The 288,358-nt window shown below is 37.1% G+C and overlaps 4 protein-coding genes across 5 annotated transcripts; 2 read left to right on the forward strand and 2 right to left on the reverse strand.

The window, feature by feature from the left end:
- Window positions 1-16,350: 16,350 nt before the first annotated feature.
- LOC131437046 (peritrophin-48-like) lies at window positions 16,351-17,211 on the reverse strand. The gene is made up of 2 exons (XM_058606092.1): window positions 17,134-17,211; window positions 16,351-17,071 (listed from the first exon to the last, which is right to left on the reverse strand). Exons 1-2 carry the CDS (start codon window positions 17,188-17,190, stop codon window positions 16,409-16,411), a joined length of 720 nt encoding a protein of 239 aa, XP_058462075.1. The 5' UTR covers window positions 17,191-17,211; the 3' UTR covers window positions 16,351-16,408.
- Window positions 17,212-53,066: 35,855 nt separating this feature from the next.
- Window positions 53,067-201,088, reverse strand: LOC131439156 (serine/threonine-protein phosphatase rdgC). Of its 2 annotated transcripts, XM_058609851.1 has the most exons (12): window positions 200,823-201,088; window positions 200,425-200,718; window positions 136,525-137,330; window positions 108,890-109,017; window positions 98,604-98,697; window positions 98,226-98,542; window positions 97,802-98,155; window positions 97,650-97,730; window positions 88,114-88,299; window positions 87,700-87,952; window positions 64,644-64,822; window positions 53,067-64,362 (listed from the first exon to the last, which is right to left on the reverse strand). In XM_058609851.1, the coding sequence occupies exons 3-12, from the start codon at window positions 136,736-136,738 to the stop codon at window positions 63,754-63,756; spliced, it is 2,415 nt and encodes an 804-aa protein (XP_058465834.1). In that variant the 5' UTR covers window positions 136,739-137,330; window positions 200,425-200,718; window positions 200,823-201,088; the 3' UTR covers window positions 53,067-63,753. The 2 variants fall into 2 exon arrangements, with proteins under 2 accessions (XP_058465834.1, XP_058465833.1); XM_058609850.1 differs by having other exon boundaries at window positions 200,425-201,088.
- On the forward strand, window positions 107,960-108,365 carry LOC131439157 (histone H2A.V-like). Its single transcript, XM_058609852.1, has one exon. The coding sequence runs from the start codon at window positions 107,985-107,987 to the stop codon at window positions 108,363-108,365; it is 381 nt and encodes a 126-aa protein (XP_058465835.1). The 5' UTR covers window positions 107,960-107,984.
- Window positions 201,089-248,837: 47,749 nt separating the features above from the next.
- Window positions 248,838-251,621, forward strand: LOC131437567 (uncharacterized). The gene is made up of 2 exons (XM_058607014.1): window positions 248,838-250,005; window positions 250,060-251,621. Exons 1-2 carry the CDS (start codon window positions 249,894-249,896, stop codon window positions 251,619-251,621), a joined length of 1,674 nt encoding a protein of 557 aa, XP_058462997.1. The 5' UTR covers window positions 248,838-249,893.
- Window positions 251,622-288,358: the final 36,737 nt, after the last annotated feature.

Genomic DNA, 288,358 nt, shown 5'->3' on the forward strand with positions numbered 1-288,358 from the left:
ACAGTTGTCTTCGTCTCGAAAAACAACCTCTTCGTTTGAATGCTTTTTACTGAATGAAACTCTGCACCTATGTTATCAGAACTAATTGGCTCAAGTGACATGTTCCCCTAGTTATTTGGAGATTCGTGCTTTGCCGTAGCTTCTCATCAACTTCCTGATGGGAAGGGAAGGATAAAAGGAACATGAAAGGGAAATGGGAATTGGGTGTGGTGGGATAACAGCACAAAACTTAAAGAAATAAATCGTCCTGCATCCCCGAAAGGATGCTGAACGATCTGCAGGCGATACAGCGATTATAGCGATTTTCCAACTTTTCGATACCATTTTTGTAGTACGATTTGTCCTTTTCCTCAAAATAGGCCTCAGTCCAGCGAGCATTCTCTTGAGGTCTGAGAACAGGAAAAAGTCACTGGGGGCCAAATCTGGAGAATACGGTGGATGAGGGAGCAATTCGAAGCCCAATTCATTCAATTTCAGCTTGGTTTTCATCGACTTGTGACACGGTGCATTGTCTTGATGAAACAAAACTTTTTTCTTCTTCAAATAGGGCCGTTTTTTTTTAATTTCGTCCTTCAAACGCTCTAATAACGCTATATAATAGTCACTGTTGATGGTTTTGCACTTTTCAAGGTAGGCGATGAAAATTATACCATGCGAATCCCAAAATACAGACGCCATAACCTTACCGGCCGATTGTTGAGTCTTTCCACGCTTTGGGTTCGGTTCATCGCGTGCAGTCCACTCAGCTGATTGTCGATTGGACTCCGGAGTGAAGTGATGGAGCCATGTTTCGTCCATTGTTATATTTCGACGAAAAAAATCGGTTTTATTTCGATATAACAGCTCCAAACACTGCTCAGAATCATCAATTCGTTGTTGTTTTTGATCGATTGTGAGCTCACGCGGCACCCATTTTGCACAAAGCTTTCTCATATCCAAATATTCGTGAATAATATGTCCAACACGTTCCTTCGATATCTTTAGGGTGTCAGCTATCTCGATCAACTTCACTTTACGGTCATTCAAAATCATTTTGTGGATTTTTTTCACGTTTTCATCGGTAACAGCCTCTTTTGGACGTCTACTGCAAAATTCATGTCCGGTTTTGGCTCTCAATGTTTTTATTTGATTTTTGCATTCAAAAATACTTAAACGGGTTTTCCAAACTAAGTTGCACTTATCCGATTTTTGCTTTCAGCCGTTCAAATGTCCTTAATAAATAAATCTATGTGTTTGGTCATCAACTAATCAAGCCTGCACAGTTCGAAACAAATCTTGTAATGTTACATCGTATAAGATGCACATAAATAGAGCGTCGTATTTCACACAACTTCATATTCAAGAACATGTAAAATTGTATAATTTGAAAATTATATGGCGTGAATTCGAATAAAATAAAAAACAAAAGATCAATAGCAACAGTGCGACTTGAATCGAGAAACATTCGGTCACAAATCACATCGGTTAATCGACTGTACCATAGAAGCACATATCTGCTTGTTTAATAATTGATACGTATAAATCCATACAGCGGCAGTTGGGAGCTGAGTGCCAGTAACACTCGGAGCCTGTAAAATTCTGTGCAAGTGGAATATTACGTTATTTGAAAAATGAAGTAGTTGTGAATTGTATCGTTTGTAGAATTATATCACCTGTAAAATTATTAATTTTTTTCTGTGTGAGCAACTGAAGAATTACACGGCTAGATGAAGGAATTGCACACGATTTTGCAGTGTCATGTATAGAAACACGATATCTTGCAATTGAAATTTGTATACTTATCGCCCAGTGCCGGGATTCCAGATAAAATTCGATAGGGTACGATGGGATTATGAGGCCTTTCAATTCAACCTAAGCTTGTGGAAAAAGAGTCCAGACTCTGAGAAAATCGAGTCAGTTTTTAATTTTTTCACATTTTACCCCGTTAATTGCCATAACATATTCATTCTTCTCTTGTAATCTAAAATTAGTTCGATATGGTAAAAAAAGTTATCTCTACTAAATACACTTATGTTGAACCGAAGTACAGTATCTTTGCTGGTGAAGTTCCGAACGTAAACAAGTTTACGACAAACTGGTCGTTTTCAGCTAGTAGTCATCTAGGGGTTTGATTCCTCAATTTTCCTTCAAAGGCCATTTTATGTCCAATATGTTTTTTTAAGTCGACATCCCCAAATTGAAAAATATCAAAGTATTTACAAGAAATCACATTTTATTAGTGTTTCTAAATCGAATTGCCCCTTTGAATAGAAAACATCAATAATCACCGCAGTGCCCTGGGCTACCACGACAGTTACTGATCCTTATGCGTGTGTGTGTGTGTATGTGTGGAACCACAATCCGTCACCATCCGACTCGAGCTGCACTCGACGCGGGAAGTGGTAAAAACGGTAGCGAATTGCAATTATCTGCATGTGGCTCAACCGACAGCGCCCGGATTTTGACGTGCTACTCATTGCTAAATAGGTTTCACTGATCGGTGCGACGAGGTACCGCACAGTGCAAATCGTGTTCGGCTTTCCGACCGTGAGTGGCGGGTAGGACTGCGGAATGATCAAAATTATACGCTTGATCCCGCAATAGAACCGAAGGCGGCAGCAGATCACGGAACTGGTTCCTGTGTCTGACTTTTGCATGAGACTTTCGACCTCGGTTATAATTGGCCTCGCATCAATCGATGACGATGGCGCCTGGCAGTGGCGGAAATTGAGCCCAAATTGAGATTCTTGATTGACGAGATCGGTTTGGATGAGTGTTTGTGTGTGTGTGTGTGTATATGCACAGATAATGGAGGCTAAAATGGTCGACTAATGAGTAGCTATGAAGCAGCAGTAGAAACCAGGTCGTTTGATTCCCAAGAAAATGGCCGAACCCAAATGTAATCATTGATTTTGACAGATTAGCAGATTTCCGAACGAAATGGAATGCTTCTTGGAAGTGGTTTAATATTCTCTGAAAAATGAAGTAATTCAAACCCGTGAGAAAGTGCTAACATCCTGTTTGGTCATTATCACACGCAACATTTTAATGCTCGTTGATTAGACTAGAACCTTACAGATTTGAGGTCAATCAAATTGAAATTCCCATCAAAGTAGCAACCTGACAAGAAAAAAGAAAACAATTGATCTACTGCTCGGTTGGCACTCCTTGACTGCTTCTGAAGGGGCAAGCTTCAAATAACCATCAGGATAAATCCATGTGAGAGCTCGAATCCATGAATCATTGAAAACCACCTTTTGTGCCTCGTTATTGGATCGTGATCTCTTCCAAGGTAGAAACCAACTCGAAATAACGCATTCGATTACGAATACACACCCCAGCGGGAAGTCCTTTGCGTCGTGGAAGCCAAAATTGTAATTAAAATTTTTCTATACTTGACTGCTTCCCTAAACGGGTTTGAGCATTTCCTTAAACCGTGAGATGCTGACTGACTTCTGCGCCCGGCACGGAAGCTTAACAAATTAACATATTTGGCCGCTAGTTACAGTTACGGGCAGATCATGGATAGCTGGAACTGGTCGATGATGGTGATGATGATGCGAAATAAATTTCACAGCGGGAGAAGTGGTTTCGATCAATCCCATTCGCAGGACGGTAGCATTCCACTGATGGAACGCGAACGGCCGAGGCATCCTGGAGGCAAGTCTAAAGCTCATGTTTCGGTTGCAACGTTGCACTTTATCTTAAATAACTTCAGAACTTTGTTTTGTTCATTGTTTGGACAAGACTGTCTCCGGTGCATCAACCGATTATTTTAAAACTGCTTGTCACGAAATGCTTCTGGAAAGACGTACCTGTCATAATGAAGAAGTTACTGTGGAAAACAAACAATAATTGGGCAATTAGCAAATTGTGTGAAATTGTGCATGACGAAAGGCTAGGTTTTCGTATGCTTCAACCGACCACTAAGTGGATGCAAATTGATGGGCACATTAAATGAACTTCACTCTCCGGTTACTTCAAATGAGATTAGAAGTTTGCCACCTATATATTAGAAGGATAACGATGATAATGATTATAAATAATAATTTTGAATGCCTCTTCAATATGTTAGATGTTTCGTCAGAAATTTGAAATTTTCATACCAAATTACACAGGTTTAATACTTGATGAATACTCGAGGTGAAGATTAAAAAAAAACATAAGTTAGCTAAGATATTGTACCTGTCATTGACAATTTGCGAAGACTGCGATGCGACAGATTTGTCACAAAGATAGTAAACCCTTCGAATCCATAAACTAGATATTTTTTTTCGAATTTACCGTTTTGAAGAAAAAAATCAATCATTCCGAATTTATTGCAGGTTTCTCATAAAAAACTAATTGGAACCGTGTGTGTGCGTGTGTATTTGTGTTCTCAACAAAGAGGTCGAGATCTCAGAGTTGACTAGACCGGAAATGAAAGGTCTGCCCGTCGCCCTGAGCGCAATTGAATGTTTTTGAGATCGAATGAGTTATACGAAGTTTTATGTCAAAATATCTGTCACAATTGCCCTAGCAAACAAAATATGCTCAGAGATTCAGATTTCACACAGTGATAGCTTTCAAACAAGCCATAGATTGTTAAATTCCGTTCATTTTTAACGGAGATATCGATATTTTTGTGTAACTGGCTTTTCGCCATATTCCAGTAGGAGGAATACAACAATACCATCGATGCGGCAATGGATGACGAGACGAACCACGAGCGAAGTGCCCCTCAATCCTCGCAGGAGGGAAATGGAAGCTCCCCTTCCCCTAGAAAAAGTGACAACGAGATCCAGCTAAAAAAATTATTTAAAAAATCGGCTCAATTGGCCTCGTGAAGCTTGTACTCAAATAGGCCTGAATAAAAATATCTTTTAAATAAAATAAATGGAAGGTCTCACGGTCCCATACATAGTTGCTGCATTTCATTTGGATCTGACTTCCGGTTCCGGAATCACCCTGTAATTCACCCTGTAATATGCTTAAAAAATATGAAAATAATGTCACTGACATTTCTCAGAGATGGCTAAATCGATTTTCACAAACTTAAATCGAAATGAAAGGTCTCACGGTTCTATATAAAGTTCCTGAATTTCATTTGGATCCAACTTCCGGTTCCGGAATTACAGGGTAATGCACCGAAAAAGTGAAAATTATGCATTAAAATGTGAAAATAATGTCACTCACTTTTCTCGGAGATGCTAAACCGATTTTCACAAACTTAGATTCAAATGAAAGGTCTCACGGTCCCATACAAAGTTCCTGAATTTCATTTGGATCTGACTTCCGGCTTTGGAATTACAGGGTGATATTCATAAAAAATGTGAAAATAATGTGACTCTCATTTCTCAGAGATGGCTAAATCGATTTTCACAATCTTAGATTCAAATGAAAGGTCTCACGGTCCCATACAAAGTTCCTGAATTTCATTTAGATCTGACTTCCGGTTCCGGAATTACAGGGTGATATGCATAAAAAATATGAAAATAATGTCACTGACATTTCTCAGAGATGGCTAAATCGATTTTCACAAACTTAAATCGAAATGAAAGGTCTCACGGTTCTATATAAAGTTCCTGAATTTCATTTGGATCCAACTTCCGGTTCCGGAATTACAGGGTAATGCACCAAAAAAGTGAAAATTATGCATTAAAATGTGAAAATAATGTCACTCACTTTTCTCGGAGATGCTAAACCGATTTTCACAAACTTAGATTCAAATGAAAGGTCTCACGGTCCCATACAAAGTTCCTGAATTTCATTTGGATCTGACTTCCGGTTTTGGAATTACAGGGTGATATTCATAAAAAATGTGAAAATAATGTGACTCACATTTCTCAGAGATGGCTAAATCGATTTTCACAATCTTAGATTCAAATGAAAGGTCTCACGGTCCCATACAAAGTTCCTGAATTTCATTTAGATCTGACTTCCGGTTCCGGAATTACAGGGTGATATGCATAAAAAATATGAAAATAATGTCACTGACATTTCTCAGAGATGGCTAAATCGATTTCCACAAACTTAAATCGAAATGAAAGGTCTCACGGTTCTATATAAAGTTCCTGAATTTCATTTGGATCCAACTTCCGGTTCCGGAATTACAGGGTAATGCACCAAATAAGTGAAAATAATGCATTAAAATGTGAAAATAATGTGACTCACATTTCTCAGAGATGGCTAAATCGATTTTCACAAACTTAAGTTGAAATGAAAGGTCTCTTGGTCCTATATAAAGTTCCTGAATTTCATTTGGATCCAACTTCCGGTTCCGGAATCATAAGGTAATATGCACCAAAAAAATGAAAATAATGTAACTCACTTTTCTCGAAGATGTTAAACCGATTTTCACAAACTTAGATTCTTCTGAAAGGTCTTATGATCCCATATAAAATTCCTGATTTTTTTTGGATACGACTTTCGGTTCCAGTTTTACAGGTTGATATGCACCAAAAATGTGAAAATAATGTCACTCACTTTTTTCGGATATGAAAGTTGTTAAGATGCCATAGGAATATCCCAATTTTTATTCGGATCAAACCCCTGGTTCCGGAAATAGGGTGCTCAGTATGAAAACGTCGATTTCAGGATTACTTTGTTCATAAACTACCTCTTTATATTGGCTAGTGATTATCTCTAGTTTGCAGACCATGAAACTCTGTAACCAAATAAACCATTGATAATCCCATAAATGATATGCTGCATTTTATCCAAATTCGACTACCGGTAATTTTTTTTCCAAAATTCAAATCGTCATAGAGGACCTTGAAAAAATTTGTAGTTCATGTTAGTGTATGGTTGAATGAACCGAGTGTCACTATGGCGGCATCCAGCTTTCGGTTCCGGAAGTACTGGTATTTATAATCGAATATGATAAAATGAAGCTCACTTCACTTTCTCACATATGATTGAATAGATTTTCACTAACCTAAAATCAAATGTAGTGTTTTAGTGTAGTAATTATTATGCTACAGAAATCTTCAAAACTATTTTTTTTTGTCGGTTGGTCCTGTCCGGGACCCCCTAAGACCGTTCGCCCGGGGCACTTGCCGGTAGAAGAAACAGGGTGATTAGTATAAAAATGTCTATTTCACATAAATTAATCAAGTTTATCGGGTTTGCAGATTTGGATAGTCGATAACTAAATAAACTTAATAATTATTATTAATTATTATTAATAAAATCGATTTGAAACATACCCACAAAATTAATTCGCACTGCGATTTCCCAAAGATGTCTACACTGATTTTCAAACATTTTGAATCGAATGTGAACTATACAGCTTCTCAGGTGAATTTAACTTATTTCAGCTACACCGATTTTCGAATTATGATTCCGGTATCGAATTGTTTCTCAAAGCTCAGTCGTTTTCTAAAAAAAGGCAAATCAAATTTCAAAAAAATTCAAATTAATGAACTTATGGTGGTTGGTGAATTTTATCCGATTCCGACTTCTGATCCTGCAATTACAGTGTGATACGTTTTTAAAATTCATACCAATATAGAAGATATTAATCCTAAAAATTTTCCAAGTAGGACTCCAAAACTATTGCAATTTATTATATTAATTTATGGCGATACGTCTTGGGTTATGCTGCTTCCTGAATACCGGCTTTGGAAGTACCGTAAATAATGACGAAAAACTCTACAGTGAACTTTACTTTAACATCTCTTGTAATGTTCAATTGATTCTCACACGAGGGGCTGGGGTCCACTAGGAGATTGATAGTACCTATTAGCTCTCTCCGGACAGTACCAGCCTAGATGCCGTGTGGAATCCGGCGGAAAAAAATGAACCAAGAATAGATCCACCGGGCTCCTGCTTCCATGTCGTAAAAGGCGACAATTGCAGGAGTTTCTTTTTCCTTTCAGTTATCAGATATTTTCAATCTTTCACTTCTAATTACTATATTTTACTAAATTATCTCTTCATTCAACCTATCAATTTCCGTAGGGCTTCGGAGAAATGTTATGTTAGGAATGTTTTCTTCTTCCATGTTATTGATTGTCTTTCAGGATTATAAATTGAATGATAAAAATCAACTAATGCGCAAATCCGTTGATATTACAAAGTTAATAACAGAGATAACATATATCGGTGTATTGAATACATAGTAAAAATATACTTGATATTAATATTTCAAACAATAAATTAATATTTTTCTCGGTAGCCGGCTGCCCAGATCAACCAATATAACTTATTATTAATTTTAATAAACAATTAGAATAATAAAGCAAAAATAATACAGAATCGAGACGCGCGTGAAATCTGTTGACCTGTGTTTGGTGATTTAAAATGATTTAATAACAACTGCTTTGTCTAAATCCAATTCACTCGTTTATTTTGTATCACGTAATTTCATTTATAAAAAATAGGTAAGTTTTTATTCGTTACGTGATTTTTCTTCAGTTTCCTCGAATAAGAGTTGTGAATCAAGACTTCCCGGGACTTCAATACAGGATATTGTTGAAACGTTCACTCGGGAAGTTAGTGAGTTTAGTGGTGCATACGAGCATCTTGAAACCGGAACATACTGAGTCGCGCGCGAATAATACCAATACTGAAATTTTTACTAACAAATATCCTTCTCATGTGACACTTGTGGAGTGCGCAGTAGTATATACGGCCTCTAGTAACAACAAGTGTTGGACTAACATCTCTTCCCATTCCTTAGACGATCTACGTTCGGGCCTGGCCGGCGCCGGTGCTGATCAATGAATTCTGGGATTACCAGAAGATGTACATTGAAGGATGATTTACCAGTCCCAGGTCGGATCAATTCAACCCTGTACAATTTTAGCTAATCCCGATCAGTAACGGAGTAGCAACCAGGGGTGGTCGCTCAAGCTCAAGCTCAAGCTCTTGTAATGTTCAATTGATTCTCACACGTATAGATTCAAAGTCGATACGACATTTCCGAAGTTTCGACATTACAGGGTAATGACTGATTAAAATCTCAAACTTTCGCTTTAAACTATGGTTATTAAAATACTGTCATAAGAACTAAAACACCGAAAAATATTCATGCAAAAAAGCACAAGCGGATTGATAAAAAAGGTATCACTCCCTGCTAGGTGTATTAGGCACGTTTTATACTTATCAGCCTGTAACTCAGGAACCGGAAGGCGCGTTCGGATAAAATTCGATAGAATACTCTGGGATCGGAGGACCTTTCATTTGAACATAAGCTTGTGAAGATTGAACCAAAGAGCGGTAAGTGGACAATTTTCAATTTCATCAGAATTTTTTGGTTCAAAACAGGTACAAATCGCCTAAAACTGACTGATAAATTCTTCTAATTTGCAGAACATGTTATGTTGTAGGTATATAAACTAAATTCGGTACTACTGGTCTCCCATTTCCTATTCCGAGAGCACCGAAAGTAGTAAAGAAAAACTCCAAAAATAGCACTCATTTCGATTTATCAACGATACTTGAATCGATTTTCACAATTCGTGAATTAAATTAAAGGCCACATTGTCTCAAAAGCTACTGAGAAGTTTCATCCAGTTCCGCAATTACGGTGCGATGTGTGACAAAACTTTCAAACCGTCATATAAAATGACGATACAGCACCGGTACGTGCCGGTACGAAAGAAGAAAACACAACACGTCAAACTTGGTCCCATTATGAATCCCATTACAATTTTATCGAGTTACGACTTTCGGTACCGGAATTACAGGATGAAGAGCGTATGAAGAATTTTATATCGTCACTTGAAGCGGTGAAGAATAAAACGTAAAAAAATTACTTAACTGAGATCGAAACTGTTCCAATCATTAGTCATAGTTAGTAGACGGCCTATGAAATTGACTCGGGTTATTCTGGTTCACGATTTCCGATTCCGGAAGTACCGAAAATAGTGGTCAAATTTGCCAAAATGAAACTCATTCTATTTTCACAGAGATGGTTTAACCGATTTTCACGAATTTAGGTTCAAGTAGAAGATCTTACTGTCCCATATAACATTCCTGAATTCTATTTTCATCCTACTTCCGGTTCCTGATGCGGTGAAGCAAAGGAGCGAAAATCTGTTCCAATGTGTAGGTTATATTGGAAATAGTGGTCATAAACTGTGAAACGGATCTCTCTCACTCTTCTTCAAGATGATCAAACCTAATTTCACAAACTTACAGATTCAAAGGATAAGCTTTACTGTTTCAGACGGAACTCCGGAATTCCTACTTCCTAGATTTTCTAGATATGGCTAGATTAAGTTCGAGCAAACTTTTTTTGAATTCTACAGTAATATTTATGATGGTATGAGTAATATGAAAAAGTCATCATTAGACCACTAGACTTGAAACTTCCAAATTTGTATTTTCATTAGATTAAGATATACTGACCTCGTCTTGTTGACACTAAAAATACGTTCGAACCTACGGCCGTCAACTCGAAATAAATCATGAATTCAAAATATTATAAAATATGTAAAAATTAGGTTATCTTAAAATTCGTAATTTCAGGTTACCTTACAGTTCCGATAAAAACTCTCATCTCCTCATTCTACGACACGAAAAAACAGGCATCAAAAATTCAATCCAAAATGTGTCCTCGAGTGCAAGCATATTGACACATTCCATCGTTTCACTGTCAAACCATAAACAGCTTGATGCATTATAAATCGCAACCAATTAATAATATGCTTTAGCCTCAATTCAATCACCCTAGCGGCTTTCTTGCAGCGTGAATATACGGCCGACCTAGCACTGCCATTCATGACCGGTCAGCATCCTTTCAAAGGAGACGACCGGCCGACAATTAAAGTGTTCGGATTTTCTTCGCCTACCTGTGCTGCGCTACGACGACGTCTTCATCGCACAATGAAGAGATAGATCTAAAATCCGTGAAAACTACCCATTTGGTGATTCGTTTCCTACTCGGGTCGGGTCGGGCTGTAGACGGTAAATAAACGGCAGTACAAATGATGAGCCGGTCGGAAAATTAATTGCAGCCAATAAGTCACCTCCCACGTCAATGACGACGATTCATCCATTCACCGGCAGTCCGCATAGATTGAGCTGCTTATTAGGAAGCTTATCGCGTTCACGTATTCGACATTTGTTCAGCCGTTTTTTTTCGCCCTGGAGCTGGAGTAATCCATTTTTCATGATGATGCTGTCACATCGATTGTTGGCTTCTTCTGAAAAACGGTTGATAGCAAAACTGGAATGCGCTTGCAGTTCAACTACATTGAAATGGTGCTTGATTATTTCCCCCGTTTAGGTGGCATACATTCGACTCAATTCAGCAGAATCAATGTGCCCATAATGTATTACTTAGTACCGTGAAGTTGCACCAGCAGAATTCTCCGGAGCCAATCCGTGTCGATCTCGTTTTACCACCCATCGCCTGGGTAAAACTCCGCTCTGTGTGATGCTTTTGATGCTCACCATTTATGGTCGATTTTTATGATTGAATGCAAGCTCTGAACATCCCTCATAATCATAAACCTGTTGATGATCCGACGCTTACACCAAGTTCAAGTTTAAGCATGTTATTAAAATTGGATTGTTTGTTTTGCCCGAGCATTTTATTTTCCACCACATCCGAACCGGGCGGAGAACTTTATTAGCTGTAATTCATTTTTTCTTACTTTGATTTGGCAGGCAGTTTCATCCAACGGAACGAAGGGTGATAAAAGTTTTGCAATGTTTGACTGCAGTCAGGATTATTTCCGTGGGGTTTATTCAAATCTGCTGGAAGCTCGTGTCAAACTTGATTTTGAAGTGCCCGAGCAATCCGCGACCGATCGTTTTAAACGGAATCCAATCATGTTCAGGTGCGACCCGTAAAAGGAGGGCTTTTACCTGTGCATTTTATTGACAGCTCATGTATAAAAAGGTGTACTTTATTGTTCACTCGTCGCAATCTCATCGCCGTCGTCTCGTGCGGGGTTGGCTGAAACATTGTCGCTCGGATGAGTGTTTGCAGTAATGACCGGATGGAATGTGCTCTCTTCGGTCTTCCAGCTCCAGTTGACAATTGCACGAAATGCGTTGCTCGCAACGTCTTATTAGCATAATTATTTGCTTCCAATTGCGCAGTCGGTAATTGCGCTGTTAATTACATTCAACCGTTGCGACTGCGGTGTTGCAGTCGTCAACAGGACGCATTGGAGTGCACACTTTGCCGGCTCCACAAAGAGACAACCGCTTTGAAACCGTTCATCGGTAGCTATTACAATTTTCTTTGAATAGCAATTACAGATTTTTTAAATAATCTGACCTTTCTCATGTACAAAGATTATGCATTCACCACGAATTCTCAACCAAGCCACCGAGCAACGGAAATTTTATCAGATTTTTTTTAAATTTTCAATGATTTTCGAAGTATTGTGCTCTCTCCGACAAATATTCTGGAATGACGTAGTTCGTAAAAAAGCCATTCTAATCTGAAACATAGTGTCGGATCTACAAAAATTCTACTAAATATTTCACCATTACAAGAAAAAAATCATATCTGGATAAGTTGTACTACACTGGTCTTAAGAGACTGATAAAAGTTAAATTTGCATATTATTCACTATACATATTATTCAGAGTAATATGCACAGTTATAAATAGACATATTTTTTATATTCAATAATATAATATAATTTAAGGCAACTGCTTAAGCTCTAAGATGCCAAGGGTATTTTCTAATCTCAATTAACTACCAACTTAAAACTAGAATAGTATCATTAGACTATGCCATCTCGAGTTCACGAAAATACAGCTTTCAGCTGGCGATCGGCAGTGGTCGATGAATTGAATATTGCATGAGTTTTCCAGATGGCGTTGGTAAGTATCTATGCTGGCCGTGTGGGTCCGCGGGAAATACCCCCAGGCTACGAAGGCCCGGCGGGTGGCCCGCATGGTGGTCATCGACTGGAGCGGTCTTCCGTGGGCGATGATGGTGATATTGGAAGAGAATGAAAAAAAGTAAATATTGTGGAAAGCGAGGTAAAAAGGGGGTATGGGAACAAAATGTCTGAAAACTTCAGAGATCTAATTAGTTGCCATCGAGATGGTGAGAAGGCGGAGAAAGGGGGAACGAAAAAGTTAGTGACAAAAAACGATCTTGTTAGTTCCAATGAAGATGGTGGACAGGGACGGGGATCGTACCTCAAACATCATTTTCCGACATCTACTCATCAAACCCGTTCCGAAAATACCCATATTGTAATGGTTTTAAAGGAATATCAATAAACCGGAAGTCGCCATCTTGGAAATTTATACAGCTTAGAACATCCTTTTCCTGTAAAATACTCATAACTTCCGTTCCATAACTATTCAATATATTATACATATCTAATAATACATATACAAAAGGAAACTTTTTTTACGTTGAAAATTCCAAATAATGTAAACATTTTTTACGTCATAATTCGATTTACGTAGTCCCGATTATTACGTAAATGGAGGTTTGGGTGCATAGCGGTACCGGAAGGAAGTTTCAAAATATAATTCAAATTGATTTATCAAAGATGACTAACCCGATATTATTTATCGAATTTTTTTTCCCACTAGCATGGGTTAATCGATGTTACTAGTCAGTGAATCGAAAACCAAGAACAACTGAAGAAATAATCATCTATTTTGCGAAACGTGTTGGTTCATGAGAGCAATTGTAACTCCCTATTCAAGAATACCAGAATACTGCGTACAAGCGCGATGTACAGAAAAAGTCTATTTAACGCGCATCGCAACTACTCCGCTTTGAAGGTCATATTAGTTGATGGCATATATACTAACCTATGCAGTTCCTGGTTTCCGGTTCCAGAGCACTCGTGCTCAAGTCAGTCCATTATCGGGTAATCTTTATATTCGCTGGTGTATAATAATGGACCCTGGTTTCGTTAACAGTTTCCAACTGAAACCAGTAATAACGTTCAAGACCTAATTATAACTATCAGGTGTACAACTTTGCTTCCGCCGTTTTCCGATAGCTGCCTGTATTCACGCTCGAAAATGTCTGTTTATGTGCCCAATTCTCGCCATTTGCGGGAAGTTTTACTTTTCTGTTACAATTCGAAAAAAAATGCAACTGAAGCGCATCGAATGCTTTCAGAAACTTACGGTGATGCTGCTCTGAGTAAAAGAACGTGTCGGGAGTGGTTTCAACGTTTTCAAAATGGTGATTTCGATGTCGAAGACAAACATGATGGTGCAAGAGAAAAAACCTTCAAAGATGAATAACAATTTACTACGAGCTCTTAAAACCGGGTGAAACCATCACAGGAGATCGCAACCGAACGCAACTGATGCGCCTTAGTCGCGCGCTAAAAGAAAAGCGGCCACAGTATCAAGAGCGACATGGCAAAGTCATCCTCCAACACGACAATGCTCGGCCTCACGTCGCAAAAGTGGTCGAAAAGTACCTGGAAACGTTGAAATGGGAAGTCTTGCCTCACCCGCCGTATTCCCCAGATGTCGCCCCTTCTGACTTCCACCTATTCCGTTCGACGGCACACGGCCTGGCAGATCAACATTTTCAATCCTTCGAAGAGTTGGAAAAATGGATTGCTTCATGGATAGTGTCAAAAAAAGACTCCTTTTTCGAGCCGGGATCCGAAAATTTCCGGAAAGATGGGAGAAAAATGTCGCTAGCGACGGACACTTTTTCGCAATAAAGCTTTAAATTTTGGAAAAAAAAACGGCGGAAGCAAAGTTGTACACCTAATAATTATGCGAAAATTAGTCCGATCAACCGAATAATGCGCCATTTTAATCAACTTGATCTCACTATGTACAAAAATCAAATTCAATGGCAGCTTTGTCAAAGAAATAATGCTTAGTATAAAAGAAAAATCTTGTAAATTATGTATATGTGGTGTACATTTGCTTGACGAGTTAAATAAATAAATATAATCAATTATCCCCATTAACGTACAGCAGCTATGCATCTATATCTGTTCCTGTGGGAAGATAAAGGTATTGCAGCGTTGGTGAACCTTCGAAAATGTAACTTCTGCATCGGAAAACCTGAACACGGTATTTGTTACTTTCAAAACAACTGACATGACTGATCCTCGTGGAATATCTCGTGCGTGCACGCTTGCAAGTGTTGTTATCTACGCAACTGTTATATTTAAGCTCAACACTCACCATATTGGTGTTGCCATTGTTGGAAACATGTATATTGGTAGGTGAAAAGTAAATTCAAAACACACATTCGGTTGCGCTTTGGAATAGGTAAACCTGTAGGTACAAAATAAAGCCGGATTGTCCTCAACCGTAAAGCAAGTATCTTAAACAATCAAATTCTCCTTGTATTTTCCCAGCATAAGATAATCGAAAAAATAAAGCCCGTACCGTAGGAAGCAGCATTGAAGTGCCGTAATATTTCATCGTTCAAGCTTGATAATTCACAGTTTCTCAGCAGCTGATTAAGATGTCTGGTTCGAAACTCAATGAATCAAACTTTCCTAAAACAGTATAATTGACTGAAGTGCAACGACGTGAGTTATGAGTTTGTTTACAATGTTTTCCACCCATCTTTCTGCTGCTCTCGAACCGCACTGAGCCTGACAATGCTGGCAAGTACAGCCTGTACGTCTGTGAACAGGTAGTGATTTGTTCCTAGGAATTTGTTTTTACAGGCGCCTTGCAACGATTACGGCCGCACTCAACACTCAAACAGTGAAACGCGCAGATGCCAAGTAACCGTGGCCTTTGCCAGGGGAGGATGTGGTAAAACGTATCATGGTCATCCCGAGACCAGTAGTTAACGAGCACCCACTGAGTTCTTGTACTTCTTGAATGTTTATCTCAACCAAACGAACCGAAGGAAATTCGAAAAGTGCATCTCAAACTCGTATTTCACTTCAACCGAACGAACAGTGATTATAAGAATTAGCAGCGATCTCTTATCTTACTCAGGAGAACTGTAACTGCAGCGAGGCGAGATAAAGCTAAGAATATCAGTCAGGTGCTCATATTGTTTCTGCTTCCTCGGATCCTGTCTCGGATTAAAGTCTGCTGCAACCGAAGTCGATTGCATGATTAATGCAATTTCGAATATCGCACTCCATGGCCATCGTCAGTGGCACGTTGGCCACGATGCCGATGCCAGGTAGCAGTTGTTTGAACGTTGCTTGCGGAAAAGTGTACTCCTTCTGAGCACACCAGCGGTGTGGTGGTGGTTGCGGCACTACTGGGCGAATTAAGCGAAATGAGATTTATTGCTTCCTTCTTAAATTATTGAAACACACCGGTCAATCTGATAAAAGCGATGATTGAGGGGCTGGTGTACTTCGGCAGTTGAACGTCTGCGAGAGGTGAATCGAACGCTTGTAAAACCATGCAATCTCGGTCTGCAGAAAGGATTGTTGGTTGAATTGACTAGGTAATTGGAGCACTTTCACACTTCGGGCAGCCAAAAAAAAATGTACGCACATCTTCCCTTAACCCATCACCATCGTCCAAAAAGGCTTTTTATTCTATTTCGTTACAAAGATCACTCGTTTCTGACGCACTTCACATTTCGCTCCCAGTCGCACGTCGTCATCTGCTCGTCGAAAGCCGTTCCCTGTGGGCAACTGATGACCTGGGACCGATTCAAGGAACTACACTGGATGTACTGGTTGCAATTCACTGGATGCCGGATCTTGGCCCCGTCTCTGTGACCGCGACAACGTTTCTGTATGTAGTCCTCGTAATCGGGAATCACAACGCTCGGAACCTCCGGTATCATAGGTGGTAACTGTGGTAAGAATTGACACGAAGCTATATCACTGCGTTCACAGTAGCGACGGTTTGTGTCGAAGAGTGTTCCGGCTGGGCACTCAAATGCGATCACTCCCGTAGGTGAGCATTGATAGAATCTGCTGCACTCGTTTGGATTCGGTAGCAAGGTAGCTATCGGATGGTTGATACAAGCCGTGTTGGTGTGCTCAATGACCGATGGCAGAGCAGTGATTGGAGTAAATTCCGTATCAAGTGGCAACTTGCCAAGCTTACAGCGCACTGTAAACGTTGGATCGCAGGCCTGGATTACTGTGTTAAACAGGGTGTTTTCCGGACAGGTGAATCGTACGGCTCGTCCTGGGCGACACATGAAAAATTCGGCGCAACTCTCTGGATTGGGAAGTAGTGCTCCGGGTTGGTAGTTGCGGCATATCTTTAGAAGAATAAAAACGTTAACTAATTAAAACCCTGCTGTTACCGTGCAGTTTCATTTACCAATGAGTTACCGTGGGCTACGGCAATAGCAGCCACTAGTACAATAAACGATTTCATTATGAGACGAATGCTCTTGGATGTCACTACCGTATAGGGAACTCTTCGATGCGGCAATATTTATATATGTTATCCTTATCAGTACACCAGTGAGATTCGGTGAAAATCACCGATTCGTAACATTGCTCGATAAAAATCAAATTAACACAGATTGTTCGGCACAAATCACTAGAGTTGACAGAAACCGGTTGTAAAAATCAACTTCTATGTCAATAAGTCAGTTGGCACAATGCAATTGCAGGGCTAGAAAATTATCAGTTACCCTTCAATATTTTCGTAACTTTGATAGAGATATAGAGTCCGGACAGTCTGAAATTAAACCTTGCGACTGCGAATAAACATATTTGGGAAAAGATGTTATCAAGATAGTCCCGGGTTGACGGTTAAATGCTTAGGGCGCTGGTCTTACAAACCAGTTGTCGTATGTACGAGTCCCGATCTGGAAGGATTTTTTTGTTTCAATTATAGTGGTTTGAACCTTAAGGTCTTTCGTCACTTCGGGCCAGAAAAACTTTCTGACCCTGTGGGCGGCGGGGGTTGGGAATCGAACCCAGGTGGGCTGCGTGAAAGGCATCGACTTACCCAACACGCTATACCCGTCCCCGACCAGGAAGGATTTTTAGTGCCTCTCGGTTTACTTTAAACGAGATTCTAGTACTCTATTGAATCTGAATCCGAATAAACCGCATCCTTAACGTAATGGCAGCTAGTTAACTCTAATCATTAAAATGCATGGTAATGATTCAAAAGTAAGACAGTTGGGTGGCTTATAAACTGAAACCGAGAAACATTAAAACGCGATTTTTCACTTGCGAGCAGCTGACTCAAAGGTAACAAAGAAAGAGATTTTTACATCGAATTGATACTGGGGATAAAAAATGGATATTCTATGATAACACCAAGAAAAAAAATACTACGCCCGGTCAATTGTTGTCATCGACCTCAACATCAACACCAAAGCCGAATATTTATAGTTCGAAGGTCATGTTGTGCATCTGGTGGAACCAAGAAGGTGTACACCCTTGCGGTACTATAACGGGTGATCGGTATAGGGTGCAATTGAATACAACAAAGACTTGATAAAACTATTATCCTGCAAGGCAACGGTCGGTCTCATTTCGCAGAAGTCGTGAAAAAATATTTGGAAACGCTCTTCTGATTACTGGTTGTTTCAGCGGGTGAAGTACAATCTGGCATGTCATCGGTTTACTTCTTTCGCCGAAATCGAAAATTGGTTTCAAACTTGGATCGCCTCAAAAACGAGATTTTTTTCGAGATGAAATTCGAAAATTACCTGAGATGTGAGAAAAGTATTAATTTTTACTACCGATACTATGCCCCTATCGTTTCAGTTTAATGAAAAAGAGTTATTTTTCATATTTTTTTGCACATAATTCTAACTTGTTTATCACCAAAAGGCGCAGAAAGTTGCAGATGAGACCACTTGCATATAAAACTACTTAAAAAGAGTTTTCATATCATGGTTGAATTACTCGTTTGCAGAATAAATATGTTCTTTTCAAGTATCTTTGTCCATGACATTAGCAATGATAAGGTTCGGACGATGCTAAAATTCTTTTAGTTGGTGAAGACCATCGTTAGCTAGCATAAAATAAGACAAAGTAACTAAAATGTATTTCTAGACTTCGATGCGCAAGAAATTCATTGTGACAGTTACTACGGTAACAAATCTCAACATCAGCTCACGTTGCTAAACTTACGGCCACGTTGCTAAACTTACGGCCACCACTCTTCCGTGGTGCATGTGCTACTGTTCCGATGCATCAATTGGCACGAAGTACAAAAGATGGCGGGTTCAAACTACATCTACCGGCATTGAAATGCAAGGCGTTGTTGATCAACCATCATCCACAAGAGATTAATATCCCTCCATATTATTCTTCCATTCTTCACCAAGCAACTTCCTCCCGCGCATTTTCCGTCGCTGACCTTCCCTGCCTTAAACCAAAACTACAAAGTTACCCCCACCTCCCTTTCCAAATCCGTCAATACCCATCCACCAATCCAATTCACAGTTTTTACGTTATGCGTACAGACAGACCAAGGGTCGAAACAATATTTCCTGGATACAACTGGCCTCGGATATGGAAAAACCTTAATGCCCGAGAGCTTCTATCAACTCAGCGTAGTGCACTGTACATGTGGGTCAACCAAAAAATTCCACACAGACGACTAATGAACGTCATGCGACGAACCGACGGTGAGCAAAAACGTATTAAAAAATATTGAATAAATAAGAAACTTTCTTTGGGTATGAGCTAACACAACCTTTGTAAACAGTTATGTCAAGATAATAGGAATTTTTCGTTGATTTTACATCGTCGCACTAAATGATTAAACACACATTATCCTAGAGATCAGGAACCGGAAGTTGGATCCGGATGAAATTAAACAGCAACCTATGATACTATAGGAACTTTTATTTGAGCCTAAGTTTGTGGAAATCGATCAAATCATCTCTGAGAAAATTGAGTAAGTCTCGTGAGTTTTTGACCACTATTTCCGGTACTTCTGGAACCGGGAACTTGGAACCGGTATAGCCGAAGTCGGTTCGTTCAATAAGTTACTAATATAGCCTACAAATTGAATCAGTTTTGAGCCAAATTTAGAACAATTTTACCCTCTTTTGCATCGTCGCTCTAAATGACGGTCTCCAATTCTAAACCCCCTGTTACCCTATGAAAGTATGATGAAATTCAATAGCAACCTATGGGACTATGAGATTTTTTATTTTATGAGTGACATTATTTGACACATACTCACATACATACATACATACACACAGGCATCCCAAGTAGCAAATGTAACTTATTGAACTTTCAAGATGCTTTACAATTGATTTAGAAATGTTATTTATGTTAAATGTGTTTGGAAATATATACTAAAATTGGTTGTGCAACTTATCAATGTTAAGTTTCACAATACTACCTAAAAAATCACTGTAGAACAACTTCAAGTGCATCTAAAACAATTGTGCAGTAAATCACCAACTTTGTTAATGTTTCACTAGAAGCTCTACAAAAAATTTCACATTGTCATGTAAAACGGAAGTAACTATAACAATTGTGCAACTTATCAAAAACTTTCCAAACGGCTGTCATAATTGTATCGACACAATATACGTTGAAATTGCTATAAATCTCTTTTGGCAAAACTTGCAGACATGAGATTATTATCATAAAAGTTGCAGGAATACAGCGTTATATAGGCAATAAAAACAAAAATCAATCAGATAATTTGTATTCGGTTTTCATTTCGCGAAAAAAAGCAAACCTGACATCACTTTTTAAAGATATTGAACGAAAGGTTAATTTCATCATAGTTACACCCATAGTTATATATTACCGCTTGTGCAATTTGTTTTTGCCACTCCAGCACACGGACTTGCCAAAATAATACCTACAGTGCGTATCACAAAAGTCGGGCCCTCTAAGATAAACGACTACACCGTATTTTTGTTTAACTCAACTAGAAGATTTAAACTGATAAAAAATTAAAACGTAGAGATTTTCTTTCCGAAATATTAACATGTTCATGTTTCCTGTTATTTAGATAATATATGTCATTACGTTGGGTCAACCATTTTCTATTCAACTCACTGTTACCATCGATGCCTTATTGGAAAACATTCAAGAAAAATTAATTTCGAGATTTTTCAGGTATAATTACACATTAGAAGCAAATTCTGTACCCCTAAGGGATGCTGAAAAATCTGCTGAGCATCACATTTAGTGGAAGCAGAAGTAAATTCTGAACCTCTACGAGGTCCCGAACAGTCTGCTGTTAATAAAACCTCCAACCCCCGAGAGGATTTAGAGATCTTACAAAAGCGACACCATTCTGCACTCCCGGAAGAATGCAGAACGATTCGCAGTATGTACGAGCAGCAGTAAATTCGGTACCCTCTAAAGGATGCCAAACAATCTGCTAAACCCTATTTAAGGTGAATACAGAAGGGATTCATTCACTCCAGGAAGAACGATGAACCCTTCTGACTATAGCTCCTTACCACATTGGGTGAGAAACGAGAGAATATCCTTCAATTTTAGCTCCGCATACACAGACTCAACCATGTATGGAGAACGAAAAACCCGGATATGTAGCTGCGTCAATGCGGGACAGTTACATATCAGATGATATGAAGTACCATAATCGCATTCACACAAATCAAACGAATAATACTCAGCACGTTGAATAGTAGCCATGTGATAATTGAGTTTGCAATATCCAGTCAGAGCTCTGACCAGAATACTGCAATGATGCTTGGAGAAATGCAGTAGACACTTTGACATTTTCAGATTTAAATCTGGTAGAAATGCTTTTGTCTGAGCGCAAGTTTGCAAGCTACGCCAGTAGCTGGCATGTTTGGTTGCAGCCCAACAACGAATCTTGTGCTTTATCCAACTAGTTGAAAGTGGTAAAGCTGGTTCAGGACCAACGAAATCATTCGTTGCACCAGCTCTAGCCAACTCATCAGCTCATTCATTTCCAGTAATACCAGAATGGCCGGGTACCCATAAGAAGTAAACAGCATTTGAAATGCTAAGGTCTTCAATTTGAGTTCGACATGCGATCACTAGATTCGACCGTCATTAGAACTGCTTTGTGCTTTTAAGGCTGCCTGACTGTCGGAACAAAAATAAATTCGTTTACCACAGATCCTCTGCTGAAGTGCCGATTGTACTCCACACAGAATTGCATAGGTTTCTGCTTCGAACACAGTACAGTATTTACCAAGTTAGTGAGACTGCTCTAGCCTAATTTCACGACAGTAGACACCAGTACCAGCACGACCATTCAACAGAGAACCGTCCGTATAACAAACTATGTGTTCATCAAATTGTCGTTCCAGACAACCAGACAACCATTCCTCACGAAGAGGATAGCTCACATTGAATGTTTTGAAAGGAAAACTGCACGTGAGAGTTAGGTCACTAGGAGCGAGTAAATACTCATCCCACGTAACCATTTGAGACCACAAGCGAGTGTGGCTGGTAGCATAATCTAATGGGTTACTGTTTCAAAGCCCTGTAACCTTAAGACGGTATGCACAAGATAATGCTTCTTGTTTTAGGAACACATGTAGTGGTTTAATGCACAGTAGCGCCTCTAGAGCAGCAGTAGGAGTTGTCGTGAATGCTCCTGTCATCGCCATTAGGACCATCCTTTGGAGATGATTTAGCTTTGACTGAACTGTCGCGACTTCTCCTTTCTGCCACCATACAAGACATCCATATGCTAAAATTGGTCTAACAATAGTTGTGTAGATCCAATGAATATATCTGGGTTTGAGTCCCCATGATTTTCCAAAAGCTCGTCTGCATTGGCCGAAAGCCATGCAAGCTCTTTTAATTCTGAAGTCAATGTGAGCAGACCAATTCAGTTTTGAATCAAGGTTAACCCCGGCGTATTTAACTTGATCAACCACAGTGACCTCTGAACCGAAGAACTGTAACGGACGAGCTCCTGTGATTATCCTACGATGAGTGAGAGCACCATTGATGTTTTGCCCGGATTTACAGATAATCAAACCTGACAACACCATTGTTCAACAGATCGCAGGGCTTGCTGCATTAAATCAAAGAGAGTGTTAATGCTTATACCGGTCATCAATATATGATAATCGTCGGCAAAACCATAAGTCGGAAATCCAAGGTTATTTAGTTTCCTTAACAAACCATCAGCGACTAGGTTCCATAAAAGTGGGGATAGTACACCACCTTGAGGACACCCACAGACACTCAGCTTTCTAATCTCTGCTTGCCGAAGCGATGAACAAAGAAGTCGATTGCTAAGCATTGCGTGTATCCAATTTGTGATACTTGAAGGTATGCCATGACCACGGGCTGCTTCCAGAATTGAATTGAAAAACACGTTATCAAAGGCACCTTCAATATCTAGGAAAACTCCCAAGCAAGATTGCTTTTGTAAGAAAGCTTTTTCAATGTTGTACACAACATCATGTAACAAGGTTGTAGTGGACTTTCCACGCTGGTAAGCATGTTGCATTCCATGTAGCGGATGCACGCCTAGACTAACATTCCTGATATAGTGATCGACTATGCGTTCCACTGTTTTAAGAAGAAATGAGCTAAGACTGATAGGCCTGAAACTCTTCGCTTCCTCATAAGTGTCGCGACCGCCTTTGGGAATAAATTTGACAATTATTTCCTGCCAGGCTCTTGGAATATATCCAGTCGCAAGACTAAAAGTAAGTATTTTCTTCAAAACATGTTTGAAATGTTCATACCCTTTCTGCAGTAACACTGGGAAAACTCCATCCTTTCCAGGAGACTTGTACGGAGCAAAACTCTCAACTGCCCATTTGACAGATTCAATTGTCACAACGCTTCGAGCTAGGGCCCAAGAATCGTAACTACCTGAAAAAGTCCATCTTCCCGAGTCCATCTTCTCATTAAAAATGATAGACTGTTATTTTCACATAAATTTGTGTACAATCATCAAAACACGTTTCAAAGGCGCTTGAAAACTTCGGGCGTACGAAAACATGTTTCACCATAAAAATGCAGTTCGTTGTCGATTTTTCATTTACAAAAACACAAAAGATTAATTCTACAATATGTAGCATTATCATTTTTCATGTGCAGATTATTTCACAAGATTTTATTACAGCCTTTTTGATGGGATCGCATGAGTTTTTGTATCAGTTTCACAATCGTTGTGAATAAATATTCGTAATAACGGATGAACTTGAAAGTATGTTGCACAACACAGATAAATTGCGCTTTTTCCATAACACAACAGTTACTAGAATAGTGATATAAACTAACTTGATAAATTGCACAATCAGTAGAAATATATAGGACAGCAACTTAACATGCTACTTGGGATTGCTCATGAACTGTGTCGAATGATATAGACTAGTCAATTTTTCAAGTGATTGCATAAACTTTCTATATGACATATTTTTCACCTGAAAAATATAGATTCAAATGTGGCTACCCTACACGCTATACGAAATTGTACAAAGCAGGCTGCGAACGTGCCATCGCCGTTTCGCCATCGCTTGTGAAAAAATACTCATTAAATTGAAAATTTTCACTAACCGCACTGTAATACCAGAACCGGAAGTCGGATCTGGATGAACTTTTCGATGACTTTTTAAAGAATTTTAAAATCTTTTATTTGCCTCTTAATTTTTTGAAAATCGGTTGAGAAATTTTGCGCATTTTTCGATAATTTGCACATATTTCCTTGTAATTCCTGAACCGGAAGTCGGATAAAAATTAAATTCAGGAAGATTGTATGAGGCTATAAGACCTTTCATTTGAATCTACGTTTGTGAAAACTGGTTCAGCCATCTCTGAGAAAACTAAGTGATTTTATTTATCACATACACGCATTCATACAGAGACATTTTGTAATCTCAACGAACTGATTCGAAAGGTACATGACACTGCGCTCCGGACCTCGGTTGCAAAGTCGGTTTTCACAGCGATTGCATAACCTTTCTATATGAAGGTGAAAAGCATAAGTGAATATATTGTCTATACTCTGTATGAATTGAACATTTAATATTGCAAAATTCGAATTATTGATAGCTAAGTTTTGACCTATTCATGCTCATTCTTGTTGAATCAATTTTTTAACGTAGCAACGTAACAACGTTTTCAAATTCTAGTTTTAGTAGTCTATCTTATAAATTTCATAAGAATTTAATGATTAATTATTCATATCATATTTACAATCTACGTTGGCTTGGCCCTGGTAGGATTTATCAATTTCTTGGTAAATAGTCTACATGTTTATAAACATGACCCTTTTTCAGATTTTTTGCCTTTCTAATATAGAAAGGTTATGAAATCTTAGATTCAAATGACAGGTCTTATGGTCCCATACAAAATTCCTGAATATTATTTTGATCAGACTTCCGGTTCCGGAATTATGGGATAAAATGTGCAAAAAATTGTGAAATAAGTGCCCGAACTTTTTTCGGAGATGGCTGAGCCAATTTTTACAAATTTAAATTAAAATGAAAGGTCTTGTGGTCCCATACACAATTCCTGAATACTATTTGGATCCGACTTCCGGTTCCGGAGTTATGGGGTAAAGTGTGTTAAAAATTTTATACCATCACTGCAAAGGGGGTAAAAATCGTAAAAAGTTTTCTAAATCGACCTTAAAATCTTCTCCAATTGATGCTTTTATCAGTAGACGGTCAAACAAACCGATGTCGGTTATTCTTTTAAGAATCGAAGAAAATTATTTTGAAGAATACCACAGTATTATATAGGTATGATACTATGATTGATATGAGAAAAGCATCATTACACCACTAAGTGGATTAGAACAGTTTTTTTTATTGAAGCAACCCACTATTTGTGACTTACTGCCCACCTGTTGGCCATTTTAAGTTTACTGCCCTCTAAAATAGATTAGCGCCCACTGGTGGACTGTAGAGATTCACAGTTTAGGATGCAATGCTGTAAACGGTGGTTATCAATTAGTTATTCAGTAAACTATTCTATTCAGAATTCCTAAATACAGGAAAGATTCATTTTTCAAAACATACTGAAAAGTAGATCGTATGGCTGACATTTTATTTCATTTTGATGATTAAGTTGGTTGTTACACTGCCACAATGCTGTTAAATTTTCAGCGCAATATATATGAAGAACTTTCACAATAAAACTATGATTAATTAATTCCATTTCATATTGTTTTATACTCCACACAACTCGTAATATTATTACTGAGTCAAACTTCGACTCCCTGCATCCCCCCTGAAAAAAAAACTCCTCCGTTGCTTGTCTGCAATGGAGCACCTCGTTGCGCTACTACATGTTACAACATTCACTCCTCCCTCGCACCTTAAAATCGAAAATTCCGTATTCATAATGGGGTAGCATTATTTAAATGGATAAATAATCATGTATTTATCGCGCAAGTAGTAAACTTCCTTTCACAAGCGTTCCGGGCGGAATATTGCTTCATCTGCGATAAGAACCATCACAGTGGGAAGCGACCGTCGTCGTCGTCATCATCATCATCGTCGTCGTCGTCGTCGCCGTCGTCTATTTAGCCTTCACTTCGCGGTACTCCTTTCACCTGGGAGGGTCACCGGACCGATTCCGGCCATCACCGAACAAACCGTGGAAGAATGCGGGTCGATGTGTTGTATGGCTGGCTGCTGCCTTACGTGGAAACCCCTTGCCACTTTCCAGAGGGCGAAACGTGATTTATGCTGAAATTACATCTAAATTTTTTACTGTTCGTGGCAATCATTCATAAATTATTAATGCTATGCGATCCACTTTCTTGCTTCTGCTTGCCGACGACGATGAAGATGAAATCTTCCACCAAAAAATATGAGTAGCAGATTAAAATGTTCAGCTCATCACTCAGCCGTGGGACATGCTTTCCATTCACGGTTCAAATCTATCGGAAAAGAAGCAAACGGGAGAAAAATACATGACTAAAATTTCACGGTTGACCTTTTCGGGTTCCATTGAAACGGTTTTCGTCGCTTTGTTGTTTGCCACTTGGACAACATAAACTACTCGAATGTGACAAAGTGTTTTGTTGACAGTTATAAATATGTTTTTAAACACTCGCTAATATCCTTCACCGTCCGACGGCCAGAGTGACAACTTTTACCTGTTGATAGATAGCGTTTCGGGATGAATCATGTCCAAGGCAGCACCTGAGCAATTATTTTCTACAAACTACTGCTGCCGCCGGACTGTGATCCCAAACGCACCTAAGGGTGTTTTCAGGTAGAAAAAAGGAATACCCTCTTTTCAATTCAAGACGTGTCAGATACCACCACCACCACCAACAGGTAGTCAAAAGATCAAAAGTTCTCTCGTCCCAAGATTAACTGGGATCATCATCAGCGCAGTGTTTCTTGATCGAACTCCGGACAGCGATAAGAACTGCCAGCTAAGTCAATTATGTCTTTGTTGAATCCTTTTTGTTTCATTTTTGTTGTTGTTGTTGTTTTCAAGCATCGACAGGAAACAAAAAACTATCAAATTAGATAAACTGATAGTTTCGGAAATAGGATGATTGGTTGGTTGGTTGGTTGATCTAGTTGGAATGAGCTACGGGCGCTGGGTTCAGTTTTCACCTGTTCTAGTGATTTTAATCGATTCGATTACAACGTAATCGTGCAGCTGGCTGTCAATCATAGCAAGTTGTCGTGACAAAAAAAAGCAATTCCACAGCAAAATGCAGTCGAAGTTTACTTCAAACAGTTGAAATGACCGACATGTTCCATTGACCAAACTCATTCGCCGCGGGTTGATCTTGCCAATTCACGCTTATCATGCTACTGATCGAGAATTCCGAGCACACAGGAGTTAATCCCATTTCACACGAAACATAGATTAGATAGTGCTCCCGTTTTTTTTTCGATCGGTCCTGTCTGACCGGCAACGACAAGACCGTGGAATGACGAAGCAATAGAAAATCAGATCACAGCATGATCTTGAATCGAGAAGCTCAAACGGCGCATCGACAATATCTGGCTGGTAGAGGGGCGATAGGCCGAGCCAAAAAATCCTAACCTTCGAAAACATTTCTTCGAATTCACCCGAGAAAACGTTTGCTGTTTGACACATTTCTGATGGAAGAGGACTGCGGGCCACACTCGCTACGGCATCCCGGCGGAATACCCTTTTCACAGGGAATTTGTAACTCGACACCGAACTGCTGTCCGTTCAGGTATGTACAGTCGGCCTTGCGGGATGATCTGTTTTCGGCTCGAGATGGGGATTAGCACCGCTGGAGCATTGAGACGTCGCGGTGTAAACGAGATTTTAATTAGGAATAGTTAGAGGCGAGCCCGAGGTACCAACTACCAACCATTGAGCGATTTTCAGACACAAGCTTGTCACCTCTGATTAGCTGGGCCAGTTCGCGGCCGTTCGGGTGGGATTATTTGGAGACATGTGGTGCTTCCAATCGCGGAGTCATCGCTTCTGGGAGCCGCACCAGTGGAGGCCCTGACCGACGGACGATTGGGATTAGATGGGCAAATACCGTTTAGTGAGAGCATCCAGTCGAGAACTTGAAAATATTAAGTAGATTCATTGGAAATTTCAGCAGGGGGCGATGGTAAATTTTGGGATGGTGTTTCCGAGAAATTCTAAGCCAATGTTGGCCACATTCATGCTGCAGGCCGTACAAAACGAGGTCAAGCATGGTAATGATGATTGCAGGTTTTTTTTTGTTTCGTGAGAATATAAGCTTCTACCAATCGAAATTGTGTCATTAATCTATTTTAAATATTTTTGAATCCTGTTTTTAATAGAATCGTACAAGTTTCACAGGGTAAGGAAAAATTTCATCGTTTTTATACAATATATTTATAAAAAACCTTTTTTAATCCACCTAGTGGTGTGATGATGCCTTTCTCATATATAATACTGTGGTATTCTATTCAAAATGTTTCTCTTCGATTTTTGAAAGATTGTTTGTGCATTAACTAGTATAACATGAAGAATGAAACTGTTCTCTGATCGGTTAGGCCATCCATTAGAAAACGAAGTGGGTTCACTATTATATGTACTTTCAGCACCGGAACCTGAAAACCGGTATAATCGAAGTCGGTTCGTACGGCCACCAACTAACATGACGTATAAACTCTACTAGTTTTTATTCCAATTTTGAAGATTTTATACCATTTTGCCATCGTACTTTAAACGACGATTGAAATTTTCGTTGTATCCAAAACTATGCAGTAAGATCTTTCATTTGACCCTAAGATTGAGAATAAAGTGTTTAAGTGATGGTGCACAATACTGAACACACCTTACCCTATAACTCCGGAACCGGAAGTCGGATCCGGATGAAATTCAGGAATTCCGTATGGGACCGTTAGACCTTTCATTTGAATCTAAGTATGTCAAAATCGGCTCAGCCATCTCCGAGAAAACTTAGTGAGATTATTTGACACACACACACACACAAACACACAAACACACAAACAAACACACACACACACACACACACACACACACACACACACACACACACACACACACACACACACACACACACACACACACACACACACACACACACACACACACACACACACACACACACACACACACACACACACACACACACACACACACACACACACACACACACACACACACACACACACACACACACACACACACACACACACACACACACACACACACACACACACACACACACACACACACACACACACACACACACGAAGACACGCACAATCGCATATACTCAGTATAACGTAACTTTTACGAATGTCCAGGTAGGGATGGTACTCGGAAGGCAAAGTATCGATACCTAGGGTATCGGGATAACGAAATTTTGGGAATCGATACAAGGTATCAAAAGGCAATAAAGTATCGATAACTCCGTGCGACAGAAATCAGCATTTTCGCGAAAAATTTAGTTGATTTGCTGATTTTAGTTAGTTATTTTTTGAGACAACTAAAAAAATCTTACTTTTGCTAATTTAGATTTTTTATTCTCATTCCCTTAATAATAATAAAATATTTGTTGAAATGGCTATTTTTTTTAGTTGAATTCACAAATTAAACGTGCTGTCATTTCTTAGCTAAGGCACATTTCATTTCCATTCAACTAATTTTTTAGTTGAATTGAAGAAATTAAATGTTGTTTTCAACCAATATGAATGGTTGAATTGGCTTCTGCAATCTGCAGCTATATGGCGCCCTGTCACCGAAACGGTAACACCGTAATGACTACTAGCCACTAGATGGCACACTACTGCCGAAAAAATTTCAGACACGGTTGTCTTTTCTATATTGGCAGGTATAAATACGATGTTGTATTGGAGAAAATGACATAAACGAAACATAAACATCTTTTTGAATTTTTTTTCTTCTAAATCACTGTTTTCTCCATTCTCACTGAAAACTTTTAGCACTCGGAAAACAAAAACCGAATACAAGTAGTACACCGGACGGCGCAGCTCGGAAGGTTTGAAGATACAAAAAAAACTTCATCACAATTAGAGTGAAACATTCGAAATTCACTTCACGCGTTCGCGTAAAAACATTATTACGCACAATCGCTTCAAGTGCGCACAAATTCTGAATAAATACGATTTCCTCTAACAGTTTACGACATTTTTACATATCGGTTTAGAAATTTAAATAAAGATATATCGAACACATGCGAAAAACATCAAAACAATGTTCAAGCAGTTTCAATAAGACTGTCCTTCTTAGCTTTTTAATGGATTGTTTTGCTTTGACACTTCTCATGAGTTTTTGGCTAATAAACTTGTTAATAATACCCATTTCAGTTTTGGTTTCTTTATGCTGTCCTTCAGTAATGATGGTGATAGATAAATAGAAACAAATTTTCTGATTTTAATAACAAAATTAGTTGTCAATGAGAATTTCGTGTTGGATTGAAATATTGCTGGTTTGTTTCCAGGATCTTCACCAACTAAACACATTCTCTAAAAATAAGAGTTTTTTTAGCAAAGTAAATTCTCAATTTTAACTAATTTTATAGTTATTTTGGAAATTTTGTTGTTAAAATCAACTAATTCAAAAACAGTAATACGAATTAGGCGAAGAGCTAATTTCGGTCGTTCCGTGAGTAAGTATCAATTGATACTTGCACAGCAATCATTTCAAAATAAAATAAATGAATGAATTCGCGACTTTTGGTCCATGTCAAAGATTATCCGCACGCCACTTTGTGTTGGAGCCATGATGATTTCACATTTCACATATTTTCTCAAAAATGTTCATGCCATAACCTTTATGTCGATACATGAATACTACACTAAAAGCCAATTCCTATTGCTATTACGACGGTGCCGAGGACGGATTGAACGGAAGCACCAGGCTCGCACATGTATTGGTATGACGTGGACTAGCCGTCGTTGAAATTCGTTCTCGACAATTTCGCGTCTTCCCACAGGCGCACTGAAAGAGAGTACAACGAGTGTGATAAATTGAAATGATTGAATCCTCAGTGAGTATGGCCTTTATGTGCGTGTTTTCCCTCAATACACTCTCTTTCAGTGCACCTGTGGGACGAAGCGAGATTGTCTAGAACGAATTTCAACGATGGCTAGTCCACGTCATACCAATACATGCGGGAGCCAGGCGCTTCATCGAAGTCGAAAAAAAAGAAAAGAGGTGGGTTATGTCAGGAACTTAACCGGATGGCATGCATACGAATAAAATGAATTCTGGACCTAAATTCTGAAACTCAATTTTCATGCTAGACTCTGGGACTGAATTCTGAAACTAATTTCAAGAATTGAATTCTGAATCTAGATTGTTGAACTGATCACTGAAGCTGAGATCTGTAACTGAATTCGAGACCAGGATTCATCAATAGTCCGATCCAGGATTCAATTTTCAAAATCGGATCCAGAGTCTAGCTTCGAAACTGAGTTGTATAATCCAGATCCGGAATACAGTTCAGAAATCTTCAGAATCTATTCTCTGAATTCAGTTACACTTCTAGAATTATAAAAGTGAGTGTTGGATCCTAATTCTAGACCAGCATTCTCTAACTGAAACCTGATTCTGGAAAGCATTTTAGAAAACAATTTTGGAAATAAAGCTGAATTTTAGATCCAGATTTTCGGGCTGCAGTTCCAGAACTTAAGGTTCAGAACTCAATTTCCGAATTCTGAACGTGAATTATAAGTCTGGATTCTGGACAAGGATGGCTTTTATCGGATCAAAGAACGCTCACCAGCAACTCTTCATACGATTGAATCAGTGCCATCAAAGAGAAACGGATCTTATCGCAACAACAAAAACCCGGCATGGCTAATTTAACATAGAATCGACACCAGTACGAGAACGAATTTCTCTCGATGACATTTCTGAGAATCAAAGGTTAGCACGCTGCTGTGGGGATCCTTTCTGAAGCAACAAACTTTCGCTTATTCTCGTTTCGCGATTCGATTCTATACAGGCAGTTGATAATTGCGATAAAATCATTTTACTATTTCCGCTTATTCTAACTATGTGCTTATAACCTTTGTATAAGTTGTGTCTATGAAAATGTCTGTGAATGCTCCACACAAGGGTTTTGAAATATTACAACCTAGTATGAGAATCATCAAGTCGAATCATCGATTCGATTTTCTGCGATAATCGTCAACTTGCGATTCTCTCTTGGGAAATTCCACACAGCAACGATTATTATCAGACTGTAAATTTTTTTAAGGGCCGTGAAATACTCAGAGTATGAAGTGGAGCGACGAAATGTAGAAAAATTCTCTCGCGGTTCATGCATTGAGTGACTCGAGTTCTTGTAGCATCTTCTACCGGATTGAAAATGTTGTATACAATATAGATAGCAATATAGCAGCTTCTGTCAAATTTTCGGCAATCACCAACACTGATTCTGGATAGGAGTTTTGCAATTGTGTTCTGGTCTGAACCTCAATTTCAAATCCAGAATTCTATTTCAAAATTCAAAGTCCAAAAATTTCTTTTCCAAACTTTATTATTAACAGATATTTTCATTAGCTCATTCAATCATTCAAACAACCAGATGCAAACTTGTAAAACAGGAATATTTTTTCCGAGTCGTACCGAAACGCCTCTGACATTGTGCTTTTTTCTCTCAGCATTTTTTGTTAAAACATTTTTTGTTAAAAATTTTTTGTAGTAATATGAGTTAAAACTAACTTATTAGGATTTAGATTGAGTGTTCAGCCACAAGTGGTGACTTTGCAGCCCTATTATATACATGATTTGGTTATTACCATTAAGACATCATTTGCTCCCGCAATTCTGTAATTTTTGTGTAGGGAAAATTGTAGACCTACTTGTATTGTGTAATGGGGAAAAGTATATAAATTCCTTTACTACTTACTAATGTCGTTTTTGCTTGAAAAAACTGAAACTGACCCAGGGTAGTTTCACCAAACAAACACTTTTAACGAAACTATGTTGGTTTCGCACTTAGCAACGGGGCTTGAACAAACCTGATATAAAAACCAGGGTCGAAACTGACTCGATTTTCAGTTCAACAACGTCAAAACTAGGTTCTGAGCTTGAAACTGACTTCAAGCGAACGGTTTGACAGCAGTTAGAGTGGAAACTGGGTTAGGTTTAGCATCAAGCGAAAACGACATAACTAAAACAGAGAGCGAATCGATTCAATTGAAGATTGCATCGATTTTTGTCGGAATTTGCTTATAATATTATGTGACATTACATCTAATGGTTTTATATTTGTGAGTCCGTGTAACTCATTTGTACTAAACCAGCGAGGACGCTTCAAAATCATTTTCAGCATTTTATTCTGAATCCTTTGAGGCGTTTTCTTTCTGGTGGAACAACAACTTGACCAAATTGGTACTGCATAAAGCATGGCTGGTCTGAAAATTTGTTTATAAATTAACAATTTGTTTTTTAAACAGAGCTTAGAATTTCTGTTTATAAGAGGATATAAACATTTAATATATTTATTACACTTTACCTGGATTCCTTCAATATGATCCATGAAAGTGAGTTTTTAGCCATACGTTAAACCTAAGTATTCTGCTTGATCAGACCATGTCAATTCCAAACCATTCAATTTGAGAATGTGATTATTGTTTGGTTTAAGAAAAGAAGCTCTTGGCTTATGAGGAAAGATAATTAATTGCGTTATTGCTGCATTTGGTTTAATTTTCCATTTTGACAGATAATCACTGAAAATATTTAAACTTCTTTGTAGGCGACTGCAGATCACTCTTAGATTTCTACCTGTGGCTAACAGACTTGTGCCGCCACAGAATAGCTTTTGGAAGATCAGAAGTGAAAATATTATATATTTGGAAGATCAGAAGTGAAAATATTATATAAGATTGGAGCTACGCTCGAACCCTGCGAAACACCTGCTCGTACGGGTAGCAATTCTGATTTACAATTCTGATAGCTAACCTGAAGAGTACGATCAGCTAAATAATTTTGAATCATTTTGATCAAATAAATAAGAAACTGGAAATCAGACATATTTGCTATTAACCCTTTGTGCCAAACACTGTCGAATGCTTTTTCTATGTCTAGAAGAGCAACTCCAGTGGATAACCCAGAAGATTTATTTGCTTTTATCATGTTCGTTACTCTTACAAGTTGATGAGTAGTTGAATGTTCATGACGAAATCCCAACTGATCTGGTAAAAAAATTGAATTCTCATTTATATGAGACATCATTCTCAACAAGATAATTTTCTCAAAAAGTTTACTGGTAGAAAAAATGGGATAAAGAACTGTAACTAATTGGTCGATAATTTTATGATTCTATTGGGTTTTTATCAGGTTTGGGAATTACTTTAGCGTTTTTCCATCTCTTAGAGAAGTAAGATAATGAAAAACACTTGTTGCAAATTTTAACCATGAGTCTCAAGGCAACACCGGGAAGATTTTTAATAAGAATATTAAAAATTTCATCATTACCAGGTACCTTCATGTTTTTAAGTTTCCAAATAATTTATTGAATTTCATCAAAATTCGTCTCAGTAATGTCATCTTGTAACAACACTGATCATATTTCAGTGAGACTTCATTTTCAATACACTCTCGAACTGCTGAGCAAGTTTTTGAGCTTTTTCGCCATTTGTAAGAAGTATTTGATTTCCTTCCTTGAGGGTGAATTTCTCTAGTTTGCAGATCATGACAACCAAATAAACCATTGATAATAGAAGATTTACTGAATTTTATCCTAATCCGACTACCGGTACATTTTTCCCAAAAATTGAAAATTTTAAAAAATACTAGGTCTTATTAGTGTATAGTTGAATGAACCGAATGTCACTATGCGGATATCTAGCTTTCGATTCCCTAAGTACCGACAATAGTCATAAAATGTAATAAAATGGAAAATTTAAATTGAAACGTAGTATACCAATATAGTAGTATTATGCAAAAGAAATTTTCAAAACTCTTATCTAAACTTTTTGAAATTGTAGTATTTCGGTTAATTTCTGTTGTAATATATGGGGGAAAATTAATAATATGAGAAAGGCAACATTTCCCTACTGGGTGAATCAAAACAGTTTTTTATTGACCGTCTAGAATTGGTTCTTTGGTTCATTGGTTCTTTGGTTCTTTGGTTCTTTGGTTCTTTGGTTCTTTGGTTCTTTGATTCTTTGGTTCTTTGGTTCTTTGGTTCTTTGGTTCTTTGGTTCTTTGGTTCTTGGTTCTTTGATTCTTTGGTTCTTTGGTTCTTTGGTTCTTTGGTTCTTTGGTTCTTTGGTTCTTTGGTTCTTTGGTTCTTTGGTTCTTTGGTTCTTTGGTTCTTTGGTTCTTTGGTTCTTTGGTTCTTTGGTTCTTTGGTTCTTTGGTTCTTTGGTTCTTTGGTTCTTTGGTTCTTTGGTTCTTTGGTTCTTTGGTTCTTTGGTTCTTTGGTTCTTTGGTTCTTTGGTTCTTTGGTTCTTTGGTTCTTTGGTTCTTTGGTTCTTTGGTTCTTTGGTTCTTTGGTTCTTTGGTTCTTTGGTTCTTTGGTTCTTTGGTTCTTTGGTTCTTTGGTTCTTTGGTTCTTTGGTTCTTTGGTTCTTTGGTTCTTTGGTTCTTTGGTTCTTTGGTTCTTTGGTTCTTTGGTTCTTTGGTTCTTTGGTTCTTTGGTTCTTTGGTTCTTTGGTTCTTTGGTTCTTTGGTTCTTTGGTTCTTTGGTTCTTTGGTTCTTTGGTTCTTTGGTTCTTTGGTTCTTTGGTTCTTTGGTTCTTTGGTTCTTTGGTTCTTTGGTTCTTTGGTTCTTTGGTTCTTTGGTTCTTTGTTTCTTTGGTTCTTTGGTTCTTCGGTTCTTTTATTCTTTGGTTGTTTCAATGTTTTTTTTGAATTTTAGTTCTTTGGTTCTTTGGTTGTTTGAATTTTTGGTTCTTTAGATTTTAGTTCTTTGATTCCTTGGTTCATTGTTGGTTGTATTTTGTTAATAGTTCCCTTTTTCGTCGGAAACGAAAGATTATTTATTGAAATTCAACCTACACTGGGAATGATATAATTCACTTTGAAGCCCTTAGCATGTAACACATTAAATATTTGCTTGCTAAAGAAGTGATAAAACATGTTTAACGGTAGATTTTTACATGAAAGAATTTGAATAATTAGATGACGCGGTCGTTCAGTCATTCCCGATAACGACCTTCTGGGTAAACTTAAGGCCAGATTTCTTTTTTGCATTTTTTGTCGATGGACAGACACCGTCAAACTTCTTAAACTTGAAGCGAAACAACAGCTTAAATTTGTGCACTAGTTTTGCCGTTAGTTGCGACCTCACAGACACAGGTGTTCAAAAGCATTATCTTCTTGAAGAACCTCTAGTCTTGTTTTCGTTTGGCTACTAAGCTAACCCAAAGCTTTGATGTTCTCGAAGAAATTTTCTTCGCACTGATTGAAAGCGATGCCGCCAGATTGATAACCTTAATTAAGGCTAAATCACCGAAATTAAACTGCTGTTGAACAATTCAGGACTCTCTGAATTGTATTTTCATGCCCAAAAGTTGTCTGTCGCATATTTCGATAATTGCTACCGCTTGGATGTATTCAACTAAACAATCTCGCCTAACATCTTGAGCATGTGCCCTTTTCACGTTGAATTATCTCCATCTCGAAAGAAAGTCAAAATCTGACAAAGAAGCAGTTTTCAACCCGGATAATTGTTTCCCTTTCATAATTGCTTATGTGTTTATAAAATGTTTTAAGCCAAATTGTAGAGAAAAAGAATAAACCAAAGAACTTTAAGGAGAAAACAATGAACTCTCATCTTTGCGGTAGCAATGGGCTGTTATTATCAGCACCAGAAGTGTTATGCAATGATGTTGGAATCACGAATGTCGGGAAACAATTTGAACCCTGGAAGGATCCGTTAGACGATATCAGAAAGGCAGGAAGAGCGATGGCTCCTCACTGAACATCTGTTGTTTCGACCAGAAAGTCTTAACTCTCAAATAAAAAAAAAATCTCAGGCATAATTAGACCCGAAATGGTCAGGACATGCCGGGCACGCATTCTCCATTGCAACAACCACCGCACGATGATTCGTGAAATAGCATGCAGTCGGATTTAGGGATCTTTTGAAACACCGATTTGTGGTTGCAGTGCTATTTTTCGAAGGGAAATATTTTGTTTTCTTTTCATGATCCACAGGTCCTTTGAGGACGAACCCCGCTCTTATATTTTTCAATAAAAATTATTATCTAAATTAGCAGAAATTTTTCACCAGCAAACAGTGTTCAACTACTTGTTTGTGAAAGAGAGAATAAATTGCAAATTTTACCATGATACTTGCTTACTGTCAAAAAAAAGCATCCCAACTGTTTCCGATACTTTCCATGCTGTGACCGTAAAAGTTCCGGATGAATCCGCTGAAAACACATTTAATTTTTTCAATTACTAGAGCAAACAGCAGGAGTTTTCCGACCAGATGCCGATCATACAACCGGTATGGACATTTATTTTGGTTCCCATTGATTGGAACATGCCTAATACAAAACGGTAGCCGGAACCGTTCTTAGCACACACTCACATACAGCATCGAAGCGCGGTTAGCATAGTTCACCTGCGTGCACCGGGCATTTCTGTAGCATTTCGTCTTCTCGATTCGGCCCGAGCAAAGTCAATTATCCGCACGCTATCAGTCATCATCGGTTTGCTCCGAATTCCAGTGCGGTAGCAACCGTTCCGAAAAGAAACCTAACTGCTCATTTTCCACCCCAGCGTGAGCTTCCTGGAGCGGAATCGAACGATAAGAAAAAAATATATATAAGCCAACCGTTTGTCGATCCATCAGCTCAGGCAAGTTTCGGTGGGTCGAAAATGAATTTAATAAAATAGAACTCAATCAGCGGTTGTCCCTGAGGCAACACCGTTTACGTAGAAGAAGGTAGCGGTTTTCAGGCGGAAAGACAAAAACTATTTGATTATAGGGGAACTGAATGCACCCGGGCGGAAAATATGTTTCGAGGACAACAAAATTTAGAGCCGGGTTGGAATTAGGACAAATCATCGCGACGACGATCGAATAGGCCCAAAGAAAAAGTTTGTTGGTTGCATGATGACCACAGAAGAGTGTACATCAGGCAGAGGAGTTGGAATTTGCTTTATTCGGAACCACTGACCTAGCATTAGTGCGTAGCAGGTTCGATAGAACCAGTTGCGTTTCAGCCGGCACCGTTATAAAATCGAAACTTACTTAGTAATTGGATCAAATGAGGTTTCTTTCCATCATTCATAGTTTAATTGGATTGCTAGGTTCTTTAAGGAGGCTGTTCGATAACAAAGAGTGCTGGTCTCACGAACCAGTTATCGTATGTTCGAGCCCTGTCCTGACCTGGAAGGATTCTTGGTGTCAGTAGGATCGCAGTACTAACCATGCAACGATTCTGTACACTATGAATCGACTGTGAAGTCTGTTAAAACAGAATTCCACAAAAGCTATGTAAACGCAGTTCGTGCTGGCATCTCATCAGACACAGTCGACAGATGCTTACGGTCGAGACGATAGAAACAAAGACAATACAGTGTAGTGAACAAAAGAGTGTACGAAATGGGCAAATACGATTTAACAAAGCCTGAAACTTGGCCTACAAGACCAAATTCAATTTGTATTGATTTCAAGCGCTGCAAAGTTAGGCCAGCAGCAACCGAAATTGAAATCTTGCTTAAGGAACGAATGCATCTAAACGTTACTGATGTAAGTGAGATTCAATTCAACAAGGCGTCCAACTGTGTGTACATTATATTCAAACGTGAAAAAGATGCAATTGCATTTGCTTCGGTTAATAATGGGGTGCACAATGTTGATCATGACAATGTTAAATATACAATCCCTGTGTACATGGTGGACAATGCCATAGAAGTACGCGTGCATGACCTTCCCCCGCAGACCAGCGAGGGGTATGTTCGGGAATGTATGTCGCAGTACGGTGAAGTTCTTTCCATCGAAAGGGAAGTATGGCGGAATTTTTTTCCGGGTATCCGGAATGGCGTGCGAGTAGTACGTATGCAACTACGTAAAGCAATTCCATCTTACATCATTTGTGATCAAGACGGGATACATCCGTGTAAAACGTTGATTACGTATGAAAATCAACTGGTTACATGTCAGTTTTGTGAACAACCTGCACACTACGGCAAACCTTGCACTGAAACTGCAAAAAGGACATCTTTAAACAAAAATAAGGACAACCGCCCAACAACGGAAACTAGTGAGCGCAGTACTTCTGTTGTACCATCAAACCCACCAACAACTGCAAATAATGCACAACAAGGCGCGTCTACAGCAACTAACAACCAACCCAAGAATGCGAATTACAAGGAAAACAAAGAAAAAACGGAAACCAACAACGATACCACCGATGCGGCAATGGAGGACGAGACGAGCCACGAACAAAGTGCCCCTCACTCATCGCAAGATAAAAATGGAAGCTCCTCTCCCCCTAGAAAAAGGGTGACAACGAGATCCAACGGTAAAAAAATTATTTTATCTAATAAAAACATGGCTCATTCGGCCATGTAAAGCTTGTACGCAAATTGGCGTGAATAAAAAAATTTTATAAAAAAAAAAAAGCTATGTAATGCCAAAACTTGGTTTAGATTTTTTAAGGGTGATTGTGCTACTTATTCTTCTTCATGAAGTGCGGTTTTGATCAAGTCCTTTTTTCCTATCCAAGGTAGAATTTTCTATTTACTATATACTGGAGCCCCAATATGTGGCCGAGCTTTGTACACGGAACCACCCGCGATCCCATTTCAACCAGAATATTAGTTGATTTTCTGAATTCGATTGGTTAAAATTTGGTAAAACTAATCGATTGTTGTTTTAACTAAACTGTCATTTTTGTTTTTCGATTAGCAGAAACGATGGTTGAAACAACTAATTTAACTGTTTGAAAAAAAAATGCTGTCAATTAGTGAGGACACATACCTTTCAATTTCAACAAATATTTTAGTTGAAATAACTGGTGTTGTTATTGAAACAAAATTCTGTTAGTCGAAAAATAAATCGGTTTTATTTGTTTTAGACATTGCAAATAGTTGAATAAATTCGAACAATGTTATTGATTCCCGAAAATTTTAGTCAATTTATATGAGCTTGGGTGCATCAACCGCTGAGACTTGGAATTTTGCGACGGCAATTCAAACGCGCCTTTCAATCGCAGCGCGTTCTGTGTGTTTGAAACCCTTCGCTCCTGTTACTTTCATAAATTAAATTCATGTCGAAAAGCGTTTTATTGCTAATGCATGAACATCATCATCGGTATCAAACAGCTGGAAGTAAAACAGTCTGCTGGAAGTAAATCAATGATCGAATTTGAAGCATAAAATTTTTGCGCATACCTGAAAGATTACGAGATGATCATTCATTAACATTTTCTAATTTGTCACCAAATCTTTTTCATCTTAAACAAGGTTAACTTCATCACAACACCGCTGTTAGATAAACACTTGTTATCATGAATTTCTCAAATCGAATGAACACAATTTCACCAAACGCTTTAACTATCGATGTTGTTTTCATTGACATTTTGAAGCGACGCGAACAGATTTCAACTAAAAAAAGTTGTTGATTTTGCATTGCAATTTTTGTTTTGCTTTCAACTGTCTCCGGCATTTGACAGCATTCAAAACAACATATTTTTCAACTACTTGAATATATGCAAATCAAAAACCATATTGGTTGAATCAAAAATAAATTAGCTAAATCAACTATCGCAAAAATCAAAAACTGCGATATCGCAATTTTATGATCGAAGGGTTCTCCGTGTAGTGAAGGAAAAATACGTACTCATACCTGGACTTGTGCAAGCCAATTTTTCAATCAATGCGCACTACAAACGATTTAGTTGGGATCAATATAACGATCATTTGAAGTTTCGATTTGTTGGAAACAGTGCGTAAAAATACAATTCCGCACTTCTCTTCATATTAAACATTATTTGGCACAAAACGTACCATGATTGCTGTCGTGAAAGCTTTCAATGTATCATTCAATTGCACTGCTTGTTTGTTTACTGTTGTACTCGTAGTTGTTGTTTCTGACGAAATAACATGATGTTTTTGTTATGATGCATTGGGATCTGCAAAAGTTGTTTCAGATGGAAGCTGAACATTTCGTCCGAGATGTCAGTTTAGACATTTCACATCTGAACGGCTGAAAGCAAAAATCGGATAAGTGCAACTTAGTTTGGAAAACCCGTTTAAGTATTTTTGAATGGAAAAATTGATAAAAACATTGAGAGCAAAAACCGGACATGGATTTTGCAATGCAAGAATCGTTTAAAAACATCTTCTCTGCAAGAACCGGAAAATATAAATTTGAATGCAAAATCCGAACAAAAACTTAACCGGTTCTTCCAAAACAAATGTATTATCCGGTTTTTGCATTCAAAGTTTTTACAAACTGCCGCTGTGGGAAAGCAGCATAGATCAAGTTGCCCTTAACAAACAAGCAAACCATGCTTCGTCCACAGCGACAGTCGGTAAAAATTTTGAATGCAAAATCCGGATAACGGCATTTGTTTTGGAAGAACCGGTTAAGTTTTTGTCCGTTTTTTGCATTCAAAGTCATTTTGTCCGGTTCTTGCAGAAAAGATGTTTTTAAACGATTCTTGCATTGCAAAATCCATGTCCGGTTTTTGCTCTCAATGTTTTTATCCGATTTTTCCATTCAAAAATACTTAAACGGGTTTTCCAAACTAAGTTGCACTTATCCGATTTTTGCTTTCAACCGTTCATCTGTGTAACAGCAAAAAGTGTTTTGCAAATAGCATTAACTTTACGTCTGCCTAGCGGCTTATGTTGAACCGCCCGGTTGCGATAGCAGTTCAAAATAAACTGCTACGCACTGATGAGTCAAAGACGCTTTTCATGAGATAAGCATTTTGATGAACGGAGAATTCAGGCATGTCCAAACACTGTACTGCACCACGTGCTTCATATAATATAGAGAAACACGAAACGCAATATCCGAAGCGACGGAGCTCGTGGCGTTGTGTTATTTTTGGCACTGGTGTTTTAAGCTTCGGCATACACCGAAACCGCGTGTTTCGTTAAACACCGGAGCAGAGTGTTTTGAATTTCGCGAAGGCACCAAAGAGCACCCATACGTTGGTTATATTGTCAATCAATTGAATTCAATCAAACGCGTATTGATTAAACAAGAATAAATCATTCAAACGCATTTTCCGTCATATCGTGGTGGTATAGGCGATTATAGTACAAGCAACGTATAAGGCAAAATCGGAAACACTCGGCTTCGGTGTTTGCCGAAGTCAGGTGCACTCGACATCAGTGCTGCCCGAAAATCTAAACACCGTTGCTTGGCAATTATACGACCACCGCTACGGGTGCTTTTTCTGCTGCGTTCGGTGTTTGTTTTTCAACACGAGCACGAAGCGTAGCATACAAAAAAGACCAGTGTCCCAGAAAGTATGGTTCAGAATCTGTCAATTTTTATGGCTGCGTCCTGTTGTTTACACTCTTCTCTAACCACTTGTGCAGTTGTTTATTCGTTTTCATTAGTTTGTTTCGAAATGCGTGGACTTTCAGCAGAACAACGTCGATAAATTGTGTACAAATGGTGCACAGAACGCGGAATGTTACTGAGAAAGACAGCAAAAATGGAAGGAGTGAGTGAAAAAGCCGTGCGAAATGCAATCAGGAAGTTCGGTGAAGATAACACCTTTGAGGATAAACCCAAAACGGGTCAAAAAAAAAGTCCTGCTAACCCTCAGTTGGATAAACGTATACTGAAGGCGTTCGAACAAAAGAAGGAGGTTACAGTTCGGGATGTGGCCAAAAAAGTGGACACGTCGAAGTCAAATGTTCTTCGTGCTAAAGAACGTTTGAATCTTCGAACCTATAAGAAGCAGAAACAGCCTAAACGTAGTCCGAAATATGAAGCATCGATCAGGCCGAGGGTTCGAAAGCTGTACAATACGATTCTTGCTGGAAATTTGAACTGCATAATCATGGACGACGAAACCTACGTGAAACTCGATTACAAATCTTTGCCGGGACCACAATATTATACGGTGCGAGAAGGGCAAGTGAAGTCGAAAAATTTGGTAAGAAAGCTATGGTCTGGCAAGCAATTTGTAGCTGCAGTAAGATTTTGAAACCCTTCATCACCACTCCTTCAATGAACAGCGAAATATACACAAGGAATGTTTACAAATCGACTTCTACCCATGATTCGAAGCCACAAGGATCCTGTTGTCTTCTGGCCAGATCTTGCTTCTTGCCACTACTCGAAATCAACGGTAGAATGGTATACTACCAAAAATGTCACTTTCGTCCCAAAAGACATGAATCCACCAAATTGCCCACAACTTCGACCAACTTAGGAATTTCGGGCATTAACGAAGGCACATCTTAGGAAACATGTCTCGGTAGCCGAAACCATTCAACAGTTCGAAAAAGATTGGAAAAAAGTGTCAAAACTTGTCGCCAAGAAGTCTGTACGGAATTTAATGAGAAACGTTCGCAAGAAGGTGCGCCAGCAAGTCTACAATGGCTAAGTAGCAAATTGAGAATAATATTCTGTTGTTGTAGTCTAATATTATCAGTATATCGAATAAAATTTGAATATCTAACACTTGTGAATTATTTACAGCGAAATCTAAGTGCGCCCATACTTTCTGGGACAGTCTTTATTCTTGGTGGTGTGCTCATGAGTCAATGTGAGTACAGTGCAGAACGGATCCGTGTTTTTGCCATGCCTGCGTAGAATCGTATATAAAGATGGACTCTAAGCAAAACCATGGGAAAACGATTTATGACTCCTAGGTTCATGGAAATGTTCATGAGCATGAGCAAATACTGAATGTAATGGAAATCTTAATACTTTATTAATATCTTACAACTGTTTCGTACATAAAAAATCTCATTTCATCTTAAAATTACTGATTTTGTTAGAGAAACATGAACAATGATGAGAAAAAAAAATATTTGCAAATGGTAAAACTTTACCAAAATTGGTTGAAAAAATGATTAAATGATCATTTAGGGGTTTTTTGTTTTGTGCAAAAAAGCACATATTTTGTTTCAACTTTCTTTGCGTTGCGCCTTCGGCTCGTCAGTGCTCAAAGCAGTTCAAGTAGAACTGCCATCTCCGCCTAGCAGTCCAACTTAAACCGCTAAGCAGACGCAAAGCTTACACAACTTATGTAACACTTATTGTATATTACACAGAGTGCAATATCCTTTCTGACGTCTCGGGCGTAAACGAATGACGACTGGCTACTGGTCGCTGCAGAGTTTGAACATTTAGGGGTTTTTTGTTTCTCTTGTCACTCGGAATAATAAAATCATGCTGAAACGCTTACATCTTATTAAAATAACATTTTCAACTTACAAATGAGGTTTGAGCATGAAATGAAGCTTTTACCAGGAACGATTTTTCACTGCGAACAATTCAAACACTCTTTTATAAAGCGGTTTGTTGCTTTTCGTTTGAAGACAGGAGAGGATAAAAGACAACGCAAAAAAAATTCAACAGCAGAAGTATGCTGAATTAACTGTTTTTATGCTTTAATAATTAATAAACAAAAATTCATTCAACACAACATTTTCCACGTTTATTCAAATCAAAGACCGAGCCCTAAAATTTCAATTGAATTAATATTTTTTTCTCCGCATAATTTTTTTTTTTTAATCTGTGCATATGGCAACACTGTAGCCGATACGTAAACAGGCAGTTGATATTTATTCAACAGGACGAAGATGACGAGAAGAATGACTCGGAAGGAAGAATAAGAAGCCAGTTGTCAGGTATTGTCTTAGGTTTTATCCAAATCGATCCTGTCATCTTTGAGATCTCATCCTCTTTGTTTCACATACAGGCAAACACACTTATACACAAAACAAAAGAGACATTTTGTCAATTCGTAGAGCTGAATCGATTGGTAAATGTAATTTGTTCTTTAAGACCTTAGAATTTTTTACAAAGTTAGATTGAATTCTATAGCTCTTGTATTCTTAATAAAAGATAACATTCATCGACTTAGTCATATTTTAAACCTAATAAAAAAATAAGTAATCCAAAATAAATACACACAACGCATTCGTTTGGCAAGACCTGCTCAATTTTATAATTCTATTTACCGGTTTCATTCAAGCGTAGCGAGTCTACGACAGGACCAGCCTGCATAGTACACAGGGTGGCGTGCAGTAGCGTTAGTCGAAAAACAAAAAAAAATGGAATACCCGCGAATAACAACCAGATAGGGAACTGCTGGCCCTGCATACCTCTCCGTCCAGCCGATTCGAACCCGAACATGGCTAAGTCGAACCTGAGCAGAGGCAGGCTGAAATTTTAACAACCTCAACAAATTACGGGGACTTACAATGGGTGTCGTATCCGGTGTGGATTGTTTGCAGAGACAGAATATAATTGGTGCTCTAATTAGTAGGTTGTTGTTTCATTTAAGTTGATCAATGCTACTTTGGGGAATGGAATGTGACATTGGGAGTAACATTATTTCAATCGGTTAAATTTTGAAGATTCACCGTTCCAATAACTGTAAACTCTTTCGTTTTGTCTTCAAAAATTATTTTTTCTCAGAAAACTTCCAACCGACACAAAAACTTAATACAACTCAATGATTGCTCATTTCCTTCGATCTCACATGAACACACGCTTCACGTCCCCACCACTGATAGTTTTGTTCCAATCCAGGGCCCAAAAATATTCGGTCATAATTACCACTTATAGAGCAAATAAAATCAAATTACCCAAAAACTACCGTTTTCGATCATTTCCTGCATGCAATCCCCTGACAATAGCGAATGGCAAACGAACGAAAATAGATGGGTTGCTTCCACTATTTCATTTTTTTTATGGTGTTGGAAAACCCACACTTCGAATCAGCTACTGGAGGGGTTGAGTCAGTTAAAATAAAAGGCTGCCGCGCCCTGAATGTTGAATAATTTTCATTTTATTTTTTCATACACGCAACTCAACTATCAGTTAGCTTTTGCGGGACTCGTCAGATGTGTGACCACCCAAATTTACCAAATGACCTCAAAATGACCAGAAAAAAGTGCGTTCGTTCGTTACGTATCGGCAGCAAATATGGCTGACCTCCCCTGATGGTGTCACTTCTACAAAAACAGATTATTTTCACACCTCACCATCTCCGAGGTCGTTGATTTACCACATGTGGGAAAAAAACAGAGTGCTGTCAATTTCAGTCAAAATTACTCGTAAGAAAGTATAATATTTTCGCGGGCACACGTATGGCACCGGTTCGTTGACTTCTAGGAATCCTGGTTCGAGTTCGCTGACTTCCCAGCGAGGTGACTGGAGAACCCTTTCATCAGTTTGTAAACAACATCATTCCAGAAAACTGCCAAACTCAATTACGCTCATTGTTCAGGCTAATTGACAGGACAACACCTTCCGAGAGCGATGAACTTGGATCGAGGCTTAAATTTGCTGCTTAAGTTCAATAGAACACTCCAACTGAATCACCATCACATCGAGCCTACCCAGCATTCGCTACCAAGCTCAACGTTTTCGCTGGAGTTACCTGAACCGAACCGACTCAGGTGTTACAGTTGATGACATCGATTACTTCCAGATAACTCACCAAGAATAATTTTTCAACTGCAGCATCTGCCTCAGCAAACCAGGCACAACGTGCAATTCAGTGTGGTTTCACGCATCAATGCAAATCTTCGCTCGTGAAACTTGATAGTTCCCCTCCCGATTGCCCTTCCGCAGTTGCAAAAAATACCGCTCTTCGGTGTTGATCCGATCCAGAAGACTAGTTCGTTCAGTGGCTCACATACTTATTACTGTCAGTACTTTTCATATCAAAAATTATTTTTGTTGTGTAATATAATTTTAGTTCTAATTGAAAACACCGATAGTACTTGTACATCAAAAATGATGTGAGTTCTTACATCTGTTTCGGACAAAACTCAAAATACATCTCAATTATTTATTCACCTGAAACACTGGCCAACTCGAATATATGTGCCTATACCTTCCAAGTGGAAAACCCACCACAAGTGGTTTGTTTCTTCACTATCATTGCAGGCAACGAAACATTTCACGGTCAGATAATAGCAGTGTGCCCAGCAGGAATGCCAGATATTTTCGTAGAAAATTTGTGTTACCCTAAATTAGATATCTGTATGCATTAATATATCAAAACTTTTTCAATAAAATGGTCACTTTTGAAAAAAAAATAAATTCCATTTAATTCCTGTATATTGAAATTTCTTTACTATTTGGTTACTAATGTCAGGAAACAGTAATAGATAGTAGTAGATACACAAAACTGATACACTGATGAAGGCTGTGTCTGTAACTATTTGGCGGGAATTTATTGTCTTTAGAAGCGATCTAGTTTCAATCCAGTAATCTCTCGTGAAAAGTAACTTTGAATGAAGTTATGTTGAGAGAATGTTGTTCCAATATACTATCGTTATTTAATGCATATCATCATATTTTGCTTTACAACTAGGGTAACAGAGGTATTTTGGCCACTTCATATATTTTGGCCCATTTAACAAACTTCATGGATTTAATCGAAATTAAGTACCCCATGGTGCATCAATTTGAAGCTAATCACATTAAATTACCTATTGCGGAAGGGGTTTTCAAAGACACATCAATCATGAAGTGAGCCAAAATACCTCTGTTACCCTAATTTGAATATTTGTACTTTTGTCATCAACACCTAGTTTCAAAATGTTGACTTCGTAGGGTAACGGCGGTATTTTGGTCATTCTATATATTTTGGCCCGGTTAACAAACGAAATGGAATCAAAATAAAGTAGGATCACAAAGGTATTTTAGCTACACAAATACAGTACAGCACACCCCCAAGTAACAATTTTTGTTACGCTAGCTTGTTTGTGACTAGTTTGCAACCAGATATTTGAGTGATTGTGCCTAACATCTAACCACTTGCATGACTCAAAAAGCGCAGTTTCTCCTAGTTGTAAAGTTGGCTAAAAATAAGTTGTCGTTACGTTGTAATGCCATACTGAAATAACTTATCTTTTCATAACTTGAAAATAACTTGTTTTCAAGTAAACTAGTTGAAACTTAGTCACCATCGACAAAATAAACATTGAATGAATCCAGAATAGTTTTCTATCATCAATAAAATAGCAGAAGAGTACTTTAAATCACAAACTTGATACAAGGTACAAATTTCACAACGATCCAAAAACTGTCGAGCGAAATTCAATTTTACTTAACTGTTTTTTATGCGCCTTCAATCAAAATCTGTTTATGAAGATTTAAAAAATGAACAGCAAAATAACCCTATGGTCAGAATGCTCAAAATTATTCCAAGTAGAGTGATTTCTCATCATTTTAAATTCATATATCATGCGAATTATAATATTATCACAATCGATGTTCAATCCCTATATTATTTTCTTCGTGTTTATGACAGTGCATAGAAAAAAATTGACTATTCTGCCTTTCACTGTTTTCGACAAAAAGTAGTTTAGAAAAAAGTAATATCCTGGTTTTATTTACGTTTCATACACTTCTTGAGACTCCATATTGTGTTCGCCATGTTCAAGCCAAGAAAGGTTGTTTTGTTTACATTTTCGTTATCATAACATTGGGAAAACCTACCGATAACTATCTGAATCAGTGAAGAAATTATGTTGTAATCTTATAATATCTAAGTTGTTGCTATATCAATTCACAGTAATGATTCATATATACGTTAACGTATTTATAATGGTTTCACAACAGAAAATAAACCTTTTTTCAACTAGTAGCTAAAAACATAGCTGTGATTAAAGATATGTTAGAATCAAGTAACGATAACTTACAAATGATAGTTAGTTCAATGTTTACGTTATAAAGAAACGCTGCTGTCACCTTGTTTTAACCAGTATAACATAAAAAACATGTTCGTGCTCTTGTTGCAACACAGTTGGGTTAAGTGGTATCAAAACTAGTTACGGGTTGCTACTATTGAAGTCAAATAAACTTATTTTCAACTAGTAGCTAGAAGCATAGTTGTGATTAAAGATATGTTTGGATTAAGTAACGATAGCTTATAAATTATGTTTAATTCAATATGACACAATGATATTATGATTGGAAACCTAAATAACTATTTCGTAACTAGTTATGTTATGATGAAAAATTGCTGTCACCATGTTTTAACCAGTATAACATAAAAAACATATTCGTGCTCTTGTTTCAACATAGTTTGGACTTTGTCGTATCAGAACTAGTTGCGAATTGCTACTTGGGCCGTGTCTCAGAATTTTAAAGACTGTTCCATTCTTTATCATATTACTTTATTTACTCCATAACAACCAAAAATATAAGCGCCTGGCTAAAATATATCAGAGTGACCAAATGCCTCCGTTACCCTACATCATGTGTCTGAATCTTGAAGATTATTCCAACTGAAACATTTTAAAAGTTCATTGAGTTTACGCTTGATTTGTATTTATTCTCGGACTCAGAACTGCTGAAAACGCAACGCTTTTAAAGCTTGTATCATAAATCTACCACGACGAAGTCTAGATAATTTAGATTAAAATCAATTAGTGTATAAAACATACATTTTTTTAATAAAAAATTTTATTCAGGTCGTTTTGTGTACAAGCTTTACGTAGACGATTGGCTTACATTTTTTTTGCTATTGGATCTCGTTTTTTATTCAATAATATAATACATTTTTAGGCACATTGATTAAGCTCTAAGATGCAGGGTTTGGAATATTCATTCACCGGTGAATTAATATATAGTTTCAATTGCATTGTGAACGAACAATTCCACCGCTCACAAAGAGGACGCCTTTCCAACCAAAAAGAACCACACAAACAAAACGCTACTGGAAGCAAATATATTCCATATATGCACTGATGGTACAGTGTGCTGGTGTTACTGCAGGCATGGCAAAAACACGGATCCGTTTTGCACGGTACTCACCTTCACTCGTGAGCACACCACCAGGAGTGTTGAAAAACACACACCGAAAGCAGTAGAAAAAGCACCCGTAGCGGTGGTCGTGTAATTGCCAAACACCGGTGCTTGGATTTTCGAGCAGCACTGAAGTCGAGTATTCCTGACTTCGGCAAACACTGAAATCGATTGTTTCCGATTTTGCCTTATACGTTGCTTGTACTATAAGCGCCTATAGCGCCACGGTATGACGAAAAATGCGTTTGAATGATTAATTCTTTTTTCATCAATACGCGTCAGATTGAATTCAATTGATTGACAATATAACCAACGCATGGGTGCTCTTTGGTGCCTTGGCGAAATTGAAAACACTCGGCTCCGGTGTTTAACGAAACTGAAAACACGCGGTTTCGGTGTATGCCGAAGCTTTAAACACCAGTGCCGAAAATAAAACAGCGCCACGAGCACCGTGGCTTCGGATATTGCGTTTCCTGTTTCTCTTTGTGCACTGACACGCAATGGCATTCTCAATACACGCGGTGGCGGTGGTTATATGAGTGCAGTGCAAAGTTTGGACAATTTATGATGAAAATGAATTTGAAAACAAAGACCGCGAAAAAAAAATAGCAGGAAAATTTAGAGAAGATAAGAGACGCGGCGCACGAAAATGTCAAATTTTACCAGGGGATGAAGTAGTGATTGAACGGGTGACACGCGTTTCTCACCAACAAGATACACCGTCATCCAGCAACGGAATGGGAATCTCGTCCCTTATGACAGTCATGGTAAAACAACAAAACGTCATGTGTCACAGACTAAACGGATTGGACAGTGGCGTGACTCACAAAAGCACAAGGAAACTGTAAACACGGAAGACTGTGAAAGTACCTTGCAATCAACCAGCATAACACAACGTCCGATTTGGAATAAAAAGGCTATGACTATATGACTATATTCGCTTTGTAAAACATACCTAAAATAAACAGCTGATTCAGCTAAACTATAAATTTTCTGACACTGAATATCATAATTATGAGACACTGAATATCATAATTATGAGATAATACCTTCTACAAAAACAGTAGTTACCTGCCAATATCCAGTTTCCCTTTACAAGCATTGAAATTTTGTTAAACTGAGCACCGTTGTATTTGAGTGAGAAACACACACTTACTAGCCGCTACTTAATTTTGGGTAGAAACCTACCCAAAATCAATCTGCATTTTTAGACAATTAGCGTATTTCATAAGCCAGACTAACGAGTGATGACTTCAATATTTCGGTGAATTATTCGAAAGAGTACCCAAAGTGTTGTCATGGCAACTTTGGCAATGCTCGCGACCTTTCGGTTAAGAAATACACGATCATTTGAATTTAAGAACATTATTATCTATATGAATACCTACTACATCGCTTTCATATTTTTTTTGTAGAAGGATAATGTGTGGGTATAAACGATTTCATAATAATCGGTGCATAGCAAGCCATGACTACTACGGTGGGTACAGCTGCGCTTGATTATTCCAAGCGCTCAACTGCTACCACCATTTCGATACGGGCGTTAACACAGGTAAGAAGTGTTTCGGCATATCTCTTGGGGATTCCTTTTCGGTGGATATTAAGATATTCACAGCGGCCATTGTAAAAACCTGTAAATTTTACCGAAAACATTCGAGAATCATTATTTTGAAATGACTGCAAAAAGTCTGCAGCTTATTTTAGAAACCTGCAGATATGTAGACAAATTTGCAGACCTGGCATCCCTGTTGCCGAACACGAGTTCGCTTCTAAACTAAAATGATGAAATATTTCAGCGAAGCAAAAATCTGTTGAATGCAACATTTATTGGTTACAAGCTTGAAACCGTTTCCTAGCATGCAATAAATATGACAGGCGAAATTTTTGAAACAAATATTTTAAGCAATCTTGCTCTCGAAATTTTTCAAATGAGAAAATAGCTTTGAGATTTCTTTTCGATATTTTGTCAACAAACATTTAACATAACAATACAGTCGAACATGTTTTTATCGAACCAAATCGGAACCAAATTCTACTATAGGTATATCACGTCACTATACACATTCAGTATGTATCTCACAACACTTTTAAAACATGTATAATAGATGTCACATCACAGATACGTATTTCGAATACTACTTGTATTCATCATCAGTGTATCAGGTTTCTAAGTAAATTCTCTCATTTTATTCTATCATAAATATTCTACTTAACACTCAAACCCTGTTAATTAGTATTCATACATCGGAATGAATTTAAAGAGTAGATGTCAGGTATGCCAATGTTCTTTTCAAAACTTCGGTTATTGTTAGAACGAATCTACAAATACCCATATTGTAAGGGTTACCAAAGAAAACCTAGTTAATATCATAATCTGGAAACTACTCTTCAAATCTTCAAAGCAGACTAGTTCAAGCAGAAGTAGTGGAAATCTTTATTATGGCCCTTATTACCGCTGTCACTACACGGTGAAAACCAAGTGAAGTGAATGTAGGTCCTTATTATGGAAGTCGCTTCAGAGACAAAAGTAATTACTTGGATGAACTTGATGTCATTAGAAACATCACGCCACCAACATTTTATTGAAAAAATGAGTTTTATTCACTACTGTGATTACGTGGTAATAGGTAATAGGTAAAATCAAGTGAAGTGACATGTAAGTGAAGTGAATGTGAAAGTGGAAGTGAGAACGGTAATAAGGGCCTTTATAGCCGGTTGTTACTGTTTGAAGAAGATGCTTGACTCCCGTGGAATACGCGAAAGTGGCTCTGCTTACGGGTCCGTTCAACTCATTAAGCCTTTCTATAACAGCAATTATATGGAAGTTATACAATAAACAAATGCGGATCTACTGTAAGTCAAACCATATCCACTGGTAATGCCTTCAACAGATTCACACATACACACATGTATAAATTCAATACGTGAGTACTTGCTGTGATTTCACAATACTACATACCATCAAGCAACTAACAGAATCATATCTTTATCGGTTTTATTTGCTGATTCGATTTTATCTTTTTGTTAGGATAACGTCGTCACAAAAAACAGCGATTTGTTTGCTTGTCATTTTATCAATAATTATAATACCATTCGTTTAGTCGAAACACGAGATAGGAAAATGTTTTTTTTTTCTCTTTCTTTCATTAACGTTGCATAGAAAACTGTACCGCTCCGTATCATATCTCTTGTTTTGTTTTTGGTTATCTCCATCCTAAAAAGTTTATTGGTTCTTGTATTTGTAAAAGCGCTTCGCCAGAAAAAAAAAGCAGCTTTGCTAATAATGTCATTGTAGGCAAAATACATCCAAGGTTAGGCATGTTGTGGGTTGTTGTAAAATGTTACTAATACCGTTTTCGTTTATTGATCAGAGCAGCCCGAGAGCTGACCCAGAGCATAAATAAAATAAACCTAGACTCCCCAGTGTAATAGTACTGTAGTTGAGCAACCCGTGACATCAAAAGCGCCGTCTGGTGTAGAATGGGTGCGTAAATGATCTTAAAATGCATGTACAAAATTGCCTGCGCATTTAACACAACCACAGGTGCTAATGGAAAAAAGTGCACCCGTTTCTCACTAGAAGCGCTGTTAGTGTCTCCGTACAATGGGAAATCTATGTTTATTTGATTTATGTCACCCAAACAACTTTTGATATGTTGGTTTTAGCAACCTGGGGTCGCTCTAGATCGGACTCTAATCGCGTAGTTTCGCTCTGAAATTTTTTTCAGGTCGCACCACGCATTCATGCGAGTTTATTCATTTTTTATTTTTATATGAGTTGTTTAGGGCGCGTACCACGTGTTCGTTTTACTCGGAGTTAGAGTCGCTCGCGTGTAGGTTCAAAAATGAAAACGGTATAAATCTACTGCCATGCTCGGGCTATGTTCGGGCAAAACTGTTCTGGAAACGCAATCAAAAGCAGCCGTAGGCGTAGGGATAGTCTTTTCAACAATGAACTGGGTAACAAAGGACCTAGTTTGGAACTGATCAAACTAAGGTTGGGTGGGCTCAAATCCAGCAAATGCATTTTCAGGTTTGATTCTGCTTCTTTTGTTCCTTCGATCGGTTACATTTAGCTTAGACGAAGTTTGGCCATGCATTGTTAGTAGAATATCAAATATTGTTATAAAACAGTTACCATTTATCAATACGCAGTGTTTCATTTATTCATGTATGTTGCTATGCTATTGAATTTCGCTTAAATATTTTAGCTTTATCAAACAACGAGATCAAAAAAGTGGTGCATGTTGATTTGTTTTTGTTTTGTTTTGAGTATGTATGGGTATTTAGTTCTGTACTAGAATTGATTTTAATAGCGTAAAATTTCGAAGGACGACGTTAAAGATTTCTAAAACTTCCAATGGTACAAGTAGTTAGTTGGCCATGTGTTGCTTAAACTGTTGTTCTAAATGTATGTTAGTAGTTAGTTGCCCGGTAAAGTGAAAAAATGGAGAAAAAAACATTGAGGAGTTTGTTGGTTTTGAAACCATCGGTTCACTGTTCCATTTATAGGGTTCATCTTGGTTTAGTATATTTATATTTTTATCTTTTGTTCGATTGATTATAACAACTTTTCAGAAATTGATATAATTGTATATATTTAGTTTATCTAAGGAATTAGTGAAAATCATACTAATTAAAGCTTTTTTGTCAGTTTAGGACGAATTAGTCTTACACTAATTATTTCTAGGAGAAAAAGATGTAAACAATTATTCGAGAGAAAAGTTTCTTGCAATTTGTACGATTCACAATTTCAGAATTTTTTATAATAAATCAATGATTGATATTGTTCAGGGTACGTTCTAGCGATACTTGCGGGATAGTGTTTCAAATACTTGACTCTCAATTCTCAAGTATCCATCTGTTCCGGTTAGAAACTGAACCTATAACTTCGACCTGTGTTACAAGAAATAAAAAAAAAACCCTGTATAATACGGAATGAATAATACTTGCTTAGAAGCATACGATGCCAAACAAAACGAGAAACTAGGCGGTAACTTTCACTGGTCGCGGAAAAAAGGACGACGGTAAAACAGGCGAAAGACGACATCTCATTTTGAAGTAGAACGAATAATTTGAAAATTTTCAATCCGTCCCCAGCTGCTAGAAACGCTCCATTCGACAATGTAATCAATTCACGGGAGGTTCCATTACTTGAAAAAGCAATAACGTTGTTACGTTGACAAGCGAGCTCTTGAGTGAGGACCAAAGAAAATCTCAAGCACTAGGAACATTTTCGCCTCGTTGCGTCGCACGGCGGTCGTGAGCTGGACTCGAGTCGGTCAAATGTGGTCACTGGTTTTTTTGGGATAGTGTTTTTTTTTTGGGCTCCTTTTATTTAATTTCCATGCATCTCATTTGTTTGAACGTAAATGCCGATGAATGCTGAAATCCCATGGAAAAATTGATGTACCGAAATGTTTGAGGAAAGTAATCAAAAGACAAAAATATATGATCACCTTTTCTTGTACCAAAACCAAAGCAAACAAAAAAGTTTTTAATTCACCTAGCGGTGTAATGATGCTTATCTCATAAATGCAAGTTCATTTCACAGGTTTCTTAGGTTTTTTGCATCGTCATTTTTAATTAGGACTTTTTATCACTCTTTACCCTATAGTTCTGGAATCGGAATTCAGATCTGGATTAAATTTAGTAACAACTTATGACGGTATAAGACCTTCCGATTGAGCTCCAGTTTGCGAAAATCTGTTTAACTATCTCGGAGAAATCGAAGTGAGTACCGTTTTTCAGAGTTTTCTGCTATATGTTTGGCCATCAATTGACAAGAAGCAAAGTCTTGGCATTACATCCATTTTGTGAAATTTGGCCTTTCTGTTTCAACAGACTTCGCAGCCGATGATAGTAATTGTTTTGTATTTGTATCAAATTTCTTGAGATTATTTGAACGGATGTATAAGTTTGCTCATCAATATATTGGTTCTGGTAATAATTCCAATAATTTGTAGCAAAAAAATGTATGTCATCGCTATAATACATTTTTTTGTTTTGATTTATACACAAACAGGTGGAAAAATTGTAATATTTATATACACACTTAAAACCGATTCTCGAGCTCGGCATAATGAAATGCCGAATTATATCGGCAACACTTAATTTTACTGACTATTCAGTAATTAACATGCTCTTTTCCGAAAATCGTTAAAGTTCTATGCTGATATCTCGGTAAAACGAGCTCTTTTGCTGAAGTTTGGCAAAATATTATACTGAACGTGTCAGTAAACAACAAATATACCGAGATCAGCAAAACCGTTTGCCGAGATTTTGAACAGCGACTTAGCTTTTACTGAAACTCGGTGAGACACTTGTCATCTAATGTTTCCTTTCGATTTTCCAAGCATCACGTCGCCATTGCTCGTGGAACTGGAAAACATCTAAATTGGATGAAGGAAAAAGATTTGTATATTTTGTTAAAAGATAAGTAAAATCGAAAACTATCTAATTTGCATATATATTTATATCCGCTTATTTACATGTAAAGGCGTGAGGAGCACTAGAAACAATTGTCTTTAGCCGTGATGTTTTCGTTTGATGTTTGCGCTTTTTTGGTTTGCTGAATTGAAATGAACATCAATAAAATATTCCTTTCACCAACATTAGCTTTTGTGATAGTAATTTCATACAAAAATAAAAATATCTTTCCTTTTTTCGATTACTGATGACTCGGCATTTCATGATTCCTTCCTGATAACTTTTGCCGAGCTGACAGCAAAATTTCTGCTGACAAGTTCGGCAATAATTGACAGTTGACAAATTTTGGATTGCCGAGATTCTCAGTAATTATACTTTTTGCCGAGACGATAACCGAGCACTCGGCTGTGCAAATCTCGGCATTTTTTTGCCGAGATTCAGCAAGAAATTTTAAGGGTGTACATTTTTAAGTTCACCGATTTATAAGGTTTATGTTAGTTAAACACAAATTGTAGCTGGTATCACTAAAAATATCATTGTAAAAAGTCACATGTTTCCTGAGGTCATCTATCTACATCTTTTCACTATATCTCTGGGTATACAACTCTATTTTCCGCTTGTTTTAGTGCGTTTTAATTTGGGACCTTTCCAATGGTGAACAAATGTCGAAAATCGGTTGACTGACAGCAAAGTTATGACTCGGTAAAATTGAAGTTCGCGATATTCTATTCGCGACGCTGGTGTCATATGAATGCAGACAGGGCATATTTTGAGCTTGGAAAAAAAACTTGGAATGGAAAAATCACATTTTCATTGGTTTTTCTTAACCGATCGTCAATACTAATATACTTAAATCAAACTACAAACTTCACGAAACTCGAAATTTTTCGAAATTGGTAAAGTCTCAATGAACATTAGAAAAGGTCCCAAGTGCAAATGACAGTTTTTCTTTGTTTACTTTCTCGGACCGTAATAACCGAAAGAAAAAGAAAACAGAGAGAAACTATCATTTGCACTTGGGACCTTTTCTAATGTTTGTCTTCAAGTAACAACTGAACAAATGGTAGCTCGAAGTTACCGTTCCATTTTTTTAGGTAATGCTCCGCGTAACTTTTTTAGGCTTGATATTTGGCTTACGCCGAAGCAGATGCAAAACCGAGACATTCAGAAACATCAACATGGGGTTATCTCGACTCAAATTTGCTGGAAAAATTTCCATGAAACGAACCACAGATGTGATGTAATCTCGAAAAAAATTCCTTTGAAAAAAATCGAAAACTTTCTAAGTGTCAAAGAGATGAAACTTCGGATAACACAAGATCTCGACGCTTCGTGCATTGCCATGTCAAAACAAGAAAACCGCACAACTTTGAAAACTTTCTGTAATCTGCATAAAAAACAGCGTAATTTCGGAAACTCGCGTAAAAAACACAAATGTGTATTCAGAATTTTGAATACTGATAAATTCACAGCTGATTAGCTTTCGGGCGTCTTTGCGTGAGACGAGAGCATCGCAACTATGACTAAAATCAACGATTTATAGTTTCAATTAATTCCCCATACACCTTATTTGCTCAATTTGGCTCTCTAGGATAATTATCTGTCCTCAGTAGAACCGCAAAAGATAGAAAAGATAGAAAACTCGGCTCAGGCGAAGAAATCATCTACGTTGCGGAAGAGTATTTCAGAAGAAATTACTTTTTCAACGGGATCAAGCCGTTGAAAAATCTCTTGAATAAGTGTCTTCATAAAAGGGGACCACATCAGTCGGTGTTGAACAGTCGTTCGCACCGCTCGCGTATAGCTCTTGGCTCCTGGAAATTTTTTCTGGCTACCTAGAGTTTCATTGATTCAAGGCTTCAGTCTTTTTCAAGGCTACCTGAATCACTAACAGTCTTTTTAAAGACTAACAATTAGTCAGCCTTTCTCAAGGTTATACAATGAGTGATATTCTAATATAATCAGTCTTTTTCAAGACTTAGAAATTAATCAGCCTTTCCATCCAAAGAAATATTCTTCGAACTAGTCAGTCTTTATAAAGACTACCACAAAATCAGTCTTTATCAAGACTTAACCAAACTAGGAAGCGTCCAACCGGAAAGGCAACAAGTCTAAAGCTAAAAATAATTCAATACGGAATAAATCACAATCCGTTATTCAACATTTTTCTAATAACATTCACGATCTTATAGAATCTGAATGTAAAAATAAAAGACAACGGACGGATTTCCCTTCCGTTGATTCTATGCCGTCTAACAATATTTACGAGATTCTTCATGAATCCGATTGTAGCGACATAGAAGAAAATTCTTCAAAAATTCCCAAAATGGACGCTTGTCGTTCTGGGAAGAAACAACAATCTATGCCACCAGTGACGGTGATGATTTCCGACTTCAAAGCATTCCGTACTGAGCTTTCTACTTTTCTCCCGGAAGTAAAAGTCTCATTTTAAATCGGACGAAGAGGAGAATGTCGAGTCTTGGTTGATGGATTGGAAGATTACGAACGTCTTATTCGATATTTGTCCGAGAAACTTCAAAAATTTTATTCATATGATATAAAATCAGACAGACCCTCCAAGGCTATCTTGAAAGGCTTATCGAATGATCAAAGTACCGTTGAAATTAAAAATGAACTAAAAGAATTGCTTGGTTTTGCCCCTTCGCAAGTAATGCTTATGAAAAAAAGAGCGAATGGTACTTCTAAACCACGCTCTGGAATTTCCCATGAACTTTACCTAATACACTACAATCGAAGTGACGTAAACAATTTGAAAACTTTAGAAAAAGTACATTTCATTTCCCACATTAAAATTCATTGGGAACATTATAAACGGCATAATCGTATTGCAAACTTAACGCAATGTCGTCGTTGCCAAGGCTTCGGCCATGGAACCAAAAATTGTCATATGGATATACGGTGTTTGAATTGTGGTAAATCGCATTCGAAAGACGTTTGTCCAATGAATGAAACCACTGATAAATTTTCATGTTCAAATTGCGATGGAAATCATAAATCCAATTATTTGAAATGTTCTGTCAGGGAAAAAATTATAAACGCTCGCTCGCTTAGACAACAAGTCAAATCAACGACCTTAAATTAACAGAACATAACTGAAAATCAAAAAACCGTTACAAATGCCACGTCTTTCTCTTCTAATACACTTATTTTCTTCAAATTTAAAACAAAAGCAGGTACACCTTCCAATTCGTCTTCTAACGAAAACAGTTTATTGACATGTAGATCGACCTCGTCATCATCTTCTTCTAATGACAGTTACGCTTTGGTAACACTTAATTCTTCTAATGTAAACAATCAAATTACAGGAACGCCTTCCAGTTCACCTTCTAACGAAAACAATTTATTAATAGGTAGATCGGCCAAGTAATCTTCTTCTAATGGCAGTTACACTGGTGTAACAAGTAGACATCTACCTACCAATATTCCTTCAATGCCATTCGCTTCTTTAAACGAAGTCGATTTAGGCGATATAACGAAAAATAAAATGATCTATCTACAAGATCAACTTTTTCAAATGATCATCCGAATGAATTCAACTTCATCACTTTTTTAAATTTCAAATCGGATGGCAATTTGCAAATAATATTATAATGAATTTACAATTTAACAGTGATGTTAAATAATTATTTGAATATTTTAAATTAAAATTCTCGATCTTTGAAATCGAGTGAAGATGAATTTTATAATTTTCTCAAAGTTCACAAAATTCATATTGCCATTGTGACAGAAACTTTTCTTAAACCTAATGTCAAATTGAAAAGTAATCCACATTATGTGGTTCATCGATTTGACAGGTTTACTGGAATGGGTGGTGGGGTTTCCAATTTTGTCCAACGCAAATTAAACATAGAATTTTACCTTCTTTCAACACTAAAGTTATTGGAAGCTTGGGAATCGAAGTTGAAACCATTCATGGAATTTATTTCATTGTCGGAGCATATTTGCCATTCCAATGCACCGGTGAACAATTAAATTTCTTTAAAGGCGATTTGCAAAAACTCACAAGATATCGATCGACATTTTTCTTAATAGGGGACTTAAATGCTAAGCATGCCCAGTGGAATTGTAGACAGAATAGCAGTAATGGTAAAATACTTCATAATCAACTCTCAGCTGGTTACTTCACAGTTCTTCATCCCAGTAATCCGATTTGCTTCTCTTCCGTGAAAAACCCGTCTATAATGGATCTGGTTCTAACAGATCAAAGCAACATTTGTAGCAAACCGATTACACATGCTGGCTTTGACTCAGATCATTTTCCTGTAACATTCAGAGTTTCCAACGAAGCTATAATTAATCCAATTAGTTCTATAATCAACTATCATAGAGGCAATTGGTTTAAATATAGATATCACATTGAAAATCATGTGGATCATGAAACTATTTTAGAAAATTCTGCGGACATCGACACAGCAATAGATAATTTGAATCGTTACATTATCGAAGCTAGAAATCTCTCAGTTCCCAAAACTCAAACTAAATTCTATTCTCCTATCATCGATGACAATCTTCAACTGCTCATTCGGTTGAAGAATGTTCGTCGCCGACAATATCAACGTTCTCGTGATCCTGCTATGAAAAACATAGTTAAGGATTTACAAAAAGAAATTAAACATAGATTTACTCTTTTGCGAAATGAAAATTTCGCTAAAGAAGTTGAACAAATTAAACCATATTCTAAACCTTTCTGGAAACTTTCTAAGGTTCTTAAGAAACCTCAGAAACCAATTCCTGCTCTCAAGGAAGGAAATCAAATACTTCTTACGAATGGTGAAAAAGCTCAAAAACTTGCTCAGCAGTTCGAGAGTGTCCACAATTTTAATTTAAACGTTATGAGTCCTATTGAAAATGAAGTCTCACTGAAATATGATCATATTTCAACTCAAGTGTTATTACCAAATGACATTATTGAGACGAATTTTGATAAACTGAAGTCAATCATTGGGAAACTTAAAAATACAAATTCTTATTGAAAAACCTTCCCGATGTTGCCTTTAGACTTTTGGTTAAAATGTGCAACAAGTGTTTTTCTTTAGCTTACTTCTCAAAAATATGGAAAAACGCTAAAGTAATTCCTATCCTCAAACCTGATAAAAACCCAGCAGAAACATCAAGTTATCGACCAATTAGCTTACTTTCTTCTATCAGTAAACTTTTCGAAAAAAATTTCTTGTTGAGAATGATGTCTCATATAAATTAGAATTCAATCTTTTTACCAGAGCAGTTTGGATTTCGTTATGAACTACCCATCAACTTATCAGAGTAACGAACATGATAAAATCAAATAAATCTTCTGGGTTATCCATTGGAGTTGCTCTTCTAGACATAGAAAAAGCATTCGACGGTGTTTGGCACAAAGGTTTAATAGCAAAAAGTCTGATTTCCAGTATCCTATTTATTTGATCAAAATGATTCAAAATTATTTAATGGATCGTACTCTTCAGGTTAGCTATTAGAATTGTAAATCAGAATTGCTACCCGTACGAGGTGTTCCGCAGGATTCGAGCGTAGCTCTAATCTTGTATAATATTTTCACTTCTGATCTTCCAAATCTACCCGTTGGTTGTCAGAAATCGCTATTCTGTGACGACACAAGTCTGTTAGCCACAGGTAGAAATCTAAGAGTGATCTGCAGTCGCCTACAAAGAAGTTTAAATATTTTCAGTGATTATCTGTCAAAATGGAAAATTAAACCAAATGCAGCAAAAACGCAATTAATTATCTTTCCTCATAAGCCAAGAGCTTCTTTTCTTAAACCAAACAATAATCACATTCTAAAATTGAATGGCTTGGAATTGACATGGTCTGATCAAGCTAAATACTTAGGTTTAACGTATGACAAAAAACTCACTTTCAAGGATCACATTGAAAGAATCCAGGCAAAGTGAAATAAATATATTATATCTCTATATCCTCTTATAAACAGAAATTCTAAGCTCTGTCTAAAAAACAAATTGTTAATTTATGAACAAATTTTCAGACCAGTCATGCTTTATGTAGTACCAATTTGGTCAAGTTGTTGTTCCACCAGGAAGAAAACGCTTCAATTTCGAAGCGTCCTTCCTGGTTCAGTACAAATGAGTTACACAGACTCACAAATATAGAACCATTAGATGTAATGTCACATAATATTTTAAGCAAATTCCGACAAAAATTGAGACAATCTTCAATTGAATCGATTCGCTCTCTGTATTAGTTAGTAAGTTAGTATATAAGTTCCTTTTCCCCATTGCACAATACAAGTAGGTTTAGAATTTTCCCTACACAAAAATCACAGAATTGCGGAAGCAAATGATGTCTTCTTGGTAATAACCAAATCATGTATTTAATAGGGCTGAAAAGTCATCACTTGTGGCTGAACACCCAATTTAAATCTATATAATTTAATTTTAACTCATATTCCAAGGTTACTTTTCACCACACCTAGTGTTGTCCAGCTGCTCGCGGCTATTCCAGTTGTGCGCTTCGTCGCACAATATTTCCAAACCGTCGCCATTCTCTCGTCCTGTAAGCAAAAACTGGACCGGCAAAGAAAAACAAATTCATAGTCAATTGAATTTACAATGGAGGGACAATCAAGTGCAGGTTAGAAAGTAAAGTGCTGTTTTTTGCGAGATATAACAAGCTATCACATTCAATCCTTGATTCTTTGTGAAAAATTGAACATTGGTATTCACATTACCCAACAAATATAAACTTGTTCAAATACAAGAGTAGCTGATTTTTTTCACAATTCCCTGAAACAACCATGTACCATTTGGGATTCACACGTTTTCAACAATCGCACTGGCGAACAACTCCAAAAATGAAACAATGCAATTTACTCTGTTCACATTTGAGGTAAACTTTTTAAAAAGAAATTTTGTTCATCAATAACTTGGTGGGTTTGATCAACGGTTATCTATGGTATCAAACCCCGAATATAGAATAAAACATTTTTTCCGGTCCAAGAAGAATTTTTTTTGAATCCGGTAAAAGAAACTCATCAACAGAGAGTTTTTTTTTTGGTAGACTGCAAACAAGCTAATAAAGAAACACCTAAATCCGTGTCTCACGAGTCACGAGGATCAGCCAAAAAATTATGCATTGCAGAAAACGTGCTAGCAGCAAAATTCATTCCGCTCATTTTTACCACAATCAAAAGTCGAGATGCCGTCTTTCGTGATCATACGGGAAAAGAAAAAAAAAACAACTACCATATTAACCATGTTAACTCGCTTAAGTCTTATCGCCCAACTCCTGATTCCCCCCCGAAGCTACCAAACTCGTCACCGTACCGTTTGCACTGGTTGCCGATACCACCGTTCGCTTCTTTTGATCCTTTGGATCCGGATTTCCCTCGTTCGCTTCATAAACCTCATAATCTTCCGAATCTTCCACTGTTTTAGAGGAGTCAATCTTTTTACCACTCTCTCGTTTGCGACTACTACTACGTTTGGCATCACCATTCCGTCGTGTGCTTCCCGATCCGGAGCCTCCTTCCTTACCCTTAATATCGTTCTCCTCCGCCGCAGCCACCGTTGCCGATTCCTGAAAGCTGCTGAGCAGCTGGTCTTTGGCACTTTCACACAACCGGAACGTCTCCAGGAACTCGTTCAGGTCGACCAGGCCATCCTTGTTGATGTCCATCATTTTGCACATGTCCAACAGCTGCTCGTGGGTGTTGTGCGGAAAATGCTTCTTCAACAGCTCGCAAGCTTCACCGAATTCCTCCAGGGAAATCTGTCCGGAATTGTCCTTGTCCAGTATTCGGAAGATGGCCTCCAAGCTGCTTTTGTTCTTGTAGAGTGACTCTGCCACCGAAGCGGTGCCATTTTGGGCGGATTTCTGTCATAATCGAGAACATAGAAAATGATTTAGAAAGCTACCAAACGTAAATTTAATTAATTATCCTGGCACAAGAATTGGTTTTTACAGAATGGAGGGTCAGATTAAAGGAAATAATCACTGCTGCCATTGGACGGGTGACCCGTGTCCGAGGGATGATGATGGTATTTATTCAATTTTCAGAACAATGCATTTGGTGAGTTAAATAAATTTGCTACTAAATACTGAACCGCTTATTCAGTACCGATCAATTTTGTTTCTAGATTATAACAAATGCTTACAAACGAGTCCGTATCCAGCAGATGAAGAGTTTTGCGGTAGCAAACTTCGGTGACAGTTGTGGTTGTTGCGGTTTGCGAAATATCAACCGGTGCCAATTTATCCTTGAGCATCCGCCACGGCAAACCCAGATTAGTGGCCATTTCCATCGCTTCGCACCACTTGGTAATGGTTAGTGTACCTGTCGCCGGATGAAAAAAACGGAAAATTAATTTTCTTGAAGATAGATTACTATTTGTGAAATTTCATTTAATTCTTCGAATCGTCACTGAATACGTGCTTTGGTTAACAGCGACCCACTTTCACCTACCATTTACCGATGAACATGGCAGCGATAGAAGGCAACCAGAAACGAAAAAAAGTCACCCGCAATACGGTTCTCAATTATCTAACCGTACTGCTGGCAAGCCTACAGGACATTAGAGGACATTTTTTCGCACTCACGTTTCGATGTTTTCAACTCATCCTGCCACTAGGTCCTACTAGCAGGAATGTTGTCTCCCAGAATCGGAATAGTTCAGATGACGATTTCGTGAGGTAGAAAATCGTATTAGAGCTGCCTAACGCATGTCTCGCCCGGCGGAAATTTACGGAAAAAACTGGTGGAGATTTGTTTAGAGCAATTTCAGAAATTAACAGCAGAAAAAGTGGTAAAACCAGGATCGACTTTCTCCAATTTAGATGAAACTTTGCATACATTTTCAATATGCAAAATCATTTGTTTCGCCGGGACGAAGACACTAAAGGCGGATTAATTAAAATGCGAATTCAACTTTGCACGCTTTTTCTTCAAATCGTTGTAACTTGGAATTGTTAGATTCTCTCATTGTACACCTCTAGTTTCGGGAATCGAAACTCGTCGACATAAACTCCCGAAGTTCTTCCTGATCGATCCATTTAACGTTATTTTTGAACGCAATAACGTCAAATGGAACTCCAAAAAGCCTTCTTAATCCACCTAACGGTGTGATAATGCCTTTCTCTTCTTTCATAACAGTCTCATGAAAATATGTTTCATACTTTTATTAAATAATTTTGGAAACTAATTTTGACACCAATTGATTCAGATTGATTCGAGTAGTTCACAAAAGCATGCTTCAGTTTTTATGTCACACAGTCAGCATCACTTTTTCAAACTAGTGCTTGACATTTGCGTTGCCTATTTGTATGAGAACAGTGATGCTAATCTAAAAAAAGCCTTCTTAGTCCACTTAGTGAAATTTTCATATATCTTGAAAAATCACCATAGGGGGGAGTACATGAAATTTTCGAAATCGAAAAAAATTTTTGATGCCAACTTGATCAATGGCCCGACAGTAGCTTTTAAACGAGCTCAATTTTGTTAAAATCGGTTCAGCCATCTATGAGAAAATTTAGCGCGTTCAAATATCTTCGAAAAGTACACACACACACACACACACACACACACACACACACACACACACACACACACACACACACACACACACACACACACACACACACACACACACACACACACACACACACACACACACACACACACACACAGACAGACATTTTCCGATTTCGTCGAACTGAGTCGAATGGTATATAACACTATGGGTCTCCGAGGCTCCGTTCGAAAGTCGATTTTTCCTGCAATTCTAATACCTTTCTAACAGTTCGGCTGAAAAGTTCGTATTTTAATAGAAACACACATTTTTTGCCAAAATTCGTTTTTATTATTCAACATAATTTCCATCAGAGGCGATACAGCGATTATAGCGATCTTCCAACTTTTCGATACCATTTTTGTAGTACGATTTGTCCTTTGCCTCAAAATAGGCCTCAGTTTCAGCGATTACCTCTACATTGCTTCTAAACTTTTTACCAGCGAGCATTCTCTTGAGGTCTGAGAACAAAAAAAATCTGGGGGCCAAATCTGGAGAATACGGTGGATGAGAGAGCAATTCGAAGCCCAATTCGTTCAATTTCAGCATGGTTTTCATCGACTTGTGACACGGTGCATTGTCTTGATGAAATAAAACTTTTTTCTTCTTCAAATGAGGCCGTTTTTTTTAAATTTCGTCCTTCAAACGCTCTAATAACGCTATATAATAGTTACTGTTGATGGTTTTTCTCTTTTCAAGGTAGTCGATGAAAATTATACCATGCGTATCCCAAAATACAGACGCCATAACCTTACCGGCCGATTGTTGAGTCTTTCCACGCTTTAGGTTCGGTTCATCGCGTGCAGTCCACTCAGCTGACTGTCGATTGGACTCCGGAGTGAAGTGATGGAGCCATGTTCCGTCCATTGTTATATATCGACGAAAAAAATCGGTTTTATTTCGATATAACAGCTCCAAACACTGCTCAGAATCATCAATTCGTTGTTGTTTTTGATCGATTGTGAGCTCACGCGGCACCCATTTTGCACAAAGCTTTCTCATATCCAAATATTCGTGAATAATATGTCCAACACGTTCCTTTGATATCTTTAGGGTGTCAGCTATCTCGATCAACTTCACTTTACGGTCATTGAAAACCATTTTGTGGATTTTTTTCACGTTTTCATCGGTAACAGCCTCTTTTGGACGTCCACTGCGTTCGTCGTCTTCGGTGCTCATATGACCAGTACGAAATTTTGCAAACCACTTACGAATTGTTGCTTCGCCCGGTGCAGAGTCTGGATAACACTCATCAAGCCATTTTTTGGTATCGGCGGTACTTTTTTTCATCAAAAAGTAGTGTTTCATCAACACACGAAATTCCTTTTTATCCATTTTTTTTTACAAAAGTAGCTTCACTCAAAATGCACTATCTCACAAACTAATAATCAGACAGCTGTCAAATTTATACACGTATCTTTTGAAGGTTGGTACTAACTGAAAATGGTATGGATTTAATTCTAGTGGCGCCCTCTCATAGAAACGATACGAACTTTTCAGCCGATCTGTTATAGAGAAAGGCAAAAAGAAAACTACAAGGATCAGCCTCATAGGGTTGTTCAAGCCATTGATGTGAAACTAGGCAGCCAAAATTTCTAACGATCGACATTGTCAATCAAACAGCTCGATCAATCGTCACATTTTTTAATCCGTATTTGCACGAGAGTCTGCCTAGATTGATTTTTATTAGGAGCTTGTGTTCAAGTTTGGTATGCATGCAGTTATTTTTACAGCGTTAAGTATCTCTACCATTCTGCGATTTCGATTAAAACGATCAACTTTTTCTCATTATTAATCGAGTTCATCTTATTTAAATTAGAAATTAATCTTAAGCACTCAAATTTACCCTGAGGTAGTTGCAAATTTCTCAGGCGAAAACGACATAACATGGAATTTCACCCAAACTCGCATAACACAAGATCAGATCATACCAATTAAAGCTTCAAATCGTTTTATTAAAAGAGCTTTATGAGGTTTACTCTTAGACGACTTCTTTGGCGTAATCGTTTCCCACTACCTTCTTATGAACATCGCTGTGTTTATCTCATCAGTTTACCTACTTTACGAGATAGGCGAATCTTCCTACAGTAACAGTAACTAAGTTTTCGACTTGTTCTCAAACAACATTGACTGTGATGTTCTGTTAGCTAAATTGGATATCAACGTTCCAAGCAGATTGCTACGACGAATGGATTTCTTCCGATTATCAGTGTACGTTTGCTGTTAGCAATTCAATAGCGTTTATAACTTATTTGATTTTAATATTAGCAAAGAGATTTTCAAACAAAAATAAAATTAGGATTAAATTAGTATACGTAAAAGTCTGCGCGAAATTATTTTTACTCGAAGATAAATAAATAAATAAAATATAGTGCTTTGTGTCTTGCTCAGAGCTAATAAAAGTCATTTCTCGGATCATCATCCATAGACTAAAATGACAAGAAATTACCATCACTCTCAGCTTCGCTTGCAAACTATGAGAACGAAATCCATGGTCAGTCAATGACATAAGCGGGACAGTGAGTTCAAAATTGTGTTTTTTCTTTCATTTGTAAGTAAAAATTCCATAGTATGCAGTGTCAATATTCAACCGAAGCTGTGAGAATCGAAAATAACAGAAAAAGGTTTCACAATACCTTTTACCTGTTGGTGCTTGAATTTGTAGTAGTTTTGATTTAGAAGTTCTGGGAAGTAAGTTCTTCGATTTGTCATATTTAGTCACTTTTTATAGCCAAGCGTCGCAGACTTTCAATACATCGATGATGAGAATTGAAATTCTGCTGATGCTCCCTGAAGGCGTTAGTTTGGTTTCGTCTTGTCATAGAGGAAAGAGTGACGTTGTTTTTTTTTACATTAAATGTTTAATTTATTATCCATTTTTTGTCAACTTTTATATACAGAGGCTACAATATTTTAGTGATACAGTTCATAACTTTACATCTATGGTATTATCTGTTTAGTCTACGTTTTAATTTTTTATTTCTTATTGTTTCAGTTCTAAATTGTTAATGACTTTTATTTCATGTTTGAATTTATATCCTTGAAATTGTATATTTTTATCTACTTAACCTGAACTAACCTAATCTAACTCTAGCTGTAAAGCGCTCTAATAATGGCATGTTCAGAAATTGAACATTTAGTTTTGAATTTATTGTGTGTGTTTTCAAATTTCTGCCCGATTGTTTCTTGTTCAGCAATTGTATGTACATAAGAAGTTCTAGTCCATGGAGGTAGATTCAGAATCATTTTTAAAAAATTGTTTTGAACGACTTGGAGCTTATTTTTATGGAGTGACGTTGGCAATTATACTTTCTCTTTTCAATGAGAAACGAGAATGCTTCGTCTCTCTTCGTTTGTTCTGGTGTCGGTCATTTACGAATGAGACACACGAGCAAAATTCCGATTCTAGAAATGAGCAAAACGAGTCATGATTTGGGGAAAATAATATATTTTCATGTTATGATAATACACCATGATTAAAATTTCTCGGATCATGATCCATTCGGACTGATTTCGATTAAATTTGAACGTAACGCACTTGAAGTTGTTGGGTATAACATCAGGCTTGTTTCTGCTACGATGGTTATTTTTGCAACATAAATTCAGGCGTTATGTGTGATTTTCGCAACGATGATCATTTTTGCAATATAAATTCTGTGAAAAGCACGACGAACTTAGTTTAAAATGAAATTATTCTGTTTTTGAAAAACGACGACGCAAGAGATAACGTGTTTACTTGCGTTCATTACTTCAATTTTGATTTTGTGTTTCAGTATTTAAACACTTAAACGAATTGCATGAAAAAACACGAGTGAATCAAACCTCTTAAAAAGAAACTCTATGTCGAATTCTTGCAAAAAAAATCGTCTTATTCATAATATTGAGGTCCATCAATACAGCTTATGTTATTATATCTATGAAACAAATTAATCAAAGTGCTTGAACAAAATATTTTTCTAATTTTCGTTAGATGGTGTTCCAAATTCACTATCGAATTAAACGCTAGCTCTCGGAATATTATTCTAGCAACAACGATCACATCAAATATGTAAGAATACATTCGAACAAAATGTAACATTGATGTTTGTCAAATGAAAAGCGGTGCCGTGCTTAGTCTCTTATGATGTCAATTTTCGGTTGATTATCTTTATTTTTATGTTATGTTTAATTCTCTATCAGCCGGTGGGTAAAACAACATGATTATTAAATGAATATGCTTCAGGATCAAGTAAGCATTTTCAGTAGGTCTTGCTTTTCAATGTCTGCTTTTTGCTCTACCATTAATCTATTAAGCAATCTATCACATCACTTGAGGCAGAGGGTTCAAAGTGATAGCCGGGTAGAAAACTGGAGTTACGAGCTTTGAAAGAAATGCATTGTTCAAGTAACGCATTTTCGAACCATGATTAATTTTCATGGGAGAAGTGTTATTGCTCATGGTTTCATGAGAAGTTAAATTGATTGGTTTCATGATTTTCTAATCAAAACAGCAGCAACGGATTTCTTTCCGTGCAGTAAAATAATGAAAATGAGGCTTTTGGATTGGAGTCTTTCATTAAGAATGCGTGACCTACCTCTGGCATGCTACAAATAGGACTGAAACTAGAGATGGGCAATTCGCTCCTGAGCTATTCCAGTGAATCGAATCATTAAAGTGAGCTGACAGTTCACAGCTCTTTTTAAAAGAAGCGCAGCTCACCAGTTCACCGCACTGGTAAGGTGGAAAAAAGCTACGAGCTGAACGAATCTTCAGCTCTTGGAGAGCGAGATCCAAATGAGTACATGAACTTTCGTTCGTTCTCCCAAATGTGCATCTATCTTCCTTTAACAGATTGAATGAGCCATTGTCAATAAGAAATCTTACCTTTTCACTCAGTAAGCTAAGGTACATTCAAGGATGCCACTTTTGCAGATATTCTACAAATGTGACATAATAATGATTCGCAGACAAGTTAGTTCGCTTAGCATTTTTTTTTTTTTTTCCATAAATACGTTTATTTCTTAAGGCAGTTTACATAAGTTTTTCTTCGCCGTAGCATCACTTTTACATAATATTCTTATCCTAATTTAATTCTAACATAGTCACAACGTTTAGAATTTATTAAAACATATTCTCTTATAGCTTAAATATCAGCTTAGGTAACTCGTCATTAATTATGAAATCTACTCGGAAATATTATTTGAACCAAACGATTAACTTCTATAAATTATAAAATAAGCTGTTATTTTCAGACATTTTGTTGATAAGTTCGCTTAGCATTGTTCTTTGTGCTTAAAAGATTTCGATCATGCATATGAAAGAAAAATGGAGTAAGAAAAACGGGCGCACGAAAAACGGTGCTCAAAACTAACCTTCAGTTCAATAAATGAGCTAATGTGCTGATACATTGAATTGATTCACTTTAGTGAGCTGATCAGTTCGGAGCTGCTCACCGGTATGAGCTGTTTCGCACATTCAGTCTGAAACTTTAGCTATAATTTCACTAATATTTATAGATTCGCATGCTTCCAACAGCTTCGCTTTTGCATCCATTGACCAATCAGAGCGATGCTTGCCCATTGATATATCGCTTACTCCTTCAAACCGTGTTCCAGGTTAGGGAAATCCGATAAGCCGAAGATTTTTAGGAGGCAAATAGGACCCTGCATACTATTAATCAACATTCTAATGATAAAGGTATAATTGAAAATACAAGGCTGCGAGCATTCAAATTAATACGTAGAAATATTTTCAATAAATTGGAGAAATAATATTACTGTTTGGAACTAAACTGACTGAGCTGTAGGTGTTCAAAAGATGACCACATTTCTACTTTTATTTAACCTTAAATAACTAATTTGCACCTCTATATAGAAAACAAAGATGTGTTCCAAACCAAAATTTGTGAAAATCGCAGTGCAAGATATTACTTGTCACATTTCTCAACTCAACAAACTGAGTCGAATGATGCATGAAACTCGACTCAAAGAACCGATATTCACTTATCGAATTTCCAAGCGATTGTAAATATGCAATTTATGCGATTCTTTCTTGATTCTCTGTAACTCCGGAACAAGAAATCGGAAAATTTATAGGAATTTCTATGGAACCCTCTTTTGTTCGAATATAACTTTATAAACATCTGCTTCGCGCACAGGCGCATCTCGTTGAACTAAATCGAGTAGTATATGATGTAGATGGTCGGGTCTCGAATATTTACACCCAAAAGCCGACCCAACCCGGGCTCAGATAAAAATTATTTGTCGGGGTTGGGTACGGAAGACGATTTTATGTAAACGAGTATTGGTTGAAACTTTTCATGTACAGACGGTCGGTTTTCGGAAATTCGAGCTCGTAAGCCGACTTGAAAATGCTCGGCTCGGATCAGGTTTGGAAAAAAAATTCGAGTTCGGGTTGAGTACTGGTGAATTTTTACCTATATTGTATAGAAAGGATATGCATACACTATGAAAACCGAGGTTCGGAGGGCCAAGAGTCATATACCATTCGAATCAGTTCGCCGAGTTCACAAAATGTGTATGTGGCAAAAATATGTACTTGATTTTCTCAAAGATGGCTGAACCGATTTCAACAAACTTATGTTCATATAATTCCATAGAACGTTATTGAATTTTATCCGGACCCAACGTGATCCTCCTGCATAATCGTAATGAGAAAATAAAAAACTTCTAATGAATATCAAACAATATGATTTGATTTTAATTAATATATTATGAATTGAAATGGAATTAAAATTTCAATCTGAAAAAAAAATAACGTAATCTAAATTCGATTTATTCCTGCGTCTTATTGCAGGTACCAACACTGACAGAATGACGGCGGTCTGTACCTGCGACGAAACGTGCCATTTGTTTACGATGCAGCACCAAATGTTGTAACAAAGTTAGACGAACATAAAAGCGAATGGTACGAACAATATTTCAATTTGGCCCTATCGTATCCACAGCGGATTCGGGTAGCTTCCCGTTTGGTTTACGAGCACTTATGTGTTAAGGAAATGTGTCTTTTTATCCAAGCCCGACATAGAATAAAATCTTTCATTCTCGGTCCCTGAAGCACTAGATGGAGGCCAACCGTCGACGGTACTGCATCCGTTGCAGGAACTAAAGAAACAGCGGTTGAATGTAGAACACCAAGGACCACCATTCCTGACTTCGGTTAAGTACTTAAATAGCACGAAACGTGGCAGTGGGAAAATGCTCAACCAAGCGTTGGAGCCGTCGTTGACATTGTATGCATTATGTTTGAAATACACTACATATTACATCTTCAACAGATGGGTTAGAGGAGTACGGGTTCGAAAGTAACGTGAGCATCATTGTGATTTTGAAATGAATTCATTCACGAACTGTTTACCCCACATCTGTGGCTTAGAAAATCCTTTAAAAGAGAGATTTCCTGTGGTGTGGATTAAGAGCATGAAACTATTTTCTTCCTGTTTGAGCGAAGTAATCATACCTCGGTATGCAGTTGCTTCAGTTTAAGTTTTACAAAGTAATCTGATTTCATCGGAATGTTTTACCGTTTCTGCTTCAAATTTGATTTGAGTTGATATGCTGATTCGATTGAATATGCACTGCTTTACTGTGTGCTCAGTATGTCAGCTCAAACTTAAAACGAAAGCAGAACACCGCACTAATCATACAAAAAAAAAACAGAGTTCCAAAAGTACACCATTATTACGCAGTGAGTTTATGTTGTTATAGGGTAACGGTACCATTAATCATCTCAACTTCATCTGTCATATAATTGACAACGAAGAAAATGTACAAGATTTGCAAAACTCAAATTTATTTATTGTCTTCTATTTATTGGTTTTGTTAGTTGACCATACAAATTTACTAGTTTTAATTGCAGAGTCAAAATAGAATGTTTTGAAGAAGTATCTACCAGTAATATGTACGCTTATGAGAAAGGCATCATTACACCACTAGATAGATTGAACATGGTTTTTGCCGTTCTCTATAGAAAAGTAATAGAATTTCTGGAAAACCCGACTTTTGATCGGAACACCAGCGACCTCAAGTGTTATATACAACTCGACTCAACTCGACGAGATCGGGAGATGTCTATATGGCTATGTGTTTGTATGTGTGTGTGCACCTTTTCAAAAAAATTTCTCTCCACTCAATTTTCTCGGAGATGACTGAATCGACTTTGACAAGCTTAGGCTCGTCTGAAAGCTACTCTTACGTTGTAAAACTCGAAGACCAAACGGCTGTCACTTTCTGTTCCGGACGGTATAAGTGACGTAACCAACAACAAGAACATATTTACTCTTCGCTCAATTTTCTCGGTGACGGCTGAACCGATTTCAACAAGCTTAGGATCGGCTCGAAAACTACTACTGAGTCGTTGACCAAGTTTGAAAATGAATTTGCTGTCGCTTCTGGTGGCATAATCATATAAGAGACGTAATCGACCAATCGCGAGTTATTTCTATTCCCACATTTATTTTTCAGAAATAACCAATCATCAAGTTCAAATGCATTATTACTGATAGTTTTGGTTTCGAGTATGTTGTCGAATATGCGACGTAAGCGCTGAGTCACGTTTTTCTGAACTAACCGAAAAATCTTAATAAATCTGTGATAAAAATCAGTCTGAAACTTGTTTTTATCATGTTAGCAAGCAGCCAAACCGGTCAATGAAAAAAAATCAAACAAGAGGTTGGAAGTCATATAGAAAGGTTCTTACAAAGTACTCTGGACAAATACCGTTGGGCGACGAAACGTATTAAAATATTCGCTTTGGCCAGCTTTTCAGGCATTTTACGGAGCCACAGCTCGAGAATCTCTAATAGTTTGCAAATAAGTTCGCTAAAAAATTCTGATTTACCAAGCGATTTGAAGTTGTGGCCAAAACATAGAAATTTTCTTGATAACTGTGTTTATGAACATATTTTTACAAAGAAGAGTACACTAAGGCTTCCTTTTTTACAGTGATTTTGGAATTTTGCAAATTTGTAGTCTTTTTCAAAAAAACGTTCTTAATCCACCTTGCAGCGAGATAATTTGAATATTCTTACATCAGTATTTAATTCTGTCGATCCTTTTCAATTGAACTTCAAAGATTTCCATAATAAATAATTAAATAAATATATATGGGGTATTTCACGCAAAATTAGCCAGCCATTTTTTGCATCTAACTATTTTTTTTTCGGTGAAGAACTCGAAAATATTCGACACGTATTTTTTTATTTCAATATGATTTCGAGATATGATTTTTTGAAATTTCGCGTTTTCGAAAAAAACCTTTTCTCAACATTCTATACTGTAAAATCTAATAGAGATACAAAAATTCGTCCAAGACATGAAATGTGCGTCTTTCCCTTAGCTTTCAAATAAGCGATTTCATAGAACAACCTTTAAAGTTAATATTATGAAGAACATTAAAAATTAGTAAACAAATAAAAATATTTCAAACTTGGGCCTAATTTTTTTCTTTTTTTTTTGAAAAAAAAACCTTAGGGATTTAACTCAATCTTGGCAAAGTTTCAGAGTGGAAAGTTCAATACTTTCGGAGCAGTGAATTTTTCAATTACGACCCGCACGCGCGGAGCGTACCGCAGCGCAATTCCCTCGGATACGGGCTTTACTTGTCGACAAATGTCGCGCCACAGATCGATTCCTAACTTTGTCTGTTTATTGTTAGCAACATTTCAGGCAGAAAACGAGTAAAATTGGGACAAAGGATTTACGTGAGTAATAAAATAATGGTGACATAAAGTGTTTGCACAGTTGCAATTTTTCTATGATTTGGTTTTTCTGGTTTACAAAAACTCAATACTTCAAACGTGTCCTGGGAAGAGAAAACTTTCATTTTTAATTGCTTATCTCCGTGCGGCTCAACATAGTGAAACGATTGTGTTCCAGAAATTATTTTACATTTTTCGAAACGATTTTTAAAAAATTTCTCTGCTTTTACATAATCTTCCGATTATGTAATTTGTACACACTTAAACCGATTCTCGAGCTCGGCATATTAAAAGCTGAATTAGATTGGCATTACGACATTTTACTGATTGTTCAGTGATCCACATGCTCTTTTCCGAAATTCGTTAGAGTGATATTCTGATATCTCAGTAAAGCGCGTACTTTTGCCGAAGTTTGGCATAATATTATGCTGAACTTGCCATTAAACAACACATATACCGAAATCAGCAAATCCGTTTGCCGGGATTTCGAACAGTGAGATAGTTTTTACTGAAACTCGGTGAGACACTTGTCATCTAATGCATCTTTTCGATTTTGCAAAACACCACGTCGCCATTGTTCGTGGAGCTGGAAAACATTGGAAGAAGGAAAACAGATTTTATTTTTATTTCGTGACAAGATAAGTGAAATAAGAAAACTATCGGCTTCGCAATTATAATAATTAATATCTACTTATTTACAGGTAGGTGCATTGAGGAGCACTTGAAAAAATTGCCTTGAGGGGTGATGGTTTTTTTGTATGTTAGATTCGATATATTTTTACCGAGATGACTGAAATATTGGATAAAGAAGATGCTCGTGATGAAAAATATTCGCAAAGTGTTTTACATTTTTGAATTGCTGAGGAGCGCCGTCAGAAAAATGGATGCACTTGCGTATATGTGGATAGTATTGTGAAAAATATTGATTAAGAGCTTCGAGAAAAATATACACAGCTATTGCGTCATGTTTCTTGCAATCAGAAATAATTACTAATGTTTTGTGATCGATTTTGCTGTTCATTTTAAAATACAAAACAATGGGGAATATAGTCGCTTGGTTGTTGTTCCAATGAAAGCAATGAATCAAAAGTTATGACGTTTTGAATAACGAAGGCGTAATTTTTCGCAAAATCGCAAATTATTAAGCTTTCGTCACTCTTCAAAAACTTTTTTCACATTTTGAAAATATGAAGTTTATTTTCGACCAATAAAAAATGCATGTGCAGTTCAGCCATCGCCGAAGCAGAAAAAAAGTCAACGCCAGAGAGATCGGATCGGTCGGATTGGCATAATGCGGATAGCCTTTAAAGCTCGTATCCGAGCGCATTGCGCTGCGGTACGCTACGCGCGTGCGAGTCGTAACTGAAAAATTTACTGCTTCGAAAGTGTTGATATTTCCACTCTGAAACTTTGCCAAGATTGAGTTGAACCCCTAAGGCTTCTTTTTCAACAAAATAACAACCGATTTCTAATCCTAATCGATTGTTGTTCTTGAATCAGGATTCAGTTAGAAATCGTAACGAAATACGTAAACGAAATTCGGACAGTTTGAACGAGATCAATTTTGTTTCGACTCAGATTGACGGAAAACTGTCCGTAAAACAGAACGTGAATGGAGGCCTGAAGAAATCAATGTAAGTTCTATATCGAAGTCCTTTGATCCGCTACTTCCGAAGCTTCCAGGGTCGGAAATCGTACACTGGCATAGCAAAAGTGAGTATATTTGGCAAGTTAAACTGGAAAATTTTACTTACTAATTCTAAGAAACTCGCTCGTATTTACAACGTCACTTATAAAAATTAAACTTTTTCTAAAAATTGAAATTTTGATCACATATAACCCTGTAATTCTGGAACCGGAAATCGGATTCGGATGAAATTCAGCAGGGGAAAACCGGGGCAGGTTGGCCGAGTGCCCTTTAAGAATAGGCTATTATGCGCATTGGCAAAATCTATAGTGATGTCGTACAAGTACCGACGTAATTGAAGGTGTTTTATGCTGTAGTTGGGACAGAACCACGTTTTTTGAATACGACTTTTTTTTGAATACGACTTACTTTACTATGGGTCGCCTTTTCAAAATTCACCCTCTAAGAGAGTGATAAGTTTTTGATCGTGAATATCTCCTGTTGTATCTAATGAATCAACATAATTCTTGCTACATGCCATCGAAAATATGATCACAATTTTATGAAAAAATTTTCAGTTGTGTGACATAATCTCAAATAGTTCAAAATTAAACTTTTCTGAAATGTTTGGTATAAACGAGTATCAAAGAGGATAATTCATAAGGCGCGTTTGCCTTTCTCGTATTTTGAAAGCTCATAGCTCAGTTATATGTAGAAGGATTTATATAATCTAACTACCAACAGAATCGAACATTTTCAACTTGAACGTGTGTTGCAACAACATTGAAGTTTTTCAATAGTACACTATTGAAAAACCTGTTTGATTCAACCCATGACAGCACCAGCCAATCAGAACGCGAGATGTCTGCATCGATACAAGAACATCCATATAAAGGTTCAGTGGTTAATTTTTCCTACCATTTGCTGAGCAACTGTTCCCGAAACAAGACACACACGAGTGCAACATCGACGACCTGTCGTCTCACTGTTTCCCGTTCTGCGAACAGGAAAAGAAATTTTGGCAAAGGGGCTGTCCGTACACCGCTGCCAGTAGCAGGTATAAAATTAAATGTGATGTGATAAATAGCCTCATTTAAGTTAAAGCAGCTACTCTGAACGTACGAGACACCGTCAGCACGATGGCACCGAAAACCGGTAGAAAGGCAGTCAAAAAGTCCAGCAAGGCCCATTCAAATCACTTTTCAGTGCTAAAGATAATCATAAAGAACTAGTTGATTTTGTCGTTTTCCTACCATTTTCTGAGCAACTGTTGCCGAAACAAGACACACGCGAGAACCATCTCAGATCTTGTTGTTTGTGACAATTCAAGGCACTTCTTAGTGCCACAGATAATCATTAAAAGTTAATTAAACTTTCAATATTTCCTACCAAAAGATTCATCAAGATGGAAGTTGAAATAATTTGCGCCGTCACTAACAGATTCAATTACGAACGGCAATGCGAAAGTGGAAGTAATGATGTTGAACACATCTTTATACTAGTATGGGGTCGTGTGAAAATATGCCATGCGAAACAGGGTTGCCATTATCATTATTATTATTGAAATTACTCTTGCATACCGAAGATCGTCGATACATTTCAGACAAGGCCATTGCAATTGTCTCGTACTGAAATTTCGAGAAGAATCAGATATCTTCGAACTTCATAGCTTCAATAAAAATAAACTACAAATTTGTCGTTCCTAGCTCATATTAGCAAATTAAAAAGAAATTGTTTCAAGTTTGGAATATGTTGTTGTAGAATAGTAGCTGTTTAATGGAACTAATCTGTACTTCAATGTAGGTGCATTGCTTCAAACTCTAGTAGTGGAAAAGGGGAAAGCTTGCACAATTCACACAATCAATCAACTAACTGATATTCGAAAAAGTGATGGGAGCGTGCCAGTTTTTTCGTATTCACGACATCCAGTTATGTCTCTGACATTACCCACCCGTTTTTTTAACGAAATTGGATATTATGCTAATATGGATCATTATAAGGAAAAATATACACGACACATATTGGTAATGAAATAAATTAAAATGATTAACAAAAAGCAGTAAGAGATTAGAGTTAGTTAAAAGTTGGAAATTAGAATTAGTTAAAAGTTGGAAATTTTTGATTTAAAAAATTATTTCAATCAAGGATGGCTTTTATCGTATCAAAGAACGCTCGCCAGCAACTCTTCACACGATTGAATCAGTGCCATCAAAGAGAGACGGATATCATCGCAACAACAAAAACCCGGCATGGCTCATTTAACATAGAATAGACACCAGTGCGAGAGCGAATTTCTCTCGATCACATTTCTGAGCATCAAAGGTTCGCACGCTGCTGTGGGGATCCTCTCTGCAGTAACAAACGTTCGCTTATTCTCGTTTCGCGATTCGATTCTATACAGGCAGTTGATAATTGCGATAAAATCATTTTACTATTTCCGCTTATTCTAACTATGTGCATATAACCTTTGTATAAGTTTTGTCTATAAAAATATCTGTGAATGCTCCACACAAGGGTTTTGAAATATTGCAACCTAGTACGAGAATCATCAGGTTGAATAATCGATTCGATTTTCTGCGACGATTGTAAACCTACGATTCTGTCTTGAGAAATTCCACACAGCAACGATTATCAGACTGTATTTTTTTAGGGCCGTGAAATACTCAGAGTATGAAGTGGAACGAAGAAATGTAGCAAAATTCTCTCACGGTTCATGCATTAAGAGACTCGAGTTCTTGTAGCATCTTCTACCGGATTGAAAAAGTTGTATACAATATAGATAGCAATATAGCAGCTTCTGTCAAATTTTCGGCAATCACCAACAGTAATTTCAATATTATATGTATTAAATTCTATCAGCACTCTTAGCATTTAAACTTCCTGATAGGATTGGTCACGGATTGATCCTGAGCTTGAAGTTTGTGCATCCACATAGAATCTTCTGCAGATGTTGGCATCTTTGAAGATGTCATACTTCTCTCGAGGCGAGTGCACGAACTGATACTAGGGAGCGTCAACGTAGTAAACGCCGATTGATTTTGATCAATTTCCCAGTAAAAGCAGAATTGGAGGAGGAAATATAAATCAAATGTGAGATAGCAGCAAGAACTGAAAAATGTTCGCTAATGCTGCCGAAACTAAGTCTAAAATAGATTTAAAAAAATAAAAAATGAGGATCGGAGTTTTTTTACGTTCCTCCATAATACTGAATAGTGTACGCTGACTTTTTTTCACTAATAAACGTTTTCAATTGATGTATTTGATGTGTTTAACATATTTTATCAAACTCGCCCAACCCACCCCTGAAATTAGTTGTCCAATTGTTTTTCTCCTTATTTAGCCGCAACTTTTTCCCTGATTTTTTTCAGTAATGAAAAATTTCGCATATACGCTCAAAAGTTGAGAGAAAAGCAAGTGATATTCTTTAAGGATCACGTATCCCCTTGTAACTCCGGAACCAAAAGTCGAATCTAGATTAAATTAAAACGATTTTTGAATCTAATCTAGCCTTTATTTGAATCTAAATTTTGAATATCGATTCAGCCATCTTTGGTAAAATCGAGTAACATTATTTGATACATACATTCACACAGACATTAAACGAACTGAATCGAATGATGCAGTCATACATAAATACATCTTGTTAAGTGAGGAAAGTCAAAAAACTATCTTGAGTAAATCGATTTAAAAAAGAAAAATTATCTCCGCTTGATTTTACTATACTTAAAAGTCTTTACTATTTCGTCACTAATGACGGGAAAAAGTAACCGACACAGATAGGAGTTAAATACAAAATATGCATAAATTGATCCAATATGAAAAGAAGTGGAATATGCTTGTTGCTAGTTGTTAGAAAATCGATTAAATTAAACCCGGATTTCCGATTCTCGTAAAGAAGGCTTCGCAGGCGGAATACAACAGCGAGTCATTTCGTCATGATTCAAAAGGAATAAAACTATCGATAATTTTTCAAGCAACAAAACTCCAATAGTTCGAATGCAATAATAATTTTTCAAAATTACCTGATGAAGTTTTTGTATAAACTGTTGAACATGAAGTAAGAATTTCATCCTATTCATCACTCAAGCTTTCCCTCCATTTCTGAGAGATTGAAACTACAAAATAGTTGCCTTGCAACCCACACATGATGTTGTAACTTTCACATTGCAGTCACTGTCTTACGCAAAATTAGTATCCACGCATAATAAAATTCACATTTATTGCAATGCAAACATGACCTTGTTCTGACGCAAGACTTTGCTTAATGACTTCCGCTGCATCCGCTCCATGAGCAAACCCCCATTAAAAGCCAGTTTAATTACTTCACTGTCTGTTTGGGTTTAATGAGTTTATTCTTTATGGGTTTCGTTCATCCCGGAGAAGTTTCATAGTCCTTTATCCTTCAGTATTTATATTCGGGTGCACCACATTTGATCCCTTTTTTCTTGATTTGCTTTTTAATGTTCGCAAGATTTATCATTCTGGCATCGTTCACCGTTTGCTGGTAATTACATGTTATTTTGATGGCAGATTGACAAATTATAACGTTCAAAAAGGGAGAGGGAAAAAATCTTTAAGTGAATTAAAAAAATAAAAAGTTAAATCGATTTGGAAGTGACGAATACACGGTTGATAAAGAGTTGAAAAAATTGATCTGTACAATAAACCCTTCTTAATCTACCTAGTGGTGTGATAATGCCTTTCTCTTTCTTCAAAACAGTCACATGAAATCTTTTTTATCTTTTTATTGAATAGTTTCTAACACTAATTTAAGCTCATTATTGACATCAACTAATTCAGATTGATTCGAGTAGTGCACAAAAGCATACTTCAGTGTTTATGTCACATATTCGCACGGAAAGAAATCCATTACTGCTGTCATGATTATAAAATTTAATTTCTTGAGAGACCATGAGCAAAAAGTCTTCTCCCTCGAAAATTAATCATGGTCCGAAAATGCGTTACTTGAAGAATGTATTTCTTTTAAAGCTCATAACACCAATTTTCTATCCGGATATCACTTTGAATCCTCTGCCTCAAGTGATGTAATGGACTGTGAATTTCACAATGACTGTTTCATGGAAATAAGAACTCAAGCTGTACTGATTTACCAAAATATTTTTAAAAAGACGATTTTGTCAATGATTTTTCGAAAAAAAATTTCGAAAAAATCCTCGAAAAGTGCACACACACAGACATTTTCCACTCTAGTCGAACTGAGTCGAATGGTATATAACACTATGGGACTCCTGGGCTCTGTTCGATAGTCGGTTTTTCCTGCAATTCCAATACTACTTTCTATTCTATTTCACATTACTCATGCTCTCATACATATTACAGTAAGTTCCGTTAAAATGCTGTATTTATTATTACTATTCCTTAATAAAAAAAATTCTTTGAACATAAATGGGATTAGTATGAGCGCCAGTTGTAAAGATTTCGTACGTATTTTCACATGTTAATAGATGTATTATTGTGCCATCACCGAAGAAATTACGGCATCCTTGAATTTACGTCATGCATGAGCTTTATTTTTTCTAAGAGTGCAAGCTTATGAAAATCGGTTTAGATATCTATGAAAAAACGACGTGAGTTCCATTTATGAAAATCGGATCAGGCATCTCGGAGAAAAGTGAGTGCATGTTTTTGCTAAAACTGATGGATGCACGGAACCGGGAAACTATATAATTTTCTGTTCATTTCATCTACTATTGGAACTCCGTTCTAAACCCGTAGGTAAAATGAGAGTTATAACTACCCAATAGTAAGTTATATTAACTCAGCTGTTGAGTTGAAATGACTCAATTTCAAATGGAATGCGGTTTACTTAATTTTAGTATTTTGAACGGTTAGGTGATTTTGTACTTTTTTTTTGTTTTGACAGCAGAGCCATTCCAGAAATTAACAGCAGAAAAAGTGGTAAAATCAGAATCGACCTTTTTCAATTTGAAAGTTCAACTTAAGACTGATTTTTAAAAAGGGCATATGAACTTTTATATGCACTCTCTTCAAATCGTTGTTACTCGGAAACTGTCAAGCGTACAAAAAGAAGTTGTCCAAGAAGAAGTTGTAGGAAATCGATTGGGCACTCTATGTAAAAAAACGTCTCTAACATTTTTTAAAATATTTTAAAGCCCACATTTTGGTGCAAATTTGATTAGCATGATTTAATTAATCACGAAGTAACAGCTAAAACAATCTACTAATATTCTCAAAACTTCGGGTTTTTTGTTTATTTGAGCCGTTCAAAAATCAGTCTTGAGTCGAATTAGTCTCTGAAAATTCGCACAACAAATGTTTTTACCTTTTTTTATATATATAAAAAATAGGTATAGAATTCGCTCAAACTTTCGAAAAATTTTCCGAGGCCCGGAGGGCCGAATGTCATATACCAATCGATTCAACTCGACGAACTGAGCAAATGTCTGTGTGTGTGTATGTGTGTGTGTGTGTGTCTGTATGTGTGTTGTCAACTAAGAGGTCGAGATCTCAGAGATGGCTGGACCGATTTTGATCAAACTAGTCGCAAATGAAAGGTCTCCCCATCACCCAGAACGCTATTGAATGGTTTTGAGATCGGATGTTTACTTTTTGAGTTATACGAAGTTTTATGTCAAAATTTTCAGTTTTTTTACAGTATCTGTCACATTTGACCTTGAAAACAGAATATGTTTCCAGACTTAGATTTCGCTCGGTAATACCTATCCAACAAGCCATAGATTGTTAAAATCCGTCCATTTTTAACGGAGATATCGATATTTTTGTGTAAGTCTTATTCCAGTAGAAGGAATTTTGAGCGCTGTATGAAAAAGCAATGCTTGGGAGCAACATGAAACACGATTTTTTATACTGTTACATATAATTGTTTCTAAGTACCAAAAAGACTGTGTACAGCATCCTTTTTATGACAATTTGCCTCGGACCAATTTTAGCACGGCTCATTTTTGGCAACATAATCTTTCGAATATGGCATATGTAAACCAGATGATACCAGCATTATCGAGTTGGAAGTAATTCCATAATTATATTGATTTAAACTATTTACAGCAATAAATGCTGGAAGAACATGACTTCCATATACCATACGACTCAGTTCGTCGAGATCAGCAAATGCGTGTGTGACAAATAATTTCACTCAATTTTCTCGGAAATGGTTAAACCGTTTTCTACAAACTCAGATTCATATGAAAAGTCGTATACTCCCAAACAAGGTTCCTGAATTACGTTTGGATCCGACTTCTGATTGCGGAACCACAGGATGATATGTGAAACGAAATTAAAATAATGCAATTAATTTTTCTCGGAGATGGCTGAACCGATCTAAGATCCAAATGCAATCTAAGAATCATCTATGATTCAAATGAGAGGTCTTAAAATCCTATAAAACCTCTTACTTTTTAGTCAGATCCGACTTCTGGTTTAGAAAATGCAGGGTGATTAGTATAAAAATGTTCATTTCACATAAATTGATCAGGTTTATCGGGTTTGCAGATTTGGATAGTCGATTACCGAATAAATGTATTTCAGTTTGAGCGGTATTCGTTTTTGGATTCGGAATGTACCCCCAAATTTTAATTCGCACTACAATTTCTCAAAGATGTCTACACACTCCTCAGGTGAATTTAACTGATTTCGGCTACACCGATTTTAGAATTCCGATTCCAGTATCGAATCGATTCTCAAAGCTCAATCATTTTCTCAAAAAAGACCAAATCGAACTTCAAAAACAAATATTACAGGACTTAAGGTCCCATACAAAATTTTTGAATTTTATCCGATTCTGGAATTACAGACTCATCATAAATTTCATGTAAATTGTTTGGCGTAACAATTTATGGCCATTCGAATCATTTTGGGCTATTCTAATTCCTGAATACCGGCTCTGGAAGTACCATAAATAATGACGAAAAACTCTAAAGAGGAACTTACTTCGACATCTCATGGAATGTTCAATCGAATGTCACACGTTAAGATTGAAATTCGATATGTTTTGCAGTTTCGGCATGACAGGGTAATGAGTGATTAAAATCTCAATTTGCCGTTTGAAACGACGATAATTAAAATAATGTCATGAGAACTAAAACACCTAAGAATATCCATGCAAAAAAAAACACATGCGGATTGATAAAAAAAGGTATCATCTCACTGCTAGGTGGATTAATCACGTTTTTCATACTGGAAACGTGTGCAAAATTTCATCTGTGTATGTGAAGTCTGATGTCTTGCTAATCATTTCTGGAATTCCTCAGTCGGGAAAAAGAGAATGAATGAAAAGATTAGGAAAAACTCAAAAGTATAACGGCAAGGTGAAGGGTGACGATTCGTATCCTTCCTCTGTGATTCAACTGTGGGACCGTCCTGTATTTTCTACGATCACTGTCATATTTTTTTGGTCGTATAACTTCATGCTTGGAAGCCATTGCGATAACTACTCGACAGGTTGTGATGAAATTTTGTTCAAGCAATCATAATACTCTAAACTAAATGTGAAACCCACGCAATAAAAAGTTATACACCAAAGAAAGAGCTGCATTTCTGTCGAGTGCAGTCCCTCATTCAACTAAGATCATTTCAAAACTTCTTCTTTAGACTATTTTAGACGATTTATGTCACACTAATAGTACTGTTGTTGTACGGTTTAATTCTACTATGTCACGTCACACTCTCACAAAGTCACTATTTTTACAGTCGCTATTTTCACAAAATTGTATCAAACGTTATAATACAGATACGCATTTCGGAATGTTATTCACATCCTTCTTCAGTGTACCGGTTTTATAAGTTTATTGAAAGTATGCTGCAGTGAAGTTCTTTTTATACAAACGTAAGTAGGTAGAAACGTAAGTAGGTAAACCACAAAAGGAACAAAAACAAATTGAAAAGGAAAACACAGGTAACAGAAACTGGAAGAGTTAAGTGTTTTCTATGTTTGTTTTTATCTTGGATATGGGCAGTAACTGGAAAAGCCAAAAAGATCTAATCCCTTGGTCTCGGTTTAATAAAGAGATGGAGTTATTTTTGAATATTACTAAACTTTCTGCTGAATCTAATTTCCATGGATTGGAAATTTGTCTCAAGATTTTTATGTCACTAGTAGCGAGTTCATGATCTTCAAAAAAGGCATGTTCTGCTACTTTTGACTTGAAGTGATGTGGTAGTCCCTTTTCCAATTCTTTGGATGCTTTCGCTATTTCTGAGATATGTTCCTTGAAACGAATGTCAAGTGGTCTCTTTGTTTGTCCGATGTATATTTTATCGCAATGAGGATACGAGATTTTGTATACCCCAGACTTTTTCAAATTCTCTGAAGGATCTTTTGTAGAACCTAGTAAAGTTTTCAATTGGTAGTTCATACTGCTGAACACAAAATCTAAACCAAATTTTTGCCTTTCTCTATAGAAAGGTATTAGAATTGCTGGAAAAACCGTCTTCTGAACGAAGCCTCGGAGACCCATAGTGTTAAATACCATTCGACTCCATTCGACGAGATCGGAAAATGTCTGTGTGTGCACTTTTCGAAGATATTTATACGCGCTCAATTTTCACAGAGATGGCTGAATCGATTTAAACAAACTTATGCTCGTTTGAAAGCTACTGTAACAAACTTGTGCTCGTTTGAAAGCTAGTTCAGAGATCAAATGGCTGTGACTTTTGGTTTTGGAGATAAGATGGTATAAGTGGCGTAACAGACGCGTTGTTTTTTATCGCTCTAATGTATATAAAAGTGCCCGGAACAGACAGTCGAATCCAAATAAAATTCATTAGCAAACTATGGGACTATAAGACAATTCATTTAAGTTCAAGTTTGTAGATATCCGTTAAGTGCTGTCCCAAAAAATCGAAACAAACATTTTTCATTTTTCGGCACATTTTACCCCGTTACTTCGGAACCAGAGCGCAGCGGCAGGTTGGGTCATTTTGGGACCTTTCAGGTGCGAACACAAAATATACTGCTTCGTAGCGCGAAGCGTACGCGGTACTCATTTTGGAAAAATGCTGAGATCGAATTGTAAATAGTCAGCTGATTTATTCTCGCATTGCATTAAGGACACTACTGCCCTCTGTGTTAAAAAAAACACACACACCATTCCACTTTACCGATCGCGAGTAATCGTGACCACGTTCTTATGTAACAGACTGTATATGCCAGTCGATTTTCACAGTGATTGCATAGCCTTTCTCTATAAGAATGACAAAAACACAAACTCGACCAATTTTGGCAGCACACAACACGGCTTCTCTGTGTGCTGTTATCGGTAAATGGAAATCATGCATTCATATACATATGGGCCGAACTGTGATGTTGAACATGTCTACTCACCAGACTTCTCCACATCCCGGGATACAAACTCGCGTTCCAGCTCGACGCGACGTTCCCGCAGTCGTGCCGCCAGTTCCCTCAGTGCCGAGCTCTCCACCAGTCCAACCCGCTGCCGGAAGGTCAGTTTACGCGTCTTCGATGCGGCCGCCGTATACATCACGAAATGTGTGTCCAGCTGGGGATCCAGCTTGAGGTAGGCGCCTTTGTTGGAGCCAATTTCGTAATAGTTGGAAGCGGAAAATATGGTGATAACCTGCATACCGGCCGGCGCAATGCCCCGTACGCAAAAAAATGCAAACGAATGGAAATGTTTATTAGCACTGCAGCACGGGGTACCGTCTGATGGTACCCACCCACCGAAGGACGCCAGGTGGAGGGCGGAGAGATGATAACTTCATGTGAAAGTGCACTTACCTTTCCACCGTGCATGATTTCGTGCCCATCGGGTTTGCATTCGTGCGATCGTACCAGATACTGCAGCTTGTAGCGTTGTAGGAACTTGTTGGTCACATCCGGACCGAAGTAGGTACCGGCGCCTCGAAGCGTGTTTGGTCGGCAGCCTTCGTTGTGTTGCGGGTCGCTCCATAGGATGTCGAAAACCTGTACGGAAAAGGATAACGATACATTACCAGGGTGGCCAAATCGTGGAGTAATACGATTTTCTATTAAGTGGTTCACGACGAAACTGATAACATGGCACCAGACGACCGATGACAAAAACATCGTCGCATCGCCAAGGCTGGCCTGACGACACGTAAGGGACAACAATTTTCGTATTTATATTTTACAAGATTGCCTGTCGTGTGGTGGTAACACTACACGAGTACAGAACGTACGCTCTACCATTCGCTAACACTGATACGATGTGTAAATAGACGAGCAAAATTAGATGCATGTGCATTTATTCACAGTCGCAGACACACCGGAAAGTCCTATGAAGCACTTGTGTATGGTTGCAGTCTGAGGCCGGACAGGTTTCTAGTGGAAAGCGAGCTTCCAGTTTGATGACCCGGAAGCAATAATAACCAACGACCAAATGGTAGAGAGGCTGCTCATTGTTCATCGACACGAAACGTCTCGGTTTTGGTTCGATCTAATAATCGAATAGCATAACCGTAATATGTTTAGTTAGTGGAATGTAACGAGTGCATGTGAATCAACACAACTGACAGGCCGGTTATACATTGGTCAGCCGATATTTGTTGTGGCGAGTTTCCTTGCGGCGTTGTAGCGATGTTTGCATCGTTGCTAGAATTCTGTTGGCAGTTAGATAAAGTTTTAGAATAATGTTATCGTTGCTTATTGGAACAACAGATATGATAATGTGTGCCGCAAAGAATTTGTTCTTCTTCCAAGTGGAGAAAATTGAGGAAAGGAAACGGAAAATTTAAGATTGTGTATTTAACAGGTTGTCTGTCACACAAAAATATACCATTTGCCGAATAACTATTTTTACAAAAACTACTCGAAAACTACAATGATCAGTTCCATGGAGTTGTTCGAGTTATTGCTGTGGAATAAGGTAACAAAAGTTTCTGAAAATAGATCATTTTACGCAATCAATCGGCATACTTTTGAATGCGCAAGTGGAACGAGGGTCTCCTTCGATTGATTTATATTAGAAACCAACATCGAACACGCGAACCCAGAACATAGACTCTGTTTGCCTTTTTGTCGTGAATGCGACTTACTTTACTATGGGGTGCCTTTTAAAAATTTACCCTCAAAGGGAGTGATAAGTTTTTGATCGTGAGGATCTCTTGTTGTATCTAACGAATCAACATAATTTTTGCTACATGCCATCGGAAATGTGATCACAATTTTATGATAAAATATTTAGTTGTGTGACATAATCTCAAATAATTCAAAGTTAAACTTTTCTGAAATGTTTGGTATAAACGATTATAATTCATAAGGCGCGTTTGCCTTTCTCGTATTTTCAAAGCTTATAGCTCAGTGATCTGTGAAAGGATTTATATAATCTAACTACCAACAGAATCGAAATTTTTCTCATTTGACCCATGTCAACACCAGCCAATCAGAACGCGTTCTGAGGAAGAGAACAAAATATCTGCCTCTGTACAACAAATCGTTCGAGAAAATGTTCCGAACAGTGTTTAATATCGTAGTGAGTTCCAGAATTTGGTTATTCTGAAAGGCAGGAATGAATCACGTACAGCATCCGGATAGCTTCTTTCAATGAAATGCAAATCCGAAATGAAATATCGAAATTAAAATTCTATATGCTGCTATTTTTTAGCCGTTAGTGAAAAAGCTACAAACGAAATCAGGTAAAAACAAGCCTCTCAACAAAAATTGGACCAGTTTGGATTCTAACGCCACTGCGAGCAGATGTATTTTGTGTCGTTTGCAAAGCTAGTTTCGCTTCCGACAAGAGCGATTACGTCACAGCTGCCAGTCACTTGCATTGGTGAAAAATCAACGGTGGAGAGCATTACACAAAATCAGCCGTTCTAATGGCTCTAAAAGTTTTCTAAAGAACTATCACGATTTCTTGCTCGCAAATCGAAGGGAAATATCCTCAGTTTAGTGCAAATCTAGAACTGTTTGATTTGATTTTTGCACTTTTCGCTGTGTGAAATTCACAGTAATCTAGGTCAAGTTAAGCCTTCTTTGTTTTTGCGGAAAATGTGGAAAAGGGGAATGCTTACATAATACAATTGATCAACTATTTGATATTCGGAAGTGTTAAGGAACATGTCAGTTGTTTTCGTATTCACGACATCAAGTTAAGTCTCTGACATTACCCACCCGCCTTTTTTTATTCAATAGTATAATATATTTTTAGGCACACTGCTTCTCTGTTTGCCTTGATTTGTATTCGTTTTATATCCAACGAAATTCATCAATAGCCCAAATATATGCAATTATATCTATGTGTTTACTAGTGTAACGAATTCTGTTATTTCACCACCAAGTGCCATCACCACCCTCTTAGAAAAAAACGTTCAACGGTGGTCCTTCGTTGGTCCAATACGTTGAATCATTGGTTCAATGAACGTCCAATCAATCGTTCAACGGGAGGCCAACGCGGGACCTTCGTTTGCCGATTTTGAAACAGACCGTTGAACCGTCATTTTTTTTCTTCAACGCACCCGGCAGACAGAGGTCCATTGGTGAGCCATTTTCAATATGAGGAGTTGGAGCCCCGTGGGACTAGTTTTACTGGACAATTCCAGAAGTTTTTTCCACTTATTTTTTTAAACTAACACTACTTACCTATACAATACTTCTACTTCACGTAGAATAACAACAAATCTTCTTTCTACATTATGATCAAAAAAGAACCTTTTCTTTTTACAATTCCCGCGCTTGTCCAATCGGTAAACTTTTATTCTCTCAACGTTGGCAACACTTTTATACATATTCTGTCAAATTTTGACGCATATCGTACGATTAGTTTTGGTTTGGCGTCTATACAAAGAAGTTGAAAAATTTTCGTGTGGCGATTTTTATAATGGATGAAAATTTAGAACAACGTGCGTGCATCAAATTTTGTGTTGCAAATGGATTTAAGTGTTCCGAAACGTTGAAAATGTTAGAAAAGGCCTTTGGTGAATCGTGTCTAGGAAAAACACAGGCATACGAGTGGTATAAACGCTTCAAAGGTGGTCGTACAGGCTTGGATCATGACTGCCCAACAACATCTGTTACTGACGAAAACATTGAATCAAAAATACTATAACTCCGGAACTGGATGTCGGATCCAGATGAAATTCAGAAATTCCGTATGGAACTGTGAGACCTTTCATTCGAATCCAAGTTGGCCAAAATCGGTTCAACCATCTCCGAGAAAACCTAGTGAAATTATTTGTCTCATACACACACATACACACACAGATATTTTGTGAACTCGCCGAACTGAGTCGAATGGTATATGTCTCTCGGTTGTGTAGTCGGTTTTCACAGTGATTACATACCCTTTATATAAGAGAAAGGCAAAAAATAAACTTATCACTTATCACAACGGATTGTTTTATTGGAACAGAAATTCGATCGATGTTTCGATACTGTAATATTGTTTCTTGAAACAACAAAACATGATATTAGTTTGTTTCCATAAATTTTCCATTTCAACTGTTCCACTAACTGTTTAAATAGGGGAATAGGGTCTAACGGATGAAAAAAAACATCATTTTTGCGAATTATTTAGAACTATTGTTCAACAAAACAGATTTAAATGTTTTGCATAAACGAAAAAGGAATCGTTGGGGTTAGGTATTTTATATGGAGAAAGTGTGTGCAAAATTTGAAACTAACTTCTTTTCGAATGACGATGGACACGGACTTTTAAAACGTGCTTTCGAGAAAAACGCGTTTGAAGTTTATTGTCTATAAAATCGCACGAAACGCAGATTTATTTTTCTAGGGGGCGGGTAGGGTATAACGCTTTCGAAAAATCAAATTATTGTTTGTAAAACAATTCAAGAATGTTATGCCAAACTTTCAAGTCAATCGAAACAGAATTAGGGTGACCAAATCAAAAAATCGATTTGGTGGATCGGGTGGATCAAAAAATCGATTTTTTAGCCTTTCTCATATAGAAAGGTTATGCAATCACTGTGAAAACTGACTTTTGGAGGGCCGAGTGTCATATACCGTTCGACTCAGTTCGTCGAGTTCGCAAAATGTCTGTGTGTGTATGTGTGTATGTAACGTTTTTTTGCACTAACTTTTCTCGGAGATGGCTGAACCGATTTTCACAAACTTTGATTCAAATGAAAGGTCTTGTGGTCCCATACAAAATTCCTGAATATTATTTGGATCCGACTTTCGGTTCGGGAGTTATGGGCAAAACAAAAAAAAATATGTGTTCTAACTTTTCTCATAGATGGCGCGACCGATTTTCACAAACTTAGATTCAAATGAAAGGTCTTGTGGTCCCATACGTAATTCCTGAATTTCATGCCGATCCGACTTCCGGATCCGGAAATATGGGGTAAAGTGGGTTAAAAATTGTATACCATCACTGAAAATGGGGAAAAACCTTAAAAAATTTAGAGATTAATCGACCTCAAATCTTTTCCAATTGATAGTTTTTATCAGTGGACGGTCAAACAAACCGATTTCGGTTATTCTTTCAAGAATCGCAGAGAATTATTTTGAAGAATACCACAGTGTTATATGTGATAGTATGATTGATATGAGAAAGGCATCATTACACCACTAGGTGGATTAAAACAGGTTTTTATTATTCGGAAAACTGATATTTTTTAAAACTCAAAAGTTGATAACCACTGAATCGATTTTTTTTAAGTTTTTGGATATGTTTTCTAGAAATGTAAAAAGTTTCTAGGAAAAATGCGATAAAGTTGGAGTTTTGTGGCTGATAACATCAATTACACGTTTTAAGCAGTTTTCATGGTTTGTAGACAGGCACTATATTTTTGGATTATTTTTCTTAAGTTCTGTCTTTTCTACATAATATATCAACAAAATTATGAGTTTTTGAGAATTAATATTTTGAAATATAAGGACGAAAAAATTTTGTAACTCAAAAACGAAAATTTTCAATTGAATTTTTGATCCACCCTAATGGCAGAACTTAAAAATACAGGTCTAATACTTGTCGATGGAGATTATACCAAATATTACGATAATCTAAGAGGTCGTATATCTTTTTCTCCTGGAACATGCTGTCCCAAGTAACACATGTAACTTGTTCATAAAAAATAAAAACAAAACAGATGCTGCATAATGGTCGCATGACAAACACGACGAAACAAGTCGTATTATGATGGTGACAATGGGGTCAAAATAATGTCACGAATTGACATCTCATCATACTAAGTTACAATAAGTTCCTAAGTAACTTTTCGGTAATCTAACTCTTACGACATGCTCGCATTTACTGTTTTTAGTCTCCAATTGGTCACCGTAACAAAATGCGACAATGACAAAGTGACACACTATAAGACAAAGTAAAGTATTGATTTTATATCGGTTACCGTATTCGTTGTGATGCAACAAAGAAATACATATACAGTGTCGGTTGAAAGCTTCCGTACATTGTCCCGGACAATAATATTAAATCAATAAGAAGAAAATTCTTTCAATTAAAAAAAAAATTGGCTAAAATTAAATCTGCGCTTATTCTTAATTTTTTTTGTTGGTATGCGAAGGAAACTTGTTTCGTTCTGGGAAGTACATTCGCACTAACAGATAGAATATTGCTACACATTGTCACGGCAGTGTATGCATAGAAAAACATTATGAACGGGGAATGAAATATTCATTAAATTTGAAAAAAAATGCAATTTTTATTTATTACGATTGGTCAACTGTCTTAACTTTGGTATAAGAAAAACTAATATTAATCATAAAACACTCTAATATCTGAACGCATTTCGACTTCTTAGCTGTAAATTTCATATGACGGGAATAAAAATATGAATATTATTTTGTATGCGATGTTCTGAAACCCAAAATATCGAAAGCGCGCACGTTTTCAATAAGTACAATGATCAACTTCACCATAAATATCGAATAGCACTTAAATTTTGAGTAGATATAGTGAGTTTAAAAAATATTGATTTCTATATTTCACGTCTCATTATCGGATGCCAATTTTTGGCCGTAAATGTTGAATGGGAAAAACATCAACAAATTGTAATTTGGCACAAACTTATATTTTCTGTTTCATTGTGACTGATGTGCGCGCTGAATCAAATCAAATATTCTTTATTGAGAAGTTGTTTGGCAACCCTTTGTAAGTCGCACAAGCTCCGCCTCTTACGCTTTTCAGGTTACATAGCAGTTATAATGCACGTTGCAAAGTCTCCAACTTGTTCCATGAATTTGTGTCATATAAGTTACTGTCATTGAAGTGTAATAACGTGTGCTACTTGGGGTATTTATTATTTTTTGTAAGATTCAAGAAAAGCGATTGGTTTGTTTTACCAAGAAAGCATTTTACCATATCTTTACTTATTAGACGTCAAAACTCTAAACAGTACTAAACGTCTAACTTCTACTTTTAATAGTATACATTGAAAATTGTTACAGACTATGTTATAATTTTGATACTATGCATCATTATAAACCGACAACATAACTGTATAGGTAACTAAACATATCATATTTTGATTTGAATTACAACTGTTGAAATAGTTATGTTACAATTTTGTTTTGCGCATTTGACCGGGTAGTCACTCTAAGTAAAGACTGTCCCAGAAAGTATGGACGCACTTTGCACTAAGATATGCCTTCGTTAATGCCCAAAATACCTCAGTTAGTCGAAGTTGTGGGCAATTTGGTGGATTCGTGTCTTTTGGGACGGAAGTGACATTTTTGGTAGTATACCATTCTACCGTTGATTTCGAGTAGTGGTAAGAAGCAAGATCTGACCAGAAGACAACAGAATCCTTGTGGCTTCGAATCATGGGTAGAAGTCGTTTTTGTAAACATTCCTTGATGTATATTTCGCTGTTCATTGAAGCAGTGGTGATGAAAGGTTTCGAAATCTTACCGCAGCTACAAATTGCTTGCCAGACCATAGCTTTTTTACCAAATTTTTCGACTTCAATCGATGTCTCGGACTGGTTTAACACTTGCCCTTCTCGCATCGTATAATATTGTGGTCTCGGCAAGGATTTGTAATCGAGTTTCATGTAGGTTTCGTCGTCCATGATTATGCAGTTCAAATTTCCAGCAAGAATCGTATTGTACAGCTTTCGAACCCTCGGCCTGATCGATGCTTCTTGTTTCGGACTACGTTTTGGTTGTTTCTGCTTCTTATGGGTTCGAAGATTCAAACGCTTAGCACGAAGAACATTTGACTTCGAAGTGCCAATTTTTTTGGCCACATCCCGAACTGAAACCTCCATCTTTTGATCGAACGCCTTCAGTATATGTTTATCCAACTGAGGGTTAGCAGGACCTTTTTTTCGACTCCTTTTACGGTTTATCCTCAAAGGTGTTATCCTTACCGAACTTCCTGATTGCATTGCTTTTTCACTTACTCCTTTCATTTTCGCTATCTGTCCATTTGTACACAATTTTTCGACGTTGTTCTGCAGAAAGTCCACGCATTTCGAAACAAACTAATGAAAACGAATAAACAACTGCACAAGTGGTTAGAGAAGAGTGTAAACAACAGGACGCAGCCATAAAAATTGACAGATTCTGAACTATTGCGAAATGGCAGCGGTTTTTGGTTGCGTCCATACTTTTTTGGGACAGTCTTTACCATAACTAACACACTAATGAACATTATGTCATGAGTTTTGACTGATGACATCTGAAAGATGTCTTTATGGATCGCTAGAGGAAATTATTGGCTGATGAGTGACGTCATCTATCAATTAGACCCGGGGACTTATTGACCGGCCGACCCATCGTAGAAGCACAATTTTGTCGGTTACTTTGCAAAAAAAACTATTTTGACTAATGCTGTTTCACCGACCGTAAGACACTAACCCCTAAAAGTATTTTAATCAAACAGCTGCGTATCGCTATTCCATTCAATTCATTTTGATCTCATTCCCGATGGAGAATGATAAAAAAAACAAAATCAACTGAGGACGGCATTACGTCATAACGAACGAGACAAAATCGATCACGGTTTGAAGTTTATTCTACCGGTGCCAATTTCAATTTACAGTACCAAGCCATCTTTCTGTTTCGTTTCACTTGCCGAGAAAACCAACGAATCGATACAGTAAAGTACTGTTCGGTGATGATACAAACCATGGTGTTCGTGACACATCATGATTACTATCGTTATTGTTAATTATACTTTGTAGTTATCGGAACTGAGCAAAGGACAGTTCGGGTTCAACTAACCGGTATTCCGGTTGTTCAAGCACATCCGAATTGGAAGGAATCTCCATCAATCTCCAATACTAAATTACTATACAGGCTATAGTTCGATTTCATGTTGTTCAAATTACCACTTCTAGATGCTACAACTTTGCAATTATAATTGCTTTCGATTGAACAACATTCCGTTAGCCAGGAAAACCGAGTTTTCCACATCCATCTCTCAGTGTGCTACCTTGCAAAGCAATTTGCATTCAAATGTGAACAGGACGCATCTCATTGTGATCAAGAGGATAATTTGTTCAACGACTAGTGAGAGTTAATCACTTCTAACCAATCCTTACTGAAACTACCCAGTAATAGCCAAGCTTAGAGAGAATCAGAGTCCATAGAAAAAAAAACAATAACGGACTCCATTCAATTTTGGAGAAAACAAAATAACTGAAGTCTGCTGACGTCGACCGGAAGAACAAAGTTTGATACTAATCAGCTGTCTGTATGAACTTTACTAATTATAACACGTTCCTGGATCGATATTTTCTCCTCGATTTTCTTTTTGTATTCCCTCTTTGGTGAAACTAAACATAGCTCACCAGCTGGGGTCATATCACACTGTAGAGGGTGACAGCAGAATCGTCACCAAATTGTTGTCACTGCGAGAAGCGTTCCTGTTCCTTCTTCCGTCGGCTCGTGGAGGTGAACGGACCGGAGTGGATTGTGTGGGACTAAAGCGAAAAGCCTAGCACGTCCTGCGGTTCAGGAAATCGCTTCATTCTGTGTCATGTTTCAGTCATTGGCGTTGAGAATGACGACACAGACCGTACCGCCAGCACCGGAAAAGTTTTTGTGTGACGTCGACGGAGCGGGTCGGGGGATGATTCCCAGCTGCGCCTTCGTTGAATGTTGTGGATATAAGTATGAGGATACAGATAAATTTAGGCTGATATCACATTCTGCCGTCGGTGCGGGCTGGTAAATTTCTGATGAAAACAGCTTATTTTGGCAAATGGATCAAAAGATACCGTGAACTTTGCACGAAGATTTAAAAGTTTTGCTTCGTTGATATTTTAAGGCAAGACTTGTGAAACAGACATGAACACTGCAATGGCGTTGAGATCATCATTTGAGCATTTCAGTATGCGTGAACACGTAGTTCGACTCGAGCTCACCTGTTTCCATTCCACTTTGTCGATGATTTCCGCTCCCGGAGCAGAACTTTCCGTGATTGGTGGTCGTAAAAGTGAGATGTACTGGTTCGAAAAACAAAACCGATTAGTCGAAGTTTAATCGTTTTCTAAACAATAGCAACGATACAACTTACCTTCCCACGGTCTAAGCTACGGATGAGATCCAGATCGGTGGAATCAGAGATACCGCCGTGCACCACCAGCACACGGTTGTTAACTATGGTACCCAAGGGAAGCCATCGGTAAACTTCGTCGATTAGCTTTAGCAGTCTTTCCGCGTTGTGTTTATACTTTTGGTGAACTTCCCGGACGAAACCGTACCGCACATTCATGACAGTATCTTCATGATTACCTCGGTTTAGGAACACTCCACCCGGGAACGCCAGGAATGTAGCTAGTAGCAGCAGAAATACTTCCAATCCTTTTTTACCTCGATCCACGAAGTCACCGTTGAACACATACGGGTTCTCCGGGGATGGTAGACCGTTCTGAAAGGCGTAATAAAATGAAAAGTTTCTCGTCTACCCAATACAATAGAATTCACACGAATCGCGTTACCTTATGAAAAACCACCAGCAAGTCATCCAGCTTTCCATGCAGATCTCCGCAGATGGTGACCTGCTTGGAGATTGCCGTCGATGCCTGATTCAAGTTCGATAACCGTTTCAGTTTGGAGGTCGCTTCCCGCAAAATACCGGCCACGTACTTCGCGTGCAATCGATTTTTCTTCTTTCGGAACAGATCGATTATCACCTCCAGTTCCTTCTTGTCCAGAGGAAACTTGATGTGTGGTCCCTGGTAGCCTCGTTCCGGGCCGGTGATGCCTTCGTCGGCGAGGTCGTCCGATTCGTCCGAAAATTTAAAATCGAGTGCTTCTACAAGATAAAGACAAAAACGATTCCAAACTGCACAAAATTTTGCTTGCCAAGTAAATACCGGTGGATGACGCTTGGGAAGTTTCCCGTGAATCGATCGGTCTTCCAGCAGTTTCGGGAATGTGCGTTAGTAGTGCGTTGAAAAAGTTATATAGCTAGAAAATAAAAATAAAAAAAAGGTTTAGTTTTTAAACTACTACGTCCGCTAATTGAATCACAATTCTTAATTTCCAAAGTGTTTACATCCAACTGCAATAGTAATTAGTTTCTCTCAATCAATACTTCAGTGTTTAACTGAGCAAGCAAAATATCAATTCGAATCGAATTGGCCAGCAAAGCCAATGGAATTAGCTTCGATTACGACAGTAACAGCGTTCCAGAGCTGGATGTGCTATTGCCTACCGCGAACGGGAAATTCGATAAGCAAGCGAGTGTGAAGCGGATTCCATAGGAAATCTAATTACGTCAATCATGCCGACTCCGAGTATCCGCCAGTGTGTAACGTGAGGTAAGCCAATATTCCGGTAAAAGTGGTTCAACCTTCACTTCCAGATCGAACGCAAACATAAACAAGGCTACAAGTCAGCGGAGAACAAAAAAGCAATTCAACTGAGCACTCGACCAGGGGCGTAAAGTTCATCAAACATATCAGAGTGCAAAATTGTGGAAAACAGATTTACGGGTTACGGGTTTGGTTAATGATTTACGGGTTGTCCGATGCACCAGCAGAACGTGGGAAACAAGACCACCGGATGGATTGTACACTAAGGTCTCTTTTTACACGGTATTTTTTCGCACGGTTTTTTTATACACGGCTTTTTTTGCACGGTTTCCGCAATTAACACGGTTTTTATTTACACGGTTTTCGCAATTAACACGGTTTCTGATGAGCATTTGAAAAGCACTGTAATTTGTTTTTTGAGAAAAATTTAAAAAAGGAACCAGGTTGTCTGTAAGAAAACGATTATGAGAGTTAATTTAATGTTTGAAAGTGAACTAAAATCATTCATTCAACAATTCACGGGAGTTGACTGTCGTTCCATAAAATGATTAATTAGTCTTCAGATCTTGAATCCCTGTCGAAAATTACACGACAGCGTCTCTTCCGCTCAGTTGGGGTGTATGATGTCAGCATCGTCATTGATATCATCGAGAATTTCGTAGCGTTGAAGAACTAGTTAAATTTACTAATCTCTTCAACTCTTCATCATATCGAGCAGTACAGTATTTTATACTCATTTGAATGATATAGCTCTAATAGTATTATGATTTTAACACATAGTAATACCTTTTCTAATTTGATCCATATTCATCTCTATGAATGCTTCCCCTTTGATTCTGTCGCTGCGTGCATAGATCTTCATCCAATACCCATGTCTTCCCACTCAGTTTAGTTGAGAATGACTGTTAAGATCGTTAGTGTTTACTACGCATCGCACCTTCGGAATTGAAAGGAACTTATTCTCAAGCTTTTTTTAGTAGTGAAAGTGTTTATGGGTTCTAATTGTACGTATTATCGTTCTTTTGAAAACTGAATGCATTATACAGAAGGCATGAGCCATATAGAATAATTTGTTATCGTACAACGCGTGTTTTAATTCTAAGTGTTTTAATTTGTCATCCAATGCTTTTAATTAAGTATTACTGGACCCTTCTCGTAACCTCAGGCTGTGTTCTAGATTTCCGTTTTTATTGTGAAATAACAGTTACGTTCACCTTGCGTATATTTGGGGGTTAAAAATAATCTTTTTTCCCCTTCAAATTATCAAAAGTTACATTTTATCCAAAACAAAACAAACAAATAATCAAATCTACGGATTTTGGAATTATTACGGAAAATTTTCCACGCGGTTTTATTTTGCACGATTTCCGCAATTAACACGGTTTTCTTTTACACGGATTTTTTTAACACGGTACGTAACCCCCGTGTAAAAAGAGACCTTAGTGTATATGGACCGATGGATTTGATTTGAAAACTATTCAGTTTGGAATGCAGTAGAATGGGACGCTTCTATCATTCAGTCAATGTCTTCTTTTGATTCCACGCTTAAACTTATTTTCAAAGTGAGGATAACTCGGAACAAATCCCCTAACAAAAATTACAATTCAAATAGAGTTTGAGCTTTACGTTTGCTAAGCGGCTTTCAATAAAATTGTTATAAACTGATGAGTCGAAGACGAAGCATATAGAAAACAAAATTTGAAACCAAACTACAATTCTTGACAATTACAAATTCGAATATTTTTTTTTTGTTTCAATTATTTAGGTTTTAACTTTAAGGTTATTCACCTTTTCGAGTCGGAAAAATTTTCTCACCCCATGTGGGAGGTTGAAAATGGAACCCATGGCTTCGACTGGCCCATCATGCTATACTCGTCCCCAATTTTGAGAATTTCTTGAAGTGGATCTTGCAATCTTCGAGTCGTACTTAAACTGAAAGGACGGTTGGGTAATGTCAGAGACATAACCGGATTGTCGTGAATACGAACATTAGCTTATAGATGGTGTAATTTGTAGTAAATTAAATTAGCCCTCACCTCTTCACTTGCCAAAATTCAGAGCGGTTACCCTATAAAACACGGCATGAGGTATCACACTAAGCTAGGCAGCAATAATGCAAATCTGTTCAATGCTAATCAGTATGGTTTGCCTTTCTCTATAGAAAGGTATTAGAATTGCTGGAAAAACCGACTTTCGAACGGAGCCTCAGAGACCCATAATGTTATATACCATTCGAATCAGTTCGACGAGATCGGAAAATGTCTGTGTGTGTGTATGTGTGTGTATGTGTGTGTATGTGTGAGGATATGTGTGTGCACTTTTCGAAGATTTTAACAAACTTAGGCTCGTTTGAAAGCTACTGTCGGGCCATTGATCAAGTTCGAAGATCAAATGGCTGTGGCTTTTGGTTCCGGAGATATGATGGTATAAATGACGTAACCGACAAAACGTGTTGTTTTTTTACCGCGCAAGTTTCTCAGAGATGGCTGAACCGATTTTAACAAGTCTAGGCCCGTTTGAAAGCTATTGTTAGGTCATTGATCACGTTCGAAGATCAACTGGCGTTGTGTTTTTTCCGCGTAAGATTCTCGGAGATGACTCAACCGATTTTAACAAACTTAGGCTCGTTTGAAAACTACTATCGGACCATTGATCAAGTTCGAAGACAAAATGGCTGTGATTTTTGGATCCGGAGATATAATGGTATAAGTGCCGTAACCGACATAACACGTTGATTTTTACCGATTTTATATTTATAAGGGTGCCAAAATTTTGGGATCACCTCTATTTTCGTAAAGCTCTAGTGCTCAAAAGTCTAAGCACCTCGAAAAAAGCCTTCATGCAAAATTTGAGCTAAATCGGACATGCGTAAGGGGTGCTGCCCGGTGGTAAAGGTTTGACAATTTTCGATCTTGAAAAAGCACCAAAAGTCTCAAAACTGCATAAAGCGTCGAGATTTAGTATCATCTCAAAAAAAAATTTGTTGAAAAAATCAACTTTCTGGGACTTTGAATTTTGATTTTTTTTCTAAGTCCCAAAACGTCGATTTAAAAAAAATTTTTTCGAGATGACACTAAATCTCGACGTTTCATGCAATTCTAAGCCTTTTGACATCGAAATTCTAAGCCTTTTGACATCAAAGTCGACAGAGTATAACGCGGTTTGGTATGAATAAAAAACAAGTTCGAACATGTCGTCAGCGCTACTTCCGAATTTAAGCATTTACTGCATACCGTATCGACAAAGAGCCGGAAAAGCTGGCATAAGCATGCACAAAGCAAGAAACGTACTTACATCTGTAAAAATGCCACTTTTTTTAATTTCTGTACTTCACTTTATCATAAAACACACGAGTAGCAACATCTAGAGCTACCTACCGAAAACTTGTAGTAAATACTACAGTTTGTAGCATGACAGGAACGTGATCCGCACGTAGCATTTACTACCGAAATTCAAGCATTGCAACGTTTTATTCATACGGCCTATTAACTCCATGACGATTGGAATAATAGAAGAAAATGTTGTGGTTTTCATTTCCGTGTTTGTGAATATCACCAGCACGGGAAAAACAATTATTTTCGTAATTTGAAGGGGAAAAAGCTTGCTTTTACCCCCAAATTTATGCTAGGTGCACATAACTATTTTAACTTAAGTTTACGTTTCGTCTTCGATTCATCAGTGCGTCAGCAGATTATGTTGAACTGCTGACGCAAACCCCCGGATCAACATAATCCGCTGAGCAGACGTAAAGTTAATGCTATTTACAAGACACTTTTTTATTACACAAGAAGTGTAACGTCTAAACTGACGTCTCGAACGAAACAAGTTTCGGCTTACTGGCCGTACAGATTGTGGTAATTTGAAGGGGAAAAAGCTTGCAATGTTTGAACACAATTAAAAAATTTTTTAAAAAAATCTTCTCCGCTTTTTTTTTATAAACAAAGTATTTTCTATCAAATGAAAGTAACAGATTTTTTTTTCATTTGCTACAGTGTTAGATATAGCAGTTTTAGAATTATTTGTTTTTGAACTAGTTTTGCTCATAACTTCGGTTCAGAAAACGCTACCTGAATACGCTAGTCATCATGAAATTGGTTTCAACAAACTCTAAAAGACATTCGAAGACACTAAAAACGAGAAGTGAGAAATAAGAAAGCTAGAGCAAAAAATCTGATTTTTTTAGGAACACCTTAAGTTGTTCTATTAAAATAGCTGTAACACTAAAACCGTTAGAGATACTACAATATTGTTTTCGGCAAAGTTGCTTGATAAATGTTTTTCTACAATTTTGCCAAAGGGTGCAGTCCTCTATCTCAACACATACGGAGAATAATTTTTGGATCACCCTAATAATGCTTCAAAATATGGCTTATCTTTCACCGATCATTTATTCTGAAGACATCATAGCTCTAAAGTATAAGGCTAAGTCACAAATGTTTTTGGCCCCCTAAATTGTGGATCCGGACCACTGTGGAATGATACACGCAGAAAAATAGAACACATTAGGTTCAAATATATTGAGGCTTTAAGTCAACTTCAAACAATTGTTTGAATCAAATAAAACTATTTTTGAACAAAAATTTGTATCAAATAAAACTCTTTTTGAATCAAATTTGGTGTGGCAAATTTCAAAATTTTATTGAAACAAATCAGAAGTTTATTTGATTCTAATGTTTGTTAGAGTACATTAAATGTATTTGAATCAAATATGGTGTTGGATAGATTCAAATAAAAAATATTTGAATTAAACTGAATCAGCTATACTGAGCTTGAATCAAATGCCAAAGATTATTGATTCTAAAACATTTTCATTTAGTCGAACATTGGTACCAGTTGATTTTTTTATATTTAACACAAATTTTGCTAAGATTTCATTTTGTTACATCATTCAAACGGAAAATGTCATTCGAATAAGTAATAATTTTCGAAGCACTTTGAACTATCTGCACGAGTTTAAACTATCTGCACTATTGAAATCGTTCGATTTGTGCGATACTATAGTGAGTGGTAGGTAAAGAATGTTCCAGAAAGTGTGGACGCAACCAAAAACCGCTGACATTTCGCAATGGTGCAGAATCTATCAATTTTTATGGGTGCATCCTGTTGTTTACACTCTTCTTTAACCACTTGTGCAGTTGTTTATTCGTTTTCATTAGTTTGTTTCGAAATGCGTGGACTTTCAGCAAAACAACGTCGAAAAATTGTGTACAAATGGTGCACAGAACGCAGACTCTCACTGAGAAAGATAGCAAAAATGGTAAGAGTAAGTGAAAAAGCCGTGTGAAATGCAATCAGGAAGTTCGGTGAGGTTAACTCCTTTGAGGATAAACCGAAAAGGGGTCGAAAAAAGGTCCTGCTAACCCTCAGTTGGAAAAACGTATACTGAAGGCGTTCGAGCAAAAGAAGGAGGTTTTAGTTCGGGATGTGGCCAAAAAAGTGGGCACTTCAAAGCCAAATGTTCTTCGTGCTAAAGAACGTTTGAATCTTCGAACCTATAAGAAGCAGAAACAACCAAACCGTAGTCCGAAACAAGAAGCATCGATCAGACCGAAGGTTCGAAAGCTGTACAATACGATTCTTACTGGAAATTTGAACTGCATAATCATGAACGACGAAACCTACGTGAAACTCGATTACAAATCCTTGCCGGGACCACAATATTATACGGTGCAAGAAGGGCAAGTGTTAAACCAGTCCGAGACATCGATTAAAGTCGAAAAATTTGGTAAGAAAGCTATGAAAAAGTCTGGCAAGCAATTTGTTGTTGCGGTAAGATTTCGAAACCTTTCATAACCACTGCTTCAATGAACAGCGAAATATACATCAAGGAATGTTTACAAAAACGACTTTAACCCATGATTCGAAGCCACAAGGATTCTGTTGTCTTCTGGTCAGATCTTGCTTCTTACCACTACTCGAAATCAACGGTAGAATGGTAAACTACCAAAAATGTCACTTTCGTCCCAAAAGACAGACAGCACATCTGTACGGAATTTAATGAGGAACGTTCGCAAGAAGGTGCGCCAGCTAGTCTACAATGGCTAAGTAGCAAATGTTGAGAATAATATTCTGTTGTTGTAGTCTAATATTATCAGTATATCGAATAAAATTTGAATATCTAACACTTGTGAATTATTTACAGCGAAATCAAAGTGCGTCCATACTTTCTGGGACAGTCTTTAAGGTGAAATGTAGCGTCATAAAATACGCTCAAAATTTATTCCGCTTCAGTTGAACGAACCGTCGCACAAAGCATAACAAGAAAAACTGACACATAGAAACCATAACTTTTTTCAGTGATTGAGCGCAGTGGGCTTATCTTTCGTTATGTTGGCTTGTAAAAAAGACTGAACGTAATGGATTTTTGAATCCTTCACACTTGAAGGGTTATATGTATATGTATTGACTAACTTGCTAACCATATATATGCCTGAGTTTAGTAGCAAGCATGGATTCTTCTTCAAAAGAACGATTGAAGACAAGAGATCATTCAAGTATATTAATAATTTTAATACTTGGCTTGTATTCATTTCATTCAGTAGCCTATCAAGGTTGAAGTTTTAGTTTTGCTATAAAAATTGTTACAGTTTAAAATTATACCTATTATATGATATTACACAAACAAGCATTATTACTTCAGAAACATAAATGCTTTGAGCTTAACAGAGTTGGACATTTTTAGCATTATAAATGACAGTTACTTAGAAAATAAACGATTTCTTACTATACCCATTTTATTGTATTCAACTCTTTTTCATTCCAACACCAAACCCAATGATGCATAAATTCACGTCATTATTTGATATGTAATTTTTGCTCACGATATAATGCCACCGAGTCCACCGTGCATTTCCCACACCACCTCAATACGAATCAGCAGCGCGCAAGCTATAAAAAATGCGGAAAAGTTTATGTAAACTGTTTCAAATTTCGGTTGTTTTGGCTAAAATTTTATAATTTTGAGTTGCATTTTCAGATTCTTTGTGAAATTCTGCTACAAATACTACTTTTCAGTTCTAAAATCATCCCCGTGGGACGGAACAGTGACCGTTTATACATTTCAAAAACCAATTACGGCTCGGCAAAGCAAAATTTCAAAATTCTAAGAATACTTAGTTATGATAAATTTGATTTCGAAAACTTAAGTGTTTTTGGTTTTTCGAAAATCGGTCTAGTTTTTGAATAATTGATCAAAAACGCGATTTTCGCATTCCGCTACATTTCACCTTAAGTAATGGTTTTCGTATGTGAGATGAATGAAGGTACCGCTACCCTATTTGTTTTTTCAACCGACAACGGGTAAACTAAAAAACTGATATTTCCAGCACCCCAAGAAAATTTTAGTAAAATCAGCCATGATTGAAATAAAAAAAGGAAATCGGGAACCAGGGCTGACATTATGCATCTCGAACCGAGTTTCTCGAAACGATTATTTTTGAAGTCGATTCGACTGAATTGTGGCATTACGTATCGCGTTCGACTTCTTGATCGAGATCTTGACAATGTGGTACTAGATTTCGACTGGAACGGATTGGAGTAGTTTTGAGGCCAGTTTAGAATTCTTTTTACGTTTTTTATGTTGCCGTTTTAAGGAGAGTGTAGGGTCTAAATGATGAAAAAAATCATCATTTTTGTGATTTTTTTTCAGAATTATCGTGCAACAAAATAAACTCAAATGTTTTGCATGATAAAAAGCATCATTCGAACAACATTTTGTAATTTTTTCGTGAAAAAATATTGAGAAATAAATCGGTGAAGAGGTATTTTTGAGAACGCGTCTTAAAAATCATGAATAGAGGTGTCCACTGTATCTCAGCGCAGACTAATCAGAAGTCAACAAATCAAAGCAGTAAATATTGTTCACAATTCATTCAACAGCTTACAACAATATACTAAAACATAATCCTATGATCACTGCAAAGTCTTGTATGATTTTGTAACAATATATCGTATTGTTTTTCCACGATTTTTTTCATCAAAGTTAAGACCAATTCATTGGAAAGTTTATAACAACTCGTATATTAAAACACATTTGAATGTTTTGGAAGGTGTATTGTATCGGTTATCTAGGTTTTAGTCGGGCATTCTATTATAGTTTTTAGTCGGGCATTCTATTCACAGTCGTATTAACATTAATAATAACGTCAGGTCAGCATTCAAACTGGCTTGTAAAACCATTTCGAAGCTATTTTTTCCACATGTGTTATATCACCCTGTTTGTTGACATGGAGCACGGAGGGCATAATTTTCGAAAAGATAGAGTAACAGTTTCACCCTTCATAGATAGATTAGTTACTAAGATTGAGATTATGTAGAATCGAAATTTCTAAGCAAAACTGTAGGATTTTGAAGCAATTAGTCATAGGAAAGAGAAACTCGATTTATTTACTTTTGTAAGATTCATCCTTCTTTTAAAAAAGCAGCTGTAGCAACCTCCCCTTCTGATCGGCTGGGACACGGTTTGCCTCAACTGACGCTTCCAATCTCCATTTTGTTTACGTACTTCTTCAACGTTTGCTCTTAGCTGATTTGCTGACTGACAATGGCAGTTAAATTTGCATAGCTGAAGCACTATCATTATATTATCATTATTAATACACACATACACACATGAGAATCACTGAAAACAGAGATAATTTTAAAAACACGATTCATACTTAACCTCTTTTCACAGTGGTCAGATTCGAATATACTGTGGTAAAATTACAGGTAAACCTACTTCGTAGATTGAAGGTATACAAATATCCTCCATGTTTAATTGGTTACCTGTTAACAACGATCGATGGGTAGTAAAAAAACAAGAATACAAAACATTGGCTTCGGTATTTAAACGCCGCACTGAGTTCCGATCAGCAGTATTCTTTCGATCAACAACTCAACCAACTACTTGAAGCTTAGATACTACAATTCCCAAATTACATTAAACGCCCGGATAACAAAATGGTCGCCGGAAAAGCTGGTAAGGACACCGGAAAGATAAAAGCGAAAGCCATCTCCCGATCGGCCCGCTCCGGACTGCAGTTCCCGGTTGGACGAATTCATCGTCACCTGAAGCACAACAGCACTAGTCACGGTAGGATCGGAGCCACTTCCGCAGTTTATGCCGCCGCAATCCTGGAATACCTGACCGCCGAGGTTCTCGAACTGGCAGGTAATGCTTCCAAAGATCTACGGGTAAAACGAATTACCCCGCGGCATTTGCAGCTGGCCATTCGAGGCGACGAGGAGCTTGATAGTCTGATCAAGGCAACAATTGCCGGCGGGGGTGTCATACCGCATATCAATAAGGCTCTGCTAGCGAAGAAGGATGGATTGGAGTAAGCCATTCGGGTGGGTTTCCGGAGACGGGACACTGTGTGTTTAGTCATATGTATTTTTATATAAAATTAAATTATCAGCTAATTAGTGTAATATTTCGAATAGAGAGAATAAAAACAAAACAAGTTAAAAAGGATTCCTCAGTTAATTCATTCGTGTTGTGGTTCCCGGAAGATAGAACATAGCTACAAATTTCAACGACCAACTAGATTGGTGTTATCTGCGAATGAATTATCCACACTGAAATACCGTTTACATCACTGTCTACTACTCATAGTCATCCAGTTGAAAGCACAGCACATTTTCCTTTGTTCCTTTACGTGTGCATTATTTGGAAAGTGGTCGTACTGACTGAAAATTTTCATGAAGCAAGCCAAACTACTCCACACAACTCTCACAGTTTCAGTAAATTCCACTGAAAGCCAGCGATGATGTGTTCTGGAATGGTTTCCCCTAAAATTTCCGGTGCACTCAACTCAGCATCGAGTAGCTGTGAAATATCAAAATAATGTAAATTTCAAACTCACCCGAACTTGATCCTGCTCTCCGGCATATTCGATGCTCTGGAAGATGGTCCACGTATAGCGGCGGCGAATTTCGATCCGTGCCAGAAACCTCCGATACCAGCGCTGGATGAGGATGGCCGCTTTCATGGCTGTCCGGAGAGAGAGAAAGAAAAAAAAACGATAAAAGCGAATTAAGTTGGGGAAGTTTTTTAAGCGTTCCCCCTCAACTGACTGTTGGGACGAATTTTATGGCACTGGATGGTTGGTTTCGAAAATTAAGATTGTTTCAAAACTCTGCCGATAGTGGCTATCAGTACACGGAATACATTCCAGTATGGAGTTATCATCGCGAGCTTCTCACATCAATTATTTATTCAGGCGGATTTTGATAGATATGGGGAAGCATGAAAATGCTCCGTTGAAGTTTGGCATCATGAGGAAAAATTAAGTTTGAACCTGGCTGCATGAAATTTACTCTATCTTGGAAGAATAAAAATGTTTTACCATGGATTTCATGAACAATAGCTTGCGGAAGTGACAGCTTGCGAAAGCCTACGAAGCTATTATACCAGGTGTGCCAGTTAATAATGCGGCATTTTTTTCAAGTGATGTCTGTGCAAAATGAAATTAGTCCACCGTCGAAAATATTGCGTCATTGTTTTGCTGTAATGTCACGTTCCAAAACATTGGTTTTGTTAATTGCAAGTGAAAGTTATATGCTCTATCGGTCACCAGAGATGTCTATCTCCTCTGTGTGACGAAGAGCAACCAAAATTTCTCCCCTCGCACTGACAACTTCAACGAGAGCTCTTCTCTTTCACATTTGTACACCACTGTTGTATAAAGTGTGCACGCATCATGAGTGAGTTTGTCGACAGACATCTGATATTCAGGTCACATGTTGACAAAATCGTTCAAAAATGCAGCATACTCATCAGGTCTCTGTATCCGCTGATTTGTAGAACATCTAAACTGTGCCTGAAGAATCAGATGGCTGTCTATAAACAAATCATCTACCCCGCAATTGAATACGCAGTCCCTGTTTGGCGGGGCTGTGCACGAACACACAAACTTAGGCTTCAGCGCATTCAAAGTAAGATCTTAAAGATGATTCTAAATCTACTCCCTTGGACAAGGACTAGTGAAGTACATGAGATGGCTTCCCTGGATATACTAGAACTAAAATTCGAACAATACTGCACTAAATTTGAAGAGAGGTGAAATACAAATAATTCAAAATTTGTACGTATTAGGTTAGGGATAGTTATAAGTAGGTAGATATTTTATTAATAATTAAAATAAATATTATGATTAAACATTAGTATGTAAAACAAGAGTAACTAAAACACCTATTATTAATAACGAATCGTATGAACAACAAAGATGAAAGGCCAAAGGGTCAAAACACTTGTACTGTAAAATGTTGATGTAATACACAAAAATAAGATTAATAAACAGATATTTATGCAAAAAAAATGAGTGCGTTTGTTTATTTCCTTCTACCTCTTCCACTGAATCGCACCAAAGTGCTAGAGCATTAGCGAATAAATTCTCTGAGATACTTTCACAGAGGTGTACACGCCGGTGAGCACTCTGCTGTATGGTTTGCGTAGAAGAAGCGTGGACACGCAAAATCAGCAAAATAAAACAATTTATCGTAAAATTTTCGGTTCTCCTTGCAAATTTTTCATAGCAAGGCCAGATCTACTCTCTATTAATTGAAGTTCACAGAAGTGTTCGCTCACCATCACGCGCCAGTGGTCACTTGGGTGTATTTAGACGAGAGCGCGTGAGAGCGATTCATGCGAAGAGAATGTGTTTCACTCCCGACAGCTGCTTTAACCACAAGCACACACTCAAATGCCGTCTATTCGACACTGAGAAGAAGTGCGCTTTCCTCTTTGTGCGGTGCTTCGTTTTTTCACCCTCGGTGTGGACAAGAATCTGACTCCAGCGTGTATCACTCTGGTGAAATGCCATCTCTGTCGGTCACAACTTGTGACCAACCACAGACCAACCCAAAAAAAATGAAGATGCCAAATTGCATGGACTGCTGAAAGAAGACAATAGCCAAACTCAAGAATAAATGGCAGAGAGGTTAAACTTCGGTCATGGGAAAGATTCAGATGGTGAGACAATGGGTTTCTCATGAACTGAATGATAGACAGCAGGAAAACCGAGAAAAGATGAGCCCAAATTTGGTTGTCTCGACATGAAACAAAGAGGTTTCTGCGCCGAAACATAACGGGATATGAGAAATGGCTTTATTTTGAGAATCCCATGCCCAGCTCTATCCTGATCAACTATCGACATCATCTGCAAAGCCTAATCGATTCGGAAAATACAATGCTGAGCATTTGATGGGATCTAAAAGTTGTCTCGTACTACGAATTTCTCAAACCAGAGGAAACTATATATATATATATATATATATATATATATATATATATATATATATATATATATATATATATATATATATATATATATATATATATATATATATATATATATATATATATATATATATATTATATATATATATATACTCATCGCTACCGGAAGCAAATGATGGATTCGTATCAAGCGTTGTTCGGGAAACTGCGGTTCGGATTGAGGGTTCAATGCATAGGGCACTGGTCTTACATGTCTGTTGTCGTATGTTCGAGTCCCGATCTGGAAGGATTCTTAGTTTTAATAGAATAGCACCAACCATGCGATAGTTCTGTGCACTATGCGTCGGCTACCAAGTCTGTTGAAATAGAAGCTCAAATTCCACAAAAGGAACGTAATACCTAGGCTTTGTGCCCCCGCACATACAGTGAAAGCGATCTAAAACATCATCTCTCAGCTCGTACTTTTGTCCCACTCGCCATACTCCCTTAACTTAGCCCCTTTCGACTATCAATTGTTTTGCATAGATGTCTCACGCTTTTGCTGAGCAGCACTTCATTCTTTATGAAAATATAGAATATGGTTTTAGGATTATATCGCTTCAAACGATGAACAGTTTTTTCGGTGTGATGTTCGTGAATTGATGGAGAGATGGAAATAATGCATGGCTTTTGAAGGTAACTTCTTTGGCAAAAGTATCTTAAACCAGTTGTTCACAATCAAGGATTATTTTCATTCAAAAAATCCCGAATTATTACCTGGTACATCTGATACATAAGTGATTATTTCCTATGAAATTGCATTAATTTTAATAGGCAATATTTTTTTGTGGTATTGCGAAAAAAACATGTCACGTTTAACCGAATATTCACATGAGTAAGGCCATGTCCGAATCACGGAGAAAACGAAAAAAAAGAGATCATATACCACGAACTACTTCCAAATAGATCAGGAAATATCAACTAATATGTTTGAAGCGAGCATGGAAAAAACGCGCTGATTTTGTGACAGTTTGAACAAGCGATTGGATAATGTCAGAGACATGATTGAATAACGTGATTGTGAATAAAAATGACAGCCAAAACTCGACAAAAAAAAGGCGTGTGGGTAATGTCAGAGACATAACTGGATGACGTGAATACGAAGTCAGTTTCTCTGACGTTAACGATTCTGAATTTTTTAACTGAAATTGATTCGAATGCTAGAATTGATATCTGAAACTCAATTTCGATGCTAGGGTCAGGTATTGAATTCCTAACCTGAGCACAGTAACTGAGTTCTGAATAGTTAAACTCATCATTCGAGACCAGGATTCTTTCTCGGTTTTGAACTCTGAACCAAGCGCTGAACTCTGGACCAGGATTCTGATCCGCAGCTGAATTTTAGTTACAGCATTTCGGTCCAGGATTTCGTTTTCAAATTCGGATCGACAATTCAGCTCAGAAGATCCAGAATGTAGTTCAAAGATCTTCCGAATCTAGTTCCTAAATTCAGTTACACTTCTAGAATTGTACAACTGAACTTTGGAACCAAATTCGAGTAGAATAATATTTTACCACCATGTAATTTCACTATATATAGTAGAATTGAATGGTGTTAAAATATTAGTCGAGTGAAATTATTCTACTAAACGCTCAAGTGACAAATTAGTGGCCAAACTCTAGACTTGTATTCTGGTTCAGAGCTCCGAACCTGGACTCTGGAATACAATTTAGAACTCAATTAATGAAATACAATTTAATCTGATATCTGTTCCTGGATTTCGGATTTTGGATTTTGGATCTGGAGTTCCAGAATTCCGTTTAAAAATTCTACGTTCAGATCTCGAATCAATCCTGATCTCAGATTCAGAAGTCGGTTTAAAACCCCCGAGTTTATCGGTTTCAGATCCAGAATTATGGTACTTGATTCTGACCTTGGATTCTAGGCGAGGAACCACATTTTAAATCTGGCTTCTGAAATTGAAAACAATATCAGGTATTAGATTTTGAAACTGAATTTCAGAACTAAACCCTAGAATTGGATTCTGATTTTTACTGAACGAGTCAACTGTGTAGGCTGGAATAAATGTAGCATCAATTAGAAAAGCTGATTTTGTACAATGTTCCCCATCGTTTTTCAATTTTCGTTGTATTTTGCCACAATGCAAACGACCAGCACCAGGATGACGCAATCGCTCTTATTTGAAGTGAAAGTTTCACTGGCTCGGCGAATGTCCCATAATTGATTCAATATTGAACTGAATTCTTGATATGCCGGAGATTTTTAGCAGACAAAATAGGACACTGTTCACTACTAATCAAAATTTCATTCATTTATAATTGAAAGTACGTGGCTTGATACATTCAATCAAAGTAAACATGTTGAAGTGAATTTGCCATGCGCTCTGGTTATGAAACTTTGCGGTTTTGCACTTCTACGATTCATGGTAACCAAATTTTCAACTTGGAATAAAGCTAGTTGGATTCAAAAGAACGCAACCAAAATGTTAGGATTTCGCACGCAATTTAAAGTTGCAGTTAACACTAGGTGTAATGAAATGATGAAACTATTTATTACTCGTGAAATTCAAAGACTCTCGACTTGTTGTTGAAGTTCCTACGCAATTTCACTTTCTCTAATCAGATCTTCAGACGAAATTTTATTTTAGACTGCCCTTTTCTTCTTGTGAATGTTCTAAGCCACAAAAAAAATTAGGCAATAGTATCGTTTCAGTGAAATCTTTTGTACCAGATAACAGAAAAAGAAACGTTCACAGAGAAAAAAAACATAAAGAACAATGAAAACAAATTGAATTATGACGCATTCGCTACCGCAACAGCAGGCCCAGCAAAGCAGTTTCTTGTCGCACTTTGCACAAATCACCAACGGACCAAACCAACCGGAAAGCATACCCTTACCGATTAGGACGGGGTCGGTTCTCTGGCGCTTATCTTAGTTCCACCCACTGGCTGGGGTTGCTCCTGTTTACAACACGACCATTGCAGACCGAAATACATCGAAATCATAGATCCCACGTGAAAGGTGCGAAATGATTCTCTCGCCGTCCACCTCATATCCCTGGAGAAGCCACATAAATACTGACGAAATGGAAAATGGGTCGAGGGTTTACTTTTCACAGCAAACAGATCCCCGCAGTTTGGGTCGTTAGACTTCGATTTGCTTTTATTTGGCAAACAGAAAAGTTCGTACCACAGCAGGAAATTTAATCTTAAGCAGTTTTTTTTCTCAACCGGTGGGATACGATTGAACTCGCGAGCAAATATGTGATGAGGTACAATGGTTAAATATGATGAAATAACAGAGCAAACATTTGCTTAACGAAAATGCTTTCCTGTCAAAAAGTACGCTTAGTACGCTCAGGTGTGCTTAAGATTATTACGATGAAACCCTAATTTCATTAAAGTTATTCATTCAATTTCATAGTATTTTCAAAGAGCATAAAAAATCTCCAAATTAACAACAAAAATAATGAAAATGCCTCTCTGTGCTGATTTAGAGATTTTCATTAAAATTGAACGAAATTACAACAAAAAAATGGAATGTTATTTTAACCATCCTCCAACCCCGGGGATTTCCACTAGGATGCTTCTAAAATTTGCATAATTCAATCTCGACGAAACATCAAAAAGCGACATTGCTGTGATGTTCGCAGTTGTATATCGCCAATTATTCTTCCTGTAGCAACGGAGCGAAACAAAATGGTTCACGCCAGGATAAATTTAAGAACAGCATAAGAATTTTATGTGTTTCATTTTATCTACGTTCTCGAGATCAAACTGTTTCACCAACATAAGCAGCCTATCAAAGATCTGGGTTGGTATTATCTGATGTTCAGTAGCGTGGCGCAGCATCCGAACCGCTTAATTGGCGACAGCTGCTATTGACGGGGGACTACTCCACATTGCGTCCTCGCTGCGATCACTTTGATGAATGTAAGAACCGTCGTACAGGAGGAGAAAACAACAACACCAGTAGCTTCTTATTGGCGACATATGGGAATAATGTACATCAAACCACAGTCCTTTTTTGGTGTCACACAAGTTTGAGAAAACGACAATATGATTATTATGTTGACTTGAAACTATCATTATATTGCTAGCAGGGTGATGTAGGAAAGAATGGGGCAAGGAGGTAAATTTTCAGCATTTTTTTGGGTGTTCAATAGTTATTGTTCAGGATTTTCATAAACTTAGATCCAAATGAAAGATATAATACACCGGACCCTCAATTTAGGCGCAAAGTCGGGGGTGCATAAATTAAGTAAAACATCGTGTTGTTTCAAATTTTTCGGTATTGCAATTCCATTCGATTTTAGTGTAAATAACACAAAAAATCTAACTACGTTCATACGCAAAAGCATATAGGACCTTCTGAGTATATTCTGTGACTATGGAAATCCGTAACAGATATTCCAAAATCCAAGAATTACTTGAAATATTGTCCTCAGAGACTACTCTGTGCCACAGCACGAATTACAACGGTAGTATCTATTTTTTTATTTGCTGTTCATATTTTTAGATCCACACATTGTTTACTTGTTTATTTATAGCTGTTCCAGGTATGTTATCAGTAATTCATGAACTTCAGTTAAAACAGATCTCAAGATCTACACAAACAATCCGCAGCTTTTGTATAGTTTTTCAATGCTGCTCATGGAGCTATCAGATGGAAATAACAGAATTATAACAACTGGAGTAATTTATTTCAGGAATATTTTGTAACAAAATTTGAAATATTTTTGGTTGGTAACCTGTTAAAATAACAAAAATCATAACAAAAAAGCGGGAACAAAATCGTAACAGATTTTGAAACATTTGTATCACAATTATTATTGAATTTTATATAACTACAGAAGTCCGAAGGCAGAAATTAACCAAATTAATAAATTGGTAATAATTGGTTTGATATAACGAGCATATTAGAAACCTAAGAAATCGAAAACAAAAAGCTCATAAAAAGTACAAAAGAGAAAATAATAGTGACAATTAATCGAATTACATACACATCTGTGACCAACTAAGTTTAGCAATTGATACTGCATTCAAAGAGTATAACTCTAGAACTGAACAGGAAATAAAGTCTTGCCCAAAAAAACTAAAGAATAGTTATGTTAGAAACAAATTAGAATCAGAAAACTTTCCGTCAAGAATGTATCTACAGGAAAACATTGGTAATAACTCACAAGAAATTTGTAATCTTTTCGCTAAATTTTTTCAACAAATCTACACGAAGTTTTCTGAAGATGACCGCGATCGTGAATATTTTAATTTCTTTCCAGAGTTTACTGAAGATATTAATGTAAATCAAATCGAAGTGCTAGACATAATAGATGTCCTAAACATATTGGATGTCTCTAAAAGTGCCGGACCTGATGGGATTCCACCCATATTTATGAAAAAAAAAAGCATTAGATCTTGCAACCCCTTTGTGTTGGCTTTTCTAGTAATTCGCATCAGTCTTGAGTTTTTCCAGTTCCGTGGAAAAACTCTTTCCTTATACCAATTTTCAAAAATGGGAAAAAATCAGACATATGCAACTATCGCGGGATTGCTATTCTTCCTTGCATTCCGAAGCTCTTTGAAGCGATCGTTAATGACAAACTGTTTAGTCAAATAAAAAATAGAATTATTCACATGCAACATGGATTTTTCAAAAGACGTTCCACTACTACTAATTTGCTTGAATTCGTCCACTATACCCTGACCGCCATGAACAAGGGAAATTACATTGAAGCTCTTTATACAGATTTCAGCAAAGCATTCGATCGTGTTGACATACCCATGCTTATGTTCAAATTACAGAAATTGGGAATCTTACCAGGTCTTCTTAAATGGTTGGAATCTTATCTAACAAATCGTCAACAAATTGTAAAATTTAAGGGTAAAAAGTCGAGCCCCATTCACGTCAGTTCCGGGGTCCCCAGGGATCTCATTTAGGTCCTCTTTTATTTTTTTCTTGTTTGTTAACGACATTTCCTTTATTTAAAAAATATAAAAATTCTAATATACGCAGACGATATAAAACTATTTTTAGAAATAGAGAAAAGTCAGGATTCCAATTCTTTCTTCTTATACATGGTGTAACAAAAGTCTTCTTCAACTAAATGTGAAAAAATGCAGTAGAATAACATTCAGTAAAAAACAAAATACACCTGACTTGATACTTACTCTTGGAAGTCAAACAGTTAAAAAATGCGAAAGAATTAGGAACTTAGGAATAATACTAGATTCTAAAATGACTTTTGTTGACCATTACAATACAATCATAAACAGAGCCAATAACATGCTAGGATTCATAAAACGATTTTGTTACTGTTTTCACGATCCGTATACAATTAAAACATTATACATTGCCTATGTTCGGTCAGTACTAGAATACTGTAGCTTAGTTTGGTCACCTTACCTAATCACATGGGAAGATCGAATGGAATCAGCTCAAAAACAATTTTTGTTATTTTCACTTCGTAAATTAGGTTGGGTAAGACTTCCTCTTCCGTCATATAAAGCCCGCTGTATGCTGATAAGCATTCAAACATTAAAAGAACGCAGAGAATTTTCAATGGTCTCATTTGTGAATGACATTGTCTCGAATCGCATAGATTCCAGTCAACTCCTGTCCAAACTAATTTTTTACATACCATCTCGGCGTTTAAGAAATCGAAATATTTTAATTACAAACCACCAGCGAACAAACTATGCAAAAAGTGGGCCAATAAATCAATTGATGGCTGTATACAATAAGCATTCAGAAGCTGTCGATTTCACTATGTCAAAAAACAGTTCTATTCGGTAAGCTAATTATTATTATTTAATTCATAATAAATTATACATAAATATACATTATTCAGTGATCTATTTAGAATAGTTTACTAATTTAATACGATTATTATTATGGTCTACTTTTGATTGACGACAAATAAATAATAAAATAAATAATAAAAAATTATAAATTAGATAGCAAATTTAACACAGAAAAACTATATTTCAGTCAGTTTTAGCATCGCGTCAATTCAAAATTGTTGAATGATTTTTTTTATTCAATGAATAATTTATTTAGTAATCTGGTTTCTTGTTTTAGTTTTTTGATATTTTGATCATTATATTTCGATATAAAGCAACAGAAGAACTCATTTTCCAATTTATGAACGTTGTCATAAGTCTTGCAAACGGAAATAAAACATCATAACAGATTTTGTTATTATATTGTTATTATAATTTCTAACTTTCAACAGTTTTCATTCGTTAAATATCTCAAAATAACACAGATTGTTATACACATCAACTGTTGATATATTTGTGCTATGATTTTGTTATGTGCATTTGATCGGGCATATTGCTTACTTGTCTATTCTGATCTGTTTCAGGAACATTTTCAGTCATCCAGGGACTTTAGCGAATCGCGAGTATGGAGTAGTTTTTGGGTGACCCAGAGCATCTACAACAAACATCTCAATTGTATGTGGAATCACGTATATAGACCGTGATCAATAAGTTCGTTTTTGCGGTTTGTTATGCTGGTAGATGTGAGGAACTCCAGATAGATTTTGGATGATCTAGAATATTCACAATAAGCAAATGATGTGTATGTAATATCACGAACATGAACCGTGTATAAGGATCGTGATAGTTTTCTTGGTTACGCTGGTAGATCTTAATGCCTACACTCCAAGTAGTTTGGATGAACAAGCACTACCTCATAACTCATCGCAATGATCCAACTAATTTAATGTGATACCACGAGTGTGGACCACAAAAAAGAAACCCACTAGTGTCATCGGTTTAGTTAATAGACCTCAAGGCCTATATTCTAAGGAATTTTTGGATGGACAAGAACTTTCACAGATATTACCACAGTATGCCAATTTGCTGAACATAGTATTCAGAGAACATACCGTACTCAAAAGTTATGCAAAAGTCACCAGTCACGCGTTCATATACTGGTTTCTTTTTTCCAGAGAATTCTCGGATGCCCACGATTTTCCAAAAAAAATATTTCCTTTATCATGCAAAAACTTTTTTACGCCGTCATCGCGTAAATGAAATAAAAAATCGCGTTATTTCGAATAAAACACGTAAATAAAATTAAGTAAATTAAGTTCGCATAAATTGAGGTCTTAGTGTAGTCCCATACAAAACTTCCGCATTTTGTCTGCATACAATTGCCAGTGCCGGAATTATAAAGTGATGATGGTGATAAGTGCTTCAGCTTTCAATCCTTCTAATGATATGTTTACGTTTCGTCTTTGACTTCTCAGTGCATAGCGACATTCATAGCGTTCAAATTGAACTGCTTAATGCAAAACTCGGCAATTTCAATTTGAACCGCTAAGCAGACGTAAAGTTTTTGCTATTTGCGCACACTTATTCGTTTTGCATCGAAGTGCAATGTCTATACTGACGTGCTGAACGGGTTTCAATTCTTTATTTAGAGTGACTATGTAAAAATATGAAAAATCTTCTTCGACATTTATGCTCTGTTAGTTGTTTTCAGTTGACTTTTCGGCGAAATGAAATTGTTTTTTTCTGGAACAAATGGTTTTATCCGGTTTTTGCATTCCAAGTTTTAGGGCTGACTGGCGCTGTCAAGCGCAGTTAGAATCAGGATATCCATAACAAACAGGCAAACCATGCTTCATCCGACAGTGACAGTTTGTCAAAATATTTTTAATGGCAGTTTGCCAAAACGTTCATTCGGTTTTTTGCATTAAAAACACTTAGCCGGGTTTTCTATACTTTGTTACACTTAGCTTACATTTTGTTGGTTTTTGTTTTTGCCATAAATAACCCCTTTTCCCACCTTTCGAATCTTTCTCATGGGTCTAAACGTTCAGGAATTGCTTCGCTAGTAACTTTTAACCTCTTCACCATTTGCTCTTGAGTTTGTGTGTTGTTTTCGTTCAACAATCCTTGTAATTCAGCATCATCAAATCTTAGGGTTGACCTGAGCCTCCTTTGTCATTCACACTTAAGGAGTGTATCGAAAAGTAGTTAGCAACATTGATTATTGAATAAAAAAGCAAAAAAAACATATTTTGACATCAGTTTTCAATATATTGCAGAAAAATTACATTTTAATGCATTTCACTGATTGTATTGCAGAAAATACTAGTTTCTGTGAAACGCTTGCACTTTGGACTTGACATTCTTCATTAAATTCTGTGCCGCTTGACAATTGCCCAATACCTTTCAATTAGCCGAAGATCCGAGCAGTTCGGTGGGTTGATGACCTTTTCCACGAATTGTACATTATTTTTTGACAACCACTGTAGAACGGAGTTGGCGTAGTGGGATGAAGCCAAAACCGGCCAGAAGAGAGGAGGAGCCTTATGCTTTCTGTACAGTGGCAGCATTCTCTTCTTCAAACATTCTTCCTCGTACACCGTTAATTGTGCCCTTCGTGAAGAAAATCGACGACCGCAAACCACAGGTACAAATTGCTTGCCAAACCAACACCTTCTGCCGAAACTTTTCCATCGCCAACGTGGTGTCAGCGTCCAGGTCCTGGTACACCGATTTCGTATAATATTGCGGTCCGGGCAGCGCTCGAGAGTCTTCCTTGGCGTAGGTTTCGTCGTCGATCAGGATGCATCCGTCTTTATTCTGTAGAATCCGGTTATACAGTTTTTGCGCTCTTGTTTCGGCCTGAACTTGATGTACCAGGGACTTTTTCGGCACCTTCTGTTTCTTGTACGTTTTCAGGGAGTTCCGAACTTTGATCCGTTGAATCATCCCGATGCTGGTGTTGAACTGCTTGACCAAATCCCGCGTCGACGCCGATGGTTTTTTTCTGATGTACTCAACCACATTTAAGTCCCGGCCGGGCTGGCTGGGACCCGTTTTCCTACCGGATCGGGACAAATCCTTCATGGAAAGTGTCTTACCGAACTTCTCGATAATATTTTTGACACTGGTGTGGTGCACTTTCACCCGTTTTGCAGTTTCGTAGTACGTGACACCACTTTCTGAGCACCAAGTGTGCAGAATTTTCTTTCGTGTTTCCAGATCAATTCGACTCATCATGAAACGATAAACCGTACCGAAACCAATCGATTGCGCAGCTGTTATTGACATGTAAACAAACAAAGCACGCTGCAAAAAAAAAAGGCATTTCAGAGTAATAACTGTTTGAATGTTGCTAACTACTTATCGATACACCCTTAACTATCTTTACATTTCGCCTTAGACTCGTCAGTGCAGAGCAGTTCAAATTGAACAGTAAGCAGCAAACTTAAACAGTTCAATTTGAACCGCTAAGCAGACGTAAAGTTATCGCTATTTGAAACACACTTGTAATAAGCACAGAAAAGTCTTTCCTGACGTGCCGAACGAAAACAAAGTTTCGACTAATACTGGCCGATTCAGATGGTCATTTAGGAATATAGAGCGTATATCGTTCGCAAGTCGTGCATGTTCTTCGTAAGCATCAACAAGAATTGGATGGGACTCAGAAGAACTCTTTTTTTTTTTCAAAACAAAATTATGAATAAGCACTTCCCGCAAATATGCTCTATTTGGCAAGTATTTCGACATAGTCATTTCACTAAATGTATATGACGCTAACATGAAATTGACACAACAGCAATGGTTTTTTGGAATGTGATGTTACATCCAAAACCTGTTTTAGGCCACCTAGTGGTGTAATGACGCCTTTCTCATATCACTCCTATTCTCATATATAATATTGTGGTATTCTTCGAAATAATTTTCTTTGATTCTTGAAAGAAAACCAAAAAGTTTGTGTCCAGTATAAACTACAAAATGAACAATTCTCAAATCGATTAGGTCATCTCTAAGAAAAACGAAGTGAGTTCGACTATTGCAGGTAATTCCGAAACCGCACGGAAAACCCTCGAGTCAAAAAATTACGATCTCGCAATTTTTGATTTTTGCAGTTGTTGTTTTAACTAATCATTAGTGGATTCAACCAATTTCCTATTTGATTTGCACATATTGAAGTAGTTGAAAAATATGTTGTTTTTAATGCTGTCTGAAATTGCTGTTGAAATTCAAACGCGTTTCTTAAACATTTTCATGCAAACGAAATTCGCTTATTATACGTTTGTAAAACTCGTGAAGAGTAACTTTTGAATGATAGTAAATTAATGTATATCATAACACTAGTTGTCAGAATATTAATGTGATGATAAATTATCTACATCTTTACTGCTCTGGTGTTACAAGAAGAAACGATTGATATAAAGTAGTGCTTTGCACAGAATTGATAGCCGTTAGAGATATTGCAATTAACAAAACGTGTTTAAGCAAAACTAGAACCCAGTGATTTGTATACGTTTGAATTTTGGTCTTAAAATCAACTTGATTCTCCATCGTGAAATGCATGTTAATGAATGAGCATGATGTTATCTTCAAGTCATGTACAAAAATTGTATGAACAAAGTGTTGCAATGGCTCAAAAAATAAAAATCAGTGCATTCGGTTCGAGTTTTTGTTCGTAAGTAATATAGTGGTCACAATTAGAAAGTTTCGTTGACACCAGCGCTACTAAAAGACAGTATATTATTAATATAAAATATTACATATTTTTTATATATCTTAACATACCGAATTTTCATTTAAAAATCAGAACGTATATCAATAAGGAATATTTTATTGTCATTCAAAATCAAAAATTTTGCTTAAGTTGAAATAACTAATAGCAATATCTAAAACAACTAAAACCGATTTGTTTTTCAGCTCACATAACTGTTAAATCAGAAACAAGGTCGGTTGTTGTAACTAAAATCTTTATTAAAATTGAAAGGTGTGTGTGTGTGTCTTTTTTCAACCAAAAATTTTGTTATTTCAACCATCGTTTCTGTTGATCGAAAAACAAAAATGACAGTTTAGAAAAAACAACAATCGATTAGTTGTACCAAATTTTAACCAATAAATTTCAGGAAAAAAACTAATATTTTGTTTGTTGCACGATCGCGAGGGGTTCCGTGCGGCATCCGGGAACCGGTATGAACGAAGTAGGTTTGTACGGCCATCAACTATCAGGAATCAGACCTAATTGGCTAAAGTGGCACGTTTCCCTAGTTACTTGGAGATTTGTGCCATGCCGTGGCTTCTCATCATTTTCCTGACCTCCAACCCCCGAGAGAATTTAAAGATTTTACAAAAGTAACACCATTCTGCTTTCCTGGAAGAATGCAGAACAATTCGCAGTATGTACGAGCAGAAGTAAATTCGGTACCCCCTAAAGAATGCCAAACAATCTGCTAGAACTATTTAAGGTAGAAACAGAAGAGATTCATTCACTTCAGGAAAAATAATGAACTCCTCTGACTATTGCTCCAAACCATATTGGGTGAGAAATATCCTTCAGTTTTAGCTCACCATACACAGATTCAACCATGTATGGAGAACCAAAAGCTCGGATACTTAGTTGCGTTAACGCGGGACAGTTACATAGCAAGTGCTATAAAGTACACAATCACACTTACACAAATCACAAAAATAATACTCAGGACGCTAAATAGTAGTCATGTGACGGTTGAGTTTGCAATGTCCAGTTAGAGCTCTGACCAGAATCCTGCAATGATGCTTGGAAAAATGCAATAGACATTTTAACATTTTCGGATTTAAATCTGGTAAAAATGTTGTTGTCTGAGTACAAGTTTGCAAGCTGTGCCAGTAGCTGGCATGTTTGGATGCAGCCTTGGAACGAATCCTGTGTCTTATCCAACAAGTTGACAGTTATAAAGCTGGATCTTCTATTCGTGGTACCAACTCTAGCCAACTCACCCGAGATAGTTGATGGGTGACAATTCTCAGCGGGTGAAATCCCAACTGTATCATCCATATTATGAGGTCCTGTCTCGTAAGATGAAGATGCAATAGTTGCATCATCCCGCATTTGGAACTCTTGCGAGCTCACGTTTAGTGGTCGTTTACGACATGGAACAGGAAACCAGTAGATCAATTCTTGGTTAAAATAATACCGCCGGATGCCACACGACTTAACTGTTTGGTGGACTTATACCATCGGGGCAGGTGGGCCTTCGTGTTATTCTTAGCCAATTGAAAACCGCTACCCACATTACACGGCTATCTAGGCAGCTCAAAACGAGAAGTTGACATTGAAGATCAATTTCCATTGGTGGCCGAACATTTGGAAAAGGCACGCCTCTACTGACTCACAAACGCTACTAGGTTCAAGTCAAATTTAGAAGATTTTATATGATATTTTTTAGCCATCGTACTTTAAGGTTCGAAATTTTATCCACTTATCATCGTGTAGTTCTGGAGACTAAAGGCGACTCCATACAAAATTCAGGAATTTTGTGTGGAATCATAAGACCTTTCATTTGAACTCAAGTTTGTGAAAATCGATCGAGCCATCTCTGAGAAAAGTGAGTAAGTTCAATTTTGGAGTATATGACTACTGTATTCGGTGCTTCCGGATTCTTGTTTGTTCGTCTACTGACAATAACTACCGATTGAAATAGTGTTGAACCCAGTTTAGAAAATGTTTTACGTGTTTTGCATCGCCGCCTTAAGTTACTCCGCAGCCTTTTAACACTCGATCGGATCCGGATGAAATTCTGGAAATCCGTTTGCGATTATCGGTTCTGCCATCTCTGAGAAAACCTAGTAAGGCATTGCCGAGAAAACATTGCTCAATTCGACGAACTGAGTCGAATGTTTTACGACACTCCGCCCACCGGGCAAAAGTAATAGTGATTACACAACCGGTGAACTAATCCTTGTTTGCCGAGACTTCTCTTGAAAAAAAAACCTTTCTTGTCAATCTATGAAGTTCAATCGAGGGAGTACTCTTTCTGAATTAATCACGAAGAAAAGATTTTATCTGTTTTTTAAATCATTTGGCATTCGGCGAAATGACCCTTACCCCACCCGTTCGTATATAAAGCAACTATCATTTCTAAGCTGAGCTCTCTTATTCTTGGTCAGAAATAGCAAATCCGACTGTAGGTAAATACTACTAGGTTCAAAGTTTCGACTCCAGAGTTACGGGTTGTTCAGTGTGAACAATTTCCAACAGCAATACAGACTAATTAAGTACCACATTGCGAAATTCATTCCCTCTCTAATGAGTTTACTGCATGACCCATCACTGTTGCTGACATTTAATTAAAAGCTAAACCTATGCAAGATAGCTTTTGCTATAAACCTTTGAATAATATGTGAGGTTTAGTTTTAGCTCATGGAATTCCGGTCTCAGTAGATCTGTTCAGCTTGTTTCCCGATTTCAACCCTATTATCATTTTCCGGATGGTAGTGTTCCATAACCCACCGCAAGCATCTTTTATTCAACATGCCAATATCATCGAACTAATTCAAATGCAGCATATTTTACAATCGGATTCTACGGCCACTCTGTTTTATTCAATTAACTTAAGAGATCAACAGCGAACTTCTGGTTACAGCAGTAACTGAACTGCCTCCTCACCTCACACCTAAAAACATGTCCAATCGGGTTAGTGTGTGTCGATTGGAAGGCCACTTCCTAACAATGGTACGTATCGAAAGGCAATGGTACACAATTTTAATTAAATTTCCCCGGTTCGAATTCATTGCAGGAAATTAACAATGAAAATCAATTAATTTCCCCTCCATGTGGATCAGAATGGCATCCGATTCGCTGTTGACTGAAGTGTGGAACATTTCTCAGGATCAGACTTACTTACATGCAGGTGAGTTCAGGTGTTTTTAATTAAAACTGACAAAATATGCTTCATGCAGACATTTGTCTGTTAAAACATTGTTATGTCGATGACAAAGGTCATAGACATCGTATAGTATCAATTCCTTCGATTCACAGTTTGAGCATGGAGCAGGTCATACAGCAGGTTAACTAAAAATAATAAGAGCGGTTTCAATCGTTTCAATGCCTTTATGAAGTCTAAATATAATATGTCCAATTTTAAAACAAATGCACGACTTTTCAGTTCACCACTTTCCACTTTCACCACAGTGGAGCACCTTGATCGTTCCGCTTGTGGGCATGCTCTTAAAGTCATAATCTAAAATTACACTCGTAGCTACAATAATAATAATAAAGGATGCCGTATAATTCGACCTATCTTACCGTCAGCAATTTCCCACCAATTTAGATTTCCTTCCGAAATGCCACAGCAATTTAGCATGTCTACCTGGTGATGGTGAGAAATGCGCGAAAAATGTTCTCACTTCGGTAGCGAAGAAGACCCCTATAAAGCTTTCCCCGGAGGTGCTCAGTATCGGCTTTCACCGGAGATCCATTATTAGCCCTCTCTACCGGATGGCAAACCCGGAGCGGAAAAAAAACAAACAAAACTCCCAATCGCGTGCCCACCGGTCACTAAAAGGCCGGACCAACAGTGGAATTCCGTGTAATGACCGACCCACGTTTCCAGCCAACGCCAGGTGAAAATTTATACCTGCACTAAAACGTTGGCAAAATGGTGCATATTTTGCTGTGCCTTGTTCTTATGCCGCCATAGCTAAATGGCAAAATTGCTACATTTTTCACTCTTTGTTTTGACACCTTAGTTGCTGCGACAGAACCGTTGTTGCGTGCCAAGATAGCTTCGAAACCGACGAACGGAAAATGACCTTTCTACCTACGACCATTGCGATCTAGCCTGGTGACGATGGCGATTACGCTAGAGCGTAGAACAGAGATTCAAATGACAAATATTATGCCGGTAATAGACACTTACAGTTCACTATCATGACACTGGTGTGGCGCCGGAACATGGCAGACGGTCGGGGCTGGTAAATCGATTTGTTGTTTCCCATGAAGACGATCCGGATTCACGGCTAGACAACTGCCCTTGACATGCAACTTAGCACTCGGCTATTACTCTAAATTCATATAGAGATACACACAACACACCAAAATCGCTGTTCGAATAATACTTCGAGCGAAATCTGTATTTTTCCTTATGTTCTGTTGTTCAGACATTCTACTGAAACGATTATTTCATGGATTGCTCCCATCTCACTCTCGGCACGGTGGTCTAAAACGTCAATTCTTTGTCAATTGCAGATTTCAAGAGTCATTTCAGGCAAAGAAAAAGGAGACAAGCGTGTTTACGTTTTAGTAATGGAATAACAAATGAAAAAAGAAACTGTCCTCTTAGGGCATATTCAGTAGTGTTCTAGTTCTAGATGCAAAATTTATGCCAGTTACGAAATTTAAATCTGAATTTTATAACAAGAAAAACTGGCAGCCCCAGCAGTGTTTTACTCGTGTTTCAAATATACAAAAAAATAGAACGGCATCGTAGACCAGATTTAAATTTGACAGAAGAACTGGTCGAATAAATAAAACTAGAACGGCTTGCTGGGGATACGTTTGTTCCAGTTTCTGCTCTATTATAGATCTTCCATATAGAACTTCTAGCTGCTGAATTTGCTCTTATGATACCGACCGATAATTGACAAAATATTGAAGTCATGCAATCAAATTCCCTTTGTGGAATTTTGCCTTTCTGTTGCAACGGACTTCGCAGCCTTTTTCTAGGGTACAGAATCATTAAATGGCTAGTACTACGATCCTTCTTACACCAAGAATCCTTCCAAGTCGGGACTCGAACATAAGACAACTGGCTTGTAAGACCAGCGGATATTTTAGGTCATCGGAAATTTAGCAATAATTTTGGTCTTCGGCTGATATCGTTTTTGCTATCCTATATAGTGAGATTATATGTTTCCTCACTTCTTATTAAAAAGATTTAAACCTTGTGGTCATTCGGCTTTCGGACCGGACATTGTGTGGGATTAGGAATCGAACCCAGACAGGCTAAAGAAAAGGCATCGAATGGACCATTATGCTCAGAAAGGATATAACATTACTGGGAATATTAGTTTCAATTCACCTAATGGTGCTATAATGTCTTTCTCATATAACTATTGTTTTCACTAATATTACTTAGGGATTCTTTAAGAAATTTTTCTTTGAATATTGAATAGGAACAAAAAAGTTTGTTTGGGCATACATTATCAGAGCCTTTTTAATTCTAAACAGTTTTAACCCAAGTTAATAGGAATTCTTCGTTTCTTTTGCATTATCGCTCTGAATGACGGTTAAAAATTTCAAACACATCTCACCTTGTTGTTCCGGAACCAGAAGTGAGATCCGAACAAAGATCAAAAGTCTATTTCTATACGTTGACCCTTTTTTTTGAGTCTAAGTTTGTGAATTATTATACTTATCAGCCTGTAACTCCGGAACCGGAAAAAAAAATTATTAATTTTTAGTTTGTTTGACGGAAAGCCGCCATAACTAAGTTCAGTTTTTTTGCAATGACTGGAAGTGGAAGAGTGGAAACATATATTGGAGAAGTCAAATGAATGAAAAACTAACAGAAAAGGTGATTTATTGGAAAAAGTTACGCTCAGAGACAGGACTCGAACCTGCGTTCTTATGTATTCCGTGCATACGCGCTACCATTTCGCCACTGTGAACCTCGTTATTAGACACTCTTACACGCAGTCAGACATGCGTACATCGAACATGGTCTACATTCTGGCCGTCACCCGACCGATACCATACATCCAAACATCTTCTCTGTCCATCAAACATTAGTCTTCTCACTTTATACCTATTCTTCCGCTCAAGTACTGAGTAGACGAGTGTATTTATAATCGCTTGTCACCTTCTTTACTGGTCCAGTATGTAGACAAGGATGTAGACCATGTTCGATATACGTTCTACCATGTCTGACTGCGTGTTAGAGTGTCTAATAACAACGTTCAGAGTGGCGAAATGGATGCGCGTATGCACGGAATGCATTATAACGCTGGTTCGAGTCCTGTTTTTGAGCGTATCTTTTTCCAATAAATCATCTTTTCTATTAGTTTTTCATTCATTATACTTCTCCAATATACGTTTCCACTCAGTCATTGCAAAAAACGGAAAAAAGATACTTGGTAGTGTTATATGGCGTTGTAAGACCTTTCACTTGAACGTAAGCTTGTGAAAATTGGATGAGCGGTTTCTGAGGAAATCGGTTGGGCTCGAATGCATTTTTGCCTTTCTAAAAAAAAGATATTAGAATTGGTGGAAAAGCCGACTATCGAACGGATCCTCTGAGGCCCATAGTGTTATATACCAATCGACTTAGCTCGACGAGATCGGAAAATGTCTGTGTGTAACCTAGTGCGAACCTTGATCTAGTGCGAAGATTAAATGGCAACGACTTCTGGTTCCGGAGATATGATAGTATAAGTGACGTAACCGACAAAACGCATTACTTTTTTTCCGCGCAAGCTTCTCGGAGATGACTGAACCGATTTTAACAAACCTAGACCCGTTTGAAAGCTATTGTTGGGCCATTGATCCAGTTCAACGATCAAATAGCTGAGACTTTTGGTTCCGGAGATATGATGATATAAGTGACAACCGACAAATCGCGTTGTTTTTTTTTTGAACCGCGCAAGTTTCTCGAAGATTGCTAAACCGATTTTAACAAACTTAGGCTCGTTCGAAAGCTACTATTAGGCCGATGATCAATTTTGAAAATCAAATGACTGTGACTGGTGGTTCCGGAGATATGATGGTATAAGTGATGTAACCAACAAAACACATCGTTTTTTTACCGTTCTAATGCATATAAGGGTGATAATATTTTGGGATCACCTCTAATTTCCTAAAACGGTAGTGCTCAAAAGTTTAAGCACCTCGAAAAACGTCCCCATGCAAAATTTAAGCTAAATCGGATATGGGTATGGCGGTGCTACCCGGCGGTTAAGGTTTGAAAATTGTCGAACTTGAAAAATCACCAGAGGGAAGTATAGCCGGAATCGGCTTATTTAGTTGCCTAGTGATAATGGCTATCGATTTGTGTAGTTTTCAGACCAGTTTAGAAATTTTTTTACGTTTTTTGTTTCGCTGGCTTAAGAGACGATGTACAAAGTGTGAAAATAGGATGAGCTGTTTCAGAGAAAATCGATTGAACGTTTTTAGGTCATTTTGCACATTTTACCCCGTAACTCCCGAACCGGAAGTCGGATCCAGATGAAATTCAATAGCAACCACACACTCACTCACACACATACACACATATATATATATATATATATATATATATATATATATATATATATATATATATATATATATATATATATATATATATATATATATATATATATATATATATATATATATACGCGCGCGCGCGCACGGACATTTGCTCAGTTCGTCGAGCTGAATCGATCGATCTAAAGTTTGAGCGGATTCTATACCTATTTTTAAAATTTATTAAAAAAAGGTATCAGGTGTACAACTTTGCTTCCGCCGTTTTCCGATAGGTGGCTGTACCGGCTGAGGCTGGTCAAAATACTTAGATGATAATGCCGTTAAAGTGAGTGTGTACAGTGCCTAACGAATTGTCATCGCCGTTTCAGTGACGGTTGTTCTTGTTTTCCTATTATTCACGCTCGAAAATGTCTGTTTATGTGCCCAATTCTCGCCATTTGCGGGAAGTTTTACTTTTCTGTTACAATTCGCAAAAAAATGCTGCTGAAGCGCATCTAATGCTCTCAGAAACTTACGGTGATGCTGCTCTGAGAAAAAATACGTGTCGGGAGTGGTTTCAACGCTTTAAAAATGGTGATTTCGATGTCGAAGGCAAACATGGTGGTGGAAGAGAAAAAACCTTCAAAGATGAACAACTAGAAGCATTGCTTGATGAAGATTCGTGCCAAACCAAAGAGGAGTTTGCCGAATCGTTATGTGTGAGTCAGCAAGCCATTTCAAAACGTATCAAGGCCCTGGGCATGATTCAGAAAGAAGGAAACTGGGTGCCGTACGAGTCGAAACCTAGGGACATCGAGCGCCGTCTATTTGTATGTGAGCAACTGCTTCAAAGACAAAAACGTAAGGGTTTTTACATCGAGTCGTAACCGGTGATGAAAAGTGGGTTCGATACGATAATCCTAAACGCAGAAAATCATGGGAAAAGCCCGGGCATGCTACTCGAAGGCAAAATCGAATATTCACGGCGCCAAGGATATGATTTGTAATTGGTGGGATCAGCTCGGTGTGATTTACTAAGAGCTCTTAAAACCGGGTGAAAGCATCGCTACCGAACGCAACTGATGCGCCTTAGTCGCGCGCTAAAAGAAAAGTGGCCACAATATCAAGCGACATGACAAAGTCATCCTCTAACACGACAATGCTCGGCATCACGTCGCAAAAGTGGTCAAAAAGTACCTGGAAACGCTGAAATGGGAAGTCTTGCCCCACCCGCCGTATTCCCCAGATGTCGCCTCTTCTGACTTCCACTTATTCCGTTCGATGGCACACGGCCTGACAGATCAACATTTTCAATCCTTCGAAGAGTTGGAAAAATGGTTTGCTTCATGGATAGCGTCAAAAGAGTACTCCTTTTTTTCGAGCCGGGATCCGAAAATTGTCGGAAAGATGTGGGACAGTTGTCGCTAGCGACGGACAATACTTTGAATAATACATCTGTTCTGTCCTCTTCTTTCATCAACAAGCACTTTTTCGCAATAAAGCTTTTAATTTTGGAAAAAAACGGCGGAAGCAAAGTTGTACACCTGATAAAAAGTTGGTTTTCACAGTGATTAAATTACCTTTCTATATGACAAAGACAAGAAATTTTAAATATAACCACCGGTAATCTCGACACAGAATACTTTTTATCTTCACCATGGATAAACGAAAGACCAGAAAAAAAACAGAAAGAATCTCACTACATCGTTTGTTTTTCTCAGCATTCTGATCAAGAATACTCGGTCTGGCATCATTCCATTCTTCTCAAAGTCCAAGTGTTTCAGTTTGCGTAACAAAAAAAAACTACTGAAAACCGAATTTTGATTATAAATGCTTTATGCCTCTCTTTTTGCGAGTTTTTCTTTCGTTTTCTAGAAAAAAAATTCTTTAGTTCATTTGCGGGGGTTTGTTTGGGCAATATTTTATCTGTTCTGATTGCCAGCGAATGTTAGTCAAATAGTTATTTCACACTTTCGCCCACAATATGTACAAGGTGCACCAATTCAGATTAATTTATTGACTGTGGCAGTAAAACATGGTGACATTTTTACCGCCTTACGAATTCGTTCCACTGACTGGGGTCCAGCACAGCAGCTGCCACGAAACCGGTGTAAATCGGTTTAATGGCTCTGCGCCATCAAGTACAAATGGAGACGAGAGCAGTCAAGTGGAAGAATAGCACAACAAACGGAAAAATGTAGGAAAATTCAGATCATTGGACCGGTGATGGCAAACACAAGCAAAAAAATAAGATGTTCTGTTCAATGATGACCATGCCGTCAAACTCACGGTTTCATTCACTTGTTCATTCATGAAATGTTTGCCTCATTTTCGTTTGTTTCTCACGAACGGAATAACGGAGCGTTCAGGATACTACGAACGAAGGTAAATGATGTCGAAAGGTACTGTTTGCTTTGGTACAACAAACGGAAATTTTAGTTTTTTTTTCATGCCAGGCACTGGAGACACTTGAAAGTAGAGAATAAATGATAATGAAGCGAAAATTCAAATTCCATCATGAAACGGAGGTGGATTTAATGACGGTATACTTATTTCTTATGAATTATTTGCTTCAGAATCAAGTTTCACAAAAGTCGACATTGAGTTACCGCAGGAAATATGCAGCATTACTAAAGCCATCATCTTAGATGAGTGAGCATTTTCCTCCTTCCTCCTTTGGATATCAGTTTGGTCCTAACAATGTTCAATCTTGATACTTGTGCCATTAACATAGAGTCCTCACTATAAAGGTGGAGTCGACCTTGCGGGTGCCGGCAAATTGATTCGTTTTTGATTTGCTATTGACCATTCGCTTATTGCTATGAACAAGGAACTTCTGGAATTTACAACCAAATTGTATCAACTGAGAGAAAGAATCAAAAATACAGTCAATTCCACAAGAGAAGAGGCGCGAGTATTATGAAACGAGAGTATTTGTTCCAATGATTATTCACAAAGCAATTTTTGCCTCAATCAGCTCAAACAATGTAGTTACAATAAGCGAACGAAAATTTCAGCGTAGCTTACTAGAAGGAAAAGCCAAATCTTTCGAAATATCCGTGCGAAGCCCGAACGATAGGATTCGTTTTGAAGATTGAGAGTCCAAGCTGGTGATGTCACTTTCTTTTTGTCTAGAGTCTTGTGTTAACTGCTTCGTTCAGAGAAGCACCTCCAAACATTCACGTTTGCTCGATGTTCCACAATGCACTGATGTAAATTGCTACGGTTTTCCAACCAGGCACGCTAAATTAAAAACCACACCAAAAAGTGGTATCATCCGAAGAATCGTTTCAGGTTGATTGCAATTGGTGTGTCCGCGTATGTAAGTAGATTTATTTAAATAATCAAAGAATTTCGCTTAAAATATTTGCTGAGAATCCAAGAACAACCTGCTTAAACCGGTATATGAGACCACATTCACGTCTTCCAACTGCTTTTAATCAATGGCCTCGTTGCGGTGCTTTTCTCTCTAAATCTCAGTTGGTTCACGGAAAGACCGAAATCGGCATTTTGGCGAAAAAAATAGTTGATTTTCTGATTTTAGTTAGTTAATTTTTGAGACAACTAAGAAAATCTTACTTTTGCTGATTAAGATTTTTTAATTCTCATTCCCTTAATAATAATAAAGTATTTGTTGAAATGGTTATTTTTGAGTTGAATTCACCAATTAATCGTGCTGTCATTTCTTAGCTAAGGCACACTTCATTTCCATTTAACTAATTTTTTAGTTGAATTAGAGAAATAAAACGTTATTTTCAACCAACATAAATGGTTGAATTGGCTTCTACAATTTGCAGCTATATGGCGCCATTTTCACCAAAGAAACGTTAACACCGTAATGAGTACTAGCCACTAGATGGCATACTACTACCAAAAAATTTTAGGTCGCGGTTGTCTTTTCTAAATTGGCAGGCTATGAATACGATGTTGTATTGGAGAAAAAAACAGAACCGAAACATAAACTTCTTTTTGAAAAGTTTTCTTCTAAGTCGCTGTTTTCTTCATTCGACTTCACGAAATCGACTCTCTCACTGAAAATTTTTGAGCACTCGGTAAACAAAAACCGAATACAAGTAGTTCACCGGACGGCGTAGCCCGGAATCGCTTCCAGTGCGCACAAATTCTGAATAAATACACTTTCCACTAAGAGTTTACGTCATTTTTACATATCGGTTTAGAAATTTATATATGGATATATCGTAAAACATGCGAAATACAGCAAAACAATTTACAAGCAGTTTCAACAAGACTCTCCTTATTAGCTCTTTAATGAATTGTTTTGCTTTGACACTTCTCATGAGTTTTTGGATAATAAACTTGTTAATAAAACGAATTTCATTTTTTTAAAGATATTTTTATTCAGGTTTGCGTACAAGCTTTACGTGACCGAATAACCCGATTTTTTAAATAAAGAATTTTTTGAAGTGGATCTCGTTGACACTCTTTTTCCTAAAAGGAGAAGTGCTTCCATTTCCCTCCTGCGAGGGTTGAGGGGCACTTTGTTCGTGGCTCGTCTCGTCATCCATTGCCCCATCGGTTGTATTGTTGTTTGTGTCCGTCTTCGTTTCGTTTTCCTTGTTGTTCGTAGTCTTGAGCTCGTTGCTAGTTGCTTTAGATGCGCCTTGTTGTACATTGGTTGCAGTTGCTGGTTGGTTTGATGGTGAAACATGAGTACTGCGCTCACTAGTTTTCGTTGTTGAACGGTTGACCTTGTCTTTGGTTGAAGATGTCTTTTTCGCAGTTTCAGTGCAAGGTTTACCGTAGTGTGCAGGTTGTTCACAAAACTGACATGTAACCAGTTGATTTTCATAGGTAATCAACGTTTTACACGGACGTGTCCCACCTTGACCTTGTAAGATGGAATTGCTTTACGTAGTTGTATACGCACAACTCGCACGCCATTCCGGATGCCAGGGAAAAATTCCGCCATACTTCCCTTTCGATGAAAAGGATTTCACCGTACTGCGACATATTCTCCCGAACGAACTTATCGGTGGCCTGCGGGGGGAGGTCATGCACGCGTACTTCTATGGCATTGTCCACCATGTGCACAGGGATTTTGTATTTAATGTTAACCGAAGCGAATGAAACTGCATCGCTTTCACGTTTAAACATAATGTACACACAGTTAGACGCCTTGTTGAATTGAATCTCACTTACATTGTTAGCGTCTAGATACATTCGTTCTTTAAGTAAGATTTCAATTTCATTTGCTGCTGGTCTAACTTTGCAACGCTTGAAATCTATACAAATTGAATTCGGTCTTGTAGACCAAGTTTCAGGCTTTGTTAAATCGTATTAAACCATTCCGTACACTCTATTGTTCACTGGCGTATTGTCTTTGTTTCTGTTGTTTCGACCGTAAACGATTTTCGACTGTGTCGGGTAAGATGCGAGCACGAACTGACTTCCATTTTTGTTTTCTTTGTGCTGTTCTCCAGTAATGATGCTGATAGATAAATAGAAACAAATTTTCTGATTTTAATAACAAAATTTGTTGTCAATGAGAATTTCGTGTTGGATTGAAATATTGTTTGTTTGTGTCCAGGATATTCGCCAACTAAACACATTCTTTAAAAATAAGAGTTTTTTTCAGAAAAGTAAATTCTCAATTTTAACAAATTGCAAAGTTATTTTGGAAATTTTGTTATTAAAATCAACTAATTCAAAAACAGTAAAACGAATTAGGCGCAGATATAATTTCGGTCGTTCCGTGAGTACGAAAAAAAACTATTTATAATACATTTTCTAATTAATTTTTAAGTTATCATATCTCAGATCTCTGGTGAACGCAGTGAATGCCTTATGTAAATTTTTATGTGCACAATTGTTCTGATTTATGATACACCTGCGTTTGTTTGATATTCCGATAGCTATCGCAAATTACCACCTATTAATTTCCAACTATTCCACTGTTTCCGAACATGCAATATCATGATGAGTAGTAGAATTTAATTACGTTCCATATCGAATGGCCAACAGATAATAGTATGTCCTCTGTATACAACCTAGAAACGAGCTATGATTATTCATAAAAAAAACTCAAATATTTGAGCAATGTATCGATTATCGGTATTACAGTGCAATAATTCATGCGAGCTCAATTAATCTATCAATTGAACGAGGGTAACAATAGAGTTTCAATATCCGATCCGATACCGATTCGTTCTTTGATTATTCATTGATTGAACTCATTCAAAACAAGGATAAAATTCATTGCCAGGCTCAATAAATTCATCCATTTCAACGAAACCGTTACGAGCTTAGCGATACAAAAAAGCACTTACTTCGTTCAATCTTCGTCATGCTCATGCCACGACCGGTTTTTCGCCACTGCCGGCACCAGCCCTTCGAGGTGAACAGCTTCAGCAGACTGCCACTATGCGGTGTAATTTCACCACCGCGTTCAATCTCCGACGACCGGCAGGAAGACGAATCCTCGATGCTTGAACCGCGCCGGGTACGCTGGAAGCAACCGCAGCTCCGTAACATCGCAGTCATTTTCCACTTTATTCCCAAGCCGCAGCTCTGAAATTTTTCTCTTACTGTAGAATCACTACCTACCACCACCACCACCTGCCTAGAGCCAGGAAGCTGTTTCCTCTTATATCAACATCTGAGACCGGAACTTTCTCAGAAACAGCAGCTTTTTCTTAGTACGCTAAATCTTCTAATTGTGTTTTCTCCGATTTCATCATTTTTGACATCATTTTTCCTGGAATTCCGAAATTTTGACTGCTCACAACCATTCGCCAGACCGCTGGATTGTCATTCGTTCGATAACGCCAAAGTACAGGAACACTTTTTCTTATTTCCCCGTCGACGGCTGACGGTGATTTAGTATGAAACGTAATTTAGGAAACTTTTTAATTTGTTTCTTCACCATTCACCGCCATCCTGCGAATAGTCAAATCCGTGACGGAATGTATTGTATAGAGAAGAATAGTATTCCGGGGGAGGAACACCGGAATCTTCAATTATCTCACAATATTCTGCACTTCGTCGAGGGGAGCCCAATCGGTTTACTCATCCACGAGAATCATCGTACTATCGAAGATAGTTGAACTAATTGGCTTCGGTTTATGGGCAGTATCTGAAAAAAAAAAGAAAATACGTTGAGGCAACAATACTTGAGTGTTCTGCAACGAAGGTAGTATTAATTGAAACATGAAGAAAGGTTCCGTAGCGATGAAAATCGAGCAGCAATCCAAACTTTCCACCATATAGTAGTATTGTAGATTCAAAATTTTCCTGTAACAATGAGGTTATACAAACTTTTTTAATTCAAGATTAATCTCGCGAGTCTTATGAACTTCATAACATTCTATTTCTGTTTTGTGATAGAACAAGCAGATGGACGAAAATCACACTAAGACAATTGGCAGATGATGGCGTGGTTTCAGTTACTGGACCCAAAGCTGTTGATTTGCAAAAACCATTGCAAGATACCTTAGATAATTTGTCCGTTTGGGCTGTTCATCTGGGTATCGAATTCTCTGCGGAGAAAACAGAGCTGGTCGTCTTTTCAAGAAAGCATGATCCCGCGCAGCTTCAGCTTCATATGATGGGAAGAATGATCCAACAGCTTTTGACTTTCAGATACTTGGGGTGTGGTTTGATTCCAAATGCACGTGGGGAGGACACATTAGGTTTCTGATAACAAAATGCCAACAAAGAGTAAATTTTCTTCGAACAATAACAGGATCTTGGTGGGGTGCTCATCCGGAAGATCTAATAAAATTGTATCAGACAACGATACTTTCAGTGATGGAATATAGATGCGTTTGCTTTCGTTCCACTGCAAACTCTCATATTATCAAACTTGAGCGAATTTAGTATCGTTGTTTGCGAATTGCTTTAGGCTGCATGCTTTCGACACATACAATGAGTCTTGAAGTTCTGACGGGAGTTCTTCCATTGAAAGATCGTTTTTGGGAGCTTTCATCGCGACTGATAATAAGATGTGAGGTACTGAATCCCCTGGTTATTAATAACTTCGAAAGGCTAGTTGAGCTTCAATCTCAAACAAGATTCATGATAGTATATTTTAACCATATGTCGCAGGAAATCTACCCTTCAAGATATATTCCTATCCGTGTCAGCCTACTAAATGTCCATGACTCAACTTTATTTTCCGACATATCCATGCAATGCGAAGTGCGTGGAATCCCGGATCACCTACGCTCTATGGAAATCCCAAAAATATTTTCAAGTAAGTTCAAGCATATTGACTCTGAGAAAATGTTTTTCACGGACGGATCACGAATTGAAGAGGCTACTGGGTTTGGTATATTCAATAATAATGTTTCGGCTTTATTTAGGCTTCAAGAACCTGCATCTGTTTATATAGCAGAGTTTGAGTGTAATCGTCACATTATCTCCAAATCATTATTTCCTCCTCACAGATAGTCTGAGCGCATTTGAAACCATTCGCTCAAACGCTGCTGCCAAAAATGAACCGTTTTTCTTGGACAAAAAAACAGTGCCTGAATGACATATTGAATAATAATTATCAAATCACAATAGTTTGGGTCCCGGCTCATTGTTCCATTCCAGACAATGAAAGAGCCGATAGTTTAGCCAAACGCGGTGGTATTGAGGGTGGTATTTATGAGCGACTGATTGCTTTCAACGAATTCTATAGCTCGTCTCGCCAAAGAGCACTTGCCAGCTTGCAAGCTTCTTGGGATAAAGATGATCTGGGTCGGTGGATGCACTTAATTATTCCGAAAATATTGACAAAGGCATGGTTCAGGGGACTGGATGTGAGTAGGGATTTTATTCGTGTGATGCCCAGACTCATGTCCAATCACTACACGTTAGACGCACATCTCCTTCGAATTGTGCTCCCCGAGACTAATCATTGTGCTTGTGGCGAAGGTTATCGAGATATTGATCATGTCGTTTGGACATGCGTGAAGTATCGTGCTGTCAGATCTCAACTAATAAATTCTTTGCGTACCCAAGGTAGACTATCCAATGCTCCAGTACGAGACATTCTTGCTTGTCGTGAAACTTTTTTATCATTTCATAAAGACAATTGGAGTTTCAATTTAATGAATGACCCTTTTAAGACTTAGTTCTGATTCCAGCTGCGTCCATGAGTTCAACCAATAGCTAAATTAGAATAGAAATTATGTAATGATACAACCAAGCTCGAAATAATTTATGAAATTATCAACAAAATGTCTGAAAAAAAACCGCTTATTTTATAATTTATGGAAGTTAATCGTTTTGTTCAAATAATAATATAGATTTCAAAATTAATGACGAAATGCATAATATGATATTCAAATAATGAGAGGAATATGTTTAAATGAAATTAACTATTTTAGGATTATATTAGGATAAGAATTTTAAGTAAAAATGATGCTACGGCAAAGAAAAACTTATGTAAACTGCCTTAAGAAATAAACGTATTTATGAAAAAAAAAGTTGAGAAACCAAAATCGTACGTACGAAAAGGTGAAACAGAAGTAAAGACTTAAGGAGGGTTCAATGGAGAGTTCAATTGCCGGGGTCAAAAAGGGGGGGTGGGGGGTTAAAGAGGGGTGAGGATTCAAGGGAAAAAGGGGGGTGGGTTTGGTGCGAAAAATTTGAAAGAAAAGTCAAGTTATTTTCACTTTTATATAAAAGTATTCTATTGCTCATGGAACTTAGTGTTGAAAAATCTTCCATGGAAACCCCAAAACAAACTGGCTGAACCGATTTTGACAAACTTAGATTCAAATGAAAGGTCTCATGGTTCCATATGGAATTCCTGAATTTCATTCGGATCCGACTTCCGGTTCCGGAATTATAAGATAAAGTGTGTTCAATATTGTACACCGTCGTTTAAACTGGCGGAACAAAAACCGTAAAAATGTTGTGAACTGGACTCAAAACCGTTATTCCCAATATTAGGATCAAATGAATGGTCTTATGGTCCTACCAAAAATTACTGCAAATTTTCGGATACAACAGAAATTAAAATCGTCGTATAGAGTACCATGGCAGAATCGTATAAAATCTTCAATATTTGAATAAAAACTAATAGAGTTTGTACGTCATGTTAGTTGGTGGCTGGACGAACCGACTTTGATTATACTGGTGCTGGAAGTGCATATAATAGTGAAGCCACTTCGTTTCCTTAAGGATGACCTACGCGAGCAAATCACTGTTTCATTCTGTATGTTATGCACAAAGAATCTCTTGGTTTCTTTCAAAAATCGAAGAGAAAAATTTTGAATAGAATACCACAATATTATACATGAGAACGGCATCATTACACCACTAGGTGGATTAAAACAGGTTTTTTCGGTATTCACTTAATTGCTTTGCAAGGATTTGTGTTGGAAATTCGCAATGTCATCAGGGCAGGACTGAAATTCCAACCCTCGTAACTGTTCTTTCAGTCAATCAACGGTATAATCATATTTGGATTGACAAATGGTTTTGCCTTTCTCATATATAAAAGGTTATGCAATCACTGTAAAAAACGAGTTTTGAACCGAGGCCCGGAAAGCCGAGTGTCATATACCATTCGACTCAGTTCGCCGAGTGCGCCAAATATCTGTGTGTGTATGTACGTATGTGTATATGTAACGTTTTTTTTGCACCAACATTTTTCAGAGATGGCTGAACCGATTTTCACAAACTTTGATTCAACTGAAAGGTCTTGTGGTCCCATACAAAATTCCTGAATATTATTTGGATCCGACATCCGGTTCCGGAATTATGGGGTAAAATGTGCCTAAAATTGTGAAAATAAGTGCACCAACATTTTTCAGAGATGGCTGAACCGATTTTCAAAAATTTAGATTCAAATGAAAGCTCTTCAGGTCCCATACTAAATTCCTGACTTTCATTTAGATCTGAATTCCGGTTCCGGAGTTATGGGGTGAAATGTGCAAAAAAAATGAAAATATGTTTTCTAGCTTTTTTCTTTTCGCGACCGATTTTCACAAACTTAGATTCAAATGAAAGGTCCTGCGGTCCCATACGGAATTCCTGAATTTCATTCGGATCCGTAAATATACGGTAAAATGTGTTAAAAATCTCATACCATCACTGAAAAGGGCGGAAAAGCGTAAAAAAAATGTCTAAATCGACCTCAAATTTTCTCCAATTGATATTTTTTATCAGTAGACGGTCAAACAAACCGATTTCAGTTATTCTTTTAAGAATTCAAGAAAATTATTTTGAAGAATACCACAGTACTAAAGGGTGATTTTTTAAGAGCTTGAGAACTTTTTTAAACAATAAAACGCATAAAATTTGCAAAATCTCATCGGTTCTTTATTTTAAACGTTAGATTGGTACATGACATTTACTTTTTGAAGATAATTTCATTTAAATGTTGACCGCGGCTGCGTCTTAGGTGGTCCATTCGGAAAGTCCAATTTTGGGCAACTTTTTCGAGCATTTCGGCCGGAATAGCCCGAATTTCTTCGGAAATGTTGTCTTCCAAAGCTGGAATAGTTACTGGCTTATTTCTGTAGACTTTAGACTTGACGTAGCCCCACAAAAAATAGTCTAAAGGCGTCAAATCGCATGATCTTGGTGGCCAACTTACCGGTCCATTTCTTGAGATGAATTGTTCTCCGAAGTTTTCCCTCAAAATGGCCATAGAATCGCGAGCTGTGTGGCATGTAGCGCCATCTTGTTGAAACCACATGTCAACCAAGTTCAGTTCTTCCATTTTTGGCAACAAAAAGTTTGTTAGCATCGAACGATAGCGATCGCCATTCACTGTAACGTTGCGTCCAACAGCATCTTTGAAAAAATACGGTCCAATGATTCCACCAGCGTACAAACCACACCAAACAGTGCATTTTTCGGGATGCATGGGCAGTTCTTGAACGGCTTCTGGTTGCTCTTCACTCCAAATGCGGCAATTTTGCTTATTTACGTAGCCATTCAACCAGAAATGAGCCTCATCGCTGAACAAAATTTGTCGATAAAAAAGCGGATTTTCCGAATGGACCACCTAAGACGCAGCCGCGGTCAACATTTAAATGAAATTATCTTCAAAAAGTAAATGTCATGTACCAATCTAACGTTTAAAATAAAGAACCGATGAGATTTTGCAAATTTTATGCGTTTTATTGTTTAAAAAAGTTCTCAAGCTCTTAAAAAATCACCCTTTATTTATGATAGTATGATTGATATGAGAAAGGCATCATTACACCACTAGGTAGATTAAAACAGGTTTTCAAAGTGCATTCGATGTTTCTCTCTCGTTGTATTCGTTTCGACAAACAACATACGGTTCAAACAACTTCGTTATTACACTGCCATACGTTTCCTACAGCGACCAGAACATTCGAGCTTTTTTTCTGTGCTAATCCATCAACTCACTTTTCCCAACGAAAGTCTAGGTCAGTTGTCAATCTAGTTCACTTTAATCAACCATCACTTTGCCGATGGTTGGCTGCAGGATGCAACACTAAATCAACCCGTGTGACACAACACGAACGGAACGAAACGCTATCGGTAATTGATTTCCTACTCCGCTTGCATATATTCTCGTTTCCCAGTTCGCGGTAGTCCATTTGATGACTCCTGTTTGTGTACACTGTTTTCTATGTGTGTCGATAAGAAAATTCAATATCTTGGCAACGTTGATCTTGGGGCGTTTGAACGTAAAATGGGTCACAAGAAAGAAGAATGGACGGTGTGTAGAAGGTAGGTAACAAACACTCTTCGTGACTGTCGTCTGGTAGTGGGGGCAGTCCGGATCCTGATTGTAGTCGGAACGTACTTCTAGCCATCACCGGTTTAACATATATACTATTTTAGGCAGGTATCTAATCAAGTTAACGTAAATTGATATTGTCACTCAACGATCCTTGCTTCACTTCGAGTACATTGACACATAGTGAATGGGGTCACGTTCAGCTATTTACTAAGAAGGAACATTTTATTTTATGTGTGTGTGCTAAGAATTCTCGATAACTGACCTAAAAGTTATTATTTCTTTCATCATTCCTGAATTGTACCTCACACCGAATTTCTTTCGAACCGCTCAAATCGTATTACATTTTGAGAAATTTAGTAAAAAAAAAAGGCTCCAATTACAACCCTCATTACCTTTCGGTGCGTAGGATGATTGAAAGTCACGAGAATGGGTAAGCAAAATCCAATTCCACAGAAACGTGGAAGTTCAAATTGTTGTTCAGTTAACCGGAGAAGGTGGCGAGGACTACAACTGTAAATGTACACGTCATTACAGAAACATTGTTGAATTGAGTTGGGTCTGGCTTCTCTCACTGCTTAAGCAAACTGATGAATGATTTTTTCTCTAGGATTGTTTGACAGAAAGGGTAGCTATTTGAACTGTAGTAGGTTTTTCGAAACTGATTTCAATTTGCGGTTCATTGTAAACCATATTTTGCTAATGGTATTACATTTAACAAAAAAAAATCACGGAATCCCAGCGTTGTATTGTAATGCACTTTTACTGTATCCGAACATCTTCAGCACATTGGATAAGTCCAGGAATCTTATGTTCGAACGTTAAATTGAGTGTCGTTTTGCGCCACCTCTTTCCGGTTCTTCGGGCAAACCACGTTCATCTTACCGTCCAACATCAATAACGATAGCATGAACAGCTAACAACCTACGATAGCAACTGTAAATGCATCTCGCAACATGGCAAAGATTGATTGGAATTTGTCACACAAGGTTTCAACCGCCTCCCTCACATATCATTCATATTTATGGTTTCTCCGACGAGTGCCGTGTGTAACTGATGATGAAGGGTTGGATTGGGCTACTGCTGGTTAGTGATTGCACAGTACTTCAAATCTATCACAATAAAAGGAGAACACGGATGGATGGAAGCAGTAACGTTTATACGATCCGACTATTAATCTTCCAGATATCTGATTGAACGCTTTGCGTGTGCATCAGTTCATTGGGCTTTGGAGAGGATTTAATTGGAGAATGAAGCATTCATTATTCGGAGGATCACGTGAGCCACGTAGATCGAAATTAAGCACTTTGGAACACACCGACCCCTTTGCAATCTTTCCCAGCGAAAAAGTCAAGTGATAGAACAATGACACAACATGTAAAAAGTTTACAGGCTCAAGTTCTTTTTCTAAGGTACAAAACTGATTATTTGCACAATTAAATTCATCTACTTTTTTACCGTTACCGATTTGCAATCATAGAGAAACTGTCAATTTTGAAGGTTGAGTCCAACTGTTTACACTTTCCTCTCTCCATTTGAGAAGTCGTTTGTTCGTTTCCATCAGCGTTTGTGGCAAAATGCGTGGACTTTCAGCAGAACATCGAAATATCGTGTACAAATGTAGCACAGGACCCAAATTGTCACCGAGCACCAAGTCACCGAGATAGCAAAAGTGGAAAGCGTAAATGAGAAAGCCGTGCGAAAAGCGATCAAGAAATTTGCTGAAGACAAACCGAAAACCGACGTGGACGACGAAATCCACGTGAAATTTAATTACAAATTCTAGCCGAGGCAACAAAGTTACACGGGACGCGAAGAGTGTGTTGAATAAAACGAAAACGGGAACAGTTAGGGTAAGGGCTCCCTATTTCTCTCATTTGTAAGGACGTTACCTTAAAAACCTGATTTAACCACCAAAATCACTACATTTTTTTCATATTTCTGCTTAGTTCGCCTTGCTCCACATTGGGAATTGATTCCTATTCCTTGGAAATTAAAATAATAATTAAAAAACCTGTTTTAATCCATCTAGTGGTGCAATGATGCCTTTCTTATGTACATATAATATTGTGGTGTGACATTCAAAATTTTACGCACTCTTAATTACGATTTAAATGTTTTATGCATCCGAAAATATTTAAAAGACGGTGTACAATATTGAACACACTTTACCCTATAACTCCGAAACCGGAAGTCGGATCCGGATGAAATTCAGGATTTCCGCATGGGACCACAAGACCTTTCATTTGAATCTAAGTTTGTGGAAATCGGTCAAACCATCTCTGAGAAAAGTGAGTGAGATCTATTTTGGTATATATGACCACTATTTCCGGTACTTCCGGAACCGGATACCGGGAACCAGGATAGCCGGAATCGGTTTGTTTAGTTGCCTACTGATAATGACTTTCGATTTGTGTGGTTTTGAGACCAATCTAGAAATTTTTTTACGTTTTTTGTTTCGCCGGTTTAAGTGACGGTGTACAATATTGAACACACTTTACCCTATAATTCCGGAGCCGGAAGTCGGATCCGGATAAAATTCAGGAATTCCGTATGGGATCACGAGACCTTTCATTTGAATCTAAGTTTGTCAAAATCGGTTCAGCCATCTCCGAGAAAACCTAGTGAGATTATTTGACACATACACACACACACAGACATTGCTCAGCTCGATGAACTGAGTCGAATGGTATATGATACTTGGCTTTTCACTGGTCGGTTTTTCAAGTGATTGCATAACCTTTCTATATGAGAAAGGCAAAACCATCTAAAATCACTTCTGATATGTTCACTACTGTGCTCCTAATTTCATCTCAAAGGTTTTGTATTCATCCTACCGTTGGTCCTTTATTCATCCCATAAATTAGCAATGGCGACAGCAATCAAAACCAAAATATTGCACTATTACACTCTCAGGTTCAAAATGTCAGAATTTTCCTTGAAAAGGGCCTAATGCCAACTATGACACAACACACGATATTAAAAAAAACAGTTTGGAATCATTTCGACTTTTAAAATTTCTTGGACCGCTTTTATTACCTTTCGTTTCAAATTTAAAATTTTACTCTTCAGTTAATTTGGAGAAATTAAAAAAATACAAAAAAAGAATTGTTACTATTTAGGCACAAAAAAAACAAAAACAAAATGCAGAATCAGAGATGCCATTCATACAGATTTACTGTATTGTATAGATTTTTGCGTTAGCGTTCGTTTTTTCTAAATTTAATACAGATTAAAGATTTTTTAAATTTAATACAGATTTGTAAAGGTTCATAAAAAGTGAGGAGTAAAACGTTAGACTTCTCTCTGAGTATCTATTAGTATTTGATTGCAGTACTTCTTTAAAAGTTTATTAATCAACGGACAAATCACATATTAAAATGGAAATCTTTTGTGCAAATGTTTGATGATGAACACTGATAAATATTTATATTAAAATTTAAAACAAATTTTAATTTAATTTGAATTTGAATTTGATTCATTTTATTAGTGAAAACAGATAGAGCAGATACATATTTTCTATGAAAATATCTGGCATCTCTGTGCACAGCCGATGAAACACATACATTTAACAGTGTTATGGTGACGAATAGCGGAAAGAGACCAGTGCTACTAGATTTGCAAAATGGTTATTTGATTAGTATTTAACACGCTCTATTTGGTAATATTAGAATCCGAAACAGTTTATTTATATATAAATATCAATGATATAATTAAACTAATGTCACGGATACCAAAAAATACTTGTTGATGATAATTTAAAGAAGAAAAAATATTTTTTTTTATTTAACATCATGAGAAAACTTGGCAACCTTGCGATACGAAATTAGATGAAAACAAAGCGCAATCAAGTAAATTAAGTGCAAATTTTCATCTCATATTTTTCATTGCTTTTATTGCTTATCAGGTAATTTCAGAAGTCTTTAATCGTTGAATAAACAAGTGAAAAGTGAACATCACTAACTATAAAGTCATCCAACATTTAATAGTGGTGTAATTATGTGAAATAGTGATCATGTTTTGAGACGAATCGATTAGTAAATATTCAGAAACGTGATGAATTGTAAAACTTCCTAAATCAAAAAGTGAGTTTAGTTTAAATGAAAAAAGCGATCGTTGAAGGTTTTTTAACTATTTTTTTCAATTGGAAAGTGTGGCAAAACCGAAAATAAATGTTTTAAAACGTTCCACACTTTTGTTCAGGTACGTTAAGAGGTGAAGGAATGAGATGGAAATTGGAGCTGAGATGAAATAGGGAGCCCTTACCCTAAATAATATCTTTTCATTTGATTCCCGGAATGTTTGGAGATGATCTGTTGAATGGGTAAATTTGCCGAACATTTTCTTGGGATGCAATTTGAATTCGCACACCCTTGACTAAATGGGTCTCATATTGATTTCTCAAAATTTACTAAACTCACAAACATAAGATCAATTAAAAGGTTTTGCGATCTCATTGCACAGTGGTCCGGATTCACAATTCAAGAGGACAAAACCATTTGTGGCTTAGCCTAATACTTTAGAGTTATGATGCCTTCAAAACAAATAATCAGTGAAAGATAAGCCATATTTTAATGCATATGGTTTTAGGGTGGCTTTTAGTATTAGGGTGATCAGAAAATTATTTTCCGAATGCGTTGAGATAGAGGACTGCATCCTTCGGCAAAATTGTAGAAAAACTTATTTCAAACAGCTTTGCTGAAGACACCATTGTGTTATCTCTAACGGTTTTAGTGTTACAGCTATTATAAGAGAGCAACTTAGGGTCAGAAAAATCAGAGAGTTTGCTAAAACCATTTTTTCGATTTCGATCAATTCAATGGTTAGTTTGGTTTGAATCAAAATTGTGGTCTATTCAAACGGAAAAAAAATATTTGATCCGGTTAATTTTCTTGTTGAAATAAATTAACTATTTATTACATGTCAACCAAAGTTAAGTTGATGTCATCGGTAATGTCTAAGTTGTATTCCATCCTGTTATACCTTTATATCAAGAAAAAAATTGATTAAATCCATCTTCCAAGTTTACTGTTTAATTTAACCATGTTAGTTTTATTTCTTATTAACCAGAGCATTTTTTTATGTACGCGTTCCATAAGTAAAATGTTATCTGCTTCTTTTATTTCCTAGGGTTTTTTCAACAATTCAAGTGTATGTATTGATAACTAATGATTATTTTTGAAAATTGCATTACATTACACAACATTTTCTTTACAAAAAGTATTTTATCTTGACCGGACTGATGCAACACCGAATTATTGGATACCAGGCCCGTACCCAGGATTTCGTTTCGGAGGGGCCCTCAATAAGAAATAATGCATATAACTAATGATTCTTGCGCCTTTAGTATTTTTTGTTTTTTTTTTTTGAAGGGTGAGTTCAAGTAGTTTGCAGTTAGCAATTTAATTAAATATGTACTCACATATTTTGGATTGGACAATAAGGGATTGGAGCAAGAAGTTCTATGTGTCAAAGGAATCAATTTCTTACATTTCATTTATCATTTAGTCCCATAGTTCGGGTTCGACTTCTGGCTGACTTTCTGGCCAGAAAAACTGAGTGATGAGTATTAAAACCTTTAATTTCAAGGGTGTGTTCGTATAAGCCACGATGTAAAAAGGAACAAATATTTTGGTACTATTCAGTAGCCTTTTCTAGTTGGCAAAACTTGATGATTATTTCTCGAACAGATGATCGAGCCGATTTTAGCAAATTTATATTCTAATGAAGTGCCATATAATCCCATACGATCCTATTGAATTTTAATCGAGTCAACTTCCGTATCTGGATCAGAGAAAATATTTAAAATTTTTACTTTGCTTCTCTGGTCTGGACAGTATAAAAATTTAAATTCGTCATTTGGAGTAACGATGCAAAAACAGAAAAATCTTCTTAGTAGCGGTCAAAAACTCCAACATGGAACCCAAATCAATTTCTCATAGATGAATAGGACGATTTGCAGTAGCGGTCAGAACTCCATTATGCTCTTGCGTATCTGTGCATTGTCTCGTAAAATCGATTTTCAATCGCTCCAATAATGTTTCGGAGCACTCGTGCCGATTTCAGTCTGTTCTCTGGTGTATAATAATGGATCTAGACTTCGTCAACAGTAACCAACCGACACCATCATCATCAGCATAGGCAAAAATGTTTCCGAAGTGTGCTCGCATTCATCTTTTTAATCCTGAATATGCAATTGTGGCGTCCAACGGTAAGGCATCTTTTTCATTCGCAGAATCTTGTTAAAACTCATAGTTTCAGACTCCAAGTTTTCTTCAAAGAATGTTTGCTCAGTAGTAATCCTCATGGCACTTTCTGGTCATCCAGTACCATTTCCTTTAATTTTGACATTGATTGTAATCACTGTGAAAACCGACTTTTAAGCTTCGAAAAAAAATTCGATTGCGGAAAGAAGCGGGTTATTAAAAACAGAAGCAGATCTTGTTAGTTGATGGTCAAGAAACTCACTTCTGTTCCTGATTCCGGAGATAGTGTCATAGATGTTTCCAGTCTCAATCAAGAGCTTGATTTTCAAGCTTTGAAAATGTACGATTTAAACAAATAACAAGGGTTTGTTAAAAAAAACTAAATACACCCAAACCTCCATTTAAGTAATAATCGGGACTTCGTAAACCGAGTAATGACGTAAAAAAAGTTTACGTTATTTGGAATTTTCCACATAAAAAAAGTTTTCCCTATGTATGTATATTATTGGATATGTCTAATATAATGGATAACTATGGAACAAAAATTTTTAGTATTTGCAAGAAAAGGATGTTCTAGGTCGCATTAATTTCCAAAATGGCGACTTCCAGTTTATTGATATTCCTTGAAAACCCTTATAATATGGTTATTTTTTGGAACGGGTTTGATGAGTAGATGTCAGAAAACGATGTTTAAGGTGGTTCTGAATTCCAAGATGAAGACTTCCGGTTTATTGATATTCCTTGAAAACCTTGCCAATATGGATATTTTTGGAACGGGTTTGATGAGTAGATGTCGGAACACGATGTTTGAAGTCGTTCTTACAATTTGTGTCGATATTTCTCGAATTACTTGAATACTTTCACAATATGCATATTTTCGAAACGGTTTTCATTAGTAAGAGCTTACATTTTTGGGGCAGTAGCCTCATATCTGCGGGAGATCTAAATTATAGCCGGATTAAGTATAAAAAAGATTAAAATACCAGACAAATCAGTTTCAGATTATCAAGACTGTTGAAACGGATGAACAAGTACCATAATAAAGTGAAATTCTGGATATAAAAGACTAGAGCTGTGAAAGCTATGCCATCTTGGAATTCAGGACCACCTCAAACATCGTTTCCCAACATTCATTCACCAAACCCGTTCTGAAAATACCTATACTGTGAGGGTTTTCAAGGAATATCAATGAACCGGAAGTCGTTATTTTAGAATTCAGAACCACCTCAAAAATTGTTTTCCGACATGTACTTATCAAACCCGTTCCAAAAATACCCATATTATAAGGGTTTCCAAGGAATATCAATGAACCGGAAGTCGCCATCTTGGAATTTAAAACCACCTTAAACATCGTTTTCCGACATCTACTCATCAAACCAGTTCCAAAAATACTTATACCATAAGAGTTTTCAAGGAATATCAATATACCTTATATCGCCATCTTGAAATTCAGAACCACCTCAAACATCGTTCTCTGACATGTACTCATCAAACCCGTTCCAAAAATACCCATATTCTAAGGGTTTTCAAGGAATATCAATGAACCGGAAGTCGCCATCTTGAAATTTAAAACCTCCTCAAACATCGTCTTCTGACATCATCAAACCCGTTCCAAAAATACCCATATTCTAAGGGTTTCCAAGGAATATCAATGAACCGGAAGTCGCCATCTTGGAATTTAAAACCACCTCAAACTTCGTTTTCCGACATCTACTCATCAAACCAGATCCAAAAATACTCATATCATAAGAGTTTTCAAGGAATATCAATATATCTTATATCGCCATCTTGGAATTCAGAACCATCTCAAACATCGTTTTCTGACATATACTCATCAAACCCGTTCCAAAAATACCCATATTCTAAAGGTTTTCAAGGAATATCAATAAACCGGAAGTCGCCATCTTGGAATTCAGAACCACCTCAAACATCGTTTTCTGACATGTACTCATCAAACCCGTTCCAAAAATACCAACATTATAAGGGTTTCCAAGGAATATCAATGAACCGGAAGTCGCCATCTTGGAATTTTGAATCACCTCAAACTTCGTTTTCCGACATCTACTCATCATATTCCAAAAATATCCATATTGTAGTAATTTCCATGGAATATGAATGAGCGGGAAATGATTTTCATTGTATGCAAAAACCACTTTTTACGAAGTAGGTTCGTAAAAAAAGTTTACGTTATTTGGGATTTTGTTCGTAAAAAAGATTACGTTATTTGTGATTTTCTTCTCAAAAATAGTTATGTAAAAAGAGGTAAAAAAAGTATTTATTGTAACCAAAAAGTTTGTTAATTTAAAACGCTACAATAGTTAACTTTATCTAAAGTTCGTTCATTTGAAATTAATTTTTAAATTTACTGTGAAATTGTTTGTCAAGAAATTGGTAGTAACCCACAAGTAGAATATTTGTCATTTTTATCAATATTGAAACAAACGAATTTAGTAGAAAACCCTGTTTTAGTCCACCTAGTGGTGTAATTATACCTTTCTCATATCAATCATAGTACTATTATTTATAATACTGTGGTATTCTTCAAAATAAATTTCTTCGGTTCTTGAAAAAATCGGTCAAACCATTGCTGAGAAAAGTGAGTGAGATCCATTTGGGAAAATATGACCACTATTTCCGGTCCTCCAGAATCGGAAACCGGAAATCATGATAGCCGGAATCAGTTTTTTTGGCCTTCTACTAATAATGACTATCGAATGGAGTAGTTTTGTGGCCAGTTTAGACAATTTTCCAAGTGTTTGTTTCGCTCATTTAAGGTGAAATGTAGCGGAATACGAAAATCGCGTTTTCGATCAATTATTCAAAAACTAGACCGATTTTCGAAAAACCAAAAACACTTAAGTTTTCGAAATCAAATTTATCATAACTAAGTATTCTTAGAATTTTGAAATTTTGCTTTGCCGAGCCGTAATTGGTTTTTGAAATGTATAAACGGTCACTGTTCCGTCCCACGGGGATGATTTTAGAACTGAAAAGTAGTATTTGTAGCAGAATTTCACAAAGAATCTGAAAATGCAACTCAAAATTATAAAATTTTAGCGAAAACAACCGAAAATTGAAAAAGTTTTCATAAACTTTTCTGCATTTTTTTTATTCCCTGCGCGCTGCTGTTTCGTATTGAGGTGGTGTGAGAAATGCACGGTGGGCACGGTGGCATTATATCGTGAGCAAAAAATAGATATAAAATAATGACGCGAATTTATGCAGCATTGGGTTTTGTGTTGAAATAAAAACGACTTGAATACAATAAAATGAGTATTGTAAGAAATCGTTTATTTTCTAAGTAGCTGTCATTTATACAAACAATGTGATAAACATTGAGGGCCAGCTTCGAGCCAGTCAGCATGGAAAACTTATTGGAATTCATTGGTTTTTCAATTATTATGAATACAATGAATCAACGCTTGATTTTGCTTTCAAAATCGATTGAATAATAAGGAACTACGAAATAACTTTATATTCAATTTCGTGCCCCAAATATGTGCTTGAGAAAAGATTCACTAAATAATTTTAACTGCATGGTATGATGAACTATTAGTTATAATTGGAATGTATTCCAATAATGTAATCTAAGAAATTATTAAACTATTGATGATTTCTGGCACCGGAGGCCAGAGGCTGTTTGGTCTTCGGTTCGTTATCGTTGAAACAGACATTTCTAGACTCATCATGCTATACAATTCCGAAAGTCGCTTCCGAAAAAAAGTTAATGGTGAATACTTTTACGTAAATTCTATCTCATCGGCGGGAAGGGTCTGGTGAACGACTGGCAAAGATATCGAAAATACTTGAATGTTCTCTTGTCTTCAACCGTTCTTTTGAAGGAGAATCGATGCTTGCTACTAAAATCAGGCATATACATGGTTAGCAAGTTAGTCAATACATATACATATAACCTCATGTTAATCATTCATAATTACTCATGATTTATAGCTCTAGTGTAAGAGTAATCACTAACAATGATGATTGAATCAGCATATATTCAAAGTGTGAAAAATTCTAAAATCCATTACGTCCCGTCTTTTTTACAAGCCAATATAACGAGAGGTAAACCCACTGCGCTCAATCATTGAAAAAAGTTCTTGTTTCTATGTGGCCGTTTTTTTTGGTACGCTTTGTGCGACGGTTCGTTCAACTGAAGCGGATAAAATTTTGCGCGCATTTTATGACGCTACATTTCACCTTAAGTGGTGGTATAAAATTTTTAACACACTGTACCCTATAATTCCGAAACCGGAAGTCTGATCCAGATGAAATTCAAAAGTTTTGTATATAATCTTTTAACTTCTTTTAATTGAAAACCAAGTTTGTGAAAATCGGTCAAGCCATCTTTGAAAAAAATAGTGCACATATTTTCATATTTTTGCACATTTTACCCCATAACTCCGGAACTGGAAGTCCTATCCAAACGAAATTCAAAGATTTTATATTGGATCTAAGCTTATGAAAACGGTTCAGCTATCTCCGAGAAAATTTTGTGAAAAAAATCGTTACATACACACATACACATATGACATTCGGCCCACCAGGCCTTGGTTGAAAAGTCGGTTTTCACAGTGATTGCATAACCTTTCTATATGAGAAAGGCAAAAAACATGTTGCAATATGATATCAGATTTTATTGTTTTCGCTAATTCAATAAAATAAATCGTTGGGTAATCTAAAATTTGATTATTTTTACAGTTTTTTTCTCTGCGTGCAGATAAATTAGTGTAAAACGTGATTCGTGCGGCAATTGAATCTCCTTGTGATCTACTGTTCAGACCTACGTATTACCTATAGATTTTAATCAACCGCAATTAGTCGTGCTTTCGGAATGGGTAGAAAGTTTAAACAAAAATATGGTTTCTGAAATAAATTGGAGTAAAACGGGTTAAACGGGCTAGTACTGCCATTGGATCACTGAAGTTTTCTACGTAATATGAACCACCTTTGATAGGTCAAATCAGCTTCAGGATTGTAAATCAGAATTAATCTTTAAATTAACTTTGAAGATTGGACTAAAACAGAATACAGTCGAATTTAGTCATCAAAGTAAAGCCAGCAAAAGGAAAATTGGGGCAAAACGGCCATGATAGTGAAATTTGTCAGTATTCTCATTACCATCAATTGATTCTACGGTAATATTTGTAAAGGAATATCCACTTTGAATATATTTACATAGATTTCTATGAAATTGTCGAATACAGTTACTTTTTTGTTGCTGTTTACCTTTAATTGCACGGAAGGGCGTTTTGGAAATTTTCTGAATAATCACCTTTTTGGACGATATACAGTATTTTAACAATACCAAACTGGATTAATTAGTTCACGATGTGTCTTCTTCGGAATGAACTTATTTATTGTGTGCGAGACAACTTTGGTCCAAATTGTGACAGAAGAATTACAGTCCCTTGTAAAAGGGTAAAGAACAAACAACACCAAGCTTACACGGTGGTGTAGTCCTACGTCACGGCTCTCTCTTTTGATATTTTTTTTTCGTTAATAATTGCATCACATTCTTAGTTGAACTAGTTTACTCGTTCAATTCGCTATAGTTGGAATCCGCTATCTAAATCTAAAATATTTGCATACTGAGATCTAATATAGATATGTAAATCTCTAAAATATTCTCATTTATTGTAAAGCCAAGGATGAATCACGAACGAACGGTACTGTAGAGAATATTCATTATCATTAATGTCCTTACATTAGATATGCAAACAGCATATCATCGAACAAAAATTTTCTAAGCAGCAATTCTTCGGTACTAAAAACTGACGACGTTTGTGTTGATTCTGGCCGACACTTGTACTTATTTGGGACTGAGAAAATGAAAAAAAAATTTGTAGTGAATTTTCCGTAAAAGAAATGTACAAGGATAGCTATTCAGCCACCTCCAACCTACTTTGTAACAGTTTAGTTAGAAAGTGTTCATACGAGCTCTTTTCATTTCCCGTAAATTGCACCACGTTTCTTGCATCTGACAACTAGGAAAATTCTCTTAGATTGCAACCGAAACATTATCAAACGAGAATGGTGCTTCCTCCCGGCAGCATATTAATGCTACATTGGAAGTCTCGGTCGAAAACATGCTCTAAAGCGTGCCGGTTTGCTTTGTTTTTGCGCTATGATCAGCATTCGGAATAGTAAAATTCACATTTTATGAGACAACGGAATTCTTTCCCAGAAGCACACACACACCCACACATATGCCACAAGTGTATGACGGTTCACAAGCGCCATTGGTCGGGTAAAGGTTAGGAAGAGGGAGAAACGAGTTTTACGATAATGATGATCACATTTTCGTTTAGTGTCGGTTTTTCTTCCGCTGGCACCATGAATGAATTTGTATTTTTTTCCTTAAAATTATAGATGTGTATTATAAGCAAAAAGTAGCTACGAATAAATGTGATTTAGGATTGAAGCGTGGGTCATAACTAAGAAGCAACTTCACGTCGATTTTGATTTTATGTTTCTGCAGAGCTAGAAATTTAAATTAAGCTTAAACTGATGAACGAACACGGAAAAGAGCTTAAACTGCCGCAAAACTATGCAATGGAAAATTGATTCAATATCCCTGGCCATTGTCCAACCCGCAGTCTTAGCTCGCATTGGAATAGAGCCAATTGCTCGAATCGTCACAATCAAGACACTTCTAGTTTCCATTCCAATTCAGTCGATTTAGACATCGATTCTGTGCGTACTTCCTTCACTTTCTCCGTTCTCCGGTTGCTGTCTTCCGCCCGAGAGAGATGTCTGGAAAATAAGCTTCCGAAGCGATAGAAAATTGTACATTATGTAGAAAACGAGCAATTGAAAGCAACCAGAAAATTCGATGGTGCGGTTCGTAAGGAAGACGAGAAAATTCCATTCCTGCTCGCTTTCACTTTACGGAAAAGTTTTCCGTATTCGAATCAACCCCAGCAGACAGAGTGAGCTCAAGTTGAAGGTTGAACTACATGATGGAAAAGTCAATTGGATATTTTTTTCTCGACTCGAAAGTGCCAGGAACAGCTGTTCAATCGAACACTTCGGAAAGTGTGCCTGTGGAAAGTGGCTTGTGCAGAGCAGCAGGGAGCAGTGTTCTGCTGCGTGGAGGTGACTCAGTGAGTGACGGACAAAAGCAGCAGAAAGCAACAACAACAAACATACATCCGAACAGGTTGTCATGTGTGCTGTAAATTTGGGTAGTGTTACGTATTCACAGCTCGTTTGACGTGCATGAGTTCGGAGAAGAAATGAATAGAGTTGTATTTTTACTTTCATCGTTGATGTCGATAGCAAGATCGGACGTTTGAGTCAACTGAATGAGCACAAATATCCGAAAGGGTACCAAGAAGAGTTTGTTGGCTCACGGATACAATCACTGTTATACAGTGGAATTGTAGAAGTATCATCCCAAAAATAGATCCTTTCAAATTTCTAGTAAATAATCTGAAATGTGACGCATTTGCATTGTGCGAAACTTGGCTAACTTCTGAAATACCCTTAAACTTCCACGATTTCAACATTATTCGTCTGGATCGAGATGATCCCTATGGAGGAGTACTTTTAGGGATCAAAAAGTGCTATTCTTTCTATCGCATTAACCTCCCATCGATACCAGGTATTGAAGTTGTCGCATGTCATGTTACAATCAAAGGCAAGGACCTTTGCATTGCTTCCATATATATTCCACCAAGAGCCTCGGTTGGGCATCAGCGGCTCAGTGATACCATTGAGCTCCTTCCCGCACCGAAGTTGGTTTTAGGAGACTTTAACTCTCATGGTACGGGATGGGGTTGTCTTCACGACGATAACAGATCAGCTATGATCCTTGATATCTGCGACAACTTCAATATGACAATCTTGAATACGGGAGAAATGACACGAATTCCTGCACCACCAGCAAGACCAAGTGCGCTGGATTTATCCCTTTGCTCGACATCGCTACGGTTGGACTGCACGTGGAAGGTGATCCCTGATCCCCACGGTAGCGATCATCTGCCTATCGTGATTTCAATCGCCTATGGATTAAGACCATCGGAGACAATCAATGTTTCGTATGACCTCACACGAAATATTGATTGGAAATGCTACACAAATTCGATATCTGAGAAACTAGAAACAACACAAGAACTTCCTCCGGAGGAAGAGTACACGTTTTTGGCTGGCTTGATTCTCGACACCGCGATTCAAGCTCAGACGAAACGTGTACCCGGCGCGAAAACTAACATCCGTCCTCCCAACCCGTGGTGGGACAAAGAGTGCTCGGAATTAAACGCGGAGAGAACTTCATCATTTATCGAGTTTAGGAAAAACGGAACACCTGATAATTTTAGAAACTACGCGGCATTAGACGCTAAGATGAAAAGCTTGATTAAAGCGAAGAAAAGCGGTTATTGGCGTCGATTCGTAGACGGATTATCGAGAGAAACATCAATGAGTACTCTTTGGAACACAGCCCGACGAATGCGCAACAAAAACACCACGAACGAAAGCGAGGAATATTCTAACCGCTGGATATTCGATTTCGCTAAAATAGTATGTCCTGACTCTGCTCCGGAACAGACGATCATGCGCGTCGCCTCATCTAACAGAAACGAAACACCTTTTTCGATGGTCGAGTTCTCACTTGCGCTTTTATCGTGTAACAATAAAGCTCCGGGGTTAGACAAAATCAAATTCAACTTGTTGAAAAATTTGCCTGACTCTGCCAAAAGGCGCTTATTGAATTTATTCAATAGGCTTCTTGAGGATAATATTGTCCCACATGACTGGAGACAAGTAAGAGTTATCGCCATTCAAAAACCAGGGAAACCAGCCTCCGATCACAATTCGTATCGGCCGATTGCTATGCTTTCCTGTATCCGGAAATTGTTCGAAAAAATGATTCTGTTTCGTCTAGACAATTGGGTCGAGACTAATGGCTTACTTTCAGATACACAATTCGGCTTCCGCAGGGGCAAAGGAACGAACGATTGTCTTGCGTTGCTCTCAACCGAAATTCAAATGGCATTTGCTCGTAAAGAACAAATGGCGTCAGTTTTCCTAGACATCAAGGGGGCTTTTGATTCAGTTTCCATAAACATCCTATCTGAGAAGCTGCATCAGCAAGGTCTTTCACCAATTTTGAATAACTTTTTGTATAATCTGTTGTCCGAGAAATACATGTATTTCGCGCATGGTGATTTGTCGACATTACGATTCAGTTACATGGGTCTTCCTCAGGGCTCATGCTTAAGCCCCCTTTTATACAACTTTTACGTAAACAACATTGATGAATGTATCAACACATCTTGCACGCTAAGACAACTTGCCGACGACAGCGTTGTGTCTATTATAGGACCCAAAGCTGCCGATCTCCAAGGACCATTGCAAGATACCCTCGACAACTTGTCGACATAGGCTCTTCAAATGGGTATCGAGTTCTCTACGGAGAAAACTGAGCTGGTTGTATTTTCAAGGAAGCGAGAACCAGCACAACTACAGCTTCAACTAGGGGGTGAAACCATAGCTCAGGTCTTCACATTTAAATATCTCGGGGTCTGGTTCGATTCCAAAGGCAACTGGGGATGTCACATTAGGTATCTGAAACAAAAATGCCAGCAGAGAATCAATTTTCTTCGCACAATAACCGGAACTTGGTGGGGTGCAAACCCAGGAGACCTGATCAGGCTGTACCAAACAACGATATTGTCCGTAATGGAATATGGATGCTTCTGCTTCCGATCCGCCGCGAACACCCATTTCATTAAACTGGAAAGAATTCAGTATCGTTGTTTGCGTATTGCCTTAGGTTGCATGCAGTCGACTCATACGATGAGTCTCGAAGTGCTCGCGGGCGTATTACCGTTGAAAAATCGATTCTGGGATCTCTCATATCGATTGCTTATCCGATGCGATATCTTGAATCCGATGGTGATTGAAAACTTCGAAAGGCTTGTCGAGCTCAATTCTCAGACCCGTTTTATGTCCTTGTATTTTGATTACATGGCTCAGAATATTAATCCTTCTTCGTTTGTTTCCAACCGTGCTCATTTCTTGGATACTTCTGATTCTACTGTGTTTTTCGACACATCCATGAGAGAAGAAATTCATGGAATTCCGGATCACGTGCGCCCTCAAGTGGCCCCAAATATTTTCTATAATAAATTTAGAACTGTCAACTGTGAAAAGGTGTTTTACACTGACGGATCAAACATCGACAGGTCCACAGGCTTCGGCATCTTCAATCAAAACATCACCGCTTCTTACAAACTCAGTGATCCGGCTTCAGTTTACGTCGCAGAATTAGCTGCTATTCAGTACACCCTCGAGATCATTGAAACCATGCCCAAAGACCATTACTTCATTGTCACGGACAGTCTAAGTTCAATAGAAGCTCTCCGGGCAATGAAGCCAGGAAAGTATCCCCCATATTTCCTGGGGAAAATACGGGAACATTTGAGAACTTTATCTGAACGGTCTTATTTAATATCGTTAGTCTGGGTCCCTTCGCATTGTTCCATTCCGGGCAATGAAAAGGCAGACTCATTGGCTAAAGTGGGCGCATTGGAAGGTGATATTTATGAAAGACCAATCTGCTTCAATGAATTTTTCAGTATCTCTCGTCAGAAAACTCTCGAAAGTTGGCAAACTTCATGGAGCAATGGCGAACTGGGACGATGGCTGCATTCCATTATCCCTACGGTATCGACGAAACCTTGGTTCAGGGGGATGAACGTGAGTCGCGATTTCATTCGTGTTATGTCGCGGCTCATGTCAAATCACTACACCTTCAACGCACATCTCCGGCGTGTTGGGCTTGCGGAGAGCGGTCTCTGCACCTGTGGCGACGGTTATCAGGACATCGAGCATGTCGTGTGGTCGTGCGTAGAGTATCGTGACGCCAGGTCGAAGCTACTGGAATCCCTTAGGGCCCGAGGTAGACCGCCTGAGGTTCCGGTTCGGGATGTGTTGGCGAGTCGGGATAGTTCATATATGCTTCTCATATACCAGTACCTTAAACACATTGATATACAAGTGTAATGTGTTTATCCTCGTTCAGAAAGTATAAACTCCACCTACAGGTTCGACACTAACATCCGCCCGATTCTCTCGATCCCCGTCCCTGTCCACCATCTTCATTGGAACTAACAAGATCTTTTTTTTTGTCACTAACTTTTTCGTTCCCCCTTCCCTGTCTCTTCACCATCTCGATGGCAACTAATTAGATCTCTATCGTTTTCAGACATTTTGTCCCCACATCCCCTGTTTTACCCCGTTTCCACAATATTTATTTTTTTTTTCTTCATCTCTTCCGTAACATCACCATCATCGTCCAGGGAAGACCGCTCCAGTCGAAAACCAGCATGCGGGCCACCCGCCAGGCCTTCGTAGCCTGGGGGTGTTTTCCGCGGACCCACACGGACCGAAGGATGCGGCCAACATGGATATTTGCAAACGCCATATGGAAGACCCATATGCAATATCCAATTCACCGGCATTACATAATGATACTATTCTAGTTTTAATATAGTCGTAATTAAGATTAGTAAATATCCTTGGCATCTTAGAGCTTAAGCAGTGTGCCTTAAAATTATATTATAATATTGAATAAAAAAAAAAAAAAGAAGAGTTTGTTGTGAAAGTAGACTGAAATGTTGAATTTTTCGAACAGTCACATGTTTGCATATGAACGGTTGAATGCAAAACTTCTAAGAGTAAGAATAGTTTCGAATGATGTAGTGCAAGTATTGTTCAGAAAAAAAAACATTGAATGCAAAAACTGAATAAAAAGTTGACTGATTACTCCAGAACAAAAAAATTTTACTAACAAAACTTTTAATATTTATACGTCGGCTACAGTCGCCTAGAACATTATCAGTGCAAAAATCTGCCCGGACTGAAAGTTTTCTCGTGCGATTCTTCCATAAAAGATGATTTCTAGCAACTTTTATACTAAGACAACAGATTTGGTTTTAGCACTCATAGTTTATGTTCGATATCTCAATTCAACAATTTTAGTTTTTTTTAACGTGTTGCCTTCGGTTCATCGGTGCTTTAGCAGTTCCATATTAAACTGCTGGTCCAACCGATGAGTAGAGGACGAAACGTAAAAAAGCGAGACTAGAGCAGTCTCATTCACTAGACGGATACGGTACTGTGTTACAAGCAGAAACCTACGCGATTATGTGTGGTGGAAAATCGATACACTCATACTTCCATATACAAAGTCTACTTAATTCTTTTTACGAACCAAATCCCAAATAACGTAATCTTTTTTTTTACGAACCTATTTCGTAAGAAAAGGTTCTTGCAAAATATGCAAACAAATGCTATGACAATATTCGAATGCTGTATTTTTTAGACTAACATAATATGATAAATAGTTGCAAACAATGTACAGTGAGGAAAAAGGAAAAAAATAGACTTTACTCAATAATTTCATAGAAATGTCTGTAAATATTTTAAAAATATTTTTCTCTTTTGCTAAATTGACCGCAAAATCGATTGATGCTAATTAGAATAACTGCAAAATTCATTACAATTCCCTTTTTGCCCCGAATTTTCTCATATAGAAAGGCTATACAATCACTGCAAAAACCGACTTTCGACCGAGGCCCGGAGGGCTGAATGTCATAAACCATTCGAATCAGCTCGACGAACTGAGCAAATGTCTGTGTTCGTGTGCGTGTGTGACAAATATTGTCACTCATTTTTCGCGGAGATGGCTGAACCGATTTTCACAAACTTAGATTCAAATGAAAGGTCTCATGGTCCCATACAAAGTTCTTGAATTTCGTTAGGATCACAACTTCCGGTTCAGGAATTACAGGGTGATATGCACCAAAAATTTGAAAATAATGTCACTCACTTTTTTCGGAGATGGCTGAACCAATTTTTATAAACTTAGATTCTCATAGTGTCATACAAAATTCCGGGATTTCATTTGGATCCGACTTCCAGTTCCGTAAATACAGGGTGATATGGAACAAAATTGTGGAAATATTGCAACGAAACTGTGCAAAAAAATGTCACTCATTTTCCCAGGAGATGGCTAAAGTTCCTGAATTTCATTTGATTCCGAATTCCGGTTCCAGAGCTACAGGATAATATGCACCAAAATGTAAAATAATGTGACTCACTTTTCTCGAAGAGGGCAGAACCGATTTTCACAAGCTTCGATTTAAATGAAAGGTTCCAAGATACCATAAGAATATTCCAATTTTCATTCGGCTTAAACCCCTACTTCCGGAGGTAGGGTGCTTAGTGTAAAAATGTCAGTATCAAGAATTTTTTTTCCATAAGAATTTTTTTTCCTCTCACATATGATGGAATAGTTTTTCACTCACTTAAATTCAAATGTAGTATATCAATGTAGCAGTATTATGCAATAGAAATCTTCAAAACTATTTTCTAAACTTTTTTCTAAATCTTGTTCTTCCATAAATTTACAGAAAAAAAAGTTCTACTGAGCAGTGTTTGGGCCAATTATGTTAAACCAAGGTAGTTCTATGTTACGCAAATATATCCCAACAAATAAATTGCCAGATAACTTCCATGATCCTCTAAATCGTGCAACATCGTTTTACCCCAAGTTTCTTTCAAACTTAATTTACGTTCAAGTCAGCTTTACAATCCTGAAGCAAAATCAAGGCAACCTATCATAAAGAGACGATAGTGTCATGTACTTCAGTAATCTAAGTACATATAATGGGAATGACAGTACTAGCTCGTTTAGCCCGTGGTAAAACGGAATAACATGAATCATGTGGTCATTGAATCTATTTGTAAGCTACTTTTTAGGGCTTTTCACGTAATTTTAGTTAATTTTAATCAACCGCAATCAGCCTCCTCTGCATTCCAAAAGAAATTTTAACCAAAGATACGACTTATGAATAAAATTGGGGAAAAACGGTATAACATGATTTATGCGGTCGGCTTTCTACGTCTACGTATCAGTCCTTTCGGAATGCGATACAACGTTTAACCAATGGTACGATTTATGAAATAAATTGGGGTATACCGGGTTAAAAGGGCTAGTACTGTCATTCTAATTGTATGTACTTGGAATAATGAAATTTTCTACGCAATATGGATCAATATTAATAGATCGCATTGGATTTGTTTCTGAATTGTAGGTTGAATTTCTACTGAATATAACAACAAAGGAATAATTGGGTAAAACGGTACAACGAATTTTCTGCTGTCATTGAAACTATATGCAAATGATTTGTTAGACTTTCAGATACATTCGATTCGGTTTTCTGAAACTTCTTCGGTTTTAGGTTATATAGTTAAACTTGAATACAATCCAGTACAAAAAAGGAACTTGGAGTCAAATGAACATGATATCGTTTCGTGCGGTCCTTTTGAATACGTGGAATCGATTTTACTGACCATTTTAAACCAAAATAATGCTTCCTGGTCAGCTGTATCATGCTTCCAAAAAAGTCGTAGCGATTTTTATCCATTTTTCCCCACTTTGCAATGTTTTAACTCGATTCAGAAACCAAGATCCGACTTCCGGTTTATTTATATTCCTTGAAATTTCTTATAATATGCATATTTTCGGAATAAGTTCGAAGATACTATAAAGAAATGATCGTAGAAGTGATTATTTTCAGTACATTCGATTTGACGCTGAAGCTTACTTTTGTTATCTACTCGAATCAATCTGAATCTTTGTATCACAAATGAGCCCAAATAAAGGATGAAAAATCACCATTTTCCCGAGTTTTGCCTAGAGCCATCGTTAAAAAAATAAATTCAAATGCTTTGCATAATACAAAGCATCATTTGAACACCATTTCGTACTGTTCTTTAAGTTTCGACTTCGAATCATCAGTGCAGAACAGTTCAATTTTGATCCGCTAAGCAGACGTAAAGTTCACGCTATTTTTGAAACACTTATATTGCGCCGAATTTCACAAACTTAGGTTCAAATGAAAGATCTTGTAGTCCCATACCAAATTCCTGAATATTGTTTGGATTCCACTTCCGGCTCCGGAATTATGGAGTGAATTGTGCAAAAAAATAAAAATATGTGCACTAACTTTTCTCGAAGATGGTTGAACCGATTTTCACCAGATTAGATACAAGTCAAAGGTTAAGCCCTTGGCATCTTAGAGCTTAAGCAGTGTGCCTTAATAAATTATATAATTGAAAAAAAAAAAAAAAAGTCAAAGGTCTTATGGTTCCTTAGAAAATGTTTGAATTTCATCTGGATCAGACTTCCGGTTACAAAATTAAAGAGAGTTGAACATTTCAAATACTTATAGAGAGCAGTGATATAAAACACGCAAAAATGCAGTTGCTGGGGGCTCAAATCACTTCCAATCGATAGGCCTTGTCAGTTGATTGCCGGCTATACCAGTCCTCGGCTCTAAAATGGAACGAGCTCACTTTTCTCAGCTATGGCATGGCCGATTTTTACAAACTTATACAGATAAAAATATTTTGTGAATTTACATCTATTTTCATGCACATATTTGGAGCAGGTAATTAATCATAAAATTACTTTTCAATTCTGTAGGTTTCAATATTATTTAATCGCAAACTAATAATTAATTGAATGATACGGTTATATTCAACGAAAATTCAATGCAATCCGATTTAGTTTTGCATCTATGAAAGTTTTCAATCAAAATTTCGATTCAACCCATGTCTATTCCATGTTACTATTGATTTACATGTCGTATAAGTTCCATTATTTCTTTCTGTGTAGGCTCAAATAAATGGTCTTATGTTTTAATTCATAACTTCTGAATTTCATCCGGATCTAACTTCCGGTTCCGGAATTACAAGATGATGAGTATCCACCGGTACGTACACGCGAGAATAAGGAAGAAGAAAACATAACAACGTCTCTACGAACAAAGCACACTGTGTGTGGTGTTCATTTTCGTACAAGCGATAAAGAAAATCAAAACCAACACCAAAGCTCGATTTTCAAATCACGGCTACCTCATGAGATGTGCGCGCGAAAAAAAAAGAATTTTAAGGGATTTAAAGATATTTGAAAAGAAATTTACATCGGAATTACATGCTTCGCCATATATACGAAAAGTTTACAGTCGGTGAAATTTTTACATTAATTAATTAATTAATTAATTAATTAATTAATTAATCGTACTGGTGGTGTAATGAGGTCAATGAACACTGGAAATAATATTTACATACATGCTGTGACCAAATTGATTAAAATCCAATGACAAAGCAGATTTTACAATTTTTTTTGCTTTGCCATATGCAGTGGTTTCCTTGCAATTTCAGCCTTCAAACGCTCCAATAACGCTATATAATATTCACTGTTAATGATATTTCCTTTCTCAAGATAGTCGGCAAATATTACACTGCACACATCCCAAAATACCTAGGCCATAACCTTTCCAGCCGATTGTTGTGCGCTTTGGACGAGGTTCACCAGTTGCTGTCCACTCAGATGATGATCGTTTTGATTCCGGAGTGAAGTGTTGAATCCATTTTTCATCCATTGTCACATATAGAAATTTAAAATTTCGCCTCGTATTTTTAAATGCTAAAACCGGACACGGACCTTGCAAAGCAAAAATCGTTGGAACAAAAAAAAACTTGAAATGCAAGAGCCGAATAGACATATTTGTTTCATCAAGAAACGGCTTTTTTGCCCGGTTGTAGCAATCAAACCATTTTTAACCTTTAAATTTATTGAATTCGACATCAAAACAGACATAAACTGAAAGGATATACATCACACACGAAACCACAGTATGGTTGGATTCTCGTCATTCGTAATTTATATTTTTTTCTAAGGGAGTGGATGGTTTTGCAAAGGGGAAAAATGAATTGAATGAATTAAAACAGATGTAAATTGATATGGGAACCTTTCATCAACAGTCACGTTTTTTTATGACATATATAGCATTAGAGCTTTTATTTGTTTAATATCACGTTAAACTGTTAGTAGAGCAGTAAATTGTGAAGTTCAGTGTGGATTTCTCCATAGCTTCGTTCATTTTAGCTGTTAATTTTAGTAGTTGAATACGTTACGTTCAATCTCCGGAACTGAACATCAGAACAGAGATGCCATATATTTTCATAGAAAATCTGTATTTCCCTGTACAAAAAAAATTGTATTGACCTATATTCACTAATAAAATAAAGTGATGTTAAAAGATGTCTTCGTAGTTCATAGCCACACCTAACAGAAGATACAATGACGAAATTTTTTTTAAATTGACATTAAATAAATTTTAATTCCATGTACTCATCTAGTTTGAAAATGTTGATTTCACTAAGTAAAATAAAACTACGATGCATAATATGCAATCTCAAGTCTGGTCATACAACTCTCAGTAGGATAATGAAGTCTCTATGATTATATGCTTTCCATAAATATTAAATTGAATTAGTTTTACATTATAATAATATATTCTGCCCAAAAGATTGCCATTTATAATAAGTATAATCAAATACTAAAAGAAAGCTTAGACGGAGAAACTTAATTTTTACTCTCTTTCTTTTTGTGAAATCTGTATAAATTTGTATTAAATTTAGGGAATCTGTATATATGATCTATATTTTTTATTAAATCTGTATACACATGTAAAAATCTGTATAATAGAGGTAAATCTGTATACATGGTAGCTCTGGATCAGAATGATATTCAATAGAAGTATTGTATCAACACGGATAAAAATATTTTGTGAATTTACATCTTTTATCATGCACACATTCGGAGTACAAAAACGAACCGTGACTGCACCGGTCGAACTTTGATTCAAATAGGACTATTGCATCATTCATCTTATTAGTAGATTCACCGTGATATTTTACCGATTATTCAACTTTCAATCAATGAATTGTGATCAAATCGAATAGAATATCTTCGTTTCGGGAATACCGCAGGAAAAGTAGAGACAACAGATCTCATTCTAACTAATGGTTTTCGTATATGAGATGACTAATGGAGCTGTAATGAATAAAGGTTATGTTACCCTCATTGTCTTATTATCCTATTGAATGAGGCTTAATTTTATACGGATCCAACTTCCACGATAAAGAAAGATAAAAATGTCTAACCTTCATATAGTTGACGATACAAAAAAGTACGAAATTTCCGGAGCAGATTATCGGTTCAGCCATCTCTGAGCAAATCGACTACATGTTTTTGTTACATACACACTCATACAGACAGTATATAACAATCGGCTCTCCGAATCTTGGTGTATAAGTCGGGGTTTGAATGATTGCATACCCTTTCCTTATGAGAAAGACAAAAATAGTAACATACATAAGTATGGAGACATATCAAACCACTCTGAAAGACGTAAACTAATTCTTTTTTTATATGGAAGCTTTTGTTTTCCATTGGAAATCCAGTAAGAAATAGGGCAAGATATGGTATGAATGGCTATATCAATATCGAGACAATATACCAACATTGAACTAACGAAAGCTCCATTGAGTCAGCCACACTGTGTCAGATACCTTGTTTCCCCTCCATTATCTGATCAACTGCATGGACTCAGAATGATTTTATCGGGCGAAAATGAGATCATTACTGTACTTAATCTCCCGAAACTGTTACTGCGATAACGGCACTACATTCAACCCCAAGTTGGCAGGACCTTTTCACGGCTATTTGATTATAATCAATGTTTGAACACACAGTGCTCAACCAATGTCATTTCTTACCAAATTCTAAGCTGAACAACGTATCATGTCGGCTCGTTCTACCATCCCCGATGGAAAGAATTTCTTTCCCATCTTAACGGGTTATTTGATGTTTTCGATTCTTCTCGCTATTAGTAGAAAGAGGTCCCTCCACTCAACCCAACCCGAACGGGACCATTTCTCAGCTCGGTGAGCATAAAGGTTTTGGCAGTGTGTTTGGTTATATCCTTCTGGATTGAAAGCATTTTCTAGGTTATCAGTCTAGACAAAGTGGATGAAGGATGTGCCGGAGCAAAAGAAAGAAAATCTGATAAATCAAACACGCTCGAAGCAAGGACTAAACCAGATACGTGTAACGTAACGATGAAAATGTTTGTCTACTAGAAAAATAAACCAATCTGGGATAAGTGTTTAGACCACATAGATCTCGAGCTCATCCAACAGCATGCGATAAATAGGATATCCTCCTCAGGCGATTTGGGAACAAAATATTGGCTTTGTTTCAACCGATAGGAATCCCAGGGTGAGGTTTTGGGTTCATCCGAATGGTGAAAAAGCATTTCATTTCATTGTGCTACTAAAGCTAAACTGACCACAGGCAGAAAAAAAGTACGGATGTGTTATGTCAGACACAACTGGATGTCGTGAATACGAATAAAACTGACACTCTCTCTTTATACTTTTGAACAGAGTTTAAAATTGTCACGCGTTCTCAATGAAAGATTCCAATCCAACAGTCTCATATTTGTTTTTACTGTCTCATTCGTAAATGTCCGCATCTAAAACAAACGAAGAGAGGCGAAGCATTTTCATCTCTCATTGCAAAAGTAAGAGAGTATCAATGTTACCGTCACTCGTTCCTCTATGACAAGACGAAACCAAACTAACGTCGGCAGGGAGAATCAGAAGAATTTCAGTTCTCATTCTTTCATCGATATAATGAAAATCTGTGGTATTTGGCTATAAAGAGTTTAATTTTCGGGATTAATTTCTGGCATTCAGAAGGGCCAAATTATGTAATTCTCTAAGATATTAAACTCTGTTGCGAATTTTGTACTGCGAAAATTGCACAAAGCTAATCAAATTATTCTAGGTTTGCACTACACTGGTGGTTTTAATTACCGATTTGCAAAGAAGCAATCTTTATAGTTCTTCAGATAACATTTGGAACCATTAGAATGGTCGTTTTGCATAATGTTCCCCATTGTTGTCCATTTTTGTTCTATTTTTCTCCAGTGCAAACGACCAGCAGCAGGATGATGCAATCGATCTTCTTTGAAGGTAAACTGGCCACGCTAAAAGTCTGCTCTCATTACTGGCGACCGTGGCTCCCGACGCAACGACCTGAGCGTTTCACGCTTTTTTACTTGGCTTGTTCTTACTGATGTTGGTGGGAAAACCTCACCTCGACATCCAGTTCGTCTGAAGGACTAGAAGAAATGAACGATTTTCAATCAAAGTTTACTTTTTATACTCGTCCAGTAGATAATCGGAACTGATATGTGCTTGACTACCTCAAAATCTCAAACCTTAAAACCAGGTGCGTAACGGGAGGCAAACGTGATGAATTTGTTTCTCAGTGATTTATGCTTATCTCACGCTGTTGAAAATTTAATCGCAAATTCCTGATCATATTTTCGATAGCTTGTAGAAAAAAAATATGTTGTTAGGTTAAGTACATCTTGAGATATTCGCTATAAAGTTCTGCCCATTCTTGTACAGGGTAAATTTTGAAAAGGCGCCCATAGTAAAGAACACAGATAAAAATATTTACGTTTATTTTCATGCGCATATTTGAAGCAGGAAAGTGAATATAAAGTTACAACTCATGTCTTTACTTTTCAATATACTTTAAAAGCAAAACTATTGTATTTTTACACCGATGATGGCTTTTTACATCGATGATGGCTTTCAATTAAATTTTTTATTCAATTGATGTTTTTTTCAAAGTATCATTGAATTACATGTCGTGTAAATTTCATTATTTTTTTCTGTGTATTCACGACAAAAAATCTAGCGAAAAATTCGGACTTGTAAAGATTAGCGCAAAAGGCAAACCGTAGCATCTCAAATAAAAGATGAGTGCCCAAAACAAAATTGAAAAGGTCTAGTCGACTTCTAGTATGAAACACAGACGAATAGAAAAGATTTAGAATTTCCATCTGTGCCTTGTTCCTAGAATGTTTAAGAATAACTTTGGTAGAGGAAAATTGCACGTGAAGATTTCATCCGTATGTTATGAATATATTAAACAAGTTTAAACGGGTTCTCCAAATTAGAGATCAGAAACCATTATGACTGCACAGTGGTCCGAATCTATAATTTTGGGGGACAAAAAAAGTTGTTGCTTCGAACATGTTGGTGTGAAAAAAGTTGTTGCTTCGAACATGTTGGTGATTCGAACAAGTCGAATTTCCAAACATGTTGAAATAGAGGGTTTCTTTCTGAGCTGAGCTGAAGTAGATCGCCCGTAGTTGCACTTCGTGATTGACCGAATGAGTGGAAATGTACAATGAACCAAGAAAATGAAGCTTGGGAGAAGCAAATTATTTTCACTGTACATACCCACTCACTCCTAACTTTTTATTAAATGATCAATAACGACGCTGACTACGACCAAAGGCTGTGCTACTAAGGGAAAGGAAGGAATGTTAGTCCGATACTCGATGTTTCTAGAGACCGCGGGTACCACTGTATCTCCACGAGCACCACGGGATAGGAGATTTGTTAGTAGGGAGGGAAAGAGATCCGGATATGTTTTGGTAAACAATATGATCTCAACTTAACCTGATTTTCGATACTCAGGAGATGTTAAGTAAGAAAAATATAAAATATCTGCAAGGAACGATCTCACCCGTATCCCTTTTCTCCTGCTCGCTCTGCTGTCAGCAACGCGAGATGAAACACGACCACTGAAAGAATAAAATAAAAACACTCGCGAATGGGTCCGCTGCAGACCAACCCTAGACCTTCAGTCTGAATGACACGATCGACTTGTAAACTTTCACACATTCCATATAAATCTGACAACACCGACAATGACATGCAGACGGCGCTTTGATCGGTGAAAAGATTACCATCGTTGAATTTTGGGGCGGCAAATTCACAGTATCCGCCGCTTGAACATCTTTAGCATCAATTGCGGATCAATATTATTCAATAAATAGCACTCTCACTACTAAACACATACTTGTCACACCTACCATCACTCAAAATAACTATTTCAACCAAATTTTTAACTATACGTATCGAACAACACATTGAAATAATACTTTTTCGAGAGTAGCACCAGGACACCACATCGCACTCCCAGTGATGCCAATTCTCCTCAACATGTTGAAATAGAGGTTTTCTTTCTTCGTCAAAATTAAAAAACAACTTTTATCAAACAGTTTTTTTCCCTTCTCTTGTATGATGTCTTTGAATATTTTTTAAAGCTTATTTAAACTTTTTTTCGTGATCAGTGCATTCCGATAGCGCTTTTTGAACTGGAATTACTAGCAAAACTAGTTAAAAAACAGGTCATTTCGAGTTTGTTATGTTTGAAGTTGAGGCAAACGAAAAATATTCTTTTTCTTGCATTTCTTAGAAAAAAAATGGAAAAGCTTTCAGAAATATTTATTTATAAAATGGCGAAGGAGATATTTTTTTTAATTTTTAAATTGCGTTCAAATTTTGTGTTTCTTTAATTGAAAAACGCAACCAATTTTTGCCAAATGGCTGTTCCTGATTCTGTTCAAATGCATATAATTCAAAAATGGCAAACCTGTCATGAGTTGTGCGGGTAAATTTTTAACAAAATTACTAACAGGTTCGAGTGACAATATGTTTAAAAAATCCACACCAAAATAAGTAAACGTATTTGACAAAAATTGGTTGCGTTTTTCAATAAAAAAACGCAAAGTTTGAACACGGTTAAAAAAATTAAACTTAAAAATTTAAATATCTTCTCCTTAATTTTTTTAATAAACATTCTTGAAAGTTTTTTTTTAAATTCAACAAAATAGATTTTTTTCGTTTGCTTCAACTTTTAATATAACAGTTTCAAAATGATATATTCTTAAACTAGTTTTGGCAATTACTTCAGTTCAAAAAGCGCTATCGGAATGCAACAGTAATAAAAAATAAGCTCTAAAAACTATTCAAAGAAACCAAATAATAATATATAATAAGAAGCTCTAAAAATATTTAAAGAGCTCAAACATCAGAAAGGAAAAATAAAAATGTTAGAGCAAAAAGACTGATTTTCTTAGGAACACACTAGGTTGCTTGGTTAAAATAGCTTTACTACTAAAACCGCTAGAGATATGGCATCTTCAGTAAAGCTGGTTGATATAAGTTGTTTTTTAATTTGGTCGACGAAAGAAAACCTTCATCTCATCATGTTTAAAAATAAAATAATTTTCGGATCACTAACTATAAGAGCCACCCTAAAGACTGTCCCATAAAGTATGGATGCAACCAAAAACCGCTGCCATTTCGCAATGGTTCAGAATCAGTCAATTTTTATGACTGCGTCCTGTTGTTTACACTCTTCTCTAACCACTTGTGTAGTTGTTTATTCGTTTTCATTAGTTTGTTTCGAAATGCATGGACTTTCAGCAGAACAACGTCGAAAAATTGTGTACAAGTGGTGCACAGAACGTGGACTGTCACTGAGAAAGATAGCAAAAATGGAAGGAGTAAGTGAAAAAGCCGTGTGAAATGCAATCAGGAAGTTCGGTGAGGATAACACCTTTGAGGATAAACCGAAAACGGGTCGAAAAAAAGGTCCTGCTAACCCTCAGTTGGACAAACGTACACTGAAGGCGTTCGAGCAAAAGAAAGAGGTTTCAGTTGGGGATGTGGCCAAAAAAGTGGGCACTTCGAAGTCAAATGTTCTTCGTGCTAAAGAACGTTTGAATTTTCGAACCTATAAGAAGCAGAAACAATCAAAACGTAGTCCGAACCAAGAAGCAACGAACAGGCCGAGGGTTCGAAACCTGTACAACACGATTCTTGCTGGAAATTTGAACTGCATAATCATGGACGATGAAACCTACGTGAAACTCGATTACAAATCCTTTCCGGGACCACAATATTATACGGTGCGAGAAGGGCAAGTGTTAAACCAGTCCGAGACATCGATTGCAGTCGAAAAATTTGGTAAGAAAGCTATGGTCTGGCAAGCAATTTGTAGCTGCGGTAAGATTTCGAAACCCTTCATCGCCATTGCTTCAATGAACAGCGAAATATACATCAAGGAATGTTTACAAAAACGACTTCTACCAAAGATTCGAAACCACAAGGATCGTGTTGTCTTCTGGCCAGATCTTGCTTCTTGCCACTACTCGAATTCTACAACAGTAGAATGGTATACTACCAAAAATGTCACTTTCGTCCCAAAAGCCATGAATCCACCAAATTGCCCACAACTTCGACCAATTGAGGAATTTTGGGCATTAACGAAGGCACATCTTAGGAAACATGTCTCGGCAGCCGAAACCATTCAACAGTTGGAAAAGGATTGGTAAAAAGTGTCAAAACTTGTCGCCAAGAAGTCTATATGGAATATAATAAAGAACGTTCGCAAAAAGGTGCGCCAGCTAGTCTACAATGGCTAAGTAGCAAATGTTGAAAATAATATTCTGATGTTGTAGTCTAATATTATCAGTATATCGAATAAAATTTGAATATCCAACACTTTTGAATTATTTACAGCGAAATCAAAGTGCGTCCATACTTTCTGGGACAGCCTTTAATACCGTCTATATCCGAATAAGATCCTTTTGACACTGATCATTTATCCTGAAGACATAGCAGCTCATAAGTATAAGGCAAGGCCACAAATATTTTTGTACCCCTAAATTGTGGATCCGGACCGCTGTGGAATGATGCCACCGGTAATGAAATTTTTTTTCAATAATTTAAATTTTTATATTTCCTATTTTTTCCGATACCTATGACTTTTGGTTAACAAGCCTCGAAAAAACAAATGAGCAATCCCACAAAATCAATAACAGAAATGGTGGAAAACTCGGGATCGACTTAATCTATTTTGGATGAAACTTTGTACACGGCTTCAGTTTGGTAAACCATTTACTTTTGTCTATTATCACTCAAAATATAAAATTTTAAGCGAGGCAACTGTTTTTTTTTTCTATCGTTGTCTTTACTAAAGATGGTCGCTTATGTAAATTCTCTTACTGGAACCCTACCCATATCCGATCGGAAATACAAAATCTTTGCCCGTACCCGACCCGAACCCGAAAATAATACTTTTCGAATCCCAAACCCGATCTGTACCCAAAAAAATGATTCGTGTCCGTCGGGTTCATTTTCGAATCGAGTCTCGGGTTTGAATACCCAAAGCCCAACCGACTCTAAGTGCAAAATTCTTAACCCTGAACTCGATCTTCAACCATTTCAAATGAAAAATCGTCACCCGGACCCGACAACTTTTTTATGCAAATACCCGAATCCCGACCATCTCTAGTCCCTACATAAAGAATTGATAACCGTTTTAACAAAATTCGAGTTTCAGCTATATTCACGCTCATTGAATCGCTCGACTCAAGTACAATGGAACTTCACTTAAATCAGTTGCATGAATAAAAAACTGTGCCCCATGAGTGGCTAAACTGAAGCACCATTTTAAGCATAGACTGAACGAGATATTTAATTATTGTAATAAAATTAATAAATTGCACATCAAAGAATGCACAAATAGAATCTCAGTGGTTTATGCACTAAAAGAAAAATTTGTTCTTGCAGCATAAAATTTACCAGTGTGGTGGTGCCCACTACAAAGCTAAAAGGCGTCCACTACAAGGGGACTCCAAATTGAAACTTGTTGGTGTGGGAAGTGTGGTGGGCAATTGAAGAAAATGTTAAAAATAAAAAAACAAGTATTTCCTGTACTTTGGTGACATAAAATTATGTCCCATCCAATAAACCACCTACTGCTACTAATGCATAACGAAGCGAACACAAGACAGAAAAACCCTTCAACGATACTGCCAAAAACAACATCAATAATAACAACAACAGCAGCTGCGATGACGAATCAATGAACGATGGAGAACGAATAGCGAACCAGTATCTCCTCAAGACTCACTAATAGTATAGTAATGAGATTACCTTTTCCTAAGAAAAAGACTATCAAAGAAATTCAGCAGCCGAAAAAATCTCAACGATCACGAGCCGTGTTAAAAATGTACATTGAATGATTTCGTTTCTTGATGCCTTTCTGGACGGATATTTTATATGACAAAAAAGCAGAAACTTAGACTGAAATGAAAGGCATAGTGCCAAATTTTATATGGATCAGACTGCCGGTTCCGAAATTACAGAGTGATGAGTGAAAATAAAAACTGTATATTTAATAGTTTGTTTTTATGGAAGAACATGTACAGAAAAGCTAATTTCTCAACAATAGTGGATAAATCCTTTAAGCTTATAGGTCTTGTAAATTGATGACCATACGAACTCACATCGGATGTATACGCCCCCGGAATCCGATTCCGCAAAAAAAAAACTGGAGATATTGGTCGAAAACCCCAAAATTGAACTCATTCACTTTTCTCTGCCACGGCTCAAACTTAACCAAACTTAGATTCAAATAAAAGGTCTTACGATCTTTTACAGAATACGGAATTTTATCCGTTTCCACATTTACAGGGTGATGGAAAGGGAAAAATTAATCTAAATTGGGCTCAAAACTATTCCAAATTGTGGGTCACGTTAGTTGCTGTATCGACTTCGGTTTCACCGGTCAACGAGATAAAAAACTCCAAAATGAAACTCTCACTTTTCCTAAGAGCAAATTCAGCAGTTAAAAGTTCTAAATGGAAGATCCATAATAGAACAGAAACTGGAACAAACGTGTCCCCAGCCAGACGTTCTAGTTTTAATTATTCGACCAGTTCTTCTGTCAAATTTAAAACTGGTCTACGATGCCGTTCTACTTTTTGTATATTTGAAACACTAATAAAACACTGCTGGGGCTGCCAGTTTTTTTGTTATAAAATCAAGATTAAAATTTTGTAACTGACATAAATTATGCATCTAGAACTAGAACACTCCTGAACATGCCCTAAATGGTTTAACCGATTTTTTCGAACTTAGATTTCATAGAAACAGGACAGTTGGTTCGGGCGTAAACTAGCCAAAATTAAAAGTTTTTCTCCCGCCGAGTCACTCTAAATGACGGTTTGAATTTTTAATCACTTATCACCCTGTAATTTGTGAACCGGAAATCCTATTCGGACAATACTCCAGAATCTCTAATTGACCTCTAATTGGCCTGTCCTGTTTCTATTCAATGAAAAAGTTTTTGATGAATACCATAATAATTTTTTTAGAATATGAGTAATTTAAAAACGGTATCATCACACCAATAAGGAGTGTATCGAAAATAAGCTATCCACATATATTTGTGTTGTACGCATGCATTTGTGATGGTTTTACTTTTTTTATATATATAAAAAATAGGTATAGAATTCGCTCAAACTTTAGAAAATTTTTCCGAGGACCGGAGGGTTGAGTGTCATATACCAATCGATTCAGCTCGACGCACTGAGCAAATGGTCGTGTGTGTGTCTGTATGTGTGTTGTCAACTAAGAGGTCGAGATCTCAGAGATGGCTGGACCGATTTTGATCAAACTAGTCACAAATGAAAGGTCTCCCCGTCACCCTGAACGCTATTGAATGGTTTTGAGATCGGATGTTTACTTTTTGAGTTATACGAAGTTTTATGTCAAAATTTTCAGTTTTTTGACAGTATCTATCTCATTTGACCTTGAAAAAAGAATATGTTTCCAGACTTAGATTTCGCACAGTAATAGCTATCCAACAAGCCATAGATTGTTAAAATCCGTCCATTTTTAACGGAGATATCGATATTTTTGTGTAAGCGATTTTTCCCCTATTCCATCAGTAGGAATTTTGAGCGCTGTATGACAAAGCAATGCTTGGGAGCAACGTAAAACACAATTTTTCATACTGTTACATACAATTGTTTCTAAGTACCAAAAAGACTGTGTTCAGTATCCTTTTTCATGACATTTTGCCTCGGACCGATTTTAGCACGGTTCGTTTTTGGCAACATAATTGTATGAATATGACATATGTGAACCAAATGATGGCAGCATTTTCCAGTTGAAAGCAATTCCATAATTATATTGATTTAAACTACTTATAGCAATAAATGCTGGAAGAACATAACAACCATATACCATTCGGATCAGTTCGTCGAGATCGGCAAATGCGTGTGTGACAAATAATTTCACTCAATTTGTTTCGGAGATGACTCAACCGTTTTCTACAAACTCAGATTCATACGAAAAGTCGTATGCTCCTAAACAAGGTTCCTGGATTATGTTTGGATCTGATTTCTGGTTCCGGAACTACATGTGAAATGTGAAACATCTGATATGTGAAACGAAATGAAAATTGTGGACCCATTTTTCTCGTAGATGGCTGAACCGATCTAAAATTCAAATGAAAAGTTTTAAGATCCTGTAAAACATCTTGCTTTTCAGTCAGATCCAACTTCCGGTTTAGGGTATACAGGATGATTAGTATAAAAATGTCTATTTCACATAAATTAATCAGGTTTATCGGGTTTACAGATTTGGATAGTCGATAACCAAATAAACTTATTTCAGTTTTAGCGGTATTCAGTTTTCGATTCAGAAGGTTCCCAAAAATTTCATTCGCATTACGATTTCTCAAAGATGTCTACAATAATTTTCAAACAGTTTGAATCAAATGTAACTATACAGCTCCTGAGGTGGATTCAACTGACTTCGGCTACACCGATTTTCGAATTCCGGTTTTAGTATCGAATAGTTTCTCAAAGCTCATTCGTTTTCTCAAAGCTCAATCGTTTTCTCAAAAAAAGGCCAAATCGAATTTCAAAAACAAATATTCAAAATAAAGGATTTATGGTTCCATATCAAATTAATGAATCTTATCCGATTCTGGAATGAGGGTGATGAGTTTTTAAAATTCGTTTGGATATAGAATATGAAAATCAAAAAAAGCTTCAAAGTTGGACTCAAAACCATTGCAATGCATTCGTCATATTAATTTATGGCCATACGAATCGTTTTAGGTTATGTTGGTTCCTGAATATCAGCACTAGAAGTACCGCAAATAATGACGAAAAACTCTAAACTGGAACTTACTTCGATATCTCATGGAATGTTCAATCGTTTTGCACACGTTTAGGTTGAAATTCGATCAGATTTGCAGTTTCGACATTACAGGGTAATGAGTAAATAGAACTTTACAATAATGTCATGAGAGCAAAAACACCGAAAACTATTCATGCAAAAAAACACATGCGAATGTTAAAAAAAGGTATCATCTCACTGCTAGGTGAATTAAGCACGTTTTTTATGCTCAAATCACAGCATGCTGTGCGTTTGGCTGCCAACTTTCGTTTGTTTACTTGTTTGTGTGGTTCGAATTCTGCGTTTTCAAAATGTCGCGTATTGAAAAGAAAGTGAAAATTAAGGTTTTGGGCACATGGCTAAGTGAGAAGGGCATCACTATGCGAAGCGGTTTCGAATTCTTCATGCCTATGTTAAAACCATCATTAATAAGTTTGGGGAACACTATTCTTTGGATGAGCTACCAGAAAGAGGCAGAAAACTCCGTTCTTCCAACCCGAAACTGGACCAGGTTATCTCTAATCATGAAGAACAAATTAATGTCAATACGCGATTTTCCAAAAAAGCAGGAACGAGTGTCGGAATGATTCCAGCGTATTAAGAGGCGAAATCACCTGAAGACCTACAAGAAGCAGAACATTTCGAAACAAACTGTAGAACAGAAGAAGCGAGCAGCAACAAGGGCCCGGAAATTGTATTCGCGTCTTTTGCAGTGTCCGGATGCATGCGTTTTGATAGACGATGAGACTTATGTAAAGGAGGACTCAACAAACCCTTCCAGGTCCACAATACTTTACTGTCGTCGTTGGGGAGGATGTGAGCGATGCGGTCAGGTCGATTCAAGTGGAGGAATTCGGTCGAAAGGTACTGGTATGGCAAGCAATATGTTCCTGTGGTTTGAAGTCAATCATTTTTTACTCTACCGGAACTATAAATTGCAGAAATCTTTCGATCTGAGTGTCTCCAGAAAAGATTGCTGCCTTTATATAAGAAGCATAGTACACCTCCACTGTTTTGGCCGGATTTAGCCTCGGCTCACTATTCCAAAACCACTCTGAATTGGCTTGCGGAAAAGAGTATAAATTTCGTTGAGAAAAATATCAATCCACCAAATTGCCCTCAGCTTCGAACCATAGAACGATACTGGAAAATCGTGAAGAGGGTCTTCAAGAACACTGGTAAGGCAGCTAGGAACATGCAGAAGTTCAAAAAAATTTGGGCTCAAGCGTCCAAAAAATGCGATGCAACAGTTATCCGGAACTTGATGAAGAGCGTTCGATTCGAAAATTCGTGAAGGAATAACTTAAATTTGATCCGGTTATCATTATGCTCAAGTTTAACCTCGTACAATAAAGGATCAATTTTTAGTTTGAATAAAATATCGTTTTTTATCATAATTTAAAAGAAAAAATTGTGGATAGCTTATTTTCGATACACTCCTTAGTCGGATTGGAACAGATTTTTTACTGACCTTCCAGTGAAAAGTGAAAGGAAAGCAAGGCGCCCCAGTATGAGTGACCTCTCTAACGATCTTCCATTCCAAGGATATATTCACGAAAATCCAAATAAAGCAAATCCCACACATTGAAAAGTCGGTACAAATGTCACACTTGCCAAGCTTGTGCTTCCATTGCAATAGCGACTGTCCTAGCTTTTCGCCTGTGAATCGAAAATAATCATTTGTAATCTGTGCGACATGTCCAAAGGACACGACGAGATAAGCTGGGAAAGTAGCCTTTCAAAAAGCAATTTGTACGTTGGCGACAGAAAACCTTTGTACTACATTCGTTTATGCCGGGGACGCCGTCGGAATGGTCCCGTGGGAAAAAATCTCACTTTCCTTCACTTTGTTGACACGAGCTCGCCGTTCTCGCCTTACTTTATTGTCCTCGACAATAATGCGGAAACGGCTAAGCTGGGAATTGGAAGCCATCAACGGGAATGGCAGCGAAATAAACACACAGACACGTACGCACGTAATGCAATGAAGTGACTCGGAATCGATGCGAGAATGAGATTCTTGAAGATTACCACTACTTATATAGAGGTTCAACGATAGGATGAGGTATTACACCACGAGTTCGAGAAAGAAAATTGTGGCAACATATTTCTGTGCCACAACACCCCTCAAGCACGGGTACCACAAACAACTTTGTCACAATTTTCCATGGAGCGGTTTTCGCTGCTGATGACAATTTTTCTACAATGAAAGTGATACATTTGGAAATTTTACATTATAAAGAGTGCCGCTGCCGGGGGTTGAAGCAGTGGATTTTTTCTTGCCATTACCGCTTTGTAAATCTAATAAAATATTACATTCTTCAGTTTTTTGATGCTGTAACGTTAATAGAACCCATTTTTCTTCTTTATATAATGTGTGTTATAGGAACATGACATATTTCAGTTGCTGATATCATTCTTGTTCTTCAAGAGCCTTGCTTGGTATCCGTTGAACATCACCAAGCGAAACTCTGATATTTTGATAGAAATCCACTTCACTTTTGCGTTCCATTTCTAGCAAGACCGACAACCTCACGCTTCACTCTGATAATAAAAAGGATTCAATTATTCAAAACCTATGAGATACGAGTTCCCCTCATGTACGGGAAGTTATAAATCTACTCTCGCTTGCCAAATCGAGCGAAGACACGAGGATTGCTTCTTTATATTACTCGTTTACCAACAACACGCGTGGCCTGCTACGCGTGGTTTCTGCTGATGAGAAATGTTTCCATTACTGGATGGGTCGAGACAGCCGCGTTCAAACGAAAGGACGCCTTCCTCAAGAGCCGAAAGAAGATGTGGAAACCACAGTAATTTGTAATCAGATTAGAAACACAACCCAGCCTGACAGCTATTTTGCTGTCGACACCTGACATTTCCGACACGAGAATTAAGTTTCCAACATATTTCTTGGGGGTCTAAAATTAATTGAGTTGTTGCGATAATGTTCTTGTACAGAATAATCAACAAGTGATACACTGGAACCGACGACACAACCAGGCACTCTGAATAAAAATCACAATAAAACGTGTCATTGAGCGATTTACCACCAGTTACTACAAATTCAGAGACCCTTTGTTAATGATTGAAAAATATATTTCCAGCAACACTCTCCTGGTTGCTACACACTCGTTATCAAGAAAGCTCTTCTGCAACAAAAATAAAACAAAACAAACTATTATTTTTTTAGAATAAAAAAGTTTTTGCTTGACATAGCTAGCAATTCGTTGTCCGGTAAAGCAGTGTACCTTCCGTAAATGTTCCGCTTCACCTAAGGACACGAGCGAATGGTCCTTGATCGATGAGAACGGAAGTATTACGTCTGGCCCGGATTGCAATATCCTTCCCGGTAGGGGGTTTTCACGACAGAATGTGTACGATCACTATCCGCCTTAGTACGACCGTAAGGTCCGACACACGCGTACCAGTGGCAAAAGAGATCAACGCATCGGTCGACGTAAAGACTGTCCCAGAAAGTATGGACGCAACCAAAAACCGCTGCCATTTAGCGAAGGTTCAGAATCTGTCAATTTTTATGGCTGCGTCCTGTTGTTTACACTTTTCTCTAACCACATGTTCAGTTGATTATTCGTTTTCATTAGTTTGTTAGAAAAACCCACCTGACAATGTCTTCGAAATTTAGTTGAGAATATTCTGTGAAATTTTCAGAGTTTAGCGGTTGTGTTGTATTTTTTTCTGACTGAAGAACTGCTGAAAATTGGAAAATCGGAAATGCATACCTCTACTTGTTCATCGAATATCTCGGCTTTGAAGGCTTGTATCATAAATCTACTGTGACAAAGTCTAGATAATTTAGTTTAGATGCGATTAGTATGTAAAAACATATATGCTATCGTGATAAAAATAAAGTCTTGTATTTTTCTGTGAAACAAAGTCAGTTTCAATGCATCCGCCATTTATTTTCCTTTGGTTTCCTGATAGCATTCTGAAAAAGGAGAGAGAAATAAAATTGACTCGACAAGGCTGCCAAACACACAGACATTCAATCTTTGTGAAAGTTGAATATTTTTTCATTGTTCGTTGGAACCATGTAATGTCCAACCCATACAATAGATTAATGTGATGAAACTTCTCATCAAAATAATAAAATGTATACTGGCAACCCGGTACAGTTTGCTCATATACGAGAGAGTACAAGAGAAATACGATACGCAAAGGGAATTGAGCGAGCCACGTGGTCGATTTAAAACTCAACACGCGACCCTCTGTCCTCAGACCTTAATGAGGAACGTTCGCAAGAAGGTGCGCCAGCTAGTCTACAATGGCTAAGTAGCAAATGTTGAGAATAATATTCTGTTGTTGTAGTCTTATATTATCAGTATATCGAATAAAATTTGAATATCTAACACTTGTGAATTATTTACAGCGAAATCAAAGTGCGTCCATACTTTCTGGGACAGTCTTTAGTTCATGATATTGAAATTGGAAAACAATCTACCTTGCAATTCTCTGCAATTTTTTTCAATAAATGATTCAATGACAAGTAATACTTTCATTTTGTTTATTTTACTTTCTAGTGATTACTAACCTTTCACACGCATACGTTTAATAATATTCGAAGCCTTTAACTTTCGATCATTATCATCATTTGATTAAAATCGTCATAACTCAGCTAACAACAATAGTTGAAGAAAAGAGGAGCAATCTCTTGCCGCCCCATTGAAAAATTCATTACGAAGTGTCATTTTCGTTAGTCTAAAGATAATCTTAGAGTATATACTGCCAAATATTATAAACGATTATAGATTAGATATATCATTAGCATAAGAAAACCTTTATTTCGTATTGAAGAAACAATTAATAAAATCTTTTTAAAACTATTTTCGAGTTCCACAAGATCAATTTTAGCTTTGCATAATCGTACGTATTAAGTAGGAGGCCTGATAAGTTCGACTACTTGGTCGTAGTTGAAGGTTTCCTCCATGAGCAAAGCCTTGGCTAGAGTTCCTAGTTATCATTAAAAAATCTGCATTTTTCTAGTCTTCCGATGAGATACTCGGTTTCATTCATACCGATGTATATGATCTAAAATGGAGAAAAGATGCTCAGGCACAAAATGATCATTCAGAGCTAATACCTGTGAATATGTCATATTGGTTACTTTTTTCTAATAACTCTGGGTCTCGGTGATAATTCGATCGTATTAAATTTTCTGCCGCCTGACCTCCTTACACCAAGAACAGCTGGTCCGAGAAATAATGGAGCAGTATGCCTGAGTTCGGTAATAATCAACTGTCCGTCTTTTTACCGGTTCACCGAAATCACATTTTGTTTTCGTTTCAAGATTACTTCTTTGATTCAATTAAATAACATACGTAGTCATGGTTTCAATAACTGTTATTTGAAATCAACATTTGTCGACCAGTGTTGCCAGTTCCCATAACTGGAGTTCCCAAAACATTCAATGGGGAGTGGTTGTCTGGTTATTTGGATCAACAACTTGATGAACACATAGTTTGTTATACGGACAGTTCTCTGTTGGATGGTCGTGCTAGTGCTGGTGTCTACTGTCGTGAAATGAGACTAGAGCACTTGTACTGTGTCCCAAACAGAAATCTACGCGATTCTGTGTGGAATACAATCGGCACGTCACCAGATAATCTGTGGTAAACGAATTTATTTTTGTTCCGACAGCCAAGCAGCTTCAAAGACACTCAGTTCGAATGGTTCACGGTCGAATCTAGTGATCGCATGTCGAACGCAAATTGAAGACCTCAGCATTTCAAATGCTGTTTATTTCTTATGGGACCCGGCCATTCTGGTATTACTGGAAAGGAATGGGCTGATGAGTTGGCTAGAGCTGGTGCAACGAATGATTTCGTTGGTCCTGAACCAGCTTTATCTCTGTCAACTAGTTGGGTAAAGCACAAGTTTCGTTTTTGGGCTGCATCCAAACTTGCAAACTTGCGCTCAGCCAAAAGCAGTTTTACCAGATTTTAATCTGAAAATGTCAAATTGTCTACTGCATTTTTTCAAGCATCGTTGCAGTATTCTGGTCAGAGCTCTGACTGGACATTGAAAACTCAACTATCTTTCACATGGCTACTATTCAGCGTGCTGAGTATTATTCGTGTGATTTGTTTGAATACGAGTACGGTACTTCATAACATCTAATATGTAACTGTCCCGCATTAACGCAACTACGTATCCGGCTTTTTGGTTCCCCATACATGGTTGAATCTTTGTATGGGGAGCTAAAATTAAAGGAAATTCTATCGTTTCTCCCCCAATGTGGTAGAGAGCTATAGTCAGAGGGTTTCATCGTTCTGCCTGGAGTGAATGAATCCTTTCTGTTTCTACCTTAAAAAGTTTTAGCAGTTCGTTTGGCATCCCGTATGGGGTGCCGAATTTACTCCTGCTCATACATATTGCGAATCGTTCTGCATTCTTTCGGGAATGCAGAATGATGTCGCTATTGTGCAATCTCTCAATTTTAGCTTCTGCAGATCGTTCAGCATCCTTTCAAGGATGCAGAATGATTTGTTTCTTTTTGTTTTGTGCTGCTTTTCCACCTTCCCCATTTTACAATTCCCTTCCATGTCCCTTTCCATGAGGAAAATGATGACAGGCCACTGCAAGGCACAAATCTCCAAATAACTAGAAAAACGTGCCACTGGAGTCAATTAGCTCTGATTCCTGATTCTTGACGACACATGTTCGTGATACTGCAAGCTATTAATGGACTTATTGCTCATATGTTGATCTTAATAACTGTTTTTAATTAAGTTTTTGAAAGTGGGAGAACATCCCTGGAACCAGGCGCTTAAACAGGAGGGTTTTAGGATTTCACTACCACCCCCTGAACCTCAAAAAATTATTAGGGAAGACCGGACACGGGGTTAAACCAGACAGCTTAAATATCTTCTAAGCCAGCAATTATTTCGATCCATGGATTGACTTTGTAAACGTGTTTGGATGACGTTGAGTCAATTCAGTTTAACGGCAATCGTGTTCATGTCAAAACTTATACGTTTTAACAGATTCTTTTTATTTTCTGATTCTTCGAGTATTTTTGATTTCTGTGCATCGTAAAAACGGTCTGGTTAATGTTTTTAAAAGTATATATCGTACTGAAACCAGTGATTTGTGCACAGCTAATCCGGACACATAGTTTTCGACTTCCGATTCTTAATGGATTCTTGAAACATACCCTAATATTGATACATCTTTTTCTATTATATTTTCTATCACTTATTTAAACTAGATTCACTAAAAATTTAGGTAAAACTTTCATTATTTGTAGCGAAACAATCAAATAGCTTTCAATAAAGACTCTAAAGTCAGCTTCAACATAAATTATTCGGTAAAGTAGGGTGTCAAGTTTCGAGACCGTACCTATACATTTTCGGCGAACTGAATTATGTCTTATGGAAGATTGAACCTAACAGAGAATCCATTCAAACAGGGTTTCATTTTCTTCGCAGTCATTTGATCTTCATTTTTGTGTGAAACTTTGTAGTCCGGTTCAGCTCCATAGGAAGTCCAGTTTAGCTCCGTGGTTCCTAAAATATTGAATACCTAGTTGTAATGGATGTATTTTTATTTCCAAAAAGTAGCCGGTTTAACTCTGGTATCCCCTATATTATTTAAGAAGGTATCATTTCCGGCATTCTTACTTCATATCCAGCCCACTGAAGTCTGCCGTGTTTTAAAATCCCTTCAATGTCCGCATGTTTATATATTTGGTACAGCTCGTGACTCATGTGTCTCTTTTTTACCGCCGAGTATTGAGCGCACAGTTTTTCTCTCAAAGACGCCGAGTACTCGAATATCTGTTTTCTTCAACGACCATACCTCGTGGCCGTTGGTAGTATCAAGTTTTGAGCGTGTCTGCAAGCTACGGAATTTCCTTCAGCAATTATATTACCTTTCTATTGAGAAAGGTTAAACCTTCCAACACTGTATCTAAAAGCATATTTATTTGTACGTTTCAGCTGCCACAGCAGTTAAAAGACTAAAATCAATAATGGTTGTTCTGATAGTCGTAGCCGATTTCGAGACATACAAACATGGAATACTATGAACTCATATTTATATTGAATTGCGCCAATCGTTCTTACTCAGAAACTATTTTTTACATATTTTACACAAAAAAGATCTAAGAAGAAGTTATAGGATATCAATTGGACACTTCTCACAATTTTGAATTTAAATAGAAGGTCTTACTGAGCCATATAATATTTTAGATCTTTATCAGGATTCAATTTCCGGTTCCAGAGTTACTGGGTGATCTGTGCAAAAAGCTAAGAAAAATATACGCTCAATTTTCTATGAGATGATTACAACGATTTCCATGAACTTAGATTCAAATAGGAGAACTTTAGATTCCATTATGAATTCCGGAAACCTGTTATAATTTGAGTGTTTTTTTTTAACGGACCATGTGAAACAAAGCAAATTGGTTGAAAAAATGTTCTAGTTTGTAAAACTTCTTAGTTTCTGATCAGATGAACACAATTCACATATACCAGTGCTCGATTTCCGGTTCCGGAAATACCTAGAATAGTGACCAAACCTCTAGAATTAAATGATCTTTGATCTCACAGAAATAGCAACACCGATTGTCACGAACTTGAATTCAAATGAAAGGTCTTATAGTTCCGTCAAATTTCATTCGTATCTGACTTCTGACTTCTTGACGATGCAGAAATCGTAAAAACTCTACGAAACTATGCTACTGAATATTAATGTAATGCCGCATTTGATAAAACCAGACTTTTGGGTTTGATTTTTAAAAGATTGAGAGATGCTTACAGCTAAATTGGTTTACATCCTTGCAGTTTAATATCAAGTATCATACACCGGCTGTATTTTGGAAGATGGAAACCATTCGTAACCCAAATACATATTTTCCAGGTCAAACGAATTCTGCACCCGCATGTCGTCCCCCGTTTCTATTTTTATGCAAAACAACCGGCTGTCATGTAAATCGCACCATCATCAATATTAATTTAACATGACGCTCTTTCATCAAATGTGTATTCGATACCAGGCGGCTTGAAATGGGTGCCCTTTTTTCCCGAACAGATTGCTCTTCATCGTCATCGAGAAAGGCTTTTTCGTTGGATGCGCAAAGTAGCATACTGTAATCCCGTCCCGTAAATCGAGCCAATGACGGTTTATCCGGGCGTCTTATCAATTCTCCTGAGTGTGCTCCATGCTAAACATCGACAACCAACGGAGAAGCTATCTTTCGGATGAAAATTCAAATTCGTTCACCCACCAGTCCATATTCCTAGCCGTCGACAGAAGTTGTAGCGCCATTGGCATTCGTAAGCATCCGATCCGGGATTATCCTGCAATCAGCGGTACGATTCGGAAAACTCTGAATATCTCGTGGATGAAAAAAAAGCAAACAAATTGACTTATATTTATAGCTGGAATGGAGAAATAATGTTCCGGTGTGGATGCGTTCAAATATTCTATAGCAAACGGGGAAATTAAGTTAGTAAACGAGCAAGAATTCAAAAGATTTTCAGATAAATCGTTACTCTTTTTCATTGCTCAGAACAATGCAAATGCGACCATAGTCAGTTTCTGGCTTTCTGTTTCATTTCATTTGATTTTGATCGATGGTATTTTTCTTGTTAAAGAGGTCTGATTATATAGATCTTACTTCAAATTACGTTCGCTATATTTTACGTAATTATTCTTTTACCCAAAACAGAGCGTTATACGAATGATTGATTGTGAATAGACATAACATTGATTCAGTAAATTGAAGCTATTAATACTACTTTAGAAGCTCAGATGCAGACATCATCGAACCAGAATTTGGTTTCATTCATGGGTTACTTCTACTAGGCTCTAACTAAATAATTAGAACACGATTGGTCGATTGTTTTGATGTTCATAAATACAAGATTGTGCATTCATTATGTTGATCGCAATGAATGAAATATCGCTTCTAAGACCGCAACTAAATATGGCTTGCCAAACTAAGTAATTTCTACAGAAATGTTCCAGCAACGTTGCGCAGTTACAACGAATACTCTGGATCTGGAGTCTGTAAACATTGCAATACGTTTCGTAGTACATCGTTCAGCGGTCGTAATTAATCCGAATAGTGTCACAAAAATTCCATATTCGCAATATGCGTTCTCACTGTACCTATCTACCTTCGAAGTGCCTTTTATTAACTGTTTCAACAGAGCAACGAAGACATTTGATGACATTGACCTATCTTTTTGTGAACATCTGACCAATATATTTTTTCTTTACTTTTCGTCTTCGACCTATCAGTGCACGACAGTTTCAATTCTGCCACTGGCAAAGCTCAGTAGTGAAAATACTTTTTTTTAAAACAAAAAAAAACTATTTCACTTTTTTTTGTTACTACAAACATCGAATCCGGAGCCCCGTAGACTCCTAGCGTAACAAACATCCAATTCTGAGTTTACACGACTTTATTTGACTACGGTTTCTGATTATGGGTCTCAAAAAGTTATAATTATTAGAGATAATTGATGTTTCGCATCACAATGAAAAATAAAACCGTGTTGAAAAACGACGTGTTATTTTAGGAAAACAGTAAAAAATCAGAAATTACAGAAATTGCACGATTTCTTGAAATAACATGAATTATTTTTGCATAATTCATTTAAATAACACGGATTTATTTTGCACGGTTTTATTGTTGTACGTACTGTATCCGCCGTGTACAAAAATAAATAGGGTGTATTAATTGATTCAGCTCGACGAGATTAGAAAAATATTGTGTGTGTGTGTGTGTGTGTGTGTTGAGGTGCAATCAACAAAGAGGACGATATCTCAGAGATAACTAGACCGATTTTGATCAAACTAGTAGCAAATAAAAGGTCTTTCCGTCACCCTGAACGCTTATGAAAAGTCGTATGCTCTCTAACAAGCTTCCTGAAATACGTTTGGATTCGATTTCTGATTCCGGGACTACAACTTGATATGTGAAATGATATTAAAATTTTGTAACTCATTTTTCTCGTAAATGGCCAATCTAAGATTCAAATGAAATCTTGCTTTTAAGTGAGATCCAACTTCCGGTTTAGAGAATACAGAGTGATTAGTATAGAAATGTCTATTTCACATAAATTAATCAGGTTTATCGGGTTTGCAGATTTGGATAGTCGTTAACCAAATAAACTTGTTTGAGTTTTAGCGGTATTCAGTTTTCGATTCTGAAGGTATTCTAAAATTTAATTACCACTACGATTTCTCAAAGATGTCTACACTGATTTTCAAACATTTTGAATCAAATGCAAATTATACAGCGCTTCAGGCGAATTTAACTGACTTTGGCTACACCGATTTTCGAATTCCGATTCCAGTATCAAATCGTTTCTCAAAGCTCACACGTTTTCTCAACAAAGGCCAAATTGAATTTCAAAAACTATAATTCAAATTGAAGAATTCATGGCCCAATTCTAAATTAATGAATTTTATCCAACTCTGACATCCTATTCTATAGTTACATGGTGATAAGTTTTTAAAATTCAAACCGATATAACAGATGGCAATCCAAAAAAGCTGAACTGAAAACTATTGCAATTTGTTCGTCATAATAATTTATGGTCATACGAATCGGCTGGTCATACGAATCTTGCTCTGGAAGTACCGTAAATAATGACGAAAATCTCTAAAGTGGAACGATATCTCATGGAATGTTCAATCGATTGTCACACGTTTTAATTCAAATTCGATCCGATTTGCAGTTTCGACATTACAGGGTAATCGGTGATTAAAATCTCAAACTGTTGCTTAAAACGACGGTCATTAAAATAATGTCATGAGAACTAAAACACCGAAGAATATGAAGAAATGCAAAAAACGCATGCGGATTGATAGAAAAAGGTATCATCTCACTGCTAGGTGGATTAAACACATTTTTTTTTATTCAGTTCAAATTTTGCATGAGTATTGTTCGTGAGACAAATTCTATAAATTCATCATTTTAAATCTAGCTTTACTTTTGGCAAGAGTCAAAGTAAAAATTCCTTGACAGTTTTCAAAACGCTCTGCCCTTTGTTATAACATTCTAAAAAAAATCATTTTTCTTTTGTCTTGATCCATCTTATTTTAAACGAAGTTATTCTAGAATTCTATTTTCAAAATCAAATGAAGCACGATTTTTCACAGAGCGATCTTTCCAAATAGTCCTAAAAATAACCCTTTATATCGTGGACCCTTTTGTAACTACAACAATTCTGCACGTATTAAATTATTTTGTACGCTGAAAATATATCTACACTCTCTTATGAAAAACACATAGTAATATAAGAAAATGATTCACAACTTTGAACAAAACGATAACATAATTGATTGACAACAATCATTATAACATTGAAATTAAGGCAACACAACACGAGTTAGAAACAAAAGTTGATATAATAAATATGGTTGGGTAATGTCAGACACATACAGGGTCCGCCATCTAATATTTTTTTAAACTAGCGGTTATTTCGACATTGGTAACTTTAATGTCACTTCTGATTTGACAGAAACTTAGTTTTATCCTTCCGCTGAACGAAAATGGTTGTGTATACGCTTGAGAAACGCGTGAAAATAGTGCAGTTTTACTTTGAAAATCATGGTAATGTTGCGGAATGTGTGCGAAAATTACGTATGAAAATGGGAAGAAAAGAGGCGCCGTCAGCTCCGTATGTGCGTTTTCTTTTGAAAAGATTGAGAGAAACTGGCACTATTATTGTCAAACCAACGCCTGATAAGCCAAAAACAGTGCGCACAACCGAGAATATCGCTGCTGTTGCCGAGAGTGTGCGTGAGGCGCCAGGAACATCAGTGAAGCGTCGATCTCAACAATTGAACATTTCGGAGACATCTCTGAGATGAATTTTGCATAAAGACCTTGGTATGACACCGTACCAAGTTCAATTGGTTCAGGAGTTGGTTCAGCCACGAGACCTTCCGATGCGTTATCGCTTCGCCAACTGGGCTTGCGATCAGCTTGAAAAAGACGTCGATTTTTGCCAAAAAATCATCTTCTCGGATGAGGCACATTTTCATCTCGGCGGGTATGTTAATAAGCAAAATTGTCGCATATGGGGGACGGAAAACTCGCACGTTATCATGGAGAAGCCGATACATCCTCAGAGAGTGACGGTTTGGTGCGGGTTTTGGTCTTGCGGCATCATTGGGCCATTTTTTTTGGAAAATGAGGCAGGAGCCGCCGCCACGGTCAATGGCGAGCGCTACCGCGCCATGATTAGCGATTGGTTCTTCCCGTTACTCCGTGCCACACAGCCAACTCTAAGATTGATCTTCTGCGCACAGTCTTCGAAGATCGAATTATCAGTCGAAATTCGGATGTCGTTTGGCCGACTTGGAGCTATGATTTGACACCGTTAGACTATTATCTTTGGGGGGCTGTCAAAGATAAGTGTTATGTGGACAAGCCAGAGACAATTCAAGCCTTGAAAAGGACAACATTCGTGCAGCCATACCTGAAATAAAGCTGCATACAATCAAAAATGTACTAAAAAACTGGACCGACCGTATGGCGTACTGCAAGGCAAGCCGAGGCAGCCATTTGAATGAAATTATATTCCACAATTAACCGGAAGGATTGTACTTTAATATGAAAAAATAAATTTTGAAATCGGATGAACCGTTTGTGTTTTATTGCAAGTTTAAAAAAAAAAGTTACATGGCGGACTCTGTAATTGAATTGATGTGAATACAAATAAAACTGAAACTCTTTCTTCCATACCATACATTTACTTCGTATAATGGAAGAAAATATCATAAACAGTTATTTCGGATTATTTCGATGCTCCTCAAAAGGACCGAATTGTTGAACTTTACGAATGTTGAAAGTATCAGCTGAATATTGATGGAAAGAATTGACTTAGGTTATGGGAATGATGCACACGGACCCCTTGTAGTACAAATCAATTAAATATTAGTGCTATATGCGTGAAAGTGTTCAGGTATCCTTGTTTTAATCGAACAAAAGATTATATTCAGATTTTTGGTATCGAATTGTTGATCCTATAATGAACCCAAAAACTAAGCTTCTTCGATAAAAATAATAATCTTGTGTGGGTAAAATGGAGCACAATTTGACAAAAATGGACCACTCGCTGGCCTGTTCGATTATTTTGGAGCCAATTTTCTCACTTCCATGAAAGGGAATATCGAAATCGCTTTTCATCAAACATATTTCGTTCGAATCGAAAAAAAGGAATTAAAATATTATATTCTATTAACAAATGGTAAGCGGATAATGTCAGAGACATAACTGGATGACGTGAATACGAAGAAAACGTGCTTTTTACACACTTCCGAATATCGATAATCGCACGTAATTGTTGATTAATTGTGTAAAGGCTACAGCAGGATAAGCATGTGAAATCTGCCCCCAAAGGGAATTCATATTGTTATACTACATTCGAAAGGTCATAGGCTGGAAACAATTTTCTCAAAGTTTCAACCCTTCAACTGCCATATTGACGGAGCTAGGGTGGTTGTTTTGATTTTTATTTTATTTGATTTTTGAAGAAACCGCTCCTCCGAAAAAATTGAAAAAAAATCAAGTATGTTTAAGGTATTATGGGGAAGGTTTACAATTTTTTTCAAAATTTTTGAAGATGTACTTCTTCCATTAAAAATACTTGAAAATTATGTAACACATTTTTTCCCTCTTCCAATTTTTGCACCATCCCGGATTTTTTAGTGATAAATCAAAATTTTGTGGACATGTTAAAGTGGTATGTTTTCATATTTTTAAAAAATGTGGACGACCACAATATTTGATTTTTTTCGAAAAAATAAATAACAGTCGACCATGCGTCCCCATCAAGTTCTGTTAGAAGGAAACGCATGATGCTTTGTTCTAGGGCAACGGCTCCCTATTTCACCTCATAACTTTGAACATGAATAAAATTTTACAACCTACCGGAAGCAAACTGTGAAATGTTTTAAAGTGATTTGAAAAGCTATTGTCACACTTTCCTATTGAAAGAAATGGTTTTAAATTCTTCGGTGATCGTTTTTTTAATATAAAATAAACTCACTTTTCAATTTAGGACACATTTTCGTCTCAAGATTTACAGTTCGTAATGTTTCTGAACATCTACTAATCGATTCGTCTCAAAACATGATCACTATTTCGCACAATTAAACTACCATTGAATGCTGGATGACTTCATAATTAGTTATGTTCACTTGCCACGTGTTTAGTTAACTATTAAAAACTTCAAAATTTACCCGACAAGCAATAAAAGTCTTCAAAAATATGAGATGAAAGTTTTTCACTTAGTTCACTTGATTGCGCTTTGTTTTCATCTCACTTGGTTTCGCAAAGTTGCCAAGTTATCTCATAATGTTACAAAACAAAAATTGTTTTTCTTCTTCAAAATCTCATCAAAAAGTATGTTTTTTGGTATCCGTGATACTATGTTCACACCTGCAGAAAATAACATGTTTTAACGATAGTAATATAAAGTTAAAACTGCACTGTTCACACTAAGATTTTGTTATACGCATGACATATTATTTGGTATTGAGTTTGTTTATAAACAAACTGCAAAAATGCCTACGTCGCAGGTAGAAAAGAAAAAAAGTGTTTTGGCAACATCCGAAAAATAAGAAATAAGCCAGGTACTTCTCCTAGCTATGAAGTATATTATCGTTTCACGCTTATTTCGTTCCGTATATTTTTGAGCAGCAAATGATCAAAAAAGTCATCTTTTCATTCAAAAACAAATATGGTTGTACCAGTCTGCGTTGCCAGGTCGTTTTTCCAAAAATCTGTATTCGGCGCAAAAATCTATCTGTACCATATCGGTATCAGAGTCTCTTCTATATAAATAGTAGAAAATGTCACCAAGAGGTGAGCAAAAAAAAGGTCCTACGAAACCCTTTTCTCATGTCTATTCAAGCTAAAAACCAAAAACGGTACTTATATGTATGATTCGTGAGATATGGGTATTTCGGGAGTACATATCTGTATTGCGGTATAGACGGCAAAAATTTGTATAAATACCGAGAAATCGGTATACCTGGCAACGTTGGTACCAGTTTCCAGTTTTGTTTTGTTATGATTACATGGCTACTTTGATGGAAAACTGCTGTTGTTGAACAGCTTGTCAATTGACATAGTCGTAAAGTGACGAAAAATGCTAGCAGGGTTGTGCTTTACTGACAATTATATCATGTTATTTCGGGAAAACATGTTTTAATGTGACGTTTCTGAATATGAAATAACGCAAAAGTAAAACATGTTATTTCGCTTAAAACATGAAATCAGAGTTAAAACTTGTTTTAACTCATAGTGTGAACATAGTATGACATTAGTTTAATTATATTATTGATATTAATATTTCAATAAAACTGTTTCTGCTTCGAATATTACCAGAAAGAACGTGTTAAATACTAATGAAATAACCATTGTGGCAAATCTAGTAGCACTGGTTTCATTCCTCTATACGCCAACATAACGCTGTGAAGTGTGTGTGTGTGTTTCATCGACTGTGCACGGAGATGCCAGGTAATTTCATAGAAAATATGTAGGGTAACAGAGGTATTTTGGTCCGCTTTAGGATCGATTTTATTTTGGCCCACTTTGTAAAAATATCCACCAAATGTTTTAATATCTTTGAAAAATCCTTCCGCAATAGGTAATTTAATGTGATTAGCTTCAAACTGATGCAACATGGGTTACCTAAGATCGATTGAATCCATATAGTTTGTTAGGTGGGCCAAAATATATGAAGTGGCCAAAATACCTCTGTTACCCTATTACTTTGCATAGAAAGTCTATATCTGTTCTATCTGTTTTCACTAATAAAATGATGTTAAATGATAGTTCTTTAGATCTCCGTAAGTTATTGCCCCATTAATTAGATAATTCAACGAGTAAATTTTTTACCAATAATAATAATGTGGAAAAATCCTGGTGGGTACGGTTGTATCGTTTGAGTTGTATATCTGGCAGCGGTAAGGCAGTCGGTCACCAGAATGTCTGCAAGCCATATTTTTCCAGCTGGCAGCGTTTAGTCAGCCATCTGGCAGGCATGCTAATGCGGGTGGGAGTGTAATAGTGGAATATTTTGTTTTGATTGCTGTCGCCATTGCTAATTTATAGGATGAATAAAAGATCAACGATAGGATGAATAAAAATCCATTGAGATGAAATTAGGAGCAGAGTAGTGAAAACATCATTAGTGTTTTTAGCTGTTTTGTAAATATTAGTTGAATTTTCAAGAAATGTGAATCAATTTTCAACGTGGAGCAAGGCGAATGAAGCAGTAATATGAAATAGTTACAGTGATTCTAATGGCTAAATCGGGGTTTGAAGGCGACGTTCTTACAAATGAGATGAAATAGGGAGCCCTTATCCTACTACTTTATGCAACTCAAGCGCAGGGCTTAGAAATCAAAGTAACGAAAAAGAGGAAACGAGTTTCAACCTTTGCATAATACATACATGATCATACTTCGGGTACAACCTAGAAAACTACAAACCAAGAACTTAACGGTAGTAATACTTCAAACTGATTTTTATAGTTTATACGCGAAAATTCTACAACAAGGTTGAACAAAATTACAAAAAGGTTGAATAAGTTTTAACCAAGTATTGACATATACCCCGAGAACGCTTCGAAATATTGTCTATTTATATTAAACATAATGGGTTAGTTGTGTTGATCCATCGTGAATATCGACGAAAATATTTTGGCAATACTGCGTCCAACAGCGAAACTTATTTTTTTTAGAGTCCGGATAGTCCGTTCATGGCATTCAAAAGAAATATACCGTTCATTTACAGACCTAGTGAGATAACCAAAGGCGGTCGGGCAATTTGTATTAGCGGAAAAAGACACTACATGACATACAGCGAACGTAACTATAGACTATTTGAAAATGAGACCAAATCGATAATTTTAATAAAAGATTTTATTCTATTGAGAATTGAGAAGAGGATATTAAATTTATTCATCGACTCGATTCAGTTGGTTCTACGTAGTCCTGTAATAAAGTCAACCAAGAGTTACATGGATTTGATATGACGAACATCAATTTTAATCAAATTTGGGGAATTTTAATACCATACCGGTATCTGTTTTCAAACAATGATAATCTCGCTATTATAAAGTGTTGTCATAAAGTCGCAGTTATTTAGGAAGTGTAGATATACAATCTCAAGCGACTTTACTGGCTAAACGATAAGAAAGAAAATGTGTTTTTCTTGTAGAGTGATTAAAATTAACAATTTTACGGGTGGAAATAGTTAGCAGGTTCGATTTCAATCTCTAAGCTGTGTATGGTTTGGCAAATGTTTACTTTCGCAATTACAATCATTTCGATTTTTCAAATCTGTTTTTCGTCGGGTAAAACTACACTGATAACGGCTTCACGCCAGAATCTTTTAATTTTGATGGGCTATACATGAGCGATACATCCTGATTATTTTCTCACCATAGTAACATTGGCCCTGTGACATTTGTGGTAAGGTCCTATTTGTGAACGAGAGTGGTCATTTACATTATTACAAATTTCATATTCTAAGTCGGTTTAGGTTGCACGTATCGTGCATTTGGTTCAACTGTTTTTTTAATGTTTTTTTAATCAATCGAAAGAAACGCGCAAACGGTTAACTAAGCTAATCTACATGTCTTGAGAAATTTTACAAATAATTATAAGACTACGTAGACTTCAGTTAACCCCCACCCCTCCCTCGTACACTAACGTAGACTTTTGTGATACTAGATGAATTTATCAATAAGTTTTACAAAAATTAGCACCACGTTTCGCCATCACTTGTGAAAAAATACTCATGAAATTGAAAATTTTCACTTATCGCGCTGTAATACCGGAACCGGAGGCCTTTTTAAAGAATTTCAAAGCCTTTTATTTGCATCTTAGTTTGTGAAAATCGGTTGAGAAATTGAGTACGCATTTTCGCATAGATTTGCACATATTACCTTATAATTCCGGAACCGGAAGTCGGATCGAGATGAAATTCAATATTCACGAAGTTATGGGACCATAAGACCATACGAGTTTGAATCGACGTTTGTGAAAATCGGTTTAACCATCTCTAAGAAAAGTGAGTAACAATTTTATCCATTTTTTGGAATAAAATTCAATAGCAGTCTATGGGACCATGAGACCTTTCATTTGAATCTGAGTTTTTGAAAATCGGTTTAGCCAACATTTGTGATTTCGACGAACTGAGTCCGTTCACAAGTCAGTTTTCACAGTGATTGCATAGCCTTTCTATATGAGAACAAGTGAAAGATAATTCTACAATACCATTATATTGACAAGGATCGCAGTAGGCGTGCGCGTTGGGAGAGAAAAATTTTCATTCCCATCAAAATGTTTTCGTGGTGAAAAAAATTTAAAAAATTGTAGTTTTGACTATAAACAAGCACACTTCAAAAATCCGAGTACGTCGTCATTTCAAAACTACTTTACCAATTATTTTCCAATTTTGCACACACTTTCTGCATATAGAATACCCAATTACAACATTTTTTCTTTGTCGTGAATACGACTTACTTTACTATGGGGTGCCTTTTCAAAATTTACCCTCTGAGAGAGTGATAAGTTTTTGATCGTGAATATCTCTTATTGTATGTAACGAATCAACATAATTTTTGCTATATGCCATCGGGAATATGATCACAATTTTATGATAAAATATTCAGTTGTATGACATAATCTCAAATAATCAAAAATTAAACTTTTCTGGAATGTTTTGTATAAACGAGTATCAAAGAGATAATTCATAAGGCGCGTTTGCCTTTCTCGTATTGTTAAGGCTCATAGCTCAGTGATCTGTGAAATGATTTATATAATCTAACTACGTTTATAGCAACATTGTTGAAGTATTTCAATAGTACACTATTGAAAAACCTGTCTCATTTGACCCATGTCAACATCAGCTAATCAGAACGCGTTCTGAAAAAGAGAACAAAATATCTGCTGCTGTACAACAAATCGTTCGAGAAAATGTTCCGAACTGTGTTTAATATCGTAGTGAGTTACACAATTTGGTCCTTCTGAAAGGCAGGAATGAATCCCGTACAGTATCCGGATAGTTTCTTTCAATGAAATGCAAATCCGAAATGAAATAATCGAAATTAAAATTCTATATGCTGCTATTTTTATAGCCGTTTGGACCGCCCATTAGTGAAAAAGTTACAAACGAAATCAGGTAAAAACAAACCTCTCAACAAAAATTGGATCAGTTTGGATTCTATCGCCACTACGAGCAGATGTATTTTGTGTCGTTTGCAAAGCTAGTTTCGCCTCCGACAAGAGCGATTACGTCTCAGCTGCCAGTCATTTGCATTGGTGATAAAGCAACGGTGGAGAGCATTACACAAAATCAGCCGTTCTAATGGCTCTAAAAGTTTTCTGAAGAACTATTAGGATTTCTTGCTCGCAAATTGAAGGGAAATATCCTGCAAATTTAGAACTGTTTGATTTGATTTTTGCACTTTTCGCTGTGTGAAATTCACAGTAATCTAGATCAAGTGAAGCCTTCTTTGTTTTTGCGAAAAATGTGGAAAAGGGGAATGCTTCCATATTTCATACAATTCATCAACTAATTGATATTCGGAAGTGTTAAGGAACATGTCAGTTGTTTTCGTATTCACAACATCCAGTTATGTCTCTGACATTTCCCACCCGCCTTTTTTTCGTTTTTTGTGACTTTGAAGAGGTTTTACAGCTTAAATTGGCGGATTTCTTCATGAAAAACCGCAGTTGAGAACTATAAAAAACATCTACTGCAACTATATCACTTGAAAATTTTGCGCTAAGACACCACAAATCAAGAATTCAAAAGTGCGTCCTCGAAGATACTGAACTAAGATCACCGACTTATTTTTCAATATTTTTCCTCGAAAAATTACAAAATTTGTTGGAATGATGTTGTGTATAACTTTCGAATTTATTGTTTTTTTTTAACGATAGCTCGAAAACAATACTTCTCTGTGTTTTTCCCTTCAAATGTGTCGAAAAACGCAACAGCAAATACACAATGCTGGGAACTGGTTTTCGACGGGGGAGATTACCTAAAAGCTCAATTTTGAGGTTCTGTACTAGAAAAGACTTTCGGCTCTAGATAACAGGAAGATAAGTCAAACAGACTTAGAACTGAAAAACTGATGAAGGTTGAAAATAGCACACTGAAATACTGGTATCTGTAGCTGTTACTATCTCGTGACATTAGTGGCGAAATAGTAAAGATCTTCTAAATATAGTGGAACTGAATGGACTTCACCTTTTTTTAATTTGAAGCAATGATAAAACAGCAGTAAAAAATATATAAATTGGCTTCCAAATTTGGTCGAAAAATTTTGATCGCCGTCCACTACAAGCAAGCGATAATATTACACCTACAGATTCAGAACTAAAATTTATTAATTGATCTTATTCTTTATTAAATTGGACGATTTGTGATCGTCATATGAAAGCTTTTATATAAAAGTGTGACAGTCTTGTTCGTAGTCACGCAAATCCGATTATGTCACTGACATTTCCTATCCACTTTTTTTTTCACTTGCTCCCGGATCAAATAAACTTGTCCCAATGAACGATAATTGATTCCACATCAGATTAGCTACATATGTATGAGGCGAGCATCATTGATGTGAATGTTTCAATTCAAATATTTAGTAAAAATTAATATATGTGGAAAAGGATTAAATATGTTCAGATCCTGCTGGATTCAAAATTCCGATAACTTCAAAATCAATTAAATTATTGATTTTTGAAACTCGACATTAAAATTTTAAAAAAATGAATGACTGTTGACTGTTTGACTTATGGAACGATATTATTATTTGAGTTCTTCCGTTCATTTTACTAAACCCGGGTTTACAAACTGGAAAATTCTATGTTTTCAATATTTAAAGCTCTAAGATGCCGAAGACAATTGGAAAATGTTTAATGCGTTTGAATATTTCAAAGTGTTAGACATCGAATTCATCCTTCACATATTCTCGTTTCACGTTTTTTCACGCAATATACAACCAAAGCAATTATTTTCCTGTGAAGGCTCTCACATCACTCCCTACACGTGTGTAAGTTGTGAGGGGACACAGAGTGAATAATGAACCGTATCGAGTCCGTACCCAAGTTTTGCCGAGTAATGGCTTTGCTCAACTTCATGCACCGATAAATTGTGGGGCCATTATGTGCTTGAACGGAACACCCAAAATGTGTAATTCCAATAATTCACCACCATTCCGTTTTCCTCTCTTTTCCGTTCAGCTACGTCGGCGATTCTCACCAACAATATCTCTGTTACTGTTTCAATATTTCAATCTTTACCGTGATTTTCGAGAAAACCATAAACATTATGATTTACCATCAGATCCATCATAGCAGGATGTAAGCTTGGTAGGTTATCAAGCTCAGATTTAAACTCTTCCGTGGGGACGCATGGTGATTTACTTTAGCGGATTCACCCGGACAATCATTCCCCTTTTTTGTTTAATAAGGGGACTAAATAAAGGGCAAACAATCAACTGTTAATTTAATCTACTAACCGAATTAGCTTCAATTATGCGAGTTCACAGTCCAGCCATAGATGATTTCGCTGAACTGACTTTCAACTCTGTTTAATGATTTTGCTCGCAATCTGCCTCCGACAGTCTCGATTGGGGTTTTTGGCACCATTGACGATTTAAAGATAACCACTTTCTTCAAACTAATTTAACTATCCACGGCAGGTTTTTACTTCTGAACAATAAATTGCGCTTCTGCTTTAATTGCAATCTCACAAGGGCTTTGTTTTTCAAACAGATCACATCATCAGAACTTTTCCGATTTATAATGCGGCACTGGAACAACAGGAAAACAATTATTCTAATCCAATCTTCACTATCAAACAGCAGTCAATCCAGCCAGTGAAACTAGCCACTTGCCACCATCGGTCAACACGAACCCGAAATTCTACATTCACCCGCTCGATTCCAGTGCTCACGACTGACTGACTGACTCTGCCTGATGACTAGCGGAACGAACGATAACAAATCCGCAAGGCAGACAAAACGCTTCCGTGGAAAGGAAGCAGTTTTCGTATTTACGCGGGAACCGAACGAGCGATGACAACACGAACACGCATCCCACTACTAGCAGTGAGTATATCGACCGATTACTAGATGCGGCGAAATTCGCAACCAAGCAGTCCAACCGACCGCAACCTACGGCGACCAGCTGATGCTTGATGCGGTGGAGGAACGAAGCAGGAGCGAAAACTCGGAATACGGGCTTTTCGCATCACACGCCAGTAGTCAAAACATTCCCACGACTGTTAGAATTTCTCTCTGTCTCCAGTGCCGATTCTCAGAACATCGGGAAAATTCTCTGATTCGATTTCCGAACGAACGAATGTTTGAGAGAGAAAAGTCGGAGCGCAAATAAACAGAGAGAGAGAGAGGTAAAAACAGCAGACGGGTGAAATGGAACTTCAACATGAGAGTTTAGGAACTGAGACATTCCGAAATAAAACGTGCTTACTGAGGGAAAGACCACGTGATTAAAATTTCTAAACAAACAATGCGGCATAACCTTTGGAAGAATACTACCGGCAACACGATTCCATTCTGAATAACGAATAACGAATAACGAATAACGAATAACGAATAACGAATAACGAATAACGAATAACGAATAACGAATAACGAATAACGAATAACGAATAACGAATAACGAATAACGAATAACGAATAACGAATAACGAATAACGAATAACGAATAACGAATAACGAATAACGAATAACGAATAACGAATAACGAATAACGAATAACGAATAACGAATAACGAATAACGAATAACGAATAACGAATAACGAATAACGAATAACGAATAACGAATAACGAATAACGAATAACGAATAACGAATAACGAATAACGAATAATGAATAACGAATAACGAATAACGAATAATGAATAACGAATAACGAATAACGAATAACGAATAACGAATAACGAATAACGAATAACGAATAACGAATAACGAATAACGAATAACGAATAACGAATAACGAATAACGAATAACGAATAACGAATAACGAATAACGAATAACGAATAACGAATAACGAATAACGAATAACGAATAACGAATAACGAATAACGAATAACGAATAACGAATAACGAATAACGAATAACGAATAACGAATAACGAATAACGAATAACGAATAACGAATAACGAATAACGAATAACGAATAACGAATAACGAATAACGAATAACGAATAACGAATAACGAATAACGAATAACGAATAACGAATAACGAATAACGAATAACGAATAACGAATAACGAATAACGAATAACGAATAACGAATAACGAATAACGAATAACGAATAACGAATAACGAATAACGAATAACGAATAACGAATAACGAATAACGAATAACGAATAACGAATAACGAATAACGAATAACGAATAACGAATAACGAATAACGAATAACGAATAACGAATAACGAATAACGAATAACGAATAACGAATAACGAATAACGAATAACGAATAACGAATAACGAATAACGAATAACGAATAACGAATAACGAATAACGAATAACGAATAACGAACAACGAATAACGAATAACGAATAACGAACAACGAATAACGAATAACGAATAACGAATAACGAATAACGAATAACGAATAACGAATAACGAATAACGAATAACGAATAACGAATAACGAATAACGAATAACGAATAACGAATAACGAATAACGAATAACGAATAACGAATAACGAATAACGAATAACGAATAACGAATAACGAATAATGAATAACGAATATCAAATCATCAATAAATAAATTTCGACTGAATAAACTCGAAACTGAACAGCAACAGAGGAATATATACTGCGATATTTTCGATGCATGTAGAGTGGTCAATAGTGATTATAACGACGAAAGACTTTTTTAATTTCAGCTGGTTGATTACGCTGCACTATTTAGATCATGCCCAATAAAACGGTGTTCAGCATTAATTTGATTTACAGAAGTAACAGGAGTGCAGCATTGTGCATGTCTCAAACACACAGCAAGCGCAGCGTTTTTATTGATCCTATTGATCCACGTATCAACCACCCTACGCACACTAAACATTCTCATAAAGGTTCAGTTTTTGTTCATGGACGAATTTATTCAGCATGTATTCTGCAAAGGTTTGAGATAGAACGGCTATGAAAATTCATTTCCCAAAAATCTTCTGTTCGAGAATCATATTGAATATATTCCAAGTGCGAACTTTTTTCTTAAATACCATCTAGCAGAATGATTGCTAGTGAACTTTTCACAACAGATTTTTTGCCATGTGAAATCAGTTTCAACGAAAATATCGTTTGCAAAAAATCAGTACTGAGCTTTTCTGCAGTGAGTTTTCTGATCGATGATTTTTTTTGTCTGTCTATAAAGCTGTCCGAAAAATTTCTTTGTTGTCAATAAATACATAAGATTTTGTGGTAAATAAACTGTGTCACAATAATTTTGTGTTCATCCATTAATCAGTTTCATTTACTCATACGCTGTTATTTTATTACTGGTTCTCGTTGTTATACTTTTTGTTGGGAAAGCGACGGTTGAAGAGTTGGTCCACTGAATGTCTACTTTTCCATTTTGTTGTATGATGGAAAAATAGACGAACTATTGATGGAAAAAAGGCCAACTATTCTGGCTCACTAAACCATTCTACTAAAACGTTCAACAAACGCATTCCACGCCAAGGCTACAGAGCATCGCTAGGACATGTGCCGAAGACATAAAATATCAGCAGCATTTGTGTTTTATGTTTTTCTATCGTTTAGATACTCAACTGAAATAAGCGTACACAATTGCTGGTATCAAATAAATCACTGTGAGATAAAGAATCACGGATGACATCAAATTAGCCACGTTTTCAAATTGGGTTCCTGACAAAATCTGACATCAAAAACTGATTTCTACAACAATCAACATCAATTTTCTACGCTCCGTGAGACAAACATCAATAAAAAATGTCACGATAAACGAAAAACAAAACAAACAATGACACGGCTTTTCATTTTCCGTGTCTTGTGATGGCTGCACGTGGTACGAACCATCACAGGCTATTCGCGAATGATGGAATGCATAGTGGGTTCGAATCAGATCAACTTCACCCAAATTTATCTATATAATGCAGAAAACAGTGGAGCAATTACAGATATAACCAGCAGAAAAAGTGACAACATTGGAATCGATTTCTTCCGATTTGGATGACACTTTATGCACATCTCCAGTAGGGGATATTGGGGCGAAAATGGCCACGGAGCGAAAAATGCCACTCACAATCATTCGAGCAGTAAATGTCACATCCCATCGTCTAAGCTCTCCCTACGTAAGTCCGAGCATGGACTATAATTGGCTTATGTTCATTTGACATGCCGTCCACTCAGCTGAACCTCAGGAGTCGGTGAGTGCGAAAGTGTCGAAAGTAAAATTTTCTAGATTCAGAACTTTTGGGTTATAGAATACATTCCCAGGAACAAATCATGTTCGGTGAGTGGTTTTAGCTAACAAAGATGCGTTAAATTGAATGGTACTAGTGGTTTTTAAGATAAGATAAATTTTCTTTGCAAAATCGAAACGAAGCGGTGGGGCGAAAATGGCCACTAGACATGATCTGAGCTATGGATTCAGTGTTGCTTTTTACAAAAACTTGCTGATTTTATGAAATTGAAAACTATTTTCGAGTAGGAATCAATAAAATAGTCCAAAAATCCTCATAATCCGGACATAATCGATATTATCGACAACGTGTGTACGTTTCTAATACCGTTTTCGTTTTTTAACCTACACGCGGGTAACTCTGACTCCGAGTGAAACGAACACGTGGTTCGCGTCCTAAACAACAACTCATAAAAAAAGAAAAAATAAACAAAACGCAAACGGTGCGACCCAAGAAAAATTTGAAAGCCAAACTACGCGATTGGAGTCCGTTCTAGAGTTGCTAAAACAAACATCTCAAAAGTTGTTTGGGCATCTCTGGGTCAACTCTCGGGCTGCTCTGATCAATAAACGAAAACGATATGAATGTTTCCAAAGCCCATTCGGCATCGGCAGCAAGAAAGAATGAGCGAAGATTCCAAACCATCGAATGATTTGGACATTTGCTGCGTTTACAGTGACAAATTACACAATAATCAGCGTTACAAAGTTTGCATTGAATGCTTCCACAGGTCTCACCAAGGTTGTGCGCTCAAACGGCACCATTTTCACATGCGTGATTTGCCTCCCTGAAGTGAATTAGATTATGAGTGAAACGTTTTTTATTCATTTAAATTTCGGTCTTAACTCAAAAACATTTCATTTCACTTTTTTTTTCATCATTATTTTTATTTCTTTGACAAAAACTTTCAGATGAAATATTTTTCATGCACACGGAAAGACCGAAATCACCATTTTGGCGAAAAAATTAGTTGATTTTTTGATTTTAGTTAGTTATTTTTTGAGACAACTAAAAAATCTTACTTTTGCTAATTTAGATTTTTTAATTCTCATTCTCTTAATAATAAAAAAAAATTTGTTAAAATGGCTATTTTTTTAGTTGAATTAACCAATTAAACGTGCTGTCATTTTTTAGCTAAGTCACACTTCATTTCCATTCAACTAAATTTTTAGTTAAATTAGAGAAATAAAACGTTGTTTTCAACCAACATAAATGGTTGAATTGGCTTCTGCAATCTGCAGCTATTTGGCGCACTGTCACCGAAAAAACGTTAACACCGTAATGACTACTAGCCACTAGATGGCACATTACTACCGAAAAAAATTATGTCACGGTTGTCTTTTCTATATTGGCAGGTATAAATATGATGTATTGGAGAAAAAGACATAAACGAAACATAAACTTCTTTTTGAAAATTTTTCTTTTAAATCACTGTTTTCTTCATTCGACTTCGCGAAATCGACTCTGAAAACTTTGAGCACTCGGAAAACAAAAACCGAATACAAGTAGTACAAAAGATACAAAAAACATCATTTCACATATACAATTAGAGTGCAACATTCGAAACTCGCTTCACTGTTCCACGTAAAAACATTATTACGCACAATCGCTTCAAATGCGCACAAATTCGAAATAAATACACTTTCCACTAACAGTTTAAGTCATTTTTACATATTGGTTTAGAAATTTATGTATGGAATATCGTAACACATGCGAAAAACATCAAAACAATTTGCAAGGCTGTCCTTTTTAGCTTTTTAATGGATTGTTTTGCTTTGACACTTCTCATGAGTTTTTAGGTAACAAACTTGTTAATAAAACCAATTTCATTTTTGTTTTCTTTGTACTGTCCTTCAGTAATGATGGTGATAGATAAATAGAAACATTTTTTGTCGTGAATACGACTTACTTTACTATGGGATGCCTTTTCAAAATTCACCCTCTGAGAGAGTGATAAGTTTTTGATCGTGAATATCTCTTGTTGTATCTAACGAATCAAGATAATTTTTGCTACATGCCATCGGGAATATGATCACAATTTTATGATAAAATTTTCAGTTGTGTAACATAATCTCAAATAATTCAAAATTAAACTTTTCTGAAATGTTTGGTATAAACTAGTATCAAAGAGGATAATTCAAAAGGCGCGTTTGCTTTTCTCGTAATTTTAAAGCTCATAGCTCAGTGATCTGTGAAGGGATTTATATAATCTAACTACCAATAGAATTTTTCATCTTAAACGTGTATAGCAAAAGCATTGAAGTATTTCAATAGTACACTATTGAAAAACCTGCCTCATTTGACCCATGTCAACACCAGCCAATCAGAACGCGTTCTGAGGAAGAGAACAAAATATATGCTACTGTACAACAAATGTTGAATGAAAAATGTTCCAGAGTTTATTGTCGGAGAGAATTACGCAATTTGACCCTTCTGAATGCTAGAAACGAATTCCTACAGCATATTGATAGTTTCTTTATAAATTATGCAAATCCGAAATGAAATAATCGACATTAAATTTCTGTATGTGGCTCTTTTTATAGCCGTTTGGACCGCCCATTAGTGAAAAAGCTACAAACGAAATCAGGTAGAAACAAGCCTCTCAACAAAAAGTGGAGCCTTCTTTGTTTTTGCGAAAAATGTGCAAAAAGGGAATGCTTGTATAATTCATACAATTGATCAACTAATTGATATTCGGAAGTGTTAAGAAACATGTCAGTTGTTTTCGTATTCACGACATCCAGTTATGTCTCCGACATTACCCACCCGCCTTTTTTTTATTTTAATAACAAAATTAGTTGTCAATGAGAATTTTGTGTTGGAATCAAATATTGCTGGTTTGTGTCCAGGATATTCTCCAACTAAACACATTCTTTAAAAATAAAAGTTTTTTTAGCAAAGTAATTTCTCATTTTTAATTAATTTCATGGTTATTTTGGAAAATTTGTTGTTAATATCAACTAATTCAAAAACAGTAATACGAATTAGGCGCAGAGCTAATTTCGGTCGTTCCGTGTACGAAAACGTTGTGTGATATCAATAATTTATGCATGTGTGAAGCTCAAGGCATTACCAGTGTATGCGGGTAGACTTACAGTAGATCCGAATTTGATTATCAGATAGCTTTCATATAACTGCTGTTAAGAAAGCCACAATTATTTCCTGGATCAAAATGTGACTGGCCATTGTTGCCCCACCCACCCATCCGAACCAGATTACGTCCGTATGAGTGAGGATATGCACCTCAAACCAAATTGCAGCTTTCGAACAGTTAATAACATTCCTAGTGGAAGTATTATTTTCCGCTCTCATCAGTTTACTTTCACATCTCATCCAAGTCAGTCGATGAAACAAAACCGCTTACATTCGGGACGGAAGAAACCAAGTACAGTATTGTGTAGTGAACAATAGAACGATCTCGAAATGAGTGAACCAAACGAACAAAAGCTACCGCCGCCATTACGAAAGAATACAATTATTGTTGACTTTCGGTAGTGCAAAATTCGACCTTCGATACGAGAACTTAAAGGTTTGCTTAAGGAGCAAATGCATCTTGACATTAACCGTGTGCATTTACTTCAATGCAATAAGTCAAATAATGTTGTTTACATCCATTTTTATAAAAAGTTGGATGCAATTCAAATCTCTAAAGACAATAGAAGTGTGCAATAGTGCATGAAAACATTAAGTACAACATACCAGTATATATGGAAGAGAGTGCTATAGAAGTGCGTGTGCATGATCTACCCTCAAGCATCTGTGATCATTATATCCGCAAAACTATGTCCCACTACGGAGACATTCTTTCCATCGAAAAATAAAAGTGTAAGAACTTTTTCCCCGGTATTCTAAATTGCGTACGTTTTTTACGCATGCGCTTGAAGAAGGCTATACCTTCTTATATGATTTTCGGTCAAGATGCAAGGGTTCCGTGCAAATCACTTGTTACCTATGACAATCAGAGCTGTTCACTATGGTAAGCCATGTGAAAAACTGGCCAAGAAGACATCTTCACCAAAGGACAATAGCGTTCCCTCCATACCAAGAACAAAAAAAAAAACAGTACATCGATGACAGCCATCAACAACAATGAAGCATTCTCCTCAACGTAACCATAAGTATATCCTATAGAACAAGGTAAACCAGCTGCCGCTAACAACTTACCCAACGCCTTGGCAAAAAGTAACGATATTTCTCTAACAAAAGTGATGCCGTACCAATGGACGAGAGCGTTAATAGTGAACCACTGTTTCCCCTTTCATTCGCTGGATGGCAATGAAAGCGCCTCTCCTCCAAGGAAAAAAATAACAACAAGGTTCAGAAAAAAATAAACAGGAGCCGAATAAAATAAACTTTATGAAAAAAAAAATATTTTTTGCTCTATTTTTGCACAAGACCAACAGTGGCCATTTTCACCCCGGTCTTCCCTACACAAACCATTATTTTGAATGGATAGACTCTAGACTATAAACACTTCTTCAAATCGTTGTAACTCTGCATCCGATTTTTGTTCGTGAATAGTGTCCAAGAAAAAGTTGCTGAAAATCGACTGGACAATTCTTTCACTAAAAAAAGTTCAATGCTTTCTCAAGGATTGGAAAATTCATCGAAAAAATTATTCTATTAAAAAATCGCATTTTTTTAGTGACATTTATTTATTAAACTTGTTTTTATAACGAACATTTGATATAAACTTGAATAGTGCCTTATTAGTTATGGAATATTCTCTGCTAAAACAATTTAATAAAAATTGGCAAAAGTACAAGCTTTGGATGAAAAAAATCTTATTAGAACACTAAAGTATGATTTCATCGATTAAAAGCAATAAACTTGTTTATAGTTAGTTTTCCCCTAGACGTACGATCTCGAGATAATTAGATACGTAAATTAAAGATTTAAGGTTTCTTTGACTGTGCCAGAAAGTATGAAAGTATGGACGCAACCAAAAACCGCTGTCATTTCGCAATGGTTCAGAATCTGTCAATTTTTATGGCTGCGTCCTGTTATGTACACTCTTCTCTAACCACTTGTGCAGTTGTTTATTCGTTTTCATTAGTTTGTTTCGAAATGCGTGGTCTTTCAGCAGAACAACGTAGAAAAATTGTGTACAAATGCTGCACATACTGCGGACTGTCATTGAAAAAAATAGCAAAAATGGAAGGAGTAAGTGAAAAAGCCGTGCGAAATGCAATCAGAAAGTTCGGTGAGGATAACACCTTTGAGGATAAACCGAAAACGGGTCGAAAAAAAAGGTCCTGCTAACCCTCAGTTGGGTAAACGTATACTGAAGGCGTTCGAACAAAAGAAGGAGGTTTCAGTTCTGGATGTGGCCAAAAAAGTGGGCACTTCGAAGTCAAATGTAAAAACGTAGTCCGAAACAAGAAGCATCGATCAGACCGAGGGTTCGAAAGCTGTACAATACGATTCTTGCTGGAAATTTGAACTGCATAATCATGGACGACGAAACCTACGTGAAACTCGATTACAAATCCTTGCCGGGACCACAATATTATACGGCGCGAGAAGGGCAAGTGTTAAACCAGTCCGAGACATCGATTGAAGTCGAAAAATTTGGTAAGAAAGCTACGGTCTGGCAAGCATTTTGTAGCTGCGGTAAGATTTCGAAACCCTTCCACACCACTGCTTCAATAAACAGCGAAATATACATCAAGGAATGTTTACAAAAGCGTCTTCTGACGAGATCTTGCTTCTTGCCACTACTCGAAATCAACGGTAGAATGGTATACTACCAAAAATGTCACTTTCGTCCCAAAAGACATGAATCCACCAAATTGCCCACAACTTCGACCAGTTGGGGAATTATGGGTATTAACGAAGGCACATCTTAGAAAACATGTCTCGACAGCCAAAATCATTCAACAGGTCGAAAAAGATTAGAAAAAAGTGTCAAAACTTGTCGCCAAGAAGTCTGTACGGAATTTAATGAGGAACGTTCGCAAGCTAGTCTCAATGGCAAATGTTGAGTATAATATTCTGTTTTTGTAGTTTAATCTTATCAGTATATCGAATAAAATTTGAATATCTAACACTTGTGAATTATTTACAGCGAAATCAAAGTGCGTCCATACTTTCTGGGACAGTCTTTATATCATTGGAACCGTAAGTGACAGCCATTTGAACTTCTATTCTGTTTAATAAACCAATAGTCATTTCCAACCGTGCCTACCTTTGTTGAAAACGGTTCAGCAAGCAACGTGAAAATTGAGCGGTAATAAAACAGCGCGTTTTGTCGGTTACGTCACTTATCCTATTGTATTTCCGAAACCGAAACAGGTAGCCATTTGATCTTTGAATTAGACCTAATAGTAGCTTTCAAACGAGTCTTAGGTTTGTTGAATTCAGTTCAGCTATCTTCGAGTAACTCTTTTTTGGACACCAATTGTGTGTAGTTAACAGGTTTTGAGTTACAATAACTGAAAAAAACATGTACTTGCAATAACACTTTAGCTGTTGTTATGATTTGTCATACTGAACATGTGTGCCGAGTTTCATTCAATACAATGCAAGTCGATCCTGATTTCGCCGCTTAAAAAAAGCAAAGTCAGAGTAGGAATGTAGCTATGCGAAACTTTCCCATGCCATGTTTTGGATTGGATTCTTTTCCCATGCTTTGGATTGTGAATTCAAGTGAATCGCGACATTCCTTTTGTGTACATCTATCGAGACATGAATTTACCGGATTATTTCGCAGTGTGTAAATACTGAAAATGAAGGAAATTTGTACAAAACGAACTGGGCAAGGAACTTTGCCATCAATTAATTTTACGAACATTTTAGCTTATGAAACACTTGAGAAAGTCGCATTTTGGATCATTTTTGCCCGTTGTGGAAATCCGTCTACTTCACTAGCTGATGTGACGAGTGCAGCCGGTATCGAGTACATTGGATTACGGAACAGTGCATTTTTTATCAACTCTTCGAGTTTCAGCATTCGATAAAGTTCAGACGGATCAAGCAATTTTCTAATTCCATCACGTTTGCGTTTGCAAAATCCCGAACGCGTTCACAGTCGCTTGTCATTTTTTATCGCTTGGCTTTTTCGGTCAACGAATCCTGGCTGCCTAGATTCAGCTTCAGAAAAAAATGTCTTTGTTCTATTCAATGCAACCATGAAGTTCAACAGTTCGCTATAAGGAATCGCTAGGTAGGTACGCGTTGGTGGGGTTGTTGGGATATTTTCCAGTGAGGATTTTCACACACTTCTCATCAATCAGGAAAAATGTGTCGGACGCTTTCGTTCACCCAGTCTTCAGCAGATAGCGCTGTTGGTGTTTCCGATACCTTTTGAATAGCCAAACGCGTCGGTCGGGCCACAACGATGATGATGCTTACTTCAGAGAAAATGTGATAGGAGTGACAACCTCGTCATTCGTTGCTTAGGCTTCATATTGAAATTGACACGTCGTTTGTTAGTTTCGAACATCAACATTTCCTCTAAACCGACAGTTGCCGTCACTCTCTTTACATTCAATTTTGTTTACTTTATGTTACAGGAAAACAGAATGTGAGATGAAAGAGTTTAGCAAGTTGAGACTTTTACTTTTTCAATAAAATAAAACAAAACACTTGAACTATTTTATTATTTACAGCTGGTGTTAAAATGACAAGCAGATTGGACTTTACCACTAGCATTCGACTATTCACTTGATTTTAGAATCTTCCGGATCCGGACAAAATTCAATAACAGCCTATGGGACCATAAAATATCTTACCAAAGTTTGAGAAAATCGTTTCGCCCATCTCCGAGAAAAGTAAGTGCATATTTTTGGTACATACATACACATAGACATTTTCTGATCTCGACGAACTCGAGTCGAATGGTATATTACACTCGGGTCTCCGGGCCTAGGTTCAAAAGTTTATTTTTACAGTGATCGTACAGCCATTCTTTATGAGATAGGCGAAAAGCTCTCGTAGTGAGAAATTATTCTTCCAGCGCAAATCACAAGAAAATTCACTCACAATGTTATGAGTGATTTGAAAATGACATAACTTGAAATGCAATGAAATATAAATTAATAGAAAAAACAGTATCCACTGGGACCTGAACCGAGAAGTATTAGATCTCAATCTCGTTACAATTCATTTTTAAATATTTTTACTTTAAGTAATCCTGATTCCTGGTTTCTTCTTTTAAAATACCAACTAACCATTTCGTTTTCAATGCGTTCCGTGTTCGACCCGACAATGCAAAACCATTCAAGTTGAACTGATGTTGAAACTTAGTGATTCAACTTTAACGATTCTAAGCAGATGCATAATCAAACGGCTTTATACTACCTATGTCAAAGTAGTATGCTCTAGAAATTCACTTCTCAAAACAGCCCCTCTGAATGTTTTTTACTTCACTTCATAAAGTTCACCCCGGAGCTTTATCCGTTGCACTGTTTTAAGCAGTCCGAATGGATCCTCTGGTTCTTGCATAGTGTAGTGATTCATTTAAAATCGATTAGGTTAGTTACACTTGAACGAGCTTCAATGGCAACAGCGGTGCAGTTTTTCCTTTACCATCATTTGCCTGGCTGCATCGTTAAGGCTAGATCTCCAGGAGGAATGTGAAAGTACTATGAGATCCTGCTTGGCATAATACAACCTTTATCCATGATCCATGATGGAATAAAAAACTCATAACATTTTCAAAATAAGCATTCCTTTGATTCAAGAGAATTTTTGCTCAATAGGGAGCGAGGTTTATGAACAAAGAATTCTTATACTTTTATAGAAGCTTCGAAACCAACTATCATCATGACTGTTCTGAGAACGAACCATGCTCTTATCGCATTCATTTTATTAGTGGAAGTGTACTGCAGAAGATTTATCAAAGTGAATTTACTATGCCGTATCGAATCATCTGGGGATGGAGTACTCTAGCCGGAACCAGAAATATATACAGGGTGTATATTCGATTCGGAACTGTTAGAGCAAATAAAGTCAATGCACAATTTTTAAGGCACTGATTAACGAAGTCGTGTTTTAAATGTTAGGGTTAGATTTTTAAGCTAACCAATAAATTTTATATAAAATATTGCAAAAAAGTATCTTTCTTCACAATAACCAAAATTTTATTTATTTTTCTATAGCTGCCAGAATTAAGTTTCTGGACTATTTGAAACATTTTAGTCAACAATTATATCAAGTATCTCCAAAACCATTACGTTACTACCGTTGTTTGAGGTTGTTTTCAAATGTAAGATTTCGATTTTCAGTTTGCTACTTGAAAACTTTCCTACTTGAAAGTATTTGAAAAGGAATCGTGGGCAAATGATGCTTAAAGTCGTCTACAATTCCAGGATTTTAAGAAATGTCAATATTCTTTGAAATGTAAATAGTTTGCTTTCATACCTTGCCCGAGACAATCGACAAAATAAACCACTTACGGCCAGGGTGACAGAAAAAAAACAGTTTGTGTACTATAAGACGTTTTTGGAATGATAGCCCATAACGAACAATAGAACCCGAACGCAACGCGCGAAGATACCAGATTTTTTGACGAATACAACTCGCTCTAAAATAGATGCATTCGCTTCAGCTGAATAAATCTAGCAGCGAGATCTAAATTCAGTTCTATGAGAAGTGAAAGTAATTGAATTTATTCTTTTGGGAATTGTAAGTTTTTCGGGATACACTTAATGAACCCTATACTTCATTATGGCATTTTCACAAACTGCTTTACTACGGAAACTTTTTGAAAACTCTCAAAAGCTTTAACTCATAAACGGTTTGTTAGATTGATTTAGTGTTTTGACAATGTTCAAGGTAACTATTAAGACTATATGGAGAGAGTACACACTGCACTTTTATTTTAATTTGTAAACAAAACTTAAAAATTAAAAGGTTAAAATAAATTTTTCATTTTGTTTTTATTTTTTGATATGTAGTACCTGACACCCGATGAAGTTGTTTGCACTCTAGCTCAAAATGGAGATAATGAACCAACAAAATTACGGTCTGTTAAATATAACTAATTTTTTGAAAATTGTTCAAACATTTTCCGACATGATTTCTTAAAAGATCGCACAATTTTCATTCGAAATTGTGTAAAAACAACTTTTTGCTAAAATGCTACCGTTCTCAAGAAACTGCGAATTCAGATTAACAGTCAGGAAACAATTATAGTGTTGTTTCTTGTAGAAAGTATTAATTTTGTACTTCATATTTCACTATTTTCTAATTTTCTGGTGTCTTTGCAGCATCAGTATTGTATTTTTTCCAAAATTTAAAGCTTTATTGCGAAAAAGTGCTTACAGATGTATTATTCAAAGTATTGTCCGTCGCTAGCGACAACTTTCTCTCATCTTTCCGGAAATTTTCGGAACCCGGCTCGAAAAAAGGAGTCCTTTTTTGACGCTATCCATGAAGCAATCCATTTTTCCAACTCTTCGAAGGATTGAAAATGTTGATCTGCCAGGCCGTGTGCCATCGAACGGAATAGGTGGAAGTCAGAAGGGGCGACATCTGGGGAATACGGCGGGTGGGACAAGACTTCCCATTTCAGCGTTTCCAGGTACTTTTTGACCACTTTTGCGACGTGAGGCCGAGCATTGTCGTGTTGGAGGATGACTTTGTCATGTCGCTCTTGATACTGTGGCCGCTTTTCTTTTAGCGCGCGACTAAGGCGCATCAGTTGCGTTCGGTAGCGATCTCCTGTGACGGTTTCACCCGGTTTTAAGAGCTCGTAGTAAATTGTTATTCATCTTTGAAGGTTTTTTCTCTTCCACCATCATATTTGTCTTCGACATCGAAATCACCATTTTTAAAACGTTAAAACCACTCCCGACACATTCTTTTACTCAGAGCAGCATCACCGTAAGTTTCTGAGAGCATTCGATGCGCTTCAGCTGCATTTTTTTTTTCGAATTGTAACAGAAAAGTAAAACTTCCCGCAAATCCCGCGAGAATTGGGCACATAAACAGACATTTTCGAGCGTGAATAATACGAAAACAGGAACAACTGTCACTGAAACGGCGATGACAATTCGTTAGGCACTGTACACACTCACTTTAAAGGCATTATCATCTATGTATTTTAACCAGCCTCAGCCGGTACAGCCACCTATCGGAAAACGGCGGAAGCAAAGTTGCTACACCTGATATATCCACATGAGTACTTGGAACAACCATTAGGTACGTTTCTGCCAGACCGCAAACAATAACGTTATTCTTCTATTGCTCAAAAAAAAAACTTTTTTGAGTATTACTTCTCTACATCTAAATTGAAATCATTAGCAATCCGCAAATTGATTGCTATTAATTTATGATGTTATTATTTTATACACTTTTAATAGTTTTGTCCACAGTTTTTGCTTTGCAGAACGTATTACAAGTTATGTTCTACACCTGAAAAGACCCTTTTCCAGTGTTGGTGATTGCCGAAAATTTGACAGAAGCTGCTATGTTGCTATCTATATTGTATACAACATTTTCAATCCGGTAGAAGATGCTACAAGAAATCATGTCTCTCAATGCATGAACCGTGAGAGAATTTTTCTATATTTCTTCGCTCTACTTCATACTCGGAGTATTTCACGCCCTTCAAAAAAATTTACAGTATGATAATGATTGGTGCTGTGTGGAATTTATCAAGAGAGAATCGCAAGTTGACAATTATCGCAGAAAATCGAATCGATGATTCAACTTGATAATTCTCATACTATGTTGCAAAATTTCAAAACCCTTGTGTGGAGCATTCACAGACATTTTCAAATACACAACTTATACAAAGGTTATATGCACATAGCTAGAATAAGCGGCAATAATAAAATGATTCTATCGCAATTATCCACTGCCCATACAGAATCGGATCGCGAAACGAGAATAAGCGACCGTTTGTTGCTTCAGAGAGAATCCCCACAGCAGTGTGCTAACCTTTGATTCTCAGAAATGCCATCGAGAGAAATTCGCTCTCACACTCGTGTCTATTCTATGTTAAATGAATCAGGCTGGGTTTTTGTTGCTGCGATGATATCCGTCTCTCTTTGATGGTACTGATTCAATCGTGTGAAGAGTTGCTACTGAGAGTTCTTTGATACGATAAAAGCCATCCTTGCCGTTTTCAAAAAAAAAATAGAAAAGATGAAGGAGCTTCGTACAAAACATTTTATTTCACACCTAACATCATATACCATTATTATATTACAGAATTGCTGCAAGCATAGACGTAAAAAAAGAACAGAAGTCACAAGGCTCGAGAAATATTAGAAAACGACCGATATTTTTTTGATTTCCATTAATCGTTGATTCAAATTCTTGTAAAAAATAGCATTTAGCAAAATTTTGTCAAACATTATTTCGATTGAAAATTGTGCGTTCTTCCATAAAATTGTGTCGGGAAATATTAAAAAATTATTTAAAAAATTTTCAAAAATTTTGTTCCATTTAAAAGATTATAACTGTTTGATCCGTTATTTCTCCATATTGAGCTATGCTGTAATAAACTACATCAGTTGTCATCTACTACATATCAAACATGTTTAAAAATTTCAAAAATACTTGAGAAAATTTATTTTTTCCCCACGGACGGCCGCTGTAGTCTATGAGATGAATATGGGCCACCCGCCTGGTATTCGTAGCCTGGGGGTGTTCCCCGCAAACCCACACGGACAGAAAAAAGCGGCTAATACCAAGATACTTACCAACGTGTTACATTCAGTACGCCGGCCGGTGCCGATTGCCAGCTGAAGGCGGGATCTGCCAAAGTCATTACATTATCTTAATATACTATCCTAGTTTTAAGTTATTTGTTAATTAAAATTAGAAAAAGCCCTTGGCATCTTAGAGCTTAAGCAGTGTGCCTTAATAAATTATATAATTGAAAAAAAAAAAATTTATTTTTAGTTTTTGTTTTTAGAGCAAAATGAAAACACAACAGTTTTTACAGGCAATACTTTCTCCATAGAGTTTAATAGTCACCTAAAACAATACCGCACCCACCAAATCTATCTTATAAACCGTTCATGAGATAAAGCATTTTGAATATTTTCGCGGAATAGTTGCTTGGGCTCTTATCAACGGAACTATAATCTCCAACCTTGTCTTCGGCATCTTCGAGCTAAAGCAGTGTGCCTTATTAAATACAGTTACTCACTAAATTGATCGTACACACATATGATGCTACATTTTATTGCAGTTTCTTACTGTTGCTAGCTAGTTTTTAATTTATTTTACCGTTACCGTATACCGTTGAAAAAAATCTCCAACCTATGAACAATAAAGTATGCGCGCTTCAACTAAGGAGTGTATCGAAAATAAGCTATTCACATACATTTGTGTTGTACGCATGTATTTGTGATGGTTTTTTATGCTCAGATCACAGTATGCTGTGCGTTTGGCTGTCAGCTTTCGTTTGTTTACTTGTTTGTGCGGTTGAAATTCAGCGTATTCAAAATGTCGAATGTTGAAAAGGAAGTGAAAATTAAGGTTCTGGACACATGGCTAAGTGAGGAGTCACAAGGCTCGAGAAATATTAGAAAACGACCGATATTTTTTTGATTTCCATTAATCGTTGATTCAAATTCTTGTAAAAAATAGCATTTAGCAAAATTTTGTCAAACATTATTTCGATTGAAAATTGTGCGTTCTTCCATAAAATTGTGTCGGGAAATATTAAAAAATTATTTAAAAAATTTTCAAAAATTTTGTTCCATTTAAAAGATTATAACTGTTTGATCCGTTATTTCTCCATATTGAGCTATGCTGTAATAAACTACATCAGTTGTCATCTACTACATATCAAACATGTTTAAAAATTTCAAAAATACTTGAGAAAATTTATTTTTTCCCCACGGACGGCCGCTGTAGTCTATGAGATGAATATGGGCCACCCGCCTGGTATTCGTAGCCTGGGGGTGTTCCCCGCAAACCCACACGGACAGAAAAAAGCGGCTAATACCAAGATACTTACCAACGTGTTACATTCAGTACGCCGGCCGGTGCCGATTGCCAGCTGAAGGCGGGATCTGCCAAAGTCATTACATTATCTTAATATACTATCCTAGTTTTAAGTTATTTGTTAAATAAAATTAGAAAAAGCCCTTGGCATCTTAGAGCTTAAGCAGTGTGCCTTAATAAATTATATAATTGAAAAAAAAAAATTATTTTTAGTTTTTGTCTTTAGAGCAAAATGAAAACACAACAGTTTTTACAGGCAATACTTTCTCCATAGAGTTTAATAGTCACCTAAAACAATACCGCACCCACCAAATCTATCTTATAAACCGTTCATGAGATAAAGCATTTTGAATATTTTCGCGGAATAGTTGCTTGGGCTCTTATCAACGGAACTATAATCTCCAACCTTGTCTTCGGCATCTTCGAGCTAAAGCAGTGTGCCTTATTAAATACAGTTACTCACTAAATTGATCGTACACACATATGATGCTACATTTTATTGCAGTTTCTTACTGTTGCTAGCTAGTTTTTAATTTATTTTACCGTTACCGTATACCGTTGAAAAATATCTCCAACCTATGAACAATAAAGTATGCGCGCTTCAACTAAGGAGTGTATCGAAAATAAGCTATTCACATACATTTGTGTTGTACGCATGTATTTGTGATGGTTTTTTATGCTCAGATCACAGTATGCTGTGCGTTTGGCTGTCAGCTTTCGTTTGTTTACTTGTTTGTGCGGTTGAAATTCAGCGTATTCAAAATGTCGAATGTTGAAAAGGAAGTGAAAATTAAGGTTCTGGACACATGGCTAAGTGAGGAGGGTATTACTATGCGAAAATTGGCAAAGCGGTTTGGAATTTATCATGCCAGTGTTAAAACCATCATTAATAAGTTTGGGGAACACTATTCTTTGGATGAGCTACCAGGAAGAGGCAGAAAATCAGGTTCTTCCGAAACTGGACAAGAAAGTGGTATCTCTAATCATGGAGAACAAATCAATGTCAAAACGTGATTTAGCCAGAAAAGTGTGTCCGAGTGTCGGAATGATCCAGCGTATCAAGAGGCGAAATCACCTGAAGACCTACAAGAAGCAGAAAATCTCGAAACAAAGTGTAGAACAGAAGAAGCGAGCAGCAACAAGGGCCCGGAAATTGTATTCGCGTCTTTTGCAGTGTCCGGATGCATGCGTTTTAATGGACGATGAGACATATGTAAAGGAGGACTCAAAAACCCTTCCAGGTCCACAATACTTTACTGTCGTCGTTGGGGAGGATGTGAGCGATGCGGACAGGTCGATTCAAGTGGAGATATCCGGTCGAAAGGTACTGGTACGGCAAGTAATATGTTCCTGTGGTTTGAAGTCAACCATTTTTTACACTACCGGAACTATAAATGCAGAAATCTATCGATCTGAGTGTCTCCAGAAGAGATTGCTGCCTTTATATAAGAAGCATAGTACTACCCCTTCACTGTTTTGGCCGGATTTAGTGTCGGTTCACTATGCCAAAACCACTGTCAATTGGCTTGCGGAAAAGGGTATAAATTTCGTTGGGAAAAATATCAATCCACCAAATTGCCGTCAGCTTCGACTCATCGAACGTTACTGGGTAATCGAGGCGAGGGTCTTCAAGAAGACTGGTAAGGCAGCTGGGAACATGCAGGAGCTCAAAAAAATTTGGGCTCATGCGTCCAAAAAATGCGATGCAGCACTTGTCCGGAACTTGATGAAGAGCGTTCGATCAAAAGTTCGAAAATTCGTGAAGGAATAACTTAAATTTCATCCGGTTTTCATTATGCTCATGTTTAACCTCGTACAATAGAGGATCAATTTTTAGTTTGAATAAAATATCGTTTTTTATCATAATGTGGAAGAAAACTGTGTGGATAGCTTATTTTCGATACACTCCTTAATGACGAACCCAGTATCGAATCAATGGACGGTAACATGAATAGTGAATCCTATCGGAAACATCTGGGTTCACATCAAGCAGAAGCCCCGTGGGAAGCGTGTTTATAGCTTGAAGCAGCTCTCCCCACAAATTCGACTCATTTGGATGGTGCTTCCCCTCGAATGTGCCAGGGTGGCGGTTCAATACAATGGTGGTTATTGCAATGGTTATGTACGCTATGAATCCGCTACAAAGTCTGTTGAAACCGAATGTTAAATTCCACAAAAGGATTGTTATACAAAGACTATCTCTTCCTCTCGAATACGACGATAATTTAGTCGAAAGCATGCCTCGGAGATGTAAACCAATAATTGATAATGCCGGTGATTGGACTCACTGAACGGAAAGCGCGTTTCTTTAGAATGTATTTGATGAATGTATAAGTCAAAAATTATTATTAAATAAACAATTTGAAATTATGCTGGACAGGCTCTCACTTAACAGACACTGTAGAAGAGACTGGGGCGAGTTGGAACAATTTTTGAATTGAATCATTTGAATAATTTCAACACTATTAGAGTAAGTATCGAAAATTTTAGTAAATATCGTACTTGTTGCATATTATTTTTTTTTTTGTCTCGTGTTGGCGGCAAATATTCACAATTTATTTATTTTCCACAGTGTATGTAATTTTTCGATATCTTAGAATTTTCGTTCTGTTACAAAATACCTAATTTCTTTATGTCATGCCATTTTTGAGAGATGTTGGCACCACTGGGCAGTGGAAATTGGCATGTAGGAAAGCGATATTGATTTAACGTCAGAATGACAACTCGTAGATGGAAAGTGTCAGAATCAATAGTATAGCTCAGCGTACAGCGAGATGCGAAAAGTTTCATAGACTCATTTTAATATAAAGTTTCAATCCAGTTAGTTGCAGACAGTAATAACAGTGCCCCTTGAAGTTATTTGGTAATTGTAATATTATAACTTTAATTAATTTAATTTAATTAATCATATTCATCATATGTACACATGACGGTTTCATTTGATCATTTGAGTGCGGAGAAGTGTTCAGAAATATTATAACAACGAATTCCTACATTTATTCTTTGAATTATCTCGAGTTTCAAGAAGTAAGTTATAAAGTATGAAATGAATTTTAAAACTACAATTTAAACCTAAAAACTATGGTTTGATAAATAATAGTACGGTCTACGAATTGAGGATCACGTGCTAGATAGAAGACGATTTTCTGTAAGATTTCACACTTTTCCCATAAATGATCGTTACTAATAAATATACAAATGTACAGTTTGAGCTGCGCTACAAGAAAACTGCTTCAAAAAATTGGTTTATTTATCGTGGTCCGAACTTAAGATACGAAAGCCAAAGAACTGAATTCCTAATTTATTGTGCAAATTGTTGTGAATTGCGTTTGTGTGGATTGGAATATTTTGTAGGGTTGTATTGGAACGTTCTTGAAATTTTTTACACTCAATTTTATTTGACTCAGTTTACTGACTCTAAACTTATCGAGCAATTGGATAATGCGACCCATCAACAGAAAATCAAACAGGGCTGCAACCCCGAGGCACGTGATTGAAGAGGTCGTGAAGGATGCCATAAGTGGTGTAGGAAGCTGCCAAGAAAACGCGAAAAACGATAACCTTCCGCATGTTATGCGCGAAAAAAATGAAAAACACAACTGAATCCATTTTTAATTAGCCTATTACTTCGCGTAATACCGCTAAGCATTTTTCTATTTTCATATTTCACGACTGTATTGATGTAAAAATTGAAATAATAGAAACAGTTCCATGATAGCGATGACAATGTGCTGTTTTAATCGTTTCTCTTTTTAGGTTAAAGCCGGGTATAAATAAACGATATAAAAAAAATCGTTTCTCTCGTAAAAACTGCACTACAGGATGAAAAATGCAGCCAAAAGAAAAAAATCTCGATGAACGACCTTAACATTGATAAATTCAACTTTGTTTTTTTGAAAATGACCAATATAGTTTTTGTTAATAAACTCAGTTATAATTAAAACACGAACCTAGCTTAAAGTTTCTATCCACATTTGCGTTGGAAAAATTTCTATTTACTTACTTCAACAACTACAGTAATGACAATAATTTATTATTTATTAGTTCCAAAAAAATCACAGTTGTAACTGAAGGTTTGGACATTAAAACAAGGTTTTTTTTCACCACGAAAAATGTTTTCAGTTATGATTTAAAAACTAAAATTATAAGAAAGTTGGCCCCGGTCTCCCCTACAGAACATTGTGACAGTAATTTTTTAACTGAATAGCAGCTTATTCTGAGACGTGAACAGGTCACTAAGTTTGTACAAAGTGGTGACATTCTATTTTATGATGTAGAAGCTTGCGGACCAACTAAGATTTGATACGTCAGAGTAACAGCATTTCATCAATACGCAAGAACATAGAACGGAACCATTGGATTCGCTATAATTTTTTGAATAATTCCCGGTCACAGTCAAAAAGCATGTTTTATAAGCTCAGCACGCGCCATTCTGCCAAAGCTGGGCAGTCTTTCCAATCAATTGTATTCGTAAATGTCTAGCCCCTGGTCTTTATTATTACATGACAAGAACGCAAGAGAGAACTTTACCTTCGGGAAGTGGTTTGTTCGTTCGTTGTTGTTGTCGGGACGCAAAAGATCATCTGTAGTGTAACAGAGTGGACTCTTCTACCGGAGGAAGTTCTTGCGTTGTACCCAATTTCTCAGATATCGAATTATCGCAGCTTTTCCAATCAATACTTCAAGTGATGTCGTATGAAGCATTGATTGTCTTCACAGGTCTTAGACCGTTGATTACTGAAACTACGTTCAATAAACGATCGCTACCGCGGGGATCAGGAATGACCTTTCAACTCGACCGACGCAGCACACTCATACCGCAAAACGACCAACGATTCAGCCGAATTCGTTCTTGAGCTCACAATACTAAATATTCCGAAAAAATAGGATAAAGTTGTAGTTGTAATACAGAGCACCGCAACGCTTGCCAATCGTAATAAACTGGAACGACACGGAAAGCGAAAACGAGTTGAAAGAACCTAGATATAACGTCTTATATTTTTTTATAACATCACTTTTGCTTTTTAGAATGTCAAGCACAGTTTTTTACCATAACCTTCACTAGTAAGCAACCGGAGCAAGAAGCAAACAGCACAGCGAATTAGCATTCACTCCGGCATTTGAAAGGATTCTTTACCATTTCTTTTTTTCTCCCACGCCTTTCCGGATCTATTACGACACTCTGCCGGAGACTAACTAACATACAACGGTACGAAGGGACGCAGATTGCACAACACGGGCCTACCCCTGCTTTTCCAAAACCTTGCTTATGGTCGTTTACTTTGTCCTTGTACCCGGTTTGCATACGTAAACCGTAGGTAGGATTAGTCTGGAGGCTTGTAGATTTTCTTCCCCGCTGGCACGTTGGTCGGAACGAGATTGACTCCGATGTTGAGTGTGTAGTTACGCGTAAATTTTAATTGATTTCTCAATCAATTTTCACCGTGCGGCCACAGAGCATGCGAATCAATATTTATTTTGATCTATAAACCTATATAAACGTTTCATTTATTCTGCAGCATGTTCACCGTACCATCGCAATCGCCCCGAATTACGACAATCAACGATCCTCGTGCCCTATATACGCAAGTAGATCACCATCTATCACTTCCGACGTCGCTTCCGTCATAGTTCCTCTACCATACAAAGATAAAACGAGAACAAGGCTCTGCATTTGCTATCCTATCAGTAATCTTCCGGCCACATCAAATTTGTTGGAACAACATAAAATGAGAAGGTCGCATCGACCTTCAGATTTTCTGTTTTCCTTTTCCGCTAAGACCGAACGCGGAATTTATGCCAAAGAAAAAAAATTCTACGCACTTCGATCAATGCGAAAAATCTTAGCATTCAACGATGAAGCGCAAAGCCATTGGAACTTGGTACAACTAAGTTAGTGAAAAGCTCCATCATTTATTCGCTGTCGGTTTGCCTTTGGCATTTTTTTTTTGTTGCCTTCTTTTTCATCTCGAACACCGACACAATAAATGTTTTGCCACTTTACTTTCGTTCTGTTCTTCCGTCTCTGCTTAGAAGCTACGTAAAAATTCTCCCTGATATTTTACTGCAATGGCGCTTTATACCCACGCAAGTAAAGTTAAACTTATGCATAGTTGATGTTCAGAGACGGTATTAGAATAACGAGCCATTCGTTACGAAAACTGATCTGGACTGGATGGGGTGTTCGCGAAAATTAAATTTGCAGGATTTGCGAAAATCAAACTGAATCAAAACTGCAAATCGTTGTAGCTCAACGGTTTGAAAATATTTAGATCTTGGAATATTTGTATCATTGTACCTTTAGATCGTTGGATTGAAATATGTACATAATTGAAAAATTTCGAATAAGTATATATTTTTATCAAAGAAGATAAACATCGAATATTTTTTTAAAATATTACTTGGTTCAAGTTCCAGTTCCGTTACTCTCGGGATCGCTGCTATTTTACATCCGATGTACGCTTGGAGTTTATCCAAAGATTGCATTCGAACGGCGTAAGATCGGACGAATGCGCTTGCCAGGCAAATCAACCATCTTGGGAAATCAAACGACCAAGGAAGAATGGCCTCCATGTATCCGTCGTGGCAGCAGCAGATGGTAGGGTTTTTCCATATTTGTTAAACAAAACTACATCTCAAATAACATAAAAATTTTTTACGTAGTGAATTCCAATTAATGTAAACTTTTTTTTATGAACTGGGTCGATTTACGAACCCCCACTTTAGTTCGTAAATGGAGGTTTGGGTGTATAATTTCATATTCCATATTTCATCTAGCAGTGAGATGATACCTTTTTTATCAATTCGCATGTGTTTTTGCATGAATATTCTTCGGTATTTCAGTTTTCATGACAAATTTTAAAGAGCGTCGTTTTAAGCGGCAATTTGAGATTTTAATCACTCATTACTCTGTAATGTCGAAACTGCAAATCGGATCGAATTTGAATCTAAAAGTGTGACAATCGATTAAATATTCCATGAGATGCCGAAATAAGTTCCACTTTAGAGTTTACGATTATTTACGATACTTCCAGATCCGGTATTCAGTAACCAGCATAGCCCAAACCAATTGACTTGCCGAATACATTGCAATTTTGAGTCCAACTTTAATGCTTTTAGGGATTGTCATCCTCTATATCCGTTTGAATTTCAAAAAATCATCTTCCTGTAATTCCAGAATCGGAAGTCAGAATTGGATCAAATTAATTAATTTTTTTATGGGACTATAAGTTTATTTTAATTTGAATTTTTGTTCCTTAAATTCGATTTGGCTTTTTTTGAGAAAACGATTGAGTTATGAGAAACGATTCGATACCGGAATTCGAAAATCGGTGTAGCCGAAGTCAGATAAATTCACCTGAGAAGCTGTATAGTTTACATTTATTTCAAAAAGTTTGCCTTCCGAATCGAAAACTGAATACCACTAAAACTGAAATAAGTTTATTTGGTTACACACTTAAAAAACTCTGTGATTTTACATCTTATCAGATGCACATAAATGGAGCGTCGCAGTTCACGTAAGAACGTGGAAGAACATTTAATATTGTGTCTAAAACTCCATAACATGAAATTCATTGAAATAAAAATAAGAATAGTGATAAGCGCAACAGCGACTTGAACCTAGAATCATCGGATCGCAAGTACGTATGTTAATCGACTGAGCCACAGAAGCATGCAATTCATACAGTCGCACCTGCTAGCTGAACGCAAGTTACAGTCGAAACCAGTAAAATTCAAGCTCATACAACATTAAAGTCATACAAACATTAAAGTCATACAAATAAAATTTTCCGCCATTTAACAAATTAAGTCTTTATGAATTACATCGTATGAGTATGATATGTATGATTAAGTCACTTGTAAAATTCAAATTTTTTTGGAGTGTATCTACTTTTCAAATCTGCTAACCCGATAAGCCTCATTAATTTATGTCAAATAGACATTTTTATACTAATCTTCATGTATCCCCGAAACCGGAAGTTATATCTGACTGAAAAACGAAACCGGAAGTTATATCTGACTGAAAATGAACGGATTTTAACAATCTATGGCTTGTTGGATAGCTATGACCATGCGGAATCTAAGTCTAAAAACATATTCTGTTTTCAAGGTCAAGTGTGATAGATACTGTCAAAAATCTGAAAATTTTGACATAAAACTTCGTATAACCTCGGGAAATTTTTCTAAAGTTTGAGCGAATTGTATACCTTATATATATATATATATATATATATATATATATATATATATATATATATATATATATATATATATATATATATATATATATATATATATATATATATATATATATATATATATATATATATATATAAAGGTAAAAATGTAAGTAGAATAATTTTCCTGCAGGACATACGGAGCATTTCAATTTGAATGGAAATTTGATAACAATGATACAATGAATTTGAAATACATTTGAATTGTAATACGACCCTTAAAAACGATGATGATGATGATCATCTTAAACCTTATGCCGATTCGTAAAGTGTACAGGACCTTTGCATGACCAATGATAGGATTCTACAGACACCAAGAAACCTCCCAAGTCAGGATTCGAATATACGACATCTGGCTTGTGCCTTATAATCGGAACCGCCGACTCGGGCAAATAATCTAAATTCAAAGCATTCCGACTGGAAATACCCGGTAAACTTACCGGAATGGAGAACTACTCCATAATCAATTTTCTGTTTAAAAGCCAGTTGTCGTATGTTCGAGTTCCAACCTGGAAGGATTCTTAGTGTCAGTAGGATCGCAGTACTAGCCATGCAATAATTCTGTACACTATGAATCGGCTGCGAAGTCTGTTGAAACAGAAAGACCCTATCCCACAAAATGAATGAACTGCCAAGACTTTTCTTTGCTAATCTTTCAGATTTCAGATTTATTTCCAAACAGCCCAACTTGTTTCTCATCTGTGAAAACCCCTTTTAGAATTGATCTGGTCCTAACTAATCAGAGTCACATTCGCAAAGAACTGATTACTCATGCAGACCCCGAATCAATGGTCTTCCAACGGGATTCAGAATTTCAAGTAAAGTAACAATCAATCCAATTAGTTTTTATCTCAAAGTGAGTTGTTTACAATACAGATCACAAATGGATAATAATGTGAAACATTGAATTGCTCTGAAATATTCTGCTGCTATCAATACAGCAAAAAAACATTTAGTTAATTACGTAATTGAAGCTAGGAACCCAAATCTTCCAATTGATCTTCTCAATCTACCCGATGGATACCAGAAATCTCAACTCTGTGACAACCCAATTGTTTTGGTCACGGGTAGAAATCTTCATGTTATATGCAGTCGTTCTTAAGGATGCTTAAATTATTTCAGAGAATACCCGATATATAAGCATTCAGACCAGCCATAAGTTTATAAACCAGCCTATAATAACAATCACAGGTTTACGGAAGCAAATAAAATTGTAATAACCAAAAACCTGTTTTAATCCACCTAGTGGTGTAATGATGCCTTTCTCATGTACATATAATATTGTGGTATTCTATTCAAAAATTTTCTCTTCGATTTTTGAAAGAAACCAAGTGATTGTTTATGCATAACATACAGAATAAAACAGTGCTTTGATTGCGTAAGCCATCCTTAAGAGAACGAAATGGGTTCACTGTTACATGCACTTCCGGCACCGGAACCCGAGAACTGGTATAATCGAAGTCGGTTCGTACGGCCACCAACTAACATGACACACAAACTCTTCTAGTACGCACCCTATAACTCCGGATTCGAAAGTCGGATCCGGATGAAATTCAGGAATTCCGTATGGGACCGGGAGACCTTTCATTTGAATCTAAGTTTGTGGAAATCGGTCAAACCATCGCTGAGAAAAGTGAGTGAGATCCATTTTGGTATATATGACCACTATTTCTGGTACTTCCGGAACCGGATACCGGGAACCAGGATAGCCGGAATCGGTTTGTTTAGTTACCTACTGATAATGGCTATCGATTTGTGTAGTTCTGAGACCAGTTTAGCAAAATTTTCACGTTTTTTGTTTCGCCGGTTTAAGTGACGGTGTACAATATTGAACACACTTTACCCTATAATTCCGGAACCGGAAGTCGGATCCGGATGAAATTCAGGAATTCCGTATGGGACCGGAAGGCCTTTCATTTGAATCTAAGTTTGTGGAAATCGGTCAAACCATCGCTGAGAAAAGTGAGTGAGATCCATTTTAGTATATATGACCACTATTTCTGGTACTTCCGGAACCGGATACCGGGAACCAGGATAGCCGGAATCGGTTTGTTTAGTTGCCTACTGATAATGACTATCGATTTGTGTAGTTTTGAGACCAGTTTAGCAAAATTTTCACGTTTCTTGTTTCGCCGGTTTAAGTGACGGTGAACAATATTGAACACACTTTACCCTATAATTCCGGAACCGGAAGTCAGATCCGGATGAAATTCAGGAATTCCGTATGGGACCACGAGACCTTTCATTTGAATCCTAGTTTGTCAAAATCGGTTCAGCCATCTCCGAGAAAACCTAGTGAGATTATTTGACACATGCACACACACACACATACATACACACACACACACACACACACACACACACACACACACACACACACACACACACACACACACACACACACACACACACACACACACACACACACACACACACACACACACACACACACACACACACACACACACACACACACACACACACACACACACACACACACACACACACACACACACACACACACACACACACACACACACACACACACACACACACACACACACACACACACACACACACACACACACACACACACACACACACACACACACACACACACACACACACACACACACACACACACACACACACACACACACACACACACACACACACACACACACACACACACACACACACACACACACACACACACACACACACACACACACACACACACACACACACACACACACACACACACACACACACACACACACACACACACACACACACACATACAGACATTGCTCAGCTCGATGAACTGAGTCGAATGGTATATGACACTATGGTAATTTTCACTAGTCGGTTTTTCAAGTGATTGCATAACCTTTCTATATGAGAAAGGCAAAACATGATTATTGTGTCACTTGTGTCTGAACACTCCACCTAAATCTTACCAACGTAACATTGAATAAACTAATTCGAAGATTGTTTTTATCGGTTTGCAATTCTCCAACTGTTGTTTTCGGAAGACTGATAATTGATTCTCAAATCCCTTCAACTTGAATCGCATTCCATCATGCCATGTCATCATTCTGCTAGTCTTTGTTCCCGTGAAGATTCTTCGATTTTTCGTACAATACCCGGTATCCTTCCAACTCAGCACTAATGTGCAAGATAACCCAATTTATGTTATGTGTGTGTGTGTGTGTTGCTGAAAAGTAATGAGCTATCGTCCTCGGGAAGCGAGAAGATACTAGCACGTTCGGATCACATTATCCCTTCGAAAGAACACAGCTAAAATTCAACACTCATCAGTGCTACCCCGTGGGAAACCCCCCTTCTCGATAGTAGAAGGTCTTTTCTGTAGCAGCTTTTTCTCCTGCATAACATTATTACTATCGTCATCTAACATAAGCTGCCAAATTTCTCGCGTGCCGTTGCGGTAGACGCCACTTCGTTCTCGGAGGGATGATTTATTCTAAATATTTTTAAACGCTGCCTAATTGGGGAAGGATTCAGAGCGCTGCCGAAAGAGAACAACCGCAGTCACGCATTTTCACAATAAACTTTCCTAGTTATGTCTTGTGATTCCACTGTCTAGTACAAGTTTCAAGTAAATTCGTTTCAATATTTGGATGTCATAGACAAAGGTTTCATTTTCTGTAATAATTTAAATTGATAGGATAATAATCCGCAATAAAATAGATTCCATCTTTTGTAAGCCAAGTTTGGGAGGTGAGAACTCTTGTTTTCATTACATCAGTGGTGTTTGTTCGTCTTCTTTTGAAAAAAAATCATAAAACTACTTTTTGCCTTCCTCTATATAAAGGTCAAAAAGAAAGGAATTACTGGAAACCCCAACTTTCGACCGAATTCTCGGAGACTCATAGTGTTATATAGTATTTGATTTGCTTCGACGAGATCGGAAAATTTCTGTGTATGTATATGTGTGAGCTTTTCAAAACAAAATTTACTGCTCAATTTTCTCGGAGGTGGCTGAACCGATTTCAATAAACTTACGCTCGTTTGAAAGCTACTATTAGAATGGCTCCGAATATACAGTGGTATAACTGACCTAACCGACAAAAGCGTTGTGTTTCACCGTTCAATTTTATCAGAAATTTTAACATGCCTAGGGTCATTTGAAAGCTACTATTCAATTGTGGATCAAGTTAAAATATTAAATGGCTGTAAGTGACGTAAGCGACAAAACGCGTTATTTTTCTACTGCTTAGTTTTCTCAAAGATGGCTGAGCAGATTTAATCCTCCGTCTGACTGATGGGTCCAGCCAGACCTTTTTCGTTTTTTACCATCAATTTTACATATTTATAGTTTATCTATCGACTTGAGGTAGCTTCCTAAAATTTTGTTGGTTATAACTTACTAACTAATACAGAGAGCGAATCGATCAATTGAAGTTTGCATCGATTTGCTTATAATATTATGTGACATTACATCTAATGGTTCTATATTCTTGAGTCTATGTAACTCATTTGTACTAAACCAGGGAGGACGCTTCAAAATCATTTCCAGAATTTTATTCTGAATTCTTTGTAGCGTTTTCTTCCTGGTGGAACTTGTCCAAATTGGTACTGCATAAAGCATGGCTGGTCTGAAAATTTGTTTATAAATTAATAATTTGTTTTATAGACAAAGCTTAGAATTTCTATTTATAAGAGGATATAAACATTCAATATATTTATTACACTTTGCCTGGATTCCTTCAATGTGATTCTTGAAGGTGAGTTTTTTGTCATACGTTAAACCTAAGTATTTTGCTTGATCAGTCCATGTCAATTTGAGAATGTGATTATTGTTTGGTTTAAGAAAAGAAGCTGTTGGCTTATAAGAAAAAATAATTAATTGCAATTTTGCTGCATTTGGTTTAATTTTCCATTTTGACAGATAATCACTGAAAATATTTAAACTTCTTTGTAGGCGACTGCAGATCACTCTTAGATTTCTACCTGTGGCTAACAGACTTGTCCCCGGTGAACGACCGCAACTAGGTTAAAGCCGGGTATAAATAAACGATATAAAAAAAAACAGACTTGTGTCGTCACAGAATAGCGATTTCTGACAACCAACGGGTAGATTTGGAAGATCAGAATTGAAAATATTATACAAGATTGGAGCTACGCTCGAACCCTGCGGAACATCGGCTCGTACGGGTAGCAATTCAGATTTACAATTCTGATAGCTAGCCTGAAGAGTACGATCAATTAAATAATTTTGAATCATTTTTATCAAATAAATAGGAAACTGGAAATCAGAATTTATTGATATTAAACCTTTGTGCCAAACAAAGTCGAATGCTTTTTCTATGTCTAGAAAAGTACCTCCAGTGGACAACCCAGAAGATTTATTTGATTTTATCATGATCGTTACTCTGACAAGTTGATGAGTAGTTGAATGTTCATGACGAAATCCAAACTGCTCTGGTAAAAAAATTGAATTCTCATTTATATGAGACATAATTCTCAACAAGATAATTTTTTCAAAAAGTTTACTGCTGGGTTTTTATCAGGTTTGAGAATAGGAATTACTTTAGCGTTTTTCCATCTTTTTGGAAAGTAAGCTAATGAAAAACACTTGTTGAAAATTTTAACCAAGAGTCTCAAGGCAACATCGGGAAGATTTTTAATAAGAATATTAAAAATTCCATCATTACCAGGAGCCTTCAAGTTTTTAAGTTTCCTAATAATTGGCTTAATTTAATCAAAATTCGTCTCAATAATGTCATCTTGTAATAACACTTGAGTTGAAATATGATCATATTTCAGTGAGACCTCACTTTCAATAGGACTCACAACGTTCAAATTAAAATTGTGGACACTCTCGAACTGCTGAGCTAGCTTTTGAGCTTTTTCATTATTTGTAAGAAGTATTTGATTTCCTTCCTTGAGAGCAGGAATTGGTTTCTGAGGTTTCTTAAGAACCTTAGAAAGTTTCCAGAAGGGTTTAGAATATGGTTTAATTTGTTCAACTTCTTTAGCGAAATTTTCATTTCGCGAAAGAGTAAATCTATGTTTAATTTCTTTTTGTGAATCCTTAACTATGTTTTTCATAGCAGGATCACGAGAACGTTGATATTGTCGTCGACGAACATTCTTCAACCGAATGAGCAGTTGAAGATTGTCATCGATGATAGGAGAATTTAATTTAGTTTGAGCTTTGGGAACTGGAAGATTTCTAGGCTCGATAATGTAATGATTCAAATGATCAATTGCTGTATCGATGTCCGCAGAATTTTCTAAAATAGTTTCATGATCCACATGATTTTCAATGTGCTTAGCTCTATGATAGTTGAATATAGAACTAATTGGATTAATTATAGCTTCGTTGGAAACTCTGAATGTTACAGAAAGATGATCTGAGTCAAAGTCAGCATGTGTAATCGGTTCACTACAAATGTAACTTTGATCTGTTAGAACCAGATCAATTATAGAGGGATTTTTCACCGAAGAGAAGCAAGTAGGATTACTGGGATGAAGAACTGTGAAGTAACCAGCTGAGAGTTGATTATGAAGTATTTTACCATTACTGATATTCACGTCAAAAGAAAGTATTCAAACAGGGCTTATAACACACGGAAAATTAACGTGGGCTGAACATGTAGCAAGAATACCTACTCAGTGGGCAGTAAAATAATAAGGTATGGTCCTGAAGATGCCTTTTCTCATTTACAGCGGTTTTGTGACAAATACATCTGTTCTTGCATTTGCGGAGTCATTTGCATAATGTAAAGTCATAACCAAAAGAATTATACCCTTCAAATATTCTAGCGGACGATTTATGACTGCTACCTTTACAGTAAAATGCTTCCGCGTTGATATATTGCTACATGTTATGAGTATCATACACTTTATTAACAATATCTGCTGATTTACTGCTACTAGCCAAAAATGGAACCGGTCTTACGGTTCTCAAAGCAATAAACTGCTGCGACAATAGTTAACTTTGACATGAAATACCGGCTCAGGACAAGGACTACTGCGTGTGATTAATGTGATTTATCAGTGATAAGTTAAATGAAACGATATGCTAATATTCCCACGAGCTAAACAGTTGTAACAACAAACACCAACTTGAGCAATTGATCGCAATCATTCATAACAACGTAATTAAGCAAAGCACCGTTCATACCACGCTATCAGATTACAGTGCCATTAAAATGCTAATCAATGATACGCTTTTCGCTTTTACCCTGTCCCTAACGAAATTCAACGAGCTCCATTTACTTTCGAGTGTATCCCTTGAACGGGGATACTTAGTACCGTACTGACTTGATTGCCGTTGGCATGAGGTAAGCAAGAGTAGCAAAAATTAACTATATAATGAAAGCATACATAATCTAACACTCGAAACGAAGGAAACCTCCGGAAGGCTTGGAGAAAAAATCAACGATAAGATTAACGAGAGCTCGTCCCCGAACAATCAGTATTAACGGGTTCGGTGTAAGAAAAAGAAACCCGATACTGCCGCTCTATTTCATGGTGGTGGTGGTGGTGATTGTTCATTTCCGCTGTACCAACGGATGTGAACGCGGAAAGGGCCAAGAGCAATTTTTCTCATCCGGGCAGTAAAACATCTCATCGACCAAGAAAGGTCAATAACAACAGCACAAGTATCAACACAGGAATCAGTGGACAACGAATGAGACTAACGAAAACAGCAATGTAAATTTTTCATCCATGATGAATAGATAATTCTTTCGCAATTATCGCAATTTGTCGGAAACACGTTTTTGTAAAATGCCTATAATAAGAATGATGACTTATCATCCGTAATGTTGGTAAGTGCACTTACTATTCTCAGAGACGGCTGAACCGTTTCTCACAAACTTAGATTCAAATGAAAAGTACAATTGTCCTATACAAAGTTCCTGAATTTTATTTTAATCAGACTTACGGTTCCGGAGTTACAGTGTGATTAGTGAAAAAATTCTTATTTCGATTTACTTCCTCATTTTTCTCAGAGATAACGTGACCGATTTCAACAAACTTAGATTCAAATGGAAGGTCTCATAGTCTCATACAAAACTACCGAGTTTCATCCGGATCCGACTTCCGGTTCCGGAATTATAGGGTGAAGTGTGTTAAAAATTAGATATCGCCACTTGAAGCGGCGAAACAAAACACGTAAAAAAATTTCTTAACTTGCCTCGAAACTATTCCAATCGGTAGCCATTGTCAATAGACAACCAAACAACCCGACTACGACTATGCTGGTTCACGGTTTCTGATTCCGGAAGCACCGGAAATAAAAAGTAAAATAATTTCTAAACTTGCCTCAAAACTATTCCAATCGGTAGTCATTGTCAGTAGTCGGTCAAACATTAATTTGGCTTTCCTTGTTCTTGGGTTTTTGATGAATGGCCGAAGATTTTAGCCATAGACTCAAAAGTGGATCCCAGTTACTTTTCTCGAACCAACTTCCATTATACCGATCTCAGATTCCGGTTTCGGAAGTACCTCTTTTCGTTTCCTCAGAGATGGCCTACCAGACCGAAGTACTGTTTCATTCTATAGGCTATACTAGTTTATGGACAAACCGTTTTCAAGAATACCACACATTTATATATGAGAATATGTAAGATATGTGAAAGGCATCATTACACCACTAGGTGGATTAAAACAGATTTTTGGTTTCAAAATCACTTGCGAAAAATTTCAATTACAGTCGACCAGAGTTAAGCCTTTTACATTAAGACTGATAGCGTGTTTTTGGAAGGACTTGGACCGTTGTCCTTGTCTTTTTCAGTGTAGTGAAGTTTCAGTGCAGAGTTTATCGTAGATAGGCTAGTTGTTCACAGAACTGCATTGTACGCAACTGATTCTCGTAGGTTATCAACGATTTACAACGACGCTCTGACCACAAATTATGTAAGATGGAATTGCCTTACATAGACGCTTCGTACTGCGACATATTTTCTCGAACGTAATGACGCGAGGGATTTTGTATTTAACGTCATCATACTCGATATTGTGTAGCTTGTTGTTAATCGAAATGAATGTAATTGCATCTCATTCACGTTTACGCATGATAAACACTGTGTTACAAGCCTAGTTGAATTGTATTTCAAAAACAATCCTAAGCAATTTTCGACTGTGTCGGATGAAGCATTAGCCGTCTTGAAATAGTTTCAAATTTGATTAGTTTTTACTGAGGAAAACAGATTTAAAAAACTTGTTTTAATGCACCTAGTGGTGTAATGATGCCATTCTCATATCAAACATTCTATCATATATAATACTATGGTATTCTTCAAAATAGAATTCGTCGATTCTTGAAAAATTAACCGCAATCGGTTCGACTGACCGTTTACTGATTGATAATGATTACCAATTGGAGTAGTGTTTTGGCCGATTTCACGTTTTCTGTTTCGCCCGCGTAAAGGTATGAGATTTATAACACACTTTACCCTTTAATTCCGGAACCAGATTTCGTATCCGGATGAAATTCTGGAATTCCGTACAAGACCACAGACCATTTAGACCTAAGTTTGTGAAACTTGGTAAAACCATCACTGACAAAAGTAAGTGAGGTCCATTTGAGAAAATATGAGCACTATTTCCTGTGCCTCCGGAATCGGAAACTGGAAACCAGGACAGCCAGAATCAGTTTGTTTGACCGTCTCCTGATAATAACTATCGAATGAAGTAATTTTGGAGTTAGTTTCGAATTATTTTTCAGTTTTTTGTTTCGCCCCTCTAAGTGATGGTATAAAATTTTTTACAAACTTTACCCTATAATTCCAGAACCGGAAGTCGGATCCGAATGAAATTCAGAAGTATTGTGTGGCACCATAAGATTATTCATTTGAATTCAAGTGTTTTGAAATCGGTTACGCCATCTCTGAGAAAAGCGAGTGAATAAATTTAAATGGGATTTTTTAAGTCGGATACAAACGGAATTCGAAAGTTTGATGAAGGATCAAGAGATCATTCATTTGAATGTAAGTTTGTGGAAATCGATCACGCCATCTCTGAGAAAAATTAGTAAACATATTTTTAATTTTTGCGCATTTTACCCCTTAACTGTGAAACCGGAAGTCAGATCCAAACACAACTCAGGAATATTGTATGGGATCATAAAAGCTTTTATTTGAATATAAATTTGTGAAAATCGGCTTAGCCATCTTCAAGAAAAGTTGGTGCATTTATTTTTACAATTTTTGCACATTTTACCCCATAATATCGGATCCGGAAGTCGGATCCGAAAAATATTCAGGAATTTTGTATAGGACCACAAGACCTTTCCGGTTCAGGAGCTACAGGATGATATGTGCAAAAAAAATGAAAATAAGTGCACTAACTTTTCATAGAGACGGCTGAACCGATTTTCACCAACTTAGATTCAAATGAAAGGCATGAATGTTTCATACAAAGTTCCTGAATTTCATTTTGATCCGACTTCCGGTTCCCGAATTACAGGGTGATTAGTGTAAAAATTATAATTTCAATTTAATTTTAAAACATAATTTTTCTCCTCGTCAATGGATATCTGCTATTTATTATAGAATTTTCAGAGATAACCACAAATAACACTAAATAATCCAGAATCCAAGGCCATATATTTTCTTTTCAAATCCAGAGCCTAAATTTAAAGCTCAGTTCCTCATTCAGTATCCAAGGTTAGAATTCTGGCCATGAAACTAAATTTGAGAACTTGATTTCAGAACCGAAATTTGGAACTGAGATGAGCATCAGATCTTGGCTATGGAACTTTTTTTGTTTGTTTCAATGATAGAGGTTTTAACCTTAAGGTCATTCACCTCTTCGGGTCAGAAAAGCTGTCTGACCCTATGTGCGCGGTTGGAGATCGAACCCAGGTGGGCTGCGTGAAAGGTATCGACTAACCCATCACGCTATACCCGTCCTTTTTATGGAACTTTGAATTTGGTTTCAAAAGTCAGCTCCAAAACACTGATTCAGTGGTCAGATCAGCTAAAAACTGTCCCAGAAAGTATGGAATTTGTCAATTTTTATGGCTGCGTCCTGTTGTTTACACTCGTCTTTAACCACTTGTGCAGTTGTTTATTCGTTTTCATTAGTTTGTTTCGAAATGCGTGGACTTTCAGCAGAACAACGTTGAAAAATTGTGTACAAATGGTGCACAGAACGCGGACTGTCACTGAGAAAGATAGCAAAAATGGAAGGAGTAAGTGAAAAAGCCGTGCGAAATGCAATCAGGAAGTTCGGTGAGGATAACACCTTTGAGGATAAACCAAAAACGGGTCGAAAAAAAGGTCCTGCTAACCCTAAGTTGGATAAACGTATACTGAAGGCGTTCGAGCAAAAGAAGGAGGTTTCAGTTCGGGATGTGGCGAATAAAGTGGACACTTCGAAGTCAAATGTTCTTCGTGCTAAAGAACGTTTGAATTTTCGAACCTATAAGAAGCAGAAACAACCAAAACGGAATCCGAAATAAGAAGCATCGATCAGGCCGAGGGTTCGATAGCTGTACAATACGATTCTTACTGGAAATTTGAACTGCATAATCATGGACGACGAAACCTACGTGAAAATCGATTACAAATCCTTGCCGGGACCACAATATTACACGGTGCGAGAAGGGCAAGTGTTAAACCAGTCCGAGACATCGATTGAAGTCGAAAAATTTGGTAAGAAAGCTATGGTCTGGCAAGCAATTTGTAGCTGCGATAAGATTTCGAAACCCTTCATCACCACTGCTTCAATGAACAGCGAAATATACATCAAGGAATGTTTACAAAAACGACTTCTACCCATGATTCGAAGCCACAAGGATCCTGTTGTATTGTGGCCAATTTTTTCCAACACTGTTCCGTTATTCCGCACAAATTATTCATTCTACAAACTGTTCTTTTATTCCAACCATGTCTTCATCTCTGTAGAATTCCTAGTCCCTTTTTAGTTTCGCTGCACAATCATCGAATTGTTTTTAATCGAGCGATATTGAGGTAATGAGGTTTGGGTCCTCCCGGTTGTCAAAAGATGAGATAAGTAGGTAACCCACAAGTTCTTCTCTCATGCTTCTCCGTGTGTCTATGATGAGATTTGGTCAATAGAACGGCGTCGAGAGGATGCTACGGCCTTCTGAGTTAGTAGCAGAATGAGAGGGTGCAAATTGTTTGTGTGTAATAACTCATTTGAAATGCGAAAATTATTAAAATTCTTTCAAACAGCTGTGAAGTGCTGAGGTGTACAGTCTGTTACATAAGAGCGTGGTCACTGTTATGAGAAAATGAAAAGAGTCAAAACGAAAATACTTTTGAATACTTTGAGCGAGATTTTGCGCGTCTTCTTCTGAAAACGACCTTCAAATTTTGTGATTTCGGCGAACAAGCTGCTTCCAATTGTGTGGTCGGCTCTTCCCAAGCTTCATCTTCATTTGAGCCCAAAAAAGTAAAGTCTTGGCAATACATTTCTCTTGTGGAATTTGCCCTTCCTCTTTCAACAGACTTTTCAGTCAATTCTTAGCGTACAGAATCATTGCATTGCTAGTACTACGATCCTACTGACACTATTAATCCTTCCAGGTCGGGGCTCGATTGGCCGCGGTAGCTTGGGTCATTTTAGGACCTTTGGGGTGTGAGCTCAAAAAAAATGCTTCGAAGCGCGAAACGTACGCGGTACTCATTTTGGAAAATTACTGAGATCGAATTGTAAACAATAGTCAGCTAATTTATTCTCGCATTACATGAAGGACATTACTGCTCTCTGTGGAAAAAAATCACACCATTCCACTTCGCCCACTTCACCGATCGCTAGTAATCGTGACCACGCTCTTTTGTATACGTTAATGTATTTTTTTTATTAAGCAATAATTCACTTTTTGCCAACTTGATTTCATAAAAACCGTCTGCGGCATGCCTTGCAATATTATAGAATATTCATATAGATTAGCATTTTTCGCAACATCCTTAAGGAATTCGACATATAAAACAAAATATGTCTTATGAGTGAGGGTAGCTGTTTGTGTACAACAAATGTTTCTATTGAATTTCGAGTTCTAAGACTAATTTAGGGAGAATACTTCTGATTTCTAAACATAGTTTCAGAACGCTTACCGAATCTGAAATTTTCTAGTGAACAAATACGTAAAACTAAACTAAAATCTATTGAAAACATCTACTTGAGCCATGGCTACATAAAACGTTTATCCGGGAAGCTATCGGTGTTCATCCATGGTACTTCTTTGGAAACTTTTTTCTTAAAATTATATTTCACGTCAATCAACCAACGCATCAAGATCTTTAGTGAAACGCAGATTTTATCTCAATCTCAATCCAAATCATTTTCACTGTACATACCCACTCACTCCTAACTTTTTATTAAATGATCAATAACGACTGAGGGAAAGGAAGGAATGTTAGTCCGATACTCGTTGTTTCTAGAGACCGCGGGTACCATTGTATCTCCACGAGCATCACGGGATAGGAGATTTGTTAGTAGGGAGGGAAAGAGATCCGGATATGTTTTATATGTTTTGGTGAACAATATGATCTCAACAAAACCTGATTTTCGATACTCAGGGGAAATATAATAAGTAAGAAAAATATAAAATATCTCCAAGGAACGATCTCACTAGTATCCCTTTTCTCTTGCTCGCTCTGCTGTCAGCATCGCGAGATGAAACACGACCACTGAAAGGATAACATAAAAACACTCGCGAATGGGTCCACTGCAGACCAGTCTGAATGACACGATCGAATTGTAAACTTTTACACATTCCATAGAAATCCGACAACACCGACAATGACATGCAGACGGCGCTTCGATCGGTTAACAGATTAACATCGTTGAATTTTGGGGCGGCAAATTCACAGTATCTGCCGCTTGAGCATCTTTAGTTTCGAGGATCAATATTATTCAATAAATAGCACTCTCACTACTAAACACATACTTGTCACACCTGAACTATCACTCAAAATAACTATTTCAACCAAATTTTTAACTATACGTATCAAACAACACATTAAAATTATACTTTTTTGAGAGCAGCACCAGGACACCGCATCGCACTCCCAGTGATGCCAACTCTCCAGAACAAAATAAGAAACTTTCTTTGGGTATAAACGAACATAACCTTTTTAATTTGTAAACAGTTGTGCCAAGTTAATAAGAATCTTTCTTTATTTTGCATCGTCGCACTAAATGATTAAACACACTTTACCCTATAGTTCTGGAACCGGAAGTCGGACCCGGATGAATTTAAACAGCAACCTATGAGACTATAAGAACTTTTATTTGAGCCTGTTTGAGGAAATCGCCTTTCTATATGAGAAAGGCAAAAAACGATATTCAATTTTGTAAAGAGTTTTATACAGGATAAGTCGGCATAGAAATAAACAGGAGCTTGATTATTCATTAATAAAAATTAGGTTGAACCAAGAGATAAAGATGAGAACAACCAGCTGCTGCACGAACTCCCGCTTGGCCAGTGTATCGTGAAGCTGGACACGATGCAACGTGCTTCGGCAAGGACAAGTTTGCTATTTTTTAGTTCATCTTCTCCATTAGTCGTATTTCATTTATTAGCGCCATTTATTCGAGAGCAGGAAAAGTTATTCGTACACCGTCTGTCTGTCTGTCTGTCGTTACATTGCAGATGGAAAACTTTTGCTTTTTCGCCGAGAGCGCACACGCCACGTAAGGCAGTAGGGGTAGATGGGGTAAAACACACCCCTTAAGGAAATGTTTCTATATCTTAACTATAGAGAATAACACGGAAGAGTTTCATGCATGACTATCTTCCGTAATCATTATTTCTCAAAATTACGTACAAATACTCGCTGAATGCATTGAAAAATACATGAAATATCTTATTTTTCAAAACCCGTAAAAATTTTCTATTGAAATATATGCGGGGCATGACGCCCGATCGTGGAAAACATGAAAAATATACAATTTAAATTACGCGAAGTGACGATTATCTGCACATAGAGGCAAGATGATCTTGGACAACGGGTAAACATCCATCAAAATAACGGATTAAAGCTCATGACAACCACGGGGCAATATGCACCCTCATAAAGCTTCTACTTCTTCTTTACAGAAAGCTTAAGACTTTTCGTTGACGAAATATTTGCCAGGTGGAAGATTGTTCACTATTATTCATTAAATTGATAACTTATGGATAATTGTTGTAAGCGAATTCTTGAGCATTTTGCCTCACACAATTCGGGTCGTTGTGCCCCCAAAAATATGAGACGATAAATTTGACGGTTTTTCTATAAAATTGCAAATACATCGTCCGCATTAGAACTAATTTTAGAAACCCGAATGATTGGCAAAGAAGTTCACTGGTTACATAATTAAAATCGTCTCCTCACCCTAGAAAATTACTATGGAATGAACATCAAAAATTACTTATAACAGGGACATAATTGATTTTTCCGGATATGATTGAACCATCGCTACCAAAGTTTTATAGTTATCTGTTGTTATGGCGGACTTTCGGTTTTATTAAAATTTCAGTGAAAAAAATTGGTAACTTTTGAGAAAAGGTGCATTATGCCTCGGGGGTGCGTTTTACCCCATCTTTCCTTAATAATCAACATCGTCGTCATCATCCGCGATTCAATTTTGTCGAAAAGTAATATACTGTCATGCATGCATGCAGTGACAGTTGATATTTAAGTTTTGCGAAAAACAAGTTATCAGAATTGATTCAATTTGGAAACATTTTGTAGCCCATTGCAACAGAGGAAACCCTTAAAAAATCGCCATCGCAATCGCCTAGTAAGTTTGAAGTTTGTGTTATTTTTAATCAAACTCAATCAATTTCAATCCTAAATAAACACGATTTGCTAAAATAGTACCAATTTCATGAAGCAGCGGTTTATCAATTAGCTCTAATCAGTGTTTGACCTGCATCGCAAAGTGTATGCATTTAGATTGTATATCCATTTTGTAAAGTGTTACTCAATAGCAGCGTTAATTAACGTAAAATTGCTCGCTGGATAACCGCACAGCAACGGGAAGATATATATTGACTTTTGAAATTGATTTTATTAGCCTCTCTATTTCGTTGAATGGATTTCAAAGTAGTGACGTGTGATGTTTTAGAAGGATGAAAAGTGTCCAAACACGATAAATGCATGTAAACTTTCATGTAAGCTTTCATAACGAGTTGCGATGTGAAAATGGATATTGCCATGTTTCGGCTGCTTGGTTTATAAAAATCGCTTAGGGTCGGATAAAATGAATTTCATTAAAAATCTGGATTTTCTGCTCATTTATTTTTACAGCGTTTCAAATAATCAGATCTTGTGGCAATCTGACAGTAGTTTGACATCAAAAATCAAACGGGACCAAGTTAGTTTCGAAGCCGTTTCAATAATTTCCAGTAACTCGGAGGTGCAAGCTTCACAAATCGCTCTGAAATAAAATGTTTAGTCATCTTCTGTTAGATGCGAAAGAATCGTCCGCACAGGGCTGAAACGTTCATCCTAGCCCTGGTGAAACATGCGATAGGTAACAAGGTTGGAAGAAGTTGAAGACAATTAGAGCAAATCCACGACATCCGGATGACGACATTGCCATGAAAAAACCTACGCCAAACCAGACACTTATTGGCCAAAATATGAACTCTGTAGCTACATTGAAAGATTCTTACAAGATATCCAGAATTTATATAAGATGGATGACGAAACGCACGTAAACTTGACCTCAATGCGGGAATAGCAAAAAAAAAAATAAAATCGTTGTCAACAAAAAAAATCATATACCTATTAAATCAGTTCGTCTAGATCGCAAAATGTCTCTGTGTGTATGTGTGTACGTAATATTTATGTGCATTCACTTTTCTCGGAGATAGCTGGACCGATTTCTAGAAACTTGAGAGGACTTAGGAACACTTTTGAATTTTGTTTAGATCTGAATTCCGGTTCCAGTGACACGTGACAGAGTGGCTGTTTTCATTTCACGATATATGGAGCGGATTCTTCGAACTGGTTGGCAAATGCTTCTCGATTACTTATCTTGCTGATTAATGGCAAACAAAGTCATTTCGCAAAATACCCATTTACAGTTACTGAATTGTCGAAAATAGTGTTTGAAAAATTCCAAAATAACTTTTACTTCGATTCATCGCAGATGGCTAAGCCGATTTCCATGTACTTAGATTTAAATAAAAGGTCTTATAATTCCATGAAATATTCTTCAATATTATTCGAAATCGATTTCCGGTTCCAGAAATAAACGGTGCTAAGTGACCAAAAAAAATTAATTTCATGAATGTTTACATTTTTTTCAAGTGACGCTTGTTAGTTGATGGCAACATGATGAAAAACTTTAAAATATAAATCAGAATGATGAGGGTCAAAACTTTTAAGCCGTCATAAGAAGTACTTCAATTTCGGAGTTTCCGATGTCTAAACGGACTGATTAAATGTCGAATACTCTTCGATGGACCTCGTTCCAGAAATTGTGTAAACATTTGGTATTTTCTCCATATTAAAAGAAAATGTATTGTTACTCTATCTGAAGTAGAGGTATTCTACAGGTATGTAGTGTTTATTTAAAAAACAGTTAGTAACTTCCAAAATTCTCCAGTAAAACTAATCCTTCTCTCTACATTGAAAATGGCTCAACCTGTGGACATGTGTCTGCCGAACTCGTTCAACGAAAAAATGGCGCCCGATTCAATGGTTTGTTTCAAAATCGACAAACGAAAGTCCCGAATCGGCCTCCCGTTGGACGATATATTGGACATTCATCAGATCAACGCACAGTGGTCCTAATCATATCATATTACCTCTTTCGGTTGATTTTCAATTATGTGTGCCATTGCAATGCCAAATTAAATTCCCCAAATTACTCATATTAAAAAAACGATGAAAGGTAAGTACGAAAATTACAGCATGCGATGCTTTGGGAAAACTTTATTCACCACAAGACAAGAGAATGATTAAGAGGTTAGGGGGATCTGCGAAATAGGATGTCGGTGCCGCATAAAACCGCATGTTAACTAGAAATTTTTCATCACAGCTTTGAATATTATGCAAGAAAGTTTGTTGTGAGGCGTCTCGACGTGTTTGTTATATTCATGGAACAAACAAAGAGTATATTATCGAAGCACCGGTTCCTCGCTTACAAACTTCTGCTTCTAACACCCTAGCCGAGGTTTTTACATCTGGTTTCACACAAAATTTTGTCCCACAATGGTGCCTCAAAAAGAACAAATGTTTTCTGGAAAACTTATTGTCACAAATGCTATTGATTAAATTGTACTCACGCAGTAGGTTATGTAATCACTGTGAAACCTGACAGTTGAACCGAGTTCCGAATGGCAAAGTGTTTAATGTCATTCAACAAATGGTAAAAAGTCGGTATGTGTTACATATAGTATTACTCAATTTTCTCCGAATGGCAAAATCGAATTCCAAACAATTTATATTCAAATGAAACCGTTTTGTGGTCCTACACAAAGTTCCTAAATTTCTTCTGGATCCGTTTTCCGGCAGGTTGTTCACAAAACTGACATGTAATCAGCTGATTCTCATAGGTAACCAGCGATTTACAAGGACGCCTTCTGCCCTTACCACAAACTACATAAGGCTTTTGTAAGTCATATTTGCCCACCTCGTATACCCTTTTATTTACTACACTGTATTGTCTTTGTTTCTGTTGTTTCGACAGTAAGCAATTTTCGACTGTGTCGGATGAGATGCGAACGATTATTCAAATTTGACTTCCTGTTCCGGAATTACAGGGTAGAGTGTTCCAAATTTTATACTTTTATACAAGGTGACGACACGAAAAAATGAGAGAGTATAATTGCCAACGTCACTCTTTCCTATTTGACAAGACGAAACCAAACTAACGTCTTCAGGGAGCATCAGTAGAATTTCAATTCTCATTATTTCATCGATGTATTGAAAATCTGTGACGCTTGTCTATAAAAAGTAACTAAATATGACAAATAGAAGTAATTACACCCCACAACTTCTTTGGAAATCAAAACTACTACAAATTCGAGCACCAAGAGTTAAAAATTATTGTGAAACCTTTTTCTGTCATTGTCAATTCTCACAGCTTCGGTTGAATATCAACACTGCATACTATGGGATTTTCACTGAAAACTGCAAATCACTGAAAGAGCAAATGAAAGAAAAAACACAATTTTGAAACTACTGCCCCACTTATGGCATTGACTGGACATGGATTTCGTTCTCATAGTTTGCAACAGAGCTGCTAAATGTCACTATCAACTAGCAACTTTGCACGACGAAGATTGGAAAGTTTATGTCACTGGACTGCTACCAACCAGGCTCTACCAATCATCATATATTGAGTGTCTGAGAACCGATCTGTCCTAACTAAAATTCTTTTGATATTATACTCACCAGGACGCTCATTGATTGCCGATGCGATGGAAATTATCTTCATTTCTCCTGTCACTGCTTGATTACGATGTGACTAAATATTAATCAAGCAGCATAAACATTGAATTAAATTCATGTACACCAATAAACTCCGAAATCCGATGACTTTTTACAAGCAACAATGAAAATTATCAATTTATGTTTATGTTAGTACTCTCATGGATTTGTTTTACTTCAACAGGGAATAGGAGAATGAGAGAGAGAACAAAATGCGTCACCTGTCTTTGCCTGAGTATACATCTACTTGGTCATTGAACTATCGAATATCTCATTTGACAGACACTTTGACCGTACCGATTACAGTTGACGATGATTTTAGTCAGCCTGTCAAAGTCATTTGACATGACTGACAATTTGCAGCTCTGGTTTGCAAGCGAAGCTAAGAGTGACAGTAATTTCTTGTCATTTTCGTCTATTTTTAGTCAATGAAAATGACTTTTAATAACTCTGGTGGCTAGCGACTGCTAGCGACATTATGTCACTTTGTCCAGTGTCGCCAGTATTTTGACAACTGCTTCTTGTGCGCTCCTCACGCTTAGAAAAAGTTACTCAGAGTTTGAGTACTAGTTACTCCTTTTCAAATGATACATGGAAACGTCAAAAATTGAGTAGTTACCATCAATAATAATGAGTAACTCTTACTCTAAATTTGAGTTCAACGCAAAAACTCGTTTTTATGTTACTATTCGCAAGATCAGTCTAAAAGTTGTAATAACCATTTGTAGCACCAGGTTCTATTTTTTGTTAGTGAGATCGCGTATTTCAAGAGTGAGTCGCTTAACACAAACGGTGTTGTGTCTGCAAAAACCACCATTTTTAGACTGTCCTCTTGGTTGTGCCATCGACGCAGTTATTGTGTCCAGAAGGAATCCGTACTGTGCTCCAGAATGGAAACAAATATGTTCAAGTGTGTCATTTATGAGGAACAAGTGTCTGATTGGTGTCTGAGCAGTACTGACATGTGTGTAAAGCTACGATTGTTACACTACTCCAAGCGATTGCCACTTGATATGATATCTCGAAGTTAGAAATCAATTGTAAACGGAATAATAAATAAACACAGTATGATTATTTTATGTATTGCGTGTCAATTACTTAATATTTTAATACAATACAATTAAAAAAGGGAGCAATATTATGCAAATTTGGTATATGTGGAATAAAATTTCATTAAGAATTTAACTAATTACCCTATTTTTGGCACATGGGCAAATAAAGTATTACTCAGTGAATGAGTAGATTTTACCCAAAAATCGTTTCCAGTGGAAGAACTCAAATTTGAGTAACTAAGGAGTTACTCTAAATTAGAGTTGTTCCACTTTTTCTATAGATGAGTGGGATGTTACTTAATTTTGAGTTACTATTTTTAAGCGTGATCCACATCTCCGATCAGCAATGCAATGGCGAAAAGAATATGATGAGAAGTTATGCATTCGCTTCGAATTTTCGGGTAGCTTTTGAAGAAGTAACACATCACTCAATAAGTCGTTTGATTCACACACCGATGGAACTATCATTGTCATTGTTTTGATTTGTTGAATTTAAACGTGGTCGTATAGACACCAATGACGGTGAACGTTTTGGTCGTCCTATTCGGGTGGTTAGGGGTGTACGTGTTATACGCGTTGTGCGCGTTTAATTCATTGTTGGTATTAAAGTACGAGTTGTTAAAAAATAGTTTAGTAAACAGGAGAAAGAAAAAACTTTACTCGCCTCGATGACGGTTAATAACAATCTGTGTTTATTAAATCGTTTTGTTTTAAGCTCACCTAGCTAGCTTATAATTTGTAGTCGATACATGCTGGAGGATACAATAGGAGGAGCCAGTTTGATCTACATAGTTCTATTTTACTTATGGCTTATGTAGCCAGGAGAAAGGAAAAAAAAAACATGTATAGGAGCAATGTGATATAAACAGGTTGGGCAGACCACATGGCATGCTTGCGTTGGTAACCAAAAATTTGTAAATAGTTCGGTATGACGACATACATTAAAAATAAACATGCTTTGATTCAATGCCAACTAGCCCGAACGATGTGACGAAAGCAAGCACGTAGTTTTTAGTTTTACTTGGCTTGCTGAAGCAAAGTCATTTTCACTAACACAAAAAAGTTGTGTTTGCCCACCATTTCAGAAATGACCGTCTTACGTTGCTCCAGCGGCACAGTTGCCACATGACCCGCTTTTCCGAAAAAAGCAGGTTACCATTTGTTTCGAAGTGCTTCGTGCGCGAACAAGTTTTGTTGGATTAGGCTCGTCTTCGAACAACCACACAGTCAATTGCTGTTTTGTTTCCGGCCAATACGTATCTATCCATGATTCGTCACTTGTTACGATTCTATATACGTCTGGTAATTCACCGCGATCGTATTTTTTAACATTTCCTCGCACCAATCGACACGATCCTGATTTTCAGCGATTGTCAAATTGTGCGGGATCCAACGAGAACAAACCTTTTTCACGGCCAGGTGTTTATGCAATATCAAATGCTCGCGCGTGGAACCAATGCCCAAGGATTCCTCTATCTCGCGGTACGTTACATGACGATCTTGCATTATCAGTTCAAGCACAGCATCGGAGGCTTCTGGCAAAATAACTGATTTTGGACGACCTTCACGAAATTCGTCGGCGACCGAACTACGACCACGATTGAATTCACTATACCAGCGATATACAGTGGTTTTTGATGGTGCTTCATCGCCATACAAAGAACTATGTTCATCAACACACTCTTGTCGAGATAATCCAAGTCGAAGGTTGTGAAAAATAATCCATCGAAATCCTTCTCTTGAAATTTCCATTTTTTAGCCAAATTGATTTATTTAACTCACTGTAAACAACACAAATAGCGCTTGTACATCAAAACATTTTTTTTTTTTTTTTTTTTTTTGGGAACATTGTTCAGTTAAGTTTTTGACATACCGTATTTTTGCCGTTTCAAACCGTTTCCGCGTTAGTTAATCACTAAAGTTTTTATCAGTGAATGACTGTATACTGCCTGGATCGAAGTGAGGTGTTATTCTAAACCGCCAAGTGCTAGTCAAGTCGTAATTCACGTTCATCTGTGTCGTGCCTGTGGCTATTCTTCTTGCTGCCGTCGTTGTAGTTTGACAATAAACAATCGACGAACCGTTTGCTGCTGTGATTTACCATCTGCATAGTTAAAGGCGTATTCCTGCACATAGAATGAGTTCGGAGAAAAATTGTGCAAAGTGCAGTCTGATTATTGCAGGCATCGATTCCGTTGTATGCAGAGGCTACTGTGGACGCATGTTTCATATGGCATGCTCTGGAGTTTCTCGCGCTCTATTGGGTTATTTCTCATCTCATCGTAAAAATTTATTTTGGATGTGTGATGATTGCGCCAATTTGTTCGAAAATTCGCATCTCCGCTCCATTACGAAATTGGCAGACGAAAATTCACCTTTGGTGTCGTTGACGGAAGCAATTAATGGTTTACAAAACGAAATCAAAACATTGTCAAAACCTGCTCCTCTGACTCCCACACCGCTCAATATGCGCTGGCCATTCATCGAGGGTCGCCGTCCAGCCAAAAGACCTCGTGGGCCTGACTTGGAACAAAAAGCTTCCGAATGCAAATCTGGATCGAAGCAAATCGGAGAAAACGTTGTTTGTGTTCCAGTTTGTGAACAGCAACCCGACAAATTTTGGCTATATTTGTCTCGTATACGTCCAGACGTCACCAATGATGAGATTGCTGCTATGGTGCGAGCCAATCTTGAAATGAATGAGGATCCAGTAGTTGTTAAACTGGTCGCCAAAGGTACCGATGTTAGCAACATGACCTTTGTATCATTTAAAGTTGGCCTCGATCCTGCACTACAAGCTATCGCCTTGGAACCTTCAACTTGGCCCCAAGGAATCTATTTTCGCCAATTCGAGGAGAAATCATCCCAAAAATTTTGGAAACCAGCTGCTGTGGATCCATCTCCAACGCCTGTTTCAACGCAAGGAGGAATAGTTCAGCAGTGATGCAATGCAGTATACTGGGACGCACCGTAGTTGATATTGTGGAAGCCCCTGACCCCCCTTCCCCAGTCGTGCCACCGCTGCCAGCGTTCATCAGCCGTCCTGGTCCTGCGGGTAGGTGTGGTGAAGGGGTCTTCCAAACTACTCATCTTGGCAAGTATTCGTTAGCTTCCAGATTATCAAGCGCTGATTTGTTTTATCCCGTGTCGCAGAATGACGAACAAGATGACGTTGGTATCTGGGTGTACTACCAGAATGTTCGGGGGTTGAGGACAAAAATCGACGAGATCTTTTTAACGACGAGTGACTGCAACTTTGATGTCATCTTTTTGACCGAGACCGGACTGGATAGCCGAATAAACTCTCAGCAGTTGTTTGGAAATTCCTTCAATGTTTTTCGCTGTGACCGCAGCTCAGCCAATAGTGACAAAGCATCATTTGGTGGAGTTTTGATTGCCATTTCACGAAAACACGTCAGCTCTATCATTGAAACGGTGAATGGTCAGTGTCTTGAACAAGTGTGTGCAAGTGCTACAGTGCGGGGTAGAAAGTTACTGCTATGCGGTGTGTACATTCCCCCTGATAAAAGCCAAAACGTTGATGTGATCGATGCGCACATTTCAACTGTTTCGGAACTGTGCAGTAAAGGTTCTGTGAATGATATTGTTCTTGTGTGTGGTGATTTCAACCAGCCCCGCATTGTGTGGAATCAACGGCATGAAGAAACACAACCCGCTTGTTCTTTGTTGCCATCCGCTGCTGGTACAGCGCTGATCGACGGTATGGATTTTTTAAATCTACATCAAGCAAACCAGTGCAGAAATCATCTTGGGCGATTGCTCGATTTGGTCTTTTGTTCTTCGGAGCATCAATTAATAGTTGATTGTAGTGTTACTCCACTGCTACCTGTCGACCCGCATCATCCGCCTTTAGTTATCTCGTTGGCTGCTGACTGCGAAAACAATTTCCGGAACATGGACTTCACGAATGAATCAAGGCCATTAAATTATAGGAAAATTGATTTTGGTGCTTTACTTGAATTCTTGCAAAACGTTAACTGGAGTGCTTTGCAAGATATCGACAACGCAAATGAAATGGCATATTTTTTCTGTAACAAAATAACTCAGTGGTTAAGTTCAAATTTGCCTTTTGTAAAACGGCCAATAAGTCCTCCTTGGAGCACAGCTTTGCTTCGTAAATTGAAACGAATTCGAAATGCTTGGCAGCGCAAACATCGTCGCTGGAAGAGCTCTGAAATAAAACGAATGTTCAAAAGTTCCAGTGATAACTATCGCAAATTAAACGCGGGGTTGTACAAATCCTACGTTATGCGGGTTCAAACTGATCTTCGTCGGAATCCCAAACATTTCTGGACTTTTGTAAACTCGAAACGTAAATGCTCATCAATTCCTTCAAAAGTTTGTCTCGATGGTGTTGAATCCAGGTCATCCTTGGAGTCATGTGATCTGTTTGCAAAGTTCTTTGCTTCGGTGTTTGCAGAAAAAACAGCCTCCGGTATCGATGCGGAGACCGCCGCGGTGGATGTTCCTGAGAATTTAGTGCACATTGACACATTTTTGGTTACTCCCGATATGATTGTTGCCGCAGCGAAGAAGTTGAAACGATCGTTCTCTGCCGGACCAGATGGAATACCTGCAGCGGTGTACAGTCATTGCGCTTCTGCTTTAGCCGATCCTTTGTGCACTATATTTAACAAATCATTTGAGTAAGGTATTTTTCCGATGACTTGGAAGCAGTCTTTCATGTTTCCTGTATACAAGAGCGGTGATCGTACAAATGTTAGAAATTATCGAGGCATAACCAATTTATCAGCTGCATCTAAACTGTTCGAAATAATTGTGAGCACTGAGGTACTTTTTCGTACTAAAAATTACATCTCTACTGATCAGCATGGATTTATGCCAGGTCGTTCAGTCAGCACGAATCTCTTAGATTTCACTTCCAGTTGTTTTTCGAGTTTGGAGAATAAAGTACAAATTGATGCAGTATACACTGATCTGAAAGCAGCTTTCGACCGAATTGACCACCGAATACTCTTGTGCAAGATGTTGCGGCTGGGCGCCACACAAAAGTTTACTGACTGGCTACGCTCTTACTTATGTGGTAGAGTCCTGCGAATTAAGCTCGGCTCTTGTGTATCATCTTCGTTCTCAAATTTATCAGGAGTTCCTCAAGGCAGCAATATGGGTCCACTTTTGTTTTTGCTGTTCTTCAACGATGCTGTTTCGGTGCTCGGAGTTGGCTGCAGATTAGTATATGCCGATGATTTGAAATTATATCTTGAAGTTCGCTCTATTGACGACTGCATCCGGCTTCAAAAACTTCTAGATACATTTGTCGCCTGGTGTCGTAGAAACTGGTTGATTGTCAGCATTTCAAAATGCCAGGTCATAACGTTTCACCGAATACTGAACCCAATTCGATTCGACTATGCAATTGATGGACAAACGCTCCAGAGAGTTGACCATGTTAATGACCTTGGTGTTTTGTTAGATGCCAAACTTACCTTCAATCTGCATCGTTCATCTGTAATTTCAAAAGCGACCAGGCAACTAGGTTTTATTGCAAAGATCGGGCAGGACTTCAAAGATCCGTATTGTTTGAAGGCGTTATATTGTTCTTTGGTTCGTCCAATACTGGAAAATGCTAGCGTAATTTGGAGTCCTTATCAACTTACATGGAACTTACGGATTGAGCGCGTTCAGAAACGATTTGTTCGTCTTGCTCTAAGAAACCTTCCCTGGCAGAACCCGCTTGATCTTCCACCATACCACGATCGCTGTCGACTGATCGGACTCGACTCATTGGAACGACGCAGGAAAATTCAGCAAACTACTTTCGTGGCAAAACTGATCAACGGGGATATCGACTCATCGAAGATTTTGTCTCAACTCGATTTTCGTGCTTCACAACGATCACTGCGCTCTTCCAGTTTATTTCAGCCGAGATTTCATCGAACGACGTTCGGGTATTACGAACCGATAACATCATGCTTGAGGACATTTGGCACCGTTGAACACCTTTTTGAATTTGATGAACCATCACACAAATTCGTGCAGAAAGTACAGCGATCTACAATTTTATGACTTGACTAAACCAATTCATTAAGACCATTTTATTGTCAGATGAATAAATTTAATAATAAATAAATAAATAAATAAAACGTTCTGAGTACGTAACGTTGTAAAAAAATGTCAAACTCTATTTTGGTGTTGTCAGATTTTAGCTATTGACATTAGTGTGACCAGTTCCCGAAATATAATCATATTTCCGATGGCGTGTAGCAAGAATTATGTTGATTCATTAGGTATAACATGAGATATTCACGATCAAAAACTTATCACTTTCTCTGAGAGTAAATTTTGAAAAGGCGCCCCATAGTAAAGTAAGTCGTATTCATGACAAAAACCTAATAATTTCGCTGATTATATGAATAAAAATCTGTAGAGTCTGTAAAACGCTCACACTTTGGACTAGGTATTCTTCATTAAGCTCTGCACAGTTCACGAAGTGTTTGCCAACAACTGTAGAACCGGCTTGACGTAGTAGGCGGAAGCTAATTTCCCCCAAGAAGAGAGATTCGAAGAGCCTTATGGTATGTTCAGAAGTGTTCTAGTTCTAGATGCATAATTTATGTCAGTTCTAAAATTTAAATCTAGAATTTATAACAAAATAAACTGGCAGCCCCAGCAGCGTTCTATTTGTGTTTCAAATATAGAAAAAATAGAACGGTAGGGTATACCAGTTTTAAATTTGACAGTAGAACTGGTCGAATAAATAAAACTAAAACGGATTGCTGGGGATACGTTTGTTTCAATTTCATTTACATTATAGACCACCCATATGAATCTTGCAGTTGCTGAATTTGCTTTTACGTTTGTTTCAGTTTCTGTTATATTGGATACGTTTGTTTCAGTTTCTGTTATATTATAGACCACCCATGTGAATCTCTCAGCTGCTGAATGTGCTCTAATGCTTTGTGTACAGCGGCACCATTTTTCCTTTTTGGCGTTAATTGTACAGATATAAACCTTTAATCCAAACATTCCCATCGCTCCCTGGTGTTAACGTCATGCGGGTCCTGGTCCACCGATTTTGTATAATACTCATCGTATGTTTCGTCGTCGATCAGGGTGCATTCGTCTTTGTTCTCCGGAATCTGGTTACACAGTTTTCGCGCTTTTGTTTTGGTCCAAGCTTGCAGCACCAGGGATTTTTTCGGCTCCTTCTGTATCTTGTACATTTTTAGGGAGCTCCGAACTTTGATCCGTTGAATTATCCGGATGCTGGTGTTGAAATCCCGTGTCGACGTCAATGGTTTTTTTATTACGTTCTCTACCACAACTGCCCTTTCACTACCAGAAGCAGATTCGAACCCTGCAATTTTGGTGGTACACATTTTCATGTTCTGCGGATGCCAACAGTTATACGTTCTTTAGTGGTTGGCCTTTTTCTGTGTTTAAAACACATAACCGTTGGGAGTTTATTTTTCATTTCTTCTTTCACTCGTCACTGAGCTGCTGAACTGCAACTTTATATATTTTTCGTAGTTTATTTTATTTACGTGACTTTCAATTAATTTCATTCGTCACGTTAAACATTATTCGAATTACGTTGAACGTGCCAAGCGACTCGTCAGTGCATAAATGTTCAATTTAAGCTGATATGCACCGACGAGTCCAATAGGATGCAGCTTTTTTCGTCATTCAGTATTATTCAGTGCTTGCTATATAAAGGGTGATTTTTTAAGAGCTTGAGAACTTTTTTAAACAATAAAACGCATAAAATTTGCAAAATCTCATCGGTTCTTTATTTTAAACGTTAGATTGGTACATGACATTTACTTTTTGAAGATAATTTCATTTAAATGTTGACCGCGGCTGCGTCTTAGGTGGTCCATTCGGAAAGTCCAATTTTGGGCAACTTTTTCGAGCATTTCGGCCGGAATAGCCCGAATTTCTTCGGAAATGTTGTCTTCCAAAGCTGGAATAGTTACTGGCTTATTTCTGTAGACTTTAGACTTGACGTAGCCCCACAAAAAATAGTCTAAAGGCGTCAAATCGCATGATCTTGGTGGCCAACTTACCGGTCCATTTCTTGAGATGAATTGTTCTCCGAAGTTTTCCCTCAAAATGGCCATAGAATCGCGAGCTGTGTGGCATGTAGCGCCATCTTGTTGAAACCACATGCAACCAAGTTCAGTTCTTCCATTTTTGGCAACAAAAAGTTTGTTAGCATCGAACGATAGCGATCGCCATTCACTGTAACGTTGCGTCCAACAGCATCTTTGAAAAAATACGGTCCAATGATTCCACCAGCGTACAAACCACACCAAACAGTGCATTTTTCGGGATGCATGGGCAGTTCTTGAACGGCTTCTGGTTGCTCTTCACTCCAAATGCGGCAATTTTGCTTATTTACGTAGCCATTCAACCAGAAATGAGCCTCATCGCTGAACAAAATTTGTCGATAAAAAAGCGGATTTTCCGAATGGACCACCTAAGACGCAGCCGCGGTCAACATTTAAATGAAATTATCTTCAAAAAGTAAATGTCATGTACCAATCTAACGTTTAAAATAAAGAACCGATGAGATTTTGCAAATTTTATGCGTTTTATTGTTTAAAAAAGTTCTCAAGCTCTTAAAAAATCACCCGTTAAATACTCTCCGTAGCATAACGGATGTGTCTCTAGTATCCCTTAGGCGAGGAGATACGTTCAATGGGTACCAAAATGTCTACTTCAACACCACGGGTGCCTTTGTTAAATTGCATTTATGAAGGGTTTCAAAAATCTCATCAAAATGTTATGTTGTTTATTAAAGAAAAACTTGTTTTTTGACGTAGGACTACGTCTTTCTTTACTAAGCTCATCTGCTTTCAAAATTTCACGACACGAAAGTGTAAAAAAATTACTCAAGATTTGATTTCTTAATAACTGTTTCCCTGATTGAGTATTTTCTCTAATTCTTTCAATAAACAAATGGAAAAAGATGTAAGATTGTTGCTAATACCACGTTTATTACGAAAACATTGTTCAAATAGTGAAAATATAGTTCCAAACACGAAACACCAAAATAAACCGAATCTATAAATAGACCCTGTTGCATATTTGCTAGCTTCAGTCTGTGATTATCCATGAATGGAGTGCAGCTAAAAACAACAACTAGTTCTTCTGTGAGCATATCTGCTGTTGGACTTTTGCAGTGTGAGTTTCGCTTCAAACAAAAGTGATTGCATTGGCGAGAAAGAAAACGAAAAGTGAACAACAATTGAGAAAGTTATACAAAATCAGCCGTTCGCTATGCGAAATTTACTCCAAACGAAGGTTAGCTATCATTTTGCCACATCGCGTTCGATAAAAATGTTCCGAAAAGTGTTTAATATCGGTGAGAATTCTACAGCATTTTGATAGTTCCTTTCACTGAAATATGCAAACCCGAAACCATATAATCGATATCAAAATTCTATTTGTTGCTTTTTTGCGACCGTTGGGACCACCCCTTCGTGAAAAAGCTACAAACGAAATCCACTGTCCTAAGCTGCCACCCTATTTCCTAGAATATAAATGCAATCTTTTAAAACCGAATGGCCCTTAAACGGTCAAACGGTATCAAATCGATTGCTATCTATACACATCTCGAATGCAGTCCTACGTCAACCTCGCGGTTATGTCTCTGACATTACCTACTCCAAGTTGTTTCGTTCCTGATGAAACAATGTGAATATTGTTAATGCAAAACATTCGCTAATTTCCCTGCCTACGAGCGCCTAGCCAACATGAGATGAACCAAACAATCTGAAAACAATTGTAATTTTTACTTTATCTTAATAGATATCGGACGAGATAAAGCAGCTAACGATAAAGTTGCGTTAAAGTACGAAACAGTTTCTTCGTTTCCGTCCCGGTGGTACAATTTATAATTTGGCGACAAACCGGAAATCGAAAATGTCAAATTACCTGAAGAACTTTGACTTGGTCATGGCAAGTCTCGGCTGTCGATGTTACTCTGTGTTAAAAGGCACTATGATATTTTCGAATCCGATCTCCCGCTGCCACTGCCGCAGCAACTCCCACCACGATAAGCTCGGTTATTTTCTACTGCCGGTGTTGGTTCGACGTTAACCAGCGGGGTTCGTTGTAATACCAGAACCACCCACCGTTCAAGTAACCGAGCTAGGCTTTTAGCAGTCTTTAAGATAAACGAAGCCAGCTCGGATTCGAGTAAATACATTAAAGAGTAAAGGCGAATGTTTGCGTTATTTAGTCGCCATTCGTTGTTTGGTAGTTGATTTTGGCGCCTCCGTAGAAATCTATTTGTGTGTTTCCTGGAACAGACATGGCGCCAGCTTTAACCATCCGGCTGGAGATAATAAAATAAATTCATCTAATGCTACTGGTAGACTTGCGAGCGGAAAGATGGGTTGCTAAAAATTCGATGCTGACGAATGAAACCCAAAATAATCTTAAGTCCTTCGATTTACAAACTAACCACAAACATACAGGAAACAAGAGGAAGTTTTTGTATACAATCAAACATACTTCGAAAAATATAACGTTGTTTATATACCATACATTAGCGGAACACATTCAGTAGAAACAGACATTATTTTACGACGCTTAACAATTCAAATTGAACTGCAATTTGAATTGTTAATACGCTTATATGGTTGGAGACAAAGTGTGAAGGAAATTGAGGTAGATAGTAAAATTCCCAAATTATAAAATTACAATTTTGGTAAAATTTGTAACAAAAATAATAATTTATAACAAATTTTTTATTCAAATTTGGAACATTTAGAAAGTTTTTAAACAAGTTTTAGTATAAATCTGAGTAAGTTTAAACATAACGATTCTTGAACCAATTTGATCAATTCTGAAAGAATTTGAAATATCACCATAGGGGTACATGAAATTTCCGAAATCGAAAAAAAAATGTTGATGCCAAAAGGCTTAGAATTGCATGAAACGTCGAGATTTAGTGTCTTCTCGAAAAAATTTTTTTTTTAAATCGACTTTTTGAGACTTAAAGAAAATATTAAAAAGTTCCAGAAAGTTGATTTTTTCAAAAAAAAATTTTTACGAGATGACACTAAATCTCGACGTTTCATGCAGTTTTGAGACTTTTGGCAACAAAAAAAAATTTTCGATTTTGGAAATTTCATGTACTCCCCCCTATGGTGTTTTTTCAAGATCGCAAATTGTCAAACCTTTACCACCGGGCAGCACTCTTTACGCATATCCGATTTAGCTCAAATTTTGCATGAGGGCATTTTTTGAGGTGCTTAAACTTTGGAGCACTAGAGCTTTACGAAAATAGACGTGTTTTGTCGGTTACGTCACATATACCATCATATCTCTGGAACCAAAAGTCCCAGCCATTTGATCTTCGAACTTGATCAATGGTCCGATAGTAGCTTTCAAACGAGCCTAAGTTTGTTAAAATTGATTGAGCCATCTCCGAGAATCTTGTGCGGTGAAAACACAACGCGTTTTGTCAGTTACGTCACTTATACCATCATACCTCCGGAACTAAAAGTCACTGCCATTTGATCTTTGAACTTGATCAATGGCCTAACAATAGCTTTCAAACGGGCCTAGACTTGTTAAAATCGGTTCAGCCATCTCCGAGAAACTTGCGCGGTAAAAAAAACAACACGTTTAGTCGGTTACGTCATTTATACTATCATATCTCCGGAACCAAAAGTCACAGCCATTTGATCTTCGAACTTGATCAATGGCCCGACAGTAGGTTTCAGACGGTTTTTAGTTGATTGTGAAAAAAAATTCGAACTAGTTGTTAAAGCATCTTTAACAAAAATTCGAATATATTCGAGACAGTTCTGGAACAAACTAAAAAAGAATCAATTTTGAAAATTTTCTAAAAGTTTTGAGACAATTTCAGAATAATGTTGAAACAATATTAAAAAATATCAAATTAATTTTGAGACAAATGTTAAATAATTTTGAAACAACTTTGAAACTATTTTGTAATATGTGTGAAACTATTTTGAAACATATGTGAAACCATTTTGAAACGATTTCGAAACAATACTAAGAAAATTCTAGAATAACGTTGCTAAAATTTCAAAACATCTTAAAAAATTGTAACAATTTTAAAGCAATTTTAAAACAATTTTATAATAAATAAGATTTAGGACAACTTTGAGTTTATTGCGAAATAATCTTGAGATAATTTTATAATAATTGTTAGACTATTTGTAATACATTTTTTTTTATTTTTAAACAGCTTTTTGGCAATATTGAAAGAATTTTTAAACAAATTTGAATCGTTTATGAGAAAGTTTCAAGCAATTTGGTTCTGAAAACAACATTTGCGCAACGAATCGGTATTTTATTATCGGTAACTTTATTTGAGACAATTCTGATACGAATTTGAAACAAGCTTAAGGGTAAACTATAAAAAATAAAAATAAGAAAGAATTTTATAATTATGGAGACAATTTGAAAACAACTTCGATGCAATTTTGAGACAGTTTTTGCTGCTAGAAAAACGCAAATTCAGAACAATTCCGTTCCATTTTCGGAACATTTTTGAACAAGTATAAAGATAATTTTGAAACAATGTTGAATCAATTTGTGAAAAGTCGTAAAATAATTTACATCATTCTTTTAAATAACTTTGAGACAACATTTTAAACCATTGTACAACAATCTTGAATCAATTTCGAAGCAGTTTTAGAAATAATAACTATTTTGAGGAAATTCAATTCAATTCAACTTCCAAACAGTTTTGATGTACTTCTGAAACAATTTGGAATCAATTTTGATACAATACTGATTCTATTTGGGAAGATTCCGAAATAATTTTAATACAGTTATGAAGTATTTGTAATCAATTTGGATATAATTTTGGAACGATTTTGCAAGTAAAAATTGTGAAGAAATATCCACTTTTGCGCGGTATATATTCAGATGGCACCTGTACTAGTATTTAAGTACGTAACTATTCGGTATTCGATTTAAGTACGTAATTCTTTTAACGAACTAAATCCCAAATAAAGTAAACTTTTATTACGAGTTTACTTCGTGAAAACAGGTTTTTGCAGAGTATGAAAACCTAATGTCGCATTTTTTAGACTGAAATGATAAATAGAAACCGGAAAACAATGTTGTAACTCGGTTCAGAATCCAAGATGGCTACCTCCGGTTCAATGATATTCTTTGAATACAATTAAAATTTGGGTATTTTCGGTACGGATTTGATGAGTAGATGTCGGCAAACAATGTTTGAGGTAGTTTCGAAAGCTAAGATGGCGACTTCCGGTTTATAGATAATCCTTCAAAACGCTTATAATTTGGGTATTTCGGAACGAGTTTAATTAATAGAAACCATAAAATGATGTTTGAGCCAATTATGAAATTCAAGATAACAATTTCCGGTTTGATAATATTTCTTTGAAACTCTTACCATATGGATATTTATGGAAAGGATTTGATTCCGGCTTATTTTTATTCCCTTAAACCCCTTAAAATATGGGTATTTTCTGAACGGATTTGATGAGTAGATACAAAAAAAACAATGTTTCACATAGTTCCGAAATCCAAAATGACGACTTTCGGTTTATTAAAATTTGTTACAAACCCCCACAATATGGGTATTATTGAAACGTGTTTGAAGAATAGATGCCCGAAAATCATATTTGAGGTGGTTCTTAAATGCGTTTTCTGGTTCAACAATATGTCTTTGAAACCATTTTCAAGCATCTAAGCTTCACATCCGTTTCGAAAATATCTCTATGATTGAGGTTTCCCACATTCATAACATAAAACTTTTTTTACAAAGTAAATCCAAAATACCGGAAACTTTTTCTGCCAAGTAAATTCCAACTGATGTGAACCTTTTTTATGAACTTATTCGAGTTACGAACCCCCGTTTAGTTCGTAAACAGAGGATTCGGTGTAGAGGATTTCCAATGGACCCAGAAAAGAAAAAAAATCTCATTTGAACCACATTAGGAAAGTGTATCCAACACACATGTTTGTTTTCTAAGTAAGGGTTTAAGTTGATAATTTTAAGAAATTAACATGCAGAAAAGTTACCAGGTTTTTAACTCGAACAGTTCATTCAATTTTGTTTCTATCTATAATATGTTTGCGTCTTCTTCACATTTCGCAGTACAAGTATGTAATAAAATATGTCAAAAAAGCTATGCATATTTATTGAGCAGAATATTGCCGACGATTTCCGAATCACCATATAAGTAATAAAATTTCGATTGGCCACTGATAATTTAATCATATATTTTTAAGCGAAACTGCAATCAACCGTCGTGTTTACAAATAACTCAATTTTAAATTGGAAACGGAAATGATTCGATAGGAAAAACCTATCATATCACTCACGTTTGATTGCTTATTGGCTAGCACCTACTGTTCCTAAGAATCGATGAAAAATATACAAAAACAGCATCAACTCTTTACAGTGACAAACATTAATTGTAAAAAATGTCGATTCATAACACGAGCCAACAATTTTAATCATTGGGTGAGTGAATTAATGTCAGTTGTCGGCAGCAAACTACGAAAACAAGCATGTTGACAAAATATTAATAGATCGTGCCTCCGTTCCGTTTGCCTCCGTTCCGTTGTCTCAACAAACTGGCCGTTGAAGTGGTTACTGACCGATGATGGCAGTAAAACTTTTACCATCCTTCCACTGTCTCTTGGTCTGTATGTAGTAAAAACGAATACCGACACGCAATTCTGAAGCAATTTTCATTGGAATACGAAGCGTTTGAAATTGCTTTTATTGATTGATTTCTGAAGACTTTGCGTTCCCAGTAAAGTGAAATGCGGTGGAGTTTCTTGGTTGTTGATGATTCGTTAGTCACATGAAAATAGGTTGTTTGGCGTAGAAAAAACACGGATTCATTTGAGGTGGGCCGCGTAGTGCCGCTATTGGCAAAAGAAAAGAATTCACACGAACACGGCTGCCCTCTTTTGTCTAGCTATGGACTCATATAACACGAAGCCTTACGATGGGGGAACCACGCATCCAATCCAATGTTTCTAATACTTCTGGTATAATATGATGAAGAATAATTCACTAGAAGGAAAACAATTAATCGGTGTTTGGAATCTACTTAGTGATCCTACTACTAGAGATAAGCGTTGGTGGGAGAGCCTCGACATTCAGTTCCGTCTAAAGCACTGGAAGAAATGAACGATTTTCAATCAAAGTTTACCTTTTAAATTCGCTCAGTAGATAATCGGAACTGATATGTGCTTTACTACCTCAAAACCGTCGTCTGTGTGCGAAAAAGCAAGCAAGCGTGATGAATTTTCCTCATTGTTTCCAAAAGTTTTAGAAAACTTTGTTTTTCAGTTATTTATGGTTATCTGACGCTGTTGAAAATTCAATCACAAATTCCTGATTATATTTCCGATAGCTTATAGAATAAATTATGTTGTTGGGTTAAGTACATCAAGAGATATTCGCGATAAAGTTCTGCCCTTTCTTGTACAGGTATATTTTGAAAAGGCGCCTCATAGTAAAGTAAGTCGTATTCACGACAAAATCTGGCACCGCTTGCATTTGTATTTACACTTCAATGACTGTAACTTATATGAAACAAATCCATAGAATAAGTCGAAAACATAGCAACGTTCATTATAACTGCTAAGTAACATGAAAAGCGTGAGTGGCGGAGCTTGTGCGACTTATCGAAGGTTACCAAACATGTTGTCAATAACGAATATTTGATTTGATTTTATATCAGTCTCATGGACAGTAAAACATACGTTTGTGTCATGTTACAATTTGATGATGTTTTTCCATTATGACCAAATATTGGCATACGATAATCAAAACTAAAATAGGGTAACAGAGGTATTTTGGCCCACTTTAAGATTGATTTTATTTTGGCCCACTTTGTAAAAATATCCCCCAAATGTTATAATATCTATGAAAACCCCTTCCGCAATAGGTAATTTAATGTGATTAGCTTCAAATTGATGCAACATGGGTTACTTAACATCGATAAAATCCGATGAAATTGATAAAGTTTGTTAGGTGGGCCAAACTATATGAAGTGGCCAAAATACCTCTGTTACCCTATATAGAATTCAAAATTGTATAAACTCATTATATCTACTCAAAATGTTTGTTTCGCACAAACGCTGGCAAGAATTCTTCAGAAGTCCAGTTGCTCTTCGTATTAGCACAGGCTCAACCAAACAATTTTTTTTAATTGAGGGAGTATTCTCTATTTAATATTATTGTCCGGGAAAATGTACGCAAACTTTTAATCGACACTGTGTTGTGTTTTCTTTGTCGAATCACAATGAATACGGTTACCGATATGAAATCATTACCTAACTTTGTCTTGTATTGTGTGATATTTTCATTGTCAAATTTTGATGCGGTGACCAGTTGGCGACCAAACTGTTAATGCGAACATGTCGTAAGAGTTAGATTACCGAAAGTTACGTTGGAACTTATTGTAACTTTGTATGATAAGAAGTGAAGTGAAGTACAAGTGCTACTTGCAGGCCCGTACCCAGGATTTCGTTTCGGGAGGGGCCCAAAGATAAAAAAAATAATGTTACTGAAGATTGCTTATATACCTAATTCTCGGTGTGCCGTTTACGGGTGTTTTTAACAGACACTTTAAACTTTTCCACTGGAACTGTTATTGTATTACATTTCTTTACGTTCACTGTCTTGTTTTTTCTGCAAACCATGTCTTAGACCTTCTAAATAATTATACAGGGTCCGGCACTCGAAGTGTAACCAATTAAAAAGGCCATAAATTCAGTTTGGAAAATTACTTTTACTTAATTCAAAGTACAAAATGTGTAAAAATAATACAAAATTCAGAATCAATTCACTTTTGCTCGATATGACCACCTTTTGCCTTGACTATGGCCTTGAGACGGTCAAAAAACGAATCGCAAGCTGCCCGAATGTGACTTGCAGGTGTATTTTGGCCCACTCGCGGACAATAACATTTTTCAGCGCCTCGAGACTGGTATATCTTTTAGTTCGGACTTTGCTCTCCAAAATGGCCCAAAGAGAATAATCCATTGGATTCGCATCTGGTGAATTCGAGAGCCATTGTGTGGACGTGATGAAGTTCGGAACGTTGTTTTTCAGCCATTCTTGGTTCACTCGAGCTTTGTGAGAAGGTGCCGAGTCCTGCTGAAACGTCCATGGTCTGCCACCGAAATGTTTGTCTGCCCACGGCTTCAAAGCAACCTCCAGAATACTTTCCCGATAATATGTCGCATTTACCTTGACGCCAGGCTCGAAGGTCTGAAGTTGGTTACACTTCGAGTGCCGGACCCTGTATATCTGTTTTTGATTTCGGGAGGGGACCGGGTCCCTCGGGCCCCCCTCTGGGTACGTGACTGGCTACTTGGGTACTTGTGAAGTATCACACTTGTAAAAAAAAGGCTCAATTAAGTGAGAAAACAGCAAGTCATTTGTAAAATATTTCACGATTATTTAAAATATAATTAATTCACTGTTTGGTATCACTACTTCCCACTGATGGTCAACATCAAGCAACAAGACAATTGTATACAAGCAGATTGGAACCACTTATGACAGTTCAATTGGAATCATAACAATTTTTTTTGTCGTGAATACGACTTACTTTACTATGGGGTGCCTTTTCAAAATTAGCCATATGGAAGAATGGGCAGAACTTAATCGTGAATATCTCGACTTGTATTAATGGTAGCAACATAATTCTTTCACCATTTCATCAAAAATATGATCAGAAATTTAGGATAATATTTTGAACAGTGTGAGATAACCACAAACAACTCAAAAATTAGGTTTTCTCAAAATTTCAAAATAATGCGGAAAACTCTTTACTTTCGCTTGGGTTTTTCGCGCAAGAACGACGATTTTGAGGTAGTCAGACACATATCTTCAACTGAATGCGTATAAAAGGGGAACCGTGGTGAAAATCGATCATTTCTTTTCGTGCGTTCGATGGAAGTATACGTCGTGGGAGTTAAACCTTCAACCAGCAGCGACGGGAAGTGCACCTTCTGCGTGGTCAAAACCTCAAACGCTCAGGTAGCAACTTTCATTCGCTTGCTGGCCATCAAGGCGAGAAGTCTGCCATCGCAGGAGTTAAACCAGCAGCGACGGAGAGAGCACCTTCTGCGTGGATAAAACCTCTAACGCTCAGGTCGCAACTCTCATTCGCTTGCTGGCCAACAAGGCGAGAAGACTGCCATCGCGGGAGTTAAACCATCAACCAGCAGCGACGGAGAGAGCGCCTTCTGAGTGGTTAAAACCTCAAACGCTCAGGTCGCAACTCTCATTCGCTTGCTGGCCATCAAGGCGAGAAGACTGCCATCGCAGGAGTTAAACCAGCAGCGACGGAGAGAGCACCTTCTGCGTGGATAAAACCTCAAACGCTCAGGTCGCAACTCTCATTCGCTTGCTGGCCAACAAGGCGAGAAGACTGCCATCGCGGGAGTTAAACCAGCAGCGACGGAGAGAGCACCTGCCATCATTTGGTTTTCGGTAGTCGTAACGAGAAGTTCAATTTTCAGATTTTAGTTCCGCAATATAGGTTTAGAATTCAGAGCCTGCGTGCTGAAACTGGATTCTGGAACTGTATTCCGGAACTAATTTGAGTTTCGAAATTGCAATTCTAGAATTGCAACTGGATTCTGAGTCTGTTATTGGTTCTAAATTTAGTTCTTGAACTCAGGATCCAGTTCTTTATTCCAGAATCCTTCTATTCGGTTCTTTTTAGAACCATAATAATACTCCTATGAATTATGCGGAAATTTACTTTACTGTACTCTATAAAACCCATTCTGGTAGTCATGGCCAAAAATCGTCAAGTTTTAGAGCTTAGTTCTGGAATATGGGTTTAGAGTTCAGAGTCTGCGTGCTGAACTAACTCAAATCGTCACTCTTCATCACGAACGCTTTCATAAAAATTTCTTTTCAGAGCCACCATTTTTTTTATTATAAAGAACTATACTGCTTATTTCATAATATTTAATTGCGTTTCAGAATGTTTAATGTATCTAATCTGTAATTTAGTCTAGGCGCATCGTTTAAATTTCTAGTAATGAAAGAGAGGAAAGTTGCACAATTCATACAATCGATGAACTACCAATTCGAATTCGGAAGCATAAATAAAACGTGTCATATTCGTATTCACGACATCCAGTTATGTCTCTGACATTACACACCCGTACTTTTTTTATTTAAAAGATATTTCATTCAGGCCTATTTGCGTACAAGCTTTACGTGGCCGATTTAGCTGAGTTTTTAAATAAAAGATTTTTTTTGTATTGGATCTCGTTGTCATCCTTTTTCTAGGGGGAGAAGCGCTTCCATTTTCCTCCTGCGAGGACTGAGGGGCATTTCGTTCGTGGTTCGTCACGTCATTCATTGCCGCATCGGTGGTATTGTTGTTGATTTCGTTGCTAGTTGCTGTAGATGCGCTTTGTTGTACATTGTTTGCAGTTGCTGGTTGGTTGGACGGTAAGCTGTTAACTGCAGCTGGTGTACTTTGTTCTTTAGGGGATACGTTGGATGGTTTCGTTGAAGAGGATGCTTCACTGTTGTTGGTGACTGTCACAGGTGTACTGGGGTTGCTTGGGGTTGATGTGAAGGAAGCACCGTTGTCCTTTGGTATAGTTGTCTCCTTGTCCGGTTTATCACATGGCTTACCGTAGTGAACAGCTTTTTGGCAATATTGACATGTGGCCAGCTGATTGTCATAGGTAACAAGTGATTTGCACGGTATTCTTGTATCCTGACCGAATGTCACATAAGAAGGTATAGGCCTTCTCAAGCGCATGCGTAACAAACGTACGCCATTTAGAATACCGGAGAAAAAATTCTTCCACTTTTCTTTTTCGATAGAGAGAATCTCTCCGTATTGGGACATGGTTTTGCGAATATAAGGATCGATGACGCTTGAGGGAAGATCATGCACACGCACTTCTATAGCACTATCTTCCATATATACTGGAATGTTGTACTTGATGTTTTCATGCTCCACATAGTGCACATTATTATTGTCTTTAGCGAACTGAATTGCACCCAACTCTTTATAGAACTGGATATAAACACCATTATTGGTCTTATTGCATTGAAGTAAATGCACACGTTTAATGTCAAGATGCATTTGCTCCTTAAGCAAACCTTTAAGTTCTCGTATCGAAGGTCGAATTTTGCACTGTCTGAAGTCAACAGAAATTGTATTCTTTCGTACCGACGGTAGCTTTTGTTCGTTTGGTTCACTCATTTTCGAGGTCTATTGTTCACTACACAATACTGTACTTGGTTTCTTCTGTCCCCAACGTAAGCGGTTTTGTTTGTCGACTGACTTGGATGAGATGTAAACCCGAACTCCGGAATCATAACAATGTTCACATTTGTAGGTCACGATAGATGGTATAACAAATTGGGAAAAAAGAATAAAAATTAACAAAGTCTGCATTATAAAAATATACTGATTTAATTGAAACTCACATTAATAGACAGACAAAACTAATACAACCCATAAAGGAAGAAACGGCTATCATCGAAAATATCGCACGATTTTTGCATTGTTTACCGAAAAAGGATCCATAAATGCAGAACCAAGATCTATTTCTCGAGTTGATAACCCGAGACCATTTAATGAATGTAATGAAATGTACTTGTAACGAAAAGCAACGACGTTATTATTGCACCGTATAAATTCAAAGAATTCATCTACACCCTTAAACAAATAACCTTTAGAAACCTTTCTTTTAATCCACCATTCTCTCTCCTCCTTCACCATCATCGTAACTAAATTCACATCTTAAAATTAGATTTCAAGCGAATCTAACCTTGTGAACATCAGTTCAGTCATCTAGAGAAGATCGAGAGAGAAAAAAAGCATCTTGTCGGTTACGTCACTTATACCATTATATTCTCGAAATCGGAAGCGACACCCGTTAAAAAATAAACCATTGATTTTACAGCATGAACAATTGATTCACAATTAGATATATGGGTTACAATAAATTTTATTGTATCTTGACAAGATTTTTTTCATTTCCAACGATCCAATATATTGTTCGTACGATTCTAAAGGGTGATTTTTTAAGAGCTTGAGAACCTTTTTAAACAATAAAACGCATAAAATTTGCAAAATCTCATCGGTTCTTTATTTTAAACGTTAGATTGGTACATGACATTTACTTTTTGAAGATAATTTCATTTAAATGTTGACCGCGGCTGCGTCTTAGGTGGTCCATTCGGAAAGTCCAATTTTGGGCAACTTTTTCGAGCATTTCGGCCGGAATAGCCCGAATTTCTTCGGAAATGTTGTCTTCCAAAGCTGGAATAGTTACTGGCTTATTTCTGTAGACTTTAGACTTGACGTAGCCCCACAAAAAATAGTCTAAAGGCGTCAAATCGCATGATCTTGGTGGCCAACTTACCGGTCCATTTCTTGAGATGAATTGTTCTCCGAAGTTTTCCCTCAAAATGGCCATAGAATCGCGAGCTGTGTGGCATGTAGCGCCATCTTGTTGAAACCACATGTCAACCAAGTTCAGTTCTTCCATTTTTGGCAACAAAAAGTTTGTTAGCATCGAACGATAGCGATCGCCATTCACTGTAACGTTGCGTCCAACAGCATCTTTGAAAAAATACGGTCCAATGATTCCACCAGCGTACAAACCACACCAAACAGTGCATTTTTCGGGATGCATGGGCAGTTCTTGAACGGCTTCTGGTTGCTCTTCACTCCAAATGCGGCAATTTTGCTTATTTACGTAGCCATTCAACCAGAAATGAGCCTCATCGCTGAACAAAATTTGTCGATAAAAAAGCGGATTTTCTGCCAACTTTTCTAGGGCCCATTCACTGAAAATTCGACGTTGTGGCAGATGAAATTATCTTCAAAAAGTAAATGTCATGTACCAATCTAACGTTTAAAATAAAGAACCGATGAGATTTTGCAAATTTTATGCGTTTTATTGTTTAAAAAAGTTCTCAAGCTCTTAAAAAATCACCCTTTACAATTGATTTTATTGTACACGTGGTGTTTCAAACAATATGTAAACTGTACATTTTATTGTTTTCCAAGAAAACATGTATGAGAAAACTTTATGATTTGAATTGTTACGATACCTAACAACCTATACATTCTATTGTAGAAAGCATTTTCACAATTGATTGAATAGTGTATAACAATACGTTAAAATATTTTTCAATGGTCAAAGCAAAATTGTGGCAGGTTCTGTAACAGCAAATCGTATTATTTTTCAACCATATTTTTTATTCGGGCAGGCAATTGTTCTTTTAATCTGATTCAAAGCCCGAGAGTAGGATTCAAACGAGCCTACTTGTTACAATCGGTTCCACCAATTTCCCAGAAGGCGGAACAAATTATTTTTGATTTTAAGAATCTTGAATTACTATCAACGTCCAGCGCATTCAAGAAGTATCTATAATAATATTCATAACAAAATCTTTTTTTGCAATCTTCCGCTTTCGTTCGTAAACAGAGATTTCTGTTTACGATTTTGTTTGATGCCTGTTAAATTGTGTAACGTTCAATTACGGTGAATTGGTGTTTCCGACAAGCCTGAGTAGTATTTCCCGAGTATATTTCAATTCAGTACAGAATGAACTCAAATGACCTCCGAAAAAACTGGCATCCCTGATGCTATGCAATACTGGAAGTACAAAGCCAATCAACCGTTAATTTTCTTACACACATTGAAATCTCTACTTGGATGTTTGTTCTTTGTGGCAGAGCTGCTGAATGTCACTATCAACTAGAAACTTTGCACGACAAAGATTGGAGAGCTTATGTCACTGGACTGCTTCCAACCAGGCTCTACCAATCATCATACATTGAGTGTCTGAGAACCGATCTGTCATAACTTAAATTCTCTTGATATTACACTCACTAGGACGCTCATTGATTGCCGATACGATTGATATTATCTTCATTTCTCCTATCACTGCTTGATTACGATGTGACTAAATATTAATCAAGCAGCATAAACATTGAATTAAATTCATTTACACCAATAAACTCCGAAGTCCGATGACTTTTTGCAAAGAATAATGAACTTTATCAATTTATGTTTATGTTAGTACTCTCATGGATTTTTTTTTTACTTCAACAGGGAATGGGAGAACGAGAGAGAAAACAAAAAAAGTCGTCTGTCTTTGATTGAGCATACTTCTACTTGGTCATAGAACTATCGAGTATCTCATTTGACAGACACTTTGACCGTACCGATTACAGTTGATGATGATTTTAGTCAGTCTGTCAAGGTCATTTGACATGACTGACAATTTGCAGCTCTGTTCTGTGGTAGTATTTTTTTTTGGTAAAGTGATCACCAAGTAGCAATTCGTCTACAGAGGCGCTTCGAACAACTTATACCGTTTTCGTTTATGATTCAGAGCAGCCCGAGAGCTGACCCTGAGTCGCCCAAACAATTTTTGAGATGTTTGTTTTAGCAACCTGGGGTCGCTCTAGATCGGACTCCAATCGCGTAGTTTCGCTCTGAAAATTTTCTCGGGTCGCACTACGCATTCATGCGAGTTTGTTCATTTTTTTCTTTTTTATGAGTTGTTGTTCAGGGCGCGTACCACGTGTTCGTTTTACTCGGAGTCAGAGTCGCCCGCGTCTAGATTCAAAAACGAAAACGGTATTAGTATTCGCTTATGGACTCTTGTGTGGCTACTGTGTCTGAAACTCTATCGTTCACCGATGAACAAAATGCTGTTAAGGTGAAAAATTATTTTTTTAACACGAAAATTTACGAAACTTGTTTTCCTTTGGTTTTTTTTTTTTTTGACAGATTAACTTGCAATCATCATCCTCGCACACGTACACCTCCAGTAGTGATGCCAGAGTTACCAGGTCATTTTTTCAAAAATCTGTATCCGGCGCAAAAAATTATCTGTCAAAATCTCTACTACATATGTACCAAGAAAATGTCACTAGGGTTCTTTTAAATGAGCAAAAAAGGTCCCAATACAAACTTTTCTAATGACAATCCAAGAAAAATCTGAAAATCCGTATTTATCTGTATGGACAGTAAATTATCAGTATTCTAAGAAAACATATCTGTGTTTCAGTATAAAGGTCCAAAACCGGTATGAAATCGGTATACTTGTTAACGTCGAGTGAAACACAACGTTAGTTCGACCAAACTAAAGTTGGTCACAGAAGATGTTATGTGACGTAACAAAAGAACAGGCGGATGTGAGATAGTAAAACGGAAACAACTGACTCATAGACCTGATTCGTTAAATAAAGTTTATTTCCCCCAGCACTAATAAATAACAGCATTCTAACGGGCGCATCAAAATTAGAAATTTCCGGGATGATTTAGTTCTCCTAAACAATTGAGGAAATGAAATTTTTTTATTGAAAGCTAATTTCTTCATATCCGTTTTCGACTTATTGATGTCGAGAATTAAATATTCTCGGGATCATTAACGTCTAGCTTCCTGTATCCCTTCGGGTTGGAAGTAAACTCAATTACGACGAAGATGATGCTCACCAGCAGGATTATGTACTTCCATCGTACAAAACACACACACACTCGTTTACGCTTCGGAAACCGACCGATGAGCAGATGGAAGCCGTCACTGGTGGGAAAGCCCCGCATAACCGGCATGCCAATTTCTCATACTCGGCTCATTCTTTCGTGTTCAACGCTTCAACGGATAATTAGTCCGTGTTGGCCGGTGGGCTGAAAGATTACGAGACAACACATTGCGTAACGCAAAAGGTGTCTAGGACGAGATATACGTTGCTGGATAAACCGTATGTAACCAGGATTAATATCAATTCCTTAAAATACAGTTAGTAACTCTTCGCAGAGAATTACTAGCTGCGTTAGGGTCGGGTCCCATACATTTGTGTAAGTGGGGCAAGGCAATAACATAGCGATTGTTCGCCGGATTATAACACACATAACGATGCTGACATTGACACTATTATTGATGATGGTGTCTGTCTCGAATCAGAACAAGCTGGCTATTTATTCAACTCGGAAAACTGATAAGCTGTTTCATCACAAAAATCTGTGTAGTGAGTATAAGAAACAGTTAAATTTTGGCGAAAGCAGAGAGTGGTCGTAATTCTGATGACTGCATTTTTTTGTAATCATTATTATTCAAACGATTGATTTTTCTTACAATTTGTTTCACTCTTCTTGATCCTCTCTGTTCGTGTTCTTCCCCAAAAAAAAAGTAAAAAGACATCAGCTAGAAAGTCTATCTACCGGAGAAAATTACAAGCCCAAAGGCACACTATCACAGTAGAAAAAGTAATCTTTCTCGTCCATTCCATCGTCGATTGACGACGTCCTTTCGGTTGCTGGTAAAACAATGGACAAGACTTACGAAGACAAATTTACCTACCGGCGAATCAAACTTTAACGATAAAAGTTCGAAAATTTCAGAAGAGCTTCCTTTTAGAATATGCCAAACCGTAACTAACGGCCCTCGACAGGTTTTGAAGGTTGTGTGAAGATTCGATCCATCCAGCTGTTGTATAGACATTGCAATATTTCGAAATAGCATCCGTTTAGGATTTTATTGCCATAGATAGCGGAAGCGAGCATCATGTCCAGTACCGCAAAGATTGACAGAATCACAGTAATTTCGTTACGCAGTCACAATTCTACCGAATCCATTCAACTGAAAAATTGACGCAATCTACCGCTAGACAAATCGGATTTTGCTTTTCCTGGTGCTGCCGAAAAAAAAACGAAAATTGCGTTATATCTGATCTCTTTAGGTTTTTCGCAATTGAGCTGGATAGGCAGCTAAGCGGTGGGGTGGAAGCAGGTGAACGAAAATGGGTCAAATGAGAAAGGCTGTACGTGTAGAGTTTCGTATGAGCAGAGAAAGAAGGGAAATGGTACTCGATAAGGATGATTTATTGTGTAAATGTAGGCTGAATGATGCTACTGTATATCAGTTAGCTGATCGCACTGTTAAAGCGGTAAAGGAAGCTCCTGTGAAGTTAGTCTGGTTACCAATGAAATAGGTTTTATATTTGAATTTTTTGTGGTCTGGTTATTCTTAGAAATCAAGATATTTGTCTAGAGAGCAGAAAGAATATAGAAGACAGTAGATAGGAAACACTAGTCAGAAGACAGAAATCAGAAGCTAAAGGCAAAAAGACAGAAGGTAAGACGCAAGAAACCAGAAGCTAGAAGGCAACTATATGGTTTTAGTTAGAAGCCAGAAATCAAAAGCCAGAAACCAGATGCCACAAATCAGAAACCTGAAAGCAAGAAGCCAGAAGTTCTTCAGAAGTCAGCAATCAAAGACCAGAAGCCAAAAGCCAGAAACCAGATCGCAAGTGGGCAAATGTTAAAAGCCAACTGATGCTCGAATATATCGGTCTGAGAAATTGAAAATTTACAATATTTTTTCGGGGGGTGCAGATGTCAGAAACCACAAACAAGAAGCCAGATGCAAGAAGCCCGAAACCAGGGGCCAGAAGACAGTAGCCAAAATACAGAAGCCAAAATCAGGATGTCAAAAGCCAAATCCAGAAACCAAGAACAAATCAAGAACCAAAATCCAGGAGCCAACTTCCAAAATCCGGAAGCTAAGAGCCATCGCTTGTGTAAAAATACTGATGAATTTGAAAATTTTTCCTAATCGCACTGTAATACCGAAACCAAAAGTCGGATCTGGGTCAACTTTTCGGGGACTTCTTTAAAAAATGTCAAGACCGTTTAGTTGCATCTTAGTTTATAAAAATCGGTTGAGAAATTTCCGAGAAAATTTAATGCGCATTTCTTCATAGATTCGCACATGTTGTTTTGTATTTCTGGAACCGAAAGTCGGTTAAAGATAAAATTCAATAGCGATCTATGGGACTAAAAGAACTTTAATTTGAGCCTGAGTTTGTGAAAATCACTTCAGCCATCTCTGAGAAAATAGAGTGACATACACACACCCACCCACACACACACACATACACACACACACACCCACACACACACACACACACACACACACACACACACACACACACACACACACACACACACACACACACACACACACACACACACACACACACACACACACACACACATACACACACACACACACACACACACACACACACACGCACACACACACACACACACACACACACACACACACACACACACACACACACACACACACACACACACACACACACACACACACACACACACACACACACACACACACACACACACACACACACACACACACACACACACACACACACACACACACACACACACACACACACACACACACACACACACACACACACACACACACACACACACACACACACACACACACACACACACACACACACACAGTTCGTCGAGCATATCGGCACATATATATATTTGAAGTAATTTTGATAAATACTACAATTTAAAAAATGTAATATGCAAAATGTTGACGCAAAACCAAGGGTGCGAAAATTTGACATTTTTTATACTGTTGTCAAGCATAAGACAGTCACTGCCAACGATACGCGCAGCTCCTACGTTCAACAGTAGCCAGAGATGCCAGATATTTCCATAGAAAATCTGTATTGCTTTGAATAAAAATCTGTATTTATCTGTATTCACTAATAAAACGGAATTTCTACAATAAAATTATGTTTGAAGATGTTGCCCAATAGATTGTTGTTATAGAATGGTAGATTCAATTAACATTTCTTCATATATTTGTCCGTAATTGACGCACCCACAACATTTCAACATTACAACGACGGAATTTGATAGTTTTTGTTATCAACCACAATTGAATTGTAACTCCATATACGTTTTGCCTTTCTCATATAGAAAAGTTATGCAATCACTGTGAAAACCAACTTTTGAACCGAGGCCCATGTACCATTCAACTCAGTTCGTCGAGTACGCAAAATGTCTGTGTGTGTATGTGCGTATGTGTATGTAACGTTTTTTGCACTAACTTTTCTCGGAGATGGCTGAACCGATTTTCACAAACTTAGGTTCAAATGAAAGGTCCTGTACTCCCATACGTAATTCCTGAATTTCATCTGGATCCGACCTCCAAATCCGGAAATATAAGGTATAGTGTGTTAAAAATTGTATACCATCACTGAAAAGGGCGAAAACCCGTAAAATGTTTTCTAAATCGACCTCAAATCTTCTCCAATTAATAGTATTTATCAGTAGACGGTCAAACAAACCGATTTCGCTTCGTATCTAGAAATCGAAGAAAATTATTTTGAAGAATACCACAGTATTATATATGATGGTATGATTGATATGAGAAAGGCATCATTACACCACTAGGTGGAAAAAACAGGTTTTTCGTTTGAAAATATCGACTTTAAAATTTAATTCAAGTCAGGTCATACAATTTCAGTCTGTAAAAAAAATTCATGATGCCATGACTTCCTCGAACATCAGTTCAAATTGGTTTAAAATTATAATAAAAATGTATTTCAGTGTTCATCATCAAATAGCTACACGAAAGATTTCCATTTTAATATGTGCAATCAAACACTAATAGATAGCTCAGATGGAAAAGTTTATTTCTTGCTTCTTTTTGTGGTATCTGTACAAATCTGTATTAAATTTGGGAGATCTGTATATGCGCATTTAAAAATCTGTATAATACAGATAAATATCTATAAATGGCATCCCTGCTGGTATCTCTGATTTTTGCAACCCTGCCCGAAGAATCATATGACTTTTGCAACCCTGCCCGAAGAATCATATAATGTTGCCAGCCCGGTGGCAAGGATAGGGCGCTGCAGCAAGTGCTACATCTGGGGCATTTGGTGGGCAATCAGAGCGCTCAGAGTATGGTAAACAAACACTCGAGCATTTCAAATCGAGTAAAATCCCTATCGTAGTGATGATATTCTGATCGATAATTTGCGGGGAAGTGCGGTAAAGGGTACTGAATAAACAAGTAGTTTGTAATATCCAATTTTTTGTTGGTCATTCTTCTTCATTGTTTTGTTTTTTGCAGAATGATGCTGGCCACATTTTCATGACGTCATCGCAGGAGGCTGAATGCTGCAGACACAAGTTCCTGCTAGGCCGCCATGTTTTCGTGACCATCATCTTTTCCGCAAAGACGAAAACAACGAAGAAGTATATAAGTTCGTTGTTGCTAAATATCTGTGATATTTAGCTGTGAAAGTTGATTTTTTATGTTTGATTATAAATGTGATATCGTTATGAAACGTGCGCTGCCAAATTGTAATACTGACTTTCACAATCAATGAAGTGTTGTATTTTACTTCATTTTGTTTACTTTGCTCTCACTGACTTGCTAGCTTTGATGGCCCCGAAAGATTGAGATGTTGGTTACGATAGCACTAGCTGGAGCGCCTTATTGTTTTTGAAAATCGAGTTTTTCGTAGACTTTCGTCAAAATTTGTAGACTTTTGAAATAGACGCGACTTTTTTTTGTTTTGCTCTCTAAGTCAGTTTTGCGTATCATACTTTATAGAGAAATTGCTGCCAGTAAGACCAACTTGCTGACTGCAGATTTTTTTTTGCGGATATACAGACTTTTGCAACCCTATATGAAGATATTTGAAATTTTTACCTGGCATCTCTGTCGCTGATAGTCAATCATTAGATAGAAAAACCGTGTTGTGCAAAGTGCAACATTGTGAAAATGAGGTAAGCATTTTATTATTCCCATAACATACACGCATTGAAACGTTTGAAAGGTCGCCGTCAGTGATGAATTTTTCGTTTATAATTCCACAGAAGAAAACGAGCAGTTCGACGGGGGAAAATCCAACGGGGGAAAGTCAAATGGGGGAAAGCCCGACGGGGGAAAGCCTGACGGAGGAAAGCCCGATAAGGGAAATCCCGACGAGGGGCAAAAATAGCGACGGCTGCCGAACGAGCGGCAGCATCGTGATGGGCAGCAGCAACAACACCGTAATAATTCAGCTGCAAATATTGTAAGTATTATAATTTCAAAGTAATTGGCACGTTTTAACTTTTTTTCTATTCCAGAGGAGAATGGTAAAAAAACTGCAATCGTTGAGAGGCCGGTTTACGTCGTTGGCGCGAGCCATCCGCCAACGTATCGATGTGACCAGTAATTTGCCGGGACAAGGTGAATATAGCACAGACTAACAGACAGGACACTCAAATTAGATTCTTCAATCATTTTAACGGTCATTTTGAATATTCCTTTATTTGGGACAGTACTCACATGTGTCATGATAGCGCCACGTTACCCTATCAAAAACATCCTGTCTGTCATCTAGACTGTGTTAATTTTTTTCATTTACCAACAGAGTTGCCATTCATACAGAATTACCTGTAATGTTTTGATTTGTATACGTCCATGCGAATTTAATGCAGGATACAGATTTAATACATATTGCCAAAACTATATACATAATTTTGCCTACTTCTCATCCTCCAACGCAATACAAAACCGAACCGGCTTTGTTACAATATTTACTTGCTTCTGGTCTGCCGCCACTTAATTTCGGGTGAAAACTACCAACACAATAAAAAATAGTCTAGATGAACAACGTTGAGTCAAATAAATGGTTACCTTCCAACAACGCGAAAAAGTTAAATATATTATCAACATAATCCAATAATTTATTGTGACGATGTATTTTCAAATATTTTGATGAAATCAGGCATCCCTGCAAGCAGCTGATCGGTGTTGACAAACGAGGGGAGATCAACTAGTAAAAAAAACTTTTACATAACACAAGGGGTGTACAGATAGTAAATAGTTCGCGCAGTACAATATAGGTGGAACTAGTGCATCACGAAAAACTATTTTTATAAGAAATTACTCATACTGTCATGTCTGTTAGTCTGTGAATATAGTTTGCATTTCAATTCAAGCATTAATTTATTTTTTTTTAATTTTTCTTTTCAGTAATTATTTAATTATTACATGAATTGGAAGAAGTTGAAAAATGAATAAATGAGAATGAATTTTGTAAAACCTGTTTTAATCCACCTAGTGGTTTAATGATGACTTTCTCATATCAATCATACTATCATATATAATACTATGGTATTCTTTAAAATAATTTTCTTCGATTCTTGAAAACATAAACCGAAATCGGTTTGTTTGACCGTCTACTGACAAAAACTGTCAATAGGAGAAGATTTGAGGTCGATTTAGAAAATGTTTTACGGTTTTTTGCCCTTTTCAGTGATGGAATAAAATCTTTAACGCATTTTACCCCATAACTCCGGAACCGAAAGTCGGATCCAAATTATATTCAGGAATTTTGTAAGGGACCACAAGATCTTCCTTTCGAATTTAAGTTTGTGAAAATCCGTTCAGCCATCTCCGAGAAAAGTTAGTGCAAACAAAGTACGGGTGTGTAATGTCAGAGACATAACTGGATGTCGTGAATACGAATAAAATTGACACGATTTCTTTATACTTTCGTATTCGAATTGATAGCTGATCGATTGTGTGAATTATGAACTTTTTTCGTCGATTGTCTCATTTCGGATTTGCATATTTCATTGAAAGAATCTGATGCTGTACAGGATTCATTTCTGCCTTTTAGAAGGACCAAATTGTGGAATTTTCTACGATATTTAGCACAGTACGGGTTTGAGTTGAAACTAGCTTTGCGTACAAACCGCAAGACATCCGCTCGCAGTGCCAAATGATTCGAATCTGGTTTCTTCCTCTCGCCTTGACGACCGGAAGGTAAATGAGAACTACGACCTGAGCGTTTGAGGTTTATAACCACGCAGAAGATGCGCGCTCCGATGCCGCTGTTTGAATGCATCTTCTCGCCCCGACGTCTGCTTCCAACCAACGCACAAGAAGAAATGATCGATTTTCGACCACGGTTTACCTTTAATAACGTTCAGTTGAAGATATGTGCCTGACTACCTCAAAATCGTCGTCCTTGCGCGAAAAACCCAAGCGAAAGTAAAGAGTTTTCCGCGTTGTTTTCAAATTTTGAGAAAACTTAATTTGTGAGTTGTCTGTGGTTATCTCACACTGTTCAAAATATTATCCTAAATTCCTGATCATATTTTTGATGAAATAGTGAAAGAATTATGTTGCTGCCATTAATACAAGTCGAGATATTCACGATTAAGTTCTGCCCATTCTTCCATATGGCTAATTTTGAAAAGGCGCCCCATAGTAAAGTAAGTCGTATTCACGACAAAACGTTGCATAAACACATATCCACACAGACATTTTGCGTACTCGACGAACTGAGTCGAATGGTATATGACACTCGATCCTCCGGGCCTCGGTTCAAAAGTCGGTTTTTACACTGATTGCATAACCTTTCTATATGCCATTCTCACTGCAGTGGGTAGTATATAACCAAGCATAGTAGCAATGATTCTATCACTATGCCCAAGGTGTTATTTTTCATCATCGATATAACGACTGATGAAAATTTATTATTCACATATGGCGAACTACATACTTTACCTTTTAACGACACAATACGTGCCGTGACGTCCACAAGAGTATTCGGATTAAAAAATTCGACTAGTTATATTAATCAAAAGTTTATTTCAAATTCGATATTTTTCTCTTAAATATTTTAGTCCCTGGATTTTGGTTCCTGACTTGACGCTGTTGGCTGAGTTTTTTTAAACATAGGTGGCGCCTTAGGCACTAAAAATCAGATCTCAAAAAAAAATTTTGGTCCCTGGATTTTGGTTCCTGGCTTGACGCCGGTCATTATAATGGCTTTAAAAACAAGCTGTTCATTATTAATTGAAGTTTCAACCAGTTTTATCTACTCGAATCGATGCATAGAAATATTTTCAAGCACCTGTTAAAAATTGGTAAAGCTGTAGATGTTCAAGACCTGACCAATGTTGGTACGGTTTTATTTCTGTATTTTGAAGCAGCATCCCTACACAGAAAGCAAAGAAGTAGTCCTACATCAAATCCATTCTAAATTCACTTGTCTACTGCTGAAAGCTATTTTGCTCGATTTTATTTTAGTTATTAGGTACTAAGTTTTCATTTTACCACTCAGCAAAGAGATGAAGCGCATCCACGTGTGCAGTTGAATACCAGAAAGTATCAAAGGTGCCATTCCGACATGATCAGATTGCTATTCAGTGAAAGTTTTACTTTACCATCCTTACTTAGGTATTCAGAGAAGTGATACTCATGCATATTTCCTGACTCGAAAAATGCCCATGTCAGAGAAATAGTTCGACTAGTAGAAGAACGTTTGGTATTTGATAGAGACCGATATCAAATAAAGATATGATGGGAGGAATTTCTACGATATGTCACATATGAAAGGTATCCCGTTTGGTTGAATGTTGACAATGACTTTTTTATGCTAGTTGATGGTATGGATATGGCAAAAAAAGCATTCATGAAATTTCATCTTCCCATGTTCATGAGAAATACGACAAGCGAACTAAATCCCATTGGATGCATAAGTATGTAAATAAAAATCCCTGATATTGATTGGAAAATGGTCCTCAATAAATGGAAAATGAAGAATAACTAAATACTCCCATGAATCGCGGAACGGTTGGAAATTGTTCAAAGGTTTTTAAGTAAAAGGAAAGTCCTTTCATCCACGGGCATTTAAAGATTTAATTACCGCTACCGCTAATCAGATCGTCCTGCATGAATCATAATACGTCGGAAGCATGCTGCGAATACATGTCAATGTAAAGCGTCTAGTTGTGTGGTTATGAATCACCCCCTTCCGCTCTGATGGTGGCTTGTCTGGTCGTTGTTTCCAAATAACTTACTGCTACGCAGGTGAATAATGAATTCGTGCCTTCCTGAGGTCTAACCATGTCATCACCTTTCCCCTGGGGAACAGAAAATATGAAATTAATGACATGTATGATACTTCATGGAGTGTAGCGCCTCTGGGTTAAATTTACATTGAATGAACTGACCGATGTGAACAAGTTAAAATGATAATCGTCGAATTTGGAGATCTGCAGAACTATGGAAATTGTAACTAAATGTAAATGGAAAATGGAAAAGACAATCTCTATCAGCAAATTATGTAGCGAAGACCAGTTTGGAACAAAAACTGAGTACTGTTTGTTGCAAGCTAGTCAGTAATAAGTTTCTGTGACATTAAATGTTACAAAGTCAGCATTCAATTGAACCCAAATGATAATATAGACTACACTTCGACAAACTTTCGAAGAAATGATTTGCACTATGCGACACACTGCTACACAGGCAAAATTCCGATTCTGGAAATGAGCTAAACGTGTCATGATTTGGGGGAAATAGCATATTGTTATGTTATGCTAATACACCATGGTTAAAAGTTCCCGGATCATGATCCATTTGGACTGATTTCGCTGAAAGTTAAGCGTAACGGACTTGACGTTGTTGGGTATAGCTCCAGGCGTGTTTCTGCTACGATGGTAATATTTGCAACATAAACTCAGGTGTTATGTTTTAGAATATGAAGATTTCAAATATGAATTAAATGGAATGGTGTGATAAACGTAATTTGCACTCGCTTTTAACTAATGTCTAAAATGATGTAATTTGAATAGCAAAACGTTTAAAAGCACGACGATTTTCTTTTAATCTGAATCATATCAATTAAAATATTATGTTTTTGACAAACGACGATGCCTAAAATAACGGTCGTCAAATGGTGAGATAACTAAGTCCTCACAAGTCCCTATCTCATGCCTCCCCGAGCGTCTTTGATGACATTTGGTCAATAGAACGGCGTCGACTGGGTGCTATCGCCTTCTGCGTTAGTAGCAGAATGAGAGGGTGCGAAATGGCTTGTAGGTCGAAGCCCATCCTAAAGTGCAGTGTTTATCATAGTATATTACAACATATAATTCTGTTGTTTATTACATCATGTATTATTGTTATTATTATTATTATTATTATTATTATTATCGTCTTACACTATTTTATGTTATTATATACTATGTTGTATGGTATTATACTGCATTGCATTATATCATATTATATTGTATTATATTATATTATATTATAGGCTTTATTATGAGTAGTACTACTTGTTTTCCTTATAAGTTTTTAAAGTAAATTTTAACTAAATATCAAGGTCGTTACAAGATGAGCTTGGTCCTCACTGGTTCCTGTTTCATGCCTACACGTGTATCTGTGGTGACAATTGGTCGATGGAATGCGTTGATGGCAGAAAGAGAGGATGAGAAATGACATATAAATGGAAGTAATATAATATCATAGCATATCGCAACATATCATTTTATTCATTCTATTATTTATTATATAATTCGTTGTACTACGTTGTTTTTTATTATTATTTTCATTATTATATTTATTGTTATTATTATTAATTTGTCATCAATAATAATAACATATATTATTTTTATAGATGTGGATATTATTATTGTTATTAGAAGAGAAATATTCTACTTCCTGCAGTATTGCGAAGATAGAAGAGCATAACTGACACTCTACATTAACTGTTATTTTATATATTGATTTATAATATATTATATTGTATGACATTGTATTATATTATATTAAATTAAAATATATTATACTATATTATGTTATATTATATTATTTTGTAGTATTTAAGTAATATTATTATTATTATTATTATTATTATTATTAGTATTATTATTATTAATAATATTATTATTAGTATTTATATTGTTTCTATTAGTATTATTTTTATGATTATTATTATTATTATTATTACTATTGTTACCATTATTATAATCTTTATCATTATCAGCTATATTTTCATTTCCATACTACACATTTCACTTTACACATATATTATTAAATTGTATCATATTATATTACGTCATATTTTGTGGTATTATATAATATTACATTGTACTATATTATACTATATTATGGTACAATGTTTGGTATTGTTTTATATAGTTTTGTAATGCATTTTTTAATACACAATTATAAGTGTATTATATTGCATTGTGATGTATTACATGCATAATAATATTTTATTATATTCAGTGTCGTATAGTGACCAAACTATATTATAATATATTATGGTATATTTTATTATATTATGTCACATAACATTATGATACTATTACATTCATCATAAAATATTATAGTAGACTATAATACACTGTACCATACGATTTTCCACCGTTTTATACTATATTGTATTTTATTGTATTATACTGCCGGAAATTATATTAAAGTGTATTATGTTACATTATATAATACTATGCTCAAGTACATTGTAAGGAAAGAGGGATGGGAGTGCATCAGGGTATCTTACAAGTGAATGACTGGATGAAGGAGTGAAATGTCAACCCGATTCACAGGGGAAAGCTGTGTGTTTTCCCCAGAAGGTCTGAAATGAGTAAGACGCACCCTAACAAACAAACCATCAGGCAGGTTTAAGCTGGTACAGCGAATTCTTTTATTATATGGCCGGATGTTATTGCTGGAAGGCGCCGGGTCCTCAAAACCCATTTTGGCCTTCTTAACAGCAGTAATATGAAAGTTATCTGATAATCAAATTCGGATCTACTGTAAGTCTACCTGCATCCACTGGTAATGCCTTGAACTGATGGTGGCTTCACACATACATACATACATACATACATACATACATACGACGACGCCTAAAATAACGTGTTTACATGAAAAAACACGTGTGAATCAAACCTCTTAAAAAGAAATTCTATGTCGAATTCTTGCAAACATCGTTTGTAAAATCGTCTTATATAAAATATTTAGGTGAATCAATACAGTTTGTGTTAACTTCTTACGTTATATCTATGGAACAAATTAATCAAAGTTTTCTAATTTTCGTTAGTTGGCGTTCTAAAATCACAAGCCGATTTATTTTTCGGTTTACGCTGACTCAATCATTTCAAATATGTAAGAATACATTCAGATATATTCATACAAAATGTAACATTTATTTTTGTGAAATGTAATATTTATGTTTGTGAAATGAAAAAGTGCTTACACGGAAAGAAATCCGTTACTGCTGTTATGATTAAATAATCATGACATTAATCATTCTAACTTGTCATGAAACCATGAGCAATACGTCTTTTCCCATGAACTGTTACTTGAGAAATGTATTTCTTTCAGAGCTCGTAACTGAGACAAAAGATTTAAAGTGATATCCGAGTAGAAAATTGGAGTTACGAGTTTTGAATGAAATACATTCCTCAAGTAACGCATTTCCGGACCATGATTATTTTCATAGGAGAAGTATTATTGCTCATGGTTTCATAAGAAGTTAAAATGATTGGTTTCATGATTTTCTAATCATGACAGCAGTAACGGATTTCTTTCCGTGTCACATGACAGTGTACTTTGATGATTTTCTTTCAAACCGGTAACACTGAAGATCAATTAAATGCCACTGCCAAAGGTCGACACTTTCTTAAAATGTGTTTCTCTAAATACATTTAAAGTTTCTAGACTCACTAGGATATCAAGTATACTTCATTTGTGCTGCAAAAGTTTGACGCATAAATGTAAAGTGTGTCGTCAAATGGCTCAATCATACGGCATTACATTTTTATGTTAAGCGGGGACATGTTGATATCGAATGCTTTGAACATAAGACTAACGTGTGTAGTTTTATGACATAGATAAATATCATAACATGTCAGTTTGAAATGTCACTGTATTGATGTATATATGTGAAAGTGGTTAAATCAGGTTTTCTACCATATATCTTCGAAAGTTTACAAAGTAAGTATGCCCATTGAACTAACCGTGATTTTTCGAAACCAGCAAATGACAGATTCTTTTTATTTTTACGTTTCGTCTTTGACTCATCAGTGCAGAGCAGTTCAAACTGAACTGCTTAGTGCTAAACTCGGCAGTTCAATTTGAACCGCTAAGCAGACGTAAAGTTTCTGCTACTTACAGAACACTTTTTGTTTTGCAACGAAGTGCAATGTCTTTTCTGACGTGCCGAACGAAAACGTGTTTTCGACTATTTCTGGCCGATGCAGGTATGGTCATTTAGGGGTTAGCCAAATTTTGTGCTAGGGCACATAACCGTTTTCATTATTTTTACGTTTCGTCTTTGACTCATCAGTGCAGAGCAGTTCAAACTGAACTGCTTAGTGCTAAACTCGGCAGTTCAATTTGAACCGCTAAGCAGACGTAAAGTTTCTGCTACTTTCGGTTCAAATTGAACTGCCGAGTTTAGCACTAAGCAGTTCAGTTTGAACTGCTCTGCACTGATGAGTCAAAGACGAAACGTAAAAATAATGAAAACGGTTATGTGCCCTAGCACAAAATTTGGCTAACCCCTAAATGACCATACCTGCATCGGCCAGAAATAGTCGAAAACACGTTTTCGTTCGGCACGTCAGAAAAGACATTGCACTTCGTTGCAAAACAAAAAGTGTTCTGTAAGTAGCAGAAACTTTACGTCTGCTTAGCGGTTCAAATTGAACTGCCGAGTTTAGCACTAAGCAGTTCAGTTTGAACTGCTCTGCACTGATGAGTCAAAGACGAAACGTAAAAAGGCGGGTGGGTAATGTGAGAGACATAACTGGATGTCGTGAATACGAAAACAACTGACATGTTCCTTAACACTTCCGAATATCAATTGTATGAATTATGCACGCATTCCCCTTTTTCACATTTTTCGCAAAAACAAAGAAAGCTTCACTTGATCTCGATTACTGTGAATTTCACACAGCGAAAAGTGCACAAATCTAAGTAAACTGTTCTTGATATGTAGTAAACTGAGGATATTTCCCTACGATTTGCAAACAACAAATCCTAATAGTTCTTTAGAAAACTTTTAGAGCCATTAGAACGACTGATATTGTGCAATGCTCTCCACCGTTGTTTTTCCCAATGCTATTGACTGGCAGCTGTGACGTAATCGCTCTTGTCAAAAGCGTGCAGACAACACAAAACACATCTGCTCGCAGTGGCGATACAATCCAAACTGATTCAAGTTTTGTTGAGAGGCTTGTTTCTACCTGATTTCGTTTGTAGCTTTTTCACTAATGGGCGGTCCTAACGGCTATAAAAATAGCCGCATACAGAATTTTAATGTCGAATATTTCATTTCGGATTTGCATATTTTATTGAAAGAAACTATCAATATGCTGTAGGGATTCGTTTCCAGCATTCAGAAGAGTCAAATTGCGTAATTCTCTACGACATTAAACTCTGGAACATTTTTCGCAAAAAAAGGCTTCACTTGATCTCGATTACTGTGAATTTCACACAGCGAAAAGTGCACAAATCGAAGCAAACTGTTCTTGATTTGCCGTAAACTGAGGATATTTCCCTACGATTTGCGAACAACAAATCCTAATAGTTCTTTAGAAAACTTTTAGAGCCATTAGAACGGCTGATATTGTGCAATGCTCTCCATCGTTGTTTTTTTTTCCAATGCTAATGACTGGCAGCTGTGACGTAATCGCTCTTGTCGAAAGCGTGCAGACTAGAGTGCCTATAACCAGAGTGACGACAGCTGTTCGTTTGGAATGACAGCTTTGTTCCAAACGAGCAAACGACCTGTCAAATACAATGGAAATCTAACAAAACTGCCAACATTTCGGATAAAATGTTTTGATTTGTTGCCAACATTACGGATGAGACGTCGTCACTCTGGTTATAGGCACTCTACATAGTGCAGACAACACAAAACACATCTGCTCGCAGTGGCGATACAATTAGGGATGTCGCAATATCGATCGATTAATCGAGTAATCGATTAATAACCCAAATAATCGAGTAATATTAAATCGAGTAGCTTAAAACTAATATTCGATTATTGAGCTAATCGAATAATTTGAAAAATCCCATAGTAATAATCGATTGAATAATCGAGTAATCGATTAATAACCCAGATAATCGAATAAATTTCAATCGATTAGTTTCAAAATTATACTCGATTATTAAATAATCGAGTAATTCGAAAATTACGACATCCCTAGATACAATCCAAACTGATTCAAGTTTTGTTGAGAGGCTTGTTTCTACCTGATTTCGTTTGTAGCTTTTTCACTAATGGGCGGTCCTAACGGCTATAAAAATAGCCGCATACAGAATTTTAATGTCGATTATTTCATTTCGGATTTGCATATTTTATTGAAAGAAACTATCAATATGCTGAAGGGACTCGTTTCTAGCATTCACAAGGACCAAATTGAGGAACTCACTGCGATATTCACCACTTTTCGGAACATTTTTCCCGGACGATTTGTTGTACAGCAGCAGATATTTTGTTCTCTTCCTTAGAACGCGTTCTGATTCTTATCACTCTCAGAGGGTAAATTTTGAAAAGGCACCCCATAGTAAAGTAAGTCGTATTCACGACAAAAATGGGTTGTATAGAGGTACAGTAAAGTAAATTCCGCATAATTCTTTAGGAGTATTATTATGGTTTTAAGAAGAACCGAATAGAAGTCTGGAATAGAGAACTGGACCCTGAGTTCAAGACCTAAATTTAGATCCAATAACAGACTCAGAATCCAGTTTCAGTCGCTGCTGGTTCTCGCTTCGATGGCCAGCAAGCGAATGAGAGATGCGACCTGAGCGTTTGAGGTTTTTATTAACCACGCAGAAGGTGCATTCTCTCTCGCTGCTGGTTAAAGGGCACTCCGCTGGCCTAGCGCATTTGCCTTCTCTACTGGTGTGATTAAAGGTATTCCTTCAGCTGCGTCCTGGGGTGACATCAGAGAAGGAATAGGCTTCGGTTTTTTCTTAAGCACCTTCGTTAAGGACCAGAAGGGCTTTGAATGTGGGAGAATTTCTCGAAGCTTTTGCTGGAAGTTCCTGTTGCGAAGCTCAGATATCCTTTCCTGGATTATCCTAGTTAAGTTGTTATAAGTAGTCTTCCTATCTAGGATGCCAGTTCGTTGATACTGCCTCCGGTAGATATTCCGAAGTCGGATGAGTTTCTTGGTGACACTGTCGATTTGAAGAGAGGAACTCGGCATATGTTGTACTGGAACCGTCCTATCACGAGCGACTGTGATTGAATGCTGGAAGGAAGATAGGGCTGCATCGATTTCCATCGGGGAATCAAGTGGTAAATCGATATTAATAAGTTGGTCGGCGATATGTTGAAATTGGACCCAATCGGTGCGATAATAGTTCCTCCGAGGTTGAATAGGCACTGTTTCTGGTGAAGATCCCAACGTCAATATTACTGGAAAGTGGTCAGAAGAGAGCTCGTTGAAGACAACCGGAGAGCTGTCTATAGCGATGTTGCTGATGAATATATCCAAAATGGAATGAACTCCCGATCTGGAAAGTCGCGTTGGTTGATCCGGAGCGAAGATGTTGTATTGTCCAGCTTCGTAATCTTCGGCAAGTACGAATCCGTTTCGATTCTGTCTTCTGTTTCCCCACAGCTCATGCCGTGCGTTCAGGTCCCCAGCAATGATGAATTTGTTTTGTCGTCGAGTGAGCATAGCCAGATCTCGCTTCAATGATGCACACGTACCATCTCGAAGATTGGTTTGTTTGGGGCAGTACGCTGCAATGATGTTGATGGGTC

The sequence above is a fragment of the Malaya genurostris genome, chromosome 3 (genome assembly GCF_030247185.1).
Source record: "Malaya genurostris strain Urasoe2022 chromosome 3, Malgen_1.1, whole genome shotgun sequence".
Classification (NCBI taxonomy): Eukaryota; Metazoa; Arthropoda; class Insecta; order Diptera; family Culicidae; genus Malaya; species Malaya genurostris.

Coding starts and splice junctions, on each gene's coding strand:
- LOC131437046 (XM_058606092.1), bottom strand. CDS start 17,190: ATGAAATCGTTTATTGTACTAGTGGCTGCTATTGCCGTAGCCCACGGT. Junction 17,072..17,133: donor TAGCCCACGGTAACTCATTG/GTAAATGAAACT, acceptor ATTCTTCTAAAG/ATATGCCGCAACTACCAACC.
- LOC131439156 (XM_058609851.1), bottom strand. CDS start 136,738: ATGACTGCGATGTTACGGAGCTGCGGTTGCTTCCAGCGTACCCGGCGC. Junction 97,731..97,801: donor GTAGCTTAGACCGTGGGAAG/GTAAGTTGTATC, acceptor TTTTCGAACCAG/TACATCTCACTTTTACGACC. Junction 64,363..64,643: donor TGCTGGATACGGACTCGTTT/GTAAGCATTTGT, acceptor CGATTATGACAG/AAATCCGCCCAAAATGGCAC.
- LOC131439157 (XM_058609852.1), top strand. CDS start 107,985: ATGGTCGCCGGAAAAGCTGGTAAGGACACCGGAAAGATAAAAGCGAAA.
- LOC131437567 (XM_058607014.1), top strand. CDS start 249,894: ATGCAATGCAGTATACTGGGACGCACCGTAGTTGATATTGTGGAAGCC. Junction 250,006..250,059: donor CAGCCGTCCTGGTCCTGCGG/GTAGGTGTGGTG, acceptor AGTATTCGTTAG/CTTCCAGATTATCAAGCGCT.